The sequence below is a fragment of the Amblyraja radiata genome, chromosome 6 (assembly GCF_010909765.2).
Source record: "Amblyraja radiata isolate CabotCenter1 chromosome 6, sAmbRad1.1.pri, whole genome shotgun sequence".
Lineage (NCBI taxonomy): Eukaryota > Metazoa > Chordata > Chondrichthyes > Rajiformes > Rajidae > Amblyraja > Amblyraja radiata.
In genome coordinates, this window is record NC_045961.1 from 34,341,764 (window position 1) to 34,614,431 (window position 272,668).

At 41.6% G+C, this 272,668-nt stretch overlaps 4 protein-coding genes across 39 annotated transcripts in view; 2 read left to right on the forward strand and 2 right to left on the reverse strand.

Annotated features, from left to right (window-relative positions):
- Positions 1-2,646: 2,646 nt before the first annotated feature.
- Positions 2,647-26,128, reverse strand: eed (embryonic ectoderm development). 2 transcript variants are annotated; one of them, XM_033022475.1, is made up of 12 exons: positions 25,994-26,128; positions 18,806-18,958; positions 16,332-16,424; positions 15,806-15,871; positions 15,105-15,230; positions 9,060-9,141; positions 6,797-6,888; positions 5,267-5,400; positions 4,449-4,554; positions 3,917-4,075; positions 3,427-3,500; positions 2,647-2,962 (listed from the first exon to the last, which is right to left on the reverse strand). In XM_033022475.1, the coding sequence occupies exons 1-12, from the start codon at positions 26,084-26,086 to the stop codon at positions 2,836-2,838; spliced, it is 1,305 nt and encodes a 434-aa protein (XP_032878366.1). In that variant the 5' UTR covers positions 26,087-26,128; the 3' UTR covers positions 2,647-2,835. The 2 variants fall into 2 exon arrangements, with proteins under 2 accessions (XP_032878366.1, XP_032878367.1); XM_033022476.1 differs by lacking the exon at positions 2,647-2,962 and having other exon boundaries at positions 3,427-3,514.
- A 25,550-nt stretch (positions 26,129-51,678) lies between these two features.
- On the forward strand, positions 51,679-171,784 carry picalm (phosphatidylinositol binding clathrin assembly protein). 25 transcript variants are annotated; one of them, XM_033022500.1, is made up of 24 exons: positions 51,682-52,271; positions 88,145-88,287; positions 89,422-89,497; positions 92,616-92,718; positions 107,544-107,637; positions 111,673-111,784; positions 113,638-113,744; positions 113,840-113,881; positions 114,997-115,085; positions 116,860-116,983; positions 118,322-118,461; positions 122,823-122,923; positions 131,063-131,209; positions 131,318-131,401; positions 137,716-137,796; positions 143,739-143,855; positions 145,102-145,233; positions 145,323-145,353; positions 147,083-147,182; positions 152,807-152,830; positions 159,779-159,838; positions 160,966-161,070; positions 169,397-169,499; positions 170,319-171,784. In XM_033022500.1, exons 1-23 carry the CDS (start codon positions 52,139-52,141, stop codon positions 169,487-169,489), a joined length of 2,238 nt encoding a protein of 745 aa, XP_032878391.1. In that variant the 5' UTR covers positions 51,682-52,138; the 3' UTR covers positions 169,490-169,499; positions 170,319-171,784. The 25 variants fall into 25 exon arrangements, with proteins under 25 accessions (XP_032878368.1, XP_032878370.1, XP_032878372.1 ...); XM_033022477.1 differs by lacking the exon at positions 131,318-131,401 and having other exon boundaries at positions 51,679-52,271; positions 116,860-116,986; positions 147,080-147,182; XM_033022479.1 differs by lacking the exon at positions 131,318-131,401 and having other exon boundaries at positions 51,680-52,271; positions 147,080-147,182.
- A 3,921-nt stretch (positions 171,785-175,705) lies between these two features.
- On the reverse strand, positions 175,706-223,831 carry ccdc83 (coiled-coil domain containing 83). 4 transcript variants are annotated; one of them, XM_033022507.1, is made up of 11 exons: positions 223,740-223,831; positions 215,064-215,162; positions 204,423-204,507; positions 198,439-198,607; positions 196,188-196,355; positions 192,187-192,278; positions 188,200-188,268; positions 186,269-186,390; positions 185,204-185,301; positions 182,166-182,320; positions 175,706-176,263 (listed from the first exon to the last, which is right to left on the reverse strand). In XM_033022507.1, the coding sequence occupies exons 2-11, from the start codon at positions 215,138-215,140 to the stop codon at positions 176,090-176,092; spliced, it is 1,209 nt and encodes a 402-aa protein (XP_032878398.1). In that variant the 5' UTR covers positions 215,141-215,162; positions 223,740-223,831; the 3' UTR covers positions 175,706-176,089. The 4 variants fall into 4 exon arrangements, with proteins under 4 accessions (XP_032878398.1, XP_032878397.1, XP_032878399.1 ...); XM_033022506.1 differs by having other exon boundaries at positions 223,708-223,831; XM_033022508.1 differs by having other exon boundaries at positions 223,676-223,831.
- A 37,728-nt stretch (positions 223,832-261,559) lies between these two features.
- The window catches only part of sytl2 (synaptotagmin like 2), a 137,314-nt gene continuing 126,205 nt past the window's right edge, over positions 261,560-272,668 (forward strand). For 2 of the 8 annotated variants that reach the window (XM_033022509.1, XM_033022511.1), the window contains exon 1: positions 261,562-261,876. The gene's annotated coding sequence lies outside the window, so the exon portion shown is untranslated. Of the gene's footprint in view, positions 261,877-272,668 lie in introns of all 8 variants that reach the window. The other 6 variants (XM_033022516.1, XM_033022517.1, XM_033022510.1 and 3 more) reach the window with 5 other exon arrangements.

Consider the following 272,668-nt stretch of genomic DNA (forward strand, 5'->3'; position numbering starts at 1 on the left):
TCTACATTTCCTTTGATATTGTCTGCTTTGATCTGTCGTTTTGTCTCCCTACATGCTCTTTGTACCCTTCCTATACCTCTCCCCGACTCAGTCTGAAGGGTCTCATCCGGAAATGTCACTGATTCCTTCTCTCCAGAGATGCTGCTTGTCCCCCGCATTTCCAGCATTTCCTATCTATCTTCGGTGTAAACCAGCATCTGCAGTTCCTTCCTGCACTTTCCCACTTTCCATGCAAATTAATTTTATTAATTATTTGATTTACATCTGACATGCTGCATGTGGTTTTATTACCGACTTTCATCCTCCATCCATAGATGTCAGCAGAAAATGCTTGCTTTGCATTGTTCCCTGGAGTTTGGTGTTGGCATGAAGTTTGGTTCCAAAGGACGACAGGAATGATGGAGGCATTTCTAGAATCTCTCATTCCAAACAAGGCTGATTAAATTGTTTCCATTTACATTCTGGTGAAAGTTCTTGCTTGGATTAGAGAACCTTTGTCTAAAGTGCTGGCATACAACCATTTTGCCCACTTCCATGGCCCAATTGCTGAAACGTGGTTTGTTTAGTAGTTTTTTTCCATCAATTTTATTTTTCAGAAATAAAAGCAAGGTTGGGGTAGGGAAGAAGTATGTGGGAGAGGACAGGAAAGTAAAGTGGCAAGGTGAGGTGGGAGGGGGAAATTGGGGGGGGGGGGGGGGGGGGGGGGGTGGTTGGAGGTTAATTACTTAAAATTGGAGAATTCAACATTCACTTTTAAGCTACCCAAGCAGAATATCTGCTGCTGTTCCTCCAGCTTGGGCTGTGTTCACCATTCTGTAGGTTCAAGCAGTCAATAGCAGCGTAGTTCTCATACCATGCTGAGCTTCATCCCACCAGAATACTTTCAGAGTTTATGAGATGAAATTGCGGAGCTGGCAATCCCTTTGCCAGGGATCGACCTCAGAGCTCCAACTGCGGGAGCCTGTGGACTTTAACATCGTGGAGCTCACTCCCTGGTTAGGGACCGACTGCAGGAGCTCCAAGCCACAGGAGTTTCGACCGCCCCGACGTGGGAGCTTCGATCTCCCCGACCGCGGGAGAATAAATAGGGAAGATAGACTTTATCGCCTTCCATCAGTGAGGAATCCGCTGTGGTGGATGTTTATGTTAACTTTTACACAGTTGTGCATCTTGTTGCTTTTTTTTTAGTATGGCTGTGGTAATCGAGTTTCACTGTACCTTAATTGGTACATGTGACAATAAACTGACAACCTTGAAACCTATATTTGAGAGCATTGATTTTGAGATAAAAAATGACAATCGGCAGAGAATATTACTCAGAGGATGTTTTGGAGACCAAGTCATTGACCATATATTTTGGGGTGAAGAGGAAGCTGGACAATGGTATTGAAATAGACGATCAGCTATTATTGCTTTGAAAAGCACAGCAGGCGCATAGGGTCCAGAGGAAACGTATACAGATGGTGATAAATTAATTAGAAAACAAAATATAGATGCTTGAAATTTAATGCTCTGAATTTAAAATGCAAGGCTGATTTTCTGAAAATGTTTAATAAAGAGTTCAGACAAAAGATGAGGTCCCATTCCTTGTGGAACAGTCTGGGAAGACAAATCTAGAGAACATGAGTGGGATAAAGAATTAAAGTGATGGGCAACTGGGAGTTCAGGGTGATTGTTGTAGATTTAAAGGTATTTTACAAAGCAACCACCTAATCTGGAAAAGATCAGTGTCAATTTTTCATTCACTGCCAATAATGAGAACTTCAGTCCATTAGCACATATACATACCATTCTAAGATCTGTGGTTCAATGTATTAATTGTTTGGTATCATGTCATATGCCTGACTAAATGATACATGTGTATTCAGTGCACAGACTATGGTGCTCTAGTAAGTAATGCCGTAAAAGCCCAATAATAGCACATAATCCCCTTTCAGTTTAAAATGGTTTTAAACTGAATTCCTGAAGTATTTGGTACAATGAAAACAAGGCGAGCTCATGTGGAGATATACAGTTCCAGGTCAATGGAGTCATCAAGCTTGAAATATTAACCATTATTTATTTCTCTGGGTGTTACTTTGCTGAATATTTTGAGCACTTTGTTTTATTGCAAATTTGCACTTGAATCATTTGGGCATTTCCATAATCAAGCAAAATAAAAGTGCTGGAGTAAATCAGCAGGTCAGGCAGCATCTCTGGGAGATATGAATAGGTGATTTTTTTGGGTTAGGACCCGTTTCCCATCCATGTCTTTCAGAAATGCTACCTGGCCCGCTGAATAACGTCAGCAGTTTTTGTTTTGTAAACCCACATCTATGGTTTCTTGTATCTCCTTAACCAAGCAGATTGAAGAATTATTAATGAACAGTGGCCTGTCCAAATTCAGGTGTATTTGTCAAAACCAAAGAGCTCAATGGCATAAGAGATCATCTATCCTACCTAAAAGTGCAAGGCAATCCAATCCCATTGCCCAACATCTGGTCAGTTTCAGATCTTCTAAAGTCCAGTGCAAAGGCATCACAGGCAAGAAAATGTTGCTGCATAGTCAACTGTTCAAATGATTAGTTGAATGTTATTACACCAGTTTTAATGTAATTATAAATGCAATTGTCCAAGATTTACCAGCCACATTACCATACAGGCAGCCAATATATAAAAAATATATTTATTGACAGAAAAAAAGGCAACAAGCCACATAAAGGAAAAAGTCAAACTGTGCAGATTGCATTAGCAGATCTATACAGACAACACAATTTATTTAACAAAATGAAAATTAGCCTAAGCAAGCTGAGAAAATATTCTTCTGTCATTGTGCATGATTCAGAAGACATCTTTTTATCGAAGTCGATCCCAGCGCCAAATTGTGGCATCATCACAAACAGCAATGAGAATACTGCTATCTCTGCTAAAACTGGTCTGGCGTATAGCTGCAGTGCATTTTGGATAAGCCAGTGTTGTGCATCTAAAAAAAGACAGAATCAGAAAATATTTGAAAGTTTAGCTGCAGTATCAACTAATGGGCAGCAGTTCACAAATGGTAGAATTTACAAATTATTTTGCACAATGGACTAGCATTTTTTATTTTGCAAGTTCTGGAGTTAACCATAAAACTCACAGGTAAACTCTGATGATCTCACTTTTAGCCACACCGAGCAATTTGTTATTAAATAAACCACTAGTTAAGTAAGAGGCTTGAATATGTTGGTCAGCAAGTTGTGTCATTGATAAGGATACATTAGAAATCTATGCAAGATGGAAGTTGTTTAAACCAGCCTCTATCTTTTTTAATAAAGTAAGTCACACCAGTGTTTTGATAGCAGGCCCACAGAAAGCAACATGTTCATAATTTCAAAAAAAGTGGAGAACCTATACATTGATTTGAAATTAGTATAATAAGAAAATAAGATAATGAAAAAAAATTCTTACTTAGCCTTATGAGGATCTTCCACTTCAAGGTCCCATACATAAAGTTTTCCAACTTGATTACCCAAAGCCAGCATCTTTAAAAAGAAATCTAGATTTTAATAATTGAATAGTTAGCAGTTGAAAGGCACTGGCCAATTAACTCAACATAATTGATCTTACTTTATTACTTGCATGTTAGTCTTGAAATCAAAACCCCAATATTCAGCAATTGATAGCAGCAATAAACCCAAACAGGAATAAACACAGATAGCCACTCAATTAAAAACATTACAAATTTAGCAGAGGAACTATTACACATACAATTGTAATCTTCCCCAGTCACCTAATCCTGTCGTCTATAATTCTTTATTAACATTGAAATCCTTTCAACAAAGTAGAACATAACCCTTAGGAGGGTTACTGGCAGCCATCTAACCAATAAACTAAGAATAGGAGAGAAACCCACTACTAAATTATGTTGACTAAACATTCCTACATACTTTATTCTTACCTTCTGCCAGAAATCCATTGAAAACCTCATGTACCAGATGTCACATTGACTGTAATCAAATCTTCCCAGTATTGTCACATTTGATTCATTTGGTTTTATTCTATCAATATCATCTTCCATTTTGCTGGGTTTCCAGCACACAATGGCATTTTCACAAGACTGAAACAAAAATAACAGAACTATCAATGTTTGTGGTCAGCATTCATAATGCAGAAACTATAAAACAATTCTGCATGTCAAAATAAACCAGTGCCATCAAAACTTGATAAAATAATAAAATTCCATGCTTATCATACATTTCATTTTAAAACGCAATTCCTAAATAACAGAAAATATCATAAGATCATAATACATGGGAGCAGAATTAAGCCATTTGGTCCAATGAGTCTGCTCTGCAGTCCATTAGAAATATCCAAGAGGCTTTTCATTGCTATATATCGACATCTCACCTGGAGCAAAAGCAAGTCGTTCAACCCTAAAAATCTATTTGTAATCATGAAGTTACCGATTGAATAAAAAACAAAATGTTCACCTTTGATAATATCAGATCACCAAGCCACCGCACACAGTCCACATAATTCCTATGTATATCTCTTGTAGAAAAATCAGGGAAATGGATTTTCTGCGATACAAATGGCCTACAATACAAAAAACCCCCAGTAAAATCGAGAAAATTCAATTGAACGTAACTTTCTCATGCAGGTTAGTCAGCATACTCAAATGAATGAAGTCGAAGAATGGGATATCCAAGATGATGTAGTGCTAGATGCACTTACACCAGACTTTCAACACATTCCCTACTTCCATGCTACAATGCACAGGCACAGAGACCTTTGTTGCACTAAATTGGTGGCCAATCCAATGCACAAATATTTTGTACAATGCCTGCCACATGGGTCAATAAGTTAAATTAATAATAGCTATTCTTCAAAATAAACAGAATTTGACAATTAATAGTAATTTTAAAACTTTGCAACACTTTACAAATCTTCCAAAATGTAGTAAGAATCCATAAGCAGTTAAAAGCAGAGTTCACATGAAAATCAAGAACTATCTAGTATTAACCAGATATTCATGCAAAAATGTACAACAATGTGGACACAGAGGCAGACATGATTACAACATCAACCCAATTTCAAAGCAAGGATGCCGGAAATTAAATATTTTGCAAATTTATAGGAATGATTGGGGGTTTTCTTATCTTGTACATACATGTGAAATAGCTATAAACTGTAGTTTACCTATCTGCTAAGGCAACAAATAAAAAAGCAGACCATTTATTATAAATAAACTTGTCATGGTAAATCCTAAAGGCAATGCAACGAACAAAGCAGTATTGAAATACGTCACCTGTTAGTTTTACTTGGATTATATTCATTTGATCCCTTAATAGCCTTTAACATTCTTTCTGAGTTGATTCGCCACAATTTAAGGGAATGATCCATGCCACAAGACATTATTTTCTCTCCAAGAAGATCAAAATCCTATTAATGAAGTTAAAGGTAAAACAACACACTGATCATGTCAATCAGTCACAAAATACCTTTGAATATTCTTACCAGGCTTGCCATGTACCTGCAATGCCCATTACATTTGATGGTAAATCTCCAATTTCTAGTTGGGAATAGCAAATTCCTATATGTCGACCAAATGATAAGCCCTTTATACCAGATTCCTAAGACTGCATATAATTTGCTGAAAGCACCCAAATATAAAGAATGTAGAATCACATTGTGCTTTTCAATCCTCAGCAAATTACCTCAATTAACATATCAACCTACTTCACTAGCACATGTACAATATATCAGATAAGACATTAAACTCAAACCTCAAAACACTTTGATCATATAGCAAAAATAATTCATGATACAATTCATGGCAACGTGAGAGTTTTTCCAATGTTCTAATCAGTGGTTATCACAAATTGCAGCTGGTTACAGGGTGACCAAAACTGAACACAATACTTCAAAAACAGCCTCACCAACATCTTGCACGCCTATAACCGAACATCCCAATCTCGATATTTAATACTCTTAATGAGAAAGGTCAAAGTACCAAAAACCTTCTTGACCACTCTATCCACATGTGACACAATTTCCAGGGAACTATGTATCTGCACGCCTAGATTTGTCTGCTCTGCAACATTCTCAGGGCTCTGCAATTCACTCTGAAAGTCCTGCTTTAATGATGCAAACTCCCATCACCTCAACAACCATAATTTCTGGTTGCCATGTTCCCACACTGCCGGCCCAAAAAGCAATCAATCATGGGATTTGGCATGGTGAGGGTAAAATTTTAAAAAGCTGAAACGTCATGCAATAAGTAACATTTAGAAATTAGACAAGACAATGCACTCTAGATCATCCAATTATTAACATGCAAATTCTAAGACTTAAAAAAAAAAAATTCAATACAGTCCCTGCATTTGGTTTGTTTTCTCTAGAATAGGTTGCAGGGAGACCCAAAAGAAGTATATAAACTTATGAGAAGGATAAATATGGTAATCAGAATCTTTTTCCCAGGTTCGAAAAATCAAAAACAAGTGGCCATAGCTTAAGGTGAGATGGGTAAAGTCTGAAGGAGATGTGCAGAGGAAGATTTTTTATACGAAGAGCGGCAGCAATGCACTGCCAGGACTGGTGGTGGAGGCAGATTATGATAGTGCCATTTAAAATACTTTAGTATAGGCATACGGATATGCAGAGAATGGAGGGATAAGATTATGTGCAAGTAGATAAGTGATAGCCTTGGGATAATGTTCTGCACCGAAATTGTGGGCTGATTAGCCCGTTCTTGTGCTATACCTTTCTATATTCTATTTCTTATTCAGTAACACATAGAAGCAGAATATAACAGAATAAAACAACATTGGTCACTTACTGCACTCAGAACTTCATCTCTGTGTCCTTCCACACCTCCAAATATCGCAACTAAAGTGTCAGTTTGGATGTTCCAAAACCTTAGAGCATGATCTAATGTGAAACATAGGTTCCATTTAGCCTCGTGTGGAATACTTCACACTGATTGCACTGTTTTTAAAATCATTTTGACAAGCTAAACTGCTAAAACCTCTTGCGTCTACGGGGAATTTCATATCTTCACAGCACTTCTGCAAAATGTGTCCCGAATAGTGACACCATAACCTTCAGCTGTTCCACAACTCACGTTTAACCTTGAATTGGAATACATGACTTGATTGCTTTGCAATATCCACATCCATATCTATTAACTATTAAAACTCTGATCTTGGATGTGTGTGTAAATAAAAACACATGTCGAAAAAACGACGAGCTAAAGGTAAAGATTTCACGTTCCAATAGAGATTTATCCCCTGGAATCCGAAATCACCTTATCTGAAAATTTCGAGCGTTATTTCTCGAGTTATTTATGAAAATGTCCACAAATCTGAAATAACTTTGAAAATAAACTGGTTCTTTCGCGGATGACGTCACAATGGATCTGCTTGCTGCCGTCTTGCTTGCACTGCGAGTGACGTCACCCCCCCCCCCCCCCACCTCTCCCCGTTATTCAAAAGACGCTCGGGCATAGTTTCTCTCGGCTCCTCGGTCACCTCCTCTCTCCCCCTCCCCTCCGGCCTCACATTCTCCCTCGGCATCCCACCTCCTCCCCCCTCTCTCTCCGCCCCCCCCCCTCTAGACTCGCCTGCGAGTTGGGAGCTATGTGTGAGTGGATAGGGTAAAAGAAGCGAATGAATATTAATATAATATCAAAGGGGGTGGTTAGTGCGCGCGTGTGGGGTAGTGCGCGCGTGTGGGGTAGTGCTCGCGTGTGGGGTAGTGCTCGCGTGTGGGGTAGTGCTCGCGTGTGGGGTAGTGCTCGCGTGTGGGGTAGTGCTCGCGTGTGGGGTAGTGCTCGCGTGTGGGGTAGTGCTCGCGTGTGGGGTAGTGCGCGCTTGTGGGGTAGTGCGCGCTTGTGGGGTAGTGCGCGCTTGTGGGGTAGTGCGCGCATGTGGGGTAGTGCGCGCATGTGGGGTAGTGCGCGCGTGAGTGTGCGCGCGTGTGAGTGTGCGCGCATGTGGGGTAGTGCGCGCGTGAGTGTGCGCGCGCGTGAGTGTGCGCGCGTGTGGGGTAGTGCCTGCGTGTGTGTGTGTGTGTGTGTGCGCTTGCGTGCGCTGGTATGTGACGCCACAGGCCGCACCCTCGCCACCCCCTGCAACCAACAGCTCCCACTTGGTCTAGTAAACTATTAAAAGTCTGATCTTGGATGTGGATTTGTGTGTTTATTTGTTTGTGTGAGATTACATCTTCTCGAAAAAACGCCGTGCTAACAGTAAAACGTTTACATATTCCGGTAGAGATTTTTGCCGTGGTCAAAAATTGCCTTCTCAAAATTTCATGCTTTATTTCTCCAGTTAATAATGAAAATGTTCAAAAATCTCAAAAAACTTGGGTGAAAAACAACTGCCTTTCACTTATTCCCTGTGCTTACAGCTGTGACGTCACAATGGGGTAGCCCTGCTCGCAACATTGTTGTTATCCAAGTACACCGAGCCCTATTAACCACCGAGCAAGTGCAAATGCATTTTTTTTTAAACTGCGTTCTGCTGGGTAAATAAGGCGAACTGAGCAGCCCCTGCGCAGTTGTCAGCTATGGGTGAGTGGTGGAATATTGCGTTGGGGGAACAGGTTGCGTTGGGGGACCTGGCCTCCCGTGTGACAGGGACCCAATGTGTCCCACTTGGCCCAGTATTCTTATAAAAATCAGAGACAAACTTTTGAATTTAAAACTTCTAAAGTTTTTTAATTAAGATGTAATTTAATTCTAAGCAGATATAAACAGTATAACATCCAATTCCTACCAAGAAGACAGAGTTTTATCGTCATGTGTCCCAGATGGGACAATGAAATTCTTACTTGCTGCATCTCAACAGATTATGTAAACATAATACAAAACAGAAGATAAAAGTTCAGTGTGTCTATAGACCATACATACACAATAAATAAACAGATATAGTGCAATGACAATACTAGACTGTTATTGTTCAGAGCTTAAGGTTACCATAAGGTTCAAGGCAACATTGCAGCAAACCATCAGAATAATTTTCAGATATGTTTTCAATCCCACCATAATACAGGACCCCAAAAACCAAGCTAGTTTACAAGCTGGTTAATTGTTGGCTCACCTTTGCTCACAGAAAGAAGAAGATTTGGCTCTCTGGGGTGGAATTTCAGTTCATTAATCGCGTTACCATGTCCAACATAGTGCTACAATTAATAAAGAGGGAAGGCCACGTTAATATCACTTACAACTAATAAATATTATTTATTTAAAATGATGCCAATCTACTTTAAATCAGCAACTTAATAAACTGAAATATACCTTGACTATAAAAGTACCAATATAATTTGTAAAATTTTGATTTCTAAAGGTTTTCTGCAAGTAGAATTGACTTTCCAAATGAAATAACAACCATAATAATTATCTCCACACCTAACATCAAAAATAGCATTATTGACTGTTGTGCTGTACCTTGATTATTAACTCCCTTCAAAATCAGAAATGTTCAGACAACCTGAAACTGGGAAAAAGTCCAGTGATTTAGCACCTTGTAACTTTTTGCATAAATTCTATTCATGTTTTATCATTTCAAATTAAAATTAATCTGTAAACTAGTGAAAGAATAAATTGACATCTGATCAGGAAATGTCTTTAATCTGAATAAAACTTCTTGGTTTACATCAATATGCAATATAAACAGCGATTCTATTTCACATGTCAATACAAGAAAGAAACTCAACATCTTCCAAGATTGTGAGCACTTGCATAACTCCTTCCTTTATTAAGCCTCTTAACTTTACACAGACTGACTTAACTTTACATTAAAAAAAAAAATGACCTGAACAAATCTGGGTAACTGATGTTCTCTAGCATAGACCAAGCAAGTCCCTAAAAGTTGTGGATTTTTCCCAAGTAGAAACTGTCAAATACGGGCCAACATTTGACAGCCATGTTTACCGCTACACCAATGAAGCTCCAACTGAAAGAAGCATTATTACAAATGTGATTAGGAAGTCTCTCAAAAATAAAGAACAAGTTTATCTTTCTTCACCTGACAGCATATCACAGCTCTGAACAATACTGCTTGATTTAGAACCAGCTACAGTGCCCTCCATAATGTCTGGGACCAAAAAAACATCATTTATTTGCCTCTGTACTCCACAATTTGAGATTTGTAATAGAAAAAAAATCACATGTGGTTAAAGTGCACATTTGTCAAATTTTATTAAAGGTTATTTTTATACATTTTGGTTTCACCATGTAGAAATTACAGCTGTGTTTATACATAGTTCTCACCCCCCCCCCCCCCCCCCCCCCCCCATTTCAGGGCACCATAATGTTTGGGACACATGGCTTCACAGGTGTTTGTAATTGCTCAGTGTGTTTAAATGCCTCCTTCATGCAGGTATAAGAGAGCTCTCAGTACATAGTCTTTCCTCCAGTCTTTCCATCACATTTGGAAACTTTCATTGCTGTTTCTCAACATGAGACCCAAAGTTGTGCCAATGAAAGTCAAATAATCCATTATGAAACTGAGAAACAAGAATAAAACTGTTGGAGACATCAACCAAACCTTAGGCTAACCAAAAGCAACTATTTGGAACATCATTAAGAAGAAAGAAAGCACTGGTGAGCTTACTAATCGCAAAGGAGCTGGCAGGCCAAGGAAGATCTCCACAGCTGATGACAGAAGAATTCTCTCTATAAAAACGAAAAATCTCCAAACACCTGTCCGACAGATCAGAAACACTCTTCAGGAGTCAGGTGTGGATTTGTCAGTGACCACTGTCTGCAGAAGACCTCATGAACAGAAATAGAGAGGCTATACTGCAAGATGCAAACCACCGGTTAGCCGCAAAAATAGGTTGGCCCGGTTACAATTTGCCAAGAAGTACTTAAAAGAGCAACCACAGTTCTGGAAAAAAGGTTTTCTGGACAGATGAGACAAAGATGAACTTATATCAGAGTGATGACATGAGCAAAGTATGGAGGAGAGAAGGAACTGCCCAATATCCAAAGCATATCACCTCAAACATGGTGGTGAGGGTGTTATGGCCTGGGCATGTATGGCTGTTGAAGGTACCTATCTTAATTGATGATACCACTGTTGATGGTAGTAGCATAATGAATTCTGAAGTGTATAGACACATCCAATCTGCTCAATTCAAACAAATGCCTCAAAGCTCATTGGCCAGCGGTTCATTCTACAGCAAAACAATGATCCCAAGTATACTGCTAAAGCAACAAAGGAGTTTTTCAAAGCTAAAAAATTGTCAATTCTTGGGTGGCCAAGTTAATCACCCTATCTGAACCCAATTGAGCATGCCTTTTATATGCTGAAGAGAAAACTGAAGGGGACTAGCCCCCAAAACAAGCATAACCTGGCTGCAATACAAGCCTGGCAGAGCATCACCAGAGATTACACAGCCGCAGTCACTCAAGGCGTTCCCCAAGGCTCCGTACTCGGCCCCCTCCTCTTCATCATCTACATCCTCCCCCTTGGTCAGATACTCCGCCACTTCAATCTGGACTTCCACTGTTACGCTGATGACACCCAGATTTACCTCGGCACCAAATCCCCCCACAACCCCCCCCCCTCTCCCATATCAACTCCTGTTTGTCAGCTATAAAAACCTGGATGCAACATAATTTCCTCAAACTCAACAGCGATAAGACAGAATTCCTCCTCATAGGCTCCAAAGCCACACTCAGCAAAATCAATAACCCCACTCTCACCATCGACGGCACCACTGTCTCTCCAGGCCCGCAACCTTGGCGTGATCTTTGATTCCACCCTCTCCCTTGAGCCTCACATCCGCCATGTCATTAAAACCTCCTTCTTTCATCTCCGCAACATCGCCAAACTCAGACCCTCTCTCACACCGCCTGCTGCTGAGACTCATCCATGCCTTCATCTCCTCCCGACTGGACTATTGCAACTCACTTCTCCTTGGCATCAGCTCCACCTACATCAACCGACTCCAACTGGTCCAGAACGCAGCCGCCCGACTCATCACCCACACCAAATCCTGGCATCACATCACTCCAGTCCTCAAAAAACTTCACTGGCTTCCCATCTCCCACCGGATCACCTACAAAATCTTGGTCCTCACCTACAAAGCCCTCCACCATCTGGCCCCCCCATATCTCACTGACCTCCTCTCCCCCTACCAACCCTCACGGTCCCTCAGATCCACATCAGCCGGTCTCCTCTCCATCCACAAGTCCAACCTCCGCAGTTTTGGGGACAGAGCCTTCTCCAGGGCAGCTCCCAGGCTCTGGAACTCCCTCCCCCAACTGATCCGCAATTCCGTGTCCCTCACCATCTTCCAGTCCCGCCTCAAGACCCATCTCTTCACCACTGCCTATCCTTAGCCCCACGTCCCCGTCCCTTTTCATCTGTGCATTAATTGCCTCATACTGTGTTTTGTATTGAATTCTGTCTTTACTTTGTGTACTAGTCATGTCTCTACTATTTATTTCATTCCCCTTACATGTTTTTCCTCTACATGCTCAATTTTTGTAAGGTGTCCTTGAGACTCTTGAAAGGCGCCCATAAATAAAATTTATTATTATTATTATTATTACACCCAGCAACTGGTGATGTCCATGAATCGCAGACTTCAAGCAGTCATTGCATGCAAAGGATATTTAACAAAATACTAAACATGACTACTTTCATTTACATTACATTGCTGGGTCCCTAACATTATGGTGCCCTGAACAGGCATGACACAGGAAAAAAAGAAAAAAGAGGAAGAGAGATGGGGGTCCAGGCCTGGTAGGATTCCATGGAGCAACGCTCCCGGCGGGGTAAAAGGGGGCAGCGCCCCCTTTATGTAGAATTATTTCGATAATTGTTCCTTGAAATTACAGTTCACCAGGGCACACTCCTTCTTACTTACTTAAACTTAGGTTCCTCCCACACTGTTGAGTGCATTGGGCCGCCTTTCTGCTGGGTTATGAACTATGTCTTCCCCCTCGATAGGCTTGCGTCCCAGGCTTCCATAGAGGCTTGCGTACCTCTATGTCCTGGCTGAGAGGCTTTGTTGCAGTTTTACGGTAGATCTCCTCGTTTGTGATGTGGTCTCTGTAGCTAGTCTTCAGGAACTTCCTCAAGCAGCGTTGTTGCAATGCATCCAATTTCTTTTTCATCTTCACATTGATTTTTCCATTTCCCACTGGCATAGAGGGCTGTAGGGAGGACTGCGGACTGGAAGAGCTTGACTTTTAGCATCTTGGATATCCCGCCACTAGACCATATTGGCAGCATTCGTCTGAAGACTGATGCAGCTTTACCAATTCGGGAGTTGACGTCGACCTCTACTTCTTGTGGCGTTTTCAACAGGTTTCCCAGTGATTATCAGCTGGTTTATTGGCTGCTGGTCTCCAGTCTGCATGGTCCCATCTTCTGGCCGCTGATCTTTAATCCAACCTTGGATGCATTCTCCTCCAGAGCAGTTGTCTTGAAGGGTACGTCTCGACTCTGCTAGTCGTGCAATGTCATCGGCAAAATCTAGATCTGTGAGGCGTCTTCCTGTTCTCAACGGTATTCCAAAGTCAGGTTTGTTAATTGTCTTCCGCATGAGATAGTCGATCGTGACAATAAACAGAAAGGGGGATAGAAGGCAATCTTGTCTTACCCCTGTGACAATGTCAAAGAACCACATCTGGTTATGGGCACCAAGCCAGTGCCGGTCCCAAGCCCAAACGGACAAAGGAGGAGGGTTGGGCGTAGGGCTAGCGCCCCTACCCTGTAAAACCAAAAACCCGCTACGGAAACAGCAAGCATAAACTATACTGGAAATTAGCATGAGAGATGGAGCTCGCCCCCTACAAGTATGACGGGCTTGGGCCAAAGCCTCCGGGATGCTTGTGCCCCGAAAAAATGTAACATCTTCTCTGCCAAAACTGCTATGAGAACTGCTACCTGGAATGTCAGGACCTTGTACCAGAGTGGGAACTTATCCCAGCTACTGAGTTTGAGAAGTATAATAATAATAATAATAATGGATGGGATTTATATAGCGCCTTTCTAGAATACTCAAGGCACTGAGCATCTTAGGGGTGAGTGAAGTCCGTTGGATAGGGAGTGAGGAAAAACACTGATGTACTCCAGGCATGAATAACACCACATACGAGAAGTAGGACTGGTGTTAGACAAAGAGACAGAGAAAGCAATGATAGGTTGGAAACCTGTGAATGACCGTATCATCACAGCGAGGTTCCAATCCCGACACACAAAGACAACAGTAGTACAAGTTTATGCATCCACAGAAGAGGCAGAAGATGAAGATAAAAAGCCTTTTATGAACAGCTACACTCCCTCTACTTGTTTCAAAATGCCTATTGACACCGACAAGGCCCCAGACCTGCAGCCGTGCCCCAGCCTTTCCCATCCCAGTGCCTACTCTCCCGCTGCCCTCCCCCAGGACCACGCTCCCGGCACCACGCCTTGCTCCACCAGGCCTCGCCTTGTCCCGCCCCCGGACACCTTCCTCCTCCAATCACCGCTCTCTATCCTCAATCCCACCCCCCCACTTCTGCCTCTGACCGACGCCTCCCTCCTCCAGCCATCGCGCGGAATCATCATGTCCCGTCCCGCCCCTCACTGACCAACGTCCCTCTCGTCCAATCAGCGCCCTCGATCTGTCTTGCGGAAAGCCATTTATAGATTTTGAGATTTTTTAACAAATTTCAAAATCCGTGGAAATCCACAGGTCCGCGGAGAAATCTCATGCCTGCCTGAAATGGGGGGACTATGTATAAACACTGCTGTGATTTCTACATGGCGAGACTGAAAATGTATTAAAATGGCCTTTATTAAAATCTGACAATGTGCACTTTAACCACGTGTGATTTTTTTCTATTACAAATCTCACATTGTGGAGTACAGAGGCTAATAAATAAATGATGGGTCTTTGTCCCAAACATTATGGAGGGCACTGTATATTTGAAACTCAAAAATATTTAATTCAATCAATTTTTTAAAGAAAAATAAGCACAAATTTATCAAACTGTCATGGATTTGTGGATCAAAGATTATTAAAATTTATCCAAGAGGAATTATCCTTTTACATTTGCTTTCTTTATTTTTATAAACAAGAACAAAATAGTAATTAGCAAAATGTAATATACAAATGATCTATTCACAACTGTTCATACTCACTTTAATACACTGCATAGAGATGGGATTAATAATTCGGATAATGCCCCTTGATCCAGCCACAGCCAAGAGGGGGTGGCTTGTATTACTGTCATACGTCCACGCACATGTGTAGAAGTTCTCGTCTGTCTGATTAGCTCGAGTTATTGTCAATACCGAATTAAACTTTATTCATCATACGTCTTTGCTTCTACATTTTTAAAATCGCAACTCTTCCTCCAATCTAAATGAGGAAACATCCCTACTCTGATTTATTCATCAAGTTTTCAACCTGGCAATATAATTTTGCTTAATTCTCTCGAGGTTTAAACCCCAATATCACATATGTGTTATAATTTAACATATGTACATTCAAGTTTAATATTCATTTAAAATCCATTTTAGCTTTTACCCAATCCAGTTATCTGCTGGATAACATTTCAGCCCTTCAAATTATTTAAAGTAAATATCTATGCCAGCTTCCTATTTTAATATTTAATTTTGATGCAGTTATTGATATAGATTTGTTGCTCAATGATACTGACTGCCCTTGAACTTTACTCACTTCCGCAAAGTAAAAACGATCATCAAATTATAACCTGTTGAAAATGGCTTTATAAAATTCGAGGCATTAAGTAACCCAGTAGCACACACGAAGTAAGGTTAATCTCTCCGCAAGTACCAACTTCACATCACATCATTATATCATTGTATTCAAAGGATACATCAGCGTCCACATATGATTGCAATAATCGCATTTCCCCTTGAGAGTGACATTCATAAAGTGTGACCTAGTCCAAATAAAAAGAGAGAATTTGAATATATAGATCAAACAATGCAGGACCACGCTATTAAAATTGAACTAAATAACCTTTTTTTTTAAATATAAACTAAATTACCAATAACATCAACAGAATTTTAAAAGTAATTTACTTTCCCCAATGCCTCTGAATCTATTATTTACAATCCCAGTTGAAATAAAACACACCAGATTCTGTGCTAAAACAAAAAGTGCAATTCACAGCATAATTTGGGGGAAATCAGAATGATGGGCTCCACCACTACATTTTTATTTAAGCTTTCAGAAGTAAATCAAAATTACAACTGTAGAAGGAATACAGGTCATTGAGTCACGTGGCATGGAAACAGGTCATTCAGCACACCAGTCCAAATGTCAGCCTTCTGCTAAAGCAGTTTACAAGTAAATTCGTGGTTACATTTTTGTTAAATCACACAATTTGAAACACTGACCCGGTTGCTGCCAACGGTGGCAAATACCAAAGGATCTCCCTCCTTACTGTGCCAGTTGAACTGTACTCCAAACAGTGGTTGACCATGATCCTCCTACAAAACAAAAATGATTTCCTTGCTTAAAAATTAGTTTGGAGCATGGTAAAATATTGCAGCATCAAACAATGCTGTCTAGAGGCCATTATTAATATCCATATAACGGTCAATATTCTTGATAAGGACCCAACCATAGAAGACATTTTCCAATTTAAAAATTTCCTATGGTTGCATTGATTTTATATTTTTCTCTTGCAATCTCAGTTCATAGAAAATAAAATGTATGCTCTTCATTAGAAACTATTCAATTTCGAATGATATATTTATAATAGTCTATAAAGTCAAAAATGTATGATGTATAATATATTTAAAATGTGCATTCTGATTAATTCCTGAAATAGGCTTTTGGCAAACTATTTAGACTTTTAAGCTCGAGATACCGTGTGGAAATAGGCCCATCTGTCCACCGAGTCCCCGCCGATCAGCGATCACCCTGTAGACTACACAATCCTACACACTAGCGACAATTTACAATTATTTTACCGCAGCTATTTAACCTACAAACCAGTGCGTCATTGAAATGTGGGAGAAAATCCACGCGGTCACAGAGAGAATGTACAAATTCCATACAGACATCACCCAAAGTCAGGATCAAACTTGGGTCTCTGGCGTTGTAAGGCAACTCTACCACTGCGCCACTGTGCCTCCCCAGATTGATTTGCCCAGGTTATGAAAGGCAAACTATGGTATGTCAATAATTTTAGTTTATATCATCACATCAGCTTTCATCACTTGAATTTTTGGCAATGTTTCTAGAAACACCTAAATAACTATTCTGCAAATGTAATGCAAAAACCGTAAGCAGTTCAGAAAAATGTTTAACCTGTATTATGATGGAAAGCTTATTGAAGTTACAAGACAAGTCATTCTTATCAAAAAAGTCAAGGTTAGGAATAGCATATTATTCTGCAGCAAATGAGGCAGTCACAAAAGCAATGCTGAATGGTTTAAAAAGTAAACATCCTCCCGTACAAAAATAAATGTGAAACTTGTTCTTCCTATGGAAATCAGCAGATAAAGGAAGATTGTGCCAGATTTCAGATGGATGCAAGAATTACATAAAGTCTTTAATTTCCTCAAGGAGCACTACACTCCAATACTGATAACTACATGTAATCAAAAGGCAGAGCACTAACTTTTCACAATTCTGCCTGAAAAGATAGATTATAATTTACTGCCAGAGAGGGCAATTCCAATTATTTAAACAATTTCTATTTATGGTCCTTAGATTTATAATCCCAAGGAGAAACATTTTCGCCGCATCTAATGCAGCAAGAGAAAGTACACAAATCGCACAGAAAAATCTTGGAACCCAAAGACTTTAGGAGGCTCTAAAGTAGCACAATCCAGCATAGAGTGAACAAGCAAGCAATCTTTCCCGGCAATGAAGACGCACCCCCATTTTGAGTTGCTAAATTTTGAAAAAAGGCTGGCGGGACAGGATCAAGGGTTTGGTTTAGTCTAGAGGTCGGCAACCTTTTTTGCATAGGGCCCAAGATCAATGTTTGTGAGCGGATGGCGGGCCACATCTATCGCCATAGTTAATAAATGGAGGTAATAACACATACATTAATAAATTTGTAATTAGTAATACATACTAATAATTCATAAATTAGTAATAATACATGGTAATATTTCGTAGTTTTCACGTGTTTTTCCATTAGTTTTCTGCAGTTTCCAGATCGCTTTCATGCCCCAGGACTAGCTGCAGTTCCCAGATCCCTCGCGTCCCCTGGACTGGCTGTAGTTCCCAGGTCGCCTGCGCGGCCCGGGACTAGCTGCAGTTCCCAGGACGCCTGCGAGTCCCGGGTCTAGCTACAGTTCCGCTATCCGGTCCCGGCGGCCGCTCGCAGCACCCAAGCTACTGAGTGAGTTGCTGGCATGATCCCCGACTCCCTCCTTCTCAACGCTCCTGCCCGCCCCGCAACTTTACCCCTGGCGGCCCAGCCGTGCTCACCCGGGCCAGACGCCCCACACGCTGTGGAAGGAAATCTCTCCCCCCCCCCCCCCCCCCCCAGCAGTGCTGTCCTTTTACAGCCGCTGTACTGAGGGATAGCCAAGTCTTTCTTTCTTGGCAAACAATCTAACCTTCGGCCTCCAAGATGCAGGTACATTTTCAGGCCTTATTTTAGGGTAAAAAATAACGTCTTCCTTGCCGGGAAATACGGTAATAGGTCACCAAGTTAGGTCACAAATGGTGTAAAGTATCAAATTCTGCCCACAATATTTTAAGTACAGTTACATCCCTCATTGACCCGGTAGAACTGATTGGCCTGGAGGAAAATACTTACATTAAAATGAACACAAGAAAGGAATAAAATTGTCACTATAAGAGTCCAGTTAGTATATCAGACATTGATATTTTCACTCAAACAAACCTTAAGACTGTTGACGCATTTAAATGAATATTTGCATTTCTTGGATTTCCATTTTCCTTTCCCCCAGCTTTTCCGTCCAGGTACATTTGGTGTGTTTGTAGGTGTGTCTGGTCTCTCTGTATTTGTACCACTCTCTATGCTGGCAGCGTCATCCTATAAACAAGTAGAACAATAAACTAACACAAAATTCTTACAGATTATGGCTTTTGTGGGGCTTCGTATTTATATAACATCACAAATCAGCACACAACTAAAATCATAATCATTAAAAAGTCATGCAAGATAAATGTGGTAACATTTATATTAATCTTTAATAAAAAATTTGCAGCAAAAGGCTCACATTTGTGCAGTGTGACTATGATTCAGAGTTTCAACAAGATTCCCAAGGGTAGACTGTAAAAAAACAACAAAGTGCAGCATGCCAGACAGCATCTCTGGAGAATATGAATAGGCAACATTTTGGATTGGGACCCTTCTCCAGATTGATTGTAGTGGAGGAGGGAGAGGTGGGAGGCAGTACAGTGAGTAATAGGTGGATACAGTGATGAGTGTTTTGATTGGCGGATGGTTGAACAACAGTCAGAGATGAAAAGGCAAATGGCAGTGAGAAAACAGGTGTGAAACGTGAAGACAGATGAAGGGATATAGGTAGACGAAGGGAGTGGAAAGGGTGGCAAGACTGTGGGAGAAAGAGGTACACTTCCAAGTGGGTCATAGTGAAGAAAAGGGCAGTGTATTTGTTAGTTACCTAAAATTGGAGAATTCAATGTTCACACGAAAGTGTTGTAGGCTGCCCAAGTGGAATATGTGGTGCTGTTTCTCTAGTTTGCATGTGGCCTCACTCTGACAATGGAGGAGGTCCAAGACAGAAAGATCAGTATGGAAATGGAATGGGGAAGTAGAATGATGAGCAACTGAGAGATCCGGCATGCAGATAGAGTGCAGGAGCGTTGAAACAGTCACCTAGTCCATGTTTAGTCTCGCCAATGTAAAAGAGTCCATACTAGGAGCACTGAATGCTGATGAGGTTAGAGAATATGCAGCGGATGTGTTAGAGTATGTGAACCTCTATCTCACCTGCACATCATAAAGCTATATGAGGCAGGGTAGGTGATGTGTTCCTAGACTGCGCTGCCAGGAGTGGTGGTTGAGGCAGTTAGGGAATGACAGATATGGATCATGTGCAGCCAAATGAAATTAGTTTATCTTATAGTTTATTAGTTTATACGCAGCACGGACATTGAGCCGAAAAGCCTGTTGCTGTCATATTCGCCAACAACAGAATTCTTACGTGCAGCATAATAGACTTGTAAATATATGATAAACAGAAAAAATGCATTCAATGAAAAACCACTGTATTAGTGCAAAAAAAAAAAACCTCATGCCAAATCCAAGGTAAGCTATGGGCATGCACCTGGGCCCCAGCTATACCTGCCTCTTTGTAGGGTATGTCGAACAATCCTTGTTCGAGGCGTACCGTGGCCCTATCACCGAACTCTACCTCCGCTACATTGACAACTGCATTGGTGCCACCTCCTGCACCCATGCAGAACTCACTGACTTCATCCATTTCACCACTAACTTCCATCAGGCACTCAAATTCACCTGGACCATTTCCGACATCTCCCTACCGTTTCTAGGCCTCACTATCTCCATCGCTTGGAACAGACTACTGACCAACATCAACTACAAACCCACTGACTCCCATGGCTATCTGGACTACACTTCTTCCCACCCTGCTTCCTGTAAAGACTCTATCCCCTACTCCCAATTCCTCCGTCTATGCTGCATCTCCACCCAGGATGGGGCGTTCCAAACTAGGGCATCGGAGATGTCCTCATTCTTTAGGGAACGGGGGTTACCCTCTTCGACTGTAGATGAAGCTCTGACCAGGGTGTCCTCTATATCCCATAGCTCCGCTCTCACTCCCCATCCCCCCATTCGTAACAAGGGCTGTCCCCCTTGTCCTCACCTTCCACCCTACCAGCCGTCACATACAACAAATAATCCTCCGACATTTTCGCCACCTACAACAGGTTTCCACCACTGGCCACATCTTCCCATCTCCTCCCCTTTCGGCTTTCCGCAGAGACCGCTCCCTCCGTAACTCCTTGGTCAATTCGTCCCTTCTCACCCAAACCACCCCCTCCCCTGGTACTTTCCCTTGCAACCGCAGGAAATGCTACACTTGTCGCTTAACCTCCCCCTCGACTCCATCCAAGGACCCAAGCACTCTTTCCAGATGAGGCAGAGATTCACCTGCACCCCCTCCAACCTCACCTATTGCATCTGCTGTTCTAGGTGTCAACTGCTCTACTTTGGTGAGACCAAGCGCAGGCTTGCCGATCGCTTCGCCCAACACCTCCGCTCAACTGGCATTAACCAACCTGATCTCCCGGTGGCTCACCACTTCAACACCCCTCCCATTCCGAATTCGACCTTTCTGTCCTGGGCCTCCTCCATGGCCAGAGCGAGTCCCACCGCAAATTGGAGGAGCAGCACCTCATATTTCGCTTGGGTAGTTTACACCCCAGCGGTATGAACATTGAATTCTCCAAGGTAGTGCGGAGTGACGTAGTCCTTGCTTTCTCTCTCCTTCCCCTCCCCTTCCCAGCAGCCCCAGGGCCTACTGTCCACTTCATTTCTTCTTCCTGCCCCCCCCCCACCCCCACATCAATCTGAAGAAGAGTCTCCACCCGAAACGTCACCTATTCCTTCCCTCCATAGATGTTGCCTCACCCGCAGAGTTTCTCCAGCATTTTTGTCTCCCTTAGTACAACCATTCAGTCGAAAGAAGCTCATAGCTGAGTTTAGTGCGGTGCAGTGTTCAAGAGCCTGATGTTGTTCGGAAAAAGCTAAATTTGTACCCAGTGGTCATAGCTTTCAAACTCGTACTTTTTTCCCTGACGTTAGTAGTAAAATAAGATCATGACCAGAATGAAGTGGGTCTTTGATGTCATTGGTCATTTGATGTTATTGTTTCCTATTGATCTCTTCAGTGGTCAGTACCTGTGATGAACCAGGCAGTCTCTGCCATTCAATTCTTTTTTTCCTGAATGATCATTGCCCAACCAAGCCATGATGCAACTAGTCCGTATGCTTTCTTCTGTACATCAGTAGAGGTTCCAGAGTATTTGTCAACACATCAAATCTCATCAATCTTCCGGGGAAGTAGAGGTGTTGACAGGCTTATTTTATGATTGCATCAAGGTGGTGGACCAAGGACAGGTCTTCAGGTGCAGCGCAGAAAACTTTTAAGTAATTGATTCACTCCACTGCAACCCATTGATGAAGGCAGGGTAGTGGATCCTTGACCTCCCTCTTCCAAAGTCAACAATCTGCCCTTTGGTCTTGTTGATGTTGAGAGCAAAATTATTGCTCTGGCACCAATCAAATTTTCAATGTCCCTTCTGCACTCAGACTCATCATTGTCCATTATTCAGCCAATAATAAATGTATCTTTGGCGAAATTAAAGATGGCATTGGAACTGCATCTGGCTACAGTCGTGGGTATTGGGTGAACATAGCAGAGGACTGAGAACACAGCCTTGGGGTGCTCTTGTGCTGATGGTGAGAAGATTAAATAGTTTCTAATCCGTTCTGATTGTGGTCTGCCAATGACAAGGTTGAAGATCCACTTGCATAGGGACAAGCTTGATAACAAGCATGGAGGGGACGATAGTGTTGAAAGCGGAGCTACAGTCAACAAATAACAACCTGTCATATACATGTTCTCATTTCCAAGTGGTCCAATAAGTGGAGAGCCGGCAAGATCCCATCCCCTGTTGTACTATTGTGGCAGTAGGCAAATTGCAGTGTCCAGGTCCTTGCCAAGATAGGGGTTAATATGCATCAGAAGCAACCTCTAAACACACTTCATCTTCAGGAATGCTAGTGACATCGGCCAGTAGTCATTGAGGACTTAAGTCTCTGTACTGTACACTGCACAATGACAATAAAGTTTGAATCTGAATCTGAACATAGTCTTATTGGGCAGTGGTATTATTGATGCCCTTTTAAAACAAGTGGAAACTTTTGACCTTAGTAATGAGAGATTGAAGATGTCCTCAAAAATGTTAGCCTGTTAAGTCTGTGCAGGTATAGGGTGATTTCACGAAAGGTCACTGGAGCGTAAATCCCCACTCACGTGACCGAAAATTTTAACTGGGGGACAAGCGTCACTTCCGGTACATGTTAGTGAATGGGAAAACACGCACTTTCACACCCGTTAAAAACATCGAAAACGGCCAGTTTTTGAGCTGCAATTAACGGAGCCAGTAGGGGGGACCGTGAGGCACAGCTACTTAAATTTACAGTCCAAAAAAAAGATAGAAACTAAGGTAAATACAAGAGGGAGCTGAAGGTGTAAAAAAGGCGGAAGTGCTAGCGGACTTTTTTCTTGGAGATTTAAAGATCCAAAATATCGGGAATTATCGCGTTTGCTCGCTGCATTTCATCAAAAGTGGCATTATTGACTTTTTATCTTTATTCATTTGTTAGATGAAAAGTATTAAAAGTTAGAAACCCGTCAGTAAAATTGCAAATTCGCCCATGGTTCTCAGGTGGGTTTTAACATGCAAAATGAAAACGCTTCTGAAGCTCCATTTACCATTTAAATAATCGTAAACTCTCTATATGCGTTTGGAAATCAATTTTACTGAGATGCAAGCTTACGATTATTTAAATGGTAAATGGAGCTTCAGAAGCGTTTTCATTTTGCATGTTAAAACCCACCTGAGAACCATGGGCGAATTTGCAATTTTACTGACGGGTTTCTAACTTTTAATACTTTTCATCTAACAAATGAATAAAGATAAAAAGCCAATAATGCCACTTTTGATGAAATGCAGCGAGCAAACGCGATAATTCCCGATATTTTGGATCTTTAAATCTCCAAGAAAAAAGTCCGCTAGCACTTCCGCCTTTTTTAGACCTTCAGCTCGCTCTTGTATTTACCTTAGTTTCTATCTTTTTTTTGGACTGTAAATTTAAGTAGCTGTGCCTCACGGTCACCGCGACTGGCTCCGTTAATTGCAGCTCAAAAACTGGCCGTTTTCGATGTTTTTAACGGGTGTGAAAGTGCGTGTTTTCCCATTCACTAACATGTACCGGAAGTGACGCTTGTCCCCCAGTTAAAATTTTCGGTCACGTGAGTGGGGATTTACGCTCGTGACCTTTCGTGAAATCACCCTATAACAGAATCACAGGAACATAGACTCAGTCAACACACAACATATAAATTATATAAAATTATGCAAGACATTGACAACACAAGAGCACCTCAAGGCTGTGTTCTCAGTCCTCTGCTCTGTTCACTCAATACCCATGACTGTGTAGCCAGATGCAGTTCCACCGCCCTCTTTAATTTCGCCAAAGGTACATTCATTATTGGCTGAATAATGGACAATGACGAGTCTGAGTGCAGAAGGGAGTTTGAAAATTTGATCAGTGCCAGAGCTCTCAACATCCACTAGATCAAGGGGCAGATTGTTGACTTTAGAAGGGAGAAGTCAAGGATCCACAACCCTGCCTTCATCAACAGATCACTTTCTTGAGGCTGCACATCCAATAGATTTTTTTGCTGATGGGGATGATGTATCCATGATGGACTGGGCTGTATCCAGCTCTCTCTATAGTCTCTTGGGTTCCTGCAAGTTGGAATTTCTATACCAGGCCATGATGTAGCCAGTCTGGATACTTTCTACAGTATGAAAGACACAAAATGTTGGAGCAACTCAGCAGGTCAGGCAGCATCCCTGGAGAACATGAATTGGTGAAGTTTTGGGTCAGGACATTTCTTCGGACACAAAACATCACCTATCTATGTTCTCCAGGGATGCTGCCTGGCCAGCTGTGTTACTCTAAAATTGTGTATCTTTCCTTGGTAAATCAGCATCTGCAGTTATTTGTTTCTACTTTCTATGGTTCTGAAATAAAGGTTTGTTAGCGTATTCAGTGACATACTAAATCTCTTTCAACTTCTAAGTAAAGACACTTGTACACCTTCTTCATGAATACCTTTTTGTGTCAACCCCAGAATAATATACCAGGTCCCTTAAATTCCTACTAACAAATGTAATCGTAAAACGTCCAACATAAGACCAATTCGAGACTTGTAGTCAGTTTGTGCACAGTAGATGGAAGCAACGCCAGAATTTCTGGCAAAGATACCACCACAGCACGATACCACCTATTCAAATGCAGTAAATGAAATAAAGCCCAGGACATGAACCAGAACAACGTTCTTCCAACGGATCATTTTATTCGCACTGTTAGGGTGATCCCGTTGCCCTTAAAGCTACAGATCCATATGACCCGCTGAGTTGCTCCGGTACTTTGTGTCCGTTTTGTTTTGTAAAGTAGTATCTGAGGATCCTTGTTTAAGAAGGAACTGCAGATGCTGGAACATCGAAGGTAGACAAAAATGCTGGAGAAACTCAGCGGGTGATGCAGCATCAATGGAGCGAAGGAAATAGGCAACGTTTCGGATCGAAGAAGGGTTTCGACCGGAAACGTTGCCTATTTCTTTCGCTCCATAGATGCTGTCTCACCCGCTGAGTTTCTCCAGCATTTTTGTCTACCTGCACATCCTTGTTTCGTTGCGGCTGAAACCCGCTCTCAGTTTGCACCGGTATCTCCAGATCAGGGTCCCATTGACGAGCCGTAGGGGTAGGGAGCTGGTTAGCGGCAGGAGTAAGGAGGGAGGGAGGAAAGGAAGGAGGGAGGGAGGAAAGGAAGGAGGGAGGGAGGAAAGGAAGGAGGGAGAGAGGGAGGGAGGGAGGGAGGGAGGGAGGGAGGGAGGGAGGGAGGAAAGGAAGGAGGGAGGGAGGGAGGAAAGGAAGGAGGGAGGGAAGGAACGAGGAAAAGAGGGATGGATGGAGGGAGGAAGGAAAGGAGGGAGGAAGGAAAGGAGGGAGGGAGGAAAGGAGGGAGGGAGGGAAGGAGGGAGGGAAGGAAGGAGGGAGGGAAGGAGGGAGGGAAGGAGGGAGGGAAGGAGGGAGGGAGGGAGAGAGGCTATGCCGGAGGTTGCTCGCTTTTTGCCCGCCTGCATGCTTGTACCCCGCACCGCAGGCCTCCCCGCGCTCAATCCTAGCGACGGCATAGGTTTTACAACAGGGTTTGTTCCCTCCACCATCGCGGATGTCACGGCTTCCCTCCCACACCCCCATCCCCGTGCGGTTCACCTACATTTTCGTCGCCAGACATGTCGGGATTGCTGTTCTCGTCGCTCAGTTTCTGCCTCTTGGCCGGCATGTCCGCCCGCGCCGCGCTCTCCGACATGGTGCGCACAAAGAAAGCACGTCACTCCGCACGCCCGCTACGTCACTCCGCATGTCCCGCCACCCCCCGCGACACGTGATGTTGCACGTGGGAGGGGGGGGTGCGACCGGGCCACTGGTCCCCCCGCGGCACGTGGTGTTGCCCCTTCAGCTCAGCACTGTCTCTGCATCTCACCCTGAAACGTCGCCAGTCCATGGTTTCCTAAGATGCCCGCTGAGTAATTCCAGCATTTTGTGTCATTCTTTAGCATTTCAGAATTGGTTAGTTCATTTTTTAATGCAACCCTTCATTGCACATTCCCAAATCTGTAGAGATACATACTTACAGACCCTTCAGCTTAGTTCTCTGTAAAAGTGTTTCCTCGTCTCCGTTCTAAATGGCTGTGGAGGCCAAGTCGTTGGGTTTTTAAAGATTGACATGTTCTTGATTAGTAAAGGTGTCTAAGGTTATGGGGCGAAGGCAGAAGATTGGGGTTAAGAGGGAAAGATAGATCAGCCATGATTGAATGGCAGAGTGGATTCGACTGGCCGAATGGCATAATTCTGCTCCTATGAGTTGTTTCAGTTTGTGTCCTATGTGTCAGTTTTTTTAATGCAGGTCTCACTGGTGAGGACAGTGTTGATTGTGGATCCCCAATAGCTCCTGAGGTGTTGTGAGTGAACTGTCCAGCTGTTGATATTTACATGTGTACCTACAAATTAAGAGTAAGAGTAGCTCATTGGATCCTTAAAATCTTCAGGGACAAGGTGATGGAAAATTTTCAACTAGGAGAGAAGTACTGTACATGGGTTAAATTGCTATATTCTAATCCAACAGCTAGAATATTAACAAACAAAATGTTATTAACTAAATTTAATCTCTCTAGAGGTTGTAGACAAGGATGCTCACTATCCCCACTATTATTTGCTCTTGCAATCGAACCCCTAGCAGAAAGCGTTAGAAACCATCCAGGAATATTTGAATACAATACTAGAGACACAAGGAATAAAATCTCCTTATATGCAGATGATGTACTAATATATATTACAAAATTAGAAACTAGTCAATTTGGTCAGTTTTCGGGATATAGAATTAATTGGAATAAAAGCGAAATCATGCCAATAACAAAATTCAATTTACATACAATACAACAATCCTCTTTTAAAATAGTTAAAGATAAATTTAAATACTTAGGAATCTATGTAACTAAGACATATACCTCTTTATTTAAACTAAATTTCCCACCCTTACTGAATAAACTACATAAGAATATTCAATACTGGAAAACACTCCCCATTTCTATGCTTGGGAGAATTAATGCTATAAAAATGATTTTTTTACTGCAACTGCTGTACCTACTTCAATTAATTCCGATATATATCCCAAAAACTTTTTTCAAAAAAGTCGACTCCATCGTTACAAGTTTTGTCTGGGATTATAAGAATCATAGAATAAGTAAAAAACATTTATGTAAGTCAAAGATAAATGGAGGTTTGGCTTTGCCAAATTTCTTATTTTATTTTTGGGCAGTCCATATTAATAACATGAATTTCTGGCTGGAAGAAATGGATCAACAACCAGATTGGTTAATGATGGAAAAGGAAGACTGTCTACCTTTTGAAATTGGACCGATCATATTTGCCCCCACAAAACTGCACAAAAAAACCTATAAAGAAAACCCCATAATACATAGTACATACCTCTACTCCGGTTCTCTGCAACTCATTCCTCCACTTTTTTGCTGATAAAATCAGCACCATCTATCAATCTTTATCCCCTGTACCCGACTCCCCAGCATCTACTCCACCACCTACCAAGGCCCCTCCTTTCAACATCTCCACTGACCTCCATACCACTACCTGCTCCCTCGACCCTCTCCCCACTCCCCTGTTGAAGTCCTGCCTCCCCGTTCTCTGCCCCTACCTCACTAATCTCTTCAACTCCTCATTGTCCCAAGGAATTGTCCCCTCCGCTTTCAAAACTGCTGCCGTTACACCAATCTTAAAGAAACCTGGTCTTGATCCCTCCTCTCTCATTAACTACCGCCCAATCTCAAACCTCCCCTTTCTTTCAAAAACCCTGGAGCGTATCGTTGCGTCGCAACTTCATTCCCACCTCCTTGCGTATAACCTACTTGAACCCCTCCAATCTGGCTTTCGCCCCCTCCATAGCACAGAAACTGCTCTCCTCAAAGTCCTCAACGACCTCCTCACCTCTGCTGACACTGGTTCCCTCAACATCCTCATCCTCCTCGACCTGAGCGCAGCCTTCGATACAGTGAACCATAACATCCTGCTCACCAGACTCAAAGACCTCGGCATTGTAGGCTCTGCACTCAGCTGGCTCCGTTCCTACCTTTCCAACAGATCCCACTTCATCTCTCTCCACAACCACACCTCTGCTACAGCCGCAGTCACCCAAGGCGTTCCCCAAGGCTCCGTACTCGGCCCCCTCCTCTTCATCATCTACATCCTCCCCCTTGGTCAGATACTCCGCCACTTCAATCTGGACTTCCACTGTTACGCTGATGACACCCAGATTTACCTTGGCACCAAATCCCCCCACAACCCCCCCCCCCCCCCCCCCCCTTTCCCATATCAACTCCTGTTTGTCAGCTATATAAACCTGGATGCAACATAATTTCCTCAAACTCAACAGCGATAAGACAGAATTCCTCCTCATAGGCTCCAAAGCCACACTCAGCAAAATCAATAACCCCACTCTCACCATCGACGGCACCACTGTCTCCCCATCTCCCCAGGCCCGCAACCTTGGCGTGATCTTTGATTCCACCCTCTCCCTTGAGCCTCACATCCGCCATGTCATTAAAACCTCCTTCTTTCATCTCCGGAACATCGCCAAACTCAGACCCTCTCTCACACCGCCTGCTGCTGAAAGACTCATCCATGCCTTCATCTCCTCCCGACTGGACTATTGCAACTCACTTCTCCTTGGCATCAGCTCCACCTACATCAACCGACTCCAACTGGTCCAGAACGCAGCCGCCCGACTCATCACCCACACCAAATCCTGGCATCACATCACTCCAGTCCTCAAAACACTTCACTGGCTTCCCATCTCCCACCGGATCACCTACAAAATCCTGGTCCTCACCTACAAAGCCCTCCACCATCTGGCCCCCCGATATCTCACTGACCTCCTCTCCCCCTACCAACCCTCACGGTCCCTCAGATCCACATCAGCCGGTCTCCTCTCCATCCACAAGTCCAACCTCCGCAGTTTTGGGGACAGAGCCTTCTCCGGGGCAGCTCCCAGGCTCTGGAACTCCCTCCCCCAACTGATCCGCAATTCCGTGTCCCTCACCATCTTCCAGTCCCGCCTCAAGACCCATCTCTTCACCTCTGCCTATCCTTAGCCCCACGTCCCCGTCCCTTTTCATCTGTGCATTGATTGCCTCATACTGTGTTTTGTATTGAATTCTGTCTTTACTTTGTGTACTAGTCATGTCTCTACTATTTATTTCATTCCCCTTACATGTTTTTCCTCTACATGCTCAATTTTTGTAAGGTGTCCTTGAGACTCTTGAAAGGCGCCCATAAATAAAATTTATTATTATTATTATAGTGGAATACGAATTTGGAAACAAATAAAAAAAGATTTAAAATTGAATAATATACCACTCTGCCTTCCCATTGTAAATAATCCTTTATTCAAATCATCCTTTATGGACAAAGGTTTCACACAATGGAAAAATTATGGAATCAAAAATATAGGACATCTTTATGGGAAAGGTACCTTTCTTTCATTTCAAGAGTTACAACAGAATTATGGACTGCACTCAAATAATTTCTTCAGATATCTACAAATTAGAGATTATTTTAAATCTAATACACAAGTCTACAGGAATAGGGAATCAGAAATTCTTGATGAATGTTTGAACAAGCATCCTAATACTGAAAAACTAATAGCTTATATTTATAACACCCTACTAAACAACGAGGTACCACCGACCGAACCATATAGATACAAATGGGAAAATGAAATAGGTCACCCTATCACGAAAGATATGTGGGACGAAAGTTTACAACAAATACATCAATGTTCATTAAATGCCAGACGTACTTTAATACAATTCAAGGTCTTACATAGACTACACTACTCTAAAATAAAACTAAATAGAATCTTCCCACAAATCTCTCCTATTTGTGATAAATGTCTACATCTAGAGGCTAATTTAACACATACGTTTGCAAACTGTATAAAACTTAAAACATTTCTGGACTGATATTTTTGAAATAACTTCAGAAGTTATTAATATAAAACTGGACCCAGACACAAAATTAATAATACTTGGAATATCAGAACAAAGCTTAACTCTCACAACAAACCAAAGAAATTTCCTCAACTACAGTATAATAACCGGAAAAAAATTAATATTAACATTTTGGAAAGGCCCTACAACCCCCACAATTAAAATGTGGATTACGGAAATGTCGGAGACCCTATACTAGGTATGTTGCAAAGCCTACCTGAAGCGTCGCTGAAAATCTGTCGCTGCGGGTGTGCGCGATTTTGGCGCCGTTTAGAGGGGCGGGTTTAAAACGCGATTTTCTCTAGGCTGTTCCAATCGAAGATGTTCAGCCTTGTAAAATATTAACGAAAAATCGCTGAAAGACCCCGTCGCAAAAGCTATTATTAGTTTTAAAGGCCTTGAATAATAGTTATAGTAGTTTAAAAATCAATCTCTAAACCCGCGACCACCAGCAACCGCAGGGTCTCATAAAGCAGACAAGTGAAGGTAAGCTGTATATTTTTACATTAAAAAGGGCTTCTAAAGATCCCTTTATACAAAGTTTAATATTGCGAGTAGCTCATTTTGGGCCCATTATATTCCGCAGTATTTTTCTCGGCATTTGAGGGCACAAATCTACCGCAATGTGAACGTTCTAAACCAGCGCGTTCCACAGGGACCCACTAGAAAGCTGATTTAAATGGACTTTAATTTACAGCAATTGAACACTAAATTCCTTCCATTTGGTCTATAAATTAATGTAAATGAGATTTAAAAATCATGTTTTATTGTGAATTATTTGTGAATATTATTTGGGCATTTAGGCTATTTAAAAATGTTAATCATTTATTAAGAAATGGATAAATGTTTAGATCTAGTAATTGAAGTCTGAAATTAGCTACAATTAGGTAACTAACTAATTATATGCTTTAATTTCAGGTCATCCAAGTAAGATTATTTTATATTTGTTTCAGAATGCTTCAATCTATGATAACTGAAAATTTCATTCAGTTCTCTTAATTTTCTTAAGAAAGTTATGGGCTTTTGACTGTTCACGATCACAGCTTTTTTGTTATGTCCATAGAAAATCAATAGGGAACAAGATGCTAATTTCAGAGTATGAAAATGGCCATAACTTTTTAAATACTTGAGATATGAAAGTGAATTAGGTGTCAAATTAAACTTATTTTTATGCTTTATCTGAATTGCAGACTTGATTTTTTAAATCTCAAAATTTTGTAACATTGCTACCTATACTTAGAAAGAATTAGACTTGTCTTAATGGACAAACAAGATCTTTTCCATAAAATTTGGGCTCCATTCATTAACTATCTGAAGGGATAGATTGGCACAGCACGAGGACCCAACTGAAACTTGAACTCAGGACCAGATGAAAAGCTATACTTTATAACCTACGAACCTATCTCCATTGACGTATTACAGGTAACCCATTCCACCTCCCTTGTTTTTCTGTTGTGTTTTTTTTCTTTTTTTTTTTTTCTTTTTTATTTGTAACTTTCTACCCTCTCTTTCTCCCTCTTTCTATAAAAAATAAAAACACTAGAAGCAGAAGTAATTGATAATGGAAAATTTTAATAATGTATGACTGATGTATATGAAAAGTTTTTTTTACTATAATATGTAACTACATTTTATAATATGTCTACTTCTAATAAATAAATTAAAAAAAAAAAAAAAAATCTTCAGGGACATATAATAAAACTAGACCAAGTGCTGCCCCCCCATCGCAATATTCCACCACTCACCCGTTCCCCCAACGCAACCCATTCCCCCAATGCAATATTGCACCACTCACGCATAGCCCCCAACTGTGCAGGCGTGGCTCATTTATCCTTATCCCCAGCACTCCTTCCTCCTCCTCTTCATCCTCCCTCTTCAATCCCTCGAGAGGGAGGGGTGTAGAGAGGGTGGTAAAGAGGGAAGGGGTAGAGAGGGAAGGGGAGGGGGTACAGAGAGAGGGAGGGGGTAGAGAGAGAGGGAGGGGGTAGAGAGAGGGGGAGGTTAGAGAGGGTGGAGGTTAGAGAGGGTGGGGGCGAGAGAGGGAGTGTAGACGTGGCAACTACCCTCCCTACTCCCTCCTCTCCCTCAATCCCCCCACTCTCCTCACCTCCCCAGGATCTTTCCCCTCTTCTCCTCCCCTCCCCTATCCCTCCTTCAACTCTCTCTTTGTTTGGCCAGGCCTCCCATATGACAGGGACCCAATGGGTCCCACTTGGTCTAGTATATATTAATAAAACTCTCACTTGGTTGTTTGTTCGTATGCGTGCATGCGTGGGCGTGAGATCCCAAAAACCCCGCCAAAATGGTACACAATAGAGGTACAATTTTTGACCCACCTTTGGCCCATTGTCCTGGGATGTGCAGTACCGAGTTTTGTTTGGATTGATTATTAGATTTTACGTTATTGACATTTTAAACTACAAAAATCACTTTTCAAACCACTTTTCCACTTGCCCTGCCCATCACAATGACGTCACAATGGGATCCCGAATATCTTTTTTTTAATCGCCATTTTCATTGACATTGATTTTATTCCAAAGTAAAACCCCTTTTAATCAAATTCTTCCATTTTCATTAGCAGCTAACATAAGTCAAAGTTATTTTAAAGAAAAAATGCGATTTACATTGAGAATATCATTTAAATAAAAATATTGCGATTTTCATTGTGGAGGGGTGGAGCAGGGGGATAGAGGGAGAGGAGGGGGGTAGGGAGGGTGAGGGAGGGGAAAGTGGGGGAGGAGAGGAGTGAGTGCGGGAGAAGGGGGGATAGAGGGAGAGGATGGGGGAGTGGGGAAGGTAGGGAGTGGGGGATAGAGGGAGAGGAGGGCAGTGGGGGAGGTGAGAAGGGAGAGTGGGGGGTGTGATAGGGGGAGGTGAGGAGTGGGGCAGAAGGGGATAGAGGGAGAGGAAGGGGTAGGGAGGGGAGAGGGTTTAAGGAGGGAGGGAAGGAGTGACTGAGGGTAGGGGAGCGGTGAGGGTGGGAGTGGGGGAGGGGAGGAGGAGAGGGGAAGAAGAGGGAGGGTGAAGAGGAGGGGAAGGGAGCACTGGGGATGAGGATTTGACATCAATGTGATTATCATCACAAAAACAATTGTCTCACCACCTGAGGCAAGGTTGGTGCTGTCAGTAATGTAATCATATCTGAATCACAATGTTTTTATACCAGCTTTGACTCCAGAGACTTGAGCACGGGGACTGACATTTCAGTTAATGGCGTTGTCTCTTTCAAAGATACATTACACTGAACCCATCCCATTATTTTGACAAATCCCCCTGGAATTATTTCCCTGTGTCATATTTATCCCACTCTCCCCCATGCACATCTGCTCCTCTGATTCCCCCTGATTATTGGAGAGCTTATAACACAGTTCCATGAAAGTGATCACCATTCATTTTCTATTTCTATCTTCAATTATGGTAAGCTGTTGTCCCATCCCAAAAGTCTTCCTGTCCAAAAACGGTCAAGATGTTGTCATAATATATGCTACATCAAGATGTTGTAAATTCAAAAACTCATTTTTGCAGAAAACTATCTCATCAGATTTGCCCTGCCATAATTTTAAAACAACCATTATTAAAATCAGAAATGACATTTTAAGCAAGTTTCAGTTCAGTTTTAGTTTATTGCCACGTGTACTGAGGTACAGGGAAAAGCCTTTGTTGCGTGCAAACCAGTTGGCAGAAAGACAATACATGATTACAATCGAACCATACACAGTGTACAGATACATGATAAGGGAATAACATTTTGTGCAAAATAAAGCCAGTAGATTCCGATCAAAGATAGTCCGAGGGTCACCAATGACAATGCTCAACTAACTTATGTTTTCTTTCTGGATTTTCTATATCTGTTGACACAATTTATCAGATCAATGTCTTGCTTTATTTTAAAAAGACAAAAAGTGCTGGAGTAATGCAGCAGCATCTCTGGAGAACGTAGATGACATTTTAGGTTGGGACCCTTCTTCAGACTGATTGTGGTGGGGGGTTTGAGTAGAAAGCAGGAAGAGCGGTGTGGGCAGAACGAAGCCCTGCAAGTGACAGGTGGATACAGTTGAGGAGGGGGATTGATTAGCAGGTGGTTGAACAAAGGCCAAAGCTGAAAAGACTGTGTGAGATAAAGTTAGAAGAGGTGAAAATTGTGAACGCAGAAATATAGGTGGAAGGAGATAGAAGGATGGGGAGGCAGCGGCATCAGATTGCGGGGCTGTCAATACCCTTTGACATTTGCTCAACAGGAACAAATGCATTACTGAATGGGCGATTACTAAGAAAAAGTAAGCAACATATGCATCAGTACTTCACCTAGATGCTGAAAACAAACAAATGTGCGAGCAATTGATAGAACGGATAGAGGAGTCAATTAGTAGTGATTACTCAATTAGTAATAGAGTAGTGATGAACTACAAGACCATCTGCCATGGTGAGGCGCATCAAGCCGATGGAGCTTCATGTCACTATCATATTTTATTTCATGCAAATCTCTTGTATAGCTGTCTAGATCGTTAATGGAGTTTTTTGCTGCTTTAAACATGGTGGATTTCTGATAGTTTACAATGAATCACTGATCTTCACCAGTCTGGTCAGCAACAGAATGGTGGACTGTTTCACTCAGGAGCAAATGCAAAAAGGGGGGGGTTTATTCAAATACCTCCTGTTATTAACCATAATGACAGACTGCTTCATGCCTCTAATAATGTCTCCCCAATCCTCCAGGACTCCACAACTCAGGGGACAAAGGCTGAACTAGTTCAGCAATCAGGTTAAACATCTGTGTAACCAATCTCCACACTGGATGCTACACATGAGGCATTGTTGGAGGAGCAGGTTCTTGTTTAGTTTAAAAAAAACTTTCACGAGGGTACAAACCATCACAAGGGACGGTAAAGTGTTTTGTTAAATTTCTCTGCATTTCAGCATTATATAGTATTTATTGATTTGCACCACTTTGCCCTAGTGGCAACTCTTTATTGATTATCGTGAAACATTATCATGATGCGTAGTCGTCAGATCTTGGGTCTACAAAGGAGGAGGGATGCGAGGAGAAGGAGAGGTGTTTGACATAACAGTTGGTTTGAGTTAGAGGACATAGGTTTAAGGTGAAGGTGGAGAGATTTAATAGGAAAGCTGAGGGGTAACCTTTTTGCACAGGGTGGTAGATGTATGGAGCGAGCTGCTGGAGGAGGTAGTTGTGGTAGGTACTATCGTTCAAAAAGCATTTAGTCAGGTACATAGATAGGATAGGTTTAGGATTTCGGCCAAATGCAGGCAGGTGCGACTAGCATAGACGGGACATGTTGGTCGGCATGGGCAAGTTGGGCCAAAGGTTCTGTTTCCACACTGTATGACAGAGGTTTCCAGTCTGAAGGGTCCCAACTTAAAACCTCACCTATCCATTCCCACAGACGCTGCCTAACCCGTTGAGTTCCTCCAGCACTTGGTGTTTTTATCAACATTCCAGCATCTGCTGTTCCATGTACACCATCGATTTTCCAGCACCCTTGGTTCCAGAGTCTTGCCGGATTAACTTTTAGCCGGACCAACAGAGGTCATGAAATAATAATTCGACTCTAACCTCTGACCTACTAATTATACATATCCTGTGGCTTTGAAGCTGCCAGAAACTTAAAGAAAACAAATATTAAATATAAATAAAAATTACAGCATTTCTTGTATGGGCAGTCCAAATGCCGTTTACCTAGTTGCCCTCGGAAGTCTCGATGAGGGTCGAATCAGCAGCCGCCCGCGGAGCAGAAGCACTACTTTCCCGACAGACTGTCGGGCTGACCCGAGATTTGCCAAATCTTCTGAAAAAGCAGTAGAGCAGTCACTCCTGCAGCCCCCGCCGTCCGACATGGGCCTCTGAGAGGAGTTGAACAGCACCACAGTGTTCCGCCGAGGCTTTGGAGAGCTGAGATACCAGCCCAAAAAGTCGGCCTCGCGAGTCGGCAATGGGAATGGATCTGCCGGCTCCGGGCAGGCGGGACTTTCCAGAGCCCCATCGCAGGGGTCAAATTCAATTTGCTGCAGAAGTCCTGAAGAGGTCGAGATTAACCGTCTCACCCAGCATGAGTGCCACATTTTCGGGGGAACATCCAGGGGGTATTTTAAGAGCACTCGTAATTTTGTCCGGATTAAAGGAGGCAATAGACATAGACAATAGGTGCAGGAGTAGGCCTTTCGGCCCTTCGAGCCAGCACCGTCATTTACTGTGATCATGGCTGATCATCCACAATCAGTACCCCATTCCTGCCTTCTGCCCATATACCTTGACTCCATTATCTTTAAGAGCTCTATCTAACGCTCTCTTGAAAGCATCCAGACAATTGGACTCCACTGACTTCTGAGGCAGAGAATTTCACAGATTCACAGCTCTCTCGGTGAAAATGTTTTTCCTCATCTCCGTTCTAGATGGCCTACCCCTTATTCTTAAACTGTAGTCCCTGGTTCTCGACCCCCCCAACATCGGGAACATGTTTCCTGCCTCTAGCGTGTCCAATCCCGTAATAATCTTATATGTTTCAATAAGATTTCCTCTCATCCTAAATTCCAGTGTATACAAGCCCAGTAGCTCCATTCTTTCAACATATGACAGTCCCACCATCCCGGGAATTAACCTGATGAACCTACGCTGCACTCCCTCAATAGCAAGAATGCCCTTCCTCAAATTTGGAGACCAAAACTGCACACAATCTATATTCCTAAAAGTCTGATCTTGACCGCTTTTGGCCCACTGTGCTGTGATTTCCGAGAGAACGCCGCCACCTACGGCCGTCATTTTTGGCCACCTCTCTCCGAGCCCCCCTCCGCCTTCTTGGACCAGAGGATTTTTCCCATCGATGAATGATCAGAGAGATATTAATGGGGTTTTTTTAAATCACCATTCTCTCTGCTGCCCCTGCTGGAGGGAGGGGGAGGGACTATAAAACCAGGAAGTGGTGTGCCTCACTCAGTCTCTGCAAGATGGATGAAGCCAAAGGGTCACGTCTCTCTGAGCTCTGAATAACACTGAACACATGTCTACTCAACTGTGAGTCCCCTTAATGTGGTTTGAAAATGAAAATATGGTTTGTTTGAAGTAAAATGGCACTGCCTGCAAATGGTTGTTTGGGTGCTATGGCGAAGTTGAAAGGCACTACATACTGCAAATGGTAGTTTGTGTGCTTTGGCTTGAAGTTGAAAGGCACTACTTACTACAAATGGTGGCTTGGGTGCTTTGGCTTGAAGTTAAAAGGCACTACCTATTGCAAATGGTGGCTTGGGTGCTTTGGCTTGAAGTTAAAAGGCACCACTTACTGCAAATGGTGGCTTGATGCTTTGGCTTGAGGTTGAAAGGCACTACTTACTGCAAATGGTGGCTTGGGTGCTTTGGCTTGAAGTTGAAAGGCACTACTTACTGCAAATGGTGGCGGGTGCTTTGGCTTGAAGGTGAAAGGCACTACTTACTGCAAATGGTGGCTTGGGTGCTTTGGCTTGAAGTTGAAAGGCACTACTTACTGCAAATGGTGGCTTGGGTGCTTTGGCTTGAAGTTGAAAGGCACTACTTACTGCAAATTGCGGTTTGGGTGCTTTGGCTTGAAGTTAAAAGGCACTACTGCAAATGCACTTCCTTCCTGTTTGCACTGTATATTGATTTTAGATAAAATGCTACCACTTATGGCTGTGATTTTTGGCCATCTTACTCAGTCCCCCTCTGCTCAGCAGGTACAGAGAATTCTTCCCATCAATTAAAAATAAAAGTGTTATTAGTGTTTAAAAAATATTGAGAATCTCTCTCCTGTCAATCACGCCATGAAGGCCACACCTTTTCCGGTGGGAGGGGTCATAAAACCCGGAAGTGTGCGTGTGGCTCAGTCTCTGCGTGATGGTGAGGGAGAAGTCACGATTCTGTCTGAGCTGTGAATCAACTGAACACACTGAATGTCTACTGAGCTGTGAGTTTGGTGTTTTGTGTGGTTTTATGGTGGTTTCACCCTGCATGAAATGGTATGAAGCCACATTTGAATTTGGTGGCCTTGCACCCTGCTTGAAATGGAATGAAACTGCACTTGAATTTGGTGGCCTTGCACCCTGCTTGAAGTGGAATGAAACTGCACTTGAATTTGGCGGCCTTGCATCCTGCTTGATGTGGTATGAAACTGCACTGAATGTGGTGGCCTTGCACCCTGCTGAAAGTGGTATGAAACTGCACTTGAATTTGGTGGCCTTGGATCCAGCTTGAAGTGGTATGAAACTGTACTTGAATTCGGTGGCCTTGCACCCTGCTTGAAGTGGTTGGAAACTGCACTTGAATTCGGTGGCCTTGCACCCTGCTTGAAGTGGTTGGAAACTGCACTTGAATTTGGTGGCCTTGCACCCTGCTTGAAGTGGTTGGAAACTGCACTTGAATTCTGTGGCCTTGCACCCTGCTTGAAGTGGTAGGAAACTGCACTTGAATTTGGTGGCCTTGCACCCTGCTTGAAATGGTAGGAAAATGGATTTGAATTTGGTGGCCTTGCACCCTGCTTGAAGTGGAATTTCAAGGAATAGCTGTGAGTCAACTGCCAGCCCACCAGCCGTGAGTGAGCTGCCAGCAGATCAGGCTTGAGGGACTGAGCTGCCACCCCAAGAACCCATACCAGCGCTCCAGAATGCCCCCCCCCCCCCCCCACTGGCCACCAATATTGGAATTGGTGGAGAGGTGAAATATTGCGTTATGGACCAGCCCTCCCGTGTGAACATGGGACCCAACGGGTCCCACTCAGTCTAGTGGAAAATTGTCACCAATGTGTCCATGATTTCTGGAGCCACTTCCTTAAGTACCCTGGGATGCAGATCATCAGGTCTGAGGATTTATCAGCCTTCAGTCCCATCAGTCTACCCAACACCATTTCCTGCCTTATGTGGATTTCCTTCAGTTCCTCAGTCACCCTAGATCCACTGGCCACTAGTACATCAGGGAAATTGTTTGTGTCTTCCTTAGTGAAGACCGATCCAAATTACCTGTTCAACTCGTCTGCCATTTCCTTGTTCCCCATAATAAATTCACCTGTTTCTGTCTTCAAGGGTCCAACTTTGGACTTAACTAATTTTTTCCTCTTCACATACCTAAAGAAGCTTTTACTATCCTCCTTTATATTCTTAGCTAGCTTACCATCGTACCTCATCTTTTCTCCCCGTTTTGCCTTTTTAGTTATCTTCTGTTGCTCTTTAAAAGTTTCCCCAATCCTCTGGCTTCCCGCTCATCTTTGCTATGTTATACTTTTCTTTTCTTTTCATACTGTCCCTGATGTCGCTTGTCAGCTACGGTCGCCTCTTACTCCCCTTAGAATCTTTCTTCCTCTTTGGAATGAACTGATCCTGCATATTCTGTATTATTCCCAGAAATACCTGCCATTGTCGCTCCACTGTCATCCCTGCTAGGGTATTTTCCCAGTCAACTTTGGCCAGCTCCTCCCTCATGGCTCATTAGTCCCTTTTGTTCAACTGTAATACTGACATTTCCGATTTTCCCTTCTCCCTGTCAAATTATAGATTAAAACTTATCATATTATGGTCACTATCTCCGAATGGCGAAGGACCATCAGCTGTCGGAGAATCAGTGCTTTACCTCTATCTCCAGTAGGTTTTGATTAATCTGTTTCATACAAGGCAAACGTCTGCAATATTAAGACATTATTTTATCCTGGATAGCAGCTTAAATAAATGATCACTTATGCTCCTTTTTCTTCCTCTATGATTTTGTTAATGAAGCTGATTGAGACCCTATGCTCTCCCAAATGAAAATCTATCGGCTGCACAATTGTTGGGCATAATGAGCACTCACTGATCTGGAGACTCCCTGACACAAAAAGAAGGATCACTCCAGACCCATCTAGGTACCTAAAAAGCATTTGCAACAGTTCTTGACACACCTAATGGCAACATAGCTCTAGCTTCAATTATCCATCAAGTCTCTCATAGTTGCCAAGGAGATGCTTGATATAGGTTACTCCATTCGATTTTCAATCTGACAATCCCATATGTATAGTATTTATGTAGCATTACTGAGGGAGAGGACTGCTCATCTGCCCAGCTTACCCTTGAGCAAAACTACAAAATGCAGGTGGCACCACTCAACCTCGGTTTGAGTGAAAGTTACTTAACATAATGTTAACTAAGGTAATAGATGCAGCATTCCAGTGATGATCAAGGTATCCAGCATGTCATTACATGGTCTGAGCCTCTGGACAGCAATGCAAATTAAATTTCACATTAGGGGCATTTTCTTCCATTTGTGCTCTTTTATTTTTCTCCTCATGACACTGTTTCATCAGTCAAGACAGTCAAGGCGTTCCCCAAGGCTCCGTACTCGGCCCTCTCCTCTTCATCATCTACATCCGCCCCCTTGGTCAGATACTCCGCCACTTCAAGCTGGACTTCCACTGTTACGCCGATGACACCCAGATCTACCTCGGCACCAAATCCCCCACAACCCCCCCCCTCTCCCATATCAACTCCTGTTTGTCAGCTATAAAAACCTGGATGCAACATAACTTCCTCAAACTCAACAGCGATAAGACAGAATTCCTCCTCATAGGCTCCAAAGCCACACTCAGCAAAATCAATAACCCCACTCTCACCATCGACGGCACCACTGTCTCCCCATCTCCCCAGGCCCGCAACCTTGGCGTGATCTTTGATTCCACCCTCTCCCTTGAGCCTCACATCCGCCATGTCATTAAAACCTCCTTCTTTCATCTCCGCAACATCGTCAAACTCAGACCCTCTCTCACACCTCCCGCTGCTGAAAGACTCATCCATGCCTTCATCTCCTCCCGACTGGACTATTGCAACTCACTTCTCCTTGGCATCAGCTCCACCTACATCAACCGACTCCAACTGGTCCAGAACGCAGCCGCCCGACTCACCACCCACACCAAATCCTGGCATCACATCACTCCAGTCCTCAAACAACTTCACTGGCTTCCCATCTCCCACCGGATCACCTACAAAATCCTGATCCTCACCTACAAAGCCCTCCACCATCTGGCCCCCCCCATATCTCACTGACCTCCTCTCCCGCTACCAACCCTCACGGTCCCTCAGATCCACATCAGCTGGTCTCCTCTCCATCCACAAGTCCAACCTCCGCAGTTTTGGGGACAGAGCCTTCTCCAGGGCAGCTCCCAGGCTCTGGAACTCCCTCCCCCAACTGATCCGCAATTCCGTGTCCCTCACCATCTTCCAGTCCCGCCTCAAGACCCATCTCTTCACCTCTGCCTATCCTTAGCCCCACGTCCCCCTCCCTTTTCATCTGTGCATTAATTGCCTCATATTGTGTTTTGAATTGAATTCTGTCTTTACTTTGTGTACTAGTCATGTCTCTACTATTTATTTCATTCCCCTTACATGTTATTCCTCTACCTGCTAAATTTTTGTAAGGTGTCCTTGAGACTCTTGAAAGGCGCCTATAAATAACATTTATTATTATTATTATTAAGACTTGTCTTCATCTTAAAAAACCTTTTAACACTCAGATCACCTCAAATTAGTTTATAAGCAGGAAGTACTTTATTGTATAGAAACAGTTGTAGCTTTGGAACAACAGCAACCGATTTGCATAAAGGAAGCAACCGCAAATATCAATGAGATTATAAGCAGATATTCAAAGCAAGTTTGGGTTAACTACTCATTCAAAAAATAGCAGCTCAACATAGCCCAGACTAGAATACCAGCCTTGATTGTACCATAGACTTGAGTTTACAGATTTCTGTGTTGCAAGTAGAAGTACTATTAGATGTGGAAAATGATTCCTGTTGAGATTTGTCCCGAGCAGACCGTGTTAGATCATGTAATAGCTGATGAGGCATCATACACACCAAAATTGGTTTCTCCCTGTTTGTCTTGAGCACCAGAGCTTACAATATTAACGTAATTAAGGCCACTTTACCATGATGCAAAAAAAATGGTAGCATCAGACTATTTCATCCATCTGTAATTCGTAAAATAAATTATTCTGATATTGTATTATTATTCTCCTAAACACAGTTGCCAATCCATGTCCATTTACTTTCTTATGTCAGCTTTACAGTATGTAACATTTTTTAATCAAGACATTAAAATTAAGAAACCCCCCCCCCGTAACAAGATCAGTACAATAATTCAAGATTCAAATTATAAGTGATATCATAAATGCCAATCTTTTTTTTCCGCCTTATTTTTCTGAAGAATATAAGTCAGGGTAGAAAGAGAAATCCTTGTCTCCTGCGAGCTAATCCTTAAGTCTGCTATCTGGAATGAAATAAACATCTTAGATGTTTGACTGCAAAAACATAAAAGCTTCGCCTCACCTCTCAAATAATTTAATGTAGACCTGTGTAAATCTCCTTAGTGCTTGTACTCTTTCTGGATCTCCTGATTGTTGTAGGCGAACTTGATTGTCTCCATTATTCATTCAATAGAACCTGAACTCTTCGGAATTCAGGATGGACAGGGAAATCTGAGTACCTTCTTATTCTGGCTGTTATCATCTCTAGATAAATTTAGGAAATGGCTAATCAATGATCTACCTTTAGTATTTACTTATAAATTGTGAGTACCAACCTGGAAAGATTGCAGGTTACAAAAATGAAGCAATGGGCAACTACCAGGTTGAGCAGAGAGTGAGTTTTTTCTGTTGGAGGCTGAAAAAATATTGTCTTTGACTAACCTGAGAAGTTTAATTTGGAACTACTTTCCAAAAGAACAAAGTCGCAGAGCCTGATTACGACATGGCATCCTCTGCTATCCTGTGCAGCTCTTGTTCAATCCTCTAATGGGCATCTCTTCGGTGCACATTTATCTCCGTTAGGTGTTAAAGTGAACAAGCTGGTGAGCACATTATTGTGTTTGCAGCAGCCTCTGCACATACATATATGTGCCATATGCACAGAACATCTGGAACACATTTGTAAACCCTCAACTCCAGTGTCTCTTAGTGCTAATGTTCTGGAAATCACAAATTTACACCAAACCAACTCCTGTCCTTTTTGTTCGAGGATTCATGTTAACTATTACATCTGCTTTACACTCTACAGATACTGCGTGGCCACATGATTATTTGCAAAGTCTGCTTTATCTTAACATTTCCAGCATTCACAGTACTTTATACCAGTGTTACACAATCAATCATCAGTTATATTAAGGTGTTATAACGGAGTTCTCAATTACTTCAGGTTGTGTACACACAAAAGATTTCGGTGATTTAAATATGGTTCTGCCACTGAAAATGAAATTAGGCTGAAAAACAACAAAACTGTTATATTTTGGCGGTCTCAAGAACGACAACTGTAGTTTTAAACTGATCTTTATTCGAAAGCGGATTTCAGTACACAGGTTCTCTAGACACGTCTGGCCACATTAGTGGTCAGCGCTGAACTGCCGCGCGAAAGCAAAACCGCGCGAAAACGAGCAGCCGCTCCCGACTCACGTGACCGTGGCTTCCAAACGCCGGGTTCGATACCTCCGTGTGCCAGCAGGCGCCGCTACATGGCCTCCCCCAGAATCCGCGGTATGGAAACGCACGGGTAACCGGACGGTTCGACCGGAACGCGTAGGTCGAGGTTGCGGGGCGAGCGTAACAGTCGGGGCCGGCAAAACAGAACCGGAGGGACACGAAAAACGCGAACGAGGGACGGGCGTAACAGAGGGGGCCGGTGAAACATAACTGGAGGTAGCAGGTGCAGAGGGTGGCAAAACGACCGGTGGACGTCCTCTACGCCGCGGAGTGGCCACTGTCACTGGGCTATCCTCGTCGACTTGTGCTGGCTTAAGGCGGCTCACGGAGATTAACTCTTCCTTGCCACCCATGTCCAACGTAACCGTCGAGACGCCAGTACTCATCACCCTGGACGGACCCTCGTACACCCGCTGTAACGGCGAGCAGTGAGCATCTCTACGGAGAAAAACATACGCACAATCCTGTAACATAGTAGGCCCATGCACCGCAGACAAACCATGCTGGGAAGTGGGAACTGGGACCAAAGTGCGCGCCCGCTCGCGAAGGTCAGCTAACAACGCCAAAACCGGGACCTCTTGATCCCGGGGGACGGGCAGGAAATCCTCAGGAACTCACAAAACCGAGCCGTAAACCAACTAGGCATGGTTCTGATGCCTAGGAGGACCCAAGGCAACTGGTCGACCCAATCTGGGCTGGTGAGTCGAGCTTTCAATGCTGACTTGAGGTGCCTGTGGAAACGCTCAACCAAACCGTTGGACTCTGGGTGATACGCGGTGGTCTAATGCAGCTTCGCGCCGTACAAGCCGAACTGGGCCCCACGATCGGTAGTGATATCGGAGGGAACCCCGAAACGAGCGATCCAATTCGAGACAATGGACCTCGTGCATGCCTCAGCGGAGGTATCCGTTAATGGTATAGCCTCCGCCCACCTGGTAAACTGGTCCACGATAGTCAGTAGGTGAGTAGCCCCACGCGCACAAGGCAAGGGACCCACCAGGTCAACATGGATGCGCGCACTAGGCAAGGGACCCACCAGGTCGACCTGCCGTCCGGGACGGCAAAATCCTGTATTGGCGGGCGCACATGTCTCTGCACCTTGGAAGTCTGGCATGGGATGCAGGAACGAGCCCATGCTGCGACCTGCTCCTGTACTGTTTTGCTCTGGCTATGGCATGATGCTTCTGCAAAATGGCAAGCATACAGTTTTATGTTGCTGCATTGTGAGCTTGAAAACTCAATTTTATGTAGCATGCCCTTCTTATTGAACAAGGGTTATTCCCCTTGGTTGCATAGACTGAGCCATGAGTTTGCAGATTGTAGTAGAATGCAGTTCCACCATTGCTGGTGGCCCATCGCACCTCACGAGGGCTAATTCTTATGTTGTCTAATCCGTTCTAGGGTTGGCTGATCTCGAATTGTGTAGCTTGTCACATGTACAAAAAGTCAAGTACATTCAAGTGAATTATACTATACTTTAAACATAATTCAAGTGACTGCACTTTCTGACTGGAACCATCACAGGCAAAGTTACATTAATTTCTTGGCTTGGCAAAATGTATTCACTCAACTTCCTGATTCATTTTTATGAAACTGACTGTAAGATACTGGATATATCTTCAGCAGTGACACTAAAGTCAGAAATAGTTATGAGATCTGATTGCTTTCAAAGCCACTGGTGATAAATAGTGACCAAGTACAGCAGACAGCATGTCTTCTTCTAAGAGGCAGCACATGTCTATCACCACCTATGAAAACAATCTCAGCTCTATGAAATACTGAGATCTTCTGAGAAACCTAGGAAGCTGAGCACTTGTCAATCCATCCAGCTGCAGTGATAGCGCAGGCTGCAACTTTAAATCCCCCTGCTTTTCTCTGTGCTTCTTCATTCTTTGCTGACATACTGTTCCTCTCTTCATTTTGGCTGATGCTCATTGTCATCTTGCTCCTCCAGTGAGATCCAATACATGGCAAAAGCAATACTTTCCTCAGTGTGGAATCCCACTTCCAACCAAAGTGTCCAAGTTAAACTCTCATCACATGTATTGTAAATGAAAACTATTTTCTCAGCAACAGAAGAAATCAGATGGCATATTCATTGAAGTTTATCATTGACTTTCAATCAGCTCTATGAATTGTCACTGTGTTTTCCAAAAGGTCGTTTTGGGAAATCTGGGAAACACATAGATGTGATGTTAAATTTTAATAGTACCTGTAGTTGTAATATCACTCCAGTGGGCCAATGGCCATAGTTAAATTGGTAATTTGCCTCTTCAGAAAGGGTATGTAAATTGACCAGTTTTGTCTAAAGGCTAGTGTGTTGGAATCTTGGGACTGGCTTCTGGACATTGATCAGCTGTTTTAATCTTCAGCTATTCCCTATTCTTAACCTCCGGCATCATCATCGGCACCGTGCCAATATCACTCCATGTCAACATTCCTCTTATTGATCTCCATAGATCCTGCCTGACCTGTCTTATTGTTTTTATTTTTCCACATTAGTAAAGCACACCAGAAACCATTGCCCAGAGGCACAGTTTATGATGAGGACACTGTCTGCTAATCTTGGTTCATTAGAATATTGACTTCTTTTTAAACTGTGAAGTTTAAACGTTCATGTGACATCCCTCTGTTCATGCGACATCCCTCTGTATGAAGTGTTTAGAATATTTAACCCATTGCAAACGTGTGAACAGTCGATTTTGGCAGGAAACATAAAATACTGGAAATACACTGCAGACCGACAGCATTGGTAAAGCATTACAAAGTTTCAGATCTGTACCCTTTATCTAATCTTCACTTGCTGGTTACTAACTCTACTAAATAGATACACTGTTGGCCAATTTTTATCGGAATCATTGTTGCCTTCGCCGACATCCACTTTGGGTGGTAGTATTTTTTTAAAAAGGAGGTCTGGTGATAAGGCATTGATCTGAAACATTAATTTTGTTGTGTTCTCTGCTGTGTTGAGTATTTCCCGTATTTCCTGTTTTATTTCATTTGAATTAGTTGCTTTAATTTTTTCTGCCAACCTTCCTCTATAAGACCATAAGACATAGGAGCAGAATTAGGCCATTCGGCCTATCAAGTGCTCTATCATTTGATCATGGCAAATCTATTTTTCCCTCTCAACCACATTCTCCTCCCTTCTTCACGTAACTTTTGATGCTTTTATAGTAGGATCTGTAGGTTAAAATGAGTAGGTTAACATATGATAAGCTTTTGACGGCACTGGGCTAGTTCTTGCTGGAGTTTAGAAGAATGAGGAGGGACAGGGACCTCATTGAAACATACAGAATAGCAAAAGGCTTGGATAGAATGGATGTGGAGAGGATGATCCCACTAGTGGGAGGGTCAAGGACTAGAGGTCATAGCTGCAGAATTAAAGGACGTTCTTTTTGGAAGGAGATGAGGAGGAATTTCTTTAGTCAGAGGGTGATGAATCTGCGTAATTCTTTGTCATAGAAGGCTGTGGAAAATATATTCACTGTCCAAGTCAGTGGATATATTTGAGGCAGAGATAGATAGATTCTTTACTAGCACGGGTGTCAGAGGTTATGAGGAGAAGGCAGGAGAATGGGGTTAGGAGAAAGAGATAGGTCGATTGAATGGTGGAGTAGACTTGATGATCTGAACAGCCTAATTCTACTCCTATCACTTATGACCTTATGATCCATAACCTTGGCAATAGGCAAGAGCATGGGTGGGTGATTGAATGTTAACATCAGCTAACATGTTCCTAAAGTGAATTTGACTGAAGAATTTTCAATGATGGCTGCTAATGGTTGCACTGAAAAACATACAATTTATTGGCAGGAAGTTTATCAGGATACTCTGATGCATTACAGATCCAAAATTAAATTTATCTATCCTGAAGTTGTTTAATATAAGCTGGATGCTTAAGGGTATAAGGGGACCTTCTTCTGAGGCCATCACTTAGGATCCCGGACGACTTATTCTGCTGTGGATCTTGAAGTGAATGATGAGGCTGATGTGGGAACTGTTGATTTTTCTGGTGTTGGACAAGGAGATGTTTGATGAGTTTCTGTCAGTTACACGGGTCCTTTGTGGGCTTACTGTACATGAACAAAGTCATCTCAAATGCTCCAACCTCACTTTGAGCAGGCATGTGCCAATGATTTTCGGGACTTGAAAGAGATGTTCCACTTTTTCAGGGTGGCTTTGAGAACATTTTTGAATCTTCTCTAATGTCCTGGTTATCAACATGATGATCACTTCCTATGACCAGAAACTGGATAGTGTTTTGGGAGTCCTTGAGTATTAGAAAGGCGCTATATAAATCCCATCCATTATTATTATTATTTATGCAATCAACATGAGTTGCCCAACAAAGCAACCAAGTGTGATTCCATCCTCAGTATTGGGAAATGGAACATCTACCGTGACCAAAATCAGGAACTGGCTATTGGAACATTGCAGGGTGCGTGAGCGGATATGATCAGAGAAGAATAGTGTTGTAAGAACTTAAGGTCGGGATTTTGTGACTGTGGGTAGAAGTTAGAGAGTTGGGGTGATTCTTAAAAGGAAGAGATTCAGGGAGGTGAAAGATTGAATGTGCGAGGAGCCAAGAAGGATTATATATATATTTCTCAATGCTTTGAAAGTACTTCGTACTTGGGCCTCTTCCATCGTGCATTTTTTAATCTGTAAAAAAACAAAACTAGAAAAGGATTTCTTAGATGTTTGCAGTAATTCACTCTGCATGTTAGGATTATCTGTCTAATCATTATTCTTTCTTCAATTTTCTGACTGCCTATTACACAGATGCTTAAAGACAAGGAAATAGTTGCATGAATTTGTGTCAGAGGCTGACAAGAGGAGAGAAGAAACTTTATAAATATTCTGCCCTTTATGAATTAAATATATTGTAAATCATAACATATGTGGTTCACCGGAGTGAACAAGGTTCTTTTGAAATAATTACATTCATTTGTAGTTTCTATTGACGTCCAAGGCATATTAAGTGTTACAATCCAAATTATATACAATACGACCGTTTGACACTATTTTTTGTCACCCTGGGTTATGCAGCATCAGAACAAACTCTCAACACTGGCACATGGTCCCCTTTTATTTATTTTTTAGATACTTCTTCACCAGTGTAAAGGTCATTTGCAGATGGTTAAAGCAGCATTACGGATGTGACATAATATATCAGTCTGCAAAATAGTTCCCAACCAGAATGTTGCCTGTTCATTTCCCTTCACCGATACTGCTTGACCTCCTGAGTACCTCCAGCAGTCTGGTTTTGCTCAAGATTCTAGCATCTGCATCTCCTGTGTCGACAAAATAAATCAACCCTGAATTTTTTGCCACCCTATTTCCTGCCCAGATACAACAACTGGATTCTGGAAATTTTAGTCTGAGTTAGTATTGCATGCATTAAGTCAGGCAGGGTTTGGTTTATTGAACCCAAGAGTTTATTGAGAAATAGTAGTTCATCATGGGCTATCATTTTCTGAATGAGATTACTCGGATGTACAGTGAAAGGTTGGCTGTAATAGGCCCAACTTTCAAAACGTAATTTTGTTATTCTCTTTTGCAAATAGAAGTCATTTCAAGACGAATGCTTTTCTTTTAACATGATAAATGAATTATAAAAATATGCAATGTTGGTATCCAAAGTTTCATATATTTAAAATATACGTTTTATCTAGACTCATTAATTTTATATTAATAAGCATCATAGCAAATAAATTATTCAGATATTGAATTCAAAATTAGAACGCACATATAAGTCATTTTAATGATAGTATGTGCATAAGATAAAATATGTGTATACATACAGACACCAATGCATGTAGCTTTAGTTTTAGGTATTTCAACAAAAAAACATTGACATTAGAAACAGCTCATAAAAAACCCTGCAATGCTGAATGAACTAGATGAATACTAGAAAGGCCATTTACCATATTTGTGTGCATAGGAAGTCAAGAAGTACACTCAGTTCACACATCCAAAAGGTTCATATTAAGTTTCCTTATTCGTGGCCATCGTCCATTGAGTGCTGCATCATCTGCGAACAGATATGCCCGTAATTTAGTTATTTTAGAGCAAAATATGAAATGTACCCTTCCTCTTGGCAGAATGCCAGACACCGGGGACCTGCGCTGTCCAGGAAGCTAAGGGATACGTGACATCTCAGGCTGAGACCCTACATCAGAAAAACATATTTTGTTCCTTCTTGTTAAATAAAACAAGTGGATCAGACAGCATTTCTGAAGGGAATGATCAGGGGACTGGCCATTTCCACCAGAGAAGCTGCCTGATCCATTGAGTTACTCCAGCACTCTGTGCTTTACTCAAGATTCCAGCATCTGCAGTTCCCTGTGGCTCCTTCTTGGTAAGGATGTTGCATATTTTAGGGAGACCTTGAAAATGTCTTTTTTTTTCTCTTTCTGAAAATCCGTTTACATGACTGAGCTTGGAGTAATGTGCTTGCATAAATACAGACGATGTAGCCTCCCCAACAGAAGTGATAAGAGGGTGATCGGGACCTCTATGTGGAGACTGCTCCCTCCGTAACTCCCTGGTCAATTTGTCCTTCCCACCCAAACCACCCCCTCTCCTGGCACTTTCCCTTGCAACCGCAGGAAATGCTACACCTGTTGCTTTACCTCCACCCTTGACTCCATTCAAGGGCCCAAGCAGTCTTTCCAGGTCCAGCAGACGTTAACCTGCACCTCCTCCAACCTCATCTATTGCATCCGCTGCTCTAGGTGTCAGATTTATGGTGCTTGGCAGATTTTGAGATTGATGTTAGGTTTGAAGTCTTGGTCTTTGAACATTAATTTCTTCAGTCAGATGAAGATTCTGTTGGCTAACTGGAAGTAGTGGTAAATTTTCCATTGTTATTTATCTTCATTGAGATGTAGAAACAGATCTTTGTTTTGCATCTTGCTATTTATATTGATTGGTAGGAGCCATTGGTTGACAAAATGTTCTGTGTGATCCAGATCTTTAGTGTTATGCCTATCATTTCATGTGAGGGAATTAGTGACGACTTGGAGCTTGGTCTCTCAATGTACACATACACAGGCAGGCTGTGCATGTAATTTGGGTAATTTTGATTTCAGAGCAGAGAAGTACTTCTGATGTGAATCAATGATTTCAACCCTTTCATGTAGGAAGACAAAACCTTGCCAGGTTATTTCTGAGATGCTGTAGTCATGGCCATCTTCAAGAAAGAAGCCATCTGACAAAATGACATACGATGAGTATTGAAGATGTTATCTCTTTTCTGTTACAAGGATATTTGCTGAATTTATCTTCCTCAACCACTTCCTCTTATGAGCCAAAGAGTTTCATCCATCCACCCAGACTTAGAATGGACATGATCTTCATTGGACAATAAAACAAGAATAGCACAGGGGGCAATACCAGCCACTGTAAAATGACCTTTTGTAACTTCACAAGAGTTTTTAATTTATTCAATCCCGAAAGATTATGGAGAATTGTTCTCCAATCTAGTTGTCCTCAGAAAGTCATTACCATTTGGCATCGGTGACAATGATGATGTACAAACCGTGATCATAACCAATCCATCTACCAGTGTCCTAGCGCCGTGTAGACTCAGGTCAAGTTGTGAAACTTCTCAACACTTCGCCTCACCTCTAGCAAAATCTCCCCAGATTTACAGGATGAATGGGGCAACGTCATCCACAGTGACTACTTTTGACACAAAAGTGTAACATAGTTAATAATCTTATTTTAGCGCGTTGGAGTCACACATTTTCAAAGCGGGTTTTTCACGCGGCGTGCCATATGTAAATACTGCACACGTGTAGGCAAATCAGCAGTTGCATCAGCGGATAAAAGAAAAGAACCTGCTGCACCAGCTCGGAAAGGGAGAGGCTGTGTCAGTCTGGATTGCAGAAGGGGGAGTCTGGGGCTGGCTGATGGGCTCCTGCTGGTACTAGGGTTGGTGGATGATCACATGATAAGGATCCAGTGGGCAGGAGCCTGGCTCAAACCCGCCATTTTCCTGCAACTCCTGCTCCCTTTCGGCGGAGGGAAAGAAAGGAAGAGCATTTGAACCCTGGGTGGCGACAGCTGCCCGGGTGCTTCCGTGCATGTTGTTGTAGAAAAGCCTGCTGCAGGCGTCTGTTCTCTCTTCCCCTCCGGGGTTTCCAGTTTACTTTTTGGTTGGGTGGGTGGGTGGGTGGGGGAGGAGGGTGGCGTTTGTTTTTTTCCCCTCCTTCATCTCCCTCGCCGGGTGGATCAGTGAGAGGGATTTAAAGCCCTTCTTCCTGTGGGAGAGACAGACAGACAGACAGACGGAGAAGGAGCTTGCTGCTGCTGCTGCTTGCTGCTGCTGCTGGGGATGATGTCAGGCCAGAGTATCACGGACCGTATCGCCGCCGCTCAGCACAGTGTCACCGGCTCTGCCGTCTCCAAAACCGTCTGTAAAGCCACAACACACGAGATCATGGGCCCCAAGAAGAAACACCTGGACTGTAAGCGCTTCCTTTCACTTTGGCAGTGTCCTGAATGGAGCCGCGTCCCGTCCCGGTTGCTTTTTATTCGGTTTAATGTTAACAGCAGCCGTTTGTCGGGGTTGCCGGGGAAATGTTTCCGTGGATCTTTTGCGGTAACAGGCCCCAGATAACGCCCTTGGCCTTGATTTTGTTCAGCTTCTTGATGTAGAGTTTCATAAAAAATATTTTGTCTCTGTGGTCCTAGTTACTCTGGATTTCTATTTTGCAGTGCAGTAACATTCGCTGTGAACTTGTGTGGGGAGTTTGTGTGTGCTTGAAGGCTCGGGGCTTCAAGTCTCAGGACTTATACACATTTTTGTGGTTTTATGTGATGTGGTAGTTGTGGTTACATGTCTGAAAGCTACCATTGATAAAGGGAACTTGCAGCTCACCTCAAAAACACATTATAGTGAATCAGCATTTTGCCATTTATTAGTCTTGAAAGACAAAATTGATGGTTCTATTGTCACAAACAACAGATGTTCTGTAGTTAAAGGTTTGAGACCACGGATTAAATAGTTACCTAATTTCAGAAACATTTTCATTATTTGGAACTTACTAGTTTTTTGTGTGTTTTGGAACAGCGCACACATTTCCCAGATTAGTAATTCCTTCCGTTTAGCAAATCTGACATTCTTATTATTCTGATTCAGTGATCAGTCTTCCAGCTACTGTAGTAATTAATTGTCCTGGAATTTGTGATGGCTTCATTAATAGATCGTGATGTAATAAACATGTATTTCTAACTTGTGGTGAAAGGAGCAATGCATTTTAATATAGTTGAATTTGAACATCAAACTTTTTAATATGTGGTGATTTTAAATTGTTGCTACTATTCACTGTGTAATGAGTTTTAGGATAATTCCCACAGTCATGCAATTAATAAAGTGAATGTTTGACTACTACTTTCCATTTTGTTAGTTGAAGAAAATACACCACTGACCCATAACTAAATAAAAGTAGTTATGTGATGTTCTTGACCATGGGGAAACTGAATATGTCAAAGCTTAAGGTCTGGAGAAGGGCCCTGACCCGAAATGTCACCTGTCCACATTCTCTAGATATGCTGCCTGACCTGTTGAGTTACTCCAGAATGTCACTTAATCTGTCAATGGATATCTTTAATCTCGAGTCCGAGAACTGGGCGAATGGCTCCTTGTATTTTATGGAAAGATAACATGAAATATATTGTATTACATCAAGCTGCAATTCTATCAGAAGAGAATGGTGTGAAACATAATGTAAATTATTTTTGACATGCACTAACAAATCTTCGTGAAATTATTTGCATGTGTGATTTTGGAGGTGGAAATTACAAATCTTTCTCCAGTCCTTCAGTATACAATCCAGGGCTAAGGGAGCATCAATGTAATTCTCAATTTTCAGATGATGTGTTAAACTGACCTTTGCTGAATTCCTTTGAACCAGTCAACGACATTTAATGTATTTTGAATGGGTAGCAAGCATTTCTTGAGCCATCATAAACAAATTGAATTTTCTGATCATTAATTTAATTTGCTTCATGCAATTTTACTGTATTTGTCTGCCCAACTTTTTACCATTTTTAGGTAAATTGTGCAGAGCATTTTGACACTTTAAATAAGGTGAAAACAAGGTCACTTCCCTTCCATTCTCGTTGCATTTGGCTCAGGAAATTCTTTCAATGGTTGTTGTCAAATTCCTGCTGCAAAATTTTATTATCATAGGATCATTGTGTGCAGGGTCATTGTTTTTTAACTTTTGTAAATGCAGTCTCACTCTGACTTTCTCCCAGTTCTTTGCTCCACATTTCCCCTTCATTCACTGATGGAGCACTGCAACTCAGCAGTTAATTATATTGAAGGTAGACACCAAATGCTGGAGTAACTCAGTGGGTGAGGTAGCATCTCTGGAGATAAGGAATGGGCGACGTTTCGGGTCGAGACACTTCTTCAGACTGAAGAAGGGTCACCCATTCCTTCAGCATTTTGTTTACATTCGATTTAAGCCACCGTCTGCAGTTCTTTCCAGTAATTTTAATTTTGTCTTTCCTCCTGTTCTGCCACTGGCATTTAAGTGCTTCAATTGCTTCCTACTTTTTTTGGGGGAGAGTTTGTTTTGCCAGTTCTTGACACTGCCATTTGAGTCAGCTGGGTACATCAAGATATTGTGGTTTGCAATAATTCACATTGAGAACAACCGAATTGCAGGGTGACACTGTAGTGGAGTTTTCGAGTTCTCCCTGTGACTGCATGGGTTTCCTCTGGGTGCTCTGAATCCCTCTCACATCCCAAAGACATGTGGGTTTGTAGGTTAATTGGCCCTCGAGTGTAGGGAGAGGCTTTGAAAGCGGGATAACATAGAACTGGTGTGATCGGGTGATTGACAGCAGGACTTGGTGGGTTGAAGAACCTGTTTCCATGCTGTATCTCCAAGTAAAACTAAAACTAAACTATTGGCGCAAATAATAGTGGAGTAACACAATGGGCACATTTTTTTGTAAGACAGCATCTGCAGTTCCTTGTGTCTGGAATTATTAGAGCATCATGTTAATAAACACTTTTGTGCATAAAAATCAAATCATTACTGGGTATCTTTTTGACAGCTGCGACTGTGTAATTGTGAGTGCTCATAGCAAAAGTTTAATGGTTGCTATGCAGACCATTGATCAGACTGCATCTAGAACACTTCTATACTTTACGTAGAATGATGTCTATTTGGAGAAATTATTACTTCAAATATTGGATGGCCCTCTGCAAGAGCTTTTTTCTAACTAGTTCTTGTGTTGCGATGTCAATTCAAATCTGCACCTAGTCAGAATTTGTGCTGTAACTGGCATTTACTCGCGTTTTTCTTTTTCTTTACCTTGTCAGTATAACGTGCAGGTATCAATTAGCAAGACCAGAAATATAAAGCCTATGTCTCCCTTTTGATTCTCGTGTTTCTGAGTATTTAGTCCTGCCAGAAAAGAGCAATCAAACGTGAAAATGACAATACGTCTGACATCATTGATGCTTTCAAGATGAATTTTTCAGGTTGATCCAATTTTTTCACATACAAGACAGGCATTTTGTTAGAGGGAAATCAAGAAATTACAGGAAAACCATTTGAGCCTTTGCTATTTATAAACACTTGAGGTTACTGGATTAATAAATTCTATTGGGCTGAGAAAAACAGGTGGGTGGGAGGGAGGGAGGGGGGGGGATGGCATTCATAAGTTCTGATGTTTTTTCATTTGCGTGGTGTCCCTGTATCCTTTTCTTTAAACTCTTGTAATTCTGCTCTGTTCAAATTCATCATGGATTTAATGCATGTATTTTTGGAGATGTTTTCGTTTGGTTTGTTTTCTTTTACCTCTTACTAATGTTAGTTTCTGCTAGCCCATATGCACTCCGACCCACAGTGGGATTTACCTTGGCTTTGATCTCACTTTTCCTGTGTTAAAACATTGTTTCTTGACATTGTGTGAATTTTGATTGCTAGAAAGCTTCCTTAGTTTAGTTTAGAGATACTGATTGGCGGCTTCATTAATACGCAAGAGCTTTGTTAGAGTAATATTCACAGCTGGGTCAGAAATGAATCTATTTCCTTTCAGTCCGTCAATGGTAGCTGTGAAATCTGTATCTTGCTGCTACTGTTTGTTCATCATTAAACATTCACATCCTTCCTCCGTGAGGCAGCTTAATAGTTTCCCAAGATGAGATGTTCCATACTAGAACATCCGAGATGTCCTCATTCTTTAGGCAACCTTTCTTTCACTTCCCCTTTCCCATCAGCGCTCCGCCCCTGCTCCCCCTCCCCCTAGTTGCAACAGACAGTCCCTCTAGTCCTTCCACCCCATCAGCTGTCGCATACAAAACATTATCCTCTGAAATTTCCTCTTCTCCAACGGGATCCTACCACTAGCCACATTTTCCCTTCTCCACTCCTTTTCACCTTCCGCAGAGACTGTTCCCTCCGTGACTCATCCCTTCCCCTCCGTGACTCATCCCTTCCCATCCAAACCACCCCCTCCCCAGGTACCTTCCCCTGCAACCGCAGAAGATGCAACACCTGTCGTTATATCTCCATCCTCGACAGTCCTTTCATGTTAGGCAGAGGTTCACTTGCATCTCAAACCTCATCTACTTAAGGGGTTGGACAGGCTAGATGCAGGAAGATTGCTCCCGATGTTGGGGAAGTCCAGGACAAGGGGTCACAGCTTAAGGATAAGGGGGAAATCACTTAAAACCGAGATGAGAAGAACTTTTTTCACACAGAGAGTGGTGAATCTCTGGAACTCCCTGCCACAGAGGGTAGTCGAGGCCAGTTCATTGGCTATATTTAAGAGGGAGTTAGATGTGGCCCTTGTGGCTAAGGGGATCAGAGGGTATGGAGAGAAGGCAGGTACGGGATACTGAGTTGGATGATCAGCCATGATCATATTGAATGGCGGTGCAGGCTCGAAGGGCCGAATGGCCTACTCCTGCACCTATCATTGTTCAAGATGTGGACTCTTATACATTGGCGAAACCAAACGCAGACTGGACGATCATTTTGCGGAACACCTTCGCTCAGCCCACGTGAGCCAACCTGATCTTCTGGTTGCTGGACACTTTAATTCTCCTTCCCATTCCTATACAGACCATTCTGTCCTCTGTCTCCTTCATTGTCCGTGCGGCAATGTTCCTCATTGGAGGAACAGCATCTCCTATTTTGATTGGGCAACATTGCCCAGTGGGATAAATATTGATTTCTCTCACTTCAGGTAGCTCTGGCATTCCCTCTCTCTATCCCTCCCCCACCCAAGTCGCACTAACTTCTCATATTCACCCGACAAACCACTTACAATAGCAGATGACAGACTACTGATTGACATCTACTATAAACCCACCGACTCCCACGGCTATCTGGACTACACTTTTTCCCACCTGCTTCCTGAAGGACTCCTTCCCCTACTCCCAATTCCACCGTCTACGCCGCATCTGCACCCAGGATGAGGTGTTCCAAACCAGGGCATCAGAGATGTCCTCATTCTTTAGGGAATGGGGGTTCCTCTCTTCTGCTATGGATGAGGCTCTCACCAGGGTCTCTTTTAAACCCCGTAACTCTGCTCTCACTCCCCATCCACCCCCCCCCCCCCACTCGTAACAAGAGCAGAGTCCCCCTTGTCCTCACCTTCCACACTACCAGCCGTCACATACAACAAATAATCCTCCGACATTTTCGTCACCTCCAACGGGATCCCACCACTGGCCACATCTTCCCATCTCCTCGCCTTACAGCTTTCTGCAGAGACCGCTCCCTCCATAACTCCCTGGTCAATTTGTCCCCTCCCACCCAAACCAGCCCCTCTCCTGGCACTTTCCCTTGCAACAGCAGGAAATGTTACACTTGCTGCTTTACCTTCCCCCTTGACTCCATCCAAGGACCCAAGTAGTCTTTCCAGGTGCGGTAGAGGTTCACCTGCACCTCCTACCTCATCTATTGCATCCACTGGTCTAGGTATCAGCTGCTCTACATCGGTGAGACCATGCGTAGGCTTGGCGATCGCTTCGCCCAACACCTCCGCTCGGTTCGCAGTAACCAACCTGATCTCCCGGTGGCTCAGCATTTCAACTTCCCCTTCCATCCGAATCCGACTTTTCTGTCCTGGGCCTCCTCCATAGCCAGAGCACCTCATATTTCGCTTGGGTAATTTACACCCCAGCGTTATGAACATTGACTTCTCCAATTTTAGGTAGTCCCTGCTTTCTCCTCCTTTCCCCTCCCTTTCCCAGCTCTCCCACAGCCCACTGTCTCAGCCTCTTTTTCTTCCCCACCCCCACATCAGTCTGAAGAAGGGTCTCGATCCGAAACGTCACCTATTTCCTTTGCTCCATAGATGCTGCCCCACCCGCTGAGTTTCTCCAGAATTTTTGTCCACCTTCGATTTATTGTTCTTTATCTCTCCACATCACCGCCTATATCTCTCGTTTCCCTTATCCCTAACCAGTCTGAAGAAGGGGTTTGACCCGAAACGTCACCCATTCCTTCTCTCCAGAGATGCTGCCCATCCCGATTAATTACTCCAGATTTTTGTGTCTATCTTTGGTTTAAACCAGCACCTGCAGTTCATTCTTACACAGCTTAATAGTTACATTGTTTTATCAAGCTCCACGGATGTTTTTGTATGTTTATAAATGGAAATTGTTGTTAATAATAATAATAATATCTTTTATTGTCATTGCACGTCAGTGCAATGAGATTTAGTATGCAGCTCGAACCGATGAAAAAGAAAAGTAAAATAAATAAATAAGCTGTGTGTCGTGACCATCCGAGGGAGACAGTCCAGGGGCGGTGGGGGGCACTCAGCAGGGCCGGTTCAGAGCAGCTATAGCTTGGAATAAAGCTGTTTCTGAGTCTGGTGGTTCGGGCGTAGAAGGCCTTGTAACGTCTGCCAGAGGGAAGTAGTTCGAACAGACCGTTACAGGGGTGTGATGAGTCTTTATGGATGCTGACGGCCTTCCTGAGGCACCGTGTGTGGTAGATGCCCTCCAAGGCTGGTAGCTCTGTCCCAATGATCCTCTGTGCTCTGTGGACGACGTGCTGAAGAGCTCTCCTCTCCGCCTCCGTGCAGCTGAGATACCACACAGAGATGCCATTCGTTAATATGCTCTCTGTGGTGCAGCGGTAAAACGTTGTCAGCAGCTGTTGGGGCAGACCAGTCTTTTTTAATGTCCTCGGGAAGAACAGTCGTTGCTGTGCCTTCTTGATCAGCGCAGCGGTGTTGGTGGACCATGTGAGGTCCTCTGAAATGTGAGTGCCCAGAAACTTAAAGCTGGACATTCTCTCCACACTTTCCCCGTAAATGGAGATTGGTGCATATTCTCCATTATGGGACCTGCTGAAGTCAATAATCAGCTCCTTGGTCTTGGAGGTGTTTAGTGACAAGTTGTTACGTGTGCACCAGTCCGCCAGGTTCTGCACCTCTGCCCTGTATTTTGTTTCATCACCCAATCACTGTTGTGTCGTCTGCAAACTTCACGATGGTGTTGGTGTCGAATGCAGGAACACAGTCGTGAGTGAAGAGGGAGTAGAGCATGGGGCTTAGTACACAGCCCTGTGGTGTGCCGGTGATCAGGGTGATAGTGGAGGACAGGTGCGGGCCCAGTCTCACTGCCTGCGGTCGCTCCGTCAGAAAGTTCAGGATCCCATCGCATATCGGCGAGCTGAGGCCTAGCTGGTGGAGTTTGGTGGTGAGCTTGGTGGGGATGACCGTGTTGAATGCAGAGCTATAGTCAATTCATCTGTGGTAAATTAAGCTACTTATTACTTAATCTTTGATTTTGATCTGGTGTTTATCCAGTTCACCATATGGAGTGCATGAAATGCATTCTATTAGCTGGTGTAGAGTCAATGTTCTTTACAATGTCTGAGCTTGCTATTGTTTGTGACATGAGATCTGGGAGTTGTATATTCCCTTGCACCCTTGTTACTCCCTCAGGTTAAACCTGTGTGTGCTGCCTAGGTCTTCTGTTTGATCCTGCAAAGAGCTTCAGATTCCTTTTGTGATTTGCACACAAATGATCATTAACACTTTTTACCTCTGTCCTGCATCACATTATAATTCCTGCTAAAGTACTGCAGTATTTGAATTTTTGTCACCTCAGACTGAGTTTACCAGATTGTGCCACATTAATAAACCACAACTTTTACCACATCTAATATTTAAGAAAAAATGGATTATCCGATATGTTCTGGCACCAGGCCTGCAATGCATGACATGAACTAATTTATTTGTCTCCTGCATCCTGCAATATTTATGGGTACCTATATCTCACTAAATTTAAAAAACTGCTTTACGTTTTCATTCTTTTGTTACGATTGTCCTCTGTCAAAATGCTTCTTGAAAACCTACTGCTTTGTACTGGATTTTAGTAATCTTAAAGTTTCCTCCTTTGCTTTGGTAATTTTCTTTTTACTTGATTACTACCACATAACCATTGTTGGGATGTTCATCTACCTTAAAGATCTTGCTTCATACATGTTGTTTTCCTCCTGGGACTTGCTCATGCTCTTTTATTAGGCATAGAATATTGACTGCTTTTAATGCTGGTTTGTGTCTCTTTGTTATTTACAAGAATCTGTCATTCTGTAATAAAGGAATTACTTTAATCTCATTTGGATACAGATTGTGATGGAAGGAGGAGTTGCATTATTTTAAAATATTGTACTTTTTATTGCATTGTTAAATTCACCACCTCGCATTGTCTTGGAAAGCTAAGTGTACGCATTTGTAATTATGGAGAACAGATTAAAACATTAACGTTGTATGTGATTTTTAGGAACTTTGATATCTTGGAACTCGGCAGGAAACAATTATAATTTTTTTTGCATGTTTGGTAAAATATTTGAATGGTGTGGAACTCTCATTGTTCAATATGGTGGCTGAAAGTTGTAAAAAAAAAAAGGTCAGAAACAACTAGATTTTATGCAAAGAAATTGCTATTTGAAAGCGATTTAAAGTTTTAAACACAGAGCTATCTCGAAGGCAATTTGCTTATATTCCAGCTATGCTATGGCTTATGGTGTTCCCTGTTGTCATCTTTGTACAACCATGTACCTCAATTTATCAATCTTTATTTGTTTTAAAAGGCACACAAACTGAGAGGACCCAGACTATTATTGATGTGGAGTGTCTCGACTTGGAGTAGTCTGTTTGGTCCAAGATGAACTGGACTCAAGCTAACAATAACTGCCCATGGAAGGTGAATGATCAGGGGGACCTATGTACACAAATACCATTTTTTGTTTTCTGAAAACAAAGATGTTTTTATTTTAAACACAAATATTGTGTACCTTCTCCATAAAAAGTGATACTTGCATCGTCCAACCCTGCGTGTATTAACACCATTTGTACTTACCATTTTGTAGGCTTTAGCATGCGTCTTGCTAAATATACATGCAGCATAACTGTATTCCAGCCACACTGAAAATCTGCTGTGCATCATTTGTTTTGGCAGTTATCTGATGATCTTTGCTCATAGTAGTAATCTATCTACTCTACAAAATGTGTTGCAAATTGATTTGAGGATCACATTTTATTAAATAAAGATAATGCTGCAAGAGTTACGAAGATGGCCTTTCTAATTCGAGCGCGTTCAATGTAGAATGACTGCATTAAGATAGAAGAACTGAAGTTGAGATTTTAATGTTGGTACATTAATATATAGTAGAACAATGTGTTCTTCAGGAATGTAGAGTAACTAGAATTAGGCAAGAATATAATACAATACAATACGGTTTATTTGTCACATTGCACATAAAGTGCAAGTGAAATGAATATGTCAGCAGCGGTACAATGATAAAGAACACGCACAAAAACACAATAAAAATTTAACATAAACATCCACCACAGCATTCATCACTGTGGTGGAAGGCACACAATTTGGCCAGTCCTCATCCATTTTCCCCCGTGGTCGGGACCTCAACCCTCCGCAGCCGTTGCTGCGGGCGTCCAGATGGTAAAAGGACAAGGTGTAAGTCCAGGATCGGCTCTTCCCCACCGGAGACCGCGGCTTTAAGTTGGTGTAGGCTGCAGGCCGGCGGTTGAGATTTAAAGTTTAAAGTTCCCGCCGCGCCGCAGCCAGAAGCACCGCAGACCGCAGGGCCAGCGGTCGAAGCTCCCCTCCAGGGGTGATGGTAAGTCGCCACCGCGCCCGCGGTAGAAGTTGGCCGCGGGCCGGCAGTGATGGCTTCTTCTTCCCCTGGGTCCCCCATGAGGGATGGGGGACCCAGTGGTGGCTGTAGACGCCGCGCCAGCTGGAGCTGTGCAGACCGTGCGCGGCTACCGGCTGCCCCGGGCCAGCGAAACGGAGTGCTCCCCTCCAGCGAGCCCCAGCGAGGGCTCACCCGCTCCACGCCGAGAGTCCACGCTGCGCCCGCCGCTGAAGCCCCGGGCGCGTCACCGGGAAAGGCCGCGCCGATCCTTGCTGTTAGGCCACGGGGGAGGCGACCTGGAAAAAGTCGCATCTCCATGGAGGAAGCGGCCGAAAAATGGTTTCCCTCTCACCCCCCCACACCACCCCCCACACAAAACACACAAAGAAACATTAAAAACATACTTTAAAACATACTAAAAAAAATTAAAAAATTGAAAAAACTAACGCGCTGCTGACAGTGCTGCCGCCATTGCAGCGCCGCCGCCATTGCAGCTCCCCCACCGAGGGGATCAATTGATAACTGATGTAGATAAATCTATCTATATTACAAAAACTCTCATCTTGTTTCTATGTTTGGCTATGCGCACTGTGCTCCCGGAACTATGCAAAAACGGTACACGATAGCGTTACAATTTTTTGCCCACCTTACTCAACATTTTCCTGCTGTGTGGTGTATTAAGTTTAATTCAGATTGATGGTATATTTTAAAAGTTATTCACATTTTAAACTTTACAAAATCCAGTTTGAGAAAAATCACTTGAACTTGCACTAGCAGTTGGCAAGGTATGACGTCACAATGGGAGCTCATTTACACGAACTGCCCATCGGCAGTATCCACCACACAATGACATCACAATGGGATCTCATTTACATTAATAAATCCATTTTCAAAAACACAGCAGCTTCCACCTCACAATGACGTCAAGTGGGGTAGGGAGGGGAGACGGGTTATGGAGGGAGGCAGTGACTGAGGATATGGGAAAGGAAAGGGCGGGGAGAGTGGGAGGAGGGGGGAAGGGAGTGTTGGGGATGAGGGGAAATGAACGGCGCCTGCACAGTTGGAGGCTATGGTAGTGGTGGAATATTGCGTTGGGGGAATGGGTTGTGTTGGGGGTGAACGGGTGAGTGGTGGAATATTGCATTGGGGGAACGAGGCCCAACGGGTCCCATTTTCTAATAACATTTAAATGTGTGTGTGTGTATATATATGTGATTAAGCCTGAAGTTTGACCATTCTTGCATAGTTTTGCAAAGCAATTGCAGGATTTTGATAGACCTTTTGCAACATTGACTCATTCCGCTGTTTACGCACTATACAAATTTTTTCCCTTTTTTCTCTCTAACCCTATCTGTATATATCTTCCTCCTCCATGTGCACGTGTTTTTGCATCATATGTTTTGTGGTAGCAAGTTCGTGCTCTAACCACCATGTTGCTGAAGACATTTCTGCTGACTTCCCAATTCAATATGTTAGTGAGAATCTTTAAAATCAAGATCAAAGAACAAAGACAGCGAGGGTATGTTGATATTAGTGTATTATTGTCATGTGTACTGAGATAAAGTGGGAAAACGTGTGTGCTTATACCATACAAGAATACAATCATGCAAGACCACAGTGCAGAGAGGAAAATAATTTTGAGTGCAGAATATAGTTGGATACAAAATGCTGGAATAATTCAGCAGGACAGGCAGCATCTCTTGAGAGAAGGAATGGTGATGTTTTGGATCAATACCCTTCTGCACAATATAATAGTGTTACAGGTGCAGAGAGAAAGTGCAGTTAAAAGTGCAAGGAGCGCAGTGAGATGGGATTGTAACAACACCATTAGATAATGAGGTCTGTTCAGCAATCTGATAACAACAGGGAAGAAGCTGCTCCAGAATCCAGTGGTACAGGTATGTGCTTTAAAGCTTTAACACTACATCCTGAACAGGTAAGAAGTACTTGAAGCAAATTGTGGTGACAATCATAAGGTCATAAGCAATAGGAGTAGAATTAGGCCATTTGGCCCATCAACTCTGCCATTCAATAATAGCTAATCTATCTCTCCATCTTAACCACATTCTCCTACCTTCTCCCCATAACTTCTGACACCTGTACTAATCAAGAATCTATCTCTGCCTTGAATATCCACTGACGGGCTCTACAGCCTTCTATGGCAAAGAATAGCACAGATTTGACACCCTCTGACTAAAGAAATTTCTCCCCTACAAGGACGTCCTTTAATTCTGAGTGTGTGACCTCTCGTTCTAGACTGTCTCACAAATGGAAACTTCCTCTCCACATTCAAATAGAGAAGATAGACGCTACCCTGGTCCATTCTATAATCATATAAGATCAAACTCAAAATTGTTTTTAAGAAATTGAAAAACATCTTTTCATGTGACAGCAGTCATGGAGGTGCATGGAGGAGTGTTTGATGGCACTGGGCCTATATTCGCTGGAGTTTAGAATAATGAGGGGAACCTCATTAAAGCGTACAGAATAGTGAAAGCCTTGGATCCAGTGGATATGGAGAGGATGTTTCCACTAGTGGGAGAGTCTAGAACTAGAGGTCATAGCCTCAGAATTAAAGGACGTTCATTTAGGAAGGAGATGAGGAGGAATTTATTTAGTTGGAGGGTGGTGAATTTGTGAAATTCTTTGCCACAGAAGTCTATGGAGGCAAAGTCAGTGGATATATTTAAGGCAGAGATAGATAGATTCTTGATTGGTCCAGGTGTCGGAGGTAATGGGGAGGGCAGGCGAATGGGGTTAGGAGGGCGAGATAGATCAGCCATGATTGAATGGCGGAGTTGACTTGATGGGCCGAACGGCCCAATTCTACTCTTATCACATGATTTTATGATAAGAATTTTCTCTTCTATGGAAGCAACAATCGCATGTTATTAAAATATTTAAAACCAGTGTGATTAGGTTGTTGTTATGTGTACAGAGGTACAGTGGAAAAACTGTTTTGCGTACTGTGCAAACAGATCGGGTAATACTACAGATAAATACAATAGAGTCAAACTAGAGTACAATATATAGAGCAAAGAAATAGATACAGGGTGTCATGGTAATTCCCATCCACACGTCCCATCTGCCCGCATTTGGCCCATATCCTTCTAAATATTTCTATCCATGTACCTGTCTAATCTCTTAACTGTTGATATCGTACCTGCCTCAACTACCACCTCTGACTGTTAGTTCCATATACCATCACCTTATGTGTGGAATAGGTTCCTACTTTTAAGGAATATAAAAGTCCGTGCATGCCCAGTCTCTCCCTTTAGCTCAGGCCCTCGTGTTCTGACAACAACCTGGTAGATCTTCCCTATGCTCTTTCCAGTTTAACTACATCCTTCCTATAGCTGAGTTACCAAAAATGAACACCAACATTTCCTTCAAATGTGTCCTCGCCAGTTGTACAACTGTAACATAACATCTAAACTTCAATACTCAATACCCTGTCTGGTGAAAGCACTATGCACCTGCACTCCTAGATCCCTCTGGTCTACAACACCTCCCAAGGCCCTGCCATTCACTGAAGGTCTTTTCCTGGTTTGACTTCCCAGAATGCAACACATTGCATTTATCTGCATTAACGATTCCTCTGCCCACTTGCTCAACTAACCAAGATCTTGGTATAATTTGATAACCATCTTCACTCTCTATGATACCATTTACTTTGCTTTCTATGGTGCATCAGCAGAAGTTTTTAAGAGTCACAGGAGACATGCTGAATTTCCTCGGTCACCTCAAAGTAGAGGCGATGGTGTGCCTTATTGGCTGTCGTATCAATGTGGTTGGCCATGACTGATCATTGGCGATATTAAAGCCAAGGAACTTTAAGCTCCCAACCATTACCACTTCTGCGCTATACGTGTATGTACTCCAACAGGTTTCCTGAAATCAATAACTAGCTCCTTTATCTTGCTGACATTGAGGGACAGATTATTATTTTAACACCATGTCACTTCTCTTTTGATTGCCTGTACTCCATCTCGTCTTTTTACGTGACCTGGCCCACCACAGTGGTGTCATCTGCAAACTTGTACATTTTAGAGCTGAAATTGGCTTCACAGTCGCGAATGTATATAAAGTATAGTAGGTGAGTCAGAACGCATTTTCTTGGGGCGCAGGTGTTAAGAATTATTGTGGAGGTGTTCTCGCCTATCCTTGCTGAATGTGATGACCTTGTTTGCAGAGGGTATGGGGAATAGAAATTTGAATGCTTTGTCTATAATGAATGAAGTTCAACTGGTCTGTCTGTGTGAGAGCTTTGGGATCGCTGATTAAAAATTTGCGGCATAGTAGGCCCATTGTACTAGTTTGTGTTTGTAAAAATGCCAAATTGTAATTTCCTTTTCTTTTACGTTAAATATTATTTAACATTTTCTAATGATCTGAATTATTTGTGGGAAATTCTGTGAATGAATGACTGCCTTAACCAAAGTAGTTTACCATGTTTTCTAATATGGAAGAACAGTGATAGCAGTGAAATAACACACACATTATGTTTCCATTAGATTTAACTGGGGTGTTAACATCAATGCCTGAATTTTGTATGTTTGTCTACATGTGTGTGTAAGTTTGCCTGTGTGCATCTAAAAGGACAGATTATACGTTTTCCTGTTTAAAAACATTTTCCTTTTTAATAGTCCAATTCATTTAAGATTAATCCTACTTACGATTAATTAATTATCAGATTTATGAAATTAACCTTTGGTCACATTCTGCGACTTCTTCAATTTGATTTGAAAGCAAATTTTGTTGGCTGTATGTGTTGGGGAACAATGCCAGATCAACAATCAACCAATTGATACAAGAGTTCCAGCTGCCAATTTAAGTGCCAGCCACAGTACAGATAGGCATTGTTTAGCTTATCTTAAAAATGGCCTTGTGAACTCAAACAACAGTATCTCTGCTGGAAAGTGTGCCAGTTAACAAAATGACGTTGCAGCATTTTAATCAAAGAACATGTGCCAGTTATTCATGTGGTTAGCACTGACAGCTATTTACTTTTACACTGAAGCTCATTCATTTCACATTAACAGAACAGGCTTTTTCTTGATGGGAATAGAACCGATCCAAATCTAACATTGGTTTAAATATACAGTCAGTGCATAATTTTATGGGTCTTCCAATGTATAGAACAGGTGCAAAGAGTAGAATTGCTAGCTGTTTATTTGCCAACAGTGCCTTCACAGTTGAAGTTGCAGTGAAAATTGAATGCAGATACCACCATGAAGAATACTCCGGGAAAAGGTTTAAAGTAGCTATATCCTCAAGTATTATTTTCTTTATCCTCTGTCAAAAGAGCTTGTTTCTTTTTATGGAAGAAATAAATTGGAGATTGTGGCAGCCTCTTGACTAGCATTATCATCTTTACGTTGCTGTGGTAAATGGTTTTTTGTTCTCTTGCTGCATTTCCTTTCTCTATTTTTGCTGCAATCAAAGGTTTGCCACTTCTCATTTCATCAAATTAATTTTAATATTTCCTTCAGAGCACAAGACTGTTTGCCATCTGATATTTCTTAATGTATTAATCTTTAATTGAAACATTTTAAAATGTTATTTCACAATGCATTGTATAATAGTGCACTGAACAATTTGCCTCTTTTGTGTATATATTAGAAGATGGTGATCTGCAATAATTGTTACAGGTGAGCTTTGGAAGATTTTTTTAGTTCCATATGAAAGGAATACTGTTTGTGCCTTGATTATTGAATTTAACGAATGAAGGAAGTTGGAGACTGGAGATTTTACCTTGAGCTCTTTTTCTATTTGCAGCTCCTGATTAAACTTTGACTATGATAGGTTTCTTGGAGGAATGGTGGGGGGAGGCTTATTTGAGTTGAAATATTTTCTACAATAGTAAAAGCTTTCCACTCCTGCACATTAATCAAACTCGAGCATGACTACCTTTTTGTGACATGTCAAGTTTTTAAATATTAAATTAATGCGGAGAAGTAAATTAAAATATTGAAATGATGGGTGGGGAAGACTTGACTGCCCAGACAATCTATGTGGCATTTGCCTTCCATGTGAGAGAAGTTACAATCATTTTTCTCTACCCTTTTGCCTTATTTCCCACTTTATAATCTACCTTGAATGTTGATGGTTTCTGACTGAGTCATTAATCCTGGAAGTGAACACACTCTTGTATCGGTAGTACATGTCCTGGTTGGCTAACCTGGTCCTATTTCCATCAAGGTAAATATGCTACTGACTTCATCAATTCATAATTGTCTCTATCTTTATATCCTGAATGACATTATACTTCACCTATTCTCATTTCTGCTTTAAAAGCCAAGGGATATAAATTTAAATTTTAATGGCAGACAGCTGCTTTATCCATTTGTTGCCAGATTTGTTTGAAGCTCTTGAGTCTTGTTCTTGTTTCACAGTTCTCTTTGTTCCAAGTTCCTTCTGGAATGTGTATGTTAACCTAGCTGCTAGTATCTACAACATACTTTCTTCTTAGTCCCACTGTCCCTGCCTATTTCACTTTCAGGTAATGACTGTGAAGAGTCCATGGTATACAATGAGAGTAAGATTATCTGTTTAGCTACTCGTATCCTTTAATTTGACCAAACCTTTTCTCTCTTTCCACACCACCACCACCACCGCCATCAACTACTCCCACCAACCCATGTTCTTGCTCTAAGATTGGAAATCTCTCCAGCTTTTCTTCCATCTCTCCATTCTCTCACAACCCAATTTGTCCATAAGACCATTGACCTTGTATTGCTATTTCATTTTTTTGCGAAAGTATTGCATTCTCTATTTAAAAAACCAAAACCATCTCGACTGCAAAGACTAGGCAAAATGCATTTTGGTATACCTGTGCTCCTGTAGTCAGAGATATGCTGTTCATAGTGAAAATAGATGATTAAATTAAGGGCTTATACCTTGGGTTTAGTCAATATAATGAAAAATCATGTTTGTAGATTGAGGAATACCTGCTCTACTAAACGTTTGATTTCCCCTATTTCTTCCTGCATCCCATGCCAACTGAGGTTGTCTTCAGTTACTCTCCTTGTCTTTCCAAAATTTGTTGTCAATGTCCCTTCTCCATCTTTTCTAACCCATGTCCCAATTCCAAATGTTCCTCTTGTGTCTTGAATGTGTCTTTCGGTATTCCTATATCATAGAACCCTGTGCTAGAGTCCCTCTATCTCCTTCCCCAACCACAGTACCAAAAATGATTCTGATTATAATCACTAACACTACCATGTTGTTGTCTCAACTAACCTTGTATTGTCTGTAACTTCACATAGTTAACCCTGCCAATGTTCATCCCTTGCTATTTAGTTCTTAATTCTCATGTGTTATTTAATTTGAAAAATATTCTATCAATTTGCTAATTCCACCGAGCATTTAGTCTTCAACACCTCTCAGCCCAGATGCGCTGCTCGCTGTAACTTTTGTTGAAAAAGCAGGAACATCTTCCATAATTGGCAGACGGCCAAACCAATAATGTTTGATCCACTTCAGACTCCATTCCTTTGCTACTGATTCTGTTCCTCTGCCTGGGACTGATAGAATTCTCGCTCTCCAGTTAATTGTAAATTGTTGACTTCAGGAAGGTGAAGCCTACAGACCATGCATCTGTCTTCATTTGTGGGACGGTTGTGGAGATAGTCAGCAGCTTCAAGTTTGTTTGTGGACACATTTCTTACCTTTTCGGGGGCCAGCACATTGACATTGCAATCACCAAGAAAGCTCACCAACGCTTTTTTTTGTCAGAAGTGTGAAGAGATTTAGCATGTCATTCTTTCCTATTTCTAAAGGTGCACAATGGAGAGTGTACTGACTATTTGCACGACCTGTTTCGGAAATTCAAACACTGGAGCAAAGAAGTTTGCAAGTGGTCTACATTACCCATCCATCATGGGTACTTGGCAGCCGTTTCACTGAATACTTGCGCTCGGTCCAGCAAGGCCCACTGGATATCCCGGTGGCTGATCATTTGAACTCTCCTTTTTATTCCTACATTGACCTTTCTGTCCTTGGTCACCTCCATTGCCAACCCCATGTAACCCCCCCCCCCCCCCCTATGCCCCACCTCTTCTCCCTTGGGGCCCACCTGGACTCTCACCAGTTTCTCCCTGCCAAGCCCCTTTCTCCCTCTTCTTTTCCCATTCCCCATTTCTTCCCCCTGCCTTTGCAGCCTGCAACTCTTCAATCCTATCTCACACCTGTGGTTTTTATTTATGTTCCAGCCATCTGCCTGTCAAAAAAATCCCCTTGCTTGTGTCAACCAATTACCTGCCATGCTTTATCCTGCCTCTCTCCTTTTTGGGCTTTCTTCACCCCCCCCCCCCACCCCACCTCAACCCCACAATCAGTCCAAAGAAAGGTCTTGACCCGAAACGTCATATGTCTGTGTTCTCCAGTGATGCTGCCTGACCTGTGTTACTACAGCACTGTGCCCTGATGTGTATTGATCTTGCCATCAAAGGAATCTACAGATAATGAGCCTCCCTGCTCAACCCTACCCCAATTTTACCCGGCACTGAACCATTATGGCCTTTGTACTATTATGGTTATTCTTCTAGCTTTAGGTTTTACACTATTGTGGTCTAGTTTACTTAGAATAACTGATAATTTACCGTGCATTTTATTGTTGTTGCATCTAAAACTACAGCAAATAACTATTTTATTCCAGTTCATATTCGATATACGACAAACTGTTTCAAGTCATGAGTGCTTGTTACCATGCAGTCATATTTGACTCCATGACAAACTTCAGACCACACTTAACCGTTATCAAGTCTGTTTATTTTAATCTGTAATGTTGAAAGACTTCGTCCCTGCATTGTCTGCTGCTGATACCTTCATCTATGTCTTTCTCCAGACATGGATTCTTGTGCATCATCACCTTTCAGTGTTGTGAACCTGAAGTAACCTAATATTCTGTTCACCTACTTCCTTGCGCCAAAGTTTATTAAATCAAAGTTTATTAAATCACCTTGTATTGGCTTTTGATGTTTGTATGTGCACTTTTTTTTTAATGCACTGGGGTGTGATTATTAACCTGTAAGAGATGGTGTGAGCACCAAAAACAAATGTTGCATTTGCTGCTAGAGGCTGTATGTAGGATTTTAGTCAAAAATTGTTTATAAAATATTGTTTGCCATTTCATCTGGATTTAGTCTCTTAACCAGGTACTGCAAATTAAGTGATTTGATACCAAGATAAATCTTGAGTGTTGCCAGCTCTTGAGTGTATAGTTTAGGCCATGCCTACTGCTTATCTTGGTTGTGATAAGAAGGGGCCTGAAGGAAGGGAATAAGTATTTGGCTCGTGCATGGAAATCCATAACATTGTTGATATCTAATTAAGTTTGGCTTGGTCAATTTTGGGAAAGCTATTTTAGGTATTCGGCAGGCTATTAGTCTAAGTTTATGACTGTTGTGGAAAGACTTGTTCTTTGTAATGTCTATCTTTAGTAAGTGAAAAGCTTGTAAGTGTTTAGTACTTTATCATAACTTTAAGGTCACGCAAAACACTTAACATAAAGGAATTACTTGGAAGTGGAGGCATTGAGAAGGTTATCTACAGTTGTCTTTTACAACCAGCGATTGGATCATTCCGCTCAATCTACCCTATACTCCTGAATATATACAAAAAGTTGTGATTACTGCCCAGTCCATCACCGGCTCTGACCTCCCCACCATCGAAGGGATCTATCGCAGTCGCTGCCCCAAAGGCTGCCACCATCAAAAACTCACATCATCCTGGCCACACACTCATTTCACCATTGCCATCGGGAATAAGGTACAGGCAAGGCTGGCCTTAGGCGGTGCGCCGCCCAATTGGGAACAATTTTGGCGAGCCCCAGGTTCCCAGCCAAGGTCTGTAGAATCCTAGAAATATAAATAAAGTCTATTATAGACTTTATATCTCAGTGGTAGAATGGAAAGTAATCAAAAAGTGCCTGCGAGTTAATGGACCAAACAGATCTAAGCTACGTTTTAATATAAAATTGCATACATGTAAGCCTACAAGTAACAAACAAAATGTGTCGATCACATCTGAAAAGTACATAGTTACAATAGCACTTGTTTTAGTGACTGAAATGAAAAAAAAGTAATTTAATTAACTATATCCTGGAAAACCAATAACCATTTACAAAAAAACAGTCCAGGCATTAAATTTTGGGCTTCAGCCCCATCCTACCCTTTGGGCTTCTACCCCATCTTAACTTAGTTATGTGTGTGTTAGTTGTCTGCGCGTGATGTGTGTGTGTGTTAGTTGTCTGTGCGTTATGTGTGTGAGGGAAGGAGAGAAGGGAGGGAGGGAAGTAGAGAAAGAAGGGAGGGAGAGAAAGGGGGAAGGAGAGAAAGAAGGGAGGGAAGGAGAGAAGGAAAAAGAGAGGGGAAGGAGAGACGAAGGGAGGGAGAGGGCCGGTGGACGGGTGTGAGCTGAGGCCGAGGTTTGTAAACGTTGTTCCAAACCCCGGACCGGCCCTCCCTGTATTGTTCACCGCGTCTCCCCGGGGAGGGAGAGGGGTGGACCGTGAGGGAACGACCCATCTCCATTCCCCTCACACCCCGTCTACCCCATTCTTCCCCTCCACCCCTCTACTCTCTTTCCACCCCTCTCTCTCCCCCCCTCCACCCGGGGTAGATCTACCCGAGCAGAGAGTAGATTACTCTAGCGCGGGGTCCAATTGGCTTCAGGCCGGCCCTGGGTAAAGGAGCCTGAAAACTGTAACGTTCAGGAACAGCTTCTTCCCTACAGCCATCAGGCTATTGAACACAACAACAAATAAGCTCTGAACTACAACAGACTTATTATTATTATTATTGCACTATATTTGTTTATTTATTGAGTATGTGTGCATGTGTATATATACAATCTGAACTTTTTTTCTCCCGTTATGTACTATGTTTACAAATTATGTGGTGCTGCAGCAAGTCCTACTTTCTGGGACATATGACAATAAAATACTCTCGACTCATTGGTAAATCAATGCAGTTGGTTCATAGGATTGTTTTGACATTTTGGATCTGGGTTTTTGTATGTTGCTATGAATATGTGAATTTTAACATTCACTAGTGTTAAATGGCTCTCGCAAGTAGGTTGCTATCTTGGTTTATGAAGCTGTCCTGATATCCACTGTTTTAAGTGTGACTGTAACAATGTGATCCTTTTATGTTCAGCATGTTGTGGCTTCTGGACTGGGGAATTCAATCTGACATTGTAACCGCCTAAATTTTTCTTGACAGCTGTTGTAGATCATGATTCTGCTGTTCCCATTTACGCTACCTCCTTACTTTTTTATTCATTTTCACCTAGTTTTGACTTTGATTAATGCCAGTCTCTTTTGAATTCTACACCACTGGCTTTTTTCTTTTTTAGTTCTGTACTTGAAACCTATTGCTTATTTAACTTGTAGTTCGCATAAAAGGTCATCAGTTCTCAACTTTAATGTAGCTTCTTTCCATAGATGATGTTGGAGTGTTCAGCATTTTTTTGGTTCAACTGGATTGTGGGTGGAAAAATAATAAACCTGGTGGCTGGGTTTGTAGATTGTTGCATGAGCTGAAGATGTGTGTATATATGATTGTTCCACAGTTGAGTTGAAAGATGGATTGGGCCATCTTAGAATTGAAAGTCAGGTGTGTGGTTTAATGGTGGGGAAAAAAAGAGAGAAGAAATGTCATCTCATCTGTGTGGAAATTGACATTGTGTATGATTAATTTATAATGGACAGTGTATGTGAGGAACCAGAAAAGCCAAAGATCAAGAGATGGAATTGTAGCAGTGGTATTCTAAACAGAAACAGGCTCTTGAACACAATTGTGTAGGAAATAATTGAGCTCGGCAAATACTTGATCTTTGAGGCTTTGGAGGAAGTTGGTGTGGGAGGGAAAATGGAATGTTCATCTGTTTTAAGAACCCTGGAAGGATTGAGAAAAAATGTCAGAGTTACAAGGAATATCATTTTGTGAATTTAATTTTGTGCCATTAAAATGCATGTAACCTGATCTGCTTTCTCTTTTCCCCCTGTCTAAATTCAAAATGTGCTTTATAAGGTACAACATTATAAACTTAAGGGTTTATCTTTCTCGAGTCAATCCCTTAAAGAGAGGGAAGTCGGGAGACATGAGATAGTTTTGGCAAACCGGGTAAGACAACAGATTATGAAAGTACAGGAAACCCTTCTTATAATGGACCATGGGGGGGGGGGGGGGGATGTAGCATCTGTTATTGCCAATTGTCCGCTATAACCAAGTAAGGGATTATCATTGTGCAAGTAGTAGAAACAAACAACTACAGTTGCTGATTAATACACAGAATGCTGGAGTAATTTCAGCTGCTCAGGCAGCATTTCTGGAGAAGATGGATAGGTGATGTCTCCGGTCCAGACCCTCCTTCAGACTTTCGGTCTGGAACTGGACCTGGAATCCAGGTGAGTTAAGAACCCCAGCCTGCTGGTGGCTGGGGGAGAGGTGAGGATCCAGGTTGGTTGCGGGTGGCTGAAGTGCAGATAAGGGGTGGGGGTGCGGGGCAGTAGGGATAGAGGTGGAGGTGGGAGCGGGCAGGGTGGGTACGGTGGCAGGAGTGGCCAGAGGCAGCATGGACTGAGGTGGCATCGGCTGTCCAGCCTCGCAGTGAAGGCGAGTAGGTCAGTCCACTATAACTGAAATCCACTATAAAGGGGATTGTAAAAATTGTTTACTCTATATTAAGGGAATAGAGTAATCAGTACGAGGTAAAAGCCCCTTAAAGATCGGACACTCAACAGTTCAGGCAGCATCTCTGGAGAACATGGATGCATGACGTTTCGGCTATTTAGGAGGGTGCTGACCCAATACATCACACATCCATGTTCTCCAGAAATGCAGCTTGACCAACTTTGTTATTCCAACACTGGCTTTTTTGTAAACGAGCATCCGCTTGCTCTTTGTATCTGCCCCATATAAATCATTAAGGTCACCTCTGTGTAGCCGCAGGAGATGAGCGACGAGTTAAGTTGTGAATATTTCGCTACTGTGTGGAAAGACATATTTGTGAGGGGAAACATGGAAGTGAATTATGTTTTTGAAAGAATTTGGATGTCTAAAAACTCATGAAGGTATATGTATTTACTGCGGCATGATCAAGTGGCTCTGAGGACACTGGGAAGCAGGAGAAGAAATTGCAGAGTCCTTGGCAGAGATTTTTTATCATCAGTCGTACACAGATGAAAACTTCAATTAGTTTGGTTATGGCACCTATCAACTCCCTTAGCAAGAACATAAACCCATTCCAATTCGTCTATCACCACAATAGGTCAACTGGAGATGCGATCTCTCTGACTCTCCACTCTGCAATGGACCACGGACAATAAAAATACATTCGTTGGCCTGTTGTTCATAGACTACAGCTGGGCATTCAACACCATCTCCTCCAAACTTGTTACCAAGCTCAGAGAACTGGGTCTTTGTGCATCCCTTTGCAACTGGATCCTCGACTTCCTCTTCAGCAGATCACACTTGATGTGAATTAGCAACACTTCCTCCTTGATAATTATCAACACAGGAGCACCCCGAGGCTGTGTGTTTAGCCCCCTGCTCTACTCTACATGCATGACTGTGCAACAGGACACAGTTCCAACTCTATCTTTAAATTCACTGATGACACTAGTTCTTGGATAAATCACAGATAATGTTGTGTCAGAGTAAAGGAGGGCGATTGATCGTCTGACTGGTGCCAGAACATCAACCTTGCTCTCAACATTAGTAAAAGCAAGAAATTAATTGGTTGACTTTGTAGAGGAAGGCTACATCAACAGGTCGGTGGTGGACAGAGTCAATAACTTCAAGTTACTGGGCGTGAGTGTCTCTGAAGAACTGTTCTGGACCCAGCATAATGATGCAATCATGAAGCCCATCAATTCCCGTACGCACTTAGAAGATGAAGGAGATTCGTAATGTCGACAAATTCTCTTTTGAACATCTACTGTGTACAGGAGCGAGCATATTGACTGGTTGCATCACTGCTTGATTTGGCAACTGGAACGCTCAGAAATGAAGGAGATTACAAAAAGTGGTGAACACTGCCCAGTCCAACCCAGGTAATGATCTTCGCACCACCAGTGGGGGAAAAGTCTGTAAAATGGAACATTGGATTCAGGAACAACTTCTCCCCAAGACCATCTGCATATTGAACACAATAAACTCTCAACTAAACTACAAACTGGCTGCACTAAGGACTTTGGGACTTTGTTTTTGTTTTTTGCACAATATTGTTTTATTTAACTTTGTTGTTTATTATCTTTTGAGTACTGTGTTAACAAATTTGTTGTGTTGCTGCGTTATACATATAATAAAACACGAAGTCTGGGAACTCGTGTCTCTTGTATTTGACTGAATTTTTTTGAAGAGGTAACCAAGAAGGTTGAGGCCAGTGCAATGGACATTGTCCACGTGGACTTTAGCAAGGACTTTGACAAGGTAAAGTATTGCTGGGCGATGAGTTAACATGGAATCCAAGGTGAGCTAGCCAAATGATGCAAATCTGGTTTGAAGGTAGGAAATGGAGATGATAGTAGAAAGTTATTTTTCAGACCGGAGACCTGCAACAAATGATGTGCCACAGAGATTACTGTTCATGTTGTATATAACATGGTTTGATATCTAAAGTGGATGGCGTAGTGGACAATGAAGATGGCTGTCTAAAATTACAGTGGGATCTTGATCAACTGGGCTACTGGACTGAGGAATACACAATGGATAGACACAAAATTGGGTAGACACAAAAATCTGGAGTAACTTAGCGGGACAGGTAGCATCTCTGGAGGGAAGTAATGGGTGACGTTTTGGGTCGAGACCCTTCTTTAGACTGGGAGCTCGTGTCTCATATTTGACTAAGTTTATTTGAAGAGGTGACCAAGAAGGTTGACAATGGTGTTTAATTCTGATAATTATAAGCTGTTTGTATTTTGGTAAGAGAACAGGACAGGACTTGTACTGTAAATGGTACTGTTAAAAAAGAATTATCATCATTGTATAGACTTTTATACAATACTGAAATTAATGATAGAATAACAAGAACGCTATGGGGAAATAAACATCTCCTGCACATTAAGTCATAGATGTTATACACAAAATGCTGGAGTAACTCGGTGGGTGAGGCAGCATTTCTGGAGAGAAGGAAAGGGTGACATTTTGGGTTAAGACCCTTCAGACCGATGTCAGGGGAAGGGGGCGGTACAATGATAGAATGTAGTCGGAGATGGTAAGACTAGTGGGAGAACTGGGAAGGGGATGGAGGGAATGCAAGGGCTATCTAAAGTTAGAGAAGTCATTGTTCATACTGCAGGGGTGTAAACTACCCAAGCAAAATATGAGGTGCTGTTCCTCCAATTTGTGCTGGGCCTCACTCTGACCATGGAGGAGCCCAGGACAGAAAGGCCAGATTGGGAATGAGAGGGGGAGTTGAAGTGCTGAGCCACCGGGAGATCAGGTAGGTTAAGATTGACTGAGCGGAGTTGTTCAGTGAAACCATCACCGAGCCTGTGCTTGGTCTCGCCGATATAGAGAAGTTGACACCTGATACAGTAGATGAGGTTGGAGGAGGTGCAAGTGAACCTCTGCCTCACCTGGAAAGACTGTTTGGGTCCTTAGATGGAGTTGAGGGGGGAGGTAAAGGGACATGTGTTGCATCTCCTGCAGTTGCAGGGAAAAGTACCTGATGAGGGGGTGGTTTGGGTGAGAAGGGACGAGTTGACCAGGGAGTTTTTGAGGGAATGGTCTCTGCGGAAAGCAGAAAGGGGTGGAGATGGAATGATGTGGCCGGTAGTGGGATCCTGTTGGAGGTGGCAAAAATGTTGGAGGATTATTCATAACAAGAGGATTTCAGTATACGAGCAGAGAGGTTCTTCTGCAGTTGTATAGGGCTCTGGTAAGACCATATCTGGAGTATTGTGTACAGTTTTGGTCTCCTAATTTGAGGAAGGATGTCCTTGTGATTGAGGCAGTGCAGCGTAGGTTCACAAGATTGATCCCTGGGATGGCGGGACTGTCATATGAGGAAAGATTGAAAAGACTAGGCTTGTATTCACTGGAGTTTAGAAGGATGAGGGGGATCTTATAGAAACATATAAAAGGACTGGACAAGCTAGATGCAGGAAAAATGTTCCCAATGTTGAGAGAGTCCAGAACCAGGGGCCACAATCTTAGAATAAAGGGGAGGCCATTTAAGACTGAGGCGAGAAAAAACTTTTTCACCCAGTTGTGAATTTGTTGAATTCTCTGCCACAGAAGGCCGTGGAGGCCAAATGGATGGATTTAAGAGAGAGTTAGATAGAGCTCTAGGGGCTAGTGGAGTCGAGGGATATGGGGAGAAGGCAGGCACGGGTTATTGATAGGGGACGATCATCCATGATCACAATGAATGGTGGTGCTGGCTCGAAAGGCCCCCTCCTGCACCTATTTTCTATGTTTCTGTGCTCAATGCGGCGGCTAATGGAGTGGGTGAGGACAAGGGGGACTCTGTCCTTGTTATGAATGGGGGGAGGGGGAGTAAGTCGCTTGCATTGGCAGATTCGTCTGATCTTGACGCATGTAAAGCTTGAGAGTAACAAATTATACCTGTCTTTTTTTTAACAATCTGATGTCCATTTAACATAGTTGTATTGAAAAATGTGCATTTGGAAGTGTGATTTAAGGGTATTGCAATTACAGTTATGTTACAGTCACAAGGTGTTGGTGAAGTTGCACAAGTATTGTGTTCAGTTTTAGTCGCCCTGCTGCAGGAAAGATGCCATAAGGTTGGGAAAGAGTGTAGAACAGATATACGAGAGTGTTGACATGACTTGAGGGCATGAGCTATAAAGGTAATTGGCCGGTTTGGGACTTTATTCCTTGAAGTGCAGGAAGTCAAGGGGTGATCCACGTCCTAGCTCTTCCAATGACTGCAGACTGCTGGCGCTGACCTCGCACATTATGAAGTCCCTGGAGAGGCTGGTGCTCGCACACCTGCGATCCCTGGTTAAAAACCCTATCTGGACCCCCTGCAGTTCGCTTATCAAGCAAATGTGGAGGTGGAGGACGCCGTCATCCACCTGCTCCATCGTTCCTTTGCGCACCTGGATAAGCCGAGAGCGCTGAAGTTTTTACTTCTCTAGTGCTTTTAACACCACCTGGCCTGTCTCGGACATGGTAGTGAGCAACATGGGCCCCACGGGATGGTCCTCTCTCCCTTCCTGTTCACCGTCTACATCTCTGACTTCTGATATAACTCGGACCCCTGCCACCTGCAGAAGTTTTGGGAGGACTGCTGGGCTGCATTAGTGAGCGGACGGAAGCTGAATACAGAGGAGTAGTCAATGACTTTGTGTGGTGTGGGCTAAATCACCTACAGCTTAACACCATCATGACTAAGGAGTTAGTGGTGGACTTTATGAGGAGAGGAACACCCTTGTCCCCTGTTTCCATCAAGGGTGAGGATGTGCAGTTCACCAAGGAGTAAAAGTACCTTGAAGTTTACCTGGACAGTAAACTGGACTGGTCCAGGAATGCTGAGCCACCGCATATGAAGGGACAGAGCCATCTGTACTTTCTGAGGAGGCTCCGATCTTTCAATGTCTGCAGTAAGATGCTGCAGATGTTCTATCAATCGTTGGTGACCAGTGCCATCATCTTCGCTGCCGTGTGCTGGGGTAGCAAGGCGAAGGCTGCAGATGCCAACAGAATTAACAAGCTCATCAGGAAGCTGTCTCTGTCCTGGGGTGGATTGTATTCATTGGAGGTGGTCTTGGAGGGGAGGATGCTCCTCAAACTGCAGAGCATCTCAGACAATACTCACCCCCTCCATAACGCACTGGTCAATCTGAGGAGCACCTTCAGCAACAGGATGATACCACCAAGATGCACCACAGAACGCCACAGGAAACACTTTTTCCCTGTAGCTATCAAACTGTACAACTTCCCCTCTGTCATGGGGTAGACTGACAACCCACCTCCCCAATCTTTGAACATCCCCAATCCTGGACTTTCCGCTAGTCACTTTGATCTCATGTATTTTGTTGTGTTTTATGACTGTTGGCAGACCAATTTCCCTCCTGGGATAAAGTTATTTTGTTTCGTATTGTACTGAGGTGTGAAAAACCATGAGGGAGTTGATCGGGTGAACCCTTTTTCCTAGGGTAAGGGCATCAAGAGCTAGAGGGCATGGTTTTAAGGTGAGGGGAAAGATTTAAGCTGACTGGCAACTTTTTCACAGAGGGTGGTGGGTAGATGGAACAAGCTGCCAGAGGAAGTAGTTACAGATACAATAACATTTAAACGATATTTAGATAGATATACATGGATAGGAAAGGTTGAGAAGGGTATGGGTCCAATGTGTGCGATGAGGCATATTGGTTGGCATGACTGAGTTGTGCAGAAGGTCCCGTTTTTGTGGTCTGCCTCTAATAAGGAGGAGTCATTCCTTTTCCCTTCGCATCTGCATCAACTAAATCCAAATGTTTTGACGACGGTATTTGATTATTGTGAGCATACCGATAACAACGTTGGATAGTTTCACTGACGAGGTTATTTGGCCTCTTGTGCTGTTTCGTGCTAAAGCTGCACAGAGTCACTTGTGCCTAGTTTAGATGGGGTAATTAACTGAAGCTGATTCTATTAATTGTTCAAGGAATATGGTAGCGCATCACAGATTTAACAGTTTAGAGAAAGTATATAAATGTAATGTGAGGCAAATATCATTTTTGGATCCAAAAAGTTATGATCTGCAACTCGCTCCTTGTATATCAGGCATAAATGGTGTAATTGGATGCGTGGTAATGGGGAAATGTGTATTGGTGTCTGAAACGAGGGGAGCAAGGGATTGACAAGATGACAGTTCTTAGAGAAGCAATAAACCGCATGTCCACCTCCCCTTTGCTGCATAGCCCCCTTCTCCCAAAAAGAGAGACATTTTTATTACCTATATATTTTATAGAAATATTGCAGTAAAATTCCAAAAATCATGGAGACTATTCTTTTCAATACGTCAACGTATTTAGTTCACTTTGGATGTTATGCAGTATAATAAAACATTTTCCAGTGAGGCCATAAGTTTAAAGGGAGCACAGGATACATCGTTTAATGAGCCAGATGCTGGGCCATCATGATTCCTGTCTGAGTAATTAGATGGAGTTTTACTCTGCTTCAGATTGCTACCTATTATTATTATTATTATTATTATTATTATTACTACTACTACTACTCCTACAAGTCTTATATGATGATCGTTGTTCCTCAAGTGTTTCCATGAAGATATTTGACCTACCTCTCTTTCCTCGCAATATCATCTCCTTTGAGGTTCCCTGAACATATTAGTTCTTTTGCTTTATCTTTAATAATAATAATGGATGGGATTTATATAGCGCCTTTCTAATACTCAAGGCACTTGACACCCATATTATCATTATTAGGATAATGGAATACCCTCGGGATCATAACTCCACTGTCTTTGCACATTTGTATAATTTACCTGCAGATTTATACCGCTATTTACAGAAAGTAAAGCTTGAGATTTACTTAAGAACAGAGTTTATTTAAAGGCCTTAGTCACATTTTGTGCTTCCAGCAAGGACCATTGGGGATGGGTCATAAAAGACAACCTAGCGACTAATGTTCCCATCGTGAAAATGAATGTATAAGATGTAACCTGATTACAGTGTGAATTTAAGTTGAGCCTTTCAAGAATTTTATAATACAGGCTATTCTGCTGTAACTTGATAATCGCATTGTTAAGAAACCTTGTGCTATGGAAAATCTTGTTACAAAAGCGATCGTGTAAATAGGGAAAGGAAGGTTTAAGGGCTTGAGTGTTTAAGACTTGCGTGAACACTTTTTTATTTTTTCCCCCCCTCGCAGAGAATTAAAAAAAAAAAAATTAAAACATAAAGTGCAGCACAGGAACAGGTCTGTGACGAACATGATGCCAAGCTAAACTGATCTCATCTGCCTACACATGATCCATACAGCTGATACCATGTACCAATCTGAAAGCTTCTTGACCACCGCTATTTTATTTGCCTCCACCACCACGTTCCAAGCACCCACGGTGTAAAGAGCAAAAAGGTACTTGCCCCACACATTTCCTTTAAACTTGCTCCTTTCGCCTTAAAATTATGTCTTCTCATCTTTGACGTTTCCACCCTGGAAAGAATGTTCTGACTGTCTACCCTATCTGTGCCTCAGATAATTTTATATACTTCTATCAAGTCTCCCCTCGACTTCTGACGTTCCTGAGAAAACAATCCAAGTCTGACCAACCTTTCCTTATAGGTAATACCCTCTAATCCAGGGAGCATTCTGGCAAACCTCTTTTACACTTTCTCCAAAGCTCCCCTTCTTTCCTGTAATGGGGTGACCAGAACTGTGCACAATATTCCAAATGTGATCTAACCAAAGTCCTATAAAGCATTACCACTTTCTGTCTCTTGTACCCGATGTCCCGAACAATGAGGGCAAACGTACCATCTGCCTGCTTTATCACTGTATTTATTGTGTTGCCACTTCCAGGGAGCTATGGACCTGGACCCCAAGACCCCTCTACATTAATGCTGTTGAAGAGTTTTAGATTTAGCTGAATACTTTCACCTTGCAACACTTGTTCACAACGTCTGAAGTCTTTTTAATAGCTGTAGGTTTATTTTAGTTAGAAGGCTGTATGTTGCATTGTTTAATAGTGCACTCTAGAACAAGTGGCAATAGAAGCAAGTGCATCTCAAATTCTATGGACACCCACAGTGAAATTAGCAGCCTGTACTTTAAGTGACATTGGTGTCTGATTACTATGGGTTTGTTTTGTGGAAATGTTTTGTTTATCTTTTTTTTGTCCAAGATTTATTTCTGCTTGTCAATTTCCATTTTAATAGTTCATTTTAAAGGTTCTCCAGTTCCCCATTAAAATCACATAATAGCCATCTGGCCCACATAATACATGGCATTCCTTAATTTATTCACTGTGTTATATCCAATTCATGGCATGGAACTGCATTATAGCAGAATTACCTGTACTTTTACTGGCCTGGTTTCTCTACTCAAAATAAGGATTTTCCATTCAGGACTCTGAGGAGCTCTTCACCCATATGAAAGTGAATCTTTGGATTTTTTTGTGTGGGTGCTCAGCTACTGAGTACATTTAAGATTGGTAGATTTCAGGATGTTAAGATGTTCAGGACATGTGCATTAGTTCTGAAAAAAAGCACAAAGATTAAACATCTGCCTGACTGCAGCTCCTCTCCAGCTTATGATTGCCTGACATGCACAGCCTATACACATGAACAAAGTGTTTTTGAGATCAGGTGACAGACAGTAGGAATGTGGAATAGATTGGTTGGCTGTCTTCTGGCTACTTGGTTCGTGGCAGAGTTTCCGACTTGCAAACTGTTCTGAATACGATCAGTTCATAGGAAGGGAACCTGCCGTAGCTTGGGAAAAACATATTTGTTTTTTTTTGTTTTCCATTTTAAGTGAATGCTATAGGCTGAGTAAACACGGTGAAAAAGCTTTGACTTAAGACTACTCTTGGCTTGTAGCTTTTGTAATATTGGAGTGGTATCTAACGAAAGAGCACACAACACCCAGATACTTGTCTAGAAACAATCGGCATTAATTATTATTAACATTTGTTCAGTTGATCCAGTCATGTAGTAGAAGGGAGTGATTGCTGATGTCTCTTGCAGGGTAATTATTATCTCCCACCAAACATTCATGATTTATCAACATTTTTTGGTGACCTGCCAGATTATTGTTTTTGGCAAGTAGAAGCTGTATGTGGAGTTGTACTCGGAATAATACTCTGTTGATGGGATGTGCGTAATCAGCAGTTGATTTCCCTACATGTGCAAGAAATTGGGTTAGGTTGTGTCGTGTCCATGTGCACTGTGGTGTTTCGTTAAAAATGAATTGTTTTGTGAAATCAGACGTTGAAATTGTAGTCTTCAATTTTACTTCTGCATCTTTTCAACATGGAGGTGCCTGACATAGATTGGCATCAATAACTTTTCAATTATACATATTTGCCTTTGCAGCACTTGATTTCTGTGTTAACATTCCCAGACCCTGGAGTCCAGCAACAGATACTGACTGGTACACTTCATAACTAAAATATTTTGGTCAATCGTGGCAAATGCTGGTTCCCTCTTCCCAATCCACATTTGCTGTGCCTCTTTTGATTGCTGTCACAGTTCATTCAGTCCCACCACTGTTCAGAGGGAAGTATGAGCAGGGTGTAATGCTTTCCTTGGGAACGTCTAATAAATAGTAATTGGTTTGGGAGGGTTTGATGGAGCAGGCTAGTCTAGACATTTCCTGAATTGAACCATTTGCAGTAGTTTCTTGTACCTGATGGTTTGGAGGCAACTTTGCTCTTCATCTTATTTTATCTGCATTATGAAAGTTGTTGACCGATCATTGAGAGAAATATTTAGTGTACATTTCATCAGCAGTTTATTTGCTGTGAGCATGTTGCTCAAAGACTATCACAGTTACTATCGTGACTGGCTTCATGCTGATTCACCAATGATCGAGGTGACACTTGAAGTTGCTTAGTTTTATTCCAACAATAAGGGGCTTGTTGTGGGTCAGGCCACAACAAGCTCCAATATAAATTGTGTCCCTGGAGGCACTTGGCTCAAATTTTCAAACTGTCTCCTGTAGTTCTTGAACTTCATATTTAATAAGTAGGATCTATTTCTAAAAGGTGCCCACTTGACCCCAAAACCAATACTCCAAGGCAATGTCAAATATTAAAGTTGATTTTGTCTTTAAAACTCAACTTGTTCATGCTTCAGTCAAACAAGGTAAACATTCACACTAAAGTTGTACACAATTCCTCCTCTTCCACCCTCAGTCCACTGTCCCTTTTTTGGTGTTGGCTTTATCTGGGCATTTTTTAATTTGTAGTTTTCTTTTGCCTATAAAATCTGGGACAAAGGGTGAGCAGTGGATTCTAATTTAAACCATACCAAGCAATGTGCCAAAAATAGCTCTTTAAATTATTATTTTTTAAACGCAGTTATTGCCAACAAATGACCTGGCCACGGTCGACAAAGCGCAGTCAAATTCTTACCTCAAGCCTTTGGTTGCATTGCTTTTGCAGGACATTGGAAGAAGCTGGGTGATAAACATCACTGCTCATTGTTTTATGTGCCCGTCTGGCCTTGGCCTTCTTAGCCTTGCCACACATCCTCTGGTTTTGCATGAATAATGGTGTCCAGCACGGGTAATATAACCATATAACCATATAACAATTACAGCACGGAAACAGGCCATCTCGACCCTTCTAGTCCGTGCCGAACACATAATCTCCCCTAGTCCCATATACCTGCGCTCAGACCATAACCCTCCATTCCTTTCCCATCCATATAACTATCCAATTTATTTTTAAATGATAAAAACGAACCTGCCTCCACCACCTTCACTGGAAGCTCATTCCACACAGCTACCACTCTCTGAGTAAAGAAGTTCCCCCTCATGTTACCCCTAAACTTCAGTCCCTTAATTCTCAAGTCATGTCCCCTTGTTTGAATCTTCCCTACTCTCAGTGGGAAAAGCTTTTCCACGTCAACTCTGTCTATCCCTCTCATCATTTTAAAAACCTCTATCAAGTCCCCCCTTAACCTTCTGCTCTCCAAAGAATAAAGCCCTAACTTGTTCAACCTTTCTCTGTAACTTAGTTGCTGAAACCCAGGCAACATTCTAGTAAATCTCCTCTGTACTCTCTCTATTTTGTTGACATCCTTCCTATAATTAGGCGACCAAAATTGTACACCATACTCCAGAATTGGCCTCACCAATGCCTTGTACAATTTTAACATACATAACATTAATGTACTGGGAAGATAACTTCTAGATATGGGAAGACCAACAGACTACAGGATTGCTCATAGTTCTATTGGCACTATAAATCATTCCTGAAAGCCCAGCCTCAATATCCTTGAATCCTACCAATTTTTCCTATAACTCGCTTGAATCTATATTCTTTCTATCTTCCCACTGCATGACACCAAAAATCAACCAAAATGACCTGAATCGTTCTATCAATGACTGAATCAAATGACAATGTCATTCTTGATCACTTGATCACCATTTAAATTTGTTTTCGTCTCATGCCTTTTATACCTCTCATGACCAGTTCAGTGGAATTACCCTCTCGCTCCCCCATTATTATCCGTCATGGTTGCTTCTTTAATTTCACGAAGGGCTTCTCGTCTACTCCCCAAAACCTCTGGAATTGCCCTAGTAGCAATTCTTGGACTTTTTCGCTTCCAATGTATTTCCCCATGCGAGCGTTGCAATTGGATTTACAGGTTAGCTACTATTTGTTGCTGACTCTTTTGTGATCCTGTATTGTCTTTTTGCTGACTGGATAGCACACGATAAAAGCTTTTTACAGTACCTTTAATAAACTAAACTATGCCTTTCTCTGCTTCTTCCTATGATAACAACAAATGCTGGTGATGGAGAAACAAACAACCGCAGATGGTGCTTTACAAAAAATGAAAGTACTGGAGTAACTCAGCAGGTCACGCAGCATCTTTGGAGAACATGGGTAGGTGATGTTTCGGGTTGGGACCCTTCTACGAAACATTGTCTATCCATATTCTCCAGATGTGCTGCCTGACTTTAGTTACTACAGCATTTGTCTACAGGAAATCCAGATGGTTTAACATCTGGCTCATGTGCTGATTTCTGCCCTCCCTTTCACACATTGAGACCTGGGTTCCTGTACACCCTTAAAACAAGGGGATTTGCAGGAAAAGTATTATTCTGTGTAAAATGTTGGATGTTATTCCTATTAATATCCCAGTAGTCCAGAAAATCTGTCAGTTTTTCATCACTGGTAAGGGCTGTTTTTTATGCTGTAAACTGTATGGATCCTAAAAAAATGTTCCCAAATAAAAAATACAGCCATCTGCAGCTTCCATATCAGTTCATTTTCCAGCCCTGCCTTCCTCATTTATCCATCACCTTGATTCTCTGTTTCTGACTTGCATCCAACGCCCGACCCCTCTATCTTTTGTAAGGAAGCCATACCTTTCCCCCACTTTGTCTTCACTACATCTGTCCTCAAGATTAGGCTTTCTTTCTCCCTCTACTTTCAGTCCTGATCAAGGGTCTCAACCCAACATGTAGACAGTCAATTTCCCTCCATAGATGCTGCCTGATCTGCTGAGTTTCTCCAGAAGTGCTCTTTTTTTTTGCTCGCCACATGCTCCTTCAAACATTGGTACCAGTGTGAAAAATTATAAAATAATGGTATTAAACATTTTGAAGGACAGAGATTGATGGCCAATTTATGCTCTTGTTAGCTTGAGATGGATTTTAATGCATCATTAATATATTTGTTTATTTTGCATTATGAGATTTTTGTGGAGAAAAATAAAGTTGTGGAGGATAGCTGTGGGTCAGGCTGCATCTGTGGAGGGATATGGACAGTCAGGGCATTTCTTCATACTGATGTTGAGGCAGAGAAGCTTGTGTTGGGGGAGATATTGATGAGAACAAGGATACTAATGTTAGGTTTCCTTGCCTTTTCTGGAGGATTTGGAAGATTTTACACAAGCATTGAAATGTAAATGCATGACTAAATAGTTCTATTCCCTGCCTGTTCAAGCAGTGTTTCGCGAGAGATGTAGACAAACTTGAACAGGCAGGGAATAGACAGATACGGACTGTTTGTAGGCAGATGGGGATAGTTTAGATTGGCATCATGGTCAACATAAATACGGTGGGCCAAAGAATTTAAACAAAAATTCTCAATTTAAAATTGACGCTTTGAAGCTAGAGATCCACAAATATTTGGCAAAGTGCAGATCAGCCAGTGAGTTGAAGTGTGCAACTGTCAAGAAAATGTTATCAGTGAACTGGAACCATTTGAAATTTTGTAGCTAAATTTAGACGTAAATTTATAATGATTTTTGCAATGAATAACTTGTTCCTTAAAGATAGCAACAAATTGGTTTCTGGGTTTTTGTTAGACCATAAATGCAATTTTATGTGTATTTCTAATTTAAAGTTAGAAAACTGGTTACGGCAATTGTACACTTCATTGTGATATTCCAAATTGTGGCATTGTTATATGGGTAATAATGTTAAACCTACAGAAAATGCATTGCTGGTGTACACTGTATGGTGTGAATGTTGCTGAACTTTTTTCATTTTAAGATGCTATTCGCTAACTAAGGTCTCTTTGTTCTTTTCTAGATATGATTCAGTGTACAAATGAAATGAATGTAAACATACCTCAGCTGGCGGATAGCCTTTTTGAAAGAACTGCGAACAGCAGCTGGGTGGTGGTATTTAAGTCTCTCATCACAACACATCAAATGATGGTCTATGGAAATGAGGCAAGATTTAAAAAACTGCTTTGTAAGACACATTGAATATGTGGTGACATCTTTTTAAAATCCTGTTTTCCCCAAGTTGTGTGATTTAAAAAGCCAGGCTGTTTTTGACTCATTAAACATTAGAAACATTGTGCTCCAAAAATACTAATTTCTCTCATTTCTCTTCTTCGCATCCTGCCAAACATAGTGTCTTTCATGTACTTCAGATATTGCAACGGACATTACAACACATTCATTTTATTTCAAGGTGTCACTTGTTATAGAAAGCACCTCGTCTCTTGATGAGATGTATGTTATATTTTTGGCTAGTGCCTAACCTGCTCAACTTTGAACACTTGTTGAAATATCTTCAATTTGACATTATCTTCCCGTGAATAAAGGGAGTGAAACGAGATGCAATATTTCAGGAGTTCTGTCACCAGCAGGTTGTACAATCGAAGCAATTTGCCTTTTTAGTTAATTGCTACACAGGCGACCCCTGCATTGCGGCAGTTTAGGTAATGTAAATTTATTCTTGGAGAATTCGCCAATCACTACGCAAAAATAAGTGATGAAATTTAGCTCTGAAGAAATTTTGTGGGGGGGTGGAAAAAGTAAATAACTTTTTTCTTGATTCATGTGCAGATGACAAGGCTTTGTATTGTGATAAATCGCTATTCTGGGCCATATTCTAGGAATGCAACCCCCCTCCCCGTCCCAACCCCCGTCATGCAGGGATTGCCTGTACTTTCATGTTAAATTAGCTTTTCCTATACATAACCAAGGTTTGCGAACAGCAACATTGTATATTTTCTCCATTTAACAATACTTTTTTGTTCTTCCCACCAAGGTAGATAACATTACATTCTTATTATGCTCTGTCCTCTAGATTTTACTCTGTTTATTGATATTCTTTTGCCAGCTCCTCCCAATTTGTTTTTCCTATTTTCTGTTGTTAAATTTGTGTAATATTGCAAGTCATTTAAAACGTAAATATAGATTGTGAATAGTTAAGGCCCCCAGCACTCGTATTTGTGCAGCATCTCAAAGTTGTGTTATAATTTGTTTACTCTTGAACTAATGTCTAAAGGTATTTTTGTGTGTGGTTCTCTTGGAGTGAAAATGACTAATGCAGAGACATTTTTATTTGTGTAGCGGTTTATCCAGTACCTAGCTTCAAGAAACACCTTGTTCAACCTGAACAATTTTTTAGATAAAAGTGGATTGCAGGGTGAGTGAATTTTGCTTTAGAATTGCATTTTTCGTTATTACATTTGCAAGCAACTTTGTGCTAGAAAGTTCCGGATAATCTTCTGTACTTTGGACTTTGGAATCGTAGTGGCAGATTTTCCAGACGAATTTTATTTCTTTGAATGTCACCTATGCACTTTTAAATTAACATCCGATTTGCAGTTTTGCCATAAATTCTCTTGAGAACCAGGGGTGTTTAAAGGGAGCACGGAGATTGGGACCTGTAAAAAGAGTATAGTTAACATCACCTGTTGACCTAGACGTCAAATTTGGATTTGAACAGTCATATAACAGATTATCCGAGTTTTACTGGGATATGTAGTATTTTGTGTGTTTGAATTAAATAGTGAAGAAATAAGTCTAAAGTTGATTCCAACTTTGGCTTTTAGTTCTTCTGAAGTAACAGATGCTTCCCACCACAAAGTAATTTTGGCCCCAATTCAAATTATAATTAAAAATACCATATAATATTGAGGTTGGGAAACGTGTTGATTTCATTCTCAATGTCCAGTTAAGATGTTTTGACTAAACTTGGGTAACAAGAGAAACCTCCATCTGTGAGCCCTAGTAGTGGGACTGGGTTATTCAGTTTAATTTAGCACTTAGAAAAAATAACCATGAGATCTTATCTGGTCGCAATCTAGTTGCGGGTCTAATTTCTAATAAATATAAAATAAATTTATGACATCGGTATGATATTAAACTTGTGAAAGATTCCCTTGGGATAGCTGTATAATTAAAGGACAAAAGGAAACACTGACTGCCCATTTCTCTCCAAAAACTGCACTGAGTTCCTCCAACAAACTTTTGTTCCAGATTCCAGTATCTGCAATCTCTTGTGTCTCCATAGTAAAGTTGAGATGGTGTATTCTGCTTTATGATACGAGCATAGTGGTAATAATTAATTATCAGAATAATGGTCTCCCATTTGTTAATCAATATCTAGATTTCATCAAGATGGAATTTTATTGTGCAAGAATTTTTTTTCACTATTTAATTTTGGAAAATTATAGAAGCCAATGGAAACTTTTTTTGTACTGCTGAGGTGCAAAGTCCAGATTAAATGATTTGTCGGGCACATGCAAAACAATTAATGTAAAGTCTTTAATTTGTCTCTTTTATCTATTATCTTCCCTCCTTCAGTGACAATTATATTAATTACAATTGATATGTTGCATTAAGATATATTGCATTAATTAACTTTGTTGGAGGTTGCATTCCGAGAAAACCGTCCTTATTATGATTTTGCACAATGCAAACTTTTTTCCCCATTGAATTCCATGATACAAGTGAGGATGCATTCCTACAGGATGTTTTCTTCTCAAATGTAATGCTCCTTGCATTTGTGTGATCTACAAGCAAAGGAATTTTGATTGTCTTAGAGGCAAAAGAGAAAGGATGGTTGTTTTAATTACATTGATAAAGTATCATTATAAAGTGTCAATAGAAGATATGGGCTTTGTCATTTTCCAAAACCTATCTCAAGTGGCTTCCTGTGAGCAGGCAGCCGACAATTGGGGACCTTGACATACCAGTTTAGTTTACTGTATACATTTTGTTTGCCTGTTTGTCTATTCAATTAGTTGTAAACAATTTGTGAATTCTGTGAATTTCTGTTAGCCGAACTGCTGGGATGTGGAGGTACAGTGTATTTGAGAAAGAGACAAAGGCAGATTGGTTAGGATTCTGTAAATCATGAAAGATAATCCATTTGTAAGCAAGATTTTTCAGCTGCAGGCAAACGACTAAAAATGAAATCAAGCAAAGGGATTTCCAGCAAATTGAATAACGGTTAGTTGGAGGAGAATTATGTCAATGACCATCTGAGGAAAAACAGGGAATGATGGATAATACACCAGATGCTGAGATGAGGATATAGCCCGCTAAAATTCTTCAAGTTATTTAAATGCACAGCTGCCATTGGGGTCATCTTGGTCGGCACGAGCAAGTGTGGCCGAAAAATCTATTTCCATGATCTAAAAGTCCAATCATTTTTTTGTAATAAAAGTCAGGCCTATGCGCTAGTCACAACTTTACTCGAGCACTATTTGAGTTTGGGTGTAAGACGGAAACTTGCTCTCATGTGCCAGAGTAGTTGTCATACTTCTGGCAACAGGTAGATGTGGACATTGTAATGGCGAGGAAAGATGTTTTTCTGTATGGTTACCAATCTTACAAATTGTTTTTCCTATATGCATCTGAAATTGTTGTTTTCTAAGGTATTTAACAATGGGCATGTTTTCAATCTAATCTCAAAGTGTCGATTGCAAGCTCACTTGCAAGTGATCTTCGGATGCAGTAGTTATCCACTTAACCTTCATCTGAAACATTGATCACTGGCATCAATAATTTATTTTAAAGTTTGCCAAGTCACTGATGGGTGACTCAACTACATTTCCTCAGGAATCTTTTGAAATACCTTTTGATCACAAGTAAGCATTTGATAACGTGACCCTTTTTTTTGTGTTTCCTAATTAATGAATAAGTAGTCGGAGACTATTTGAAGTAATCAGCATCTTCAAGGAATGACCAATGATCCAGGATCAATCTATACCTAGAAATCCCACACGATTATCAGAATTTTAGTACAAGAAGCGTAACAAAACAACTACATAAACTTGGAAATTCTGATTTTGCAACCCAACTGGAAATACCTCACTGAAAATCCAGTCTCTGATTGCTTATTCATTGATTTGGAAACACCAAAAAAGGGTCACGTTATCAATGTGTTTTTGTTTTTGTTTTTTTTTGTTGCTGATGTAGCACACACAATATGAGTCTATTTGGGTAATTAGAACCATGCTGGAATTAATCCTCTTGCGTTATTTGCTTCCTGGGACTTGCACCAAGCAACTTTTCCTTATTGAAATGTGCTTCTGCACATTAGATTTGCTTTCAATATTTTGTTTTGAGAGTCATTTCTGAAAGAGAATATAACGTTCGTTCACTACCTTTTGTGCATTTACTGTTGCCAGCTGAAGACCGATTTCACATTTCCACATTAATATTTGCCGATTGTTTATAAATAATAGCCAAGACAAGTAAATATTTTGCATTGGGTACAATTTATTTTATCATGTTGTGTTTTTGTGTTTAAGGATATGACATGTCTACTTTCATCCGACGCTATAGTAGATACCTGAATGAAAAGGCGGTTTCCTACAGGCAGGTTGCTTTTGACTTCACAAAGGTGAAACGAGGGTAAGGACTAATAACAATAGTGAATGGTTATGATATCCACAAGTTGTGCTGGTTGTTTTACCGAGGCAGATGTAGCTGAAGGCTATGAATTGCATTTCATCTGCTCAATATCCACTGGCTTGTGAAATATGTTAATGTGAAATCATACTTTGCAATGCGTATATTTTAATAATCCTATTTTAGAATCGTATAAATGATGGCACACAAAGAAGATGCTCTATTTCTTTGTTGTAACATTTTCCCAATGATTTTTGCCATCTCGTCCAATGATTTTCGGAGCTTGAGAGCAAGCTGGATGCTGCTTCTGTTTTCATGATTAAAATAAAAAGCGCTATACCATGTTATGGTTTGGAGTTTTGTGAAATCGTAAATGATTACTTGTAAGATTTAAGTGTCACGTCCAAGTTTTTTCCAAGCGTTTTAGTGAACATTGTCATTAATCTCAGACGGCATTCACAGACGAAGTGTGCATTGATATCTCTTCAGGGAAGATAACCAGATTCATTTATTCATCAAAGATTGATAGCAGCAATTAATAGCAGTGCAGAACCTAGAACATGACTCATTAATAGAGAGAAATTTCTGAACTTGCAGATTTTGCACAGTTTCTGGCAGAGGTCATTGGGTATTGTTCAGGCTTCAAACCTTTCAATAGAAATATACATGATATTTAACTTTCTCTCCCAGAGTTCCATCCTTGGGATGTCAAGGCAACATGTAAGCACCTCACTGGTAACTATAAGATAACTGTATGATTTTTTTTTAATCAACTTGTTCAATAATTTGCAGATGCATAGATCATTTTGGTAGTCGTGGTCACCATACAATCCTTTGAAAGATGCCGTGTGGCACTATGTTGGATGGAATACGATACGATATAACTTTATGTCAGGATGGAGAGATCTGCCAACTGTCATCAAACACATAATACATGAAACATGAGTGGGGGGTGGGGATGGGGGAAGGAAAGAGGGGAGTAAGTATACCCCACGACAAAGGGAGAGGAGTTGTACAGTTTGATAGCCACAGGGAAGAAGGATCTCCTGTGGCATTCTGTACTGCATCTTGGTGGAACCAATCTGTTGCTGAAGGTACTCCTCAGGTTGACCAGTGTATCATGGAGGAGATGAACTGTATTGTCCAAGATGCTCTGCCGTTGAAGGAGCTTCCTCCCCCCCCCCCCCCCAAGACCACCACCAATGAATCCAACTGCGTCCCCATGTGGGAGCCAACCTTCCTGATGAGTTTGTTAATCCTATTGGCACCCGCAGCCTTCTCCCTGCTGCCCCAGCACACAGCAGCGAAGAAGATGACACTGGCTACCACCGATTGGTGGAACATCTGCAGCAGCTTACTGCAGACGTTGAAGGAACGGAGGCTTCTCAAAAAATACAGTCGGCTCTGTCCCTTGTACAGGGCCTCAGTGTTCCTGGACTGGTCCACTTTACTGTCCAGGTACACTCCAAGGTATTTGTACTCCCTGGCAAACTGCACATTCACACCATTGATGGAGATAGGGGTGGTTTTCTCTTCCTAAAGTCCACCACTAATTTCTTAGTGTTGTCGGTGTTTAGCTGCAGGTGATTCAGCCCACACCACTCAACAAAGTTGTTGACTACACCTCTGTATTCAGCTTCTCTCCCTCACTGATGCAGCCCACAGCTGCAGAGACACCTGAAAACTTCTGCAGGTGGCAGGAGTCCGAGTCCGTGGTGTCGATGGTGAGCAGTAAGGGAGAGAGGATGTGGGGTCCCTGTGCTGCTCCCTACCATGTCTGAGAGACAGTTCTGTAGCCTGACATATTGTGGTAGTCCAGTCAAGTAGTTGGTGATCCAGGACACCAATGGACCATCCATCCACATCTTTGTCAGTTTGCTCTCTACCAGTGCAGGCCGGATGGTGTTAAAAGCACTGGAGAAGTAAGAAAGCATAACTAACAGTGTTTCCTGGTGAGCATCGGAACGATGGAGCAGGCGGATGATGGCATCCTCAACCCTCATCCTTGTTTGGTAAGCGAACTGCAGGGGGCCCAGGTAGGGTTTAACCAGGGGTCACAGGTGAGTGAGCACCAGCCTCTCCAGGGACTTCATGATGTGTCAAGTCAGTGCCACCGGTCTGTAGTAATTGGATGAGCTGTGACGCATCCTCTATTGTACAGTAACCAGGCAGGATGTCTTCCACATCACAGGAACCCTCTCCAGGCACAGGCTCGGGGTTAAGGAATGCTGGAGTACTCTGCACAACAGGCTGGCACACTCCTTGAGTACCGTAGGGCTGACACCATCGAGACCCGTGGCTTTGCTTGGGCGGAGTCTGCTCAGTTCTTTCCTCACCTGCTCGGCCTTGATGGTCAGGCACGACAAATAAAGGGCAGAGGAAGTGGGCTAGGGGGTTGAGGGGGGGGGGGGGGGGGGTCTGTCAGGGAGCAGGGGGGAGGGTGGGCAGAGGCCCCGCCATCAAATCTATTAAAAAAAAAAAAACACAAAAAAAAATAGTTTAGTTTGTTGGCCCAGTCCTGATTGCTTCCCCTCCCCAGGCCACTGGACTTCTTGTAGCCTGTAATGTTCTTCATACTGTTCCACACATTCCTCGTGTTCTGCGGACGTTCCAGCTCCAGCATCGATGTCCTCTCCATGGGGACAACAATGTGTGTCCCAGTCTGTGACCTCAAAACAGCCCAGTAGAGTGTCATGGGCCTACTGTGACCACCTCCTCACTGACCTGGTGGTCACAGGCAACCTCTGGGCCATTGGCTTATTCCTGGGTAGGAGGTGAACCAGGTTGTGGCGGAAGGGCTATGGAGCTGTACGCCTCTTTAACATTGGCATACAGCAGGTCCAATGTTTTCATATCCCTGGTGGGACAGTCGACAAACTGCGTGAAAGTAGGTAGGGCTGTGTCTAAAGTCACATGGTTGAAATCCCCCGAGATTGCGATGAAAGCACTCGGGTGTTGTAACTGGAGTCTCATGGTGACTGTGTGGATGACGGCACTTGCACACAGCAGTTTGGCGTAGGGCTAAACAGCCACCACAATGGGGTGTGAGAATTCCCTGGGAATAGAGTATGGATAGAGACACACAGCCATCAGTTCAATGTCCGCGTTACACACACGCTCCTGAACCGTGGTGTGACTAGGGTTGCACCATTTGTTGCTAATGAGAAAAGCAAGTACCCCACTTTACACTTGCCACTCTCTCTGCAGTCCCTGTCTGCCCGAACAGTCTGAAAACCATCCACACTCGCATTGGACTCGGATGTCCTCGTGAAACACAACACACTGCTCTCACGGTGCTCACTCTGGGTCCTCGCTTGTGCAGCTCGCTCGTCCATCTTGTCATCAGCGATCTCGCATTCCCCATTGTGATGGAAAGCAAGTATGGCTTGTATGTACTTTTCTTTGCATGTTGAATACCTACCAATCAGTCTATTGGGCATCAGTGTGATATTGTGAGCTGGCAACAGAATTTTTTTCCAGCATTCGATTCAACCTGGCTCAATGAGTATTTAAAATTAAACTTGCCAGAAGCAAGACAAAGCATACCTTTATAATAAGGTGGAAATTTGGTGTACCGTTTAACCTCTAAACGCTAAGAACCATACTGTAAGCAATGGAGTGTCAAAGGTCTGCAATCCTGAAAATGGTGGGCCCATTGGAGTTCGCCTACTGCCACACCAGATCCATAGTTGATGCCATCTTCCTGGCTCTACACTATTGCCTGGAACACCTGAATAAGAGAGACACCTAGGTCGGACTTCTATTCGAACTTTGAGTCAGCATTCACCTCTGCAACTGGATCTTCTACTTCTAGACCAACAGACCACAATCAGTGAGGATAGGTGTCAAATCATCGTCTGCAATGATCCTCAACACTAGTGCCCTGCATGGATGCTTACGCAGCCCCTTCTTTATTCCTTGTACACCTACAGCTGTGCGACCAAATACAAATCCAACTCAACTTATCAATTCACAGCTGACACCCCCTTAGCGGACCAGATATCAAATAATGGTGAGACAAAGTACAGAATAGAAATTGAGAACCTGGTGCTAAGACAACAACCTTTCCATCAATGTCAGCAAGTCAAAGGAGATTGATCTACTTCAGGAAACAAAGTGGTACAAGTACCCTGGTATACATTGACGGCGTCAATGTAGAGATGGTTGAAAGCTTCAAGTTCATGGAAGTAAATATCACCTGCAGCTTGTCCTGGGCCAGTCGTATTGAAGTAATGGCCAAGAAAGCACACCAACACCTCTACTTCCTCAGATGGCATAGAGAGTTTGGCATGTCCCGTACAACTTTCACCAATTTCTACAGATTTGCTCTAGAAAGCATTTTATCGGGATGCATCACAGACGTTTTGGGCACAGCTCCATCCAAGACCACAAGAAATTACAGAGAATCACGCACACCAACCTTCCATTGACTTCATCTATACTTCATGCTGCCTTGGCATGGTCACAAGCGTAATCATATAACCATATAACAATTACAGCACGGAAACAGGCCATCATGGCCCTACAAGTCCGTGCCGAACACTTATTTCCCCCTAGTCCCATCTACCTGCACTCAGACCATAACCCTCCATTCCTTTCCCATCCATATACCTATCCAATTTATTTTTAAATGATGAAATCGAACCTGCCTCCACCACTTCCACTGGAAGCTCATTCCACACAGCTACCACTCTGAGTAAAGAAGTTCCCCCTCATGTTACCCCTAAACTTCTGTCCCTTAATTCTAAGTCATGTCCTCTTGTTTGAATCTTCCATACTCTTAATGGGAAAAGCTTATCCACGTCAACTCTGTCTATCCCTCTCATCATTTTAAAGACCTCTATCAAGTCCCCCCCCTTAACCTTCTGCGCTCCAAAGAATAAAGAACTAACTTATTCAACCTTTCTCTGTAACTTAGTTGCTGAAACCCAGGCAACATTCTAGTAAATCTCCTCTGTACTCTCTCTATTTTGTTGACATCCTTCCTATAATTGGGCGACCAAAATTGTACACCATACACCAGAATTGGTCTCACCAATGCCTTGTACAATTTTAACAATACATCCCAACTTCTATACTCAATGCTCTGATTTATAAAGGCTAGCACACCAAAAGCTTTCTTTACCACCCTATCTACATGAGATTCCACCTTCAGGGAACTATGCACAGTTATTCCTAGATCCCTCTGTTCAACTGCATTCCTCAATTCGCTACCATTTACCATGTATGTCCTATTTTGATTTGTCCTGCCAAGATGTAGCACCTCACACTTATCAGCATTAAACTCCATCTGCCATCTTTCAGCCTATTCTTCCAAATGGCCTAAATCTCTCTGTAGACGTTGGAAATCTACTTCATTATCCACAACACCATCTATCTTAGTATCATCTGCATACTTACTAATCCAATTTACCACACCATCATCCAGATCATTGATCTACATGACAAACAACAGTGGTCCCAACACAGATCCTTGAGGCACCCCACTAATCACCGGCCTCCAACCTGACAAACAGCCATCCACCATTACTCTCTGGCATCTCCTATTCAGCCACTGTTGAATCCATCTTGCTACTCCAGCATTAATACCCAACAATTGAACCTTCTTAACCAACCTTCCATGAGGAACCTTGTCAAAGGCCTTACTAAAGTCCATATAGACAACATCCACTGCTTTACCCTCATCAATTTCCTTAGTAACCTCTTCAAAAAATTCAAGAAGATTAGTCAAACATAACTTCCCAGGCACAAATCCATGTTGACTGTTCCTAATCAGACCCTGTTTATCCAGATGCTTATATATATTATCTCTAAGTATACTTTCCATTAATTTGCCCACCACTGAAGTCAAACTAACAGGCCTATAATTACTAGGTTTACTCTTAGAACACTTTTTAAACAATGGAGCAACATGCGCAGTACGCCAATCCTCCGGCACTGTTCCCGTTTCTAATGACAATGTTTCGTTTGAAATATTTCTGTCATAGCCCTTGCTATTTTTACACTAACTTCCCTCAATGTCCTAGGGAATATCCTGTCAGGACCTGGAGACTTATCCACTTTTATATTTTTCAAAAGTGTCAGTACTTCTTCTTTGAATATCATAGTTTCCATAGCTACTCTACTTGTTTCCCTTACCTCACATAATTCAATATCCTTCTCCTTGGTGAATACCAAAGAAAATAAATTGTTCAATATCTTCCCCCATCTCTTTTGGCTCAGCAGATAGCTGTCCACTCTGTCTCTCTAATGGACCAATTTTATCCCTCGTTATCCTTTTGCTATTAATATAGCTCTAGAAACCTTTTGGATTTACTTTCACCTTACTTGCCAAAGCAACCTCATATCTTCTTTTAGCTTTTCTAATTTCTTAAGATTCTTTTTACATTCTTTATACTCCTCAAGCACCTAATTTACTCCATGCTGCCTGTAATTATTGTAGATCTCTCTTTTTCCGAACCAAGTGTCCAATTACCCTTGAAAACCATGGCTCTTTCCAATTTTTACTTTTTCCTTTCAACCGAACAGGGACATAAAGATTCTGTACTCTTAAAATGTCACCTTTAAATGTCCTCCATTTCTCTTCTACATCCTTCCCATAAAACAAAATGTCCCAATTCACTCCTGGATGTGTCTTACCCGGTGTACGGCAGAGAGCATACTGACTGATTGCATCACAGCCTGTAAGACACATGTGTAATCATGGATGTGTCTTACCCTGGACACTTCCTCTTCTTTCCTCTCCCTTCAGGCAAGAGATACAGAAATGTGAAACGCATACCTCCAGATTCACCAACGGTTTCTTCCCAGCTGTTATCAGGCAACTGAACCATACCTTCAACAGGAGGGCAGTCCTGAGCTACCATCTACCTCATTGGAGGCCCTCAGATGATAATTGGACTTCACTGGATTTCATCTTGCTCCGAATGTTATTCCCTTTATCCTGTATCTATGCACTGTGGACGGCTTGATTGTAATCATATTTAGTCTTTCTGTTGACTAGATTGCACACCACAAAAAAGCTTTTCACTATAGCTCTATATGCATGACAATAATAAACTAAACTGAAGATAGACGCCAAAAGCTGGAGTAACTCAGCGGGTCAGATGGTGAGTTGGAAAGATTTGCAGTTGCTGATTTAAATCTAAGGTAGACACAAAATGCTGCAGTAACTCAGCGGGACAGGCAGCATCTCTGGAGAGAATGAATAGGTGACGTTTCAGGGTCAAGTCCCTTCTGATGTGAAGAAGCGTCTCGACCCGAAACGTCACCCTTCCTTCTCTCCAGAGAGGCTGCCTGTCCTGCTGAGTTACTCCAGCATTTTGTGTCTACCTTCAGTTTAAACCAGCATCTGCAGTTCCTTCCTACTACAAATCTGCACGATTAGTTTAGAGATAAAGCATGGAAACAAACCCTTCACCCTACAAACCTTTGGGTCAGACTGAGAGTTGGGGAAAATGGAAAGGAGCGATATAGACGTTGATATAGAGAGATATAGAACAAATGAATGAAAGATATGCAAAAACTAATGATGACAAAGGAAAGGTGGAGCCCACAATGCCCCACCAAATCCAGTTAAGTCATTGAAGCTGTGGACATCCCTCAATGCTGTCATCAAGCAGTTTGTAGCCAGAACCCGGTTTCCTCATGTTATGGTTGTCAGAGATACTTAACTCCAAGCCTCAAAATTACCCTGGTCTAAATATTGGCACAAAGGTTATTTTCCAGAAACTATGATCACAATGCTCCTTTGTCTTAAGACAAGATTAGATTATTCATGGCATTAGGGTCTCTGAGTATATTGATGTAATTCAATACGAGCTATTGGGCGCAAAAAGTTTTTTGAAGTCCCAAGCTCAAGACGTAACTAATAATTCACCTGCAATAATAATCACCCTTCCATTCTAATAAAATATAATACTCGCACAGGAACACTTTTGTCACAAACTTTATTTAAAATAGACAATTACAAAAAAGCACATTGCCTCTATCTCTTCATAGGTTTGAGGAGATCTGACATTTCCAAAATACTCTATCGAACTTCTAAAGGTGTACGGTAGAGACCATACTGACTGGTTGCATCACAGCCTGTTTTGCGAACACAAACACCAAAATTCAATAGACAATAGGTGCAGGAGTAGGCTATTCGGCCTTTTGAGCCAGCACCGCCATTCAATGTGATCATGGCTGATCATCCCCAATCAGTACCCCGTTCCTACCTTCTCCCCATATCCCCTGACCCCGCTATCTTCAAGAGCACTATCTAGCTCTCTCTTGAAAGTATCCAGAGAACCGGCCTCCACCGCCCTTTGAGGCAGAGAATTCCACACTCACAACTCTCTGTGTGAAAAAGTGTTTCCTCGTCTCAGTTATAAATGGCTTACTCCTTATTCTTAAACTGTGGCCCCTGGTTCTGGACTCCCCCAACACCAGGAACATGTTTCCTGCATCTAGTGTGTCCAAACCCTTAATCTTATGTTTCAAGGAGATTCCCTCTCATCCTTCTAAATTCCAGAGTATACAAGCCCAGCCGCTCCATTCTCTCAGCATATGACAGTCCTGCCATCCTGGGAATTAAACTTGTAAACCTATGCTGCACTCCCTCAATAGGAAGAATGTCCTTCCTCAAATTAGGGGACCAAAACTGCACTCAATACTCCAGGTATGGTCACACTAGGGCCCTGCACAACTGCAGAAGGACCTCTTTGCTCCTATACTCAACTCCTCTTGTTATGGCCAACATGCCATTCGCTTTCTTCACTGCCTGCTGTATTGTCAGATGTATTAAATCGATGTAATATGCTTGCTCTTAAAATGATTTGCTCACACTGTAAGTTATGCTGTTTTATCCAAACTCTTGAAGTTATTCAACGCATGTGAATATGTTAGAGCCAAGGCGCCCAAAGCTCACTAAGTGAGCTGTTGTGTGCAGACGATCCATTCTTTGGCACATGCTCATCCGCGCTTCAAGCTTCTACGGAGGAATACAAGACAATAGACAAACAACCTCTGCAATAATGAGGTCCTCTACCAAACTCTGTTGCATCACACTGCCCTCTGACATTATAACTACTCCCTGGAAAATGTAGACACTTCTTAGGAGACAGTTCTTCACAAAGGTAGATATCGATGATAGCATTTGCCATGTCCTTCCACCAGCACACGTTTTTGGCTTTGGAGGAAAAGGGTATTTGAAATGAAGACCGGAACTTGCTCAAAACTTGTGGTCTCTGTAGTGATCAATGCCCTCCTATCCGCTTCTGAGACCTGGACTATCTGTAATTGGCATCAAGGCACTGGAAAGATATTCGTAATGTGATGCAGAAACAGGCCCTTCAGCCCACTGACTCAACCACCCATTCACACAGACACAAAATGCTGGAGTAACTCAGCTGGACAGGCAGCATCTCTGGAGTGAAGGAATGGGTGACGTTTCGGGTCGTAACCCTTCTTCAGAATCTGCGGAGATGCTGCTTATCCCGCTATCGTCGGTTTAAACCAGCATCTGCAGTTCTTTCCTACCCATTTACACTAATTTTGCAACAATTTCCAATTTATTTTAATATTCTTCCCACCTTCTCAAACCTGCTCAGAATCTATTGCTCACCTTACACTCTAAGGGCAATTTGAAACGGGCAATTAACTTTTATGACACTGGAGGATACTTGCATGATCATAAGGAGAATGTGCAAACTCCAGGTGGGGAAGACGCAAGAATGAATTAAACCTAGTGCTGAGACAGAAACTCAACAAGCTGGGTCACCCTAATCTAAATATTATTGAAGCTGTCATTTTACAAGAAGGATAAGTAAATAAACATTTGTGTTCCCTCCAAAGTAAACCTCTGCCTCACCTGGACAGACTGCTTAGGTCCTTGGTTGGAGTCAAGGGGGGGAGGTAAAGTGACAAGTGTAGCATTTCCTGCGGTTGCAAGGGAAAGTACCAGGGGAGGGGGTAGTTTTGGTGGGAAGGGACGAATTGACCAGGGAGTTACGGAGTTGGCGATATCTGCGGAAAGCCGAAAGGGGAGGAGATGGGATGATGAGGCCAGTGTTGGGATCGCGTTGGAGGTGGCGAAAATGTTGGAGGATTATCTGTTGTATGTAAAGGATGGTAGGGTGGAACGTGAGGACAAAGGGGACTCTGCCCTTGTTACGAGTGGGGGGATGGGGAGTGAGAGCGGAGCTGCAGGATATAGAAGAGACCCTGGTGAGAGCTTCATCTATAGTCGAAGAGGGGAACCTCCCCATTCCTTGAAGAATGAGGACATCTCCGATGCCCTGGGTGCACCATCCTGGGTGCAAATGCGGTGTAGACGGAGGAATTGGGAGTAGGGGATAGAGTCATTACAGGAAGCAGGGTGGGGAGAAGTGTAGTCCAGATAGCCATGAGAGTCAGTGGGTTTGTAGTCGATGTCAGTCTGTAGTCTGTTACCTGTGAAGGAGATAGTGAGGTCTAGAAACGGTAGGGAGATGTTGGAAATGGTCCAGGTGAATTTGAGTGCCGGATGGAAGTTAGTGGTGAAATGGATGAAGTCAGTGAGTTCTGCATGGGTGCAGGAGGTAGCACCAATGCAGTCGTCAATGTAGCGGAGGTAGAGTTCGGGGATAGGGCCACGGTACGCCTTGAACAAGAATTGTTCGATGTACCCTACAAAGAGGCAGGTATAGCTGGGGCCCATGCGCGTGCCCAAAGCTATGCCTTGGATTTGGAGGAAATGGGAGGAGTCAAAGGAAAATTTGCTGAGGGTAAGGACAAGGCGGAGGAGAGTATCGGTAGACGGGGATTGGTTGGTTCTGCGGTCGAGGAAGAAATGGAGGGCTTTAAGACTCTCCTGGTGGTGGATGGAGGTGTAGAGTGACTATATCCCTGGTGATGATGAGGGAGTGGGGGCCTAGAAAACGGAAGTCATGGAGGAGACAAAGAGCGTGTGAGGTGTCTTGGACATGGGTAGGGAGGAATTTAACCAGGAGGGATAGGATGGAGTCGAGGTATGTGGAAATAAGTTCAGTGGGACAAATTTCCACTTACCCCTTATTCTTAAACTGTCTAATCTCCTCAAACCTATGAAGAAATAGAGGCATTGCGCTTTTTTGCAATTAAATTAATATGCTGGACCCAAGACAAATCTTTAAAGTGTGTATGCCCCGGGTTTCGAAACTGACGACTCTCTACACTGTTCATGTATTCTCGGCTTTTCCTCCTTGAAGTCAACAATCAGCTTCTTAGTCTTGCTTATGTTGAGTGGAAGATTCTTGTTCTGGTACTGCTAAGTTTATCGGTCTCACTCTGTCCCATCATTACCTACTATTCATCCAACAATGGTGGCATTGTCAGCAAATTTAAAGGTGGTGTTGGAGCTGTGCATGAGTATAGAGAGGGTAGAGCAGGGGACTGAGTACACAGTGTCGAGATGCCCCTGTGCTGATGGTCAGTGATGTTCAATGAGTCTTTCTAATATATATTTGTAAAGTTTTAACTTATCTAGTTTGGAGGCCAGACCACCAGTCTGACAATGTAACGATGTGTTGCAAAATGTTTTCAGCAGCACATGAATACTCAAGTTGCATTTCTTGAAACCACTTCATATTGTTCTTAAAAAATCTCAGTATTATGTTTTTAGCAATATAAGTTGTTATGCCTGTTCTGGCAGTAATAGTCAATGTTTGCGTGAAGTCAACATTCTTTTCAGTGATGAGCTGTCCAGTTTTTTTTACACAATGTGTCTGTCAGCCAAGCAATATTATATGGATATACCATATCATATTCACTCATCAACCACTTGTTTATTTGATAGGAATGTACATAATGTCTTGAATTACTTTACCCTACATTGATTCTCAATTAACCTGGGTTAACAATACTAAAGTCACTTAAATGTTTAGGTTTGTAACCAAGATATAGTAAAGACATCAGTGAATCATCTTTTATGTTCTCTTGACACATTGAGAAGGATATTTACCATAATTGACTCATTGCCTTCATCCCAAACTACTTCACTGTGCATCCTTATCAAACAATCTCACAAAGGAGTTACAGGGCTCTCACTTTTTCCCCTGTGCCAATCGGGCAACCTAGGCAGCTTTTTAGGTTGCCAAATGACAATTTAGGTGGTCATTTAAGACGGTTTGCAGGACGCGTGCGATAATGTGCTCGGACGAAGTGCATAGTTACCAGTCGGAATTATGCTCAATGAAGCATTCACATATTATTTCTGCTTCAAATAAAGTCACAAACTAAACATATTCACCAATCAAGACATAATATATACCACAATGACATGCAGCAAAATTATAATACAGTATCTCAACTCGTTTTACACATTGCAATTAATACAATTTCTATTAGTTCTTTCCACTTCCAAACACAAATGTGGTTGGATTAATCAGCGTATGATCAACCTGTGTCAATAAATCCAGGACCATGGCAACATATATGCTTAACCATGCACACTACAGATTGATGCAAGCATGTTTTCGGTGAAGGACCGAAAATTATCATGACATGGCCATAGCATGGGTCGTTATTGCTATTGGCACAGAAACACTCTTGCTTTCCACATAATTTATCCATAACAAAATATACAGGTTGCATGGAAATTTCTAAAGGCATTTTATGACAATAGCTGTTAAAACTGACCATACCCATCTGACAGGTTAAACATTACACTACCTGACAATAGATGGCCAAAGGACATAACTGCAGCAAATGTTCTTTTGGTAATATGTTTAAAGGTGTCAAAACGCCACATTACCGGACATTCAGATTAGATGCACGTGTTGTGAACAGCAATGAAGATACCCAGTTTGTCGGCACCAGATTTTTTTTAAATTATTGATAAACGCTGTTTCCATCATTCCCACTTCAGAATTAACGTTAAAATTTCAACTAAAATATCTCCTGACCAAATTTGTGATGTATATGACCGACTGGATAAATCCAACATATAGTTGTGAATGGTGCTCATTAAATAACTACAGTACTGATACTCCATATTAAGAGCATTGATTTGCTGTTAAAATGAATTCTGTAGTAACGTGTCAACGGTAGCAGTGTGACAATCGAACACTGCAGTTTTAATATTTCACGTGTTCACAATTTAATTAATCCATCTTTATGGACTAAAACAAATAATAACATTGGGAATTAAATCACATTTGATTGCATTCCGTTATCAAACACAGTCAATGTTCGCTCTGAAGACATTTCCAGCACAATAGGGTCAGAGAGGGGGGTGTGAATCAGTGCGGGGTGGATAGATGGCGGGGGGTGGTTGAGAAGGCAATCAGTGCGGAATGGATGGATTGAGACGGGTGAATTAGTACGTGTTGGTTGGAGTATGTAAAATTGTGAGGGGAGAGCACGGGGGATGTCAGTGGTGTTGAATGGGGGGGATCAGTACAGGATGAATGGGGGTAGACAAAAATGCTGGAGAAACTGCGGGTGAGGCAGCATCTATGGAGCGAAGGAAAAAGACAATGTTTCGGGTCGAGACCCTTCTTCATACTGTTCCTCCCATTCTTCTTGAATCAGTACAGGATGGATGGGGGAGGGGGGATCAGCGCAGGATGAATGGGATATTCAGTGCAGGATGAATGGGAGGGGGGATGGTCAGTACAGTGTGGATCGGAGGGTCTGTGCAGGATGGATGGGGTATCACTACAGGATGAATGAGGGGATCAGTACAGGATGAATGGGGGGATCAGTACAGGATGAATGGGGATAGACAAAAATGCAGGAGAAACTCAGCGGGTGAGGCAGCATCTATGGAGCGAAGGAAATAGGCAAAGTTTCGGGTCGAGACCCTTCCCAGACTGTTGGGGGGGGGGGGGGGATGTCAGTGAGGACTGAATAGAGGCGGGAATGGGGATCAGTGCGGGATGGAGAGGAGGTGTCCTAGGATAAGAGGGGTGGAGGGGGGCGTACAAGAGAGAGAGAGAGAGAGAGAGAGAGAGAGAGAGAGGGGGAGGAAGGAAGGTCAGCGCTCCTTGGACAACATCGCCCCGCTGCCTTGGCCGTCCCTGTCCACCGCCAAGTACCGCCGCCAAAGGGGTAGGCGGTTGAGATCTCGCCACCGCCTCCCCTCTTCCGCCAGCCAACAGCAAGATGTGGGGCCGAGCAGTGCAGACGCTTCAGACGGCAGTAGGAGGCCTCCGCCCTCCTCCCGGCCTCACCCTTAGCGGATTTGCAAGCAGCGGCCGCTATGCGGGCGGGATGCGGGAGGAAGAGGAGGTGGAGCAGCTGTTGCGGCCACCACTGCTGTGCGGGGCCTGTCATTCGCTCCGACCCTTCATCACCCCGCACCTGGTATCTTTGCACTGCACTACAACCGTTGTCATCACGAAACGTCACGTTCCTTTTCTCCACAGATGCTGCCTGACCCGCGGAGTTACTCCAGTTTTTTGTGTCTATCTTCGGTATAAACCAATATCTGCAGTGCCAAGCCGGGCAAAATGACTCGCCGTTTAGGTTGCCCGGCGGCACTTTGGGTGGTCATTGTCACCCGGGCAACCGCTAATTTCGTGCCCTGGAGTAGAAGACCAGTTTGCTTGACAAAAGAACATCAACCTGCGTCTTAAAATTAGTTTAAGACTTCTTCCATTTTCCTTTGACAGAAGATTCTCAAATCCTTGACAGAAACGTTGCCACCTCCTTTTATATGCAGTTAAATGGAGATGGCATATTATAGGGAGTTAATATGAATATTAATTTTGTTATTATGTTAGTAATTTTGGTAAAACTATAGTCATGTGTACAGTTATGTACAAAAACATCCTGAAATTTGTTTACTATAAACATTTTATATTTAATAAATTTATTTTTATCAGGGCTGATGGTGTGATGAGGACAATGAACACAGATAAATTGTTGAAGACTATGCCCCTTATACAGAATCAGATGGATGCATTACTGGACTTCAATGTGAGTTATCTTCATTTTACTAATGCACATTTGGATGCAAAATTTCTGGCCTTCAAAATATGTAAAGAAAGCCCATGTATATTGTCATATATTAAAGATGAGAGTTTCTGATGAACTCATTTTACAATTAATGTTTCCTGTACAATTTTTCCCTCTGTGGACAGGGAACGTATAGCAAAATTATATCTTGGTTCATTTTACCATCAGTTTGTATTAAGACTTTACTTGTTAATTTAAGTGTTAAGTTGAATCTGTCAAAGTCCTTTGGTAATGGTGCTTTCCCTGGCAAACCAATCTGGGTGTAAAGAAGCTCCAAAATTTAAGCAGCACAATAATCCCTTATTATTAATGGTTCTTCTTGAAATGATTTTTGTTATAGCAGATGAAGTAATTGGAGACTACTTTCTCTTGAAGAACATAGACTGCTTGTTACACTGGCCAGATCATTGAAATTGAAAAGCAATTACCTTGATTAACACATGCAATGATGAAGGACGCAAAGTGCTGGAGTCCCCCTTCCCTCCACCCCATCCCCTCCCTTCCTCCTCACCTCTCCCCCTCCCTTCCCCTCCCTCTCCCCCCTTCCCGTCCCCCCTCTCAGCCCCCCTCTCCTCCCCTCTCTCCGTCCTCCCATCTCTCTCACCCCTCCTCCCCCACCCTCCCCCCCCTCACCCACCCCCCTCTCCCTCTGTCTCTTGCCCTTCTATCTCTGCCCCTTTTTCTCTGTCTCCCCATTCTCTCTCTGACCTCACTCTCTACCCCCCCCCCCCACGCTAGACTAGCCTGCGAGTTGGGGGCTATGCGTCAGTGGATAGGGTGGTTATGGGGTAAAAGGAGCAAATTAATAATATTAATATAATATCAAAGGGGGTAGTTAGCGTGTGTTCGGGGGGGTAGTTAGTGTGTGTGATGCCGCATGCCGCCCCCCTCTCCCGCAACCACACTTTGGGGGAACATCTTTGATTCTTCTAGGTATGAAAATACTGCTTTCAAACTATGAAATAGTTGTATTTATTGATCCTTTGTTAAAAGCTGAGATTATTTTAAATAGAAACATAGAAACATAGAAACATAGAAATTAGGCTTAGAAACAAAAAACATAGAATAATCTCAGCTTTTAACAAAGGATCAATAAATACAACTATTTCATAGTTTGAAAGCAGTATTTTCATACCTAGAAGAATCAAAGATGGAAAAAATGGAAGAAATAAAGGTCCACTGCCTCACTGCTCCACCGCTTTCCAGGGCAGTTTATGCATAGTGACCTTTGACCTGGGCATGCGCAATCGGAATACCGAACTCGCTTATTTGAGTGGTGCTGCTTATATCGCAAGATGCAGATTTCTCTCCGGAAATTTATGATGATTACACTGATTTTCAGTAACTAGTAAAAATACATAAGAAACTTGTTTAGTTGGGATAAGTGCCGTTGCCAGATTTCCTCCTTCAATCTTAAGACTTTTTTTGCTGGATCACCACATATATTGTAAATCAGAAGCATTATGCAACAATTTGTTTCTCAATGAAGAGTGCAGTCTTTTCTTGCAATTCTGCTCCAGGCTGATCTGGTGTAAAGCAAAAACTGCTTCATACCAACACAAATCCATTGATAGCAAGCACACGGATCTTAATTATTTCAGAGAATGTGAACGAGTCGGCATTTAGGTGAACTTTTTTGTCTGGTTGAGTCAGAAGGTTGGTCATCGCGTCGTGATCTTCCAGGAAGTTCAAGTCTCAACTGTTCATCAACCCTGAGCTCCATCAACTTTAGTGCCTTGCTCCTCTCTCATATTTATCATTTTAGGACAAGTTGCTCATTCCCAGATTTCTGATGTCTGGGAAATTTCCTATTGCAGCTGTATACTTTGCCTAAGAGGGCGTGCTGCCTTTCATATCCTGTGGGTTTCACTTTACTATATATAGCACTTTGCTATAATGCGGAGTACACAGATGTTAGCTGGAAGGCATGGCCTAAAATTTATGAATTTGTGAAGTGGCATATGTTTGTGTAAGTTAGTACCCTTTAGGAAAAATATATATAATGGTAGATTGAGGGGGCTGGGTTCTGTGGAAGTGCAGGAGAAAATGTATGTTCAAGTTCAACATTGTAGCTGTTGAAATGGAAATAACAAGGGGGGGGGGGGAGAGAATCATAGCTGAGCAATCAGTAAAAAATAATTTTCAGGTGTAATGCAAAATCTGAATTAAAACAGGATCAGTTTGCTATTACGATTGGAGACATTGTAATAATAAAAGTATAGCACAGGTAACAAGGCAATGACTAACATCAGTCAGTTCAAAGAAAAATCTGGAAAATTGGGGCAATTCTGATAGATTTAAATTTTGTGAAGAGATTTTAACTTGTTGTAAGAAGTTTAGGATAGCTAGCAGGGGTAATGCTCTCTTGAAGTGGGTTGCAAGATCATGGATTTGACAATGTAAGGCCATATATCGAAACATAGGTTATATCAACACTTTTAAGAATTGTTCAGATAGTTGGCTAAATGAAATTTAAAAGGATTAGCAAACCAGAGAAAGAAAAGCTAAGTAAATGTGAAACCCGTGTAGATAAGTGGCAATATGGGATGGCTAGGCTTTTGCAGTTTTGCATGTCTATGCAAATTTCGTTCAGACTTCGGTCTGAATGACAATAAAGGCTATCTAATCTATGCAAAGGTGGTAGTGTTCCTCGTTTTTCCCCTTTTTGTGAAAATGAGTTCCTGAACCTGTTTATTTCCTTCCTCCTTCGCTTTCTGTAGTATAGTTGTTGGCTGTGGTTTCAACCCCAGTGACTAAAATACTCATTAATATTTTGCCTAGCATGTATGTGCTAAATTTACAAATAAGGTATTTCGCCTAAACAATTAAATATTCCACAATCACCAAAATCTTGTGTGATTATATTTCCTTGAGTACCCTCTTTTTCATTCTTTTTCTCCCTATGAACTATTTTCTATTAATTGTAATTTTTGATTAAGTTGTCTTGTTAATGCTGTTTTATCTAGTACCTTAATTCCTAGCAGCCTAGGCCTAACTAACTTCAACTTCCGTGCTAACCTTAAAAAATGGGAAACCACTTTGTCTTCAAAACAAGTGTCAAATCCAATGTTTAAGAATAAAGATATAACTTTTAAATGTTTTGCTTCAATTATGGAAAGCATTCATTTTTTTTTTGCTATCTTTTTAGTTATTTATCAACAAAGCTTCATTTTTTTTTAAATTTAAGGAGTAGATTGGAAATTTCAATATAAAGCATGTTTACACAATGTATTCTATATTTGTGTCTTTTACTTCAGTATCATAAGAATAAATTATGCCATTTAGTCCTTTGCGCTCGTACTGCTCTTATGATAGATTGCTAGTGACTTGCCCGTTCCATGTTTTTTATGTCCCATTCATCTACTTTTGCTTTGCCTAAATCTTTGGTTTTCTCCCCCAGCACCAGCACACCCACCACCCACTATGCCTCCCATTCAGTTTACATTATGTCACTTGTGGATTTGTAAAGTAATATCTTAATTATTAGAACAATTGCTAATCAGTTTAAATTATAAAATGCAAGGAATATGTATTCCGTATATCGATCACACTTAGTTTTAATGATAATAATTTAGAGAGGATAAAAGTGCAAATATTTTTCAGAAAGCATTTGTGAGAATTCAGTATATCGATCACACTTTATGCACAAGGGGTAGTTTTCAATGTTCAATAAAACGTCAGCTGATGATGGTCGATTTAAAAGGACCATTTGACGTAAATATTAAAAGTGCCAGGTTTGTGATTGTAATTTTGAAACCATTCTTGATTTTTTTTTCTAGATTCATGTCTTTTAGAATAATTTTTTGTATTGTTCTGAACTGTATAGGTGTAAAAATGATTATGAACCTCAGACGACTGTCTTCATCTAAGATATCATTGCAGAAAAAAAGCTGAATCATATCTATATTCACTTCAAAATTAGAGTAACAGCAAGAAAAATATATTTGATCTGAAAGAGTTGCAGTTTAATCTTGCTTTTGGTTTTCTTTGTCACAGGTCAGTGCCAATGAGCTCACAAATGGTGTGATCAATGCAGCTTTCATGCTACTCTTCAAAGATGCCATAAGACTTTTTGCAGCATATAACGAAGGGATCATTAACTTGTTAGGTAAGTTATTTTTACTTCACAAGTGCAAACCCATTCTGTTTAAGGATGCCAGCTTATTTGCTGTGCACTAATCCTATAACTCCCTGTACTAGGATTGTGTTACTGCCCTCTTAAATTCTCACAATGTTGTCCTAGGGCAGTTATAGGTGTTCAATATATGTTGGCTTTTCCACTCGTGTCTATATTACATCGGCTGTAAAGAGCTATTAGGGCAACCTGAAGCCCAAGTGGACACTGTTCATACAGATTGAATGTCTTCATTTCCTTGGTCTTTTAGAGCTCCATTTCTCCTGTTCTATCAAACCTTGTGAATACTTGCATTACTGCTTAACTCTTTCATACTGTGTGAATTGCAGGACATATAATATCTTAATTATTGGAACAAGTGCTAATTCGTTTAGATTATAAAATGCGTGGAATATAAAACCCTTAGTTTTAAATATTAATAATTTGGAGAGGATAAAAGAAGTGCAAATATTTTTCAGAAAGTATTTTGACCAATTTGTGAGAATTCAGTAACTCGATCACATTTTTTAAAAGTTCATATGTATGTTACTTTTCATTTTGTTGGGTATTATATTTCCGTAAATAGCTAAAGAATGTCACTTTGTTACGATTTGTTAGCATTGTTGGGCTATGGCACTAATTTTGGATTTCATCACAAAAATTATGCTGAGAACTAAATGGCATGAATTTCTGACTACGAAAAGGTAACTCTATTCATAACATCATCAATGCTGCTTGACCCGAGTTCTTCCAGTCATTTCAATTTTATTTTCTGAAAGGAAGCCCATCGATTTTTTTCCTAAGTCTACAGTCAACAAATACTATTGTAATTATGTTACCCACTTGCTGCTAATGTATATAATGTGCATAAAGTGAAATCTAATGTTCAGAATTGCTGATTTGGGGATCTGGCTCGCCTGATTCTATTTCCTGCACTGCCTTTAAACTCACTGGAATTGTTTTCAGACTGCTGGGTAAATTGTTTATTTTATAAACAAAAGTGAGTTAAAATTGTATTGGTGAATGAATAGGAATAATATCCAATGGCCCAGAAAACCTGTCAGTTTGGTCCCACAAGTCTCGAGGGTCCACTGAATCAGCTTGATTCTCCTCTTTTGTTAGATTCCAATGGTGGAATATGTGTGGGAATTGTCTGCAGTTTTGCTAGTAAGATTGGGATTTCTGCTCAGCACATGAGGCCTGAAACCTGCCAGTATTGACACCGAAGAACACCAGATATTCAATGTGAAGCTGGCAGCGAGACCCAGCAGAATCCAGCCTCTCGTATGAAGAAGGGTCTCGACCCAAAACGTCACCTATTCCTTCTATCCAGAGATGCTGCCTGTCCTGCTGAGTGACTCCAGCATTTTATGTCTAACATAGGAATAAGTTGTGGTGGGAAAGCTTATTTCTGATTTGCGATTACAAATTTATTGCAAGTTTGTTCTTGTGGTTTCAATTTTCTTTGTTTGCATTAATGCCAAGTGACAATAACAATGCAGTTTGAAAACTGTCTATTGCTTCATTTGGGACATTATATCATTTGTTTATGAGCGACTTTGAAATTATTTATAGCCCTTTTTTTCTAATTCCACTTCATAGCTGGGTAATATTGTTATAAAAACGGTCACTGGTTGTCACCCTTGTCATTTAAAGATTTCCCAATGGCAGCAGGCCTGTCTGTCTCGTAACTTGACAATATAAGTTAAACAGCATTAACTGGGTACATCTATGTACGTCTGGCTCGGTCTGAAACAATTACTGGCAGGGAATTACAGATGTCAACCGCATGAATATGTGTAAGTTGTTGAATGTTGTGTTAATTATCTATGTTTAATATTTGCCAGAGAAATACTTTGATATGAAGAAAAATCAGTGCAAAGAGGCTCTAGATATATACAAGAAGTTCCTTACTCGAATGACGAGGATCTCGGAATTCCTTAAAGTTGCCGAAGTAAGATTTTCTGCACTAACTATACTCTCAAATATTAAAGTTTTTTTAAATATGCAAACTACATTATAATAATGCATATTTTTTGTTAAATACAGCAAGTTGGAATTGACAGGGGCGACATACCAGATCTTTCTCAGGTAGGCATCTTTCTGAGTTGGATGTGCTTGCTGATGACAAAACTATACTAATCATGTAAATTGGAGTTAATTTTATTCTGTATCTTAATGTTTGGGTTGTGATTTATGAATTCTACAAGGTTGAATTACAATTACCCACATGGTTGTAATGCCTAGGTCACCTTTATTTAGCGATTTGATAATTTGGGTAGGTTAACATTGTCATCTTTCACAATTTAAATGATGAGAAACACAGTTAATTCTCTGCCCGGGACATTTTGCTTGTTGATACTTTTTGGGAAATTCCTACGATAGCCACATAACCACTGACTGCTAAAGAGTGGAGAATTCCTACAGAGGAGTTGTATTCCAGTTTTAAAATCAATGTGCTGTTCGCAGGTCCTGTATGCAAAACATCCCATATCCTTGACTAAATTCAGAGCCAATGAAAGTTTCTGCTAATTATACTGCTTTAAGCTGGCTTCCAGATTTTGTGTCTAAGGGCCATTTAGAAAAACTCATAATGATGTAGAAATAATTCGTACGCTCTGATTTAACCAGAATGTAATTAAGTCTGCCGTGGCTTGCTGGATCTCCTGGTTACTAACCATTTTAACTCTCCATCCCTTTCCCATACTAACCTTTGTCCTGGTGGTACTCCATTGGTTGAGCGAGGCCACACGCAAACTGGAGAAATAGCACCTCATATTCTGCTTGGGTAATTTACAACCTAATGGTATGAACATTGGATTATGCAATTTTAAGTACTTAACCCCCCCCCACCTCCCCCCATCTCTCTGGAGATTGGCAGGGGAGCTGAGCATCGGTAAATTTTTTTGTAAGATTACAATCTTGATAGAATGTACTGCTTTTAAAACATCATTTGAGAGCATTTTTTTTCTGGCCGGATGAATTGGCATGTGCTAATATAACTATGTAGAAGCTATAGATTTTACATTTCAAGAGTTTTGCTTTATTTAAAATTCACAGAAACACAGAGTAATTACAGTTTTCAGTCTTTCACTTCTTTTGGAGATAAAATTATTGTGGGTGATTTCGTAATTGGGGGAATAAAATTCTGTTGCAGATTTTCACAAGAAAATAGCTATTTGCATGATTTTTTCCTCTTTACATAGGCACCAAGTAGCCTCCTTGATGCACTAGAACAACATCTAGCTTCATTGGAAGGAAAGAAAGTTAAAGACTCTTCAACAGCTGCTAGCAGGTAATTTGCATTGATCTAAACCATTATAGTGACCATTTATAAAACATCCCCTATCATTTCCAGCTCCATGATGCAGGTCGAACAGCTCTGATGACCAATGCAGAAAGAAAACCTTTGACTTGAGAGATGAGCAATGCGTTGAGATGTAATGTTCTTGTTTCCATTGGCATTGCAAATGTAACTGTTCCTCCATAAAAATATGATTTGACTGTTGCAGTTGGGATGTATATGTTAAGCTTGCATGTGGCTATAGTTGGCGTTGGTCTCCAATTTTGACTCCACCGCTCTCACTTCCTGCTTTATCAGCAATGACAGAGGCTACAGCCTTGTCAACATTTTGCTGGAACTGAGATATTTTGGCTGGCTATCTGCTTCCCACCATGAAAAATCTCCAATTACTTCCCTCTGAAGGGTATTCTGTTTAAGGTCATGTACAAATGAAAGCCACAGTTTGGATCCTAAAGACTACACTTGTCGTTGAATTAAAATGCAGATCCATAAAAATAATGATATCCTCGATCTATCTGGTCCGAAAACTGATGCAGCAGGAATGAATGGGAATTACCTAGGGAGCTTATGAAGTTTGCAACTTATCCGGCAGTGACCAAAATAGTTCCTTTGCTTTTTTTTTGTATTCTTTGAACAAACTTGCCTAACTTTCTGGAGGGCATTAGATTTGAGAAACATCGATTAAAGGATTACAAATAGATTTAAAAGCAACTTCAAAATAAATAATAACCTGGGATACAAAGAAAAGCCATTATTTGGCTTTGAAAGATGGCAATGCCTTGTTATTATCAAAAGAGATAGAAATCAGAGTTCACTGGCAATGCCTATATTAGAGCATATTAGTGCTTCAAAACTATGTCACCTGGTTAACTTCCATTTTGAAGAACCGTTGCATTTTCTGCTCCAATGATGCAGTAAGTTTTCTCAATGATGGAGCAGGCTGACTTTGAAATGAATAATCTGTGTATTTTCTGTGCCCAAAACATGAACAAAGAGAATTCCGCGGCATATATAGCAAAGCTTTAGGCACAAAGTTACCAAAGAATGCTGCAGAGTTAAAAGAGAAAATAATGTGATTTAGGAACAATGTGTTGGAGAAAATGATTTGTTTTGCAACTGCTGATCAAACGGATGATTTTGACCAGTTTTTGTTTGTACTGTTGAACCCTTGTAGGTTAGTGTAGAGAATTCCATCACTTTGTACCTTGCAGATGACGGAGAGGCTTGGGTAGTTGAGGGGTAAGACACTTGCTAGACTACCTCGCCTCTGGTCTCGTCTTCAACACTCTTGTGCATCGCCTATAATGAATATTCAGTATAGGCGATGCACAAGAGTGTTGAAGGTGAGGAGGGAAACATTATTGTGTTTTATATGGGAAGTAGAATAAATGGCCTGCATACCTTTTATCATACTTGGCACATGGCATCTCATGTCCATTTCCTGAATGGGATTTGAATTAAAAGAATCTGATTCTCTCTTTATTGGAGTGGGCTGATCTTCTTTAGGATCCGAATTTAAGAATGCATATATATTGATTTGTTACATTCGCTCATCAATCCTGCCTGTTGTCTTAAATTCTGGGAAACTACATTTCATCTTAATTAGTTAAATTTTTTTTTTTTAAACGGATTTGAGGGATTCAGTCTAAAAAGATGAGTTCATTGTACAAATTCTGTTGGTTTTGTTGAATCTTGGAAGCTTGTTATGTGAGTGTGTTTTGTACAGATATTTTACGTTTTTACACTTTCTCTTTTTCTTCCCCAGGGCTAGCACCCTTTCAAATGCAGTCTCATCACTTTCTAACACTGGCATGTCACTTAGCAGAGTAGATGAAAGGGAAAAACAAGCTGCTTTGGAGGAAGAGCAGGCCCGATTGAAAGCGCTCAAGGTGGTGTGTTGTGTTTTTGATTCTCTCCCTCTTTCTTATTGTCGAAGACAAATCGAACATCGAGACCACATTACTTGGGACATGAACTTATTGTATATGTGCAAAGATGAAAATTATATTGCTTTCATAACAGATTTGGGCAATTTTTAAAATTCAAGCTGCTTATTGCCCATGCTCCCTTTCCTTACCAAGCAGAATCTCTTGCCTCCACCATCAGCCTCTCTCTGACTGGTAACTTGCTCTTGTTTGTGTCCTCCAAGCTTATTCTCTGTGGAATCCATACCTTCTCCCTTTTACCCTTCTCAATAAACTACAGACACCCAAACAAATACCTCTTCCTTCCCTTGCCCATATGGTATCGGTTTATAATTTTCATGTGTACCGAGATCCAGTGAAAAAACGTTTTATGTGCTGACGAGTCAAATCACACAATACACCAGTACAAGCAAGTAATAAGAGTACAACTAGTAGTTCAGAAAGAGAAATGAAACTGAGTGCAGAATATGGTGTTACAGCTACAGAGAAAGTGCAGATTTTTAAAAGTGCTAAAGCTGCAAAAAGGTGGTTTGGAGGATCGGGTCTGCATCCTTAGCTTATGAGATATCCGTTCAGTAGACAAGAGAAGCGGATTTGACAGGGATGTAAGTGATCCTTCATTAATGTTGGCTACTTTCCGAAGGTAGCATGAAGTATAGATTGGATAAGAGACTAGTTTGCTTGATGGACTGGGCTGGGCTGTCCACAGCTCTCTGCAATTTCTTGTGGTCTTGGGTGGAGCAGTTACCAAACCAAGCATCGACTCATCATCCTTGATTTCAAATCTTAACCAGTCTTCAGTCACTGCTTTTGAGAGCTACTGCTTCGTAGTTGACTACCCTCTTTCCTGTGAATTCTATAAACATATTGTCATCTCCAAATTCACACTGTAGTCTGCAAATCTATGCTTTGAATTTCTGACCTTGCCATGGCGCTAAATTGGTCACAAGATACAGAACTGAATCTTCTATGATTGTGATAATAATGTTTTGCCATTCACTGGATCTCTGTGCAACCTTTGGCATGGTCCCACAGAACCCCTTGTACCAGTGGGATTGTCCAAGTTTAGTTAGATTTTCCAAAGGTACTTGCCCATTTTTCATTAAAAACTGTAAAGTATCATAAGAAAATCAAGATTGTTAAATTCAAATTTATATTGAACTGCTGTGAAAATGTAATAGGTAGACAAAACAAAATCCATAACATAGCTAAAAAGTCATTTCCAGTTGTCCAATTAAATTTAACCCTCTGTTAAAATTGTTTTCTTATGTCTGTTAAATAGTTAGAGTTGTTTTCAAACAGGAGCAGCGTTTGAGGGAACTTGCAAAGAAATCCTATCCATCTTCTGGAACTACAGCAGCATCTCCCAGTTCTACTTCAGGTGGAAGTATCTACACAACCGCAGCCATAGATCTCTTCTCTACCCCAAGTTCTTCCAACAGGTATGAAACTAGCAGCTGTTTTATTTTTTGGCAATGTATAACTGCCTACTGAATTTGAGTGGTGAAGTGAGATTCACAATGGAACTTAATATTGTAAAAGCTAAAATGCTGGTGATGCTGGAAATCGCTGAATTACTCAGTGGACCAAAGAGTATTTGTGGAGAGAGAAACTGTTAATGCTTGAAGTTAATGACCTTCGTCTTAACTGGGATAGTGAGAAAGCAAGTATTTTGGTTGGAGAGAAAGTTAAAATAGAGGGAAATAAAAGAAGGAAATTGAAGGGGGGGAATGGTTAAGTGTGAAATATAGAACACAATGACTGGAGAATTGTAATGAAGATTGCTGGAAATACTAAGCAGGTAGGGAGCTTCAAATATTAATGGTTGGTGGCCTTGCATTGGAACTGAGCAATTCTGATACAAATAGGGAAGGCAGGTTATCTGAGTTTATTACATATGATTTTTAAAAGTCCGGAGAATTACACTACAGGTGCACAACCTTTTATCCGAAAGCCTTGGGACCAGACACTTTTCGTAATTCGGAATTTGTCGGCCTTCGGAATGGAAATTTTTTAGCGTAGATTTTAATGGCTGGCTCAGTGGTAGAGTGCTCGGCTCATATCCGCAAGGTCGCGAGTTTGCGCCTTGATCCCGGCAGTTCCTCGGTCGCGAGTTTGAGTCTTCAATGTAGTTTTTTCTTGCAGAATAAATGTCTGTATGAAATGCAGTGTGTTGAATGAATTCCTGAATTTGTAAATGTGACCGCAGCATTGAATCACCTCTCGCACTCATGTCACCCTAGCGGGGCTACATGCCCTTAGGCGGCCTAAGGCGACATTTTCACACTCTTATATCCGTGTGCAGCAGAGGCGACGTGCGTTTGGCGCCAAACGTGAGCTTTGGTGAGCAGACGACATCCTGGAAAAAATGTCCGGTTTCTTCCAGGTAGGCGATATACCCTCCCGGGCAATATACCTTCCACTTCTCTTTTATGAAGGGGATTTAGTTCCCCTTTCTTCCAGGACCGACCGGAGGTTCCGCTGTCACCTCTGCGGGCCGCCCTCGGTGAACGTCCTGTCTCCCTGTCCCTGGGATAGCAGGGGGCGATCAAACAGCACAATCTCCCCCTCCAACTCCAGAGGAATCCGCTCCCCGATGGGCCGCTACGGCGACAAGTGGCAGTTCGCCCACAGCCCGAGCTGCGCGACCCCAAGAACAAGACGTACCTTGCACACCATCAGCTTCTGCCCCTACGGGGAGCGTGTTCCTCTGGAGCTGGAGCGGGGCTGGGCTGGAGTTGCTGATCTGGGATCTCCGTGCTTGCAGTGGGCCTAGGGGTCAGTGTCCCGATGAGGGGGCTGTTGGGCGAACTGCCACTTGTCGCCGTAGCGGCCCATCGGGGAGCGGCTTCTGGTGGTCCTGATGTCTCCGGCCAGTTTGCAGTTTTCCTCTGGAGTTGGAACGGGGCTGGGCTGCTGCTGGCTGTGGGTTTCTGGGATCTCCGTGCTTGCTGGGGGTCGGTGTCCCGTTGGTCCTGACGTCTCCGGTGACTGGCACTGACCTGCTAGCATCGCCGACATGAAGACAGTGCATAGCCCCCGCGCCGGTGCAATGGGCGGGGAGCTGGAGAGGGGAGGGAAGGGGTCACACACATGGCCGGGAAGCAGAGGGGTGTAGGTGGGGTGAAACTGAAGGCAGCGACAATCTGCTGCTGCTGCCTGCCCGCTGAGTTAAAAAGTTCCCACGCAAGACTCACGATACACTGTGTATCGTGCTACCGTGGGAACTTTTTAACTCAGCGGGCAGGCAGCAGCATATTGTGAATTATTAACCCTCCCGCGCAATATACCCTCACCTTCTCTTTTATGAATGGGGATTTAGTTCCCCTTTCTTCGAGGACTGACCGGAGGTTCCGCTGTCACCTCTGCGGGCCGCCCTCGGTGAACGTTTTCAAGGACCTTTCTTCAAGGACCGAAAAAATGTCCGCTATTCGGAGGTTTTCGTTATTTGGATCTTCGGATAAAAGGTTGTGCACCTGTATCTGGTTTGATGGAAATTGCAGTTTCCCCTTCTTGATTCTAAATAGAAGTAACCACACCAAAGATATATTGACAAAATGATGAGAAATTATGGTTAAAACACATTAAATAGCTCTGTGACCAATTTATTTTACACTGACATAGGAATATTCTTCATGTGTTGTAGGTATATTTTGAAATTTGAAGTATCGCCTTCCTTGACTGGTAATGATTCCATTTGTTTTGGTGCTGTCTCTTTGATTAGGGATAATAAATTTGTCCAGGATTTCTGAACATCTTCCTGTAATACAAACTTGATCTCTGGTGTTGAGTAGAGACAATATCTAGTCTGGTTGTCAAATTTGCACCCTCGTGGTCAGATAGCCTGCAGATAGTTATAGTTTGTATGTAAGAAATGTCCTTGAGTGAGGTTTTACGGCACTTGGAAAATATCAGCAGTGCTGTCTTGGTAAAATTCTAATTTCGCAAGATGGATAAACAAACCGATGTCAGTGTCCTGCCCAAGACCAACAGCATTGAGACCCGAGTCACGTGTCAGTTGGCTATGTTGGACAGTCCACGTGCTTCACTTGGGTGACTTAAAATTCTCAAAACAGGTACTGCATTCCAAGCTTTGTCATGCAAGATCTTTACCTGCAGACGCAGAAAAGAAATCCAAGGATGCGCTCAAAGTTTCCTTGAACCTCAGCGATCCTACTGACTCCTGGGAATCTCTGGCCTGTATCTGCTTGAAGTGGAGAAGGAACACGCCGATTGGTATTGAGAACCTTGTGATCATGCATTGGGAGCATACAGACCTTCTGCAGAATGAGTGGGTGTCCTCAAACCATACACATACCTGCCCCCTCAGTCTCCGAAAAATATGCACTCTTCCCCCCCCCCCCCCCCCATTGGTTTCGTTTTTCATCGCAGCACGCATAAGAAGACTGGAGGCAAGTCTTCCTCAATGACAAAGAATTGCATAGAAACAAAAGAAGATTGAGGAGAAACTGAAGCCATGAAATTGGATCCAAGCAAGGTACTGAGGTATTTTAGGGAACAAGGGGGCAACAATAATGAAACAAGGTCTCTTTCAGAATGATTCAAAGCAAAATGATTTCTCATTTGGTGTCTGAGCTTGAATGCCATGTTCCAACAATGTACCCTTGTTCACATACTGAGTACTTTTGTTCCAAAATCTGAACTACTGTTATGTTTTTCCATTTGTATTCGCAATTAGGATTGACCTCTTTTAAAATCGAATAATTACCATTCTCAACTTGTCCAACGATAATGAAAAAAACGAAATGCTGAAGAAACTCTGGATCAGGCAGCATCTGCGGAGGGAATGGACAGATGATTTTTCGGATTGGGACCCTTTACTGATTGGAGTAGGAGGGAGAAATCTGAAAAAGATAGGTGGGGGTGAAACAAAGCTTGGCAAGTGATAGGTGAATATGTGAGGTGGGAGGTGGTAATTGGCAGATGGATGTACTCCATCCATCTGCCAATTCGGTAACCAAGGCACGAGGTGATAAGGAGAACATAAAGTGCATCAAATAAGAAAAAAAGAAGGGGAGTGAAAGCTGGAATGAGTGCTGTAGCTGGGAGGGGGATGGGGGAGGGGATAAAAGGGAGGTCAGATTAGGAATGGAAAATGAGTGAACAAAGAAGGGAAAAGAAGCATGTTAACTGAAATACTGGGAGAAATGTGGAGCTTGAGGGGTCTGGGCAAAGAGAGGGGCATGGTTCATATTTTTGGGTTATAAGCAACCCAAGCAGAATATGAAGTGCTCTTATTCCAGTTTGTGAGGGGCCTCAAGCTGGCAACAGAGGATGCCTAGAACAGAAAGGTTGGATTGGGACGGATAATTAATATGGTTAGTAACTGGGAGCTCCAGCAGGTCTTGACAGCTGAGTGCATGTGTTCGACGAAACATCTGTGTCTGTGCTTGGTCTTGCTTCCATAAATGAGTCCACATCGGGAACATGGAATGCTGTAGACAAGGTTGGAAGAGGTGCACACGAACCACTGTTTCACAGGGAAAGACTGCTATGGCCCCTGGATGGAAGAGAGAGAGGAGGCATAGGGACAGGTGTTGCATCTCCTGCGGAGTCAGGTGGGAAGGAATGATTGAACCAAGGAGTTGTCATCTCATTTGATCGGAAGCAAATTTTCAAACCTAAAATTAAAATGCGGAGTGGGTTTTGATATTTCTTTCTAAAATTAACTTGTTGGAGGATTATTTTGTAAAATCCAATATGATTTGAAACTAAATACTTCACATTGTGTGCACTCATCTGGAGTACTAGATGTAAGTTCTGTTTTAATTTTTCCCAACAGTACGTCCAAACTGCCAAATGATTTGCTTGATCTACAGCCAACGTTTCAACCATCCATGCATTCTGTTTCAGCCGTACCCCTGGCAGCTAATACGTGGGGAGGTAAGGTGTCTCAAAACCTTTGAAATGATGAATACCATGTTTCTGCTGTTTCAAAGAAATCTAACGCATACGTATTTGGAAGATTTGATCTGAATATAAGATGAGTGTAAAAATTGTTAGCATTAAAATTGAAATTAAATGCTAATATGTTAATGTTTCATACAACTGAATTAGGCAAAGTGTGAAGAATTTGTATTGGGTACCTAAACTATAGAAATTAAATTTGGGAGGAAATAAAAGCAATGCCTGATACCTTTTAATGCTGTTTTACACTGCAGTTTTGGTGGTCTACGAATTTGTTGAATTTCCTGCCTGATCAGCCTAAGTACAGGTTGGCCTAAGACCACCTGGATGTTGGGTAGAGAAGGGCTACATCATACCAGGAAAAGATAAGGAAGGATCTGTTTTTTGGGGGGCTTGGGGACGTGGTTCAAGGATTAACAGAATGTACTTTGGGTTGGGTTAGAGGTATTGGATGTGGTAGGGTTGGAGTAGAGTTCTTTAGACTGGAACTAAACACTTTACCATTCCTGATGCACAGCCATGTTCTCAAGTTACTTAATGACCATTCCTCCTCACATCTTCCAATCTCCCTGAGACCAGGGAGGCATAACCGACTTCATGTAAAGTTAAACCACAAACATCTTTAAAAGCTGTTGGTGACTAACTTTCTTCCTGAGAATAAATGTGTCACTTACTATGCTCTGACTGCCCCATCTCTTTTCAGAACTGAAACTGGGTCATTTCAATGCTGATTGGGGTAAAGTTAAAAATCATCCTTTATTTAGGATCAGAATTTCTACCAACATTTGTTTATATTTTAATTTTGTGTTGGTAAGTTATAATTGTGAATCTATTCAAAGATGTTGTAATGTTTGGCTTTTACTCCTGCACAAGCCTTCTAAATGTTGTTCCTGGGCAAGATTGCCAGTGTGCATTGGGTCAGGTTCCACTTGTGCACTGACGCCCAATGCTATCTAGTCATCTCTCTATGTTGCCATAACCAAAAAGATCTGACATTGAGTCTGTATCTTAACTTCAGAGAAGTTGAAGCTATTGTTTAAGATCTGGAGTTACTCAGCCACCAATTATATTGATGGTCTTGGCAAATATTTACAGCAAAACCAGATTGCTTGCAACTAAGCTGTTCAGTCCATAGCTTTGAACCCTCTGTAGTTTTTCACCCTGCGTTTGAACATAAGAAATAGGAACAGGGGTAGGTTGCATAGCCCCGAAGATCAGCAACATGCAATTTGTAATTTTGATTTGTTGATTGTTTCCAGTGGTTTTCTTCATGGGAAGTAAAGCCATTAGTGAGGGAACCCTAGTTCCCTTGTTATTGTGAGTATGCCAAATAGTTCAAACTTTGATCTTTAGTGTAGATAATTTCCATGGGAATTTTCAGTAAACTTCAGACAAAAGGCAGCAGATTGGTGATAAAATGTTTCTAAGCAGTAAAGTATGCTGTGTAATTGTTTAAAGATTATGATAGTCTGGCCACCTGGTTGAAACGATTTGCTCTGCACTTGGCTCGGGATACTTATGAAATACTGCAGACGACCCCTGCATTATGGATGGGTTTGCTTTCCAAGAGAACTATCCGTATCGTGTAACACAAAACCCCTTGTGGGATGATTTTCTCTCTCATCAAGCTATTTTATTGGCAATTACATATAACTGCTGTTATTTAATAGCTCATGACAATATTAGACGGTGGGATGGACTAGGTTTCTGCGACATAAACAACAAATTTTGTCAATTTTAATTTTGGTCACGGTATATTACTGGACAATAAAATTTGGATATGATGTCACTGTGTTGATTGGCTTAGCAGTCACGGCAGAATCCCTACTTTACCAGGCCGACCCCAGTGCTTGCTGTGCTGGTGTGCTCTTCATGTGAAGCATTTTCTCTGATGTGTAAGCCTGGTAGATTATTCAGTTCAGTTCAGTTTATTGTCACGTGTACCGAGGTGCATTGAAAAGCTTTTTGTTGTGTGCTAACCAGCAGAAAGACAATACATAATTACAATCAATCCATTTACAGTTTATAGATATATGATAAGGGAATAACGTTTTGTGCAAGGTAAAGCCAGCAAAGTCCGGTCAAGGAAAATCAGAGCTACATCAAAGGTAGATAGTCACTGCTCTCTGGTTGTGGTAGGATGATTCAGTTGCCTGATAACAGCTGGGAAGAAACTGTCCCTGACTATTGTAAAATGGTTAAGGAAGTGGAGATGTTCAGAAAAGGGGTGGGATTTGAGAAAACAGATACAAATTTGTGGCTTCCCACAAGGTAGTGTCAGAGAATGCCTCGCAGATGGAGAACACGGCCACGTGGAGTTAAACAGCATGGGAGCAGGCTCTTCAGTCCAACTTATCCAAGTTGTCCTACTAAGCTAGTCTCACTTGCCTGTGCCATGCTCACAACTCTCCAATCCTTTCCTGTAATGTATCTGCCATAATATCTTGAATTCCATAATTGTATACCTCTCTACCACTTCCTCTGGAAGTCATTCCAGATATGCACTAACGTCTGTGTTAGAAGATTGTCCCCTCATGTACCTTTTAACTCTTATCCCTTTAACTTTAAACCTATAAAATTACTCAATTCCCCCCCCCCCCCTCCCCCTGGGGAAAAGACGGACAATTTATCTTATCTCTGGCCCTCATGATTTTATTAATGTCTATAATGTCACTTTTGGCCTCCTATGCTCAAAGGGAAAAAGGTCCAAGAGCATCTAACCTCTCCTTATATCTTGAACCCCTCAGACCTAGTGACATCCTCATAAATCTTTGCACCCTTTCCAGTTTAATACTTGTCCTACATCAGGGCAGTCAGAACTGTACACAATACTCCAAATGTGGCTGTACCAACATCTTGTACATGAGTAACATTATGTCCCGACTCCTACACTGAATACCCTGACCGATGGAGGTAAGTGTGCCAAATGCCACCTTCACCACTCTGTCTACCTATATTGCCGCTTTCTTGGATCTATGTACTTGCATCCCTAGATCGCTCTGTTCTGCAACACTTCACCAGGGCCCTAACATTTACTGTGCAAGTTCTGCCCTGGTTGTCTAACCAAAATCCAACACTTCACATTTATTTGAATTGAATCTCATCGGCATTCCTCAGCTCATTGGCACAGTTGTTCAAGATCCCATTGTAATCTTAAATAACTACTTTCACAGTCCACTCTCCCAGCAATTTTAGTGTCGTCTGCAAATTTACTAGCCTGGTTTCACTTCCTGACCTAGATATTTACAGAATTTGATTTTATTTAGACATTTCTTTACACAAAAAGGAAATCGAGCAACCATAGTTTCTTCTGTTATTTAAATAAGTTATTAAAAAAATAATGCCCTAGTACTGGTCCCTGTGGCATGGCATTTGTTAAATATTGCCAAGAGAAAAAGAACTGTTTCTAGTTTGACAGTTAGTCTTTCTTTTATCCATGCCAAAATATTGCCTCCTGCACATTGAACTTTTATACTCTGCAAGAACATTGCAACTCCTTATCATTAGTTTCTGGCTATCAAAATTCAACACATCCATTGATTTCCCCTTTATTCACAGCTTGTTTTACTTATTTAATGAACACTAATCGTATGGTCAAAGATAATTTTCTTTTCCAAAATTATGTTGACATTGTCTGATTATATTGAATTCTACTAAGTGTTCTGATTGTATCATTAATTATAGCTTCTAATATTTGCCCTCTATCAGATTCGAAACAAATTGGCCAATAGTTCCGTGCATTGTACCTCTCATTTTGAATAAGGAAGATGCAAATAAGAATGAGAATCCAGTGCAATAGAGGATTTCCTGAGTTGTATAATAAGCGAGTTGGGTAATTCCGAAAAACGCAAGGAATCATGAGATTTGTCAAAGGTCACTTACGATAAACACTCTCGGCAACCGTGCCGTCGCATGCACACAGACCTGCGCCTCATCCGTAGTCAGGATCGAACCTGGGTCTCTGGCGCCGCAAGCGCTGCCGAACAGCCATTGGACCGACCCAGTCCCCTCCCGAGTGCCCCACCCCCATCCGGGGACGGCCTGAGACGTCCGTGGCGATCCTGGACCAACGGGATTGGCGGCCCAGGGCCACTGCCAGCGCACAGAAGCGCCAACTCTGTCCGTCCCGCCAGGCCAACTGTCAGCCCCGGACCGAAGGGGCACCCGCCTGTCGCAACGGCAGCCCAGGCCCACAGCCAGCGCGGAGAAGAATCGTTAACTCCACTGCTCCCGGCTGGTGTCCAGGGCCGTCGGTCAACCTGGCGCGACAGGCAGAGTTGAGCTGGAGCCAGCGCCTCCCCTCCGCGTTGGCTGCAAGCCTGGGCCGCCACTCCTGTCTGACTCTTGCCAGCCCAGATCCACCCTTGACATCCCTGGCCGACCCGAACAGGGACGGGACACTCGGGAGGGGATGGGGAAGGCCCAGCAGCAACTCAACAGCACCTGCACGCTGGAGACCCGGACCCGACCCCGATCACGGTCAAAACGCAGGTCTGCACCCATGCAGCAGCACAGCCGCCGAGAGCGTTTATCGCGAGCGACCCAGGACCTGGGCATGCGCAGTCGGAATACTGAACTCGCTTACTCCATTAGGGCTTCAAATATTACTTGCTGATGTTTCTTGTTTGAGCGAATGCCACATTTTATTTGGGCTGATCAAGGAAAAGCAAACTAGCAATTAATAGTGTTCAAAAGGGAACTGCAGATGCTGGAATATCGAAGGTACACAAAATTGCTGGGGAAACTCAGCGGGTGCAGCAGCATCTATGGAGCGAAGGAAATAGGCGACGTTTCGGGCCGAAACCCTAGGTCTGAAGAAGGGTTTCGGCCCGAAACGTCGCCTATTTCCTTCGCTCCATAGATGCTGCTGCACCCGCTGAGTTTCCCCAGCAATTTTGTGTACCGTAGCAATTAATAGTGTTTTTCAAAGGAAAACAATATTAACATTTGGTTTTGAAAAAACAAAATTTAGGTGAGAATGTTTCAGCCTTGATAAAATATCAAACCAAAACATCTTTGTAACTTCATTAACATGCTACCAAAGGCTTTCTATGCTAGATCCTGCATCTTCATTGCCCCATATCCCAGAGACCCTGTTCCATCGCTTAGTCTCATTAAGCCAGAATTATCCCACCATCAAGCCATTTAGGCTTGATTTAAAAAAAAATTGACATTCGAGGCTGGATCAATGCAATAAAAGTCCACTAGTTGACATGAAGGCCTGTAGATTCAGTTCCCTTCTGCACCAGTGAATAGCGGTTTGACAATATATGACAGAATCTGCCCACTTTCCAAGCTGACAAGTGGAGGCAGCAACAGTGGTAACTGCCTGAGCAGTGGTTCGATGATAGCATCTTTAGTTTTAGTTTAATTTAGTTCAGAGATACAGCATGGATACAGGCCCTAAAGCTCACCGTGTCTGTGCCGACCAGCGATCCCCGTACACTAGCACCACCTTACAAACTGGGGACCATTTGCAATCTTTACCAGAGCCAATTAACCTACAAAGCCATCAAGGTGTTCAAGAAGGAACTGCAGATGCTGGAAAATTGAAGGTACACAAAAATGCTGGAGAAACTCAGCGGGTGCAGCAGCATCTATGGAGCGAAGGAAATAGGTAACGTTTCGGGCCGAAACCCTTCTTCAGACTGAGAAAACCCACACAGTCGCGGGGAGAACGTACAAGTTCCATACAGCCAGCACCATTGAGACAGCAACTCTACCCCTGTACCACCATGCTGCCCCTACAGAAATAGAAATAGTTCTGGAATCGGAGTAAATGGGAGCAGGAAAACCATGACATCCTACTAGGATAATCTCTTGCTGCGAATACTAATGCCTTACCGGGTCGCCGTGCAGTAAGCTCCGGAGCGCTGTGGCCGCCGACTCCCAACATCGCGGAGCTGGGGGCTGCGGGCGTCCGGCCGCGGGCGGCGCCGGTTGTAGCTCCGACCCCGGCAACTCTACCCCTGGCTGCGCGGCGCTCCAAATCCAGCGCCGCCCGCGGCCGGACGCCCGCAGCCCCAGCTCCGCGATGTTGGGAGTCGGCGGCGTCGCAGCGCTGGGATACCAGCGGGGAGCGGGCAATGCCTTACCGGGTCGCCGTGCGGTAAGCTCCGGAGCGCTGTGGCCACCAACACACAACATGTCGGCGGCCACAGCGGAGCTGGGTCTGCGGGCGTCCGGCCGCGGGCCGCGATGGATTTGGAGCGCCGCGCAGCCAGGGGTAGAGTTGCCGGGGTCGGAGCTACAACCGGCGCCGCCTGCGGCCGGACGCCCGCAGCCCCAGCTCTGTGATGTTGGGAGTCGGCGGCCACAGCGCTCCGGAGCTTACTGCACGGCGACCCGGTAAGACATTGCCCGCTCCCCGCCTCTCCGACCAGGTCCGGGGAGGAGGCAGCCGCTACAGTAGTACAGACCTGGGTTGACCGTGGGTCGTTTCGGGTCAAGTTTGGCGCCAAACGCGAGCTTTGGTGTGCAGACGACATCCTGGAAAAAATGGCTGGTTTTCGGAGTTTTTCGGTTTCCGGAACTCCGGATAAAAGGTTGTGCACCTGTAGTTATGAAACATTTCAATGGATGATGAAGTTATAGTAAAATTTTGCGACCCAGTTTTCAAGAGAGCAATAATATGGATGAATGGATTTCTATTTACCTAGAAAATTGTAGTTATAACTTTGTTTAAATACTGGTGAGGAATTGATAATGTGGAGACTTTTATTTAATATTATCCAAAGTCTACTGTTGGTTACTTAAGTTGCTCCCTACAATAAATCATTGAAACATGTCCTGTACATTAGTCATTTGGAGGTTTAGTTCTAGCTTGAAATTCATCAAGGTCCTTTGTAAGTTGACCTTTCAAGATAATTAGAAACTGGCGAATATTCAAAGGAAATCTTAATCAAAAGAACTGGGATGCAAAGTTAAGGCATCAGAAATAAATATTAATGGATTGATTGCATATATGCGTAATGATGTAGCATAATTACTGCTCTCACCATTTCACCGTTCATGATCCATTTATAAAGCTGGCTTCTGTTTTTTTGGGATTGATCAACCAAATACTGTGTTTTTGGCCTTGACTGCAGAGCACGCAACTTCCATATCGACTACGTAATGAAAAATACCTTTTGCAATAATTGCCATAAACCTGTTGCATATAGTTTGGAAGTACTATAAAATAAATTACGACCAAAATCATAAGAAATTCTTGAAGGATTCTTGAAATGGTTTTCAATGTAAAAATTCAGGAGGCCAAGAATTGCTAATATTCCTATTTCACTGTGGGTTTGCCGTGAGGAAGTGGGTATCTTTGGAAAGTGCAGACATTTCGAATCATCTTTTAAGGTAGGATTAGATTTTTATGAGATGCTTTTATGAAATTATTGATTTCGTAGTGCTGAGAGATGTTTGGTTTGGTGGTGCTTTTTTTGCATTTAATAACTCAATTGATTTTAATCAAACCACAAAATATCTTGCAAATTGTTCACTATATGTAAGATTCTCGGGTTTACACAAGAACTGCATTTAGCAAGTCATATTCTAGTAATATGATGTATTTGACTCTAATTTCAGAGTAGGTCTTTCTTTGGTGGCCACATTTTCTGGCTAGTGGAAGAGGAAGGGATTCAAGTTGCGAAGTAATTAATCAGCAGTGGAAGATTACATTTAATACAAGCTGGTTTATTTCAGGATACATTGAAATATGTTAGTTCCTATTGAAAGTGATTATATCGGGTGAAATAAAAGGAGCAGCAAAAGTAGCAATGTGTACATACTGTTGGTGCTAAATCCGTCCCTCTGCCTAGGCATTGCACAAAACTTAAAGACGTATTTATTTGCGGAAATATTTAAAGTTCCTTGGAAGAAAGGATAAAATGTGTAGAAACTATCGATCAGACAGTATAATGCAAAGTTCACCCATAGGAGTGATTACATTGAAAACATTTTTTGACTCCTTTTTAACATGAAGAACTTAGAATCAGCATGAACTATTATAATGGATCATTTTAATTGAATGGAAGTCCCTTAATTGAATAATTTTGTCTTTTGACATTGTTTCTTTGTCTTTTTTCTTGTCTTTCTTTCTGCTTTATTTATTGCCGATGTTTATAGATCCTTTCTCCACTTCTGATGCTGCTGATGAAACCATTCCAAGCTTAAATCCTTTTCTTGTGAAAGCTGATGAAGTTCTAAACACCACTGTCGCCTTCTCAGATGGTGTGATCTATACTTCTAGGACGCATAGCCATGAAATGTTTGGTAATAAGTTAACTATTTATATGTTCTGCAAGGAAAATTGTAAAATATCCTTAATTTCTTAAACTTATTTGAGTGCCTATGAACACATTTAATTTATTGACTCCCCAGATCATTTCAATCTTTTTTCTGAGCCAAGTTATTCTGTGTCCACAAAATTTGAATACACTCCTCGGATAGATCATTTGGTCTCTGGTACTCCGATGGAAGGGCTTTCCAGTATCATACTTGTGTTTTCTCAATTTTGAAATTATAATTGGAAGTAAATTAAAACATTAGGTAGCTGAGTGAGGCTTGTTTCTCACTAGTGAGTGAATAGTCCAAGTTCTAGAGAGATAATTAAGCACTGTTCTTGGCATTGTTAATGGCACACGAGGTCAGAAGCAGGATAGAAAAATATAAGCAGCTGGTAGCTCAGTTCTTAACAAATTGTCCATTTAATTCACATTGGTTAAATTATGAATTAATTAATCACAAATTTATCCTTAATTTACTGACCAATCTTCTACATTTCATTGTGGGGCAATTTTAAAAACTTTTTTGAGGGGTTGAACCTGCATAACTACTGTGGATTGACTCTATTTCTGCGGGAAATAACTTGAAATCTACATGCTTCACTGGTTGGTCTTGTGTTTCCATGTAATGAACTCCTACACCAGTTTCGTGGTTTGAGCTTGATCAAACTGCATGCCTGTATCTCTGGATACATATCACGTAAAACCGCTTCTGCACAAATCCCATTCCATCCCTGTTAAATGGGTGGCCGTTGTGTTTGTAGTTTGATCATCACCGTTGGCTATTTTCATTGACATTATCAAAGAACATTATTGAACAATCATTTAAATTTTTTTTTTTAATTTTGGATATGAATACAGTTCTTGCTTTCATGTGGAAACTCATGCGGTTTAAACTGGATCAGTGCACCTGCAGGTGCTGAAAGCAAGCCAATACCATTGAATCTACAAACAATAGGTAAAAGGTGCAATAACAATCAGGAGAAGAAAATGAGCAGGAATACCATATTTCTACATTCTAATGAAGAGCAACTAAAAGTATATTTCTACTTATTCTTGAAGCCATGCTGATCCAAATGCAGGTACAAACATCACATGTCCATGTTCTCCAGAGACGTGGCCTGACCCAAGTTACTCCAGCACCTGGTATATATTAACCAGCGTCTGCAGTTCTTTGTTTCTACGTGATAATGATGTTTAATCTAGAAATCGGCAATGTCGCCTTATCTTTGCTCTGTTTCCAAGTTTTCAACATATTTTTAATTTGGTCAAGTTTCTGTTCTTTGTGCACCTAAGGCAGTAATATTGCTTTTATTTTATGCCCTGAAGTGCAGCCTTTCTGCACTGTCCATTATTGTTTACCAAGTCTGGTTCCCCTTTGTCTGCTGTTTCATGAAATAAATATAGAAGCGTGCAGCAGAGAAGAAAACCATTTTGGGCAATTGTACCCACACCTTTCTTGAGTAACTCTTCTATCATCTGTCTGTCTCTGCATAGCTTGTACCTTCCTCAATTTCAAATGTTATTGCTTTTAAGGATGTATTATGTATTTTGTGGTACACTCCATGCAAATACATTGGTGTACAAAGAAATCCCTTTCAAATTCATTGATTCCAGAACTAAAGGAAATCCTTTTTTCCATGTGTACAAGACTGAAATCTTTTCTTTTTAAAACTTAATATAAATTACCACATAGCCTCTTTTTGCTATAAAGTAAAATTTCCCACTATTTTATATTTCTTGAAATAGCTTTGATTTGTTGCTCCAGTGAATTTATACTCTGGTTTCAATGGCATCAGTGATCAAGTGATCCACTGTTATAAAGGGAATTGCTGTGTTGTTAGAATGAAAACAGGAGCTTCTCCAAGTTTTGCAACTACAGCTGTGCACAGATAGGATGTGCTTTATCATCCCTCTCTATTCATTGGAAATGGTGCTGACATTTACAAAAGAGCACCCCATGAAAGAAGAAAACACATCAAATAAGCTTGCTTTTGCACATAATCAAGTCTTATTTGCAGATTGTGAAGATCAACTTAAAAGAGAACAGCTCCAGGCTGAATAAAGCACATGAAAACTACAACATTAAATAACTTCTGAGAGAAAAGAAACAATGTCAGTCAGAAGAGAAGAATGTGCAGTTCACAATTGTGTCAGAAAATTTTGCAAGTACCCTTGACCACCGCCACCACCAGTTATTGACGAATGGAGTGAAATTGAAGTGAGTTATGCAAAGATGGACAATAAATAAATTGAGTGTCACTAATCTGGCAACATCAGCCAATACCTATCAACACCAAGAATAACTTCACAAATGATCTTCCTAATAGCTTGCTATTATTATCAGGCTTAGCCTTCAACATCAGAGCAGTGAACAAATCCAGTGACAAAACCTACTGAAGTCATAGCATGGAAACAGGCTCTGCGGCCCAACAAGGCCATGCCAAAGAAGTATCTCAGAAGAACATTGGGGTGGCGGGAAGCAATATCAACCAGTCCATAGTCGGGTGCCAGGCAACGCTGCATTACCATTAGTTGGGTTTTGGCACCTGATGTGGAAAGAAAGAAGGGACAGAGCATACTACCAAAGGAGAAATGGATAGAGGTAAAAGGCAATCCAGGATATTGAGAAAGTGGTCAGAAGTTCTCGCTTTTTAACAAGAATTGGAGAAGCTCAGAAACCTTTTCCCCTCGCTGCCGTAGAGTAGAAGAGGGTAGAAAAAGGATCTGTTATTTCTTGTATCCAAAACTGTAACTGATCTATGTAATATACTGATCTACTTTCTCACATATGCACTGTTCATACATTTTAAAACACAATACTTATGGCCTTATCAATCTATATGTTGCCTTTTTCAAGGAGAAATTTGGCTTTCGAAAATGTACCATACCTTTTTGTCATATTCTGCTATGACACAGAAACCATTTGGCTTATTGAGCTCATTAGCAGCTCTAAGCACCCTTCAGTCTCCCTTCAGTTTACTTCTGCCACTTATATCCATGCAACCTATTCTCTCTCACATACCCAGTAACACCACTGAGCATCTTAACAGACATATAAAGTAGGGGCAATTAACTTTTAACTACTTTGAGGGATGTGAAAGGTCACATAACTGGCACAGATAGCACCAGAGGTCAGGATTGAACCAATGGCTTTGTTATAGATTGTGGAGTATAGTTGGTTCTTCTCATTAGTGGCTTCTTCTCTATCTCCTGCATTGTTACTTCCAGGATCTCAATGGCATCTATCATTCTTAACCACATATTTCTAATCTGTTTTGCTTTGTTTTTAAATGGTACAATCATAGTGCATGGAAACGGGTCCATTGGCCTTTGACCTACTTGTCCATGCCTACCAAGATGCCCCATTCAAGTTAATCCCATTTACCTGTGTTTGCCCAATATCCCTCTAAATCTGTCAAAACTTTTTTTAAAGTTAATATTGTGCCTGCATCAACTACTATCTCTGGCAGCTTGTTCCATACACCCCTCATCCTCTGTTTGTGGCAATGTTACACAATTTTGAGATTTTAAAAATCAAGTCTGCAATTTATCCCATCAGATAAAGCATAAAAAGAAGTTTAATTTGACACCTAATTCACTTTTATATCTTCAGTATTAAAAAAGTTATGGCCATTTTCATACTCTGAAATTAGCATCTTGTTCCCTATTGCTTTTCCATTGACTTAACACAAAAGCTGTGATCGAGGACAGTCAAAAGCCCATAACCTTCTTAAAAATTAAGAGAACTGAATGAAATTTTCAGTTATTATAGATTGAAGCATTCTGAAACAAATATGAAACAATCTTACTTGGATGACCTGAAATTAAAGCATATAATTAGTTAGTTACCCAATCGTAGCTAATTACAAAATTCAATTACTAGATTTAAACATCTATCAATTTCTTAAGAAAAGGTTACCATTTTTAAATAGCCTAAGTGTCCAAATAACATTTACACAAGAATTCACAATATAACATGATTTTTAAATCTCATTGTAATGAATTTATAGGCCAAATGGAAGTCATTTAGTGTTTAATTCCTGTAAATTAATGGCCATTTAAATCATCTTGCGAGTGAGATTTTGTGGAACGCGATCGATTGGAACGTTGCATTTGCGGTGAATTTAAACCCCCATATCGGCAGGAAAAACACTGCCGGTTCGTATGGGGCCTAAATCACCTTCTCGCAATGTAAAATTTGGATTAAAGTAATCCTAAGAAGCAAGTTTATATGTAAAATAAACGGCTTACCTTGCTTTGTCCCGTACGTGAGATCCGTCCCGTTGTCGGCGTTGACGGCGTTAGAAGTCGATTTTTAATTTACTCCAGCAATTAAATTATCTAGCGATGTTTTTAAAAAACTTGATAAAACGCAAGTCGGATCGAATATTCTTCAGCAGCTAAACAGCCTGACAAAGATCGACTTCGACAGGCAGGAGAAACTGCATTTTAACCCGCGCCCCCCCCCCCCCCCCCCCCCCCCCAAAGGCGCCAAAGTCGCGCACACGGCCAGTGGCAGAACTGCAGCGCGGCTGAAGGTAAGTTTTGTAACATACCTACTGTATCGAAAATGTTACCCCTCGGGTTCCTATTAAATCTTGCCCCTCTCAGCCTAAAATAATGCCTTTGATTTGGTTCTTAATTAACCCTACCCTGGGAAAACGACTGTGCAATCACCCTATCTATTCCTCTCATGATATTATATCTCAGTCTCATGTGCTCCATGTAATACCCCTCCCTCTTTGTTTTCTTCTTCTCTTCCCTGTGCACATTCATTTTTCCTTCTATCCAGCCTTCCTCTCCTGCACCTTCCACCAAAATCTCTTCCTCTGACTTCACATTTTATTCCTCTTCCCTCCTTATCCTTGCATCCTTTTGTGTTCTTTTTATCTCCAGCCTTTGTCCACCCTCTTCACTTGTATCTACAATACCCATTTCACCTGTATCTACCTATTACGGCCAGGCTTTGTCCCACCCCCACCTCCTTTCCAGTGTTCTCAACCCCTGCTACAATCGGTCTTAAGAAGGGTTTTGAATGGAAGTATCACCTTTCCATGTCCTCCATTGATGCTGCCTGGCCCACTGAGTTACTCCAGCACTTTGCTTTTCTTTGTAAACCAGTATGTGCAGTTCCATATGTCTGTATTCTAAACTCGGGTTCCCTGATTCCCTGATGCCAAAAGCTGCCCACCACCTTATCCATCTTCCATCTTCATGGAACTGTGTACTTGTCCTTCTAGATCCCTCTGCTCTACCACACTCCCCAGGGTTCAAACATTGTGAAGGTTGTGCCTTGATTTGACTTCTCAAAATGCAACATTTTGCACTTATCTGAATCAAACTTTATTTGTCATTCTTCAGGCCACTTGTCCAGGTGGTCAAAATTTCACTGAAATACTTCATAACCATCTTCACTATCTGTAACATCACCTATGTTAATGTTGTCCAGAAAACGTACTAATTATGCCTTGTACATTCTCATCCTTATTGTTGATATCACGGAAAGAAAAGAGACTGATTGTACCAAGAATACTTACTGTGTGATTATTTTGAAATTAGTTCCCTTTGACGTGTAACATCCAGTCATAGATTTGTTAAATTCTCCATGACTTTGTACCACCATTCTTTGACCGACATTGGTTCAACTCAATAATTGTATTTTTATGATTTTCTTTTGCTTTTTACTCTGCCTACTTGTGAGGCACATTTCCTATGCTAATGTATCTACAAAGGCAAATTGTGAGGTTCCAGTTGGAAAGAAATGGAGCAAATATCCTTATTTTTCAATGTTATTCCCACAACCATACTTGCAAATGAAGAAGGTATAATGACCTTGTAACTTGTAATGATTGACCAATCTGTATGCTAAAAGACTGATGTTCTGCCTGCAGAACAAGGGTGTGAGCTTCAAAAGCAGCTGCTTTTGACATAGTCCTGTATATATTAAAATGCAATATCTTCATTTTTGCCTTTGTCTTTCTTTTTCATAATCCTTGGAAGAGGATGACATTGTTGGACAATTCCCATTTTAGACATTCTATTTTTGTCAAATGTTTCAACAACAATTGAATATCATTTAGTTCAGGCCATTTCTTTCAAATTACAATTAGAAACTGAGCTATTGGCTCCTGTTTGTTTTATCCATTGGAAATCAATTATCTGCTTTACCAATGAATTTGGTATGCACCATTGACCTTGTGGCTTAATCTAGTGGAAGGCATTTAAGGCTAACAAACAGAAAATAATCAGAGGAAATAAGCTAAATGGTCTTAAATTTGGTAATCCAATGAAAATATTGCGAGTAATAATTTAAGAATAGATTATCAATGCTAGTACCCTTGAAGCATATTAAGTAATGGGTTAGTAAACTATTGTGTATAGCAGTTCATTCTCAACTATTTGTATGCTATTTGTGCTTGTTATGCCTTCAATCCGTGCTGATTAACTGCTGCTTATCTTTCTGATCTTCTCTTTGCACAATTTATCTGTCAGATTCCTTCTGTGGTCCTCCAGCCTATTCTATTGCTTCCCAGTTTAGAACAGAGTCCCCTGCTGTAGCTGGTCTATTTGCAGGTAGGTTTTATCTGGTTTCTCATTCTGAGATTGCTGTTGGTTAAGTCTTTTTATTGATGTGCTGAATTGTCCTTTGTATGTATGTATTGCATGTATGTATTGCATGTAAAATCAATTAAATTGTGCATTTACTTTCTAATCATTGAAAATTTGTAATCAGATGTGTAATCAAGCAGTATATCATCGAATGCATTCCCCCACTTCTGAAATATCTTGCAATATCTTCACCATTCCTGCTTTAACAGTACTATTAACATTTATCTTGCATACCACACTGGAGGTTGCATTATCACATTTTGATTTTACTAACAAAAAACCTATACAATCTATTCAATGCAGATCATACCTTTTCCCTCTTATTATTACTAATAATTATCAGTGAATATTCCGATAATGCGGTTGAGTAATAGGGTTAAACTGTACTGGGCGAGTCATCATATAAATGTGCAGTGGTAATATGCCCGATCTTAAACCAGTGGAAATATCCAAGTACGAATCCTGTCAAGTCAAGTCAAGAGAGTTTATTGTCATGTGTCCCAGATAGGACAATGAAATTCTTGCTTGCTGCAGCACAACAGAATATTGTAGGCATAAATACAGATCAGATCAGTGTGTCCATATGCAATAGGCTGTTATAGTTCAGAGTTCGTTTGAAGTTGTGTTTAATAGTCTGATGGTCGTGGGGAAGGAGCTGTTCCTGAACCTGGATGCTGCGGATTTCAGGCTCCTGTAACTTCTACCTGATGGCAGCGGAGAGATGAGTGTGTGGCCAGGATGGTGTGGGTCCTTGATGATGCTGGCAGCCTTTTTGAGGTAACGACTGCGATAGATCCCCTCAATGGTAGGGAGGTCAGAGCCAATGATGGACTGGGCAGTGTTTACAACTTTTTGCAGCCTTTTCCGCTCCTGGACGCTCAGGTTGCCGTACCAAGCCACGATGCAGCCGGTCAGTATGCTCTCTACTATGCACCTGTAGAAGTTCGAGAGAGTCCTCATTGACATACTGACTCTCCGTAATCTTTTCAGTAAGTAGAGGTGCTGATGTGCTTTCTTAATAATTGCATCAGTGTTCTGGGACCAGGAGAGATCTTCGGAAATATGCACGCCCAGGAATTTGAAGTTCTTGACCCTTTCCACCATCGACCCGTTGATATAAACGGGACTATGGGTCCCCATCCTAACCCTTCCGAAGACCACAATCAGTTCCTTGGTTTTGCTAGTGTTGAGAGCTAGGTTATTGTGCTGGCACCATTTGGTCAATCGGTCGATCTCACTTCTATACTCTGACTCGTCCCCATCAGTGATACATCCCACAACAGTGGTGTCGTCGGTGAACTTGATGATGGAGTTCACACTATGTCCGGATATGCAGTCATGAGTATAGAGTGAGTACAGCAGGGGGCTGAGCACGCAGCCTTGAGTTGCTCCTGTGCTGATAGTTATCGAGGATGACACATTTCCACCAATACGGACAGACTGGTCTGTGAATAAGGAAGTCGAGGATCCAATTGCAGAGGGATGCGCAGAGACCCAGATCTGAGAGTTTGGTAACCAGCTTGGAGGGGATGATGGTATTAAATACCAAGCTGTAGTCAATGAATAACAGCCTGACAGATGAGTTTTTGTTGTCCAAGTGGTCCAGAGCAGAGTGGAGAGCCAGTGAGATTGCATCCACCGTTGATCTGTTGTGGCGATCAGCGAACTGCAGTAGGTCCAGGTTTTTGTCGAGGTAGGAGTTGATATGCACCATGATCAGCCTCTCAAAGCATTTCATCATCACAGACAGTGCCACTGGTCGATAGTCATTGAGGCACGTCACCTTGCTCTTCTTGGGCAAGGGTATTATTGATGCGCTTTTAAAGCAGATGGGAACCTCAGACCTCAGAAGTGAGAGGTTGAAAATATCCGTTAAAACTCCAGCCAGTTGGTCCGCACAGGTTTTACCATCAGGTCCAGGCGCTTTCCGAGGGTTCACCCCTCTGAAGAATCTTCTGACGTCGGCCTCTGTGACTGCGACCGAAGTACCATCACAGCGAATGGGGGCTCGGGAAGGCACATCAGTGTTCTCCCTATCAAAGCGTGTGTAAAACGCATTGAGCTCGTCGGGGAGTGATACTTCGCTGACATTTGAGCTGCCTCCTGATTTTGCCTTGTAGGAAGTGATGGCATTCAAGCCCCGCCACAGTTGCCGAACATCCGTCTCATCCTCCATCTTGGAGCAGAAGTCCCTTTTGGCCTTTTTGTTGGCCTTACCAAGGTCGTATCTGGACTTCTTGTAGACCTCTGTATCTCCAGTCCTGAATGTCCAGGATCTGGTCTTCAGAAGAGTGCGGCTCTCATGGTTCATCCGAAGCTTCTGGTTAGGAAGGTTTTTGTTGGGATGGAGTCCTCCACACATTTCTTTATGAAGTCTGTAGCGACTGTGGCGTATTCATTCAGGTCCGTTGCCGACTCCCTGAACATTGCCTAGTCTACAGACTCCAAAAAGTCCTGGAGTTGTTCCTCTGCCCTCCCCCTGAGTAATATTTTAAAATAATATTTTAAAGTACCTAAATCAGAAAACGGCTTTTTTGGAAAGTAGCATTGAGATATTTGCACATTTTCTGTGATAGTTGTCTATTCTATACTGTGCTAAATTTGAAGTACTGTTCACATTTTTTTGATAAGTATTTCAGTAATAATAGTAAACAATTTCAGTTGGATATTAAACAAAGTGGCCGATCTGAAAATGAAATAATAACTCAACATAGGTTTCCAGTTGATTGCGTCATCAGTTGTATAAGACTGCAAGATGGTTGAATGCTTATTTCTGATATCAATCGCTGTAGTAATTTGGAGTAATTATTAGATGATGGCAATGCCAGGCCTGCTTTTTGATCTTGATTGAATAGTACACCTACTTTTAGATTTGACTGGTAAGAATGTTCTTTTTTGCATTTTAATTTTAAATATTTAGTTTTGTGAGCTGTCAGAATACCATATTTCCCGGCAATGAAGATGCACCTGCGTTGAAGACGCACCCCCATTTTGAGTTGCTAAATTTTGGAAAAAAGGCTGGCGGGAGAGAATCAAGGGTTTGGTTTAGTTGTGTAGACAGGATCAAGAGTTTTCTGCAATTTCCAGATTGCCTGCGTGTCCTGGGACAGGCTGCAGTTCCCAGGTCGCCTGCCCCGGGACTGGCTGTAGCGCCCAGGTCGCCCTCGAGGCCCGGCACTAACTGCAATTCCCAGGTTGCCTGCAAGCCCCGGTACGAGCTGCAGTTCTCAGGTCGCCTGCGAGCCCTGGGACTTGCTGCAGTTCTGCTGTCTGTTCCCGGCGGCTGCTCACAGCCACCCAAGCTACTGAGTTGCTGGCATCCCCTCCTTCTCAACGCTCCTGCCCTCCCCGCAACTTTACCCCTGGTGGCCCAGCTGTGCTGGCCTGGGCCAGACTCCCCACACGTTGTGGAAGGAACTCTTCCCCCCCCCCCCCCCCCCCCCCCCCCAGCGGTGCGGTCCTTTTACAGCCGCTGTACTGAGAGTTAGCTAAGTCTATCTTTCTTGGCTAGCAATCTAACCTTCGGCCGCCAAGACACAGGTAAATTTTCGGGCTTTATTTTAGGGTAAAAAATAGTGCCTTCATTGCCAGGAAATATGGTAATTATTCTACCCAAAATATGGTGGCACAGCTAGTAGAGCTGCTGTCTTGCACCTCCAGTGACATAGGTTCAATCCTGACCTCTGGTGCTATCTGCGGGGAGTTTGTGCATTCTCATGACTGCATGGATTTTGTCTCAGGTGCTACAGTTTGCCTTTGCATCCCAAAAATATGCATTTAGGTCAGTTAATTTGTCAGTGTAAATTCTCCCTGGTGTATGGGTGTATTGTAGAATGGTAGGATATTTTTGGGAAAGTTGTGAGAATAAATGGGTTGGTTTGGTTTTGGAAAGACAACATTGAAATTGGCCATCGATCACTCTCGTCCACTCCCTACACACTAGGGGCAATTTACAGAGGCCGGCTAACCCACAAAGCACGGGTCTGTGGGAGGAAAGCATTGCACCTGGAGGAAACCCATGCAGTCACTGTGCGGTCAACAGTGGTTAGGTTTGGGTTAATGTAAAAATGGATGGTTGATAATCTTTGTGGCTTGAAAGGCCTGTTTCTCTGCTGTCTCTCTGATGCTGACTATCTGGTATAAATCAATTAGCTGTTAATATTGCAATGGGAGAAACGCTTGTTAATGAACCCCAGCATCATTCCTCAACTCTTTCTCCACCACTTCAATGACAGCATTGGAACTTCCTCCTGCACCTGTATAGAGCTCATTGATTTCATCAACTGAATCACTAAGTTCCAACCTGCCCTCAAATTCATTTGAACTATCTCTGACGCCTCTCTCGGCTTTCTCAGAATATCTGTTCCCGTCATGGAAGATGGGCCACAAGTGTATTGACCACAAGTGTATTACAATCCCACTGACTCCCACAGTTATATTGACCACAACCATCTGCCTTTTCAGTAAACATGGTTTTCCTTTCCCATCCTCATTTCCCATATTACTCTGCATTACCTCTTTTCGTCTTCCCATTTTCTCTCCTATCCATAATCTCGCCCTCTGGCTATATATTTCACTCCTTTTTCTTTATCTGACAGCCATTTCTCTCCTTGTTACCTCTAGCCATTTCTCTCCTTGTTACCTCGAGCCATTGGCCATTGGCCATTGGCTAGAGGAAGCCCTTTGCCAATAATCCCTCCTTGTCTGTATGCGTCCATCACTTGCAGGCTGCACCCCCCCCCCCCCCACCCAATTCCATCAGACCGGAAATGTTGTTTGTTAATTTCCCTCCATTAATTGTTGTCTCCTGAACTCCTCCAGCACTTTCTGCTGTTCAAGATTCCAGTATTTGCAGTTTCTTGTGTCTCATTCTTGTTAACAGAATAATGCTTTTGTCCCAGAGTTAGAGCATAGGGGAATGACATATGGCCTGGCTGGTCCATACTCGTGATTATGTCCCACATGGACTTTCCTCACCTACTCAGCTCAACCCAAACCTTAGTTTTGCCTAACCTTCATTTTCTTGCTACCTGTACTTGGCTTCTATTAGGTTTTCACTTAAAGCATGAGATAGTAGTAAATATCAGATCTGGTATAATCGGATATATTATTTCAAAGACTGCAAATAAATAATAACAACCACTGCTTGGGAGATATTAGACTCAACCATCATGAAAGTTGAATAAATGCAACTTGTTCTTCTGCAAATGCAACAGTTTTATTGATCACGAAAAAATGTGTACTGTGTTAAACATTTTGGTTTCACTTTCACTTTTTGGTAAATGTATTCTGGTGTTGATGTTTTGGAGGTAATACACCTACCTCTATTATATTGCATGCATATCATCAGTCCAGATTTTGAGGACTATCTGCATCAGAAGACTCACTGGTTTGCTTCTGTATGAAATGATTTCAATTGCTCTATACTGGATGGGGGAATTCCGACAAGGAGAATTCCTTTCCGCATGCAGAGGTTCTACTATTCCAAAAAAATAATAACACAACTTGCAGAGCAGAAGAATTGAAAAAGGAAGATGGAAACAGAAGCTTATGAGAAGTTGGGAGTCCTTCATTTGTGGGATGGGAGGCCAAGTATGATGAAAGGAAGAAACATGGGATGGAAAGACATTGGGCGAGTAACATGGAGACCTTTTCTAAAATTAAACGTGTGTGAAAGGGAATGCTTTTACAATAAATGTTCAAGTTGCTTTCTAATTAACTATTGGATTAAGATTTTTCAAGAAGTATTGTTTGATCTTCATTGATGCTGGAAATGTAGCCAAATGAAATGATCACTTTAAAATTTGGATCATGTATTGATTTAAAACTATTCTGATGGGTAAGAAATCTTTCTCCTTTTGTTGCATTATTTATTTGAAGGTAACCATATGTTTTTGTATTTTTAGGGTTCACTCCTTCGCCAGCTACTCAGGCACTATCTTCAACAAGCCTTAATGTTGATTTTGAATCTGTATTTGGGGCTAAATCAACTTCCACAGCCAATAGCGTAATGGATCCTGGTGGTAAGAATAGCCTTTTCCTTTGGAGGGGAGGTCATTAAAAAATAATCATTTATTTTGGAATTCCACAATGTATTCACATCTTGTGTCTGTATACCAATGAAATTTACTACGGCGGCACATTATAAGCAATAGTATAAAGTTCCTTGTGTTTGTTCAGTCCCTTTAATAGTTTTTGCTTTTATCTGTGGAAAAGTGAAGCTTCTGCTAATTAGGCATATATTAGTGCTCCATTTTTTTTCATTTAATCTGTTTGGTGGCAATAGATTTGAACTATTTATTGCCTACATAATTATCAACGACACTATTTAGTTGTTGCAATCAAAGGAACTGGTTTTTAAGGCAGCACGGTGGTACAGCAGCTATTTCAAAGCTCCAGCAATCTAGGTTCAATCTTGTCCTCTTGGTGATACCCATAAAAGGTTTGTCCTTTCTCCTTGCGACTGGGTAGATTTCTTCCATTTACTTTGGTTTCCTTTTGCATTCCATAAAATTGCTTATAGTTGGTCTGATTGGGTAAGTTATTTCCAACAGAAGTGGAAGGTATCAAATCAGGAGGTTTATGTTGATTGCATGGTTAGAAAGAATTGGTTACAAAGAAGTAAGCGGGACAGTGTGATTGATGAGATTGTTCTGATGTAGACTGGCTAATTAGTGTCCTTCCACCATGTTGTAAGGATATATGACAAAGGTTTGAGTAATGTGGAAAAGAGGGATGTGTTTCTCATAGTCAGGGCATTCGTATCTCAATTTTTATATACATTGGATTGTCCTAAATTTACAAAAGCACTTGGGACATTTGTTGCAGTTTAATTTTAAATATATTTGTATTTGACATGTTGCTTGCAAAATTATTTAATATTTGTCGATAATGCATTGTTTTTAGCTAGACATTTGTTTACTGCATGCAGCAATGTTGGCTCATACCTGCATGCTTTATGGCGGGTTTTTATAAGGTGTAGTTAAAAGCAGAAACATTTTATTGGTTAATACCTTTTTAGGTCATCTTTTTGTTGACATGTAATCAGTAAATATGCAATGTTTTAATTACATTTTTTGCTTGTTCTATAAACATTGTTCTAATTTCTTTCCACCATCCATACCTTTTGGGTCCTTGGCTTTGCTTGGCATGCTTGAATGGGTGAGTTGGGATTTAAACATTTTTATCTTTATTGTCATAATATGTGACGTTCCTGCAAAATTTTTGTTTTGTATTGCTCTAATTGTGATGCATTACTGACCTCCAAAGACTTTGATGGATTAGGTGGACTCCTGAAACCAACTGTAGCTTTGCAGAGCCAGGCTCATCAAACTTTAAAGCCACAGCCAAACAAGCTAGTAGGAGAGGATCTGGATTCATCGTTGGCTAATCTCGTCGGCAGTAAGTATCTAACAGATGTGGTTGCATTTTTAATGATGTTTATTTCTCAGTGCTGATCAAATAATGTAAATCAATTTCATGCATTTCAGATTTGGGAATTGGAAATGGATCTGCTAAGAAGTAAGAACCAGTGCATGTTTATTAAAATGGTATTGCTTTATTGTTGCCAATACTTTATTTTTCCTACAGACCCCATTTTGTGTATATACTAATGAAATATCTGAACTCCAAACATTTATTTGTAATTGAGAAGATATTCAATATCTCTCCTAAAATAAAAATTAATACCGACTTTAAAAAGTTTGAGTGATAGTAGAAACAATGCCAAGGAATGTGTCAGAAAATAGAGATTTTGTCTCTTTGATTTAAGATGTTTAATGGCCTACATTTCAATGCATTATCCAGTTCACAAAAGACACAAAACATTGGAGTAACTCAGCGGGACAGGCAGCATCTCAGGAGAGAAGGAATGGGTGACGTTTCGGGGCGAGATCCTTCTTCAGACCCGAAACGTATCCGATTTCAGATCAATCTCGACCCGAAACGTCACCCATTCCTTCTCTCCAGAGATGCTCCCTGTTCCGCTGAGTTACTCCAACTTTTTGTGTCTATCTTCGATTTAAACCGACATCTGTAGTTCGTTCTTACACATCCAGCAAACAAAACATTTAATCGTCGGGATGTAATGGCTAGGTGTTTTTTTTAATTTTTGTTACCATTCGCTATTTTCACATGCATTAAAAATAACATCGAACAAACGGAAGAGAGAGAGAGAGAGAGAGAGAGAGAGAGAGAACGGGACTGGCTGTAGCGATCAGGTCGGGTCGCTTGCCCCAGAGCCAGCTCGCTTGCCCCAGGTCTGGCTGCAGTTCCCAGGTCGTCTGCGTGCCCCGGGATTGGCTGGAGCGCCTAGGTCGGCTTGCAGGTCTGGCTGTTGCGCCCAGGTCGCCTGCGTGCCCCGGGACTGGCTGCAGTTCCCAGGTCGCGAAAACGTGTTCGGGTTACGGGCCGGATCCGGGCCGTAGGTTGCCGACCCCTGTGTTAATAAGGGCCTGTCCCACTTGGCAATTTTTTCGGCGACTGCAGCATCATTGACTGACGTATCATGTCACCAAAAAATATACGTGGCGTGACGACGTATGACGCGGCATGATGACTTATGACGCACGGTGTTTTTTCAAGTGTCGCAACCACTTTTTTGTCGCCGCTGGATTTTGAAATGTTCAAAATCTTTTGCCGATGTCCACTGCTATGAAGCCGGCAAAATCGCCAAGTGGGACGGGCCCTTTAGGCCTCATTCTTTTCCCCCCCCCCCCCCCCCCCGTGTTTTAAAAGCGATTTGACCCAAGTCTATCTTTCTTGTCTAACAATCTAACCAAGACGCAGATAAATTTTCGGGCCTTATTTTAGGGTAATAAATAGCGTTTTCTTTGCTGGGAAATACGGTATTTGCAATATTAAATTTGCTGAGAAGTGGATCACTCAAAGAAATGCTTTTATATTACTTTGCACCACTTCCCCTGGCTATTATTTATCAAATTTATCCATGAATTACAGAACAGTAATAATGAAATTTTAGAGCTTTTTTCCTGCAAATCTGCATGATTAGTATGGCAGAAGAATTTCTTGTTAATGACTGAATTTGCAAATGACAGAACCTTCGTAATGATAGTTTATTTTAATTGCACATCTAGCTTCAGTTTAGTTCTGCAGTTATAATTTATTTCGCCTGTGGGTCTGTGGCTATTTTTCAATTTAGTTAATGTCTGAATTAATTGGACATAACAATGATCTAAATGTGGTGTTTGGAGTGCAGAATTATTAATTAAATAATCCTTTGCCCGAGAAGTAATCTTCATTGGAGCCAGCCTGGGGAAAAGAAACTAACTGGTGGAAACAATTGGCAACCAAAAGTTGCTCCAACTACAACTTGGAATCCTGCTACACTGGTAAGTGATTATTCTTTGTTTGAATAAAGGGTGTCATCTGTAAAATGTCTCGAGTGCACAACTGTTGCACTGAAATATTAGTCAACTCACTAAAAATTAATTCAGAATTCTAAAAAATGAGCTGCTTTTCCTGTTTTATAGTGTTAGCAGGTTTTTGTTTGAATTCTGAGGATTTCTTATGCAAGCACCATGAGAAGTTACTGTTCCTTCTCCACTTTGCCAAACCAATTGAAGCATTGCTTGTAATAAAAAATTTATCATATTTGCAGAGGATTTGACTCTATTCCCTTAAATTATTTACAATTATCTTTTTGCAAAAAAACCTCTGTTCCTAATGACTTTTTCAGTCCACTTTAGCTGTTTGAATATACATTTAAATCATTTACTTTCCTTTTAAAAAATTGGCAAAGGTTTTAGTCTCCGACATTCAAATGGTGAGTTTTTGGTGAACAACTTCTTCCTCCATTCTCACCTAAACCTTCTAACTTAAAGTTATGCCTCTACATCTTTCTTTCTTAAGAGACGTCCTTTCCTGTTCACTTCCTGTAGGCGTTTCATAATTTTGTACACCTCAGTTAAATCTTGTCCCAAATGAATTATGCCAGCTTCTTTGATCACCCATAACAATCTTGTGCCTATAGCAAACTCATCCGATGTACCGTCACATTTTTCATGGAGAGGCCATAACTGTACACAATAAGTAGGTTTACTTTTTTAAATTTTATTTCTTAGTGACCGGGTGCAGAAGCAGTCCCTCTGGTCACAGAGTCCGCACCGACCAGCAATCACCACATACACTAGCACTATTCTACGCACTAGGGACAATTTACAATTTTTAGTGAAGCCAAGTAACCTAAAAACCTGCACACCTTTGGAGTGTGGGAGGAAACCGGTGCACCCGGAGAAAACTCATGCAGTCACTGGGAGAACGTACAAACTCTATACAGACTATACCCGTAATCGTGTTCGAACCCGGGTATCTGGAGCTATCACTGCTTCACTGTGCCACCCGAAAGCTAATTAGCAATTATAAGCTAATCATACAGTTGCGATATATTTACCGTACTCTTATATCCCATGCCTCAACCAACAAAGTACCTTGTATGTTGCATATCGTGATGTGTGTCTACCTTTATGGATCTATGGATATGCACTTCTTTGTTTCTCTGCATTATAATCTCATTTATTGTTTATTCATTGGCTTTGCACTTTTCAAATGAGGTACTACTTTCAATTTGAATTTTCAGCTATGCACCGAAGCAATCTGTTTATATGCCTGCAATCTAGAATATCTGATCTTAATCATCGACTCTGGTTTATGTCCCAAGTCAATAAGATGTATCACAAAAAGCAGGTGGTCTGGTATCCAGCTCTGCAGAATCCATTCCACACAGTGCTCTGGTCAAATAAGATCCCAATTTTTAATCCAGCTTGCCACTTTCCCTTGAATCTATGGGCTTATATTTAAAATATGGCACTTTATCAAAGCCTTTCTAAAATTGTGCAGAATACATCAAATGCACCATCCTTGTTGATTCTCGTTGCCATTTTATTAAAATTCAATTAAATTAGTCGGGCATTTCCACCCCTTGACAATTTGAAAGATGTGAAAGGAAAGATGATAACGAAACGTAAGAGTAGGTTCTATTGGAGACCAAAGCAATAGTCTCCCAGTGGATACTAAAGATAGGAGTAGAGTCCAAAATAAATAACAAGGACACTGACAATAAGATGGGACATAGACATAAAAAGCTGGAATAACTCAGCGGGACAGGCAGCATCTCTGGAGAGAAGGAATGGGTGACGTTTTGGGTCGAGACCCTTCTTCAGACAAGAAGATTGGGAATGAGAACTAAATGCACCAAGGGATCTAATTTTGGAATGGATAAATTATCACATCAAAATAAAATGTGCCTGAGACTTCAGCAGAAGGCGGAGTTATTCCAGGTTCTGAGCATCATTTCCCAATTTTAATTGGTTCCCGGCATGGTAATGAGGATGGCTAAAATACTGCTAATATTGCAGTTGATGGGAAAATAAAGGAAACCTAATTAAAATGAGCTACTCACAGAAGTGATGGCCAAATTGTTGTAAACAGCCTGAAGTATGACATCAATCAACATGTGGAGGAAATCGAGAGCAGCCAGTTTAAGGGATGGTGGTGCCATAGTTAAATGTTTCTAAGGGGGTAACAATGATGACCAACAAGACTGGTGCATTAGATATAGTCTGCACTGATTTTGGTACGGCTTTGATAAAGTATCACATGATAAGGAAAGTACAAGCTCCTCCATTCAGAGGAAAGCAATTGAATCATAATATAAGAATATAATATAACTAATACTAGAACATTGCATAAAACAAACATAAACAATTTGATCACATTTACTAATCACTATTGTGCTTCCCCTTTGTGTTTGTTTTCCTTTCGTGATTCTGTCTGGCCTGCTACCTCTATACAGTGCTTCCTACATGGCTGCAATCAAACCACTAGAAGATTGCCCTTTGCTGTTGGGGGTGACCATGAGCAGCTCTGGGCCCAATGGCCTAGCTTCAAACTGTACCATCTCGCCATGAGCAGCATTAACCTGAGCCAGATCGGCTGAAGGACAACTTCAAGGGCACTGTTGCAGTGGCAATGGTGAGAGCATAGTTATTGTGGTCCAGAGAGAAGCAGTAGTTTTTGGTTTTGCTTCATAGACTCACTGGCACTTTCAAGGACAAGATGGCCTTGCATTCTGTCGCAAGGTGGCCTTGCAATCTGTAACTACTCTGTTGCCATTGAGGCCTATCCAGCACTTGAATTTGGGGCCATGATGGCATTGTTCTAAACTTCTACTGTAGAACTCTTGACATCAGGCAGCTTTAGCGGGTGCTGCTGTGGACGCTGATGGCTCTGTCATCACATGTTACACTAAGGCCGAGTCCTTCAGGCAAGGATGTGCACTGGACTCCACATAGCAGTGCAAATGTCTTTGAAAGGCTTTTTTCCAACTTTGGATTAAATGCTAGGTCTCTATGTGTGCAGTTGCATCAGGCTTCGCATTAGGTTGCCATCTTGGAGCAGCTTCTGGGGCTAAATGCTGCAGTAATCCTCCGGTTTGGCTGCAAACTCCTGGTTAGATTTCTGCCTCTGCATTGCACTCCTTATTCTGCAAAGCACCATGCATGATTTTACTTTGTGCTTGGGAATTTCCAAAGCATTGACACAGCATCATCACCCACCAGGTTGTCAAAGTTGGATTCCTCAATGGGGATGAGAAGGTTGAGCAGATAGGGGCACCTGCGATCCTGAATGGATTAAAAAATCAACTCCAGACGACCATGGTAAAAATGAGTGAATGGAAGTGTCTGCTCATGAGACTTGCTAATGGCAAGGTGGAAAATGAAGAGAGATCCAAGGCACTGATTCCTGGCTTCCACCTCCTTGGTGAGAATTTAGTGAGCGTCTCTCAGTGTGTTTTTGTTGGAGATATATGCACGCTGTCAAATGTATGCACTGTCAATTGTATGAGCATCCTGGAACTGTGGTGAGAATCAGAGTTGAAGATGTGCTGGTTTAATCAGTGATTGTTAACCTTGACTACACAAGCAAAGTTATTTAGCACAAAAATGTGCTTGAGCAACTCAGCAGGTCAGGCAGTATCTGTGGAGGGAATAGACAGGTGATGTTTCGGGTCGTGACCCTTCATACTGTTTGGAATAGGGGGTAGAAAGTTGGAAAGAGTTGGGGTCGGGACAAAAATGTGACAAACAATAGGTGGATACAGGTGAGGCGCGGGGGTGGGGGGTGATTGGCAGATGGGTGGAATCAATGACAAAGGTTAGAGATGAAATGGAGACACAAGGGTGTTGGATAAAAAAGAAATGGAGAGTGAAATGTGAAGCCGGACGGAGGATATGGGTGGAGGGGGGGGGGGTAATTATAGGAAACTGTGAGACTTGAATATAGGAGATAAACATACAAAAGAGAAAGGAGCAACTGACAGGGATGGTGTGAGAGTACAGGGATTTGGGGGCGCAGGAGAAAGAGGGGATAGGATGGAAACCTCATTCCCCCCCTCCCCTCTCCCCCGTGTCCCATGTGGGCTCGCACCTATTCCGTTGTCCACCACCCCCTTTCCATCTACATTCCCTCCTCTACTCCACAATTCACAACTCCTCAATTATTTTCTCTTACACCTGTATTTTCATCTCTGGCCTTTGTCCAACCATCTGCCTATCAAAAACACTCCTCTGTATCCGCCTATTATTTTCCAGGTTTTGTCTTCACCTCATCTCTTCCAGTTTTTTATCTTCCCACCCCCCCATACAATGTCAGAAGATGGGTCCGACCCTAAACATCACCTATCCATGTCCTGCAGAGATGCTACCTGACCTGCTGAGTTACTCCAGGACTTTGGGTCTTTTTTTGTAAACCAGCATCTGCAGTTATTTGTTTATTACATTGATTACAATTAATTCCTTTTCATGGACTTGCATTATTAGTGAAATGACACGTGCTTAAGAAGCTTATGACATTGTGAAGAAACAAAACACTCAGCACATTTTAAATACATATGCACGTGTGCACATAAACACATGAAGTGCGGTGGCTAGTCATGCTTCAACGTTACAGGGACGAAGGTGTAGGACATCTGTGGAGCTGTGACTATACTTGGATTTGGAGATAATCAAATTCTACAATAGTAAAGTTCTAAAAGCACATTTCAAAACCTACATGTAATGTGTAATCTTCAGCTCGGAAAACAATCCTTCATGACCCAACCACTTTGATCCATGCTTCTGTTCAAAAGTATATTCATGAGCCAGGTTTATCACCTTTATCACCTAAATGTACTGAGATCCTCCAAACTGGTTCAGGCAATTCCAGAAACGTTGTATTCATTGTGGTATTGATTGAGAGAACACACCAATCAGGTTATGACACCTTTAACACCGGGTTAAATATCTAACCAATTAGCAAATCTCTGTGAGGTGGTGAAACAGTACAGACGAGATGGGTTTATTTTGTACTTATGTGATGTTGATTCATTCTTGGTGAGGCAATTTCCAGTTTATTGCAACCCCTCAGTATTTGCATGATTTGGTACCAGGCAGGCGATATTCCACAACTGAGGAGATTAGACGTACTATGGAGGACTTGTATTCTCACTTGGTTAAAGTGACTCTCCAAACCAGTGTCTTGATTAGGAATGGAATAATTTTTCGAATTGGTTAAATCTAACAAACTACAACCTATTGATATCTCTTGGCCCTGGAAAAGTGGGGTTTGTACAAATGGACAGAGACTAAGCAAAGAAACATGTCTTTTCATGGTCATTTGACAGATTTAAACAAAAGTTCATACAAAACCTTGAAATTAGTGAGTAACAGTGTATGAGGAGGAAATGTGCGTGACAGATTTGTATTTTTCTCTGATCACAATTTACAGCACATCAAGTATTTTTAAATACTAAATATAGTTTAAGACTAAATTATGCTTAACTTGGATTATTATTAAAAGGACGAGTTAAAATATAGAGTTTTCCCCCTTTTAATATGAGCAATATGTGAACTAATGGCAAGAGTGCAAACTAACTAAATAATTGAATCTTTATGCAATTGTTTCCTTTGAAAAGCAGAATGGCATGCATTTCCCTCATTACGTAAGTGAAATCATATTACCTTAAAAACTGGCATGGTTGTCAATTGCTACTGATTTGAAAATTGCAAGCAGCTGTTATGTTTTTTCATCTGCTGTGAACTTCTGCTGCCATTGCCTAAGTCTTCTAAATGTCACTTTTTGATGACAGCATGAAAACTAATATAACTCTATTCAAGAAAACTTCCATATAAATCAATATATGGAACCCTTTTCTTCCCTCCCACACAGCTTTATATTTTCTCGTTCTGCAGTGACGTATGGTACGTATGCTTGTGGTTTCATGAACCCTCCTGTGAAGAAACTGCCAAAGTAGCTGTGATGCATGAATTCTTCACTTTCTTTTCGTTGTCTACTTTGACAGAAGTCTGACACGGATACTAATGATTGCATTGGGTAATTTGTGAAGCATATACCACCGGTGCCTGAAATGCCTAAAATTCAAAATTACACCCGTTTAAAGCATGATCTGCCTTGGAAATGTTCCTGTTCTATTTAACTTTAGCTATGTTAAGGCAATATAGAATAATGGATCCCTCACCGATAAACTAGGAGAACCTTTCATGATTTGTTTAAATATTTTTGTAGTCTTCAAGGCAAATTAAAGCATTTATTTGCAGAATTGTCTCACATGGCTTTATAAGTGATGAGACAAAGCAGCATTGTGTAACACTGTTGGTCTGATTTTACCAAGATTGTTTTAGCTCTTGAGTGTTTGTTCTTAAACACAGCACAGCCCTTTTTAAATAAGCGATTGATAGTCTATTCACAGGAAGGCAACTTAACTAAAATTAAAAGGCAAGAAGCTAAAGATGCTGGGAATCTAAAATAAAATAATGAACAGCAGATGCTCAGCAGGTCGGATACCATTTGTGGAGAGACAGTTTAAAGATTTTGCGATATTCTTCATCAGTCAGGGAAAGTGAAACTAAAAGCACGTTTCAAGTTGCGGGGAGGAGGAGGGTGGGGGGGGTGTGAAATGTTGGAGAATGTAATTTGAAATGGCTTTGTTTGGATGAAGACCAAGAATTCCCGGATGTGAGAGATGTTTGGTGCTATATGATGATGATGAGCATTTGTTTATCATAGTTGACCTTTCTGAAGAAGTAGAATTAAGATGCAGAGCACAGCAGTTTCCGGAAATCTGAAATAAAAAAGGATGCTGGAAATGCATCCATCTATCCTTCCTGAAATAAATACAGCACGTTTTTCCAGTCATGGAAAAGTTGAAATGAAGATGGTACTGTAAAGCCAAAAGCTGAAGCAAATTTTTGATTGTACTAGACTAAGTGGGACCCATTGGGTCCCATGTTCACACAGGAGGGCTGGTCCACTGACGCAATATTCCACCTCTCCACCAATTCCAATATTGGTGGCCAGTGGGGTGCTTTCTGGAGCACTGGTATGGGTTCTTGGGGTGGCAGCTCAGTCCCTCAAGCCTGATGTGCTGGCAGCTCACTCACGGCTGGTGGGCTGGCAGTTGATTCACGGCTATTCCTTGAAATTCCATTTCAAGCAGGGTGCAAGGCCACCAAATTCAAATCCATTTTCCTTCCATTTCAAGCAGGGTGCAAGGCCACCAAATTCAAGTGCAGTTTCTTACCACTTCGAGCAGGGTGCAAGGCCCATTTTTTAAACACTAATAACACTTTTATTTTTCATTGATGGGAAGAATCCTCTGCACCTGCTGAGCGGAGAGGGGCTGAGTACAATGGCCAAAAATCACAGCCGTAAGTGGTGCCATTTTATCTAAAATCAATATACAGTGCAAACAGGAAGTTACCCAAAGCACCCAAACCACCATTTGCAGTAGTGCCTTTTAATTTAAAGCCAAAGCACTCAAACCACCATCTGCAGTAGTGCCTTTTAACTTCAACCCAAAGCACCCAAACCACCATTTGCAGTAGTGTCTTTTAACTTCAAGCAAAGCACCCAAACCACCATTTGCAGTAGTGCCTTTTAACTTCAAGCCAAAGCACCCAAACCACCATTTGCAGTAGTGTCTTTTAACTTCAAGCAAAGCACCCAAACCACCATTTGCAGTAGTGCCTTTTAACTTCAAGCCAAAGCACCCAAACCACCATTTGCAGTAGTGCCGTTTAACTTCAACCCAAAGCACCCAAACCACCATTTGCAGTTGTGCCTTTTTACTTCAACCCCAAGCACCCAAACAACCATTTGCAGGCAGTGCCTTTTTACTTCAAACCAACCATATTTTCATTTTCAAACCACATTAAGGGGACTCACAGTTGAGTAGACATGTGTTCAGTGTTATTCAGAGCTCAGAGGCACGTGACCCTCTGGCTTCCTCCATCTTGCAGAGACTGAGTGAGGAACACCACTTCCGGGTTTTATAGTTCCTCCCCCCTCCCACCAGCAGGGGCAGCAGAGAGAATGGCATTTTAAAAAAAACCATTAATATCTCTCTGATTGTTCATCGATGAGAAAAATCCTCCGGTCCTGGAAGGCGAAGGGGGGCTCTGAGCGAGGTGGCCAAAAATGATATCCGTAGGTGGCGCCGTTCTCTCGGAAATCACAGCACAGCGGGCCAAAAGCGGTCAAGATCAAACTTTTAGTAATATAGATTTGCTACTTATTGTGCAGGGTGTTGACAAGGCCACATTTGGAATACTGCACACATTTCTTGTCTTCTTGCCTAAGAATGAATATAGCAGTAGTGGAGGAAATCGAGGGATTCACCAGGCTAATCCTGGGATAAGAAACCTGTGCTATAAAGCGAGGTTAAACAGACTGGGTCTGCATCCTTGGAATTTTGGAAGAATGTGGAGTGATCCTTTTGAAATAACTAAGATCCTAAGGTGGCATGACAGAATAAATGTTACTGTTTTCAGTAATGGGAAAACCACAAACAAGGAGACATAATTTCAAGATAAGGGATTGGTCATTTAAAACAAAGGTAGGTAGACATTTATTGTTATGTCTGAATCTCTGGAGTTCTCCACCCAGAGAATTCTGAAGATTAGTGCATTAGATATTTAAAGTAGTAGATTGCGAATTGAGGGCAATGAGGATCTAGCACAGAGGAGTAATTGTGGCCTTGGGCAGATCAGGCATTATTCTGAATGCTAAGGCTGAATGATTTACTCTTGCCCATATTTTCTTGTGTGCCTACATTTGTCAACTGCCTTGTATAAAGTTGGATAATAAATTATCTAAAATTGGATAATTCTGTTTAGAATTCAATCTTGGACAATCTTGGTCTGAACAACTTGTTTACCTTTTGTAGTTTATTAATTTATCTACTGAATTATGTGGGAGATGTATTTGGTTTTAATGCACATGGATCTACTGATAGTTTGTAGGAATGGAATATTTTTAATAGCTTAATATTCTGTAATATTGGGAATTTAGTTGGAAAACGGGGAAGGAAGAAATGTAGTTAGATTTTAGCTTGATAAGCCATACAACCATGCCAACACAAATTGCAAAGCCTCTCTTCAAGGAAGAAACTGAAAGCTTTCATTATTTTCTGGGTAAGTTTAAAAATAGTTCTGGTGATCATGGACTTGTTTAACGGGATAGATCATAGTTGCAATGTCCAACAGTACCACGAAGAAATGGTGGTGAGAGTACTGAAACAGGCCTTTCAGACTGATTTTTCCCATGCTGACCAAGTTGGCACATAGGGCTAGTCCCATAATCATTAGCCCATAGCCCTCTAAACCCTTCCTATCCATATGTCTGTCCAAATGTTTTTTTTAAAGTTGTAATTGTACCTGGTTCTGTAACTTTCTCTGGCAGCTCTTTCCAGATGCAGATTACCCTCTGAATGGATTTACCCCCTAACGTTGCCCAAGATCACTCTTGAATATATCCCCTCTCGTCTTAATCCTATCATCTCTAGTTTTAAAATCTTAACTTGTGGGCCAGTCCTATCCTTTTCCATCACTACTACAAAACTAAAGAATTATGGTCACTGGTGCCAAGTGGTCACTTGCCCTGTTGTTCCATCGGAGGAGGTCCAGTGCTGTGACCTCTCAAGTAGGGCCTTCATTATATTGATTAAGAAAGTGTTCTTAGATATATTTAACACATTTTACCTGTCCAAACCATTTACACTATGGGAGACCAAGTCAATTTTAAGGAAGTTGAAACCTCTCACTAATACTACCATAATTATTTTACAGCTGTTTGCAATGTGAGGTGTCACATTTTGGGAAGTCTAACATGGGCAGGACCTACACAGTGAATGGTAGGGCTCTGAGGAGTGTTGTTGAGCAGGGGGATCTAGAAGTGCCGGTGCATGGTTCCTTGAAGATGGAGTCGCAGGTAGAGAGGGTGGTCAAAAAGGCGCTTAGCACATTGTCCTTCATCAGTCAGAGTGTTGAGTATAGAAGTTGGGAGGTTATGTTGCAGTTGTATAAGACGTTGGTGAGGCTGCATTACAGTATTGTGTTCAGTTCTGCGTACCATGGTATAAAAAAGATGTTTTCAAGCTGGAAAGGGTACAGAGAAGATTTACAAGGATATTGCCAGCGCTAGAGGGTCTGAGCTATAGGGAGAGGTTGAGTAGGTTGACTATTCCTTGGAGCGCAGGAGGATGTAGGGTCATCTTATAGAGGTTTATAAAATCATGAGAGGAAGAGATTGGGTAGATGCACAGAGTCTCTTGCCCAGATTAGGTGAATTGAGGACCAGAGGACATAGTTGGGCTGAAGGGCCTGTTTGCACACCATATCACTCTCAGACTCTAATTTGAGTGGATACTCATAACTGAGCTTGGGTCTGATTTAGTTACATTTCTGGTCCATATTTATCCCCAAGATCCTTACAAATTGGCTCATTTCTGAGTTCCATGGCCTTGTACTGAAGTGTGGAAATCAGAGAACGAGCAGTACTTTGCCAGAGCCCAGTGGCAGTGTCACAACATTCTCTGAACAATTCATTCTAATGAATCGCTACCTTTAAGTAAAATTAAAGTGGCCGTTATTGGTTTCTTTGTTACTTTTGAATAGTGAGTCCAGTAAGTGCTTTGTCATTGTTTTATTGTGTGTTATGATTTTCATTCTCTTTTTCACAAAATCCCAAGACATGGCAGTGTTCCAGGACCATGTCTTATCTCTTACATGTTCACGATCTGTTTGTGAAGGGGTCATGATAGTAAGCTGGAAAAAAAATGAATGAGACTTCACAGCGAATGAGTGTTTGACGGGTCTGGGCCTATACTGGCTGGAGTTTAGAACGATGCTGGAGTTCAGAACGATGAGGGGGGGGGGGGGTCTCATTAAAACCTACTGAATAGTGAAAGGCCTGGATAGAGTGGATATGGAGAGGATGGTTCCACTAGTGGGAGAGTCTAGGACCAGAGGGCACAGTCTCAGAATAAAAGTATGTACCTTTAGAAAGGAAATGAGGTGGGATTTCTATATTGACTTTGGCTAGATCTAAGTGCTAGAGGTATACAAAGAGCACAACTATTTCTGGCATAGGTTTTCAGCACTGCAACTAGGATGTCAGAGGTTCATTGTCTTTTCTCTATCCAATGTTTTCATGTTTTTCTTTATCGTGCAGAGTGAATTGAATTAGGTTTTTTTCAATCGTGGACTAGTAATAGATATGGGTGGTCATCAATTAAGTTCTTCTGGCAATGGACGACAAAAATATTTCACTCTTTTGTTCTGGTCTCTGTTGTTATTGAGTATGGAGATAGAAATTAAACTTCATTTTCCTATGTGTGGAAGGTGTGAAAGGAGTCCAGTCATTCCTAACCTCCCCACATGTTTCCGTTAACACATATCTGTTAACCCAATCGCTTCTACTGTCACCCAACTTACATTTGCTCATTTATAATGGGCAATTAACCTACCAATCAGTTCATTTTTCAAGATATGGGAGGAAATCAGAATACCTTGGAGGAACCTACGAGATCATAGTGGAAATATGCAAACTCCACACGTACAACATCGAAGGTCAGGATCAAACCTGGGTTCCTGGTCCTATGTAGCCCCAGCCCTAACTGCTATGGCATTTTGCTTCATACGGGATGTGGTGGAACTGGAGATATTTGTTTGACCCATTAGTTCTGAGATGTGGCTAAGTATACTAAGTAAGCATGTAGCTCTCGTGTAGCTTCACCAAATTGGCATCCAATTATTGGGTGCACCAAATCCTGGAAGGCTTTAATGTCTTCTCGAATTAGGGTTAATTCTCTTGCTTGATAATGATAGTGAGATGACCTGGAGTGAGATGAAAAGTAATAGAGCTTCCAAACTGCAATTCTTGTGCTGCTGTTCACCCAAAAGTACAGACCCATTTTAAGGAGCGAGGTTGGTTATTAATCTGCCACATTGAATCTCAAAATTGATTTATATTCCCTCCATAACGATGGGCCCTTTTCTGCACACGGTTTCCAGTCACTCCTACCGTATAGTCATAGACCATAAAAGTAAATTGACATAGGCAAGTTCAAGTAGGCTTTTCCTGCTTGTTTTTGTTTTCTTATCTTATGACACGAGTTGTAGTGGTTTAATAACATTTTAACGTGTTATCCGATCATTAGTCTGGATCACTGGTCTACCAGTCTAGTTGCACATCCATTATGTCAATATCTAATTTGTGATTTTCTTTTAAAACTTGTTTCAGAAAATATTTTTTTTAAAGTTCAAATCTGCTGTGAAATCTATATAAAGAAAAGCGTATTCGAGTATAATTAGCAGTATTGTATCCCTTTGGCTACAATATTATGTACAAGATAATTGACCATATTTCACTGTAAATCATATGTGAATTACTTTGTATTTTGGGTTGCTTTGAGGCAATGCAACATCAACACTATATTTTCTGTACTTTATGCTATTTTGCAAATGCCACCATATGTGACCAGGTAATCACATAACACATTTATCTCATGTTTGGAGATGATCTTTAAATGTATGTTTGTAGTTGTAGTTAAAACTTCTTACCATCTTGTAATCCAATGATTCTGTCCTAGGCTCCTCCCATTATGGCCTTCCCAGCAACAACGCCAACAGCAGTGATGGGATATGGCATGGTAAGTGCTTTTAAACGGTCATATTATATTTGAGGGTACACAAAAATTCAACGTTCATGCCATCCGGACGCAAGCAACCCAGGCGAAATATGGCTCATATTCCGCCTGGGTTGCTTGCGTCCGGATGGCATGAACGTTGAATTTTTGTGTACCCTCAAATATAATTCTCCCAGTTTTGCTAGCCCTTGCTGTCTCCTCCCCTTCCTTAACCCTCGAGCTGTCTCCTCCCATCCCCCCGCCCTCGGGCTCCTCCTCCTCCCTTTTTCCTTCCTTCTCCCCCCCACCCCCCATCAGTCTGAAGAAGGGTTTCGGCCCGGAACGTTGCCTATTTCCTTCGCTCCATAGATGCTGCTGCACCCGCTGAGTTTCTCCAGCACTTTTGTCAACCTTTGATTTTCCAGCATCTGCAGTTCCTTCTTAAACAAAATATTTGGTGGACTTTGCTTACAGTTTAAATGTTACAAAATATACAGTGTAAAATTAAAATGCTGCTATTAGGACATGCGACCACATTACTGTGTTTAAGAAGGAACTGCAGATGCTGGAAAATCGAAGGTACACAAAAATGCTGGAGAAACGGGTGCAGCAGCATCTATGGAGTGAAGGAGATAGGCAACGTTTCGGGCCGAAACGTTCGCAACGTGGCAACGTTTCGGGCTGAAACGTTCGCAACGTGGCAACGTTTCGGGCTGAAGAAGGGTTTCGGCCCGAAACGTTGTCTATCTCCTTCGCTCCATAGATGCTGCTGCACCCGCTGAGTTTCTCCAGCATTTTTGTGTACCGACCGCATTACTGGGTTGGGGGGGGGGGGGGGGGGGGGGGGGGGGGGTAAGGAGAGGGGTTGTTGTATTCCTGGAAAACAGTCCATATCATGATTTTCTGAAAAGTCTGTGCTTGAGTCAAGAAACCAGAGTTGAAAAATAAATCTTATCGACGTTTTCATATCACTTCTGTGAGACCAAACTTTATTTTGTATCACAAATTTTGGGTAGAGATTTGAGTTTTGGAAAGGTGAGTTTCTGTGTATGGAATGGCTACAACTCGGTGGTCACCTGTAATCTTCCGATCTATTTGTAGGAAACTAAATTTTATGGTTGAACTATTTTTTTTTGGATTTACTTGTCTAGCCGCCTCCAATGGGAACTATGCCTCTGATGACGCAACCAACAATGATGTATACCCAGCCAGTCATGAGACCATCTAACCCCTTCAGCTCCCTACCTGGTGCCCAGGTACTTTATTTTTGGTATTTAAAAAAATTGTTCCAGCAGACTGATATATTTGACTTTTTAATTATCTACCTGTTAAGTTTAAAAAATAATTTTACAAAGATTGAACATATGTTTTCCAACATTTTATTTAGAATGTGATAATATTGCATTTTCAATTTGAAATAATCCATGATTTCCAAATAACAATGGAAATAGTTTAGTAATGAAATTGAGTCAACAGTTTGATGTCAGCTGCAAAATTATATTTTGCATTATGAAGAATATATCTTCATAATTTGTCCATGGTTAACAGTAACTGAAGAGATCTTGCATTCATTTTTAGGATACTGAATTTTATTTTCCCTATTCCACAATTCACATTTTCCCATGTTAGCAAATAATTAATGAATATTTTCCCTTCAGCTTTATTGTGTACGATATTAATTCTTTGTACTTGGCACTTTTTGAACTGTATATTGGGAGACAAAAGATCATATTTCCTTATATTGGTAGTGAAAATGAATGATTTTCTGTAAGGTCTGTGCTTGAGTCAAGAAACCAGAGTTGAAAAATAAATCTTATCGACATTTTCATATCACTTCTGTGAGAGCAAAAGAAGTGGGGGAGTGGTGGTGCTGAGACCAGGATTGTAGAGGGAGTCTGGTGCAATGTAGCAATTGTGAATTTTCTTATAATCCAAGTCGTGGTCTAATGTACTCAGAATCTTGTACCTTTTACCATGGATCGTCTGCCTGCTTCATTCATTGATGGGGCCTGGTCCTCTAATCCTTAAATGTGGTTGTGGTCTTTTGAAAAACATTTTTTATTGAAATTGTTACAACTGAAGATCAAATTAAGGTAAACATTTTTTTGGAACACTGTTGAAACTACATAAAATTGATTGTAGACCAGCAAACAAAACACAGCTAAACTAATTACAGAAAATCCATTTCTCATCCTTTTTTGCCAACAACAAAGTATGTCTTCTTCTTCTTGCGTATGGCGTGCACAGCCTATAGTTGTAGGGCAACTTGTTCTATTTGATCTTATTTGATTGTGCACGACGGGTTGATTACACGTGAAGGTTGCAATCTTCCACCCCAACAAAGTATGTGATTGCAGGGTGAGTAATTCCAATCGCATCTGGGAAATTACATTTGTTCCCTGAATTTCATTTCCAGCATCAGAAGATGGAAAGCTGAATGTTCCATCAATCTTTTACTGCAGGATTTTATTCAACTCTAAATTTACACCAAAGCATGTTGAAAACTTGTGCTTGAAGCTTTGCTATCAATAGTGCTGCAGAGTTGAACAGAATACTTGGGCAGCTGGTCTTGGTTGAAAAGAGAAACCTGGAAGAGGGATAAAGCTGGAAAAGATTGAGGATTGCTTATAAGAATACTTTAGATACATGGGAATGGAATTTTTTTGTTTGGTTGGCCAAAACAATGGATTTCTTTTGATTTTGGCAATCTCCATTATCCCAATGCCATTTACTGTTCTGCATCACTAAAAGGAAATTCTGGTATCCAATCGTATCAAGCAGGCTGAACGGACTGTCAGATGAAAGAATTTTGGGATGGTAAATCACACAGTAAAAACACCAGTGAATTGTGACTTGTTTCATGGAGAGTAAAAACTGGATCATTATCATGCGATTTAGAAAATCTCTAATATAACATGGGGGAGGGGGAGAAAAAACGTATTTTTTAAATTGCAGGACTTAGATGCCATGTTGGGTTAGATTATTGAGCAGTAATTATGTCTTAGAACTTGCTGTTGTACCTTGGTGAACATTTTCAGGATTTTTAAAATCTTGTGTAGTTGTTTAACTTTTGTTCGCTGAATGGCTGTGATCGGGTGTCACCTATATTGCTTTAAAAAAATTAACTGAACATGTGTTGCGGTCAGATTTTCCCCATTTAAGTGGAAATATGCCATTTGTTAACATAAATCCTGAGACATTATATTACACATAAGGCAGCGGTTGTGGATGTGAGTATGGATAAAACCAGAACTTTTCGATCGACGGGATTGATAGCTTTCTGCTTGTATTCCTCTTCAACTTTTCAATAGTGCTTTATTTGTAACGTGCAACTAACCTACAAATCTGCACTTCTTTCGGATGTGGGAGAAACCGGAATATCCAGAGAAAACCCATGTGGTAGTAAGGCAGCAACTCTACCGCTGCGCCACCGTACCACCCCATTAAATTATTTTTTCTGTAATATATTTATTATGGTGTGATGTCCATAAAGACGAACACATGATTCTGATTTCCGCCCTTAGTTGGATAACACACATCTCCAGTCATTGTGTTTTATGGCTGGTTTTCAACCTCTTCAGACGGAAGGTCTCGTCCCAAAACATCACCCATTCTTTCTCTCCAGACATGCTGCCCGTCCTGCTGACTTTTTTGCGTTTTTAGTGTCTATCTTCAGTTTAAACCAGCATCTGCAGTTCCTTTTTACACTCTTTGTTAAGCGAAACAGGTCCTATTCTCATAACGTTGTTCACCTCAACTAAGTCTTTTCTTCACCTCCGTTGCTGCAGAGAATACAATCCCAGTTATCAAATCTGTCTTCAAAATGAAAAAAAAATGTCAGCCCTGCCAACATCTTCATAAATCGCCCCTAGATCCTCTCCAGAGCAATTGCACCTTTTCTACAATGTGTCATAGTCTTACAGCATGGAAACAGGCCCTTCATCCCAAGTTGTTCATGCAGATCAAGATGCCCCATCTAGACTAGTCCCATTTATCCGCATTTGGCCCATATCCTTTTAAACCTTGTGTGTGCCAGTGCGTGTGTCAGTGAAGCGCGATACCATCCGGGGTGAGCGGAGACTTGGCGATGCCCGGGGAGCGTTTCCTCCCCCACCCCGTCTCTTCCCCCCCCCTCCGAGGAATGCGGGCCGGCCCAGGAGCTCTGTGTCCAGCTGGAGCCCGGGGGAGTTGAGGATCAGTGACCCGGCGGTCGTGGAGCGGAGCCTTAGCCCGAGATTCATCCCAGCGGCTCCGGAGGTGGCACCGACGCCCCCACTCACCCGGTCCGCTCCTGGCTCTGGTCCGGGGTTAAAACTCCATGGGGTGTGGACAGAGTGGCCGACGGACATAGAGCCGCCGGAGGTGAGGGTGGGAGGTGTGTGCGGTGCCTCGGGGGCCAGTGCTGGGACCACCGCCGTGTCTCACCTATCACGCCATTTGCACGGGAGAAACAAAATTACTTTTTTCCCCAAAATCATCCGGCGGACCGGTCGTTTGACAGCCCTGCTTTAAACCAATGACCTCTAGTTCTTGAATCACATAGCCCGGGAAAAATACTATGCATTCACCTTATACTCTCCTCATGGTTTTTACTTGCCTCTAAAACAATTTTTGCTTTATTTTGAACTTCCAGCACCTGCAGATTTTTGAGCGTGAGAAATTTGTGATCAGCCTGAGAGCATGAGAATTTTGTGAAATGCGTGAGTCTCGCACTCAGTGCGTGAGAGTTGGCAGCCCTGCTAATAATGTAAACATTTTATGCAAGTTCCAATTGTTTGGACAAAAATCACTTATTACTGCTTTATAACAGTTAAGTTACTTTAAGACCATTTCAGAAATTATGGCAGTCAACTAACCATATAACAATCATCTAACAAATTAAAGCAAACTAAAAAAAAAAAAAAATGTTCCCTTTCCTGACTAACTCATAAGTACTTTAACGCTGTTAACAGGGCAAAGCGATATTAATCTCAAGAATCAACATGGGGAAAGTGGGGGCAATTTTGCTTAAATGGTCATTCTAAGCTCATTCAGATCTGCATAGAGTCAGAGTTATACAACATGTACATGGCTGGCCCAATTTGTCCATACTGATTAAGTTGGCATTCTGCGTGCCCCGGGACAATTTACTTACTTTTGAATTTAAACGCAGCAGGCATGGTGGACTGCTGCAAAATTAAGATATCACTGCTGCCAGGTCACCAGGTACCAAACTACACAATTTGCTACCAATGGTCAAACATCAGTTATACTTTAACAGTGTGGAATCCTTTTTGATTTTGGTGTTTGGCAGAGTTGAAACGTGGCATGAACAGCTATTGTGGATAAAATTAGAACAACTTACCACAGGAGTAAGTCTGCATCTAACAAAGCCTTGTTCTTTTTACCTCTAGTTTCAGAAAATAAGCATGACAATGGCCACCTCAGACAAAACAGAGACTGCAAAATGCTGCAAATATTGCAGCTTTGACTTGGATGGTCAGTGACATAAAAGGTTCACTGCATGGCCATTTTGGCTGATTTTAGTGATAATGTCCTGATTGGAGTACATGTAAACTTTAAGTTTTGAATAGGAAAATTACTCTGCTCACACCTTTCATACACCTTATATAGATAAGGCCTCTATCCAAACATCTTTCTTCCACTGCTTTTGGCCTGCTTTATGTGCCTTCTGCTCATCTACTAGTCAAGTTCTATACAAAGGAATGCTGAGTCGCATACGTATCAGGGAATACAGAACCAAGAAGTCAGCAAGAAGTCAAATATACCCAACACTTGCAACATAATGACAAACAGCAGAGAATAAAATTCAGCCAAACTCAAGTAGTGCATGGAGATGCAAGAGACGACGGATACTTTAATCTGGAGCAAAAAAAACAAAGTGAGAGCAACTCAGCAGTTCAAGCAGCATCTGTGTAGGCAAAGGAGCAAGCGACATTTTGGTTAAAGACTCTGCACCAGGACCCAACAACGGGGCTCATTTGACCATCAATGTTTCACCTGGTTCCACCTTCTGCCAGCCCCTGCCTCTCACCTATTTATGTTGACAATCTCTCTTCTACATTCTCTGTCCTGATGCAGGGTTCTGACCCAAAACCTTAACTCTCCCTTGGCTTCCACAGATGCTGAACAATTGCTGTTCCTCCAGTAGTATGTTTTGTTTTACTCCCAAGTTGTGCATAACCCTTTTAAATTATGATGGTGGTAAAACTGGTTCTTCCTATTGCTCAACGCACAATCCTCTGAAATTTCCGTTATCACCAACGGGATTCCACCACTAGCCACATTTTCCCATCTCCACCCCTTTCCGCCTTCTGCAGAGACCGTTCCCTCCGCATCTCCCTGGTTATCTCATCCCTTTCCACCCAAACCACTCCCTCACCAGGTGTCTTCCCTTGAAACCACAGAAGATGCAACACCTGTTGCTATATCTCCTCCCTCAACTCTGCCCAGGGACTCAAACAGTCCTTTCAGGTTTGGCAGAGGTTCACTTGCACCTCCTCCAACCTCATCTACTGTATCCATTGCTCAAGATGTGGACTCTTATGCATCTGCAAGACCAAACGCAGACTGGGCGATCGTTTCGCGAAACACCTTTGATCAGCCCGCGTGAACCAACCTGATCTCCCGGTTGCAGAACACTTTAATTCTCCTTCCCATTCCCACACAGGCCTTTCTGTCCTCGGTCTCCTCCATTGTCCGAGTGAGGCTAAATGCAAATTGGTGGAACCCACCTCATATTTTGCTTGGGCAGCTTGCAGCCAAGTGGTATGAATATTGATTTCTCTCACTTCAGGTAGCCCTGGCTTTTTCTCTGTCTCTCTCTCTCTCTCTCTCTCTGTGTCTCTCTCTTTGTCTCTCTCTCTTTGTCTCACTCTCCTTGTCTCTCTCTCTTTGTCTCTCTCTCTTTGTCTCACTCTCCTTGTCTCTCTCTCTTTGTCTCTCTCTCTTTGTCTCTCTCTCTGTGTCTCTCTCTGTGTCTCTGTCTCTCTCTCTTTTATTTTCGCGCTGTCCAGAACACTGGTCTGCAAAATTTCAGCATTGTATCGTATGGCTATTCCATATACTTTTACGAGGTCCCCTGCACTATATAACCTAATCATCTTGATTCACCCCACAAAAGGCAGATGTATACTGCAGATTAACTTTGTTTGAAGGTGCGGTGCGAACAAGCTGTAAGCAATGTGAATATCTTAAACTGAAGTCAACCAATTATGGTATTGGTCCACTGGTAATACATTAAACTGGCACTAACTACTATTGATGGATGGATGATGAAGGGATTGTAACTGGACATCATTAAGTTAACAGCAGCCTGTGATCATTTGCCGCTTGTAAACTGTTTATTGTGGAAAAACTGCTTAATGTTGGTACTATCTAAATTGATCCCCGAACCACCTTGCCCACCTTATTCCATGTAGCCTGTTCTAACACAACTGCTGCCGATTTGGGTCGGCAGACATTTGTACAATGCGTTTAACAGGGTTGAAGTTATTTTCTGCTGCATAAGTGGGCCATTTGTTTCTCTCCTACAGGTTGGTGGAATGCATTTAGAGTTTGAATTGCAAAGTTATGCTCCAGTTATACTTTATGTGATTTGGAAATTAATTGTGATATACTTTAGCTTGCTTTGAGGTAAATTCCCACACAGTCACATGCAAGAATGTTACAACAGTATAGTCACACTTCAGCATTGTTGAAAATTATAAAGCATACTTGTGTCAGGATAAATATATTCAAAATCTAAGCCTGACCACGAATTGAGCTGTAATTCCAAATAAAGCAGTATTGTACTTTGCAAAAATATAATGTTCATTCTGTGATTTAAGAACAATTGATCATTCATTATTCTTTAAAAACTAATTGTCTTTTAACTAGCATAAGATTTGGATTTTAACCAGCATGAAATGTTTTGCTTATTTTAGGTCATCTTTTAGCAGTCACGTTATATTTATTCCAACAATACTTGTTGCTGAGCTAGATTATTTCCACAATTTTGCTAGATGTTTGGCAAAGTTTGAATTGATAGGTTAAGTAATTTTAAATAATGAACCAAGGAAATAATAATGAACGGATGATGTGGAGTGCTCATGTATGGAAGATGTAGCACCTAAATTGTACATGCATTTTTTCCAGAGTTTCACCAGAAATGATTGCAAATGTTCTTTAAACACAACTCTTTCCCTCAAAAGCTTAACAATAAATTAAATTTAAAATAATTATTTATTCATGTATCACACATAACATGTCTGCTAGATATGCCAAAAACAAACTAAATACGCTGAAAATATTTTCTTCACTTCCAAGAAGAAATCTTCTGAAAATTGCATTTGGTATAACCATTCTATTTGTATGTTCTTTGACTCTACACGAATAAAGTAAAAATAGAAAACACTGGGGTACTCAGCTGGTCAGGTCGCATCTGTAGACGTGAAATCAGTTTCATGTTTCAATCCAATGAACTGTGATCGTGTTTTTTTTTCCGGAAATCCAACATACGTGGTATTTTGATTCTCAACAAATCTTGGCTATTCCCATTCAACGTGATTGTTCAACTTCCCCTGAATCCCATGTTTCAAATTGTTCATTTTCCTGTGGTACTATCTCCCTCCATTTAGACCATCCACTTTCACCTGCACCCTTCCCATCGCCAGTTAAACAATTGGAAAATATGAGCTATAATTTTTGCATCCCACATACATTCCCTACATTTACCATTTATTTTACCTCTCCACACAATCTGTTCCCACGCATTCTATACACTCTTACCACATTTCCTCCTTTGTGATACAGCTTAGTTTTATCACTGTCTTGGCTTGTTTTTTGCTGAATTGCCCCCTGCCTCACTCCTGTCCAGCCCTTCCCCCATAGTCCTTCAAAAGATTTCTAGTCTCCAACCTGATAGTTCACCAACCTCACACTTCCTACTTCAATCTCTGATCTCAAAGTGCTTTACCCCAACTGTAGTTAATTGAGCCCTTACCTGCATTCCCATTTCTGCACTTCTGCACTCACCAGGCCTGTTTTAATGATCAGCTAGAGCATTTTCCATTCAGGAAGGTGGGCAACATATCTCTTTCTTCAGATGATCTGTTTAAATTTTGTTTCCCCATCATGCCTCCACATAAGGAGATCAACAGTGTCCATTTAATGATTTCTCTATCATTAATTTAATTTAATTATAGAAAAGAAAATTATGTACATCAAATATATCAAATCACCTCAATCATGTATTTCAAGCATGCAAATACTAAATTGTAAGTTTTTGTCACTACTTGTTTGATCATGATTGATCAAAAAATAAAAAGCATAGTATTGTATATAGCACCAATATCCTGATTACTAAAGGCTTGCCTCTTCTGTGCTAACACCTTTTATTTAATATTATAAACAATTTTATTGAGAAATTGTTTCCTGGTGGTCATGAACCTTAAACACTATTGTATTGAAGTATGCTGATACAAAAGTTGAATTCTTGCAAAATCTTGCTGTCATTCCTAAAATGACAATGAGGTTTTGCATTGCTATCACTGATTTCCTGTGTTCTTTTCTTCGCAATTTCTGCTTCACTTTCTAAACTAGTTATCTACAGCTTCGAGTCCTTCTAGTCAAAGTCCTCCTAGAGCTCCTGGAAAGGATCCGTTTGCAGAGCTCTCTCTCAAGGACTTCTTGTAGAACAGACAAGGTATTCATGGTGTGATATATATGTTCATGAATGCTACATTCTGCAGTGATCAAAATGGTCTCTAGAATTATCAACAAGGCTGCTGCATTAGCATTATTATTAAAGTTTGCTGAAATATTCAATTACTCTGCCATCACTGTTGTTGCATGGATATTGTGGTGTACTTGTGCTTTGTGGCCATATGTGAATGTTGATTTACTTTGTGAATAATGCATGCACAGATTAGCACACAACCTTTTTCTCATGGAGTTAATAACACTTTCGCCAGAAATGGGTCCTGTCGGCCAGTTTAAACATACGTCTGTGTTTGATTCTCCACCATTGAAATTAATATCCTGTCACCAGAAAAAAAACTTCAAATGTACTTCATAAAATAATGTAAAAATAGTTTACACACTGTCTAATAATAGTGTCACTATTATTCCATTGAAAGAGTTTATCATTGGAATCTTGGACAATCAATCATACAGAAATATGTAATGCTGGTCAAAATGTTTTTTTATGACTATTTCATGATCTTGCTTATTCTTACGATGGATCTATTGTGGCTTTTTTTTTCCATTCCCATGTTTCAAAATGTCAAAGAATTCCAGTCCACACCGGTCAATTATGGACTGGATAATTGTGGACTGGTCAATTGTGGACTGGTCAACTGAATTATATGGGGGAAAAAAAGATTTTGCTCGTTGCTCTTCTGGGATGCTGTACTTCGCTTTTTAAGTAAACAATAAAATACATTTTCAAAACAGCAAGAGACAGTTTCCCCATGTATTCACACCTGTAAGTAATGATTTGTTTCCAATTTTCTTTTGTTTTCAGGTGCAATTTATGTAGTGGTATCAAATGGATAGATTCTGAGAAGATGAGTGCTAAGCAGCAAATTTTTATTCTTCATGCAAAATACTCGCTGTTGTGAAACTATCTTCCACAAGGATGACCTACAGTATGGATGTAAAACAAGATGGCAGAATGTTCAAGATGGAACATTTATTGGAAAGCAAAATGTTGATGGACAAACTTCAGCAGGAGAGGGAAAGGCTTTTGATGGAGTGATGACTGATTCAATCAGGATTTTAATTGGTGCAACCAATTATGCTCTGCAGTAAAACAACATTTTGTTCCCATTTTGAGTAACCTCTTAATTTAGAAATGGTGGCTTGAAGAAGAAGTAGCATCTACGATTATATGAAACTGCTGGACTGTAAATTCAGGAATTGGTGAGGTATTCTTTGAAAAGCAGCAGTAAATTATATAAACTTCTGTTCTCCAACAATTTTTTTCACAATCATGCTATAATTATTAATTCATAATTTTTCACTTTATTCAAGTTTTACAGTAGACATTCCTTGTGTACTATATTTATTTATGACTGTCCAATTAAGTAACAATATTGCATCAGATGCTTCCTGTGAGGATTAATATAGATGTGCATGATTCATCAATCGGATGAAAACATGAGTGAATGAAAAATGCAGTTAATTGAAAGATGAAGCGCTAATTATTCTACAAATCAGTTTACTTATTCCTAGTACAATTATTTGTAGGCAGAACCAAAATCTTGCGTTTATATGGGATTTAGAATGAATAATGTATTAATCAATGTAGTTAATTCTGTGCCTATGAGTTTGCGAGGGAACAGTTATTGACATGCAAAGCACGGCATTTGTATTTTGACATTAGCGTAAATGGGAAGGCCGTTTTTATTGCTCCATGCTCAGTGTATCATTATTTTACATTCAAGTTTGATGCTGCCTTTCCTAGAATGTAAGGAATTGCCTTCAGTTCATAAAGATCCTCTACCTCCATTGGACTCCAAATCACTTGGAGATCTCAGAACACGAGAAAAAAATGTTTAAATGTCCACACACGGTATCTTCATTGGTTCTAAGAAGATTTGTTTACACATAGTTGGATATGAGGGAATAGTATCTGCGTAGATTTTTAAAACAAAAGTAAATCAAGTTGAAAAGTAACACAGTAAAGCACTGTTGATCGGTGCTTCATTGTATATAACATAATCTCTGTCCACATCAGTGGTGTGAAGGATAGTTTGAGCTTAAGGCAATTCAGTACATGAACTTAGCAAAATTTTGCTGCATTGTCTTTGCAGAATATATTTTGTTTAAAAGAAAAATGTATGTAGGAGAAAATTGGTGGATTTTCAAATAAAGAGCAGCTTTCACCGAAATTTTGTTACCAGCTAGGTCCAAGTTACATCATCTTGATTACAAAAGATCCTGTGCATGGATATAACTCTGCATTATTTAATAAAATAATTAAGCTGTCATGTCTTCTCAATTCTTGACATTAGAAAGGCAGTGTCTTAAGAAATTTGGATTTGTGCTTATTTGCTAAGGTATAAAGAGGTTTTCTTTCTCAACCGAATAATAGAGGCCATGCAGGATTTATCAATGATAGTCACAGATATCAATAATTTCCATGTAATCCAATGATTAGAGGAGAAAGATGTGAACCAGCCTTTTCAAAGCCTTGGTCAGATTACTGAAGGGAACCTGATTATGGGGGGAACCTGAATCTGAAGGGAACCTGATTATGGAGTGGACGGGAAAAATGTGAGTAAGAATGTGGAAAATGTGAGCGCTACCATGTAGCGTTTTGACGAAGATTTAAAAAAAAAAACACATGCATAAAAACACACACACGCACACACACCACACACACACAGATAAAAACCAACACAATGAAACAAATGTGCATCCCAGATCAGATGTGATCTTGCACAATAGCAAAAATATTATCATGTTTAGCCCATGCTCCTCTCATGGGATAAGAAACTGAGTTCTCTCTCTGCCATTTCATATCACTAATTACAAGCTCTAAATATATAAAAACACTGCAGATAGTGTAAATCTAAAAAAATACTAAGCATGTCAGGCTGCATCTCTGGAAGGAGAAACTGTTAACATTTCTGGTTGAATGCCTTGTCAGAATTGGGAAGGAGAGAAAATAAACTTGTTAACCTATATACAGGTTTATGATGTTCCATCTAAAGCTAACCCCATTTGCCTGCTTAAACATTTCCTGCCCAAGTGTCATTTAAATGCTCTTATAGTACCTGCCCCAACTACTCCCTCTGGCACTTGCCTTTCATCTGCAAACATTCCCTCTCCAGAACAGAGAAAGATGGAGTTCCTTGAGTTCTCTGCCTTCCATCTCACCAGCTTCTTCGAAATTTCCACCAGCTTCAAAGAGATTCCACCACTGGATACATCCTCCCTTCTACCAGCACTTTGCAAGGGCTGTTCCCTTTATGCCATCATGATCCTATTTTCCTATAGCTGAGAGCTTTAATCTGCACTCTTATCTTCCCATTTTCCTAATCTATTTTACTTGAGTTTGATTTGATTGTAATAGGTGGTATAGCCAATCTTTTTGGATAGCATGCAGGCCAAAGCTGTTCACGGTACCTCGATACATGTGACAATAAATGTAAATAGCCCCCTTTTTTACAGCATTATTCCTTGCATCTGCAAGTGACTAACCATTTGTCCTTTTCCCACGATCCAGGAGCCCCAAACAGATTTACAGGTAAAGCAGTGGTTCACTTGCAATTTCAATCTGGTGTACTGCATTTGATGTTCACAATTAGGTCTAATGTATAGTGGAGAAACACAGAATGGGATCCAGTTAGTAGAACACCTGCATTCAACCTGTAGGAACAATTCTGAGCTTCCAGTTGCCTCTCACATTAATTCTCTGTCCCATCCTGTGATGTTTCAATGAGGCCTAGTGCAATCTTGAGGACATTTGGATGTTAATATGGATAGTAAAGGATTAGAGGGCTGTGGGCAAAATGAAGACAAATGTTTTTTTTTTAAATTAATATTTTTATTAGAAGCAAGTACATATAATAAAAACATTTCATGTATATCAGTCAGTCATATATTGCTAATATCAGTTGTATATTGACTCTGCTTCTAGTTTTTTTAAATATAGATAGAGAATAAGAAAGAAAAAAAAAACATGATAAAGACGAATGGAATAATTTACTAATAATACAACATTGGAGATAGGTTCGTAAATTATAAATTATAACTTTTCATCTAATCCTGAGTTCGAGCTTCAGTCAAGTTCCCGTGCTGAACAAATCTACCCTTTTAAATAGCCAATAACTGGAGACCATGTTCTGACAAAAAGTTCTTGTTTGTCCATTAAGACAAATCTAGTTCTTTCCAAATGTAAGGTCTCCGACATTTCCATAATCCACATTTTAATTGTGGGGGTTATAGGACCTTTCCAAAATTTTAATATTAATTTTTTCCCAGTTATTATACTATAGTCGAGAAAGTTTATTTGGCTTGTTGTAAGTGTTAAGCTTTGTTCTGATATTCCTAGTATTATTAGTATTGAGTCAGGATCCAATTGGGTGTTGACAACTTCAGAGATTATTCTAAAAATATCCGCCCAGAAATTTTTGATTTTTATACAGTTTACGAATGTATGAGTTAAGTAAGCCTCTAAATGCTGACATTTATCACATATAGGAGATATTTGTGGGAAGATTCTATTTAGTTTTGTTTTAGAGTAATGTAGTCTGTGTAATACTTTAAATTGTATTAAAGAGTGTCTGGCATTTAACGAGCATTGATGTATATGTTGTAAACTTTCGTCCCAAATGTCTTTCATTATTGATTGGCCTAGTTCATTTTCCCATTTTTACCTATATAATTCCGTTGTACCTCACTATCTAATAGGATATTAATTATATGAGATATTAATTTATCTGTACTAAGATGCTTATTCAAACATTCATCAAGAGTTTCTGGATCTCTAGTTCTATAGTCTTGTGTATTTGATTTAACATGACAAATGGGTTTAGGCCAGAATGCAATCTTGGTTGGTATGGTCACATTGGGTTGAAGGACCTATTTCCATGCTGTATTGCTCTGTGACTCAATTATCCTAACAGCTCATTGTCTGCTGTCTGGGCATGTTGTAGCTTTCTAGACTCGATATACTCAATTATCCTAATTTTTAAAACGGATACAGATTCTTGATTGGTCAGGGTGCCAAAGGTTATGAGGAGAAGGCAAAAGAATGGGGTTGAAAGGGAAAGATAGATCAGCTGAGTTACTTCAGTACTTTGTTTGCTCAAATTACAATTTGATGATATGGGTCTATTCCTGTTTGTTTTTACAGCTATGTACATCAGTGATCAGATTTTACCATAATTATTTACTTTTGCATGCATACATTGTTAAACTTCTCCACTGTTCCCTGGCCAAGAGGTATGAGTGGTAAGTTAATTTGCAATCTGTCTCGAAGCAGTGCAGACGCTCACAGTGCAAGGGGGTAAAAGAACTGTGGTTCAGCTGGTAGAGCTGTTGCCTCAGCGCCAGAGACCCGGGTTTAGAATCTGACCTCAGGTGCTGTCAATATTGAGTTTGTATGTTCTTCGTGTTTCCTCCCACATCTCAAAAGATTTGTAGGTTAATTGGTCTCTGTGGTGGGGAGGGGGGTAAAAATTGTCCCATGGTTGCAGGGAGTGTATGAGAAAGTGGAACAACATATAACTAATGTGTTCAAGAAGGAACTGCAGATGCTGGAAGATCGAAGGTACACAAAAATGCTGGAGAAACTCAGCGGGTGCAGCAGCATCTATGGAGCGAAGGAAATAGGTGACGTTTCGGGCCGAAACCCTTCTCCAGTCTGAAGAAGGGTTTCGGCTCGAAACGTCACCTATTTCTTTCGCTCCATAGATGCTGCTGCATCCGTTGAGTTTCTCCAGCATTTTTGTGTACCATATAACTAATGTGAATGGCTGATCGGGGTTGGCATGGACCCGGACTGAAGAGTCTGTTTCCATGCTATATCTTTAAACTAAATAGTTAAGATTTTATTTTGCTTTCCCAAACATTTTATGTTTTACTAGGTCGGCACGGCGGCGCAGTACTAGAGTTGCTGCCTTACAATGCCTGCAGCGCCAGAGATCCTGGTTTGATCCTGACTATGGGTGCTGTCTGAACAGAGTTTGTATGTTCTCCCTGTGACCGCGTGGGTTTTCTCCAAGATCTTTGGTTTCCAAAGACATACAGGTTTGTAGGTTCATTGGCTTGGTGTAAGTGTAAATGATCCCTAGTGTGTGTAAGATAGTATTAATGTGTGGGAATCACTCATCGGTGCAGACTCGATGGACTGAAGGGTCTGTTTCCGTGCTGTATCTCTGAACTAAAAGTCAAAATGACTAAGCTTCAAAGTTTTGCACATATTGAGCATTTTATTTCCTGTAAAGTATACAACACATTTAATATAGGTATACGTAGTTAGTTATTATACTAATTAAAGTCTCTTGACAATCTGAAAATAATCTGCTATTTTTAATTCAGTAAGATCTATATGAAATCTATATGAAATCTCTCCTTTTAATTTAGTTATCTTAAAGTGGAATTATCTACGGAGGTGGGATTACTGATGACTTTGTCCATTGAAGTGTTCTTTAATACTCAAGTAACAGGTGTTGGTGGGGAGGGATATAGGCTAAATTACTGGCAAGTTATAACAACAGTTTGTGATGCAGTCATGCAATCATCTTCGCATGACTATTGGTTCTACATTAAGAGTTTTAATACCTATGAAATAACAGATCTCAGCATTGTACCAGTGACAGGCCATCCCATCTCTGCTTCATTTGGTTCTGTTTGTTTCTTATTTTCTGGGACGGAAGGTTGCTCAGCTTCTTGAAGCAGCATAGCTTGGCCTTTTACGTGCAATCGCTTCTGCTCATATGCACCACACTCTAAATCCTGGATTGCAAATTAGAAATATTTCACTCAATTATGTAATAACTTTTTAAAGACCATACAAAACTCCAAGTATTTCACAGTACTGTTTGGTCAACATAATCTGACAGAAACAGTGCATTCAGAAAATATTCAGACCCCTTCACTTTTTCCACATTTTGTTACGTTATTCTATAATGGATTAAATTCTTTTTTTTTTTATCATCAAGCTACACACAATACCCCATAATAAAACAACGAAAACAGCTATTTAGAAATGTTTGCAAAGTAATTAAAGAGAAATAACTGAAATATAACATTTACATAAGTATTCAGACCCTTTACTCAGTACTTTGTTGAGGCACCTTTGGCAGCGATTACAGCCTCAAGTCTTGGGTATGATGCTACAAGTTTGGCACACCTGCATTTGGGTAATTTCTCCCATTCTTCTCTGCAGATCCTCTCAAGCTCTTGTCAGGTTGGATGGGAGCGTCGATGCACAGCTGTTTTCAGTTCCCTCCAGAGATGTTCGGTCGGGTTCAAGTCCGGCCTCTTGCTGGGCCACTCAAGGACATTCACAGACTTGTCACAAAGCCACTCGTGCGTTGTGTTGGCTGTGTGCTTAGGGTCGTTGTCCTGTTGGAAGGTGAACCTCCCCCCCAGTCTGAGGTCCAGAATGCTCTGGAGCTGGTTTTCATCAAGGATCTCTCTGTACTTTGGTCCGTTCATCTTTCCCTCGATCCTGACTAGTCTTCCAGTTCCTGCTGCTGAAAAACATCCCCACAGCATGATACTGCCACCACCATGCTTCACCGTGATGAATGGTGCCTGGTTTCCTCTAGACATGACGCTTGGCATTCAGGCCAAAGAGTTCAATCTTGGTTTCATCGGACCTGAGAATCTTGTTTCTCATGGTCTGAGAGTACTTTAGGTTCCCTTTGGCAAACTCCAAGCAGGCTGTCATGAGCCTATTACTGAGTAGTGGCTTCCATCTGGCCACTCTACCATAAAGGCCAGATTGGTGGAGTGCTGCAGATATAGTTGTCCTTCTGGAAGGTTCTCCCATCTCCACAGAGGAACTCTGGAGCTCTGTCAGAGTGACCATCGGGTTCTTGGTCACCTCCCGGGCTGGATGTTTAGCCATCCGAAGAGGCATCCGGCCGGTGGCTTCCGACTTGTCGGAGAGGTCGTCTCTCCACCCGCATGGGAGAGAGACAGCCGCCTGAGCCGCTGGAGCGGCTCCTGGAGCAGGAGCTCCTGCGAGACACGCTACGTAAGGGGCAGTCTCGCTGGAGGGTTCAGGCATACCCTCCACAGTGCCTAGGCACTGCCCATCGCTTCCTCCTTAGTGTGGTTAGCTTTGGGGTGACCAGGGCTGGGTTGGTCATGAAGAGGGGGTCGCTGGCTGAAGAATTCGGGAGTATGCCAGGGGTGCAGGAACAGGAAGAGCTGCTGGGTGTGTGTGGACCGCTACGTGGCTACCCCACGTGCAGGAAGGCCATTAGAGCCTAAAAACTAACGGCCAGCGTTGACCACCTCTCCGACAGGCACCCACAGGAGCAGGTGGTTAATAAGGCTTAAAATGTACAGCTCCAATGAATTATAGTCCTTCAAAGTGCCGGCACTCAACAGCCAAATCTGGGGGCACGTCGGGACAAATACTCGGACCAGGAGCTGATACTGCAGCGGATCCTCAGGCTCCTGACGTCAGCCATCACACCATTTGCTCGTTTTCTGTGGACAATACGGAGATGACCACTAACTAACAAATCACTCTCGCACTGTTGTGCAACACGCAGAGCGAGATAACTTACCTCCGTATCTAAATCATAAGACCTGCCCTAAATCCCGAATTTGGGTTGTGCAACCCCAGCCACTGAGTCAGCCTCACGGCTCTTTGGCAAAAAACCTCATGGGAATAAAAAATGCGCCACCCCCCAACATCACCACCACGTCAGACAACGCGCCAGACTCGCTGGTCTGGGAAGAGACAGAAGAAATGCCCATATCCATGGAGGTAGGTGGGTCTGTTGCCTACAAGAATATGTAAAATAAGGAATCTAATTTCAAAGGATACTTTATGGCAAGCATTGGCCTCAAATATGCTTACTATTCAGTACCCATTCAAAAGGATCTACGCAGATACCTAAAATTTACCTGGATGGGGCAACTATGACAGTTAAAGCATTACCCCATGGGGTAATGTCAGCTCAAGGTTACTCATCAAGATACTAAAACCAGCCCTGGCAAAACTAATAAGAAGACCATGGAATTGGCTATGTCAGCTGTTTTTCAGCTACAAAACAGTTTTCGAAACCCCGGGATTTGTTTTACATCCAGATAAATCAAAGTTAGAAACATAGAAATTAGGTGCAGGAGTAGGCCATTCGGCCCTTCGAGCCTGCACCGCCATTCAATATGATCATGGCTGATCATCCAACTCAGTATCCCGTACCTGCCTTCTCTCCATACCCTCTGATCCCCTTAGCCACAAGGGCCACATCTAACTCCCTCTTAAATATAGCCAATGAACTGGCCTCGACTACCCTCTGGCAGGGAGTTCCAGAGATTCACCACTCTCTGTGTGAAAAAAGTTCTTCTCATCTCGGTTTTAAAGGATTTCCCCCTGATCCTTAAGCTGTGACCCCTTGTCCTGGACTTCCCCAACATCGGGATAAATCTTCCTGCATCTAGCCTGTCCAACCCCTTAAAGTTGAAGCCATCCACTATCATGGACTACTTAGACTTCACAATTAATTCAGTCCATATGACTGTAACTTTGCCAAAAGACAAAACGGTTGAATTGGCACAATTATGCCACAATTTAATGGTCAACGAGCAACCAACTATTCGACAAGTAGCAAGAGTAATTGGGAAAATGGTAGCAGCATTCCTGGCTACACAATTCGGACCATTGCATTATAAAATCTACAAAGAGCAAAGGTACAGGCATTAAAATATCATGCAGGTCATTATGATCGGGTCATGAAATTACCCACTGAAACTATATCAAAACAGTTGGCATAGTTTCAGCCCTATCATTATCTAACAGGTGGTAGATGGACTAACCTAAAGTCATCATTACTACTTACACGGGGCATTAATTATTTAGCGATGTTGGGTGCCTTTTATGGATTAAAAGCATATACATCAAATATGCATCACTGCATGTACGGTTACAAATGGATAATACTACGGTGGTGGCCTACATTAACCATATGGGAGCCATAAAATTGTTATCATGCGACAAATTGGTCAACAATTTGGCAATGGTGTGTCAAAAAGACATATTTGGCTGTCAGCAACTTACCTATCAGGTAAGCTAAATACAGTGGCAGACACCAGGTCACGCAAATTCAATGACAACATCGAATGGATGTAAAACCCAAAGTATTTGCAAAAATTATGAAGCTATATGGCACGCCAGATATCGATTTATTTGCATCAAGGCTAAATCACCAGATACCTATGCATGTCGCTTGGGAACCAGACCCAGAGGCAGTAGCGGTAGTAGATGCCTTCTCGCTGGATTGGGGAAATTCCTTCTTCTATGTTTTCCCTCCCTTCTGCCTCATCAGTCAGGTACTACGAAAAATACAGATGGACTCTGCATCAGGGTTTGATAGTACCCGACTGGCCTACACAGCCATGGTTCCCAGTACTGCATGACATGGTTGTTGAAACACCGATGGTATTCCCCAGTGACCCAGAGTTGTTAACTCACCCGGTATCAGGCATAAGCCACCCATGCCATGAGAAAATCAAACTCATGGGTTGCGGGGTTTTAAACAGACCTTATCTGGAACTGGGATTGTCAGAACAAACCATCAACATCATGTCAGCATCCCTTTCGAACGTCCACTAAGAAGCAGCACTTAACCAGCATCAAGAAATGCGAGAAGTACTGCCAGGAAACAGGGACCACGTACACAACAGCAACAGTCACCAACGCACTGGAGTTCCTGGCCTACCTACACCACAAAGAGGAATCAGCTACAGTGCCCTGTCTGCTTATTTGAAACCAGCACCAGGACAACAGCCGATGGGATCCCATCCACTGGTGGTCAAATTAATGAAGGGCATCTATAACATCAAACCCCTAGACCAAGGTATACCCATTTATGGGATGTCAGTGTGGTCCTGACGTACATCAGGGGATGGCCACCAGCCAGATCCCTCAGCCTCGAACAAACTACCCTGATAACGCTCATGTTGATGGCACTTGTATCCACTCAGAGGGTCCAGTCACTACATCGATTGCAACTGGACAACATGGTGACCACCCCAGACCAGATCTCGTTCATCAACCAGGGTCTGGTAGAACAGTGTTCAAAAGGGAACTGCAGATGCTAGAATATCGAAGGCACACAAAATTGCTGGGGAAACTCAGCGGGTGCAGCAGCATCTATGGTGGGCAGTCTGAAGAAGGGTTTCGGCCCGAAACGTCGCCTATTTCCTTCGCTCCATAGATGCTGCTGCACCCGCTGAGTTTCCCCAGCAATTTTGTGTACCTCCTGGTAGAACAGAGCAGGCCAGGTATAGCCAATCCAGTTGTGGTGTTCCGGGCTTACCCGCCAGAGCCGCGGTTGTGTGTCATGACCTATCTACTATATTATATAGACACAACCTATAACATCAGAGGGAGTGAAAAAGCCTTATGGATCAGCCACAAAAAACCTCATGGCCGGGTAACGAGCCAAACCATTGCAAGATGGCTCAAGCAGGTACTAAAGGCTGCCGGAATAAACTAACTTTTTTCAAATCTCATTCCACCAGGGCAGCGTCTACATCAACGGCCGAAAGAATGGACGTACCGGTTGACCATATTCTGACGACAGCAGAATGGTCGAGGGAAACGACATTCAGAAATTTTTACAATGAGCCGTTGACGAAACCTGACTTGTTTGCAGAAAATTTTTACAAACTGCAAATATTTAATTTAAGCCCGGGGGAGCAATTTAATTTGTTATTGTTACTAAATACCATTTTTGTTTCTCGAAAAACAGATTCATTGGTTGGTTACGATAACACACTTCCTCCCTCAAGAACTTCGGCAGTGAGTGAAATAAAACTGTTACACGGTTTGAAATCACAGAGCTTTGAAGTCTTCACGTAGTCACTCACGTGACTCCGAAGTAAAATAGTAAGATTAAACAAGAACTTACCAGTTTGAAGTTTGATCTGTATTTTATGAGGAGTTACGATGAGGGATTACGTGCCCTCCGCTCCCACCCTCATAATATAGGTCAAACTGATAACTGATGTCTTCTTGTCTTTACTATGTTTACTTCAATAACTGTGTCTATCTGTGATTCCACACCGCTGCTTGGAAGTATGCCGCACATGCGCGCTGAGCGGGTTCTTCACGTAATCCCTCATCGTAACTCCTCATAAAATACAGATCAAACTTCAAACTGGTAAGTTCTCATTTAATCTTACTATTTTACTGCGTAGAGGTGGAAATAAAAGTTAAGGTAACCATCTCTTTAAGGACCAGTACTTAAAGATAGAAGTGAAAAGAAACAAACCAAAAATGAAATATCCAGCTTCACCTGTAGAGAGTAAAATAATGGCTACCTAAAATTCTTGCATTCATTAAGCATGCAGAGGGCTTGACTCCAATGTGCCCAGAGGGAAGAGGAAGTGCAGTTCCTTGAGTTCACTGGAATAATGTAGATAGGTCAAAGCAGGAATGGGATGGGGAATTAAAATGACAAGCAAAACACAGTTCAGGCACATGAATGATTGCAACAGTAGAAACATCTTGACTTAATTCCCACATTACCATAAAAATGAATTCAAGACTCAGCTTCCTGAGGACTCCACATAGTGGATGTACTTTGAACGATACAATATATCTATCTATGATGCACTCTGTGCTGCACTACAAATAGCGCCTATTTGAAAAATAATGTATTTAACTAACCTCCAAGCATTTCTCATCATCTTGCAGCAAATATGCGAGATTCTGCGACAACGACTTGCCTAATCGGAACGGTGTTTCTTCATCACCTTCTGTCTGCTTCTGCATTATGGCAACTTCCTTCCCTGCAGCCAGGAGTGCTTTGCTCTTGGGTTTTGCTAGATTGGAGTTGATTTTATCAATTTATTGAAGATATACAGTCATTTAACACTTAATTTGCACATTGGAATAGTGGTAACATTGATTGTTTAAGCAATGGACATAAGTTAAAGCAGTGAAATTGATGTCTGAATGTGATGCAAGTCAAAAAGTAAGTTATAACATTTGAATTTAATTTCTTCAGAACTGACTGAGCATACAGCATAGAGTAAAAGTGCACTGTTTGCATTTCTCATAATTTATTAACTTGCATTACTACTAATTATCTGTTTATCAGTACATCCAGGTCCCTTACACTGCTACCTTATTTGCAAGTAGCTGGATTCGTATTCTTCCCTTAAATGCTACACTTCATTTGCTGGTATTGAAGTCAATTTAGTATTTACAGGCCTTTTCTACTACTTTGTTAACAACTTGTATTTTGTTATAATTATCTCACGTCCAGTTCCCAAAATTGATGCCAATCCTTAAACACTGTTTATCTATATCTGGTTCTTGAAAAACAATGCAAATAGTGATAATCGCCCTACAGTTTCCACTGTTTTCAGCAGACTCCTTTCAATCAGAGCTGGATTTCTGTGGTGCTCTATTTTATCTATTTTACTTGATCTTTTATCTCTGCCAGTGGATTTCCTGCACACTCTATCTAATCCTTGGTGGGTTTATTTTCCTCCAGCACCAACACAAGAATTCCCCATCTCCAAATCAGATTTTCTTTCATTCCAGCAATGGCAGCTTGTAAAGCATGTAATCCTGATAACATATTTTCTCCATCAAAATTTTGCTTTTCAACCAACAATCTTATTTCAGAACATTTTTACAGCCGTTTGTGAATATTGGACCATTTCCAGTGCAGCATTCATAAGCAAACTCATTTGCACAGTTCCAGATTTTGCTGATGGGGTCTATCCTGGGTTATTGAGAGAGGCAAGGGAGGAGATTTCTGGGGGCCTTAAAGAAGATCTTTGCCTTCTCTCTAGCAACAGGTGAGGTGTCAGAGGACTGGAGAGTAGCCAACGTTGTTCCTTTATTTAAGAAGGAAATATAGGAGGCTATTGAGCCTTGCGTCAATCCGAGGGAAGATATTGAAGAGGAAAGAGTTACTTGCACTTGAAAAGCATGGACTTGGAAACAATCAACATGACTTTGTGTGGGTAAGATTATGTCTTGCAAATGTGATTGAGTTTTTTTGGAGGTGATGAAGATGATTGAGAGTAGGGCAATGAATGTCGTCTACATGGACTTTTATACATGCTCTTGCACAAGATCGTAATCACAACTCCCGCAAAGGTCATGGGGAATTTGGTGATGTTAATGCCTTTGAATGTCAAGTGAAGGTGATTGAGACTCTCTTGTGATGGGCATCGTCTGGAGCTTGTGTGGCGCTTGTCATTTCTTAGTTCATGTGGAGGTAGAGTGCCTCATCTGTGTACCTCTGAGTGTCTCATCTGAAAAACTGCAAATGGAAGTGAAAACATCCCCACTCCTGACTTTGTTAGAGCTAGATAATATTCAGCCACAGAACCACATCCTAATGGTAAGTTCTTTCGGTCTGCCCTCAGAGACTCGGACAAAGTGACAATGACCAGTAGAGGTCGTACATCTTGGCTCTGCTTTTTTCTTGGTGGACACTTTTTTAACTCACCAATGGAACTAAGTTTAAAAAAAAAATGTTTTACTGAAATGTGACAGCCTATTAAATTAGCAGACAACACATCATATAATTAACAAAACCTGCCAACGTGCAGTTTGCAATTACTAACTCATCAGTGCTGGTTGGCAACAAAAGTCATTTCCACACAATTTGGCTTTGTGTTTTTCATTGAATAGCTGATTCAGTAACATTTGTAGCTAATTCCTCATCTCCAAATAACAAATAAACTCCATATGCTGTCAAATGGATTGTCACACCACGTTAGTCCAGTGTTGCATATGCTCATTCTGACCATAAATGGTTGGCTTGCCTCTAATTTGTTTCATCCACAAGCTTACTGTTGGATGAACTTGTCCCACTAATCCTACTGCCTGACAATTCTTCGTAATTTAACAGATTTAAAAAAAAATTTAATCTGTTGATTTCAGCTCATTAGCAAAGTTATGAGCTATGCCTCGTCTGTTTCTGACCTGTCCGTCTAAATTGTTCATGACGTTGAGATTAGACCCCTGGTTTGAGGATAATGGTGGAGTGAGAAATGTGTTAAACCACAAGGTTATAGGTTGTGTTAGAATAGATTAATGGTGACAAACAATTTCAGATATTTTCAGTGTACAATTGCAATTATTTCTCCACAAAGACTTTCTGATATTTGTACTATTAATAGTACCATTAATAGTACTAATTATTAGTAAAATTATTAATAGTACTAATATAGTCATAAACTAATCTGTTTACAACAGATACATTGATGTGGATAGGGTGGAGTATATTTCTCCCCGTGTTGGTTCTGTCATGATTTCCCTCAGGTCCAACAATGTGTCCTTCAAGGCACAGCCGGTTTTGCTGCTACCAAGCTACATTGTTGTTGGATGTTGAAGTCCTTTCCTCAGAGTTGATTCGTACATTTTGTGCTACAACCCTCAATCTTTATCTAAATGCTGCCTAACAGGGCAAAGTGTTGATCCATCAACAGGAGTATTCCTTTCCCTTTGACCTGTTTTTAAATTGTTCTATTTAGTACTTTCACTGAAATAGTCTTATTTAAACATCAAACATTGTTGATTTAAAAAAAAAAAGTAATATGTTGTTTTAAACTTATAATCCTATTGTTTCAATTATTTACATTTTCTACAATCTGTTGTTTAATACATCAGTGCAAATGTCAACATTCTGAATTTTGGAGAATCCTTACGTGGTGTAGAGATATTTGCTTTGTCAATATTACCTGAGATTTCACCTCTGTGATCTATTTCAAATGGTTCACCTTCCAGTAATGTGGTATCACGGCCTTTGGGTTCAACTGCACAAGTTTTACTCAAGTTCCTAAGCACATCAGACATAAAGTACCATTAGATGACTGGACAGTTTATGAACAAAAGCAAACCACTAAACTATGGTAGTATTAACACCTGGTCCATGTAATTAATATAATAAAAATGGAGTTGCATTCTCTGGTAAATAGCATTTTCCACCAAACATTAACAGAATCATATAAATGTTTCAGCACAGACAGGGGTCATTGGGCCCATCAAATCTATGCCATCTCAAAGTATATGCAACTAAACTGGTCTCACATCATTACTCTTTTCACCAGCAGGAACAGTTTCTTTCTATTTACACTTACAAACTTCATAATTTTTAAGACTTCTATTAGATTTCCATGTAATCAATTATGAAACAAGCAGAACACCACATCTCCATTCTATTCATGTAACTGAAATCTCTCGAACCTAGAATTATTCTTTATAATGTTTTCTGCAATCTTTCAGTTCTCATATTTTCCCCTGTAGTATACCAGCCAGAACTGGACGCAATGATTTGGTTGCGACAAAAACAGTACATCATCAAGGTTCATGTATTCAATGTCATTATTTATAAAGCCAGCTTTTTGAATTATTTTCTCAAATTGCAATAACACTCAATTGATTATATGTGCATAAACATGCCGAGCTCTCTTTGTTCCTGTTTCTTTTTAAGAATTGTGTATTTTAGTATATCTTCTCATTCTTTCTGCCAAAATGTAACACGTAACAATTTCTGCTCTAAAAGGATAATAAAGTTATTCAAAAAGATAATTGATACAATATTTTGAGCAATATTATTTGAACCTTGAATTGACAGAAATACTTAAGCTTGGTTAATCCATATTACTGTGATTTTAACTTTTATCAAAACCAAAAGTTAAAATGATTATGGTCCACTGATCATAAGGAGTTAGTATATTAATCTATATATCCACATGATTTTCTTTAGATAAAGTAACTGACATTTATGTAAATGTAAGAATTACCCGCATAGTTTAAGATCACTAAGCTGACAATCAAACAATTGACTCAAAATTTCTAGATTTTCCTCTTCGATCTTCTGCACAGCTTGTTCTATATTTGCAACTTCCGCACTGTATTGCTTTAGCTGTGTAATCAGAACAAAATAGTTAATCAATATCAAGGACTCTACTGAAAAGTACTTTATAGCAAAGGTATTAAACTAAGTAAGTAATTCTGGTTTAGATAATACAAAATTCAGCTTACTTCCAAGAAAAATCAAATGTGAACTAATGTTGAACAATGTCATTTGGAGATAACAGAGCCACATTTACTTTACAAAAATAAGTGTTTAAAATATTTTCTGACATAAATCTTTGCTCCTTTTCAGTATTAGAAACCATTGATAGACATTTTTCTTGGGAAACCCACCATAGAGTAAATCAACATCTAGCTTTCAGTTTGTTGCCAAATCAACTGAAAAATTCAAAATTTCCCAAAAGATTTAAAATGAATCCTGACCAATTTTCTCTTCCTATGTGAAAATTATAGATCTGTAATATTGCATAAATAAATTAAGATTACCATAATAAATTAATAAATTAAGGGTTCATTACTTTTGTACTTTTTGACATGTATCTTAGCACATCATTTGAAGCTCTTAAACTTTGTCACAGGCCTTTCCCAAAACTGAGGTTGTCTTTATTTTAAAAAGCCAGGACTTCCCTGGACTATTGTGGGAAGCTGGGGGCATTTACCATCTTCTACATAGGTTCTCTTTATTCTCAGAGATTGCTGGCACCCTTCCTCTCCCTCGATGTTAACCTCTTCCAACACCCTAACCTGTTCTTGCCAATTTTTTTTTTCATTCTGATATGCTGTCCATATTAATCTCTCCTCCAAAAGGCATGCTGACAGAATTCATCTTTCAACTATCCAATCATGTTTCCTACTGCCTTCCCTAACTTTTCTTAGCACCAACCATTCTTACAATAATTTCTCCCCATAGAAATCTGCTGCTTAACTGATTTTCTCTGCAGAATTCAACCACTGCAATTGTAGGAATCTATAAATGATGTGCCTTTACATGTCTCAAAGTGAATATCTGGTTCCATCACGCACAATGCACACATTTTCCAGTCCTTTTATTAATACTTTTTATTCATTCAGATTGGCTATTATCCAAATGATCTTCAGTCCAAACTATTTTTGCATCTACATATGACAAATACTGTTATTTTGCAGTTATGTGGAAAACAATTTAAATAAAGCTTTAAGTAAATGTATATGAACAATATATTTATTTTACTAAAGAACAGTAAATTGAATTTTATTTTGTGCAATCATCAATAAACTCATAATTCTGACCAATTAATTGAGGGATTATTTTTTATAAAACAAGTGAAAGTTGATAGGTCTAAGGTATTATCTTGAAGAACTACTGCCACAAGTGAGACCAAGATAATTGGCTTCCAACAAGTTATCTGCCTTTCTGGTAGTTACCACTCTACTGCAGTACCCACATTCTCAGTGCACCTGTAACAGCATTCAAGAAACCAAACAGCATCTGGGGACCTGATGATCAGTTGGATTGGCACTCCTTCCATCATACCCCAAAGCAAAGTTTTAAATAAAAAGGAACTCATCGATAGACAAAAGACAATAGACATTAGGTGCAGGAGTAGGCCATTTGGCCCTTCGAGCCAGCACCGCGCCATTCAATGTGATCATGGCTGATCATCCCCAAGCAGTAGCCCGTTCCTGCCTTCTCCCCATATCCCCTGACTCCGCTATTTTTAAGAGCCCTATCTAGCACTCTCTTAAAAGCATCTAGAGAACCTGCCTCCTCTGAGGCAGAGAAGGTTAGTTTGTATTCAAAGTTTTTGAACTTTCCATTGGAATGTTCAAATCAAAGTATGTCTTATGTAGTAGGAAAATTTGATTCAAATTTCTTTACCTCTTTTTTTAGCCATTCATTTTCTTTCACTTCTTGTCGGCTGTGTTTTCCCATATAGCTTAAAGCTTTCTGGGAAAAAAAGATTTCAAGCATCATATTATGTATATAGTATAGATGTCTTTACAGTAATGTAATATAGTGAGATATTTGCACAGCAGCAAAATAAATATCTACTGCAAAATCTGGACCAGTAGACAACATCAACCAAAACAACAGAGCTGAATTGTGTTGGGCCATCGAGAACAATTCCAAATGGAATTACTAGAATGAGCTGGGCCCATGAACCCAATAGGTGCCTGGTGAGGCAGAGCAAGCTTTGTACTGCAACTAGACCGCAGACAGTGTATCCCGAGCAACAGTCTGGGAATGCCCAGTGCCTTTGACAGTTCACCAAGCATTAATAGTTTACAAATGTCTCAGATGTCAAGAAGCATCTAAAACTGCTATAATAGATTTGACCAATTCAAATCATTAAAATTAAAAAATATTTTAAATATATTAAAACGCCATGAAATAATTATGAACATTAAAGTAATGTAAAGAAAGCACTCTCCTTTATCAACATTTATTTTCTACTCGTATGTAAATGATTCCGCAAACTGCACTTTGCAACCAGAGTAATGGCAGGAAATTATGGTGCAAGTTAATTATGATAGGTTTTATGGACAATAAAATGTTCCCTGCTGCTGAAACTATTGCTTATGAGGGTTATAATACAGCCCAGTATTATATGGGACTTCCTATATCCAAAGGAAAAGTTGCTTGCCCCATTAATTCTTCTGTAAAGGCAACCATAAACACAGTGGGGTCTGGAGGAAGCTGAAAATCCCCAAGGTATCCACAACCCCTTAAAAGAAATAGAGAAACAAGAAACTGTAGTGGTTGAAATGTTGCGCAAAATAATAAATTGCTGGAGGGACTCAGTGGGTCAGGCAGCAGTTGTGGAGGGAAACGGACAGCCAACAGTTTAAGTTGGGACCCTTCCTCAAGATGGGTCTTGTGCTTCATCTGCTGAGTCTCTCCAGCAATTTGTTTTTTGCCCTTAAAGAATTTACTTATCACATGATCCTGTTTGTGTTGATGGCTGGAAGGAGTGCTGTTTGAAAACTTACATCAGGGTTAAATTAACCCTACTGTTTCCCTGCTCCGGGGAGTCAGTGCTATGCTGGACCAAGGTACTTGGTTCCTCTGCTTCTTTGGGAGTGGAAAAAGGAGGAGGTGCCCGAAGGCTGGGGGATGGGAGGAGTCTTGGGAGACTAGCTTGCCCCCGCCCTCAAGCAAAACATGAAATTATGCCCCTGTTTGACAGCTCCGGCACCTAAAAAATCAGCACTGCAACACTGCCCAGGTTCCAATTGATGCTATGCTCATCCCACATGGTAATGATCACTGCAGGGGCACACACAGTGGCAGGCCTGGGCAGCAGCAAACACCCAAGCAGGAAGCTCACTGGTATTAAAAAGGTCATTTGAGACTATTCAAATAATTTTTGGATGCACCATGATATGATCGGGTTTTTTTTTAAATCCCTTCAGCATCTGGGTCTCCCACATTTTATTGCTGTTCGGGACAAAACTGCAAATCGGATCAAGATTTGTTTTTGAGTTTTTGAGCAGACACATGGTAGTACTCACCTTCCTGACCCAGAGGAATGGAAAATGTATGAAGTTAAAGTGTCCTCATCAAAACTGATGTTTCTGGGACCTTTGGTTATATAGGAGGTTTTTTGCAGCTTTTCCAGCATCAGCCCCTAACACCAATTTGCCTTTTAATGTTGTAAAACATTGTTGCCAATCTTATTGCTGACCCCCATATAAAACAGTGGCCACTGAACATTTAGGGAATTTGTACTGATGCAGATTATGGGTTCAAATTATTGCAAATATTATTTGCAATGGATGGATTAAAAAAGTGCGAAGACAAAGATATTGTTAAATAATTTGGTTATAGAAGAACACTACTTTACTGTGGTTAACTGGTTAGCTGGTTAACTGGTTAGCTAGTTAGCTAGTTGCTTAATTAGGTATTTATAAATGGAAGCTGCAACTTTGAACGAGTTTAGAGGAAATAAACTCGTTATTATCTAAATGGTGGCCGACTAGGAAAAGGGGAGATGCAGCGAGACCTGGGTGTCATGGTACACCAGTCATTGAAAGTGGGCATGCAGGTGCAGCAGGCAGTGAAGAAAGCGAATGGTATGTTAGCTTTCATAGCAAAAGGATTTGAGTATAGGAGCAGGGAGGTTCTACTGCAGTTGTACAGGGTCTTGGTGAGACCACACCTGGAGTATTGCGTACAGTTTTGGTCTCCAAATCTGAGGAAGGACATTATTGCCATAGAGGGAGTGCAGAGAAGGTTCACCAGACTGATTCCTGGAATGTCAGGACTGTCTTGTGAAGAAAGACTGGATAGACTTGGTTTATACTCTCTAGAATTTAGGAGATTGAGAGGGGATCTTATAGAAACTTACAAAATTCTTAAGGGGTTGGACAGGCTAGATGCAGGAAGATTGCTCCCGATGTTGGGGAAGTCCAGGACAAGGGGTCACAGCTTAAGGATAAGGGGGAAATCCTTTAAAACCGAGATGAGAAGAACTTTTTTCACACAGAGAGTGGTGAATCTCTGGAACTCCCTGCCACAGAGGGTAGTCGAGGCCAGTTCATTGGCTATATTTAAGAGGGAGTTAGATGTGGCCCTTGTGGCTAAGGGGATCAGAGGGTATGGAGAGAAGGCAGGTACGGGATACTGAGTTGGATGATCAGCCATGATCATATTGAATGGTGGTGCAGGCTCGAAGGGCCGAATGGCCTACTCCTGCACCTAATTTCTATGTTTCTATGTTTCTAATAGACACAAGATAAGCTTATGTCCTTTCTGGTTTCACAGGAACGTTTTTAAACAATAATTTTACAACCTATTTGGAGTTGCGACGGCATGGCCTGTTGAAAATTTCTGATATCTTAACTAATTATGGTGTAATTCTATATAGACATTAGGCCTCTAATGGTCCATGTGTGCATCCTGGGTAGAAAAAAGCCCCATAAATGTAACAACAGGATTATTGTCTCCACATATTTTATGCCCAATAAATATGTACAAACCTCATTAAATTCTAATCATATTCTCACCCTTGGTAAAAAAAAAAAGTAAAATTTAATGATAGACACAATTTTTAAATTTAGCGATATAAGCTTTCTGTTAGACTTTTACTATAATATAAGAATCAATGCTGCGTTTATTAAACGAAAGCAGTTGAACAGATTTCATTTTATTTTAATGTGATTTCAATCTATTTGTATGTTTGTCATCTTGTTATATACCATAAATATATTTCATAATACCAGTGCAAGTTACCTGAAATATAATAAAAAATTGAATATAGGACACTTCTGAAAGATGACATTGTTTCAGAACTCCTTGGATCATTACACACATTCATGTGACATCTTAAGGGGTTGGACAGGCTAGATGCAGGAAGATTGTTCCCGATGTTGGGGAAGTCCAGAACAAGGGGTCACAGTTTAAGGATAAGGGGGAAATCTTTTAGGACCGAGATGAGGAAAACTTTTTTCACACTGAGAGTGGTGAATCTCTGGAATTCTCTGCCGCAGAAGGTAGTTGAGGCCAGTTCATTGGCTATATTTAAGAGGGAGTTAGATGTGGCCCTTGTGGCTAAAGGGATCAGGGGGTATGGAGAGAAGGCAGGTACAGGATACTGAGTTGGATGATCAGCCATGATCATATTGAATGGCGGTGCAGGCTCGAAGGCCCGAATGGCCTACTCCTGCACCTATTTCCTATGTTTCTATGTTTCTATAATTCATTTTCTAACAAGTAAAATTAGATAGCATCAGACACCAAACTCTTGGATATTGTGTTCTATTCATTTTCATCATTATATTTTAGAATCAAACTTTTTGCTGAATGATAACTGCAACTTTCAGTGGCAAAAGAGAGAGAGAATTATAACTTAAATATTTTGGTCACCTGTGTAGCAATTTCCTTTTTTTCATCCATTTGTTCCTGTGTTAATCTGTCCGTTTCATCTTTTACCTTTGCCAAGGATTTACGAAAGTGTTCTTTAAAAGCAGACAGAAAATAAAAATGAAGAATCACAATGTTAGGTATGTGATATAATTAGCATATGTAATTAGTATATGTAATGTCTTGTGATGTCTGGTGCAAGTATGCATGTGTGGGGGAGACTCAAGGTGGCGTCCTGGAATAAAGAAGCTTGTTAGATTACTCCCGTGTCCGAGCCTTATTAAAGTCTCTTCCAAGCATCCAAATACACAACACACAGTTCTCCCAGTAATTTCAGCTCCATAATAGGCTCAAATAGCTTTCATATTCAGTCCCTTGATGTACGCAGTCAGCAAATATCACCTTTAAAAAAAGTGCTGCAATTAACTTTCCTATAAATGAGTTTTCATAGATGACAATTGATATGATTGTCTATCTTTTTTGAAGACGTGACCAAAAAGGTTGATGAGTGCAGACCTGTAGACGTGTACATGGTGTTCACTAAGGCATTCAACAAGATTCTGCATGGTAGGCTGCTCTGGAAGGTTAGATCGCATGGGATCCAAAGAGAGATAGCTGAATGGATAGCAAATTGGCTCCATGGAAGCAGAGGGTGATGGTGGATGGTTGCTTCTCGGACTGGAGGCCTGTGACTAGTGGTGTGCCTCAGGGTTTGGTGCTGGGCCCGTTACTGTTTGTCATCTACATCAATGATTTGGATGAGAACATACAGGGAAAGATAAACAAGTCTGCTGATGATATAAAAGTGAGTGGTTTTGCAGATAGTGCAGATGGTTGTGAAAGATTGCAGCAGGATCTGGATCGATTGGCCAGGTGGGCTGAGGTGGGTTGATGTAATTCAATACAGGGAAGAGTGAGGTGTTGCATTTTGGGATGTCTTACAAGGGCAGGACCTACACAGTAAATGGTAGGCCTCTGGGGAGAGTTGTAGAGCAGAGGGATCTAGGAGTGCAGGTGCATGGTTCCTTGAAGGTCAAGTTGCAGGTAAATAAGGTGGTCAAAAAAGCTTTTGACACATTGGCCTTCATCGAAGGGCTGAATGGCCTACTCCTGCACCTATTTTCTATGTTTCTATCAGTCAGAGTATTGAGTATAGAAGTTGGGAGGTCATGTTGCAGTTGTATAAGACATTGGTGAGACCGCATTTAGAATATTGTGTTCAGTTCTGGGCAGCATGTAATAGGAAAAATATTGTCAAGCTTGAAAGGGTTCAGAAAAGATTTATGAGTATGTTTCCAGGACTAGAGGGTGTGAGCTAAAGGGAGAGGTTGAGTAGGTTGGGTCTCTATTCCTTGGAGCGCAGGAGGATGAGAGGTGATCTTGTACAGTGGAGGTGTACAAAATTATGAGAGGAATAGATCGGGTAGATGCACAAAGTCTCTTGCCCAGAATAGGGGAATCGAGGACCGGACGATACAGGTTCAAGGTAATGGGGAAAAGATTTAATAGGAATCTGAGGGGTAACATTTTCACACAAAGGGTGGTGGATGTATGGAACAAGCTGCCAGAGGAGGGAGTTGAGGCTGGGACTATCTCATCGTTTAAGAGACAGACAGGTACATGGATAGGACAGGTTTGGAGGGATATGGATCAATCGCAGGCAGGTGGGACTAGTGTAGCTGGGAAATGTTGGCCAGTGTGAGCAAAAAGGAGGAATAGCATGTCATATTTTGCTTGGGTAGCTTACAACGCAACGGTATGAAGATTGCATTCTCCTATTACACCAAACCCCACCCCCATTTCGAAGTCCCCTTTCTTCCCCCTCCCCACCAGGACTCCCACCTATTTCTGCCCTCGCCCTCCCCTTTTGTCTACATTCCTACCTCCAGTATCACAATTCACAACTCTTTAATCCTTTTGTCTCACACCTTGTTTTTCATCTCCAGCCTTTGTACAACCTTCTGCCTATCACTCCCCCCTCATCTTTAGCCACCTATTATTTGCCAGGCTTGGTATTGCCCCTCCTCTCTTCCAGCTTTGTTCTCCCACCCCTATTAGTCCAGAGAAGGGTCCCAACCCGAAACATTACCTATCAATGTTCTCCAAAGAGAGATAAAGAGCCCAACCCGCTAAATTACCCCAGCTCTTTGTGTCTTCGAGTTTCAAAGTGAAGGAACCAGGATTCTGATTAATGGAAAGGGAGCGCTAAAAACATAACCCAATCAATCGGATGCCAAATCATTGGAATTTCTGAATAATCAGAAAGTTGATTATCGGAGTATTATTGTATTATCTTCAGACCAAGATGAAATATACCCCACGCTGTTGAAAGATGGAAGGGAGGAAATTTTGGAAGCTCTAATTATCATTTTTCATTTAACTTTGGCTGTAGGAAAGTTAGCAATAGATTGAACGATTGCTAATGTTGGACCAATATTAGAAAAAGGAAGAAATTAGAAACCAGTTAATTCAACTTCACAATGAATAGTTGGACCCTGAGGAATGTTGCAGAGTAGAGGGATCTTGGAGTGCAGGTACACATTTTCTTGGAAGTGGCCTCAAAGGTATGTAGATCAGTCAAAGGTGGTAAAGAAGACTTTTGGTACATTCCCCTTGATTAGTCAGGATACCGAGTATAGAAGTTGGGATGTGATGTTACAGTTGTACAATATGTTGGTGAGGATTTGGAGTATTGTGTTCAGTTCTGGCCTCCCTGTAAAAGTAAGCATGTCATCAAGCTGGAAAGAGAGCAGAAAAGATTTATGTGAATGCTGTCAGGACTCTATAAGGCCTGAAATATAAGGAGAGATTGGGCAACCTAGGACTTTATTCATTGGAGTGCAGGAGGCTAAGAGGTGATCTTTGCAGTTGTATAAAATCATGAGGGAAATGATAGGGTGAATGCACTGAGTTTTTACCCAGGGTAGAGGAAATCAAGAGCCAAAGGAACAGGTTTTAGATGGGAGAGGAAACATATAATAGGAACCTGAGGGGCAAACTTTCCCACTCAGAGTGGTGGTGGGTATATGGAATGATTGGAGGGATATGGCCAACTGCAGGCAAAGTGGCTTAGGACCTACTTTGGGAGCAGCTCAGATTGGACATCTTGGTCAGCATAGCCGAGTTGTGCTGAATGACTAACTTCATTAATGGGTAAATTAGGCGGCGCGACCGACGTTTGCAGCGGCCTCTGCAGTCCGTCCGTCTTTTTTAAATTTTTGTCCTGTTGAGTGTATAGTTTGTAGTGGTTTATATATGGTTTTTAACTGTGTATATGTGGGGGGTGGGGGGTGGGGGAAACTATTAAATCTCTTCCCTGTACGGGGGACCCGACCTTTTCTCTGTCGGGTCTCCGTTGTCGTTTGGGCCTAGCACCGTGGAGCGGTCTCCAACTGGAACGACCCGAGGCTCCAGTCGCGGAGCCTGTGGACTTACCATCGTGGAGCTGGCCGGCTTCGGAGCGTGGAGAGCTGTGGAGGCGCGCGGCTGCAACCCGACTCCGGAGCTTCGGAGGCTCCAGCCGCAGGCCCAGTGGACGGTAACATCGGGAGCTCGCGGGTCCCTGGTGGGAAACCGCTTTTCGGAGCTCCTGCAACGGCAACTTCTCCCGCCCGAATTGCGGGGTTGAAAACGACCCGGAGGGGGGGCCTACATCGCCCGGCGCAGCTTTAATGGCTGCGGGACTTGCCAGCGCCCGCCGGGGGCTCCAACACCAAGACCCGGAGCAGGGTCTTACATTGCCCGGCGCGGCCTTAACGGCCGCGGGACTTACCATCGCCCGCCGGGGGCTTTGACATCGGGAGAAGAATGGAGAGCAGGGGAGAAACAAGACTTTGCCTTCCATCACAGTGAGGAGGAGATTCACTGTGATGGATGTTTGTGTAAATTAGGTTGGTCTGTGTCTTGGTTCTTGTTGTATGACTGCAGAAACCAAATTTCATTTGAACTTCATTTGAGGTTCAAATGACAATAAACGATATTGTAATTGTAATTGTAATTATTACCTTTCATTTCACTAAAACATCTGGCCATCTCATGGATTTCATCTTCTTGAAGCTTAATGCTTTTGACATGTTCAATACTTCCAACATTTTTGTATTCTAGCCAATACTCTTTCACGACTGTCATCTTCAGGATCTCCTGCTTCACATTAGCTATACTGATCTGCATATCTACTCCAAACAGGAAAACAGTACAAATTTTAAACATGTTTAATATATAGTGGTTACAATTGACATATTAATGTAACGTTTTTCTGAAAGGCCTTCCACTCTTCACTTACGATATCCTATCCCATTCATGTCACATTCTGATTGGACCGATCCACACATATGGAGTCTGATTCCTCAGTGTCTCAGGTTCAAATTTCCCATTGTGGTTAAATCCATCACTGCATCTCGCATCTCATTAGCTGTTCCTCTATCTCAGATCTACACTTTCCCTGTCCTCTTCTCAACAACAGCAATCTTCAGTCACACTGGACACTTTTCCTCCAATATATAAATCATTCAGCTTTGCAATTCCTTTTCCATTTTTCAAATATTTAAAACCCACCTCTGATTACGTTTTTGGTAACCCTCAATTAGTTCCTTTATTTCACAGTATTTTACTCTGTATCTAAATCAAACACTTCAAAAGTTATTGTAATTCAAAAAGTTAATAAAAACATTTTTATTTCAAACTTGACTTCTAATGTAATGAGACATTGAGAATGCTTTGAAATGTGAGAGGTGGAGTCTGCACAATAAATATATTGCTCTAATTTTGACAGTAAATAATAGAACACAGTAACATTCAATTAATTCAGGATTCGGACAATTTCCTATCATTGTGGTTAAATCCATCACTGCATCTCCCATCTCATCCCTCATCCCCCTCCTGGACAATTAGATGTTATTCTGATCAATACTCAACCTCTTAAATTCACTTTTTTTTAAAAAACAATATAAAATAGAATATTTTCCAGGGAATCAAGTGAGTTCAAAAGGAGCATAGCTCATGTGTATTAGAGGAAATGTGGAACTCATCATCGGCGGTCACTTGAAACAAATATAACTGTCCTCTCCTCTCCATAGGGTCATCCACGTGTGGGTCTGCAGATGTCTGTAGAGGCCGATCCATACACCTTGGTGCAACATGGGCAGTGGAGACTGGTGGTGGTTGGTAGTCATCGAGCCCCCTTCTCTCTCTCCTTACGGTGCTGTCACTTTGTCTCTGCGACACGGCATAGTTCCATTTCGTGACGTGCAACTCCTTCCTGCACAGATTTCCTCCACGAGTGCCTGTGCAGTGCAATGTGCTCCCAGTTGCTCTATTTGATGTGGATTTTCTTCAGACTGTTCTTGATGTTGTCCTTGAAGCGTTTCTTTGGCCCGCTGGGGCCTCGCCAAACTTCCTAACTAATGTCCTGGCGTGTCAGGGGGAACCTCTTGACCAACATACCACCGCATTTGGGTTTCTGAACAATCATACAGTAGATTAATGCAGTCTGACTGTATTGTGAATATAAGATTGTTCAAATGCAAATTCATTTGGCATCTTATAAAGACATGAATGGTAAATCTTCAATGCAAGTCAATTACTTTTTTCTTCTGCTATCTGGCACTACCAAATCCCAAGTGTAGTGAATTAATGGAATTTTACTGTATTCTATTATTTACTGACAATATTACTGCAATATATTTCTTGCTCAGTCTCTGACACTATTTAAAATATATATATATATCTAATTTAGAGTATTTTGTTTCCAGGTCTGTTACGCTGCTGCAAGTAAGAATTTCATTGTTCTGTTGTCGGTACACATCACAATTAAACACTCTTGACGTCACTGTATGAAATTGGAAACTTACTCCAAACTAAAATAGAGTTTTAGGAGAGTTAAACTTTTTTTATCAGTACAGGTCTTAATTTTGATTTCTGGAGTTGATCTTGCATCATAACTACAGATTGGTTGCTACTGATTTAAAAAAAATGTAAATACAACACTATTCATATGCCAAAACATATTAAATGAAGGAAGATAACAACAACAACATTTAATTCTAATACCTGCCAAGACAGACTAAAAAGAACAATTAAAATTGAACAGTGTATAAAAACCAAGAATGGAAATGTGAATTCACCTACAAGAGCACTAGACCATTCAAGATAAAGATTATACACTGCAGAGGATGATGGTACATGCAAGCTCCAGTTTAGGACAAATTTATTAGGCATAAATAAAAAAGGTTTTAAAAAACATGAGACAACCAATACCATGCAATTTGCGTTCATTTTGTTTAGATAGCTCCATTTTATGTTTCATGGCCTGTTCTACTTGTTCAATGCTGATTAACTCTTTGCGTTCCAAATCTTTCTCTTGTACCTTGGCCAAATTATATAAATTCTTGATGTGTTCCTTTTGCTCCTTCGTCAATTGTTCATTCTTACAAAAATGCAAAAAATCCAGAAATATTTATGAACATTAGTACATTGTACATGTTAATGGAGTTACTTCTGCTATATGTGCACGGCTTAATTGTATCAAATGTAGACAAAATAATATTTGTTCAATTTCGTAAGCTCTCCTTCACTGAAGGAATAAAAATAAGTTTAGAATAACATCGATTTAACAGATGTTGGTATAGTGCATGGACCGGCTCACCACACCCCCAGCTTGCATGGCCTCCCCAGCCTCTTACAGCCCTGGCTTCTGACACCATCCTCAGCTCGCAAGGTGCACAGCTAGGAATTTTTCAGGACGGTCTGGTTGACAAGGCTGTTGTTGCGGCTTACGTTGTAGCCCCTGGGTACAGCGCTTTCTTTATTCCACTCCCCGCTCCACCATTCTGAACACTCTGCCTCTTCCCCCACCTCCCTCCACCGCCTCCTCCCCTCACTCTGTCCACTCAGTCTCCCCCCTTGCACCATCCACCCCACTTCATCTCCTCCTTCTCACCCGGAGTCGCCGACATACTCCACCTTGGAAGATGTCAGCGACTACGGGGGAGAGGGAGGAGGAGGTGGTGGTGGAGTGGGGGAAAAGGTGAGTAAACAGAGCGACGGGAAGAATGCGGTGGAATGGGGAGTGGACAAATTGATGGGCCAGCAGGAAGCAGCAGCAGCAGGTGGGTGCGGAGGGAGCCCCACGATGATCAAGCGCATCCTGTTGGTATGGGCGGCATAAAGCGCTGTCCCCAGGGATTACAATGCGAGCTGCAACAACAGCCGTTTCAGCCGGACTTGTGCGTCAGATGGAGTGGCAAGGAAGGCCTTAAAAGATGGAAGTGTGGCGGCTCCCAAGGGTCGGGCCATTTCCACTATCTAACCCCTCGGCACGGCAATGGACAAGTCCAGGGGCGGCCCTTAGCTACAGGGATAAAGGGAAGGGGTTTAGGCGCAATCTCTCTCTTGCGGTATCGTCTGAACAGGAGAACAACACCTAATTAAAGTCCTTGATTGTGGCCAACATTATCAAGGAACCCTTCCACCAGTTATACGGTGTTCACTCTCCCATTGGGCAGAAGAAACTAAATTTTAAAAGCTCGTATCATCAGATTAAGAAACAGTTTTTCCCCACTTAACAGGCTTTTGAATGGTCTTCTCACGTACTTAGATTATTTTTTGATTCCCCAAATTGCTTCTTTGCAGTCCTTGCACTTTTTATCTGCACTTTCTCTTTGCCTGTAACACTTTATACTACATTATTAAAAATATATATATTTTGCATTACCTTGATAAATGTTTACACTTATGTATATTATGCCTGGAGGGAAAGCAAAATGTTTTTTACTAACTAGGTACTTAATCAAATACAGTCTGATCCAATTTCCTGAATCTTTGAAATTTGGTCACTGAAGAGCTATTTGAAAACAGCAACCAGCTATTGTGAATAAACCCCAAAACAACAATGAGATAATGAACACTTCATTTTAGGTGTTGGCTGAAAGATAATTATTTCCCAAACACTTGGGACAACTCACCTGATCATTTTCTTAGTGCCTCAATACTTTTAATGCCAATGAAAGGCAGAGGATAACACCTCAGTTTAAACCTCAACTGCTAGACAACACCTTTGATAGTGCAGTCCTCTCTCAATACTGTTTAATACATTTTGTGCTCATTTTACTGCATTAAGACTTGATTCAACAATGTTATTCAGAAGTAATTAAGCCATAAACTAACCAACAGTTGCCATTTAACCTTATTAGATACGAGGCAATGTGAAAAGTAGTTAAAAAAAATAAAAAATTCTCAATTTATATATTTAAGCCAAATGAAAGAATGCCAACCATTTTTGGCTTAGAAAAATATATGGAGCATTGTGATCCATACGAGACATCATAGGCACAAGCTTGGCAATATTATATAGGAATGTTTAGAATTGTTTATAATATCTCCCTTTTTAAAAAAAAATTAATTTAAATTTTTTATTTTATTTGTTTATTTTATTAGAAGTTAATACTACAAAACAGTACAGTGGAACCTAATTTTAGGTGCCAACTATGTCATACCGTAATCCATTCTATGTACAACCTCTAGTTTTATGTTATGAGAAGGAAGTAAGCAAGACAAGAAAAAGAAAACAATAGAAAGGGGAAAAAGTGGAAAAATAGATGGTAGAGAATAGAAAAAAAGTGTGTATATAAAAAATTAAATAAAAAATAAATAAAATTAATTAAATAAAAAAATAAAAAGTGGAAAGTAGAAATAGAAGAGAAGGCCCCTTAAAAGAGAATTTTTCAAATCTGTATTCGGAGATGTAGATCTATCCGCGTCATGAACTGAAATCAGCAATCCTTATGGTACCGCTGCATCACATGATTCCAAAAAGTCGATGAAAGGAGACCAACTCCTTAAGAATTGGTCATATTTATCTATTAGTCGGAGTCTCATTTCTTCAAGGCGTGCTATGTCCATCATATTCCTAATCCACATTTTAACAGTTGGTATGGTTGTATTTTTCCAAAATTTAAGTATCAATTTCTTTCCAATTATTAACCCATAATTAAAAAAAACATTTTGGTCTTTATTTAAATTGGTATCTCCTCCTATTATTCCAAATATAATCCATTCCATTTTGGGTTCTATTCTTGACATGAAGAGCTTTGTAAATATATCAAATATATCACTCCAAAATGTATTCAACTTTGTACATCCTACAAATGAATGTGTTATATTAGCGTTTTGAAACAAACATTTATCGCATCTGGGAGAGACGTTTGGATAAAATTTATTCAACCTCGTTTTTGAATAATATAGTCTATGTAATAATTTGAATTGAATTAAATTATGTCTTACATTAATAGAACAGTTATGTGTATTCATCAAATACTTTTCCCATCTATCCTTCGAGATCTTTATCATTAGCTCATGTTCCCAATCTTCCCTTAGTGCTTCTGTTGAGGGTGATTCTCTATATAATATATTATTATAAAAGTATGATATTAATTTTTGTGAATCAGCCTTAAATTCATTGCTTCTTCCAAAGGGTCTAAAAATATAGTTTGAAATCTATGTGTATATTTCTTCATAGTCACATACCTGTATATATTTAAAATATTGATTATCCTTCAATTTAAATTTTAATTTTAATTGTTGAAATGATAACAGTTTGCCCAATTCATACATATCCCCTACTTTCCTAATCCCCAGTCTATCCCATTGTTGATATGTGTTGTCGCTGAGAGAAGGTTTGAATGCGGGGTTGTTCAATAGTGGGGTTAGTACTGATAAATTATTTAATTTCAAGGATACTTTTATTTGTTTCCAAATTCTTATTATATTGTGAATAATTGGGTTCTTCTTATATATTATACTATTCAATTTTATCAGTGAGAGCAGGTTCGTTCCTATATCGTGCGGATAGCACTCCTCTTTCTCCATTCTTATCCACTCCAACTGCTGAGTGGAACTATCCAGCCAGTACATTATGTTCTTAATATGCACTGCCAGTAGTAATACATAAAGTTAGGTAATGATAAACCCCCATCTTCTTTAGATTTGCACAAATGCTTTCGTTGAATTCTATGTGTTTTGTAACCCCATATAAAATTAGTGATAGTGGAATCTAGTTTTTTGAAAAAATATTTTGGAATATATATTGGGATCGCTTGAAACAAATATATTAATTGTGGTAAGAAAGTCATTTTTATAGCGTTAATTCTACCTATCAATGAGAGCGGAAGCGTTTTCCAAAATTTAATCATATCATTCAGTTTATTTAATAGTGGTATAAAATTGGCACTAAATAATGATTTGTGTCTTCTCGTAATTTGAATACCCAGATACTTGAATTTTTCTGTTGCAATTTTGTGTCTCGAATCCTGTGGTTTTAAAGACATAATTTCGCTTTTATTCCAATTTATTCTATATCCTGAAAAAGAGCCGAATTCCTCAATTAGTGTTAATGTGGGTATACTCGTTTGTGTATTAGTAATATATAAAAGGATATCATCAGCATATAGTGAAATTTTATTCTTTGAGTCCTTAGTGTTATATCCGTGAATATTCGGGTGATTTCTAATCCTTTTGGCCAACGGTTCTATCATAAGGGCAAATAGCAATGGTGATAAGGCACACCCTTGCCTATTACCTCTTGATAAGTAAAATTTTGGAGATAGCGTATTGTTAGTTAGTATTCTTGCCGTAGGTCTATCGTAAAGTAGTTTAACCCATCTAATAACATTCTCTCCCATATTGAATTTTTGGAGTACCTTGTATAAATACTGCCATTCTACTTGATCAAAGGCCTTCTCTGCATCCAGCGTGACAACTGAAATATCTTCATTGTCCTCATTATGAGAGTACATTATATTGAAAAGCCTTCTCAAATTATTAAATGATTGTCTTTTGGGTATAAATCCCGTTTGATCCGTATTTATTAAATTGTTAATATAATTATTTAGCCTTCTAGCTAGAATCTTTGCTAAAATTTTCTGATCCGTATTTAGAAGTGAAATAGCTCTATAAGAACCCAGTTCATCTAAATCTTTATCTTTTTTTGGTATAAGTGTTATTGTTGCTTCTGCTAGGGTTTCTGGTAGTTTATTTTCAGTATAAGCCTGCGTATATAAATTGAATAATCTTGGTACAATTGACTCCTGAAATCTTTTATAAAATTCATTACTAAAACCGTCTGGTCCAGGGGTCTTCGCATTTTTCAGTGAGTTTATTATTTGTTTTATTTCTTCATCAGTAATCCGTGCTCCTAATTGCTCTTGTTCTGAACTATCCAATTTTGAGAGCTTGCAATTATCTAAAAAATTTGTAATTTTACTTACATCTGTATTTATTTTAGATGTATATAAATTGTGATAAAATTGGGCAAACCTCTTATTAATATCCTTAGGCAGTGTTAAAAACTCACCCTTATCCGATTTAATTTTAGTAATAGTTTTTTCCTTTTCTCGTTGCTTCAGTTGCCTCGCAAGTAATTTATGTGGCTTATCCCCAAATTCGAAGTGTGCTTGTTTTGTAATTTGGAATAATCTTATTACTCTAGCCGATAGTATTCTATTGACTTTATATTTCAATAAAGTTATCTTATTATGTTTATTTATGGTTGGGTCAGTTGCATTGTCCAGTTCTAGTAATTTTATTTTCGGTTCTATCCGCTGAAGTTCTCTTTTATTTTCCTTATTTTGAAAACTTTGGTAAGAAATTATGACACCGCGAATATATGCCTTGAAGGTTTCCCATAATAGTGGTGCAGAAATACCCGGCGTGTCATTTATTTCGAAAAAAAGTTTTATTTGTTCTTTTATATACTCATAACCCTGTGGGTTATTTAATATATATACATTGAATCTCCAAAAAGGTTTTATACTCGGCATTCCCTCAATTTTAAGTATAAAAGTCAATGGTGAATGATCAGAAATAATACTATTATGATATGATGGTTTATTCGTATACGGGATTAATTTTGTGTCCAATAAAAAATAGTCAATTCGCGAGTAAGTTTTGTGAACTGATGAATAAAATGAGTATTCCCTACCACTTGGATTTGCTATTCTCCAAACATCAGCTATGTTATTATTTTTTATATAAGTATTTAAAAATTCACAGGTCTTAGTTTTAACAAGACGCTTCCCTAGCTTTATTGATTTATCTAAGTATGGATCTATAACACAATAATATCTCCCTTTAAACAGTAGCCACAAAATGCAAGTCTAAATTGAAAGATCACTAAACCAAATTAAGCATAGATTGTAAAAATACTAATCTAAACAACGTGTTTTATTCATGTGACAGTGCCTTACTCGTTCTTTGCTTCGTGCGTTCGTTTCATTAAGTCCTTTTAATTTAATTGTGCATTTTTCAATAGCTGCTTCCTTTACCTGAAATCTAAGAAGAAAATTAAAACCCAACAAACCAGGCGTTATTGATCAACATTTAATAACCCCATCCCCCAAAAGTATCATTGGGGTTAGGTTATTAGAATAATTAAGATTACAATAGCCTTGTAAAATAGCTTTATCTGATCTCACATACAAAAATACATTTCAGAAAAAAAGTTCAAGTCCATAATAACAATTCCTGACACTTTAATATTTTACAATTGATAAACAAAGTTGTACCAATTTAAAGACACAAAATGCTGGAGTAACTCAGTGGGTTAGGCAGCATTTCTGGAGAATGTGGATAGATTTCAGGTTGGGGCCCTTCTTCAAACCCAGTTAAAGTAGCAAATCAGAACTATCTGGTAATTCATAGTTAGTTTATAAGTGTAATACAGAATAGAAAAAAAACCCCATTTCTTTTGAATAGTGCTTTATTCTACTTGTAATCATAAATGTAATCATAAACTGGAATCAAGTTAAAGAAAAAAATAGCAGCAATACGGGAAAAAAATAGCTTTGAAGATCAGTTTTAAAGCCATAAAAGTGGAGGTATAAGGAATTTAAACAGCGAAAGACATGGCTGCCAATGGTAGTGGGCACAAAAAGAGCCAGAACATGAGTGAACAGAATTTTTAGGATGTATATGGCAAAAATATTTCAAATCTCTTCCTATCTTATAGCATAAGGTTGAACTGAATGAACCTGTTTATGGAGGATGGATGTTGGAAAGCACCTTAATGCATCTGGAGGAAGCATATTACAAAACAGATTTCAGTTATAGATGGGTTGATGAAGAAGTTCAAATTCGTTATGTTGTGGGTGGAAAGGTTATGTTGATAGATGCTTAGCTCAGGTTGAATTACCATACAAAGTTTGAAGACATAGAAGGGAGGTCTGAAGAAGGGTCCTGACCTGAAATGTAACCTATCCATGTTTTCCAGGGATGCTGCCTGACCCGTTGTGTCACTCGAGCATTTGTGTCTAAGTTTGAAGACATTCAGCCAGAGATAGTTGCCAAGATGTGAGATTAATCATTGACAAAGTTATAGAATTCGCAGCAGGGGAAAAAGGTGCTGGCTGCATTGATCTTAAATGTTTAACAGTAGTTACATCAATGTAACTACTTTGGAAGGAAATACAAATAATAAATACATTTCTTACAAAATTGTAAATCAAATAAGGTACAATTAAATATCCACTTATGTAACTGAAACTGTACCTCATCCAATTCATGAATGCTACCATTTCAAAATACCCGAAGTGAGGATTGATATATGTGAGAAGATCAACAGGTTGACACTCTCCCAGTAATTCAAAGGTTCAAAGGTCTGTTTATTGTCACGTGTACGAATTAAGGGACAGTGAAACTCGAGTTACCATACAGCCATGCTAAAAAAAAAAAGCAACAAGAGACACAACAACATAAAAGTCAACATAAACATCCACCACATTCGTCACTGCGATGGAAGACAATAAAGTCTAATCTTCTTCCTCTTTATTCTCCCATGGTTGGGGCAGTCGTACCATCCGCAGTCAGAGCGATCGAAGCTCCCGCAGCCAACAATCGAAGCCCATGCGTTGGGGCGATCGTAGCTCTCGGGGTGGTCGAAGCTCCCACGGCTTGGAGCTCCCAAAGCTGGTCTCTAACCAGGGACCGCGAACTCCACAATGGTAAGTCCACAGGCTCCCATGGTTGGAGCTCCCGAAGTCGGTCTCCAGGAAAGGCTGCCAGCTCCACGATGTTAGGACGCAATGCGGACGGAGATATGAGACGGAAAGAATTTGCATCTCCGTGGAGGTAAGAGATTTTAAAAAGTTTCCCCCAACCCCCTTCCCCCACCCTCCACATAAAACAAGCTTAAAGAACACTAAAACATACATTAAACACATACTAAAAAACAACAAAGGAAGGAACGAGACAGACTGTTGGCGAGACAGCCATTGTGGGCGACTAGTAAGGGTTGTATTGTATTGTATTGTATTGTATTGTATTGTATTCAAATTTATTGTCATTGTCTCAGTTAGAGACAACGAAATGAATTTCCCATACAGGCAGTTTCATAAAAATAAAAATAAATAAATAATAATAAATAATAAAACATATTAAAAATAAAATAGAATTAAAAAAAAAGCACAAACACTGAAAGTCCACGACACAACATAACACAGTGGCACCAAGGTGAGGAAGGCACCATAGTCCAGCCAGCCTCCCCTCCGTTCTTCCCAGATGTTCACTCGTGGTCGAGGCCTTCCTAGCACCCGCAGTCGCCGCCCCGGGCGGGCCGATGTTCAGGCCCTCACGCCGGGCTGGTGGAACGCCGACGCCGAACCCCGACGGTGAACATCCTCCTCCTCAGCGGCCCGGACCTCCCGATCAGCCGCCTCCCGCAGCTCCCGAGTCCGCAGCTCCCGAGTCCGCAGCTCCCGAGTCCGCAGCTCCCGAGTCCGCAGCTCCCGAGTCCGCAGCTCCCGAGTCCGCAGCGGCCGAGCCGGGCAGAGTCGCAGGACCCCGCGCTGTCCATCAGCGCCGCCCGCGTTGGGAGCTCCGCAAACCGCAGCTCCATGATGTTGGTGCCGCAGGTCCAGCACTCCGGGCTCCAGACGGCGATCCCCGGTAGAAGCTGGAGCTCTGGTCAATCCCGGCAGGAAAGTCCACGCCAATCCAGTAGGTAGGCCGCTGGGGGGGGGGCGAGGACGCGACTCGAATAATAGTCGCGTCTTCACCAGGAAGCGGCTGAAGGACGGTATCCCCCGCACCGTACCCTCTTCCCCCACATCAAAACACAAAAAAAACACAAAAAAACACACTTTTACATAACTAAATAAACAAAAAAACAAAAAGATACCTTGCTGTAGGTGGAGGCTGCTGGCACCAGCGCCACCGGAAGGGTGACGAATGCAGCCTTGCAAGTTATTTCCTCTCTATACAACCATGGTGTATCTTCCACAATGATGGAGGAGAAAGTAAGAGAAAGCATTTGTGATTCATAGTGAAATGAACAGATGCTGCATGGATAAACACAAAATGCTGGAGTAACTCGATCGGTCAGTCAGCATCTCTGAAGAAAATGGATGGAAGACGTGAGTGCCATGGCTACTCATTTTACTTGGCGAATGTGAGAGGAGTCAAAAGGTAAGTTGTCGAGGGAGAGGACAAGCTCCTGTGGGCACAGGAGTGTTAGTAGGAGGAAAATTGGTTGGATAGAACTTGATTTTATATTTTTCTTGATGATTGGCTATTATCACAACTGATGGTTAAAATACTAACATGCTAGATTCTCCAATCATATACTTTAAATGGAAACACAGCCTTTATTTCAACGTTCATCCAGCTAGCAATCCCACCAAAAACTCTGCATAACACATCTTCACCTTAAATCTTACATTCCCACTCGTTAATTATTTTGAAATAATCATGTATGGTTAAATTTAATATAGGTTCATGCAAACTCAAGTATCACTCCTCATACGTGTTATATTCCTAAAATGTTAGTTTTATTTTTATATTGATTAAATGATGATCAAACCTGTGAAAGGATTTATGAAAAGTATAGGCATTTAATTTTTTTGCACTAGTATTACCCTTCAAAATAAGTGTTAGACCAACATATTTAGTGCTAAATACTTTTTTAACAAAAGTAGAGCTTCTTAGAAAACATGATAACATGATCAATAAACAATCTTCTGGAGGAACTCAGTGGATCAAGCAGTATAAAGTGGAAATAAATGAACAGTTGTCATTTCGGTTCACAAAAGAAATTCAACAATTAAGAACTGATAAAAATGCTGCATATAAATCTGGAAACAAGCAGGACTACATGGCTGCAAAATATAAATTAAGGTCCACAATAAGGAAAGCCAAACACAATTATGCCACCAAATTAGAACAAGAAATCTCAACAAACAACACTAGAACTGTCTGGAAAAAACTTCAGGAAAAGACCAACTACAAAAAGAAATCCACCCCATCCCAGATAATGATCATCAACTCCCAGATAGACTGAACACTTTCTATGGCAGGTTTGAACAGTCTCCAGTCGCTCCACCATTGTCCCCCTCTCCTCTTCCTCCCCCTCCATTCCACATCCAGGAGGCCGAGGTGAGGACTACCTTCAGGAGACAGAAGAAAAATAAATCTGCAGGCCCAGACAACATCAGCCCAGCAGTGCTTCATCACTGTGCAGCAGAACTGGCCCCTGTATTCACCGGCATCTTCAACTCATCCCTCTGCCAATGTACAGTGCCCCAGTGCTTCAAACAATCTACCATCATCCCTGTGCCCAAGTCCAACACTTCATCCTGCCTCAATGACTATAGACCGATTGCCCTTACATCTGTGGCCATGAAGTCATTCGAGCGCATTATTCTTGCTCACCTCAAAACCAGCACTTCCTCCAACTTGGACCAATTCGCATACAGAGCCAACAGGTCAGTGGAAGACACAGTCAATCTGGCCATTCATCACACTCTGCAACACCTGGAAACCGCCAACACGTACGCCCGCATCCTGTTCATGGACTTCAGTTCGGCATTTAACTCCATCAACCCGGTTAAACTCTTCCATAAATTAACGGACATGAACATTGACCCCTGCATCTGTCACTGGATCTACAGCTTCCTTTGGAACAGACAACAGAGGGTGAAGATACATAACACCATATCTCACCCCCTGCACCTCAGCACAGGAGCCCCTCAGGGCTGCGTCTTGTCACCCTGGTTATTCTCACTCTACACAAACCAATTCACATCCCAGCATAGTTCAGTTAAAATATATAAATACGTAGATGACACAACCATCATAGGTCTCATCTCGAACAATAATGAAACAGAATACCGCACTCAAACACACAAAGCAGTCACTTGGTGCACAGATAATAACCTCTTACTCAACACATCAAAAACACACAAACTCATCATTGATCTCAGACGTAAGGCACAACCCAAGACCCCCCTACTCATCTCAGGCGAACCCATATCCACCACTGACTCATTCAAATTTCTTGGCACTCACATAAGCAATAACCTCAAATGGAAAATCAATTCAAATCACATCTACAAAAAAGCCAACCAAAGACTCTTCTTCCTCCGCAAGCTCAAGAAGTTTAGAGTAAGGAAACACCTCCTAATCCGATTCTACACAGCCATCATCCAAAGCATGCTGACTTCATCAATTACAGTCTGGTTCAGCAGTTTAGACACTCACTCCCGTAATAAATTACAGCGCATAGTTAACAAAGCATCCAAAATCATCAGCACTCCCCTTCCATCAATAGAATCACTCCATCACAAACGGTCCGTGTCAAGGGTGAAGAAAATCATCTCTGATCCCTCCCACCCAGCTCACCACATCTTCCACCTGCTGCCATCAGGAAGGTGCTACAGCTCACTGCCCGCCAAGACATCTCGATTTAAAAACAGTTCTTACCCACACGCAATCCGAATTCTGAACACACTATGACAACAGCACATATCCTCCCCATGCATGTACTGTATATTGTATGATGTTGTGTTTTATGTTATGTTTGACGGGAATCAGCCTACCTTGTAACATCCTGTACTGAACCTGAATTCCACCAGCTTGACTGTGTGGTCATTAAATAATCTAATCTAATCTAATGTGTGGCCAGGATGGTGTGGGTCTTTGATGACGTTGGCAGCCTTTTTGAGGCAGCCACTGCGATAGATCCCTTCGATGGCAGGGAGGTCAGAGCCGATGATGGACTGGGCAGTGATCACAACTTTCTGCATTCTTTTCCGCTCGTGGACGTTCAAGTTGCCGACCAAGCTACGATGCAGCCAGTCAGTATGCTCTCTACTGTGCACCTGTAGAAGTTCGAGAGAGTCCTCCTTGACATACCGACTCTCCGTAATCTTCTCAGGAAATAGAGGCGCAGATGTGCCTTCTTTATAATTGCATCAGTGTGCTGGGACCAGGAAAGATCTTCGGAAATATGCATACCCAGGAATTTGAAGCTCTTGACCCTTTCCACCATCATCCCAATGATATAAAGGGGATTGTAGGTCCCTATCCTACCCCTTCCAAAGTCCACAATCAGTTCCTTGGTTTTGCTGGTGTTGAGAGCCAGGTTGTTGTGCTAGCACCATTTGGTCAAACGGTCGATCTCACTTCTATACTTTAACTCATCACCATCAGTGATTCGTCCCACAGGGATGTCGTCAGCGAACTTGATGATGGAGTTCACACTATGTCCGGCTACACAGTCATGAGTATAGAGTGAGTACACAGGGGGCTGAGAATGCAGCCTTGAGGTGCTCCCGTGCTGATTGTTATCGAGGATGACACATTTCCACCAATACGGACAGACTGTGGTCTGTGGATGATGAAGTCGAGGATCCAATTGCAGAGGGATGCGCAGAGACCCAGATCCGTGAATTTGGTCACCAGCTTGGAGGGGATGATGGTATTAAACGCAGAGCTGTAGTCTATGAACAACAGCCTGACATATGAGTTTTTGTTGTCCAAGTGGTCCAGAGCGGAGTGGAGAGCCAGTGAGATCGCATCCACCGTTGACCTGTTGTGGCAGTAAGCGAACTGCAGTGGGTCGAGATTCTTGTCGAGTTAGGAGTTGATATGCGCCATAATCAACCTCTCAAAGCACAATCACCACAGGCGTTAGTGCCACCATTGAGGCACATCACCTTGCTCTTCTTGGGCACCGATATTATTGATGCCCTTTTAAAGCAGGTGGGAACCTCAGAAGTGAGAGGTTGGAAATGTCTGTAAAAACTCTAGCCAGTTGGTCTGCATAGGTTTTGAGAACCCGACTGGGTATACCATCAGGTCCAGGCTCTTTCCGACGGTTCACCCCTCTGAAGGATCTTCTGACGTCGGCCACTGTGACTGTGACTGAAATACCATCACAGCGAATGGGGGCTCGGGTAAGGCACATCAGTGTTCTCCCTATCAAAGCGCGCGTAGAACGTGTTGAGCTTGTTAGGGAATGATGCTTCGCTGACATTTGAGCTGCCTCCTGATTTTGCCTTGTAGGAGGTGATGGCATTCAAGCCCCGCCACAGTTGCCGAACATCCTTCTCATCCTCCAGCTTGGAGCAGAAGTCAATAGACAATAGGTGCAGGAGTAGGCCATTTGGCCCTTCGAGCCAGCCCCGCCATTCAATGTGATCATGGCTGATCATCCCCAATCAGTACCCCGTTCCTGCTTTCTCCCCATATCCCCTCACTCTGCTATTTTTAAGCCCTATCTAGCTCTCTCTTGAAAGCATCCTGAGAACCTGCCTCTGAGGCAGAGAATTCCACAGACTCACTGCCCTCTCACCACTCTCTGTGAGAAAAAGTGTTTCCTCGTCTCCGTTCTAAATGGCTTATTCTTAAACTGTGGCCCCTGGTTCTGGACTCCCCCAACATCGGGAACATGTTTCCTGCCTCTAGCGTGTCCAAGTCCTTAACAATCTTATATGTTTTAAGGAGATGCCCTCTCATCCTTCTAAACTCCAGAGTGTACAAGCCCAGTTGCTCCATTCTCTCAGCATATGACAGTCCCGCCATCCCGGGAATTAACCTTGTAAACCTACGCTGCACTCCCTCAATAGCAAGAATGTCCTTCCTCAAATTAGGGGACCAAAACTGCACACAATACTCCAGGTGTGGTCTCACTAGGGCTCTGTATAACTGCAGAAGGACCTCTTTGCTCCTATATTCGATTCCTCTTGTTACAAAGGCCAACATGCCATTCGCTTTCTTCACTGCCTGCTTACTTTCATAGACTGATGTACAAGGACCCCCAGATCCCGTTGTACTTTCCCTTTCCCCAACTTGACGCCATTTAGATAGGAATCTGCCTTCCTGTTTTTGCTACCAGAGTGGATAACCTCATATTTATCCGCATTAAACTTCATCTGCCATGCATCTGCCCACTCCCCCAACCTGTCCAAGTCACCCTGCATTCACATTTACTTATGAAGTCTGTAACGACTGTGGCATATTCATTCAGGTCCGTTGCCGAGACCTTGAACATTGCCCAGTCTACAGACTCCAAGCAGCCCTGGAGTTGCTCCTCTGCCTCCCCCGACCAGCTCTGTACAGTCCTCACCTCAGGGGGTGTGCTCTTCAATTGCTGCCTGTAGGCAGGAATCAGCAGCACCGCACTATGGTCGGATTTACCGAAGTGAGGGCGAGGGATAGAGCGAGAGGCACCCTTGATGGTCTTTTAGCAATGGTCGAGGGTGTTTGATCCTCTGGTGCTGCAGGAGACATGTTGGTGGAAGTTAGAGAGCGATTTCTTAAGGTTGGCTTTGTTGAAGTCCCCGGCTATGGTGGTAAATGCCTCGAGGTAAGCCGTCTGGTGCTTGTTGACCATGATAAAGACCTATCTTGTTCAACCCTTCTCTGTAACTTAGGTGCTGAAACCCAGGCAACATTCTAGTAAATCTCCTCTGTACTCTCTCTATTTTGTTGACATCTTTCCGATAATTTGGCGACCAAAATTGTACACCATACTCCAGAATTGGCCTCACCAATGCCTTGTACAATCTTAACATTACATCCCAACTTCTATACTCAATGCTCTGATTTATAAAGGCCAGCACACCAAAAGCTTTCTTTACCACCCTATCTACATGAGATTCCACCTTCAGGGAACTATGCACAATTATTCCTAGATCCCTCTGTTCAACTGCATTCCTCAATTCGCTACCATTTACCATGTACGTCCTATTTTGATTTGTCCTGCCAAGATGTAGCACCTCACACTTATCAGCATTAAACTCCATCTGCCATCTTTCAGCCCACTCTTCTAAATGGCCTAAATCTCTCTGTGGACTTTGAAAATCTACTTCATTATCCACAACACCACCTATCTTAGTATCATCTACATACTTACTAATCCAATTTACCACACCATCATCCAGATCATTGATGTATATGACAAACAACAGTGGACCCAACACAGATCCCTGAGGCACCCCACTAGTCACTGGCCTCCAACCTGACAAACAGTTATCCACCATTACTCTCTGGTATCTCCCATTCAGCCACTGTTGAATCCATCTTGCTACTCCACTATTAATACCCAACAATTGGACCTTCTTAACCAACCTTCCATGTGGAACCTTGTCAAAGGCCTTACTGAAGTCCATATAGACAACATCCACCGCTTTACCCTCATCAATTTCCCTAGTAAACTCTTCAAAAATTTCAAGAAGATTAGTCAAACATGACCTTCCAGGCACAAATCCATGCTGACTGTTCCTAATCAAACCCTGCTTATCCAGATGATTATATATATATATATATATATATATATATATATATATAATCTCTAAGTATCCTTTCTATTAATTTGCCTACCACTGACGTCAAACTAACAGGTCTATAATTGCTAGGTTTACTCTTAGAACCCTTTTTAAACAATGGAACAACATGCGCAGTACGCCAATCCTCGGGCACTATTCCCGTTTCTAATGACATTTGAAATATTTCTGTCATAGCCCCTGCTATTTCTACACTAACTTCCCTCAATGTCCTATGGAATATCCTGTCAGGTCCTGGGGACTTATCCACTTTTATATTTTTCAAAAGTGTCAATACTTCCTCTTCTTTGATCCGCATAGTTTCCATAGCTACCCTACTTGTTTCCCTTACCTCACATAATTCAATATCCTTCTTCTTGGTGAATACCGAAGAAAATAAATTGTTCAATATCTCCCCCATCTCTTTTGGCTCTGCAGATAGCTGTCCACTCCGACTCTCTAATGGACCAATTTTATCCCTTGTTATCCTTTTGCTATTAATATAGCTGTAGAAACCCTTTGGATTTACTTTCACCTGACTTGCCAAAGCAACCTCATATCTTCTTTTAGCTTTTCTAATTTCTTTCTGAAGATTCTTTTTACATTCTTTATACTCCTCAAGCACCTCATTTACTCGATGCTGCCTATAATTATTGTAGATCTCTCTCTTTTTCCAAACCAAGTGTCCAATTTCCCTTGAAAACCATGGCTCGTTCCAATTATTACTCTTTCCTTTCAACCGAACAGGGACATAAAGATTCTGTACTCTTAAAATTTCACCGTTAAATGTCCTCCATTTCTCTACTACATTCTTCCCAATTCAATTTTAAATTTCATTTTGCATCTCCTCAAAGTTAGCATTTCTCCAATCAAAAACCTTCACTGCAAACTGCAGCTATTCAATGCAATGGCTCGCCATTATGCTACTTTTGGTCTATGTTGATCACCCATCTAGATGACTTCCAATTATTATATGTACAGTATCATTTTAAATACAGCAGAATTGTTTCTTGGAAAAATACATATGCCCATTGCATGGTCTCAAAGTGCAAAATGTGGAAGTAAAAATTAATTGGTATAGTTCCTTTGCTATTGCCCTATCTTATCTCATTCAATTGACAAATAGGTGACTGCATTTTTATTGTTTGTAGAGACACACTGTGATAGAATGTGTTAAAAGAGACCAACCAAGGGCAGCAGATGGCAAGAAAAAGAGGAAGCATGAAGAGAATGTCTTAAACAAAAACTGGCATTAGCAATAACACATGTAATTTGAGGATGCATACTTACCTAAATCCTAGAAAAGCTTCTGCCAAAGTTGATTTATCATCACCAAGTCCTTTGTTGTCTTTCTTTTTCTTTGCCATTTTCACTTCACGATGATAAGTGCTGTAATATATTTTCAAAAGAATTATAACAATTTAAAAATAGCTTTTGCAAGTCATATGTGCCACAATGTTGTGTCAAGTATAATTAGTACTTGTTAACCATTTATTTTACTAGAAATACTTATTAAAATACAAAACTGACTGCAATGCAAATTGAATTAAACGAGAGAGGCATCTAATACAAAACATTGTCATGTTGAACAGATTACTAAATGTTGGCATGTGATGTCTTGAAGATGCACATTAGGTTAACATTTTCAAGCCAGATTGCAATGATATGAGGGAATGGAAAGAGAAGCAGCGTTCATTCACATACCACACCATTTGAATATCTGGTCACGAATGTTGTAGCAAAAATAGTGATGTAATATTAATGGGGAAGTAATTCAAGTTTGATTGAATAGACCTGCTGATTCTTCTTGCTGATTAATTTCATTGTGCATGTACAAATAATATCAGATTACACTTTTGATTGTAATTTTGGAAGAACATAGATTACAAGAACCAATTAAATATTTTATCATGGTTAGGAGTTCCTTCCCACACTGACATAGGATGCTAACATCACATCTTGCTGGTGTGGACAGTATACGCTCTTGTAAATGCAAAGAACGCGGAGCTCAATGCCTCACAGTAGTTGTATCTTCAGTCATTAGCTAATTTATATTTAATATACACAACAATCTTGCAGCACATTGTCTCTTAATTTACTGAAAGAATTAGGTACATGTAACTTTGAGGTTCAGTTAATGGATTTAAATATCCTAGCTGGAGAATTTCCTTGTAGTGCTAGTAATGGAAGAGTTTTCTTGGAGATTTTACAATTCGGCATTGAATCTAAACTCTTGTGAATGGAAGTTCTCAACAATATTTAGTTCAAATTATGAATTTAGGAAAGTGACTATGAGAATTTATACCCCTCCACCATAGATGAGGCTCGTACCAGGGTCTCTTCCATACCCCGCAACACTGCTCTCTCTCCCCATCACCCCACTCGCAACAAGGGCAGAGTCCCCCTAGTCATCACCTTTCACCCCACCAGCCGTCACATACAACAAGTAATCCTCCGTCAGTTTCGCTACTTCCAACGTGACCCCACCACTCGCCACATCTTCCCATCTCCCCCCATGTCTGCCTTCCGCAAAGACCGCTCCCTCCGTAACTCCCTTGTCAATTCTTCCCTTCCCTCCCGTACCACCCGCTCCCCGGGCACTTTCCGTTGCAACCGCAAGAGATGCAACACTTGTCTCTTTACCTCCCCCCTCGACTCCATTCAAGGACCCAAGCAGTCATTCCAGGTGCGACAGAGGTTCACCAGCATCTCCTCCAACCTCATTTATTGCATTTATAACACTAACGCAATTATCAAAAAAGCTCATCAGCGCCTCTACTTCCTGAGAAGATTACGGTGAGTCGGTTTGTCAAGGAAGACTCTCTCTAACTTCTACAGGTGCACAGTAGAGAGCATGCTGACCGGTTGTATCGTGGCTTGGTTCGGCAATTTGAGCGCCCTGGAGAGGAAAAGACTACAAAAAGTAGTAAACACTGCCCAGTCCATCATCAGCTCTGGCCTTCCTTCCATCGAGGGGATTTATCGCAGTCGCTGCCTCAAAAAGGCTGGCAGTATCATCAAAGACCCACACCATCCTGGCCACACACTCATCTCCCTGCTACCTTCAGGTAGAAGGTACAGGAGCCTGAAGACTGCAACAACCAGGTTCAGGAATAGCTACTTCCCCACAGCCATCAGGCTATTAAACCTGGCTCGGACAAAGCTCTGATTATTAATAACCACTTTCTGCTATTTGCACTTTATCAGTTTATTTATTCATGTGTGTATATATTTATATCATAGTATATGGACACATTTATCTGTTTTGTAGTAAATGCTTACTATTTTCTGTGTGCTTAAGCAAAGCAAGAATTTCATTGTCCTATACAGGGACACATTACAATAAACTCACTTGAACTTGAACTTGCATCCGCTGCTCTAGATGTCAGCTGATCTACATCAGTGAGACCAAGCGGAGGCTTGGCGATCGTTTTGCCGAACACCTCCGCTCGGTCTGCAATAACCAACCTGACCTCCCGGTGGCTCAGCACTTCAACTCCCACTCCCTTTCCCCATCCGACCTCTCTGTCCTGGGTCTCCTCCCTGGCCAGAGCGAGCAACACCGGAAATTGGAGGAACAGCATCTCATATTGGGGAGTCTGCATCCTGTGGGCATGAACATTGAATTCTCCCAATTTTGTTAGCCCTTGCTGTCTCCTCCCTTCCTCAGCCCTCGGGCTGTCTCCTCCCATCCCTCAACCCTCGGGCTCCTCCTCCTTTTTCCTTTCTTCTCCCCGCCCCACACCCCCCCACCCCTCATCAGTCTGAAGAAGGGTTTCGGACTGAAACGTTGCCTATTTCCTTCGCTCCATAGATGATGCTGCACCCGCTGAGTTGGTCCAGCATTTTCGTGTACCTTCAATTTTCCAGCATCTGCAGTTCCTTCTTAAACATGAGAATTTATTAGCTGGATTGATCAAACAGTCCATACTCCTTTTGTTCTTTATCTTTAAATCCAGGGACACTTCTGCCTACAGTGCGGCCAGGTCGAACCTGAACAAAGGCATAAAAAAGGCCAAAGACATCCACAGGCAAAGGGTAGAAGAACACTTCAATGCCGCAGACACCAGAAGAATGTGGCAGGGTGTCAGGGACATCACTGACTACAAGAGCAGCCCCGCCTGCCCCCACGGTGCTATCACACTGGCCAATGAACTGAACACCTTCTTTGCCCGGTTTGAAACTGGCAACACCACCAGGAGTGGAATAACCTCGGCCATGGCGGAGGGACAGGACTTAACACTGAGCACTCAGGAGGTACAGTGCGCTCTGCGTAGGATCAATCCATGCAAGGCTGCAGGCCCGGATGGAGTCCAGGGAAGGGTACTAAAGGACTGCTATACAGCTGGCAGAGGTATTCATGAGAATCTTCAATCTATCTCTATCTCTGGCAATGGTCCCCAAGTGCCTGAAAACAGCCACCATAGTGCTGGTGCCGAAAAAGTCCAAAGTCACCAACCTGAACGACTACCGCCCGGTTGCCCTAACTCCAATCTCAATGAAGTGCTTTGAAAGGCTGGTCCTCTCCCATATCAAATCCAGCATCCCTGCCTCACTGGACTCTCATCAATTTGCATACAGGGCAAATAGATCAACAGAGGATGTCATCTCTCTGGCTCTTCACACTGTCCTGACTCACCTGGACAGACAGGGCACGTACGTGAGGATGCTCTTCGTTGACTATAGCTCTGCATTCAATACGGTCATCCCCACCAAGCTCACCACCAAACTCCACCAGCTAGGCCTCAGCTCGCCGATATGCGATTGGATCCTGAACTTTCTGATGGAGCGACCGCAGGCAGTGAGGCTGGGCCCGCACCTGTCCTCCATTATCACCCTGAGCACCGGCACACCACAGGGCTGTGTACCCATGCTCTACTCCCTCTTCACTCATGACTGTGCTCCTGCATTCGACACCAATACCATCGTGAAGTTTGCAGACGACACAACAGCGATTGGGCTGATCACCAACGGTGATGAAACAAAATACAGGGCGGAGGTGCAGAACCTGGCGGACTGGTGCACACATAACAACTTGTCACTAAACACCTCCAAGACCAAGGAGCTGATTATTGACTTCAGGAGGTCCCATAATGGAGAATACGCCCCAATCTCCATTTATGGGGAAAGTGTGGAGAGAGTGTCCAGCTTTAAGTTTCTGGGTACTCACATTTCTGAGGACCTCACATGGTCCACCAACACCGCTGCGCTGGTCAAGAAGGCACAGCAACGACTGTTCTTCCTGAGGACATTAAAAAAGACTGGTCTGCCCCAACAGCTGCTGACAACGTTCTACCGCTGCACCACAGAGAGCATATTAACGTATGGCATCTCTGTGTGGTATCTCAGCTGCACGGAGGCGGAGAGGAGAGCTCTTCATCGCGTCGTCCACAGAGCGCAGAGGATCATTGGGACAGAGCTACCAGCCTTGGAGGGCATCTACCACACACGGTGCCTCAGGAAGGCCGTCAGCATCCATAAAGACTCATCACACCCCTGTAACGGACTGTTTGAACTACTTCCCTCCGGCAGACGTTACAAGGCCTTCTACGCCCGTACCTCCAGACTCAGAAACAGCTTTATTCCCAGAGCTATAGCAGCTCTGAACCGGCCATGCTGAGTGCCCCCCACCCCCACTGGACTGTCTCCCTCGGATGGTCACGACACACAGCTTATTTATTTATTTTACTTTTCTTTTTCATCGGTTGGAGTTGCATACTAAATCTCGTTGCACTGACGTGCAATGACAATAAAATATATTATTATTATTATTATTATTATTATTATTATTATTATCATTATCCTTTATCTGTTCGCTATGGACAGCTTCATTGTAAACGTGTAGTCTTTTCTCTGACTGAATAGCACGCAACAAAAACTCTTCACAAATAAACTCCTCTGTTTTAAGAAAGTGGAACATGAAACAAAAGTTCTAACCAGGTTTAAAAAAAACCACCTTATCTCTTGTCTAATCCTATTAATTACTTTAAGTTTCTGACCACAGTTTTTGAGTTCTTTGTCAAGGAAAAATTATGATCCTATTTACTCTCTCCAAGCAATTTAATCAGGTCTCTCCCTCGGCCATCTTCCCTTCACCCCAAAAGGAAATAACGCTGGTTTTTGCAGTCTATTGGTATGGATGCAATTTTTGAGTCTTGAAAATGATGTGAAATCACATCTTTCCTGTAAGGACCAGAACTGTACTCAAGCTGTGGTCTAATACTGTATTAACATTGAATTCTCTGACATTAGGTAACCAACCAACCAACAACCCCCAACCCACTCTTTTTTTTTCTCCACCCTCCCCCCCACCCCCTACCTGGAGCCGCACCCATTTCTCCTTTTATCCCAACCTCACTTTCCACATCAACATTGTCCCCTTCCACCTCATCCCTTCTTTTGGCATCACAATTCACATCTCTTCAATCATTATCTCACAAACCTTTTATTAAATTTTCATCTCTGGCCTTTGTTGACCCATATGCCATCAACTCTCTCACTTGTACCACCAATCACTTGCCTGGCTTTGTCTGGCCCCACATCCCTTCCAGCTTTCTGCTCTCTATTACGAGCAGTCCGAGGGTCACAGCCGAAAACATCACCTATCCATTTTCACCAGAGACATTGCCTGACCCACTGAGTTACTCCAGCACTTTGAGTCTTTTGTCTAATCTATATTACTAAAAGTCTGTTCTTGACCGGTTTTGGCCTTCTGTGCTGCGATTTCCGAGAGAACGCCGCCACCTACGGCCATCATTTTTGGCCACCTTACTCAGAGCCCCCCTCCGCCGTATGTGTGCCGAGGATTTTTCCCGTCGATGAAAAATGACAGAGATATTCATGCTTTTACAACATTCCCCATTCTCTCTGCTGCTCCTGCTGGTGGGAGGGGGAGGGACTATAAAACCAGGAAGTGGTGTGCCCCAATCAGCCTCTCCTCTCCCCCCCTCTCTCTCCCCCCCTCTCCCCCCCTCCCCCCCCCCCCTCTCTCTCTCCCCCTCTCTCTCTCTCTCTCTCTCTCTCTCTCTCTCTCTCTCTCTCTCTCTCTCTCTCTCTCTCTCTCTCTCTCTCTCTCTCTCTCTCTCTCTCTCTCTCTCTCTCTCTCTCTCTCTCTCTCTCTCTCTCTCTCTCTCCTCTCTCTCTCTCTCTCTCTCTCCTCCTCAAATCATCCCTCTCTCTCCCCTCGATCTCTCCTCTCTCGGTCTCTCTCATCTCTCTCTCTCTCTCATCTCTCCGTCTCTCTCTCTCTCTCTCTCTCTCTCTGCTCTCTGCTGACTCTTCTCATATAGTCTCTTCCTCTCTCTCCTCATCTCAGCGTCTCTGCTCATTCTCAGCTCGGGCGTCTCCCCGTCTGTGTCTCTCTCTATCTCTCTCTCTCTATATCTCAATTTTTATTCTTCCTTTATTGATTTAATATTTACCTTGCAGTTTATCTCCACAAATATTTTTGCCAAGAAAATGTAAAATTTGCCTGCTTTCCTGCCCAACAGTTATCTCAAAATCAAACATCTTCTTCCATGCCTTCCCATAACCACCTTTCTTTCCTTGGCCTCATTCCTTGCCAAAGTGAGGTCACCCCCTCCTCTCTCCCCCCCCCCCCCACCCCCCCCCCCACCCCCCCCCCCCCCCCCCCCCCCCCCTCCTCTCCCCCCCTCTCCTCTCCCCCTCCTCTCTCTCTCTCTCCCCTCTTTTTCTGAGTGAGTGCGGGGGGGGGGGGGGATAGTTAGTGTGTGTGACGCTGCATGCCGCCTCCCCCCCACAACCGCACGTTGGGGGAACAGACCCAACGGTTCTGCACTTGGTCTAGTATTACATATAGTTCCAACATCACCTCGTCTTCATTCTGTGTCAGCTAATAAAACATTTCACATATCTCATGCACTGTTTTTTACCTTTTTGGCTGATGTTGTCAATTTGAATTAATCTCTGGGAAATGCACTCACAGGTCCCTTTATACTTCCCTATGTCTCAATAATCTTCCTTTTATTGATTTATATTTCCTTGCAAAGTTATACCTCCACAAATATTTTGCCAATAAATGAAAATTGCCACTTTTCTGCCCAGCTTATCTCAAAATCAAACATCTTCTTCCACCCCTTCCCATAACAACCTTTCTTTCCTTGGCCTCATTCCTTGCCAAAGTGAGGTCACAAGGAAACTGGAGGAGCCGCACCTCATATTCCACTTGGGTATCTTACATCCCAACCAGCTGAACATTAAATTCTTCAATTTCAAGTAGTAACCCCTCCCTCCCCTTACCTTACTCCCTCTTTCCCTTACCCTATGGGTTATAGAAGACTTAATTAAAACATTTATCATAGCCAGTAGATGTCAGCTATTTTACGTAATCAGCTTATTGTACTCGGACTCACGTGATTGTTAGTTTTGCAGCACTTAAATCTAGTAATCAAGGCGCTAAACAAGTTACTTATTTTTACTTTTGTGTATCTGTATTCTTAATAAATACATTTGTATCTTTGTGTGTAAACATATAAACCAATATGTAACAATGTAATATAGTGTGTGTAGCCTTGGCTTTAATTGGCTTTAACTGAAACATAATGGTGGCAGGACAAAGCTGGGACATTAGAAGTTAATTTTTAAGGGTGGCGAGTGAGGGACGAGATATGACGGGAAATGTAAAGTTTAATAAGATTTAACCAAGGTCGGGATTTAATGGTGGCGAGACAGAAAATATTAGAATCGAAGATAAATTGATGCGAAAGGAGTACAGCATGCAAGATAAAGAAGCAGAGATAGGGCTAAAGAACTGTAATAAAAGCTGCTTGTTTCTGTGAATCGAAGAGCAATTAGAGAACGGACAGGTGATGTCATCTCTGAATGTTCCAGCTGATGTTTGCAAATAAAGGCTTTCGTCTTCTTGAAGAATTCTCAGTGTCTGTGTCATCTTATCCAACTTTAAGTCTAAACCACGACATGCCTCACCTCTCTTCCATCATCTCCAACCTCCCCAGTCACCATACCTTCCACTCCATGTACTCATCTCTCATTTCCGTTTTAATACCCCTCGTTTCCCTCCACCCATATACACCCCCTTTACATGTAATTGTTTTTGTTATCTGACACCCTTTTATCTCCTTTTCAATGTCTTCGTCACTTCTATCCATCTGTCTATTAACCTCCTTCCATACCTATATCTACCTATCACTTGGTAGACAAAAAATGCTGGAGTAACTCAGCGGTACAGGCACCATCTCTGGAAAGACGGAATGGGTGACGTTTCGGGTCGAGACCTTTCTTCAAACCTATCACTTGCCAGGCTTTGCCCAACCTCCATCTCCCTCTCTCTCCCTATCTCCATTCAGTCTGAAGAAGAATCCCGATGGGGAACGTCGCATGTCCATTCCCTCCAAAGATGCTGCCTGACCCGCGGAGTTTCTCCGGCATTGTTTTACATTCTGTTCTGCAGTAGTCTCCCTTCTCCCTGTCCAGAGCATGGTTACTTTTCGCATCTTCTGCAAACCTCTCAATCATGCCTCCTACATTTAAATCTTAACATGAGAAAATAGTTACAAAATGCAACGAATCCCAAGAAGGTCTGAAGAAGGGTCTCGACCGTTCCTTCTCCCCAGAGATGCTGCTGCATTTTGTGCCAATCTTTGGTGTAAACCAGCATCTGCAGTTCCTTCCAACACAACGAGTCCCAAGAATTGTGCAATCTCACAGGTCACAAGAACCTCATCAACTATGACCGGGTCAGCTTGTCACGCCGCCGGGCGAAGAGTCAGCTGGAATAAAGGATGCTGAAACGCAGAGACTCCGAGGCAGCGGGGAAAGGGAGTTGGAGACGCGAGGGTACAAAATGCAATGAACCAGGCGGTCGTCAACTGTCAGCGGACCGTGGTTTGTTCCAACCTGAGCGAGGAGCCCAGAGCTCTCACCTGCTCTCAGGCCTTCACCCCAGAGCTCTCATCTGCTCTCGGGCCTTCACCCCAGAGCTCTCACCTGCTCTCGGGCCTTCACCCCAGCGCCGCGGCCGTGTGGTAACCAAGGGCAACGCACACACAACCTTAACCCCACAGCGACCGGCGACTGCGGCCAGCAGCGACCCCAGGCGGCAGGATGTAGCCACTGCGAGCCATCCTCACAGGACCGAGGAAGGTTCCCGACCTTTTCCCTCCACAAACGCTGCCTGACCCGCTGAGTTCCTTCACTACTTTGTGTTTTGTGCGAGGCCACCTTCTTTGGGTGTTTGGAGCGTGAGGGATCCAAAACTTGGTAATAATGTTCTCCTTTTCCAGCAGACGTTTAATTCAGTACAGTTTCATTTAACAGACAAGGGCACTGTACAGTGTACATTGTTAACCTTCTGAACCTTCTGAATTTGTAGTCGGGAGGGCAATACTCTGCATATCGCCAACTTGGATGTGTTGTGCATACTAACGTGCTGTTAGTGCCCCCTTAAAACTGCCTAGTATAGGTGATTTGACTATATTGTTGTCTAGTTTATTCCATTCCCTTAAGGTTCTTACAAAGAATGAATTCTTATAAATATCTGTCCTGGCGAATGGGGTTTCTATTTGCATATCATTTCTCTTTCTTGTTCTCCTTTCTGTTGAGTATGTTATGTATCTATCTGCAGTTATGCCCACGATCCCCTTTTGAATCTTGTACAACATGGCTAGTCTGTTCCTTGCCCTTGTAGCGGCGCCTGCTGGCGCACGCAGATATCGAACCCGGCGTTCGGAAGCCGCGGTCACGTGACTCGGGAGGAGCTGGTGTTTTCGCACGGTTTTTCCTTTGCGCGCGTTAGTTCAGCGCTGACCACCGTTGTGGGTAGACGTGTCTGACAAGCCTGTATGCTGGATATTGAACTTTTGAATAAAGATCTGTTGGAAACTCCAGTAGTCGTTTCTCAGACCACTAATCCCTTCTTGTTTCCAGTGTTTCCCACTCCAGGTCGGACAGCATCTGGGTGACACTGCTACCTCTATTGTAGTTCCTGATGCAAAAGCGTGCTGCTTTCCTCTGTATCCCTTCTAGTTTGTTGATATGACCAGTTTTGTGTGGGTTCCAGGCGCATGAAGCGTATTCCAGTAAGGGTCTAACCAATGTTGTATATGCTGTGGTTTTCACTTCCTTTGGGCAGAACCAGAGGTTTTGTGGTTACATTGTTAATGTGTTAATGAAACCAGTGATCATTCGGGAATTAGTGGGCACACTTCCCTAAAAAGGTGACTGAAGAAAGGCAACCTGCACCATCTCCTGTCCATTTCCCTCCATAGATGCTGCCTGATCCACTGGATATATGATCCATAGCTCATCTCTGGACAAAGATGAAACAGAGCAATAGAGTGGGTCCCAGGGAATGAGTTGCAGAGGGAACCAAAACCAATGGATTCAGCCTTGTCTATACTTAACTGGAAAACATTTGTGTTCACCTGGTACTGTTTGTTGAATAGTTATAGGACAACAGAAGTTCACATCAAGCACGCCAAAGTGAAAACGTAGTTCACAGGAGGTGCTAAGGGCCTTGGGCGTGCTCGTGTGCGATTTTCAAAAAGTTAATTTGCAAGTCGAATTGGTAGTAAGGGCCATGCCATGCCATGCCATGCCATGCTAGCATTTATTTCGAGAGGACTGAAATATAAAAACAGGGATGTAATGTTGAGGCTTTATACAGGGCTGCCAACTCTCATGCATTAAGCGTGAGACTCACGCATTTCACACAATTCTCACGCTTTCATGCTGATCACAGAATTTCTCATGCCCGCGAAGGGTTCCAATCCGGCCCGCGGGATGATTTTAGGGAAAAATAGTAGTTTCGTTTAGAGACTAAATTAAACTACACATTCCCATGCAGATGGTGTGATAGGTGAGACACAGCGGTGGTCCCAGCACCGACCCCTGAGGCAGCGCTCACACCTCCCACCCTTACCCCTGGCTGCTCTGTGTCCGTCAGCCACTCTTTCCACACCCCATGGAGTTTTAACCCCAGCCCGTAGCCAGGAGCGGATCGGGCGAGTGGGGGCATCGGTGCTGCCTCCGGAGCCGCGGGGATGAATCTCGGGCTAAGGCTCCACTCCGATGCCGGACCCCCGGGTCACTGACCCTCACCTCCCCTGGACCCGATTTCCGATCACTCCGGGTGTTGTCGCCGCTTCACTGACACACACTCACACACAACCTAACACACACTGACACACAATCTTACATACACACTGGCACACACACGCTCACAAACTCTCTCACACACACCCTCACACATACAGGCACACACCCTCACACATACATTCTCACACACACCCTCACACACTTACAAACACTTACACACACTCGCGCACACACACACACACTGACACACCCTCACACATACACACCCTCACCCACACCCTCACACACACTGATACACACTCTCACACACACTGACACACACGCTCTCGCACACACTCTCACAAGGACTCTCAAACGCCCTCACACACTGATACACACTTTGACACACACACTCACACACATTCAATTCAATTCAACTTTATTGTCATTGTACAAATACGAGTACAGGTACAACGAAATGCAGTTTAGCATCTGGACATAATGCAAGATAGTAGAAATAAAAATAAAAATACAGAATAAAAATACAAATAAAATAAAAATACTGGTTAACAATGTGTGGACTGTGGATGAATTAAACTGGTACATAGGCAAATAAATGTATACAAATGGGAGAGTCTAAAGATAGCTAGCGACGGGACTCTGAATTCAGCAGTGTAATGGTGTTATTGAAAAAGCTGTTCTTCAGCCTGCTTGTGCGAGACCTGAGGCTCCTGTACCGCCTCCCTGATGGGAGGAGGGCAAATAGTCCATGGTTAGGGTGAGAGGGGTCCTTGATGATTTTCCCGGCCCGTCTCAGACACCGTTTTCGGTGGAGGGCATCCATGGCAGGGAGCGGGGCACCGATGATGTGCTGAGCGGTTTTCACCACCCGTTGCAGTGCCTTCCTGTCAGCTGTGGTGCAGCTGCTGTACCATACCGTGAAGCAGGTGGTCAGGATGCTTTCGATGGTACAGTGGTAGAAGTTGGGCAGGATCTGGGGGGACAGGTGAGCTTTCTTAAGCCTCCTCAGAAAGTAAAGGTGCTGCTGCGCCTTTTTGATCAGTTTGGTGGTATTGAGGGACCAGGACAGATCCTCTGAGATGTGTACCCCGAGGAATTTGTAGTTGGAGACGCGCTCCACCTCAGTCCCGTTTATGTGGATGGGGGTATGTCTGCCACCTCTGGTCTTCCTGAAGTCAACAATGATTTCCTTCGTCTTCTTAGAGTTGAGGACGAGGTTATTATTGGCACACCAGGCTGCCAGGTTCTGGACCTCCTCCCTATAGGCTGATTCGTTGTTGTCGCTGATCAATCCTACCAACGTGGTGTCATCGGCAAATTTTATGATGGCGTTGGAGCCATACTTAGGGACGCAGTCATGGGTGAAGAGGGAGTAGAGGAGAGGGCTGAGCACGCAGCCCTGTGGCACGCCGGTGTTCAATGTTAGAGTGGAGGAGGTGAGGTTGTTGATCCTAACAGACTGTGGTCTGTTGGTGAGGAAATCCAGTGTCCAATTGCAGAGGGAGGTGGTGATGCCAAGTTCTCACACACCCTCTCATACACTCACACACACTAATACACACTCTCACTCATGAGTTTGACACGGATTTAAAGTGAGAAAGGAACGATTTAATAGGAACCTGAGGGACACCATTTTCATGCAGAGGATGGTGGGTATGTGGAATGAGATGCCAGGGGAAGTAGACAGGTAAAATGGCAGCATTTAAAAGACATTTGGACAGGTACATGAACAGGTAAGGTTTAAAGGGATATGGGCCAAATGTGGATAAATGTGACTAATTTAGATGGGGCATCTTGATCTGCATGGACAAGTTGGGATGAAGGGCCTGTTTCCGTGCTGTAAGACTATGACACACTGTAGAAAGGGTGTAATTGCTCTGGAGAGGATCCAGGGGTGATTTATGAAGATGTTGGCAGGGTTGGAATTTTTTTTTCACTTTGGAGAAAGATTTGATAACTGGAATTGTATTCTCTGCAGCAACGGAGGTGAAGAAAAGACTTAATTGAGGTGAGTAATATTATGAGAATAGGACCTGTTTCGCTTAACTAAGAGTGTAGGAAGGAACTGCTTGTTTAAACTGAAGAGGGACACAAAAAGTTGGAATAACTCAGCGGGACAGGCAGCATCTCTGGAGAGAAAAATGGGTGATGTTTCGGGTCGAGACCTTCGGGCTGAAGAGGTTTAAAACCAGCCATATAGATGTAAAATACAATGACTGGAGATGTGTGTTATCCAACTAAGGGCAGAAATCAGAATCATGCGTTCATCTTTATTGACGTGACACCATAATAAATAAATTACCAAAAAAAGAATTTAATGGGATGGCACGGTAGCGCAGCGGTAGAGTTGCTGCCTTACAGCACCACAGACCCGCATTTGATCCTGACTACGGGTGCTGTCTGTACAGAATTTGTACATTCTCTCTATGACCACATGGGTTTTCTCCAGATATCCGGTTTCTCCTACATCCGAAAGAAGTGCAGGTTTGTAGGTTAATTGGCTTCTATAAATTGTCCCTGGCGTGTAGGGCAGGACTGGTGTATTGTAGATTGTAGATCAGTGTGGACTTGGTGAGCCGAAGGGCCTGTTTCCATTTGTTTTACATATATATCTTAATTTCATTGAACCATATACTAGGTTGAATATATCATTATTTTCGTCTTGTTTCTGTAGTCAAAGTGTATGGTTAATTAATTTATTTGTGCACAACAGTGATGGAATTCTGACTCCTCTTGCCTTGTTTCTATGTTTATTTTCTCTAGATATATGCATAACAGCATGAATTATAATCTGATTTCCGTACATGAATACACTAAGGTCATTCATGTGCTGCACCTGTTGATCAGAGCCTGGCTCTACTGTGGAATGTAACTAGGAATGTAATTTAGCCTAATCCAATATAAAGCATAAATGTTGCATTCAAGTGTAAACTAAAAGACTTGTTACAGTATGCACCGGATTGCACAATTTCAAACTGAAAAATGCAAAAGATCACTACCGTAGGAGGGGGGGGGGGGGCCCTTCCACGCCCCCCCCCCCCCCCCCCCCCCCCCCCACCTCAGTCGCTACGCTCCCTCGGGCTTGAGAAAAGTTTTAATTTTCAACTCTCACCCAATGTTGGCAGCCCTGCTTTATAAGACTGGTCAGACTGCATTTGGAGTATTGTGAGCAGTTTTAGGCCCCATCTCTGAGGAATGAAAGTGTACAGAGGAGGTTTACGAGAATGACCCTCAGAATTATTGGGTTAACATATGATGAGTGCTGGGCATGTACTTGCTGGAATTTAGAAGAATGGGGGATGAGTTGGGGTGGGGGGAAATCCTCATTGAAACTTACTGAATAGTGAAAGGCCTGGATAGAGTGGATGAGGAGAGGATGTTTCCACTAGTGGGAGAGTGTTGGACCAGAGGCCATAGGCTCCTATTAGGTAAGGGCATAGCTTTAGAAAGGAGATGAGGAGGAATTTCTTTAGTCAGAGGATTGTGAATCTGTGGAGGCCAAGTTCATGGATATTTTTTAGGTGGAGACTAACAGATTCTTGATTAGTAAGGGTATCAGGGGTTATGGGGTGAAGGCATGAGAAAGGGTTGAGAGGGAGAGATAGCTCAGCCATGATTAAATGGTGGAGTAGACTGGATGGGCCATATGGCCTGCTCCTGGAAATTCTGAATGTTATGAATGAATACACAAGGAACTGCAGATGTTGAAATATTCAAAGAGTCAAGAATATTTTATTATCATCTGTCCTGATTGCCGAAATGGTCCAGTGCATAGGAGAGTGCTGGTGAGATCGCATCCACTTTCGATCTGTTTTGGCAGTAGTTGTTGTGGTCCTAGGGCTTTACCAAGGCCGGCATTGATATGCGCCATAACTAACCTCTCAACGCACTTCATTGCAATGGACATGAGTGTCACCAGTCGCTAGTTATTGATTAATGTAAAAATAAAAACACAAAGTGCTGGAGTAACTCTGTGGATCAGGCAGCATCTCTGGAGAACATGGATGATCACGACCCTTCTTCAGACTGATTGTAGTGGGATGCGGGGGGGAGAAAGCTGGAAGTGAGGTTGGATGAGACAAAATCTGGCAAGTGATATGTAGATGCAGGTGAAGGAGGATGATTGGCAGGGTTGGACAAAGGCCAGAGATGAAAGACAAAATGTGTGAAATAAGGCATGAAATATCAAGCTAGAGGAAAGAATATAGGTGGAAGAAGATACAATACAATACAATACCTTTTATTTGTCATTTGAACCTCACATGAGGTTCAAACGAAATTTGGTTTCTGCAGCCATACAAAAAAAGAACCAAGACACACACCAACACAATTCAATTCACATAAACATCCATCACAGTGAGTCCTCGTCACTGTGGGGGAAGGGAAAAGGGAAAAATGGGTGCACACTGAGGTGGGGCACAGGAAGAGAGGAAAAAAGGGAGGAGGGGAGGAAAGGCGGATGTGTTTGTGGGTTAGATGCCTAAACTGTGACCATTCAATGTTCATACCGTTAGGTTGTAAGCTATCCAAGCAAAACATGAGGTGCTGACGTAAGGGAAGCCACATCAGGAGCTCTTAATGCAGTAGATGAGGTTAGAGGAGATGTGCATTAAACCTGGAAGTGTGAGGGAGGAGATATAGGGACAGGTGTTGCATCTGCAATTGCAGGAGAATAGACCTCGGGATGGGGTGGTTTGAGTGGGAATCAAGGAGTGAACCGAGGAGTTGCATAAGAGCAGTCTACATGGAAAGCTGAGGGATGTGAAGATGTGATTGGTGGTGGGATCAGGTTGAAGGTGGTGGAAATGTTGGAGGACAATGGTTGGATGCAGAAGCTAGTGGGGTGAAAGGTAAGGACGTGGGGAACTCTAACCATGTACCGTTTGTGGGGAAGGGGAATGAGAGCAGAACAACGGGACACAGAAGAGTTGCAGTTGGGGGATTAATCTACAACAGCAGGGACAACTCCACATTTCGGATGTCCTGAATTGGAAAGCCTCATCTTGAGAGAAGATGTGGTTGAGACAGAGAAATTGAGAGTAGGTGATGGATTCCTTGCAAGGGGTAGGATGGGAGGAGGTGCAGTTGGGTCTGTAGTAGACATAAAGGAGGCCACATTGGGAGCTCTGAATGGGCCATTCTTTGGAAAGTGAACATTTGAAAATGTTTCTTTTAATTTTTCAGTTGTGTATTCATAAAGATTATTGTCCAAAGTTACGTGAATAATATATATATTTTTTAAATTAAGACCCCATTCATGCTCATTTGCATAAATTTACATAGGTATATATTACAATGAAAATAACGTATTTTCCCCTTTATTAGACAACTGTAAAATTGTATCTAATTGTATCTAATACCGTTTCTGTATTTTAATGTTATGATATGCTTGCCTACGCCCATTTTAAAATATTTCACTTAAAAAGAATAGCTTTCATTCAATTATAATGAAATAATTACAAAGTTTAATTAACTTCAAATGTCACACACGTGGCTGAAAAACATGAAAAGTTTATGCCATCTGAAAACCACACCTTTGATAACATTCATTTTTTATGTCAAAAGCTAGCTTTATTGTGCCTTGCTTTTCACCAAATATGAATTCACTAAACTGTAATTTTTAATTAATAAAGACGTAATCAATTGGTCACACGCGTGGTCACGTGTGTGACATTTATGCACGAATCCATGAATGCATTCTATATACCTATCATTGCTCCTCTTCCTGACCAGATTATCCATAAACGTAATGGTAGAGTCCACTCAGTTATTGCAGGAACATGATCTTGGAAACAATGGAGTAATTGCATGTTATGCCAGTGTCTAGCACTTGGCCCACACATGGTTCACACACATTACCAAAATACCACACAAAGTACACTGTATAAGCTGGTCCTGTGTCTGCTGGAAAACTGGATGCACTTGGACAAACTCTTCACTACTGCAATACATTTCTGAGCTGTTTTGAGATGGAAAATGATTTGAAGGTGAGCATTTTACACATGCAGTCGATTTTAAATATTAATATAGTTAATTCTATGGAATTTGTTCCATGGTTATATGTAAATCATGTGCAATGTGATGAATATGTATTTTTGTGAGAATATTCTCATACAAGAAACGGTTGAATGAGAAATATTTAAAGACATCAGTTTGCATGAGATGTCAAGATAAATTATTTTACACCGTTCAAATAGACCACTCAGTAATTAACAGATTAGAATGTATGTGTACATGTAGGTACCTTATCCATGTACATCTTTTGATGTTCATGGTAGTAAAAAATGACCATGACTACACTGCATGATGTTGTGTTAATATAATATTCTGGAGTATGTTTGGAACTGTTTTACTTTAATACTGCATTTACATGAATGTGATTAAATTACAGACAACATGGATGAACAGGCTCCTGCAACCAAAAGACCAATGACTTCAGCAGAGAAAATGAGAAGACTTCGAGCAAAAAGGAAACAACAAGATCCTGACTTTTCTTCTAAGGAGAGTCAACGAGTGGAAGCGCTACGCAAGAAACGCTTACAAGAAATGACAAAGAGGCAGATGAATGCATATCGCAAAGCTGCTGCTGCAAGAAAGCAAAAGTCACGTGAAAACAAACTCAAAACAGAATTATCAGAAGCTGCAAATAAAGCCTTCAAGAGTCCACAGAGCCTAGGAAGAGCAACTAAGAAAACTGAGAAGCTTCTACCCAGGTCACCCAGGAAAAAGGAGGTGAATGTATAAAGACAGCATGGGAACTAAAACAAGTTAAATACATTTTCATGAACCCAATGCTGAATGACTTAAACAGCATATCCAAAGCAAGCGTGTTATAGTTCATGTCAAACTCGGTATGAAAGTCATACATTTTCTTTTTTGTTATGAATAAACTTTGAAACAATAACAACACCTTTCTTCTTTTGTCTTTATTTCCAGGTTCAGACTCACTCTTTACAATCTATATCTAAAAGTCTGATCTTGACCAATTCCTGGTGTTCTATATATTGATTTTAGAAAAGACGCTGCCACTTACGGCTGTGATTTTTGGCCATCTTACTCGGAGTCCCCCTCCGCTGTGCAGGACAAGAGGATTGTTCCCATCGATGAAAAATAAAAGAGTTATGAGTGTTTAAAAAATGTTGAGATTCTCTCCTGAAAGCCACGCCCCTTCCGGAGGGACTATAAAACCCGAGAATGTTGAGTGCCTCAGTCAGTCTCTGCAAGATGGGGGAGCGAGAGGTCATGCCTCTCAGTCTGAGCAGTGAATAACACTGAACACATGTGAGTGTGGTTTTACTGACCTTGAGTGTCCTTAATGTTGTTTGAAAATGAAAATGTGGTTGGCTTGAAATAGAGCACATGGTTGGTAGTGGTTGGCTTGAAATAGAGCACAGCAAATGGTTGATCGTGGTTGGTTTGAAATAGAGCACAGCAAATGGTTGGTGGTGGTTGGTTTGAAATGGCAAATGATTAAAAGTCTAAACTTGACAACTTCCTATTTGCACTGTATACTGATGTTAGATAAAATGCTACCACTTACGGCTGTGATTTTTGGCCATCTTACTCAGTCCCCTTCCGCTCATCAGGTGCAGAGGATTCTTCCCATCAATGAAAAATAAAAGTGCTATTAGTGTTTTGAAAATCTCTCTCCTGTCAACCACACCATGAAGGCCATTCCCCTTCAGGTGGGAGGGGGGAGGGATTATAAAACCCGGAAGTGTGGGTTTGGCTCACTCTCTGCAAGATGGGGGAGGGAGAGGTCACGACTCTGTCTGAGCTGTGAATCAACTGAACACACTGAATGTCTACTGAACTGTAAGTGTGGTGTTTATGTGGCATTTTGTGTTGTTTTATGGTGGCTTTATGGTGGTTTCACCCTACTTGAAATGGTATGAAACTGCATTTGAATGTGGTGGCCTTGCACCCTTCATAAAATGGTATGAAACTGCATTTGAATGTGGTGGCCTTGCACCCTGCTTGAAGTGGTATGAAACTGCACTTGAATCTGGTGGCCTTGCACCTTGCTTGAAGTGGTCGGAAACTGCACGATAATAATTTTACATATTCCGGTTGACATTTTTCTCGTCGAGCCCAAAATCTACTATCTGAAAATTTCATGCTTTGTTTCTTGACTTATAACTGAAAATGTTTAAAATTATGACAAAACTTTGAATTTAAAACGACTGCCTTTTGCTGATGACGTCACAATGGGTCTGCTCCACGCCGTCTTCCACGCGGTGCGAGTGACGTCACCTCCCGACCCTTCCCTCCCCCCCCACCCCCCCCCCGGTTATTCAAAAGACGCCGAAAGAACAAGCAAGTTGGGCCCTCTACTGGAGTGGCCGAGTCCTCGGGTCTTCGGGTCCTCAGTTCATCTCTGCCCCTGTCTCTCCCTCTCTGCCCCTGTCTCTCCCTCTCTGCCCCTTTCTCTCCCTCTCTGCCACTGTCTCTCCCTCTCTGCCCCTTTCTCTCCCTCTCTGCCCCTTTCTCTCCCTCTCTGCCCCTTTCTCTCCCTCTCTGCCCCTTTCTCTCCCTCTCTGCCCCTGTCTCTCCATCTCTGCCCCTCTCTCTCCGTCTCTGCCCCTCTCTCTCCGTCTCTGCCCCTCTCTCTCCGTCTCTGCCCCTCTCTCTCCGTTTCTACCCCTGTCTCTCCGTCTCCGTCCCCCTCTCTCCATCTCTGCCCCTCTCTCTCCATCTCTGCCTCTCTCTCTCCGTCTCTGGCCCTGCCCCTCTCTCCGTCTCTGCCTCTCTCTATCCGTCTCTGCCCCTCTCTCTCTGACTCTGCCCCTCTTTCTGCGTCTCTGCACCTCTCTCAGCGTATCTGCCCCTTTCTCCATCTCTGCCCCTCTCTCTCTGTCTCTGCCCCTCTCTCTCTGTCTCTGCCCCTCTCTCTCTGTCTCTGCCCCTCTCTCTCTGTCTCTGCCCCATCTTTGTCTCTGCCCCATCTCTGTCTCTGCCCCATCTCTGTCTCTGCCCCATCTCTGTCTCTGCCCCATCTCTGTCTCTGCCCCATCTCTGTCTCTGCCCCATCTCTGTCTCTGCCCCATCTCTGTCTCTGCCCCATCTCTGTCTCTGCCCCATCTCTGTCTCTGCCCCATCTCTGTCTCTGCCCCATCTCTGTCTCTGCCCCATCTCTGTCTCTGCCCCATCTCTGTCTCTGCCCCATCTCTGTCTCTGCCCCATCTCTGTCTCTGCCCCATCTCTGTCTCTGCCCCATCTCTGCCTCTGCCCCATCTCTCTCTGCCCCATCTCTGTCTCTGCCCCATCTCTGTCTCTGCCCCATCTCTGTCTCTGCCCCATCTCTGTCTCTGCCCCATCTCTGTCTCTGCCCCATCTCTGTCTCTGACCCATCTCTGTCTCTGCCCCATCTCTGTCTCTGCCCCATCTCTGTCTCTGCCCCATCTCTGTCTCTGCCCCATCTCTGTCTCTGCCCCATCTCTGTCTCTGCCCCATCTCTGTCTCTGCCCCATCTCTGTCTCTGCCCCATCTCTGTCTCTGCCCCATCTCTGTCTCTGCCCCATCTCTGTCCCTGCCCCATCTCTGTCCCTGCCCCATCTCTGTCCCTGCCCCATCTCTGTCTCTGCCCCATCTCTGTTTACATTAAAGTGTGGCAGTTCTAGCAGTAATTTCCAGTAAGTAGCCTTCCTTTATTGATTAAAGGCAGAGTTGAGAAGCAATGAAATGAGGCAGTTGCAATGACTTAAAAGAATGCTTTAGTTTCTGTTAATGAGAAAATTGAATAATTGAAAAATATACTTAAAATATTCTTTAAAAAGGTATGAATGTTATTTTGATGCACATAATGAGATAATTACCCTTAATTTGTTTATCCCACTTGGATCTAAGCAGCTGATAGTCACTTGATAGGAATTGGTGCCAGATATCAATGGGCATTCAAGAAGACATATCTATTAATCAAAATGTGGCTCATTTCATTCATAGTACTTTTTAAATATAGTTGGGTGAATCATGTGTAGACAATAAAATGAACTTAAAGTAAAAATAAAACATTTTTATTCAGTGTTTTAAAAAATTCTCTACTTGTGTTTTCATCGCTTTGTTATTGTGTTACAGTAAATTGTTAGGAAGCATCTCACTTGGATCTGGAGTCGATACAGTGGCATCTAAACTATTAGTACTGCAGAATATACCACAATTATCTTACTAATTAATCAGTTATTAGATTTTGTTGTCAGAGTAGAGCAGCCAACTCCAATACTCCAAATTTCGTACTACACTCAGGAATTTTAAATAACTGAGCAGCCTTTCAACTGCATATATTTGATGTGGATGTGAAATGAACTATTTAAGAATTAATTGTACTTCGCAGCTATATATTTCATTCTATGTTTTAAGAAATAATTTAAAAAAAATTGAATGAAACAAAAAAAATCAAAGAATTACAGACTACCAAGAGATAATTGATGTTGATTAGATAGGGACCCTAGGCAGGAATGACGGTGGACCAGTAATAGCAGGAATTTCTGGAAATAATTTGTGAGACACAGGATCTTTTCATCCCAAAGAGCAAGAAAGATTCTAAGGGAAGAATGAAGTGACCGTGGCTGACAATGTATGTCAAAGACAGCATAAAACTAATAGAGACGGCATATTGAAATGTAAAGGCGGAGAAAGGTTTATGGGTGGAAAGGAACATAGGAAAGGAGGGGGGAGAGTGGGCTTGGGCAGATGGGTGAAGGGAAAATAGTCACAAAGTGCTGGAGTAACTCAGTGTGTCAGGCAGCATCTGCGGAGAATATGAATAGGCGACGTTTCACAGAGTGCTGGAGTAACTCAGCGAGTCAGGCAGCATCTGTGGAGAACATGGATAGGTGACATGTCACAGAGTGCTGGAGTAACTCAGTGGGTCAGGCAGCATCTCTGGAGAAATGGTATAGATTATATTTCGGGTCAAGACTGTTCTTCAGTAATATTCATGATGTGACATGCATAGACATTCCTGAATGTTACCCAAACCATCGTTAGCGACTTTGTTACGGTGCTTGCCCTCTCCTATAACGTCTCTGCTGCCTCGGGTGATGCAGGACAGGACACACGGTTTCGGACACAGTGTGAAGCTGTTGCCGTCTGTCCCAGCTGGGTAAAAACCTGGATGGAGTGGATTTGGAGAGGATGTTTCCACTAGTGGGAGAGTCTAGGACCAGTGGCCACAGCCTCAGAATTAAAAGACATTCCTTTAGGAAGGAGATGAGCAGGAATTTCTTAAGTCAGAGGGTGGTGAACTGTGGAATTCATTGCCACAGACAGCTGTGGAGGTCAAGTCAATGGACATTTTTCAGGAGGAGATTGATAGATTCTTGATTGATAAGGGTGTCAGAGGTAATGGGGAGAAGGCAGGAGAATGGGTTTGAGAGGGAAAGATAGAGTCATAGAGTGATGCAGTGTGGAAACAGGCCCTTCGGCCCAGCATGCCCCATCTGCACTAGTTCCACCTGGCCACGTTTGATCCATATCCCTCCGAACCTGTCCTATCCATGTACCTGTCTAACTGTTTCTTAAATGTTGCGATAGTCCCTGCCTCAACTACCTCCTCTGGCAGCTTGTTCCATATACCTACCACCTTTTGTGTGAAAAACATACCCAACAGATTCCTATTAAATCTTTTGCCCTTCACCTTAAACTTATGTCCTCTGCTCCTCGATTCACTTACTCTGGGCAAAAGACTCAACCATTCAAATCATGATTTTATATACTTCTATTAGATCATCCCTCATCCTCTTGTGCTCCATAAAATAGAGTCCCAGCCTACTCAACCTCTCCCTATAGCTCTGGCTCTCTAGTCCTGGCAACATTCTCATAAATCTTCACTGTACCCTTTCCAGTTTGATGACATATTTCCTATAACATGGTGCCCAGAACTGAACACAATATTCTGAATGCGGCCTCACCAACTTCTTATGCAACTGCAACATGACCTCCCAACTTCTATACTCAGCCTGGCCCACTGAGTTACTCCAGCACTCTGTGAAACGTCACAGAACAGGGCAAGTTTAGCAAGTTTGCTGATGATACAGAAGTGAGTGGTTTTGCAGATAGTGAAGATGGTTGTGAAAGATTGCAGCAGGATCGGGATCAATTAGCCAGGTGGGCAGAGGAATGGTTGATGGTTGCATGGTTCCTTGAAGGTCGTGTCGCAGGTATATCAGGTGGTCAAAAAGTATTTTGGCACTTTGGCCTTCATCAGTCTTGAGTATAGAAGTTGGGAGGTCATGTTAATAATAATAATAACTTTATTTATAAAGCACTTTAAACAACTACAGTTGCCACAAAGTGCTGTACATGAGAACTCATGGACAAAAAGCTATTACAAACCATTAAAAACCGTAAAACGAAGGACTATAAAAAACACACTAAAAATTAAAAGACATTAAAAGCACTAAGAACAGGAGCAATGCCTCAGCCAGTGTCGAAAGCCAAAGAATAAAAATGTGTTTTTAGGGAGGATTTGAAGATGGACAGTGAGGGGGTCTTGACCCGAAATATAATGTTGCAGTCGTATAAGACGTTGGTGAGACCGCATTTAGAATATTGTGTTCAGTTCTGGGCACCATGTTATAGGAAAGATGTCAAACTGAAAAGAGTACAGAGATCCCATCCTGGATCAGTCCAATCAGGGTTGTGTCATCCGCAAACTTGAGAAGCTTGACAGAGGTGTCTGTGGAGGTGCAGTCATTGGTGTGGCGAGAGTAGAGGAGAGGGGAGAGTACGCATCTTGCGGTGCTCCTATGCTGAGCGTTTGCGGGTCCGAGATATGCTTTCCCGCCTCACATGCTGCTTCCTGTCAGAAAGCTGGTGATCCACCAACAGAGGGGTTCAGGCACAGTCAACTCAGAAAGTTTGGAGCGTAGTAGCTCTGGCACAATGGTGTTGAATGCAGAGCTAAAATCAATAAAACAAAATCCTCGCATAGGTTCCCTGGCGGTCCAGGTGCTGGAGGATGAAGTGCAGGCCCAGATTGACTGCATCATCCACAGATCTATTGGCCCGATATGCAAAATGCAAAGGGTCCAGCAGAGGGATTGTGATATTTTTTAGCTTGGCCAGCACAAGCCTTTCAACGGTCTTCAAGACTACAGAGGACAGTGCGACATGCCTGTAGTCCTTAGGACCAGCAATCCTTACCTTTTTGGGTACAGGGACAATAGTGGAGACTTTGAACCAGGCAGGGACTGGTTAAAAATGAGTAATTGGGTGTGAAGTGGTGATTGGAGTGGGATGGGTGTAGAAGGGCCCAGTGTTTGCAGACTGAGGTCAGGCTGTAAGTAGGTGTGCAGTGTTGGGTGTGGTAGGAAAGGGTCCACTCTTTTTATACTGGAGTCTTGCCTTAAGTAGGTGTGAGGTGGTGAATGGGAAGGAGAGGGTGCAGGGTCCATTCTTTGCAGACTGGGGTCTGGCTGTGTTGGTTGGGGAAGGGATTTCAGGGTTACGTTTCTGATTTTTAAACCTGCAGTAAAACTCATTCAGGTTGTTCGTCAGCTGACGATTGTCCAAAGAGAGGGGGGCTTTCCTCTTATAGCTGGTGATTTCTTGCATGCCCTTCCAAACTGAAGAAGAGTCATTAGCTGAGAACTTGCTCCTCAACTTCTCAGAATACCTTTCCTTGGCAGCTCTGATTCCTCTTCTCAGCTCTTTATCGATTAGGCTATCTTTTAACTCTTTAACGATTAGGCTATCGGCTTGACGCATATTTGCCCCCAACCCCCCTCCCCCCTCTCCCCCTGATCTCGAAATTGAAATGTTACGTCTGTATATAATGATCCCATTAAAATGTGTATGTCACAAACTATGGAATTCATATTTTTTAGTATTGTTATCAAGGAAAAGAAAGCAGTTCCAATTGTTTGATATTATTTGATATTGTTTAATATTATTCATATGGAGGAGAAAATATAATAGCTTTAAAACTTACCTTAATTTTGCAATCTCACTAAAGATAATCCCCCTTTCCCTCTCCCCTCTCCATCTCTCTCTCTCCCCTCCCTTCCCCTCTCTCCCTCCCCTCCCCCCTCTCACATCCCCCCCTCTTTCTTGCAGGGGGGGCGAAGATGAAGGTGGCGGGGGCCCAGCGGGGGTCAGTGGGGGTGGCGTGGGCCCATCGGGGGTGGCGTAGGCCCATCGGGGGTGGCGTGGGCCCAGCAGGGGTGGCGTGGGCCCAGCGGGGGTGGCGTGGACCCAGCTGGAGTGGCATGGGTCCAGCGGGGGTGGCATGGGCCCAGCGGGGTTTAGCGAGGGTGGCGTGGACCCAGCGGGGGTGGCATGGGCCCAGCGGAGGTCAGCGGGGGTGGCGTGGGCCCAGCGGGAGTGGCATGGGCCCAGCGGGGGTCAGCGAGGGTGGCATGGACCCAGCGGAGGTCAGCGGGGGTGGCGTGGGCCCAGCGGGGGTGGCTAGAGCCCAGCGGGGGTGGCGTGGGCCCAGCGGGGATGGCATGAGCCCAGAGGGGGTGGCATGAGCCCAGCCGGGGTGGCGTGGGCCCAGCGGGGGTCAGCGGGGGTGGTGTGGGGGGAAGATGGCTTGGGCCCTGGCGACGGGGGGAGGCGAGGAGAGCGGGCTCCGCCGCAGCAGCGTCTGGTGTTGGGGTTACAGCCGTTGGGTTCAGATTCAGTCACTCTTGCCCGGCGACGGGAGAACAGAGAACTGGCTGTTTCCAAAGTGGAACCGTTTATTTTTTTTCCCCCGATTTTTTTTTTTCCCCTATATATATATTTTTTTAGGTGATTTTTTCTTAGCGGGGAAAAAAAAGGGGGGTGAGGTCACACCCAACGCACCCCCCCTTCGGACGGCCATGTGGATAGAAGGTTGGCTGAATGGCAGAAGGCAAACAGTGGGAATAGAAGAAGCTTTATCTGGTTGGTTGCCAGTGAGGGCGGGCACTGTGGTATAGTGGTAGAGCTGCTGTCTTACAGAACCAGAGACCCAGGTTTGATCCTGACGATGGGGGCTGTCTGTACGGAGTTTATACATTCTCCCTGTAACCAAGTGGGTTTTCACCAGGTGCTCCGGTTTCCTCCCACACTCTAAAGACGTACACCTTTGTAGGTTAATTAGATTTTGTAAAAAATTGTACATTGTCCAAAGTATGTCGGATAGTATTAGTATATGAGATGATCGCTGGTCGGCGCGGACTCGGTGGGCCAAGGGCCTGTTTCCTCTCTGTGTCTCTAAAGTCTAAAGTCTAAAGAATAGTGGTGTTCCACAAGAGTCGGTGTTGGAACTGCTACATTTCATGTATATCAGTGTGGGGGTGGCGCCAGCAAGTGGCTGCCTCGCCAACAGTCTGTCTGTCCTTTCTTCTGTTTTTGTTAATTTAAGCACGTGTTATAGAGTATGTTTTAGTGTTCCTTGGTTTTGTTTTATGTGGGGGGGATGGGGGAAGGTTGGGGTAAACTTTTTTCAATCTCTTACCTCGACGGAGATGCGATTTTTTTTTTTCCGTATATATCTCCGGTCCCACTCCGGCCTAACATCGTCGAGTGGTGCAGCCTTTCCTGGAGACCGACCCGGCACTTCAACTGCTGGAACGGCGTGGACTTACCATCGTGGGGCTTGTGATCCCTTTGCCGGGGATCAACTGTGGAGAGCTCCAACCGCGGGCCTGTGGACTTTAACATCAAGGAGTCCGCAGTCCCTGGTTAGAGACCGATTTGGGACCGATGTGTTTCAACCGTCACGATGAGGAAGTTTAGATCACCCCGACATAAGGGCTTTGGATCGCCGGCTGCGGGAGCAGTGATGGACCCGACTGCGGATGATTCGACAGCACCGACCGCGGAAGAATAAAGAGGGAGAAGATTGGACTTTATTACCTTCCATCGCAGTGAAGAATGCGGGGAGCCGCTGTGGTGCATGTTTATGTTAAATTTTATTTTATGTGGCTGTGTGTCATTGCGTTTCACTTAGTAGGGCTGTATGGTAACTGAAATTTCACTGTAACCTTAATTGGTACATGCGACAATAAACTGACCTTGAAACCTTGAATTGGATAAAGAAATTGAAGGTTTGCAGACGATGCAAAGATAGGAGGGGGGCAGGTAGTGTAGAGGAAGTAGGGAGTCTGCAGAAGGACTTGCACAGGTTGGCAGAGTAGGAAAAGAAGTGGCAGATGGAATACTGCATTGAAAAAGTGTACACTTTGGTAGTAGGAATAAAGGTGTAGACTATTTTCTAAGGGAGAGGATTCTATTTTCTAAGGGAAAGGATGCAGAAATCTGAGGTGCAAAGGGACTTGTGAGTGCTGGTGCAGGAATGCCAAATGGTTAATTTGCAAGTTGACTCAGTAGTAAGGAATGCAAATTCAATGTTAGCATTTATTTCAAGAGGATATGTAAAACAGGGATGTAATGCTGAGGCTTTATAAGGCACTGGTCAGACCGCATTTGGAGTATTATGAGAGGAGTTTTGGGCCCTATATCTGGGAAAAGATGTGCAGGCATTGGAGAGCGTCCAGAGAAGGTTCACGAGAATGATTCAGGAGATGATCGGGTTAACGTATAAAGAGCATTTGATGGCACTGAGCTTGTACTCGCTGGAGTTTAGAAAGATGAGGGGGAACCTCAAAGATACTTATGACGAATGTTTGACGGCAGTGGACCTGTACTCGCTGGAGTTTAAAAGATAAGGGGGGACCTCATTGAAACTTACTGAATAGTGAAAGGCCTGGATAGAGTGGGCACGGAGAGGATGTTTCCACTTGTTGGAGTGTCTCGGACCAGAGGGCCCAGCCACAGAATAAAAGGACGTACCTTTAGACAGGAAATGAGGAGGAGTTTCTTTATTCAGAGGGTAGTGAATCTGTGGAATACATTGCCACATATGACTGTGGAGGCCAAGTCACTGGATATTGACTTTTCGTGATTAGTAAGGGTGTCAAAGTTTATGGGAAGAAGGCAGGAGAATTGGGTTGAGAGGGAAAGATAGATTAGCCATGATTAAATGGTGGAGTTGATTTGATGGGCCAAAAGGCCTAATTCTGCTCCTATAGCTATAGTTAATTATCTTCAACTACAAAGGTAAAAATTAGCACGATGATTTAAATTTCTACTTCATGTCTTGTTACAAAATACCAGTGGTGATTAAATAGAATAGATAAGGATCCCGATTTAAAACTAATAATACTAGGAAGCCTAACACTTACAACAACCCAAAGAAACTTTATCGACTATAGTATAATAACTGGGAAAAAATTAATATTAATATTTTGGAAAGGTCCTATAACCCCCACAATTAAAATGTGTATTGTGGAAATGTCGGAGACCTTACATTTGGAAAGAATCAGACTTGTCTTAATGGACAAACAAGAACTTTTTATCAGAATATGGTCTCCATTCATTGACTACTTGAAGGGGCATGGGAACCTGACTGAAACTCGAATTAAGGATGAGATGAAAAGTTATACTTTATAATTTACGAACTTATCTCCAATGTTGTATATTTAGTAAATTATTCCATTCTTCTTTATCATGCTGTTTCCTTTTTTATTATCTCTCTTTCTTATTTTCTATCTATATTAAAAAAAATACTAGAAGCAGAGTTAATATCAATTGATAATATTAGTAATGTAGGAATGATATACATGAAATGTTTTTAATATGATATGTACCTGCCTCTAATAAAAAGGTTATTAAAACAAAAAAGAATAGATAAGGTTCTCATTGCTCAATACAGCATGAAGAATAATTTCAGTGAATACCAATTCTGTGTGTAGGAAGGAACTGCCGATGCTGGTTTACACCAAAGATAGACACAAAATGCTGAAGTTAATCAATGGTTCAGTACCTGGGTATGCATAACTCTGAAGATCTGTCCTGGGCCCAGCACATTGATGCAATCATAAAGAAAGCTATTCAATATCTCTACTTCCTTAGAAGATCGAACAGATTTGGTGTGACAATGAACACTACCATGAACTTCTCCAGGTGTACGGTAGAGAGCATATTGATTGGTTGCATCATGACCTGGTTTGGCAACTCGAACGCCCAGGAGCATAGTAGATTATAAAAGGTGTTGGACACTGCCAGGTCCATTTATAGGAGGTGCTGCCTCAAAAAGGCAGCCAGTAACATCACACTCTCATTTCACTCCTGCCATCAGGAAGAAGGTATTGGAGTCCAAAACTGTGATCTCTAGTTACAGAACAACTTCCTTCACAACAACAATCAGGCTCTTGAACAATACAAACACCAATTAAACTACAAATATTTTTGGTTGCATGATGGACTTCGGGCTTTTGTTTTGCACTAATGTTGTTATTTATTTATTTATTTAACTCTCTTTTGTTTATTGTGTTATCTGTAAGTACTGTGTGTCAAACCAGTTATGCTGCTACAAGTAAGAATTTCATTGTATGGTTTCCGGTACAAATGACAATTAAACCCTCTTGACTCAGAGAAGAGCAGTCATCATTAGGAAAATATTCTGATCGACGTCATTACTTCAGGCATTGGACCTCTGCCTTCATGCATGTGATAAGCAGTCTTTTAAGTTTTGTATTTGTATTTTGATTTGAAGAGCTTCCAGGAAAAATCTGATAAAATAAAGTTAAATCACTATGCTCCCTTGGTGTATAGATTTGAGCACAATTTAAAATATTGTCTTGTTTTAAAACTTTTCTTAGTATTTTTACTTCTGTATATTGGTATATAAACTACTAATACGACTTTGTTATGAAGTTTTATCTATGAAGTGTTTTTATTTTGCAGTTCATTGTTTCTGGTTTTAATTCTGTTAATATTTAGGAATAGAAATTGCATAATTGCCTTTTAAAGGCAGGGAAACATCAGGTCACCTTAACATTATTTGTGATTGTCACGTAAGTGGTGGGCAGTTCAATTGCACATTGTTGCAGTTACCATTGTTTAGATCAGATGGTACGATATCTGAAGGAATATATCACAATCCAATCCAGCAAATTTCTTCTGGCCATTCAAGAGTGTTCCTATTGTATAATAATAATAATAATAAATGTTATTTATGGGCGCCTTTCAAGAGTCTCAAGGACACCTTACAAAAATTGAGCATGTAGAGGAAAAACATGTAAGGGGAATGAAATAAATAGTAGAGACATGACTAGTACACAAAGTAAAGACAGAATTCAATACAAAACACAGTATGAGTCAATTAATGCACAGATGAAAAGGGACGGGGACGTGGGGCTAAGGATAGGCAGAGGTGAAGAGATGGGTCTTGAGGCGGGACTGGAAGATGGTGAGGGACACGGAATTGCGGATCAGTTGGGGGAGGGAGTTCCAGAGCCTGGGAGCTGCCCTGGAGAAGGCTCTGTCCCCAAAACTGCGGAGGTTGGACTTGTGGATGGAGAGGAGACCGGCTGATGTGGACCGTGAGGGACCGTGAGGGTTGGTAGGGGGAGAGGAGGTCAGTGAGATATGGGGGGGGGGGGGGGGCCAGATGGTGGAGGGCTTTGTAGGTGAGGACCAGGATTTTGTAGGCGATCCGGTGGGAGATGGGAAGCCAGTGAAGTTGTTTGAGGACTGGAGTGATGTGATGCCAGGATTTGGTGTGGGTGATGAGTCGGGCGGCTGCGTTCTGGACCAGTTGGAGTCGGTTGATGTAGGTGGAGCTGATGCCAAGGAGAAGTGAGTTGCAATAGTCCAGTCGGGAGGAGATGAAGGCATGAATGAGTCTTTCAGCAGCGGGCGGTGTGAGAGAGGGTCTGAGTTTGGCGATGTTGCGGAGATGAAAGAAGGAGGTTTTAATGACATGGCGGATGTGAGGCTCAAGGGAGAGGGTGGAATCAAAGATCACGCCAAGGTTGCGGGCCTGGGGAGATGGGGAGACAGTGGTGCCGTCGATGGTGAGAGTGGGGTTATTGATTTTGCTGAGTGTGGCTTTGGAGCCTATGAGGAGGAATTCTGTCTTATCGCTGTTGAGTTTGAGGAAATTGTATGAATGCATGGTGCAATGATTGAAGGCTTCCTGAGAATCTGGGGGATCTGGACAGACTATTGAAGAATAACGCATGTAGGAGATTTGTTCTTCATGAAAAAAGGCTCATATTTACACTCCAGGGCCAGACATCTTTGCAATGACATGAATGCCGTTTACAAGTGCCTGTAGTTCAGACCTCCAGAGGAAATGTTTTCAATGCACATATGTGAAGCTGCATTTGAAGTCAGGAAGGGTCAATGAGGATGGATAGTTTTCAAGTTTGGCCTTATAAATTACATGGCTTCAGGAGAAATTTGATTAGTAAAACTTGAAGTGCCTGCTGTATATACTTCATGTCTCTGGAGCACACAGGAAGGCAGAGATCACTGCAGTCATGTATGCGATCAGCTTTGTGCTTGTTTTAAAGTCTAGATCTTTGAAGACCCATTTTGTCAAATGTATAAAAGCTATGACAGCAGTAAATCTCAACATTGATGTTTGCCTTCACTGAGAGATACCTCTCAAGCTACAGGGGAGGATCTCTGTATTCTTGGATTGCATCATGGACCACTAACATTGAGGGCAGAAAGGAGTTAAGTGTTGGCATAGTGCAGTGGGAATCAGGTGTTTGGGGACATATAATTTAAGGCCCCGACTTAGAGCACAGCCTTCAAATGTGCTTAACATGAATCAGCAGCAATTTCAGCTAGAGTTTGAAGTGACCTTGGTTTGGAGTGGAAGAACATAAAGGTGGTCAGTCTTCCAATTGTCCTATAGTTTAGTTCCACTCCAGCAGGAAGCCTGTTGGCAGTGAGGTTCAGTATTGAAGTAAAAATGAGACATTTATTGGAACAATTACACAAAACTGCTTGAAGTTTGAAGTTGGCTCTGAGGCGAACCTATTGGATAAGTCAGAAGAAGGGTCTCAACCCGAAACGTCACCCATTCCTTCTCTCCAGAGATGTTGCCTGATCCGCTGAGTTACTCCAGTATTTTGTGTCTACCTTTGATTTAAACCAGCATCTGCAGTTCTTTCCTACACACCGTTGAATAAGATTGCAGTTTGCAGGCCAACATGTAAAACGAGAAAATATTTTTTGAGGAAACAATTTGGGAATAATTCCCCACAGTCTCTCAATTAACTGAGTCAGAGGCTTCTCTGAAATCATAGTGATTGATACTACACGCTGCATTTTTCTTAAAGTTACGACAAGGTGAAGGTCATGTCCACTGTGGTTCTGGGTAGACTGATCTCCAATATGATTTGAGGAAAAGGTCTTATTTTGGCAGCAGGAAGCAATTGAGGAAGACCTCAGTGATGGCCTCCTCTGTCGCAGCCCTGTGTAGTTGCTGCAATCTGATGTGCCTGATTTTTGAAGATAATCACGATTGTTCTGTCTTGAGGTTCTTGGTATGTTCTCTTCTGCCCTGCAGCTACACTATTGTTATGTGTCTGAAATTCCGCTGTCAAATTTTAGAACGACAATAGGATGATTGTCTGCATCTGAGTTCTCATTATTTTTCAGTTGGCATATGGGCTTTTCAGTTTCTTGTCAGTCATGGTGGAAGCACAAAAGAATTGGAGGTGTGGAGTGGAGTAAAGGACACACAAGTCAATGCCAAAGTCTTGGCTGTAGAGTTTTTTGGTGCGGTCTTTCCAGGTGGTGATGGTTGCCTCTTTATTCTAGGCTTTTAATGGGTTGGTCAGCAGATGACCTTGGCTATGCTGAAAAATCCACTCATGATGTGGGAGATGGCCTTCAGCACAGATGTATTAGGAACCTGGGGGGTAACTTTTTTGTTGGTGGGTGTATAGAAGGAGCTGTTGGAGGAGGTAGTTGAGGCAGGTACTATCATAATGTTTAAGAAACATTTGGACAGGTACATGAATAGGACAAGTTTAGAGGGATATGGTCCAAATGCAGGCAGATGGGACGAGTGCAGATGGGACATGTTGGGCCGAAGGGCCTGTTTACACACTGTAAGACTCTATGAGTTGATGACTTTATGACTTGGAAGAACAAAAAAGAGCTATTGATGTTTTCTTCAGAGGCTATTAAATTTGAGTGTATGCGTGATCTCAATTAAAATATTTATGCTATTTTTTGCTTTCAAGACAAGCCGGATTCATTTCTATCCATTATGAGATAAGCAAATTCCTAAGATAACTAAATCTTCACCAAACCAGTTTTGGTTTTTGGTATTTACTGAACTATTCTTTTATGTAATTCTGGTTTGAACGCATGTTTGTCCGGCCCCACCTGGCAATCGCAACAGGGTTACTTTTGTCAGCATACAGTGTGCTGATTCAAGTGTGGACATACATGGGTTTTGGACTTTCACAATACATTTAAATTTAAAAGCTATGTTTATCTGTCGATACGAGTCCACAAAATATTAGTATCATATCAGTAAATTTCAAAGTTGCATATTATTGGACGACTCCTTTTGCATTCTTATCATTCCTCCAGCTTGCGCGAATCACACCCTAAAATATCAACAGATCCAAATTATTTTGAAAAAACAGGCAGGGCACTTACATGCTGGACTAAGCATTAGAATATTCAAATAATAACATGAATAATTTGGGATTTAAATATTCATTGGAATATTTGTAGGTTATGGGAGAAAATTATTGCTACTGTGTATGAGGCGCATTACATTTTGTGCAGAACTCCTGCTTTGTTTCGATATTCTGCATATCTGTGGTGTTTATTAACAGACGGCCTACTCATTTGCATAGAATTTTAGCATTCCAGCACTCCTGCAATGATGCATATTATGCTGAGCCTGTAGTGTGCAACTTGTTCAGGTGCCAAAAAGGTAATGGCAGAAACCAATGATCAACTTGAACTCTACGCCCGAAAGTACGCTGTATCTGTAAAGTAGTGGTTATGTCACAAGACGAGTATCCAGTAGATTCTTAGTTTGATTCATTCCATGCCAGTGGAAAATGGAACTTCAAGTAATGATGACCATTAAACAAATAGCTTGTAACTTGAAAGGAAGCGCATCCAATTCACAAATATTCTTCAAGGAAGGAAATTTGCCATTCAGTCTGACCCCATGAATACAATTGACTCCTAATTGCTCTCTTGAATAATCCAGCAAGCCACATGGTTCAAAGAAAAATGAGGGATGGATATAAAATGATGGATTGTTCAGGAATGTCCATATCCTGTGAATGAAGAAATACGAAAGATCGTTGCCTTTGCCTGTGCCACTCACTTATACTGCTGAAATGCACAGTATGCTACAGACCATATAGTTGTAGAGCCACGGACTATCCCAACAGAACAGGTTCCACACTCTTTTAATTCACAGGGAAAGCTGAAATCCTGCAGTCTACCACATCAATTCATTCCCTCATTTGGCAAACACCTTCTCAGCATGTGGTTGGTGAACGGAATACATGATCATCCTGAACTCAACTCCCGAAAGCACACTGTCACTAGGATAAAATGTGTGGACATATCAGCACGAGTAAACGATACAATTAATAGACATTTGATTAATTGACACATTGCATGCTTGATGACATGAAATAAGGCCAGCTTGCGAAAATAGGGATAGGCTTCTTTGATTTAGGCTTGAGAATAATAGCAAAGATTCTGTATTTTGTTGAGGTATCAGGCTCATTTTTAGTTCACTATTGTGCATTATGTGATGTGGCAACTAATTGTGTTTTTAAGACCTGCTGATTGAAGATACATTATTTGACACCAAATTCGTATTCTCTTGTGCCTCTTTTTGGGGGCTAGGTATCTTTAACTGCCAACACGGCCAAATTTACATTCCACATTTCCATCCCAAGCTAATACCCATTATTATATGGGGTTGTGCAAGCAGGCTCTGAGTTCAATAAGTTTGATTTTCTTTGTTGAGCAAGACTTCTCAGATGTATAAGCATTACTTTCATTGTGCTAATTGTTTATTGTAGCAAGAGTTTGAGAATAAAAAATATAAGAAATACAATAACACAAAACATTGTTCCTCATGAGGCATTGAATGAACCAACCCAGTAAGTGTTCTCTAATTGGCTATCGAAATAAGTATATCCTATCTTTTAATAACAAAAATAAAATTGGAAGCAATATTCCATATGCTTTAAGCCTGTGCAAATGTAGCAACACTTTCCTACTTTTGCACTCCATTCCCCTTGCAATAATGGCCAATGTTCTGCTATCTATCCTATTTACTAATATTTTAAGTGAGTCATGTGCAAGAACAACCAAATTCTTTTGCACAGGAGCATTTTGTAGCCATACTCCATTCTTCCAACTAAAGAGGATAATCTTTAATTTCTACACATTAGTATCCTTCTGCCTTTATTTTTGTCTTCTCAATTATGCTTAAAAATGAACCCAAATATATTCTGTGCATTTGTACTCAAGACTGCCGTTGACAATTTGACTTGTACGAAATATATATATTTTTTAATTCCCCTTTTATAACCCTTCATTTCTTCTTGATTTGCATTCTGCCTTGCAGCATAGCTACGGGCCCTCTAAACTACTCTTAATGATATTTTCTTCTTACTGCTTCTTACCATCTCCAAAATATTGTGCAAATTTCATTCCTCAATAAACAGAACCATCTCACATTTTCTTTCCTGGGTTTCATTGTATTTGGTGACATAACCAAGTGTTTGTAATGGATATTAGATCATACCCATTTATTTCTATTTAGGCCACCAATTTATTTATCTTTCCATGAATTATATCTACATTAGATAAAGAAGATTTAATTTTGTCTTTTTTTCCTCTTCCTTGATCATATTTGCAGCTGAATTCTCCCAATGGTTGGTTTTGACCATTCCTGTCACATTTCAGAATCATTACCCATTTCACTATTCTACAATATTGCTTTGGTCTTTCTATTTAATTCTCTCAATTTCCTCTCACCTGAATCGTTCCCCTCTACAACTAGTCAAATGTTAATCTATAGCCAGAGTTATTTTGTTTCCCAGACCGCTGATTGTAGCCTGATTGCAACAGCCTGGAAAATGACCTCCCCACCATCAAAAGGATCTACAGGAGTCGCTGCTTCAAAAAGGCAGCTAGCTTCCTCTGAGACCCACACCACCCTGGCCACACTCATTTTACTCCTGACATATAAGAAGGTATAGGAGCCTGAAAATTGTAAAATCCAGGTTCAAAAGCAGTTTCTTCCCAACAACTATCAGGCGAAAACCTCCAAATAAACTGAACTACATTGACTTTAGGGATATTTGTTTTCGGCTTTGCACTGTTATTATAAATATATTTATATATATGTATAGAGAACCTTTTAAAGTGTTTATTATGGTGTTTACAAAGTACTATGGGTCTCGACCCGAAATGTCACCTATTCCTTCACTCCATAGATGCTGCCTCACCCGCTGAGTTTCTCCAGCATTATTGTCTACCGTCGATTTTTCCAGCATCTGCAGTTCTTTCTTAAACATGTTTACATATCTGTTCTGTGCTGCAAGTAAGAATCTCATTGTTGTGTTTTGGGTCATGTGACAATAAAACACTTTTGACTCTCTTTCCCCTGCACTGCTGCCCAAACCAATGATTTGAAACCCGTTTCTTCTACACCAATCTTTGAGCCATACATTCTATTTTCTGTTCTTATTAACACTGTGCCAGTGTGCATGGCCCAGATAGTCATTCTAATTTGAAAATGTTTATGATTTAGATCTCTAAATCATAGACAAAGATTTAGAGAAATGCAGAAGTTACTTGAAATTTAAGAAATCAATATATCATATCGCTGGGTTATAAGCTGCCCAAGCAAAACATGAGGTACTCTTCCTCCAATTTGTGTGGCCTCCTTCCGACAGTGGAGGTACATAGATACATGGACAAAGGGTGCAGGAGTAGGCCATTCGACCCTTCGAGCCAGCACCGCTATTCAATATAATCATAGCTGATCATCCACAATCAGTCCCCGTTCCTGCCTTCTCTCCATACCCCTTGATTCTGCTAGCCCTAAGAGCTCAATCTAACTCTCTTTTGAATGCATCTAGTGAATTGGCCTCCAGAGCCTTCTGAGGAAGAGAATTCCACAAATTCACAACTCTCTGGCCTACCATCGAGAATGGAGCGGCGTTTTCCTGTCGGAACCGGCCGGGACTACAGCTTCGGCGGCGGCGCAGCGCTGGGACACCATCATGGAGCGGGTGATGCCTTACCGGGTCGCTGTGCGGTAAGCTCCGGAGCGCTGTGGCCGCCGACTCCCAACATAGTGGAGTTGTGGCTGCGGGCGTCCGGCCGCGGGCGGCGCTGGATTTGGAGCGCCGCGGAGCCTGGGATCGAGTTCGCCGGGGTCGGAGCTCCAACCGGCGCGGCCTGAGGACTACGAGTGCCCCGGTCTCCGGGGTTGAGGCAGCCTCTCCAGATTTTCCAAGCCGCTGAGGAATGTTTCATCTTCACGGCAAGAGGGCCCTGAAAATTATCGAACTGGCTGCAAGGCCACAAATGGGCCCCGACCTCGGGTGTTTCACAGAGGAAGAGGACTTAACTTTCTGGTGCCTTTCCCCACAGTGGAAATCTTTGATTCTGCGTTTGTGTTGAACTCTATAAGGTGTTGTGTCCATTCTTTTTTTCATATTTATTTATTTTTAACCTTTTTCTATGGTTTGTATGGAAACTTATTATTTATTTTATGTAAAGCACTTTGGTGTCAATGCAAGTTGACTTAAAACGTGCTATATAAATAAAACTTACTTACTTACTCTGTGTGAAACAAAATGTCCTCATCTCAGTTCTAAATGGCCGATCCCTTATTCCTAAACTGTGTCCCCTGGTTCTGGACTCCCCCAACATAGGGAACATGTTTCCTGCATCTAGTATGTCCATTCCCTTAATAATTTTATATGTTTTTATATGAGCTTCCTCTCATCCTTCTAAATTCCAGGTGAAATGAAAGAATTACATCAGGCTATGGCAGAATTTCTGAGCCTGTCCAAATCAAGTCCATATTCTGCTTTCATTTCAGGGTACCATAGTATGCAGTACTGGTGTATTACCTATACCACACGAGGCTGAATTAATGTTTTGAACTCCCGTCGCTGTCTCCCTGCCAGATTTTACTTATTCAAAACAATCGTGTTTAACTGATTCCCTGATAAAGCTGATAAAGTAGAGTGGTTATTGAGGGTGGACAGGGAGGAAATGCATTCAGCTTCCTGATTTATGGAAGTGGGAAATGTTGTTCTCTGATAAGACACATATTCCCAGTAGATTTCATGTTTGCATCTTTGCCACATTTTGCTTACACAATCATGTGCTGATAGTATTAGTGCACAGGTATAATGGGTATATAAAAGATGTAGATTAATAGTAATTAGAATTGTTTAAGATAGATGTCTCGACTGATTACATTACTTAAATTACAAAAATCTGTAGTGATATTTTTAGACATGTTCAAGGATATCAGTACAGCTTGTTTTTTGTAGTCAACCGAATGATTGATTTTCACATCACATGTAGCGCTTTATTTATTCCTGCAACATGTAAACATTTATTGGTTCATATATTAATATCTTTTGAAACATCCTTGTTTTAATAAGGCATAGTGCTATTCAATTTTCAATTGATTCAGGGCCCCAATAAACATTTATTGACCACTGCCCATACTTTGCAAACTTCTGATCTCTGAACTCTTAAAAATGTAGACATGTGAAATGTCCCCACTGTTGGTATAATCAATAATGCACGAATTGGGGTACCAGCAGAAAGCATCAGTCCATCAAACAGCTGCCAGTTCTGAGCTTTTGAAATAATAGTGGAACTCCAAGTAGCGATAAAATTCAGGGTCTAATTTCTGAGATTCTGTGCTCCCCACTGCACATGATACTTTCATGTCTTTGAAATGGAAAGTCATGAGGGCAGGAAGTTGTTTGCCAACAATCCCTATATTTTGAGAAATACATCTAGAAGATATTACTGCATATTTTGGAATTTATTGAAATCAAAGCATGCATTGTTTGCACATTTTATAAACATGTACTGAAATAAGCCAGGAATAAGCATAGGAGACAGATCATGGTGTTGGCTTTTGTGCAAAGTCAGTTTGTTTCAAGTGCTGCTGAACTGAACTAACATAATTAAACTAAGGAATAGAAGAAGCCAACTTAGCCACTCATAGCTGTTCTGTCATTCAATAAGATTCAATAACAAATCTAGGAATAAGTTTGTGGGATACCTTTTTCAGAACGTTTGGAATGATAAGCTCAGAAAGCAACTTTTATATATTAGGGGTTCAACCTTGCTTCTCTTACTTCTCATGTAACCTCCTAAATAACAAGCATTTGTTACCGACAGTATTATTTTTACCATAATCTTTATCGGCTAGTTCCAAGACAATTCGACGTAATATTAATAGGATTAGATTAAATAATTTTCTTCCTGTCTGAAACAATTACTGCTCTTGGATTTCTTCAATGCAAAAACAATATATTTATAAAAAATGTTTAATATGCTAATCACACCCACTACCACCATTCCCCAACATAATTTCTTTGGACCATTCTTATTTCTAGCTTTACATCATTTACTTTTCTTTAGTTCAAAGTTAACGATCTACACCGCAATCCATTTATTGCTGTTTTGCCTACTTGCTTAAAAGCTCATTGTAACTTAATGGTGTCATCAATGTTTTGTACAATACTGCCTTTCTTTGTGATATTAGCAAATTTGTTTAGTTTCTCTCACACCATCTAAATTGTGTATAAATATTGTGACAGTTCCAGTTCCAGCAAACATCCTTCTGGAAGTCACAAGAAATATCCTTCCAATTTGAGTAGTATCCATTGTCTCTAGCTGCTCATTTAACGTGCTAATTCATAATTATTCACAATTCAGTAATTTAACTTCAACTTCATGTGTTTCAACTTGAATTAGTATTCTCTTCTGAGGGACTGAATCAGAAGTCCATTTAAATAGTTTGCATAGATGTGATCTTGTCCACTATGTTTCATCACCTCTTTAAAAAGCCAAGGCAGTATGTATTGACAACACTGCTTCCAATGTGCAATTTGATTGTCAATCAAGCAGCATTAAGGCAGTGTCCCACTGCGGCGACCTAATCCGCGAGTTCAGAAGAGTTTGCCCTCAACATACTCACAGCAAGATCGACACATGGTCCTAGGAGGTCTTTGTAACTCTCCTTCATGCTCGAGAGTAGTCCCTGCGTACCCGAGGCCTCAGCTTGGTTGCAGCGTATTTTTCAACATGCTGAAAAATGTCCGCGAGTAAATAAATGGAAAAAATCGATATATTTTTACTCGTAGGTTTAGTCGAGGCAGGTCGTAGTAGCAGGGCTCGAAATTAGCAGTTGCCCGGGTGCCAATGACCACGCAAAGTGCCGCCGGGCAACCTAAATGCCGAGTCATTTTGCCCGGCTGGCATTGCAGATATTGGTTTATACTGAAGATAGACACGAAAAACTGGAGTAACTCAGTGGGTCAGGCAGCATCTCTGGAGAAAAGGAACGTGACGTTTCGTGTCGGCAGCGACGACGTACTGCGGAGCAAAGATACGGGGTGTGTGGTGATGAAGGATCGGAGCGAATGACGGGCCCCGCACAGGATCTTTGGCAGTGACAGCAGCAGCGGCTCCTCCTCCTCCAGCACCCCGCCCGCCCAAGATAGCGGCCACTGCTTGCCAATCCGCTAACGGCTATACCACTTTCAAAACAAACCCTCCCGCACGCCGAGGCCTGGAGGAGGGAGGGAGGGAGGGGGAGGCCCCCTTCCGCCGTCTGAAGAAGCTGCATCGGCCCCGCACCTTCTGCTGGCGGAAGAGGGGAGGCGGTGACGAGGAGATCCCAACCGCCTCCCCCTTGGGCGGTGGCACTTGGCGGTGGACAGGGACGGCCAAGGCAGCGGGGCGATGATACCGTCCGTGTCTGATGAGCGCTGACCTTCCTTCCTACCCACCTCACCCCCCCCCCCTCTCTCTCTCTCTCTCTCTCGTATGCCCCCCTTATCCTGGGACCCCTCCTCTCCACTGATCCCCATTCCCGCCTCTATTCATTCCTCACTGACATCCCCTGTGCTCCCCTCCTCATCTACCCCCCACCCTCCCCATCTATTAATCCTGCACTGATCTCCCTATCCACCTCGCATTGATTCTCCTGCCACCCCCCCCCCCCCCCATCCATCCTACACTGGTCCCCCAATTCATCCTGTACTCACACCCTTTCCCATCCATCCTGCACTGCCTCCCCCCATTCATCCTGTATTGATCCCCTCATTCATACTGTACTGATCCCCTCATTCATCCTGTACTGATCCCCTCATTCATCCTGTACTGTTCCCCCCGATCCATCCTGTAATGATTCCCTCATTCATCTTTTACTGACCCCCCCATTCATCCTGTACTGATGCCCCACTTCAATCCCGTACTGATCCACCCCATTCAACCCCACTGACATCCCCCATGCTCTCCCCTCACAATTTTACCAATTCCAACTAACACGCACTAATTCCCCTGCCTCAATCCATCCATCCCGCACCTTGCCTTATCACCTCCACCCCCCCCCCCCCGCCATCTATCCATCCCGCACTGATTCACAGCTTACCCCCCCCTGCGCGACCCTATTGTGCAGGAAATGTCTTCAGAGCGAAAATTGACTATGTTTGATAACGGAATGCAAACAAATGTGTTTTAAATCCCAATGTTATTATTTGTTTTAATCCATAAAGATGGATTAATTAAATTGTGAACACGTGAAACATTAAAACCGCAGTGTTCGATTGTCACTGCTACCATTGACACGTTATTACAGAATTCATTTTAACGGCAAATCAATGCTCATATTATGGAGTATCAGTACTGTTATTTAATGAGCAGCATTCACAACTATACATTGGATTTATCCAGGTTTTCTACAGTCGGTCATATACATCACAAATTTAGTTGAGACATTTCGGTTGAAATTTTAAAGTTAATTCTGAAGTGGGAATGATGGAAACAGCGTTTAAATAATTTAAAAAAAATCTGGTGCATACAAACTGGGTATCTTCATTGCTGTTCACAACACATACAATTAATCTGAATGTCCGGTAATGTGGCGTTTTGACACCTTTAAACATAATACCAAAAGAACATTTGCTGCAGTTATGTCCTTTGACCATCTCTTGTCAGTTAGTGTAATGTTTAACCTGTCAGATGGGTATAGTTGGTTTCAACAGCTATTATCATAAAATGCCTTTAGAAATGTCCTTGCAACCTGTATATTTTGTTGTGGATAAATTATGTGGGAAACGAGATTGTTTCTGTACCAATAGCAATAACGACCCATGCTATGGCCATGTCATGATAATTTTCGGTCCTTCACAGAAAACATGCTTGCAGCAATCTGTAGTGTGCCTGGTTAAGCATATGTGTTACCATGGCCCAACATGACACTTTTTCAAGCTCTCCTAAACTCTTCAAAACTCGCCAATTAGGTCGCCGCAGTGGGACAGCCCCTTTACTGTCACTGACTGAGTTTTATTTTATGTACATGTTCTATGCAATTCCCCCAGTCAATATGTTTTCTCGTAAAATTATACTGATTAAATTAGTGAAAATTATTATAAATTCTGTCTTGTTTCATCTATCTATAAATAAACTATTTCTGAGTAAACTGATTTTATCATAGAGCGTTGATTGTGTGCTCACTCTAATACGCAGCCGCTACCCCAATTAATTTCTTAACAGGGTTATCACGAGACATTCTGATGGACTCGTGTCCATTCTATAATGTCAACGTGTTCAGTCATTTGGTTATTTCTTTTAGACTGCATTAATTTGCTGATAGTAGAAATGAGGCTTTCTGTAATTTCATGTTTTTCTTTCATCTATCTCAAATGACTGAAAGGAATGCAATTTATAATCTAAAGAAATGGTTGCCAAATTTTATTAGGTGGCATAATTGCACCGATAGTTGAGCCATTACTTCACAGGATCAGACATGGGTTCAATGCTACCTGTGTGACTGCTTTTCTTCAACATCTCAAAGTCGTGTGAATTGGCAGGTTAATTGGCCATTATAAATTGCCTCTAGTTTGCAGGTGAGTAGTAGAGTCGAGAGTGTTTATTTGTCATATGCACTGGATATGAAGCAGAATAATAACATTCTTCCTTGCTGGACCTTTATAGGGACATTAGATACAATAAGTAGACCACAGGTTATCAGTTATCTAAGTAAACTAGATCATGATATTGCAAAGGCCAGAGTACATCGAGCAACGAGAGAAATGTTTAGATGATTATAGCTGCCTTCTTGAGGCAGCACATCCTGTAGATCCCTTTGATGGTGAGGAGGTCAGTGCTGGTGATGGATTAGGCAAAATCTACTCCTTTCTGCAACCTCCTTTGTTCTTGAGTTTAGGAGGGAGAGATAGATCAGTCATGATTGAATGGCAGAGTAGACTTGATGGGTTGAATGGCCTAATTCCACATCTATCACATGATCCTTATCCAAAATGCAGTTTAAATTTCCTGACAATATCCAGGATGTTATTTTCTTCCTCCAATGTAAATACTGGTGTTTGGAAACATAGTTGATGAAGTAATCACTTCATCATGTCCTCATTTCACTCTTTTCCTTTGTCTTTTTTTTCCAATTGGAGTATCACCATTGTTCATTTATCAGGGAGTCCACACTGATCGTACCCACCCTCTTTCTCAAAATATAATTTGTTTACATTGTGGCATCGATTTTGAAGTCTGATGCATATTTTTAAAATATTGTAGCTTTTGTAGCTATTATTATTTGTTCCCTTATGTTTTACCTTATATAACTCTCGGTCTGCAGGATCTGCACTAACATTGGCGTTTTGGTTTGATGTTATTGATGTATCTTGTTGGTGTACTTCCCTTACTACTTTAATCATCGATGGCAGCTTTATTTTAGACAAGTAGAGCTCAAGGCACTTGAGGATATGAAATGGATCAGTGTTAAGTGTTCCACTAGCTTACTGTTATGGGGCACATCAACTCCTATCTCAACAAGAACCTCGACCCACTACAGTTCGCCTACCGCCACAACAGGTCAACGGAAGATGCAATCTCACTGGCTCTCCACTCCGCATTGGATCATTTGGACAATAAAAACACTTACGTCAGGCTGTTTATAGACTACAACTCGGCGTTCAATACCATCATCCACTCCAAGCTGGTTACTAAGCTCACGGAACTGGGTCTTTGCGCATCCCTCTGCAATTGGATCCTCGACTTCCTCATCCACAGACCACAGTCAGTTCGAATTACCAGAAACACTTCATCCTCAGTAATAATCAGTACAGGAGCACCTCAAGGCTGCATGCTCAGCCCCCTGCTTTACTCACTCTATACCCATGACTGCGTAGCCGGACATAGTGCGAACTCCATCATCAAGTTCGCCGGCGACACCACTGTTGTTGGACGAATCACAGATGGTGATGAGTCAGAGTATAGAAGTGAGATCGACAGATTGACAAAATGGTCACAGGACAACAACCTGGCTCACAACATCAGTAAAACCAAGGAACTGATTGTGGACTTTGGTAGGGGAAGGATGAGGACCCACAATCCTGTTTACATCAATGGACGATGGTGGAGACGATCAAAAACTTCAAATTCCTGGGCTTGTATATTTCCAAAGATCTTTCCTGGACCCAGCACACTGATGCAATTATAAAGAAGACACATCAGCGACTCTACTTCCTGAGAAGATTACGAAGATTCGGCATGTCAACGAGAATTCTCCTGAACTTCCACAGGTGCACAGTAGGGAGCATGCTGACTGGTTGCATCGTTGTCTGGTTCGGCAACTTGAAAGTCCAGGAGCGGAAAAGACCGCAAAATGTTGTGACCACTGCCCAGTCCATCACTGGCTTTGACATCCACACCTTCGAAGTGATCCATCGAAGTTGCTGCCTAAAAAAGGTAGCCAACATCATCAAAGACCCACACCATCCTGACCACACACTCGTTTCACCATTGACATTGGGAAGAAGGTACAGGAGCCCGAAAACTGTAACGCCCAGGTTCAGGAACAGCTTCTTCCCCACAGCCATCAGGCTATTAAACACGACAACAAAAAAGCTCTGAACTGCAACAGATTAAATTATTATTGCACTATATTTGTTGGTTATTGAGTATGTGTGCATGCATATACACACACTGAACTTTTTTTCTTCTCCCGTTAGGTACTATGTTTAAATATTCTGTTGTGCTACAGCAATCAAGAATGTCATTGTCCTATCTGGGACATATGACAATAAAGCACTTGACTTGACTCGTGTTGGATTACCAATTAGCAAACAACTAGACGGTCTCTTCAATACATGGAAATGCCAGGTAGGGCTTCTTGATCTTTCTCACCTCTGGTCATCACGTTGAAGTTGAAATAACCATGTGGCTGCTAATCAGCTCATTACTCATGTCATTACTAAATGTATATGTGGTCTGCATTTTTTTTTTTTTTTATGGGAAGACAAGGGTGATGCAGGAAAAAAAGAATTGGTACCGCCTCCATATGTGTTTTTTTGCACGTCTTTGCAATAGTGAAAATGAAGCCTATATTTCTGAAGAATAGTTTCACAAGTGAGTATTGCAAGTACTGACAAGTAGTGTAGAAAAGGGATAATCACAGATTTCATATTACTAAGTAGGCCTTTCATCTGTTTGTTCCTCATGGAATCACAACTCATTGAGTCTCTATTACAGTAGGATAACATTTCTGTCAAAACTTATTATACTTATTTGAAAAGCAATATAAATTCAAGGTGAAGTTGAATTATAAGTACAATATGAAGTTATATTGTTTGACAATTAACATAAATTAGCACATGAAAATAAAATATACCATAGATGCTGGAAATTGAAAATAAAATGGAAGGTGGAAATGCTCAACAGCACAGGCATCATTGTGTGGTGAGAGAAATAATGTTTCAGGTCAGTGGCCTTTTGGGTCTATCTTCGGTGTAAACTAGGAACTGCAGTTCCTTCCTACACATCACTGTCTGCAATTCCCAAGTTACGCATAATTCTGAAAAGGAAATTTTTGCAGGTCCTTCATCATTGTTGGGTCTAAATTCTGGAACTCCCTACCCAGTAACATTGTGTGAATGCCAGAAGGACTGCAGTGGTTCTAGAAAACATCTTGCCTCCAGCTTTTCAAGAGCAATTAGGGATTGGCAATAAATGTTGAGCTTGCCATTTATGCCCAGATCATAAATGAATACATTTGTTCATGCTTTCACCAATGTGGTGCACACTTGATCCTTGCCAAAAGTGCTTGTGCATTTCTTCGAACTCGGATTTCTTCGAATCTGCAATGTGATCGAAAATAGTAGAGTTTTTAACCAATCTTGTCTTTTTTTTGATGGGGATAGAACATTTGGAGATACTTCCCAATTTATATGATGTGAAGTTTCCGAGAATAAGGAAGAGCAATAGAAGTCTATATTTCCAGTGTTTAATTTATTAAGGACAACATAATCAGAGGTTACACGAATTATCAAATGCTGAATATAATTTTTAATATGATCTGGACAATGAAGGTAAACCGTAGTCTGAAGAAGGGAGCCAACCTGAAACATCAGCTGTCCACATACCACGGAGATGCTGCCTGACCCGCGAAAAGTTTCCAGCATTTTGCGTCCTTTTCTGTAAACCAGCATCTGCAGTTCCTCAGTTCTACGATAGAATGAGGAAACGCCTTGGTCGTCGCGTTATGAAGGCAATCAGTGCAGTTTCAGAGGAAATGGTCGGGTTCCTGCTCAGAGAAGCACAATAAGTTCGTAAGCCATTTTCTTTCACAATTTTTGGCACCGTTCAATGATCAGGGTTTGCTTTGAGGTCTGACATTAGCGGAGAGCCCACTTCCGGATTCCATCTGTTTGTTTGCACACGACCTTGCCCAGTTTCGGTATATCATCAGGAATGCAGCGTATTAATTATCATGCAGGGCGGATACTTCAGTTTGGCAACACTGGACTACAGGAGGAACATTTCGTTTAAAGCGCTCCCTTTAGCTGTCCAGCGCAGAATATATGTCGCACGCTTATTTTGAAGAAGTTAACTTTTGTGCCTGAGACCAGTTTAAAGGTTTCTGTTGGGTTATCCGGAGCGTGCAGTAGTTGTGGCGAAGTGTGTTTTGGTGAGTCGGTTTTTACCTGTCTGTTCATGAAGAGTTGTAATGTTAATAGTATTTCAGAATGATGTTCGTCGGAGGTTTTTATGGATTAACAGGGACGGGAGTAACAAAAGGGGGAAATTTAATTCGGGTGTGATTTGCTATTTAATAATTAAATATGTGTTCCGCAGATATCATTAGTCGTATTCATAGCTTATGCAGCAACAGCAAAATATATGCTACAGCAAAATGAAGATGACACTTCATACCTTTTCAAAAAAATATCTATTTTCCAAAGGCATAGGTTATTAACTTTATTTCCAAGTACTGTTCCCAAACTGTGCTTTTTGAACGTAAAGTGGGATCGTTTTCTGTGAATATGACAATGTTTTAGTTTCATATTGAAGCGAAACGGCATATTGACTATCTATCCTTTCAATTGTGTTAGTTTAACCCCGGGACGCCATTTATCAAATCTGCAAAAAATAAACACACACAGTACTGGAGTAACTCAGCGGGTCAGGCAGCTCTGGAGAACATGAATAGTTGACATTTCGGAATATTTTTGTATTTATCAAATCTGCTGGGTTTCAGATGATTAATTTAATTTGTGTAAATGAACACGTCGACCAATATGAGGTGTTCCATACCAGAACATCCGAGATGTCATCATTTTTTGGGGAACAGGGATTCCCCGCTCCCATCATAGATGAGGCCCTCACATATGTCTCCTCGGTACCCCACAACTCTGCCCCTGCTCCCCCTACACCTTGTCGCAACAGAGACTGAGTCCCCATAGTCCTTACCTTTCAACCCATCAGCCGTCCCATACAACACATGTTTTTTTTTAGATTAAAGATACAGCATGGAAACAAGCCTTTCGGCCCACTGGGTCCGTGCCGACCAGTGATCCCTGCACACCTACAAACCTGTATGTCTTTGGAGTGTGGGAGGAAACCAAATATCTCGGAGAAAGCCCACGCAGGTCATGGGGAGAACGTACAAATTCCGTACAGACAGCACCTGTAGTCGGGATCGAACCCGGGTCTCTGGTGCTGCATTCGCTGTAAGGTAGCAACTCTATTGCTGCGCTACTCTGACTGCCCTCCGATATTTTTGCCACCTCCAACGGGATCCCACCACTAGTCACATCTTCCCATCTACTCCCCTTTCCGCCTTCTGCAGAGATCGTTCCCTCCACAGCTCCCTGGTTAGCTGATCCCTTCCCACCCAAACCACCCCCACCTCCCTCTGCAAGCGCAGGAGATGCAACACCTGTCCCTATACCTCTTTCCTCGACTGTCCTTTCAGATTTGGCAAAGGTTCACTTGCACCTCCTCCAACCTCATCTACTGTATCCGTTGCTCAAGATGTGGATTCTTATACATCTGCAAGACCAAATGTAGACTAGGTGATCGTTTCACTGAACAACTACGCTCAGTCTGCCTGGCCCTACCTGATCTCCCGATTGCTAAACACTTTAATTCTCCTTTCTATTCCCACACTGACCTTTCTGTCCTAGGCCTCCTCAATTGTCAGAGTGAGGCTAAGTGCTAATTGGAGGAACAGCATCTCATATTTCGGCATATAAAAGGCATGCTCAATTGGATTCAGATCGGGTGATTGGCCACTCAAGAATTTACAATTTTTTAGCTTTGAAAAACTCTTTTGTTGCTTTAACAGTATGTTTGGGATCATTGTCTTGCTGTAGAATGAACCACCGGCCAATGTTTTGAAGCATTTGTTTGAACTTGAGAGATAGGATGTGTCTAAACACTTCAGAATCCATTATGTTACTACCATCAGCAGTTGTATCATCAATGAAAATAAGTGAACCAGTGCCTTCAGCAGCCATACATGCCCAGGCCATAACACCCCCACCACTGTGTTTCACAGATGAGGTGGTATGCTTTGGATCTGGGGCAGTTCCTTCTCTCCTGCATACTTCGCTCTTGCCGTCACTCTGATATAAGTTAATCTTCATCTCATCTGTCCACAAGACCTTTTTCCAGAACTGTGGTTGTTTTGTTAAGTACTTAATCTGGCCATCCAATTTTAGCGGCTAACCAGTGGTTTGCATCTTGCATTGTAGCCTCTGTATTTCTGTTCATGACGTCTTCTGCGGACAGTGGTCATTGACAAATCTACACCTGACTCCTGAAGAGTGTTTCTGATCTGTCAGATAGGTGTCTGGGGATTTTTCTTTATCATAGAGAGAATTCTTCTGTCATCAGCTGTGGATATCTTCCTTGCCCTGCCAGTCCCTTTGTGATTAGTAAGCTCACCAGTGCTCTCTTTCTTCTTAATGATGCTTTTTGTGTCTATTTTTGATATGTTGGCTTGTTGGCAACATTTTGATCTAAGAGGTGGTACTTTATGATTTCAGGCCCTATCCTGGATCTAGGGTCTATCACCTCTAACTAATTGGTACACAGCAAGGGGAAATACTAGATTGTTGAGGTTTCTCTTTTATAGATGAAACTTTAAGCTGTCATGCTTGCCTATAGGGAATATTGCAAATATTTATTTGAAAGCATTAGAGTTGTTTCAATATTTTTGCAGGATCTTACATCACTGACGAGGCCACAATTTATTGTTCATTCCTAATTAGTCATTGAGGTGGTGATGAGCTGCCTTGAACCACTGCAATCCTTCTGGTGAAGGTACTTTCACTGTGGTGTTATGAAGGGTTTCCAGGATTTAGATTCAGTGACAATGAAGGGATAGTGATTATATTTTCAACTCAAAATTATACACGACTTGGAAGGGATCATGCAAGTACTGGTGTTCCCATGGCATGGTACACCTTTGATTGTGGTTTTGTGTGGCACTGTTGGATGAGTGTAGGCAAGTAACTGCAGTTTATTGTGTGGATGGTATGCACTAAATGCGCTATAGGGGCTAGTTCGAAAGGTACCGATCAAGCAGTTGATTTTATCAATATGGTGTCAAAAATTCTTGAGAGTTGTTGGAGCAAGTGAAGATTATTCTATCACACTCTTAAATTGTGTTCTGTAGTTGACAGAATGGTCAAAGATCAGTAACTCACAGCAGAGTACCCAACTGAATATGGGGTCAACAGAGGTCCTAGGATATTGATAGTGGAGGATTAAGCAATGTTAACATAAAGATAGGTGGCATGGAAGGTGTTAAATTGCTGCATTATGAAAATAAAAAATCATTTAAATCTTTTTTGAGTATCTGTGGCACATTTGTTATTTTGATTTCAATACATTTTACCTTTTGCAGGTTTGAGCCTTGTTTGCCAAGGGCGGTTCTTAAAAAGAACAAAAATATGATTATATTCTGTTCAAATGCACACCATGGCAAAATGCATGCATTAGAAAATCTGTGTTAAGAGTTCAGGTCAAAATATTTCACAACTGCTATGTGCTAAATATGACAGAGGCTTTATGAAAATCAACACACAGTGTATATATAATTAATTGGTCTCACTGACATTTTTTAAATTGAGAAGCCCATGTGAAATAATATGATCCAGCATAAACCAGACTTTCATTTATAACTTTCATATAACATTTTGGTACTTTAAATTTTGATATTGTTTATATTGAGACAACTGACAGATTTCTGTCTGTTTACAATCACATGTTTTGAGTATGATTAACATCCTGTGCCTTTACAGTAAAGTGACTCAGTCATTCACATTGGGATGGAAACAAAAATGTTCAACTGGCTATGAATTATGCAAAACTTGTCAAGCCTGATTTAACATTATCAAAATATTATCCAGTAAAATTTAAAAACCGGAATTTTGGAATTAAAAGTTTGGAATTTAAAAAATTTAAATTCCAAACTAACCAGATCTTTTTGAATTTTGGGAGTGATCACTTGAATCATATGAAATTAACAAATTAAATTTAAATCTCTTTAAGGTTTAATTTATTTTACGACTGGCTGTTGATAAGTTTATTGAATGTAATAACCTCAATTAACATATTTGTGGAGGGGGGTGGGGTTGGAGACAGTCTAACATGTATATTAACTACAAACATTTCAGTCTATCATCAAACCTGTGCAAGCAGCATAATGTATTTCTTTTCTATTCTGGAAATGGAGCTGCAAATGCAGGAATGCAGGTGAAAGTATTTGAACTATAGATTACACAAATTTTATAAATGATTTGTTTAATCTATAGTTCTAATACTCTAAATTTAATGCTTGAAACTGAAAAATGTGAAATGGGGATTATAGAATGTTTGGTGAATTTGTATTCCATTACCTAACACCTGACTAATTCAAGTCTGAGCTCAAATATTTATGCAGAATACACATTGTAGATTTTTATTGATCTTGTAAATTTCCCACCTTTTCACAATCAAACAATGTTTACATATGCCAACATTCATAACAACATACATTTGGGACATAGAAAGCTGCAGAATTGATTGTAATTGCAGTTTGTGACCGTTTTTGAACTTTAAAGGATAATCAGAATTGTTAATCAATGCCCTATTTAGAGTGCACATGAAAACAAACTTCCAATGTTATCCTTGGCTCACTTGGTATTCTCTTGTCTCTTAGTGTGAATGATATGTCTCGCTCCCAGAGTGTTGAGTTTGAGTTTCTACGCTGACACTCTGGAACTGTATAGGAGGGTATGAAGTAATGTAAAAGGTGCTGATTTTTAATTGAAGATGTAACATTGTGATGCTACCTGCTCTCAGTAGGGGAGAGAAAGTTTGCACAGATTATTTTCAAGAGCCAGAGGATTTTTTCTTGTGTCTTACCCAATATTTATACTCCAATCAACATTGCTGATGAAATAGATTTTCCGGATATACTTTTTTTAAGGACTTTAATGTGTGTAAAATCTCAGCTCATGCCGAGCTCTGTTATAGCACTTTGGGATGTTGAGAAAAACATAATTATATTTGCAAGCCTTTATAGAACATCGAACAGTACAGTGCAAGAACAGGCCCATCGGCTCATAATGACTGTGCTGAACATGATGCCAAGACCATCTATTATTTACATGAACATAATCATTTCCTTTCATTCCCTACATAGCCATATGCTGATCCAAAAGTCTTGTAAAAATGCCACTATAGTATCTACCTCAACCACAACCCCCGGTAGTATGTTCCAGGCACTCACCACCCTCTGTGTGTAAAAAATAAATTGTCCCTCAAATCTTGTGTCATTCTCACGTTAAAGTTATGCTCTCTGGTATTTGATTTTACCTCCTGTCGACCCTATCTATGCCTCTTATAATTTTACATACTTCTGTCAGAGCTCCGTTTTTGAACCCCACTCCCGACTTGCAAATTGCACGCCCTTCTTCACCCACCGCGCAGTCCAGTGACAAGGCTGTTGTTGTTGCGGCTCACGAAGTAGACCCTGGGGACAGCACTTGCGTCGGGTTGCCACTCTCCCCTCCCCCCCTTGTAAATCCTGGAATTAATATTATCAGGGCTTCTGTGCTCCTGGGAGATCAATGGTCAAACATGAAACATTGTGCTCTTCACTACACTCTGCCCGTTCATTTTCTCAGCCAGAACACTCATACCATTTTGGCAATACACTGACAATCCAAAACCTGTTCTACTTGCTTTTTTTTGTTACTTGTCTTAATGCATGTTTTGACAGCACCTATGCCAGGCACCATGTTTTGCAAGCTGTCAAATACCATTTCGGTAGTTGTATGGGAAGGACTTGTTCTGTTCACGAGAAGGTCCTACAATAGCACAGGTCTTCACCACTCAGGTTGGTGTCAGCTTAATCCATCAAGTTCTTGCAGGGGATTTGAACAAATTGAGTGAGAACATGCAGTGAACATCAATGCCAACATGGAGGGTTGCCACTGACTGTACAATCTCTAGGACACCGAAGCAGTAAATATTTATGCAAACACTTTCATAGAAACATACTGAATTTTTTATTTATTTATTTAAACATTTTTTATTTTTTCCTTTTATTTTTATTAGAAGTAATTGTGCAAGGATAAGACGATCGGCATAACAATTATACAATTATTGTACAGCTTCATGTTTAACCTTATAACCTAAATCAAAAAAATAGAAAAGAGGAAAAAAAAAGGGAAAATAAGAAAAGAAGAATGAAGAGATAAAGTAGAAAAGAGCAGGAAATAGACCCCTAAGCTACCAAAGCAGTGCAGAAGAAAGTAAAGGAAATAAGAAAAGAAAAGATGGAGATATACCTTCTCTCTCCCCCCCCCATCATGGCATCGGATTTAAATTTGAATTTGTGTTTAACCATTCTGTTGTTGTAAAAATTCAGTTAAGGGTATCCATGTCTTAAGAAATTGATCTGGTTTTTCCGCCAAGACAAGCCTAATGCTTTTCCAAGTGTAGTGTCACGGACATATCTGTAATCCACATCTTCACTGTGGGGACTGTTATCTGTTTCCAAAATGTAAGTATTAATTTTTTCGCCATTATTAGGCCGTAATTGAGGAAACGTCTTTGAAATATCGTTAGCTTAGAGCAGGCCTCTGACATACCAAATATGATCAGTTTTATATCTGGGTCCAATTTAATTTTAAGTATTTTGGAAAAGGTATCAAATATTCCCCTCCAGAAGTTTTATAATTTTGTACAGGAAACAAAAGAGTGGGTTGTAGTCTCTTCATGGAGAAGACATTTATCACAAATAGGGGAGGCATTTGGGAAGATCTTGTTCAATTTTGACTTTGAATAATAGAGTCTGTGCAGTATTTTAAATTGTATCAGGGAGTGCCTAACATTAAGAGAGCAGTAATGTATGCATAAAAGGCTTTCCTCCTAACTATCCTTTGAAATTAGTAAACTCAATTCATCTTCCCATGCTCGCCTAACCATTTCAGAAGATGGGATGTGTGCAGTTAAAATGGTATTGTAAATATAGAATATTAACTTGCTTGTATCCGCCTTTCTATTAATGCATTCGTCTAATATATCTGGGCCCATGGAATGACAGTCTTGTGTGTGTGTTTTTACATAGTCTCGGGTTTGAAGATATCTAAAAAAATTACTAGTTTTCAAATTATATTTCTCCTGTAATTTTTCAAACGCGAGGAAAATCCCCTTCTCGTAAAGATCTCCCAGCGTTTTGATTCCTGAGTTTTTCCATTGTGCAAACGCCTTATCGGATTATGTGTTGCGTTGATTTATTCAGATGTATTGGAGAAAGAAGAATTGCGCCTATATTTAAAGGCGAACAGTCTTCCCTCTCCATTTTTAAACGGTTTGCCTGTTGACGTGTATCATCCATCCAGTAGATTACATTTTTAATATTAGTTGCCCAGTAGTAGAAAAGAAAATTGGGGAGTGCTAATCCACCATTTTCTCTAGGTTTACATAAATGCCATTTGTGAATTCTATGGGTTTTATAATCCCAGATAAAATTTGTAATAACAGTCAAGTTTAAAAAAAAAACTTTTAGGGAGATAAATCGGTATTGATTGAAATAGGTATAGGAGTTGTGGAAGGGAAATCATCTTTATGGCATTTACTCTACCTATAAGGGAAATAGGGAGTGTTTTCCAAAATTGAATAAGGGCATTTAATTTAGTAATTAATGGTGGAAAATTTGCTTGGAATAGAGAGGTATATTTTCTAGTCACATAAATTCCAAGGTATTTAAAATTTTCAGTGACAATTCTAAAGGGATATTTCTGGAGGTGTGGAGGGTCTTGAGCTTTTATTGGCATAATTTCACTTTTATTCCAGTTTATTCTATACCCTGAGAATGAACCAAATTGATCTATAAGGTTTAATATATTTGGGATACTGACTTGAGAATTGGTAATATATATAAGTACATCGTCTGCATATAACAAAATTACTTGTTACTTGTATGTTTAGTATTATAACCGTGAATGCCCGGATGTACTCTTATACTTTCAGCTAAGGGTTCTGTGGCAAGGGCAAATAGCATTGGTGAAAGAGCACATCCTTGTCTATTATCCCTGGATATTTGAAATTTAGGTGACAAAATTTGATTGGTCAATATTCTGGCAGTCGGATTGTTATATAACAACTTTATCCATGAGATAAAATTTTCTCCTAGTTGGAATTTTTCCAACACTGTAAAGAGATAATACCATTCTACCTGATCAAATACTTTTTCTGCGTCTAAAGAAATAATTGTTAAGTCTTCATTTATCGTTCTGTGTGAATACATTATATTAAACCAACGTCTCAAATTATAAAACGAATGTTGCTTAGGTATAAGCCCAGTTTGGTCTGAGTGTATTAGTTTACTAATGTACGAACTTAGTCTTCTTGCCAGAGTCTTAGCTAATATTTTCTGATCTGTATTTAAAAGAGCTATTGCTCTGTATGATCCAGGCTCTTCAAGATTTTTTTATCGTTTTTAGGTATTAATGTAATGGCTGATTCGGCTAAGGTTTGTGGTAACGTCTGTTCTTTAAAAGCGTGTATATACGCGTGGGGAGATTAAGTCATAATTTTTTTTATAGAATTAATTACTGAACCCATCTGGACCTGGCTTTTTCCCATTATTCAGTGATTTGATAGTCTCTTCAATATCTTTTACTGTAATCTCTGCTCCTAATTCTTCTCGTTCCACCTCATTAAGTAATGGAAGGTTGCAATTGTCAAGAAAGTTTTTGATCTTTGTGGATTCGGCTGAAGTTTTAGATGCATATAAATTTTGATAGAATTTTAGGAATCTTTCGTTAATATCTTTAGGATGTGTAAGCAGCTCACCTTTTTCTGATCGGATTTTTTGAATGGTGTGATCTTTTTCCCATTTTCTCAGCTGGCGTGCCAGAAGTTTATCACCAAATTCAAATTTATTTTGCTTAGTGTATTGAAATAACAAATTTTGCGGAGAGGATTTGATTTAACTTAAATTTTAATGCTGCTATCTTATTATGTTTAACAGTAGATGGATCAATGGCGTTTTCTGAATCAAGCTGTTTAATCTGTTTTTCTAATTCCAATGGTTCCGACCTGTTTTTTGTTTTTGTTTTGATAAGCTTGATATGAAATAATAGAGCTTCTGATAAAGGCCTTAAAAGATTCCCACAATAAAGAAGCCGAAATACCAGGTGTGTCGTTTGTCTCATAAAATAGTTCCATCTGGTGCTTCAGATAATCACAGCAACCTGGCTCAGTTAATATTTGTGGATTAAATCTCCAAAACTTTTTTTGTTATGCATTCCTTCTAGTTTTAAGGAGAAAGTCAATGGACAATGGTCAGAAATGATGTTGTTATGATATTTAGGATTGATTATAAAAGGGATCAATTTTGCGTCCACCAGAAAATAATCAATTTGTGTATACGTTTTGTGAACACCTGAATAAAAATAATATTCTCTTCCGGATGGGTTGGCAATCCTCCATACATCGGTTATGTTTGTGTTTTTTATGTAAGTATTTAAAAGTTCACTGGATTTTGATTTTGTAATGTATCTCCTTTGCTGTGAAGATTTGTCCAAATATGGGTCCAATACATAATTGAAGTCTCCTCCAATTATCAGATTTTGCTGGCTGGAGCCTGAAATTGTATTGCTTATTTTATTAAAAAATTGTGGGTTATCAAAATTAGGAGCATAGATATTCACCATAGTGTGGGGTTGAGTGTAGCTCCGCAGATACTATAATGTACTTATCCTCATTATCGGCTATTGTGGATTTGTGTTTAAATGGTATGCCTTTACGAATTATAATTGCAGTACCTCTTGCTTTAGAAAGAAATGTAGAGTGGTATAATTGACCAATCCAGTTAGCCTTCAGCCTGCTATGAACTCCATCTTTGAGATGCGTCTCCTGTAAAAATATTATATCAGAATTAATAGATTTTAGGTGGGCTAAAACCTTACCCCTTTTAATTGGCTCATTAACGCCCCTGACGTTCCAACTACAAAATGTAATTCCTCCAAATTTCCTATTGGGATCATCTTGCATTTTAAAGCTTACATGGTTTGCTTTGTTTCAAATGGTCAAACACAATATTTTAAATTAAGCTTTTAGTTGCTGGGTGGGTGAACCCTATTCCAATCCCCTGCAGGTATCTCCCAGAAAAAAAGTGCATTAACAAAGATAGATAAAGTATCCAATAGAAAAACTAAAAGGTGAAAAAAAAAAGACAACAGAAATTGCAGCATAGAGACATGCCGCGAGTGAATGCGATGAATATTATGATTCGTGTTAACTTCCGTAGATGTTAATATCAAATAACTCCGCTTCTTAAAGTAAAAAAAAAGGACTGAACAGAGTAGAATAAATAAAATCAGTATATAAATTCGTCCAGGAAACCAAATTCCCAAAAGGTTAGGTATCTTTTTGTACACTGAGTAAATAAGTGGATACTTGGTATTTAGAATAATATATAAGACTTGTTAGATAGCTTACTGATATTAATATGTCAAACTATAAACCGATTCAAAGTCGGTGATCTTATAGTAGTTTGTTAATTCCACCTGCAGTTGCATAGACAGAGCAAGTACTCTCTCTCTCTCCCTCCCTCTTTACCACCCTTCAGCTCCCCCCAGTTTCCCCACGCATTCCAATTCAATCTCTAGACTTCCCCACATCTTGCCACAACTTACTCAATACCTCCCAACACTTACTTTCTCTCTCTCTCTCTCTCTCTCTCTCTCTCTCTCTCTCTCTCTCTCTCTCTCTCTCTCTCTCTCTCTCTCTCTCTCTCTCTCTCTCTCCCCCCCTCTCTCCCCCCCCCCTCTCTCTCCCCTCTCTCCTCCCTCTCTCTCTCTCCTCTCTCTCCCTGCCTCTCCCCCCCCCTCTCCCCCGCTCTCCCCCCCTCGCCCCCCCCTCTCTTCCCCCCTCTCTCCCCCCCTCTCTCCCCCCCTCTCTCCCCCCCTCTC

Bases quoted from the DNA above. Each gene is read 5' to 3' on its own strand.
- eed (XM_033022475.1), bottom strand. From the start codon at position 26,086: ATGTCGGAGAGCGCGGCGCGGGCGGACATGCCGGCCAAGAGGCAGAAA. The intron at 16,425-18,805 runs GTTTGTTTGAGT...TTTGTTTTGTAG, and splicing joins AATGCGTCAACAGTCTTAAG to GAGGATCATGGTCAACCACT. The intron at 6,889-9,059 runs GTGAGCCAACAA...GTTTCACATTAG, and splicing joins TCTTCTTTCTGTGAGCAAAG to ATCATGCTCTAAGGTTTTGG.
- picalm (XM_033022500.1), top strand. From the start codon at position 52,139: ATGATGTCAGGCCAGAGTATCACGGACCGTATCGCCGCCGCTCAGCAC. The intron at 145,234-145,322 runs GTAAGTATCTAA...CATGCATTTCAG, and splicing joins GTTGGCTAATCTCGTCGGCA to ATTTGGGAATTGGAAATGGA. The intron at 152,831-159,778 runs GTAAGTGAAATC...ATTCTGTCCTAG, and splicing joins GCATGCATTTCCCTCATTAC to GCTCCTCCCATTATGGCCTT.
- ccdc83 (XM_033022504.1), bottom strand. The intron at 198,608-204,422 runs GTAAGGCACTGT...CATTTTTGTAAG, and splicing joins ACGCACGAAGCAAAGAACGA to AATGAACAATTGACGAAGGA. The intron at 186,391-188,199 runs GTAAAGAAATTT...CTGATTACACAG, and splicing joins ATGAATGGCTAAAAAAAGAG to CTAAAGCAATACAGTGCGGA.